Source organism: Equus przewalskii, chromosome 8, assembly GCF_037783145.1.
Source record: "Equus przewalskii isolate Varuska chromosome 8, EquPr2, whole genome shotgun sequence".
NCBI lineage: Eukaryota > Metazoa > Chordata > Mammalia > Perissodactyla > Equidae > Equus > Equus przewalskii.
Genome location: NC_091838.1, coordinates 20,136,030 through 20,424,387, shown reverse-complemented (window position 1 = coordinate 20,424,387; position 288,358 = coordinate 20,136,030). Strand labels below are relative to the sequence as shown.

General features: G+C 38.2%; 2 protein-coding genes across 2 annotated transcripts; one reads left to right on the top strand and one right to left on the bottom strand.

The window, feature by feature from the left end:
- Nucleotides 1–62,649: 62,649 nt before the first annotated feature.
- Nucleotides 62,650–66,301, top strand: BHLHE22 (basic helix-loop-helix family member e22). Its single transcript, XM_070630504.1, has one exon. It carries the CDS (start codon nt 63,492–63,494, stop codon nt 64,596–64,598), a length of 1,107 nt encoding a protein of 368 aa, XP_070486605.1. The 5' UTR covers nt 62,650–63,491; the 3' UTR covers nt 64,599–66,301.
- Nucleotides 66,302–79,778: 13,477 nt separating this feature from the next.
- Nucleotides 79,779–255,252, bottom strand: CYP7B1 (cytochrome P450 family 7 subfamily B member 1). The gene is made up of 6 exons (XM_008516147.2): nt 254,505–255,252; nt 112,434–112,570; nt 104,045–104,632; nt 103,376–103,582; nt 93,046–93,221; nt 79,779–85,301 (listed from the first exon to the last, which is right to left on the bottom strand). Exons 1-6 carry the CDS (start codon nt 254,615–254,617, stop codon nt 85,014–85,016), a joined length of 1,509 nt encoding a protein of 502 aa, XP_008514369.2. The 5' UTR covers nt 254,618–255,252; the 3' UTR covers nt 79,779–85,013.
- Nucleotides 255,253–288,358: the final 33,106 nt, after the last annotated feature.

Sequence of the window (288,358 nt, the reverse complement as noted above, 5' to 3'; positions counted from 1 at the left end):
ATATATAAAACCAGGAAAGAATCAAGAAACCCCTTTCCCTGATACCTAAACGCACTATTGAAATATCTTTCACAGAAATCTAATTCCTGGCTTTGATGTTTCTGTGTTCAGAGGAACTTCTTTTATATACACTTGAAAGTTTATGCATTGCAATAATAGCATAGTTTACTGGTGGATAATAGCTTTTTGGTTCCTTTGACTGTTAGTAAAAACATAATTCTTATTAATAAGGGAATTCAGCAAGCATAAGAATGAGGGAAGAATAGTTTAAAAGCTTTTCATTTCTAAAATGTTTTATTCATATTGCTTTATGTTTTTATACACTTAATTTACTGATCTGACTCACCCTTGATTTTGAGAACTATAAACTTTTGAAAGCGTAACTGTCAGCATAACAGAGGCAGCATTATCTTTCACTTGTCGTCTTTCCAATTAGATAATAGAGGTACAGAAACTAATCTTATTGTGACACTACTCTGTGTGCAGTAAACTTCATGATAACAAATCTTTTTATTTTAAAATATAGGCCTTGAAAAAATGCAGATGCAAAAAATTCAACCCAGCTGACTCCAGGAGGTGTTGCTGCTTCAAAATGCAGAGTTCTGATCACTAACTAGTGCATTTAATACTCTCCTTTTAAAGAAAAGCCATCCAACAACTAAGACAATGAATATGCGGTAAAGTGACCCCTTAAAAAGAGATACATTTGGTCATCACACTGCATTAAGTGGGACCAAACGGTATAGGTCAATCCCATGAGATGCTCTTAATGCCCTTAAGGCATTTGGTTATCTTTGATCACATATTTTTTCCTGTTTTCTGGAATTTAAGGTTAAATAAGCATTTCTCTTGCTAACTTTACTCAGTGCCGTGCCATATAGAAGAAACTTGATGGGGTAGATTTCATCAGCCTGCGGATCCAATTGAGGTCATGTTTATGTTAGTGGTAAAGTTACCTTCCAAGGCAGGTGATTATCCATCCACAAGGGGTCCTAGGTCACTTTTGAGGGCACCCAGGTGTATTGTCTCAAGTCCATCTGTGTTCTCCCACTGCTTCCAGTACCTTCTGTAGGCACGCAGCTCTACTACCCACAGTCCTATCTAGGGCTCTCTACCTAGTTTCCTCAGCTTTCACTCCCAACACTGCAGACTCTCCCAGGGTCCCAGACCTTGATCTGAAGAATTGACTTTGCCTCAAAGTATCACACTTGGGTCCTTGAAGAATGCAGCCACACCTAGCGTCTTACCAAGTCTCTCAGGAAGGCAGTTCCCTCAGCGTCTAGCTCCCAGCACCCAATCCAACAAAACAGATATCTCACCAGGGGGACAAGAAAAACATCCCCCCTAAATCTTTATGGAAGAAATGAAACAGTTCTCTCAGGGGAATCACACACAGAAGAAATACACTTCTGCTTACCACACATAACAATTTTAGATAAGCTTGAGTAGCCGTCTAGTCGTTTAGAGTGGCGTCAACTCGAACAGCTTTCCTAGGGGCAATTCTGCTCTACAATTGAACAGTTAAATGGTTCCCTTGAAGGAGCTCTCCCAGGTCAAAGGAACAGACTTCCCCAAGTCTCATGTCTCACAATATAGAATAAAAAATTATTGCACTTTGAAATTCCTGACTTTGTTCTTAATCTCCTACCATCACCATTAATATATTAAAAATATCAAGGACAAGTTTCAGCAATTTCACAATCTGCTTTTCTCACTTCAAGTATCTGATAAGAATCTAACTATGATGTTTCTAAACATCATGAACTATGATGTTTCTAAACATCTAAACTACGATGTTTAACTAAAATGTTTCTCAAATTCTCTTTTTTATGGCTCCATAATATTTCACCAATGAACAAACCATAGTTTACTTAAACATTACTGTATTTTTAAACTTTTAGGTTGTCTTGTTTCAACTATTATAGAAAATGCTGTAATGCATAAATCTTTATCAGTATTTCAAATTATTTTCCTAGAAAATATTCTGTGAAGTGGAATTTGGGGACATAGAATATTTTGGTATGGAGATATTGCCAGACTGCTTTTCAGTAAATTGTGACAACTTATAATCCCACAAATATATGAATACTCATCTTACTACATTCTTATCAACTTTGAATAGTATCATTGAAAAGTCTCCCCACTTCCAGTCAAGATCAAGTATACCGAATTTACCTTCCCACCTAAAACAACGAAAATGCCAGACAAAATAGATGAAACAATAACACTCAGGACATTAGATATCAGGCAGCAAAGAACAGTGCCTCTTGAGAGATGGGAAACAATGAGATGAGTGCTGTGATTGCCCAGCTAATTGTCTGGAGGAAGCATCTGGGTGGCAGCACAGAGAGGAGGAGCCCAGGGGGAGCTCACAAGCCTCTCTGAGTTGAGGAGTAGGAACCGGATGTCTGGGAAGCCAAAGAAGCTAGAGCTCACAAGGCAGTGTACCAGAGAAGCAAGAGCAACACAGAGAGAAAGCTCCAGAGATCTGTGTATAGTCCCCTCCAGTCTTGAGCTGAGTACAGGTCAGCAGGTGAAGAAAGGTCAGCAAAAGAACCACCCTAAGGAAGTAGAAGGAACCGTGTTCAGACCCAGCACAGATCTGGGTACTAAGGGAACCCAGATATTTTGGGAGAAGGAAACATCTCATATTTTGGGAGCTATCTGTTGGGGTACTAAGAAGGTCTTGGATCAGTAGAGGAGAAAATTAACCCTGGACTAAATATAGCTCTAGTCCAACCCAATGAAGCTTAAAAGCAAGACCTGAAAGTCTCAAACTGTTTCCAAGTAATCTAATCACAGCCCAGAACAAAATTCAACAATAATGACAGGAACACTAAATTATCTAACACCTAATAAGGTGAAATTCACAGCACTTGTCATCTGGTCAAAAATTTCTGACCATACAAAGAAGGAAAATGCACCCTTTAATGAGGAGAAAATCGGTTAATTAAAACTGACTCAGAAATGATGTAAACGTTAGAAATAGTAAACAAGGACATTGAAATAGTTATCATAGCTACATTCATGTGTCCAAGAAACTAGAAGGAATATTGATGAAAATTGTAATCCCACAGATCCAAGAAACTCAACAAACTCCAAGCACAAGACACAAAAACTTGAAGAAAATTATACCAAGCCACATAACATCCAAATTAACCTACAGATTTAATGTCATCCCTACCCACATCACAGCAGCTTTTGGGTGGAAAATGACAAGCTGATTCTAAAATTTATATGGAAATGTAGAAGACCTAGAATAATTAAAAGAAAGCCTAAAAAGAACAAAGTTTGAGAACCTTTAGGACGTGATTTCAAATCTTGCTCTTAAGCTACATTAATCAAGAGAGTATGGTATTGATGTAAAATCTGCCTTATTTAAAAGTAAAATTTGTATTTTTTAAAAATAAACTTAAACGTTACCAACTTTACCTAACACCATAAACAAAAATTAATTCAAAATGGACCACAGACCTAAAGGTAAAAGCTAGAGCTATAAAACATCTAGAAGAAAACATGGGAGAAAATATTTGAGACCTTGGGGCAAACATTTCTTAGTATACAAAAAAACACTATCCTTAAAAGAAAAAACTGATAAATTGGACTTCATCAAAACCAAAATCTTCTGCTCTTTAAAGGACATTGTAAAAGAAATTTCAAGGCAGCCTACAGAGATGGAGAAAATTTAGAAACACACATGACAGAGAATATGTGAAGAACTCTTACAACTCAATAATAAAAAGACAATTCAATATTTAAAGAGTTAGGAGATTCAGACAGGATGGTCTATAAATGGTCAATAAGCACTTGAAAATAATTTGAAATAACTTTCTTGGAAGATGGAAATATTTTATATTCTGACTTTGGTAGTAATTACAAGGATGTTTACATTTGTCGAAAGTCCTTAACCTTAAATGAGTGAATTTTATTGTACAAAAATTATACCTCAAATAAGTTAATTTTGAAAAACATGATACAGCAGGTTTATCATGTATCTACCTCATTGACCTTTAGCTATTTCCCACAAAGGGAGTAGAAAACACTCCCTCCATCAAGGACATGAAAAATATACAGTACACAGAAAGCACCAGAATCACTGTGACTGTCCTCAAGAGATTGCAGATGGTTAAACAGGAGCTGGAGTATCCTAGTGTGATATGACAAGTAGAGGCACTTAAGTGTTAGAAGCAAACAGGGCATGTTTACCACAATATGTAGCATGACTATCCTGTAATGAGAATGACATAAGTGAATCTGTGGCAGTGACTAGTTGATTGTGCAGGGCCTAAGCCCAGAAAAGGATGGCTATCTCCATAAGTACTATTCAATCTTGTGTAACAATAACAACTGAATCCTAAAGTCTAACAAACAGAGTTCTAAATTGAGTTCCTAAAGTACAGAATAACTATCTTTCTTCCAGTTTCCTCTTGCATAAGGGGGTGGCTTAGTAACTTTGAGATCTTTCTGCAATGGTATCACAAGTGTCAGAGGATCTTGCTACTAGCTTTCTCCAACTTAGAACTTTAACACTGAGAAAGGGATATCCTTAGACATCTTGAAGATTATAGAAGAACTAAACAAGAGAAATCTTCTCAGTGGGCAGATTTTTAAGCTCTGGCAAGTTAAGTCTACCACAACAGTCTAGAGTGAGTTTTGAGATTCCATGTTTTGTGACCTTCCAGGGTTTTCTGCTAAGTAAGTTACAGATGTAATCTTTATTCTTATTCCGTGGATCAAACATCTATACTAATTCCTCGGGACATGGACAGAAGTCTCCAGGACAGAGTGGAAGATTAGTAGGAAAGAGAAGGTAGTAGAGTTTTAACCCAAATAGTAGACCCAGTGGGACACAAACTCATCTTGAGATTATTTTCCTAGTTTCTGAGTAGAAAATTCCCAGTTAGAATAAATATTCCTAGCAACAAGCATAATCCCCATATTATCTCCAAACTCATCGATAAGGATCATTATGGCAGAAAAGGCTAACATAATTCCTTTGGCACATCACCTTGTTTCAAATCTTACATCAGAATCAATACCACATCCCTTGATGAATTTCATATATTTATACCATCAATAAAGACTTGTAGATTGCAGAATTGTTTGGCAGGTGTGGAAATTCTTGGAGACTGGTGATGGATTTTCATAAATTTCATAACATTGTGATTTCAATTGCAATTGTCTTCAAGATATAATCTCTTTATTGGAGCAAGTCAATTAAGTCTCTGGCACCTGAGTATGCAACTATTGCTATAGTGAATACTTTTCCCTGTATCCTAGTAAACAGAAAATATAAAAGTAGCGTATTTCATTCAAGCACAGTGGTACATATCTTCACAAATCCAATGTCCTTTCTTGATAAACACACTCAACAAATTAGGAATAAAAGGGAGCTTCTTCAGCTTACTAAAAGGTATCTATGAAAAGCACATAGCTACAATCATACATAATGATGAAAGACTGAAAGCCTTCCATCTAAGATCGGAAAAAAGACCAGGATGTCTACTCCTGTCACTTGTATTCAGCATTCTACTGGATGTTCTAACCAGGGCAGTTAAGCAAGAAAATGAAGTAAAATGCATCCAAAATAGACAGTAAGAAGTAAAACTACTTGTATTTGCTGGTGACAAGATCTTATATAGAGAGAATCCAAAAGAATCCACAAAAAACTATCAGAACTAATAAACTAGTTCAACAAGGTTGGAGCATATAAGATCTATGCATTAAAATTTTGTTTGATATTATATACCCACTTCAGCTTTCTTTTGGTTATTGTTTGCATAGTATAACCTTTTTTATGATTTTATCTTTGTATTTGGTTTTTAACAATTGAATATAATGTGTGTAGGGGTGAATCTCTTTAAATTTATTCTACTTGGAGTTTGTTGAGCTCAAATATGACAAGCTCACATATGCATATTAATGTAGGCTAATATTCTTCATCAAATTTGTAAGTTTTCAGCCATTATTTCTTCAAATATCTTTTCTGATCCTTTTTAATCTCTTCTCTCCTTTTGGGATGCTCACTATACATTACATGTTGGTACACTTGATGGTCGCTATTGGTTGAATGTTTGCATGCCCCCAAAATTCATATGTTGAAATCCTACTGTCCAATATAATGTTGGGAGTTGGGGCCTTTCGGTGATGATAAGGTGATGAAGGTAGATCGCATGAATGAGATTAGTGACTTACTAAAAGAGACCCCAGAGAGATGGCTTGCCCCTTCCTCTATATGAGGACACAGCAAAACGATGGCTGTCTGTGAACAAAGAAGCCCTCGCCAAACACTGAATCTGCTGGCACCATGATTCTGGACTTACTAATCTCTAGAACGGTGAGAAATAAATGTTTGTTGTTTATAAGCCACGCAGACTGTGATATTTTGTGATAGCAACCTGAACAGACAATGGTGTTCCACAGGTCTCTGAGGCTCTGTTCAATTTTCCTCATTCTTTTTTCTTTCTGCTCCTCAGACTATGAGCTCAACTGACCTATATTTAAGTTCTCTAATTCTGTTTCCTACTTGCTCAAATCTGCTATTGACTACCTCTAGTGAATTTATTATTTCAATTATTATATTATTCTATAATTTCTAGTTTTATAATTACTATCTCTTTACTGATATTATCTGTCTGAGCAAAATTTTGCTCAGTTTTAGAATCCTAAGTTTTCCTTGGGATCTCATTTAATAACAAATAAAATTTCCATTTATACCTACAGATACATGCAGTTTTACACAAATAGCCATGAAGGGAGGTATTTTATTTGCAAAATCCCCTAATAGCCGTGTATGTACACACAAATGCAAACCACTCCTATACAATTCCTACTGTTTCCCCAACATACACTAATTTCTGTCCCTACATTCTTATCATCTGGTTTGCCTCTAATTACACAGGAGAGAAAAAGTAAGAGCTAGAATGTGGTAGAAGCAGCAACTTCTGCAAGGATAATGACCCTACCATCTCTTGCCAATACCCTTTAACTTTCATCAGAAACTTTGGCCTTCAATAGCTGAAGAGAAAAGAAACCAGAAATGCAAGAACGTTCTCTTCACATCACCCCCCCCCCAAACTTTGTTGAGAAATAGAAGACAAAGATCCAGACTTTAAGATATCCAGAGTAGCTTCTGATGTGGCCCATGCATTTTCAGGTCATCCACTTCTTGATCCGCCCAATGTTGATTCTTCAACTTAGAGACTTCGTTGAAAGCCTCTTCGTTGAAACTTCCCTTGTACAAGGTAGATTACACTGCTAATGTTGGGCCAATTTTAGTTGTGCTAATTACCAACAAGAAAAGGTGTTAAACCTTGAAATATGCAAGTGAAAAAAAAAGTGGTGTCTATTTGCATCAAACCTACCTTTCAAGTGTTATTCTTCTTGAAGTAGCATGGTGTTATTCTATAACAAGGAGTGGGAAGCGTCTATGCAGTGTTGTCTATTTGTAAGGAGAGGCACATTTGGAGTTTTCTTTTTGAGTAACAACTCTAGAGGGCCCTTGTACTGGAGCTTACAAAACATACCAATGAAGATCCCTGGCTCTGGATGCAGCCTGCCAGAAGCTGAGTAGTATTCATATTCATTTTAAACACAATAATAACTTTCTCGACTAGACAGTATTCATGCAACTGAAAACAACATATGGTCTCCAATAAAATGAAAGGTGCACTAGGAAAGGCCAGCTCCAAAGAATATTTTTAAGAAGTAAAATTTAATTACGTAATTAATTTTAACATTCTCTTTCCTAATACAAAAAAATAGAAAAACCTATCTGCTTTATTTATTCTAAAAAATTCATGAAATGAAAGTTTACGTGAGAGTCACTTCTCCCACTGAAAAAGATAATTCTCAGAGCACACTTTAAACCACAAAGATAAAAATGAAGTAGAAGATTTAAAGGCTGTTAGGAGGTATAAGAATCCAACCCACTACATAAAAGTTTACTCTCACCAGCCCCTATCTGACGTTTGAAGTTTTGCATCTCCAGTGCAAACTTGTTGTAGGTTCCATCTTAAAAACTTGAGAAATCATGCTTTAAAAATGTACTTCTCATTTGTGTTGTACCCAATCCCAGACAGAGTAGTGGAAATCAGCACATACCATTTGCCTGGAAGAGTAAACATCCCTCTCACTTTCTTCCTTCTGAAAATTCGATATAGTGTTTTTCAGTAGAAATCATTTACATTTAAGATGTAATATGGAGCTGTGAAATGTCGTCATGGAAACCATGACAGAAGAGAAAAAAAGGGAGATGGGGGATTTAGTGAGTGTTTTTTATTTTCCAGATACAATAGTCCCCTTAGCAAAATCAGTTGTGCCATATGGTGAACTCTATGTGGTAATTTTCTAAGCTTGCAAATAGAATTCTGCAAAATGTGATCAACTGCTAAGTCATTGTACTCCAAGTGAGCGCAAATTCCACTCCTGCTCACTGTTCCCAAGGGTACTAGATGCCAACACTTTACATTCTGCAAACAAACAAACAACACTTAGTACTTGATTTTAAGAATCCTCAAATAAAAATACATGGCATAGAAGTTCACTAAATTCTTTCAACCTGAAAAATAAAGAAATAGTTGGTTTGAGAAGGCCATAGACCTCTTTGAAAACTCATTGCTGATCATTTCTCTGAAACTCTAAACTGGTCTGAGATTCAGTTCTTACCCTCTCTCTACCACACATAGACCATAATATTGCCATTATTCTCTTCTAAAAGTGAGCCTTTTCTATGTCTTTGAATGTAAGTCAGATTTTTCTGCAAAGAAAACAATCACGAAATCTCAATGGTATAACAAGGGGCATTTATTATTTTTCATGCATCTGCAGGTTGGCTGAGGCAGTTCTATTTTAGACTACAGGTCTGTGGGTTGGGGGCAGCTCTGCTCTGCGCATCTAACACTGGAGTCCAGGCTGGAAGGCCAGCAGCTACTCCAGTAGGTCTTTCCATGGCAATGGCCAAAGTGCAAGAGAGTAAGCCCAACCATGCAAACACATTTTAAGCCTCTTCTTACATCTCATCTGCTAATATTTCACTGGCCAAGTAAATTACAGAGTCAAGCCTAACGTCAATGAGAGGGGGCATATGCTTTCCTATGGAGGTAGGGTAAGAGAGTGAATATTTCCTTAACAATAAAGCAATTTCCCACAATCCACCCTTTTGTTCTCAAATATTCTCTTTCTTCCCACATGCAAAATATACTTATCCCCATTACACTCCTAAAATCACGGCATCAGGCTCAAAATCCAGGACCTCGTGACTTACATCTGGTCTAAATGCAGCTCCTTTTTATCCACTGGCCCATGAACTAAAAACACAAATTATCTGTTCCCACACACCCAATATACAGTAGTGATACTTGGATAGGACATCCATAATAAATGCTCCTATTTTCTTAAAAAAGTATATAAAAGTCACTGGTCTGTGGCAATTCTGGAACCCCACAGAGCAAATGTTTTCAGGTCTTCAAACTGGGTAAGGAACTTAAATGATTGCTTGCTAACTGCTTTTCCTCCAAAGATGTTCCAAAATAAGATATATCCTGTAATGCAACGAGTAGGAATAAGAGCAATGGTGAATGATATCTGTGCACTCCCCAGAGGAGGGAGATTAGCCTTCCTGCCCAAGAAAACTCAATGGGAACCTATATCTGTACAATCACGTCAGTTGAGGAAAGGCAATTTGCTTTGCTCTCAGGTAATACAGAACTCATAAATAACAGAATCATGGGCGTGGTTCTTGATAAAACTCTGGTTCTGCTAACTGTGAGTGGCTCCAGTCCATTGTTCTCCACAGACTTTGAGTTGGCCATCTTCAATGTCCTTCCTTTGCCACCATCCTGCTTAACTAATTCTAAAAAGGGCGTTTGAAAATAAGCTTTTCCTGGGGCTGAGCAGGGGTCATTTTGGTGGGAGAAGGGGTGGTTGTTTGGGGTTTTTTTAGCTTAATTTCTCAAGAGGTTTTTTCACTTCTCTAACAGTCTCAGTGTGTTTTAGTCCAGGCTAGTGGCACTTTTGCCAATATAGTTCAATCAAAAGCTTGGTCTGTTTTCTATATACTTAATTCTACATAAATCCAAGTGCCAAGAGCGACATCCACAATTCTTTCCAAGGCATGCCTCTCTCTAGACTTCATTAATTACAGATACTTTGGTACGTTAGTCTTCTGTGGGACCTTGCCCTTAATTTTTCTAGAAGCCCTTTTGTCCAGCTGAGAAGACCTACTAAACCACACTTTAATCTGTTTGTATGTCTTAACAAAGGAGGTTAGGTTCATCATCAATTTGGTCTTTGCACTTAACACATCTTTGTTTTGATTAAAAACTTTTATTTTCCAAAGCTGACATATCTGGGATCTCTACACTCCCTCTAAATCCTCCTTGCAAACCAACCAGGTTTTACTGAGCTTATTTCTTTCCTGTAGCACTTTACAAATTGTGGTTAGTAGCTCTCACTCATGCTTTTGAAATCTCCCAACCAAATGGTACCGGTCTATTAGATATATTTTTTGTCTTCTGAGTTACTGCAAGCAACAGTTTTATCAAATAAGTGTCATTTTACAACGCGGATCACCATTTTTCAACCTCTTATAACACTTTCCTCATTACTCACTCTGTGGTTCCAAAGTCAAAGCCAAGCTAAATATTTGAGGTTTTGATATGGCAGCACCTCTCTTCCTTTACCAATTTATATATAACTCAGCTATTGCTACACTAATGCTACATAACATACCATCCCAGCCACAAACATTTATTCCTGCATTTATGTATTTTCATGCTGAGTACTGTTCAGCTGATTCAGGATGAGTTTAGGTGTAATGGCTCTTTGTCAGGCTGTGGCTTGACTGAGCTTGGCCCCACATGGTGACAAATATCTAGAAAATGTTCTCCTGGCAGAGGCTGGTGTTAGGAGACAATATTCCACGGATCACTCATGTTTCTGCATATCTTACAGAAACATATGCATGAGTGCATATCTTACACTCATGTTTCTGCATATTTGAGAGGCACTGACTGCCTTTATTGTGGACTATCTTTTCAAGGATATATAGCAGACAGCCTTAGAAGATAGAAATAGGGTCTCCCTCCAGAACAAAAGGTAGACATGCTGACTGCCCATTATAAAGGATTTGGGTTCCCTAAGCTCAGGGTTTCTCTCCTGTAATACAACTCACTGTGAGAGCAAGTGTCAGCTGACCCTCTTCATGTCACCCTGTGGGAGCTGAGGCTTGGGGAACCAATTCAAGAAAATGCTGGTACTCTAGCTACTGTTATTACTGGAATAAAGTTCTGTGTCTCTGAAATCGGGGTCTCATGTCTTCCGCCAGCATCCATGAAACTGTGGCAGAATAAAATGTCAGCTTGTAAATAGGGTAAAATATCAGGCTTTCTATAGTTCCTGACCATCAGAAGCAAAGCAAGTCACATAGCCAAGCCCTCATCAATGGGGAGAGAAAGTGTATTTCTCCCATGGAGGTGGGGCAGAAGGGAAGGTAGGAAGTGAATACTTGCTGAATAACAACCTAATGGACCATAATATCTACTACTGTAACTATTTTTCATTTCTTCTCATTTAGAATCCATGGATTTTATTGTGAAAGTAATAATATGTAAGTGCTGAGTCTTCGTAGTACTAAGAAAAAATAAAACTGTCAATGGCTCCAATCTCCACAGTGTTTATCCTTTTCTATCTTTTATGGACACTTAACTCTTCTTTCTCTATTTTGCAGATTTTCTTATTACTTTCCCTTTTTCCCATCAAAGTATTTTCTCAGATCTTTAATGCCAGCTGAAGTTTTTAACATAGGCAGTATTTATGAAAGTCTTAAAGATAAAGCGAAAATCCTAAAAATGGCATTCCAGGGATGGAAGTTGAGTGAAGAGAAGCTAGTGGGACCTCCAGGGTTTCTCTAAAACCAAACCAGAGAGGTAGTAAATGCCATCCCTCTGAACACATCCACACCATTTGGACCGTACTGCAGCAGCAGGTATTACAAAAGACAGCATGGTGAAGGATGAGTTTAATTTAGCTTTAGAGTATGCTGTGATCTTACATGCTCAAACCATGATTGTTAAGTCAACAGTTTTTCTAACAAACTAAGACCATTGCCTTGAACTCATATAGCTACAAGGGATTCACAGAACACCAGAAGCAAACTCACCCCTCAGAGACAAGCTGTTCTGCAGTAGGTACTAAATAGGCATCTCCCACTAGGTTTCAGTAACAGAGGACAAAAGACTTGTAAACACATGACAGATTAGATTCTGGAGTTAAAGTTTCTAATCAACAGCAAAGGTAACTGAAAGTCCAAGAATTTAAGCATTTAATGGAAAAAAAATTTCTTTCAAAATTTGGATTAAAATCAAAATTTACAGACCAGTGTTTTATCTCCTATATTTCCAATCTACCTACTGATCACAAATATCTACATGCAAGAAATGCTGAAAAACAAAACACACAAATCAAATTCTCAGCTCTTGCATAATGCTTAATTTTTTTAAATTGTGTGCAGTTATTATCATAATCTCAACATCTCAATCTCTTTACATCTCGTTCTCTCTGAACAGATGTTATATTTAAATCCGACTATTGTAAGAGGCAGTGGACTCTTCTAGGTACTGTGGACACCAGTATATATCCAACACCTGCTTACTGATATGTTTAGTTCGTCTTATGCTTATCTGAGGCTCTCAGATACCAATAGCTTCAGATTATTTGAAGACATCTTCCCAAACTGAACGAGAAAAGCAAAGTCATCTGGTTTTGCACTCATTTTTACAAGTTTAACAGACAGAATTAATGACTGAAGATACCACGCTACGTGGGCTGGGGGACAAGTGAGCTATGGTGATTAGAACTCAGCATCCTACAGTGGGAAAAAGACTAGAGGGGAAGATAGCAGCAAAACTGTGGGGTTCTTTGAATGCTACATTGGCAAGTTTAGACTTTACCTCTCAAACTGTTTTAGAACAGAAAAGTGACACTGCCTACATTATAGGAAGACCTCTCTGGGGCAGAGTCAGGGATGGCTTGGAAAGGCCAAGCCTGGAGGCCAGGACAGTTAGAAGATTATCACTGAGCCCTTGGGAAGAGGTTACTGGGAGCCTGAGTTGCGGGTCTAAGTGGAAAGCGCACTACTGAGATCGACTTGACTAAACTTGGTGACTGATTTAATAATTTTATAAATTTTTAATAAAATTATAAAAATGCTTAGAGGCAACAAAACATCAATAATGACTCTTTTACTTTTTAATGAAATATGAAAAATACAGAGAAAAATGTAATAAGTACCCACTTACCTACCACCCAGCTTAAGAAATAAAGCGCTAAAAATATAAATAAAACCCCCTATATGCTGTTGCCTAAACCTAATTCCTCCCGCCTGCCCAGAGGCTAGCTCTATCCTAAATGCAGTATTTACCCACGTCCTCTTTTCTCTCTTCCCCTTATCTGTTTCTTTGTCTCCTGTTACCAATATTCACTTCCTAAGCCACAACTTTAAATATTTGCTTGTAATATATCTATACTTTAGGGGAATTTTCCAACTGGTCTTTTCCTTCTCTACCCATTCTGCTCTCCTGGTATGGTCAGAGCAATCTCCTTCTCCACATGCATAAAACTATATACATTTTCTCATTTAGTCCTTGAATATTTGTTGTAAACCAATTATGTGCCAGTCACTCTGCTAAGGACTAGAAACACAACATTAGACAAGGTAGGCCCATCGTAATTGCTTAGTAGATATTTGCTGAATGAGAGAATAATGCACTCTATTCCTTCCCTTGAGAGCGTACAGAATAATGAAGGAGAAAGACACAGCAATTATTTCATAAATAAAGTAATAAAGGCTGTGGGAAGACAAGCCTAGATATCCCATAAAGGTATTCCCCTGGTTTATTCCATAGTATTTCAGAACCTTGTTATTTAATCTAATGACTTGTCACTTAAACGTTCACAGCCTACTACCATTCCTGCACCTCTATGTGCTAAAGACATTAAGAAAATATGCTTCTGAGCCAAGATGAGAGCTCCCTAGAAGATATTCCAGCACTGGCCAGACAACATCCACTTCTCCCTAAAGTGGCTTTGAAGAGACAACACCAGCTCATTGTCAGACATCAACTCTGACTCCAGAGTGAATAATCTCTAGAAGTTTTGTCTACTCAAGGGCCACTCTGGGGAGATTTTCCTGTCTTCCCACCTCCAACAATTGGGACCTACCTTGACCAGGGAGTGGAGGAGGACTACTTCCTTGTCATATTTATCTACTAATAACAATAATCATAGCAAAACTAATAATGAGTGGCATATATTGAGCACTTACTACATAAGTGATTTGTGTATGAAACATCACATGTGATATCTCATGTAACCCTTACAGCCTCTCTATTGAACATTAGGTCTCATGATGTCCTGAATATCTCCTGGAAAGTTTCCTAACTGGTCCTCAGTGATGTTAAGTAATCTATTCAATAACACAGAACCAAATAAAGCAGAGATATGCTTATCTGAAAGCTAACAATCCTTTAGGAAAATGTTATATTAAAAGTAAGTTTTGGTGCCATTAGCAACTAATTATTGGCAAAACAATAGCAATAACAATGATAATAGCACAGTGTTTGAAAATGGAACAGCCTGGGCAGAAAGAGGAGTGATGCTTGGTGGAGAAGGCACCTTGTCAAAGGCTAATGGAGGGACTACATTGATAGCATTGCTCATTTATCTAGTAACAACTAAGAATAGGGTAAGGGCTCACCTTCTCTTCACTGGTCTCACTGTGCTGTGGTTTCATATCGCCTGAGGCAGCAGCCCTCGGCTGCTGTTTGTGTTAGTAACAGAAGTCATTTCCATGGTTTCCTTATGGTTTCTAGAGACAATTATATATATTTTTAAAGCTTGGCTGATTTTATTCATGGAATCCACCCAATAGTTGACACATTACAAGTGGCGTAAGTCCATATTTTGTAATGTGTATCAACATCTCACAGTTATGAAGTATGGCATTCTAAAGTAGGAAGGTCTTTTAGAAATGACATGCATCTATGACATTCCTTCTCAGAGCACCCAGACTTAGGGCTCCTGTTGCTGATGGGAACCAGGGTACCCTCACTGATCTTTGCTGGCCAAGCCATCACAGTGGTTTCCTGGGACAGCACAGATGCAGAATGGCAAATGGTCTCATCTCAGTGCCAATGCCAGTGGATGGTAGAAGCTGCAGAGAACAATGCACTGATGGAGAAAAGGAACTTATAAATAGATTCTTAGGAAATATGATCTATACTTTAGTATTTTTTAGGACAGAATGATTAACTCCCCTTCAGCACCATCTTCTCTAGAAAAATTTACACAAAAGATATAACATGTGATCTGAATTTTAAAGAAAAATAAGAATTCGCCAGGTGGGAAAGTGGGTGAAGGCTCAGCAGATGCAAAAGCATAAAGGCATTGGAATGTTCTCAGCCTCTGTTGAGATGAGTCGTGAGATATACAGGAATTTTTACTTGAGATCATACTATTTGCCAGTTTTTGTAGGGCTTTCTTAAATGTTATATCAGGATTATATTTAAAATTCTTATATAGACGGGCCTCAAATTATTTAACCATTCATTTATTGTGGGGCATTTAGGTTTTCTCCAACCTTTCTGTATTATAACAAGGCTCTGAAGGACACCGTTGTGTATAAATTTTCATCTTCTTTTCTGATAACTGCTTTAGAGTGTTTTCCCAGAAATGGAAATGCTTAGCAAAGGGGAATGGAAATATATGAACTTCTGGATGTATGTTGAGAAATTGCTTTCCAGAAAGGTTGTATCATCCGAGTTTCCATCCAGCTATGTAAAGAATGTTTGTTTCACTAGAACATTTCCACTTTAGGGTATTAATTTTATCAAGACTTGCTAATATATTTGAGGTAAAATAATATCATTGTTTGAGTTTGCATTTCTTTAAACATTTTCTTCCCAATGTTCATTGTCCATAGCAACACCCCTCCTCTTTTGGAAAAGTTGCTCTGACAGAGAGAATATCAATTTCTATATTGCTTCTATGTACAGAATCTAGGGAGCGGAAAGGGGTCCTGCCTAACATTTTGATCTGGTCTAACAGGATGGGGAAGGGGAGGAAGGAGAAAGGTCTTTACTTCTCAAACTTATGCTTGGTGTTGGAATAAATGAAGCTTGCTGAGTCTGTTGTTTGGTGAATGCCTGGGCATGATCTGGAAGCAGAAGAATGAGAAAATGAGAACTGATATTGTTCTGCATGATAATGTAATGTCGCACGTTGCCTGTAGGAAAAGTTACGTCTTTCTCATTTTCTGAAAAGTACTGTCTGCCTTCAGGAGATTGTGTGTGTGTTTGTGTGTGTGTGTGTGTGTGTGCATTCCCTTCACAATTATGTAAGTCAAAATTTACATGATCAAATGTAACAGAAACTGAACTTAAAATAATTGAAGCAATAATGGGTATTTCTTGGCATCAGTAACTGGAATTTAGGGGTTCTACCCAAGAATTAAAATGATGTGCATAAAGCTTGTCATGTTATCTCTCCTTGTTTAGCCTTTATTTTCTTCTCTGCTTCATTCTCAAGCAGACTTTCTCCATATACTGCTCCACATGACCCTCACCAGCTCCAGACATGCAGAGATCTTAGAGTCCAAGATCTCAAAAAAAGAAGGTGCCTCTTTCCCAATCATTTCAGCAAAAGTCCAAGAGAGGGCTTTGATTGGTCCATCTTGGAATATTTACCACTTTTTGTACCAATCACCAAAGCCAGGAAGGATGTGATACTCTGCTTACTCTTGGAGACAGAGAATAGGGTCATCACATCTGGACCACCTGCACTAAGGATGGGAGAACTGCAGTCCCCAAAAAGACACTAGGACAGTGATGTGCTAGGAAACGTTTAACAATTGGCTCTCTGGGCTGAGAAAAAAAGCCCAGATTTGTAGCAACTACTCATTTTCATGGTGTAAACATTCCCACTATGATTGATTACAAGCTACCAACAAGACATCACCTAAGGGAGAGTTGGGAAATGATGCTCACAATTGACAATCTCACACCATAGCTGGACCAAAAAAGAAGACTCAAGCAAAAAGCACCAGATCCCATCCGAACTGTCCTGCTGAATCTCCCAACCCCACTCCGTATACACTTCGTACATCTCATACAAAACAAAGTATCATTATGAGTTAGACTGATAAATTAGACTTTAGGAAATTTTATCCCAGCATGTACCTTGATATGGAGAGGAAGGCAGAACCAGTAGCTGACTAAATCCTATGACAGAGAATAGAGTTTTCCTAAAGTGAGGTGCAGAATTCACAAGAGAGGTTGAAGAAGAGACCCTCTCTTGGAGAAAATGGAGAGTGTAAAGAAAAATTCAAGACTAAGAAGCATATGACAGCGATGACTAATAAAGAGTTTGAACTTTTTCCTCTTAGCTTTTGGGAATAGTCATTTTTAGACTTTTGTTTTAAGGGGGTTTTTTACAATGAAATATTTCCTGCCTATCCCTGAACCTTGAGTACACCATCACCCATCCACAGGGGCCAACATCATAACGTAAGCATTAAAATTGAAGGAGAAAAGTAGGTCCAGGGCCTTAGGTGGCAGCAGCAAGGTAAGAGAACATTCAAAGTAGAGCTTAGAGGAGCAGGGAACTCAGTAGCAGTGTGGAGAAGTTACCAAACCACGGAAGGACTAGGAAGCAGATGAGACAAAAATCTCTTTTTCCCCCAAGTGCACTAAAGAAAAGTTATCCTTGCAAAGGATGTGTTTTCCTTTTTGTGTATGAATTCCTAGGCTATGTCCTCATCTTACACTTTTTCTGTTGTGCTTTTAGTATTTTTGCTTTGATTTATGCCTTAGCTGGTCTCCTTCTGAGATGAGAAGTTGTTGTACCCAAGTGATTTCTTAGGAAATGTTTCTAGGAAAAAGTAGTAGGAAATTGGAGAAGTGGGACAGGAAGGGGATGGCTGAAGAAGTTCGTGGTATCAAATAAAGTCCCATGGAGGGTAAGTTTGGCATAACCCCAAGGAACCTCTGGAAACAGAGGTCGTGCCTCTAAGTTGTCCTGATCAGAGGACAAAGGAGATTTGTCTCTTGGTCCTTGATTAAGGACTATATCTGAGTATATGTGCAGAAAGGGAAGACATTGGGGTTCAGACACAAATTCCCATGCAGTTCTGACTCCATGTGCACAAGCAAAACATGTTCTGGCAGGCTAAGAGAAGTCTCCAGAGGAGACATGGAGGTACCAGTATTTACTAGAGAAAGCATATCAGAAGCCAGTGTGACAAAAACTGTAAAGGCTCCAATGGAATACAAACGAAGCACTGACAATTTTGGTATAATTTACTGCATGTGTTCTTTATACATTAACAATATTCACTTTTGTCATACTTATTGAATATGTTTTTCCAAGATCACTGTTGGATTTTTAATCCTGGTTACATTATTTTCTGATATACAGATGTTTTCAGTGTTTAAGCAGAAGAATTTTAATTATAATTTCTTTGGAAAGAAGGGACAACATCAATCTTGCTTATCAGTACCTACCAAAAGGCCTAACACATATTAGGAGGTTAATTAATATTGGAATTATTCTGTATATACTGTTTTGTATATTGAGTATTTTCCAGTTTTGGAAACTGCTGTTAAAATTATATCATCTTTCTCACATTTTAAAACATTTCTTATGAGAGTTTCACTTCAATTTGGGATGTAGAAAGACACAGAAGAATATCACTCCACCTTAAAAATGAGAAAAATCTAGATAACTTACAACATCGTAAGTTTTCTTAAGCTCATCAGTGGGCTGAGATCACAAGGTAAACTGCTGCTGAGAGAGCAGTAAAAGCAAAAATCATCTGAAGGGGAGCAAACACATTCGAGCTCAGGATCCTGCTCTGATACAAAGCAGAACTCTACTACAACTGGTTAAGATGAGGCAGGACCCTCCACCAAGATGCCCACCACACACCTCACAATGAGTTACAAGTAAAGTCTGTTTCCCACTGAAGGAAGAGCAAGAACGTAAAAAGAGACACCCCTTATGCTACAGGCACACACTGTCTGCTGAAAGCTAGGGGTAGGGTAGGAATACTGAGAACCACAACGCCACTCTAAGCACAATGTGGCAGTAGCCCACTGATGAAGGAAATGAAAGACTGTGCCACACTAAGTATTGATACAACAGCACACCGCAAACCATCTCAAGTAGAAACGGGATTGACTCAAACACCCACACTAACAATTTGAGAGAAGAAGAGGCTTGCTGATTTCCAGGCAAGAATAGTATTTAGCTCACTTTCTATTGTTCTTCTACATGCAGCATTCCGTAAAAATTATGAGATACACATAAAATCAAGGGAAAAAAATCAGTGCATTGCCAGAGATAAAGCAAATAACAGAACCAAACCCAGAGATGCCCCAGATGTTGGCACTATCAGACAGATAACTATATATAACTATGATTAATACATTCAAGGATCAAGTGGAAAATACAGACAACATGCATGAAGACATGGGGAATTTAGTAGGGAGATGGAAATAATTAAAAGTCAAAAGGCAATTCTAGAAATAAAAATTATCTCACAACAGAACTTTGGCATACACAAAACTGATAGAACTGAAAAGAGAAATAGACAAAAATATAATGAAAATTAGAGATTTCAACACTTCCTTTTTGGTAATCAATAAATAGAAAAAGTAAACAGAAAATCAGTAAAGATATTAGAGACTTGAATATTACAAAATAAATTGATCTACCGACATTTATAGAACACTCTATTCATCCCAAAGCAACAAGTATACATTCTTTTCAATCGCATGTGGAACATTTATCTAGACAGATCATGTTCTCAGATAAAAACAAATCTCAATAGTATAAAAGGAATGAAATCATAAAAGATATATTCTTTGACCACAATGGAATCCACTAGAAATCTCTAACTGTGAGATATCTGAGAAATCTCTCCATATATTTAAAAGGTAAACAATATACTTCTAAATAACCCACAGGTTTGAAAAGACAACAAAAGGAAATTATTAATTATTTTGACTTGAAAGGAAGGAAAACACACCATATAAATTGTTATTGGATACACTAAAATAGTGCTTAGAGGAAAATTTATATAATTAAATACTTGCATTAAAAAAAGAAGAAAGAGGGGCCATCCCAGTGGCATAGAGGTTAAGTTCATGTCCTCTGCTTCAGCAACCTGGGGTTTGCAGGTTCGGATCCTGGGCATAGACTTGCACACCACTCATCAAGCCATGCTGTGGTGGCATCCCACATACAAAATAAAGGAAGATTGGTACAGATTTCAGCTCATGGCCAATCTTCTTCACCAAGGGAAAAAAAAGAAGAAAAAGAAGAAGTAAGAAATCAATGATCTAGGATTCTACCTTAAGAAATGTTAAAAAGCAAAAATTAAAATTAACCTTACAGCAAGCGGATAGTGGGAAATGATAAAGTTCCAACGAAATGGAAAACTGAAAAAACAATAAAGATCCATGCACTCAAAAGCTAGTTCTTTGAACATATCAATAAAATTGATAAATCTCCAACCAGACTGATCAGAAAGAAAGAATATGAGAAAATGGGAAAAGATTGAAGGGTTGGGGTGGGGAGGGGACTTGAATTACCAATAACAGAAATAAAAAGGGAGACATCTCGATACACCCTACATTTGAAGAATAGGGAAGATCACAAACAATACTATGGCAATAAGTTTGAGAACTTAGATGAAATGGATTAGTTCCTAAAAATATGCAAATTAACAAAACTTACTCAATAAGAAATAAATAACCAGAACTGCTTTATGTCTATTAAAGAAATTGGACTAGTAGTTCAAAACATTCCCACAAAGAAAATCCCAGAACAAGCTGACTTCATGGTGAATTCTATAAAATATTTAAGGCAGAAATACTACTAATTATACCAAGTTTTTACAGAAATGAGATGAGAATATACTGCCCAATTCAATTTATGAAGGCTTTATTACTTTAATTTCGAAACCAAATAAAGACATTAAAAGAAACAAAGCTTAGATGAAAAATCCTCCCTGAGCATAGACACAAAAATCCTTTAAAAAACATTATCAAACTGAATTTAATAATATATGTCAAAAGGTTAATACATCACAACCAAGTGAAATTTGTCCTGGAGCTAAAGTTTGTTTAACATTTGGAAATCAATCAATATAATTCACTATATCAAAAGACTAAAATCAAAAAGCCATAGGATCATCTCAATAGATGCAGAAAAAGTATTTGAGAAAATTTAACAGCCATTCATGATAAATCTTCTTAGCAAACTAGCAACAAAAGAGAACTGTTGTCAGCGCACTCTGCTTCAGAAGCCCAGGTTCACCTCCCAGGCATGGAACCACACCACTTTGTCAGTCAACTTGCTGTGGTGGCAGCTCACATAGAAGAACTAGAAGGACTTACAACTACGTACTGGGGCTTTAGGGAAAAAAAGAGAAAGAGAGAGGAAGATTGGCAACAGATGTTAGCTCAGAGCGAATCTTTCTCAGCAAAAAAAGGAGAGAACTTTTTCAACTTGATATAGGACATAGTTATGGGTTGAATTAGGCCCCCTCCAAAAAAAAGATATGTTGAAGTCTTAACCCCTAGTATGTCAGAATAGAACCTCATTTGAAAATAGGATCTTTGTACATGTAGTCAAGTTAAGATGAGGTCTTTAGGGTGGCCACTAATCTAATAACTGATGTCCTTATAAAACTAGAAAATTTGGACAGAAAGACAGACATGAACAGAGAGAAGTCTGTGTGAAGAATCATGGGCAGAATGCCATGTGAAGGTGGAGGATTGGAGAAGTGTACTTATAAGCCAAGGAATGCCAAAGATTGCTGGCAAACCATCAGAGGTCAGGAGAGGGGCTTGGAACCAATTCTCACTCACAGCTCTTAGAAGGAACCAACATTGCCTACACCTTGATTTCAGATTTCTAGCCTTCAAGGGCAGTGAGACTATCAATTTCTGTTATTTTAGGCCACCCAGTTTGTCATACTTTCTTATGGAAGCCCTAGGAAACTAAGGTGGGCAGCTATTAAACAAAATAATAACTTTCACTAACAACCAACTTATGGCAAAAAACTGAAGCTTTGAATGCTTCCCTGTAAGGGTAGGCATATAAATTAATGGAATAGAGTCACATGTGATTTGCTGAATGATTTTTGACAAAGGTACCAAGAGAATTTAATAGGAAAAAAAGATTGATTTTTCAAAAAATAGTTCTGAAACAATTGTACACTATATTAAAAAAAGAAAAGAACTTCAACTCTTCCATTGCATCGTATATAAAAATTAACTCAAAATAGATTGTAGACCTAAATGAAAGCGTTACAACTACAAAACTTCTAGAAAAAAATACATAAGAGAAAGTCTGTGACCTTGGTATAGGAGAGATTTCTTGGATAAGATACAAAAAGCAAAATCATAAAAAGAAATATTAATAAATTGGACTTTATCAGAATTAAAACTTTCTGCTCTTTTAAAGCACTCTTAAGAAGAGAAAAGACAAGCCACAGACTGGGAGAAACTACTTGCAAAATATCTAATAAGTGATTTGTATCCAGACCATACAAAGAACTCTTACAACTCAAAAAGAAAATAAACAACCAAATCTTTAAAAATAGCAAAAAATTTGGGCTCTTTAGCCAAAGAAGACATATGAATGATGAATAAGCACATGCAATGATGCTCAACATTAATCATCATTTGGGAAAGCAAATTAAGATCACAGTGAGTGATCAGGCAAGGGTTAACTCAGCAGACCTGAGTTCCTTAAACCCTGCACATTCCAAAGAAAGGCCTGCATTCAGGACTGACTCTTGGAATATTCTATGGGATATTCTGCCTGGTAAGAGTATTTTTGTATGCCTGAGCCCTTGAACCAAACTATACGTATGGTGAACACCTGTTTTTGTGTGCCCAAGGCCTTGGGCCATACTGTACCAGTTTGACCAGGTAAGTTTATCCCGACAATGTGATTCCCTACATCTGGTTTTGTTTGGGGGAAACGGAGGCCTGGGTCAGAGAGCTGAGGTCAGTGACACATGTGCTCCATGCCCACGTAACTGAGTCACAACAAAACTCTGGACATAAAGGCTCAAGTGAGCTTCTCTAGTTGCCAACATTTTGCACGTGTCACACATCATTGCTGAGAGAATTGAGCATATTCCCATGTGAGCCCACTGGGAGGGGATATCTGGAGGCTTGCACAGGGTTTGTCCTGGACTTCACCTCATGCACCTTTTCCCTTTGCTGATTTCAGTGTGCATTCTTTCACTGTAATAAACTGTAACCATGAGTAAAGCAGCTTTTTTGAGTCCTATGAGTCTTTCTTGCAAAACACTGAGCCTGAGAGTGATATTGGGGACCTTGATGCAATGAGATAATACTTCATACGAACTTGAATGGCTAAAATTAAAGAGATTGACATGCCAATTGATAATTGCCAATTTGGCAAGGATTGAAAGCACCTGGAACTTTCATAGATTGTTGGTGGGAATGCAAAATGGTATATATACAGCTTCTTTGCAAACACTTTGGCAGTTTCATGTAAAGTTAAGTACACTTATCATAGGACCCAACAATCCTACTCCTCGATATTTAACAGAGAAATGGAAATATATGTTCACACAAAGACATGTATGCCAATGTTTTTAGCAGCTTTATCTATAATTGCCAAAAACAATAAATGTTCAATGCCTGGTGGATACATAAACAAATTGTGGAACATCCGTACAATAGAATAGAATATAGCAATAAAAAGGAACAAATTACTAATACATGCAACACATAGGTGAATCTCAAACATATTATATTATGTGAAGAGAACAAGACACAGAAAACTACATACTCATATTGTATGATTTCATTTATGTGATATTTGGTAAAAAGCAAAACTATAGAGACAGAAATCAGATCCATGGTTGCTGGTGCAAGAATTAGGTGAGAAGATGTTGCAAAATGGCATGAAGGAAATTGGGATAATTATTACATGACCATATATATTTGCCAAAAACAAAATCAATTTATGGTTCTAAAAATAATCCATGGGAAATATGTTTGATAAGATACATTTTTTGATTAAAAAAACTAAATAATTATACACGGAGAGTTATTTACATATTCTAGTAAGATATTCAAGGATTCAAATTATTGCCTAACTTGTGTGCCTAGCACAGTGTGTTGAATAAACGTCTAATAATTCAAAAAGAAACCTCTCTCCTGAAACATGAATAATACTCTACTATAAAAGTAGATCTTAACTAATTTAACCATTTCCCTATTGTAGGACATGTCGGTATTTTCTAATATTTTACTGTTATAAATTATGTTATAAGAACATACTCATATAGGTCTTTATTTTTGTCTTTTCTTAAATTATTTTTTACATCTTTTACATGGTTTTTAAGTGTTTCTTTTTATAGAGATTAGAGAATCTCTTAAATTTCTACATTTTTCTCCTAGTTTTCTAGTTTCCTTGAAAAAATGTGAGTTCTGAAATTTCACTGGAATTTATTTAGGTCTAAGTTGTTTTTCTTTATCACTAACTTTTAATTTAGAAAGCAATCTTCGTCCAGATATTTGAGTTAAAAGCTTCCTTACTCCCTCCTTGGTATCTCTTTTCTGGTCTATAAGGACTTGGTTCAAAGTTACAACTGTTACCACTGTTATCACTACTGTAGCTCTTGCATACTGCTTCATAATTATCTGTTTGTTGGACTTTCCTCTTACGTGGTAAGATTCTCATGAGAAGAAACCACTTTTTATTCATCTTGCAGTGTTCTCATCGCTGAACACAGTGTTTGGCACACACTGGGGACTTGACAAGGGTGTCTTGGCTAAATAAATAAATGATGGGGGTCTGAACAGCTGGGCCTTATTCCTACCCCTTTCACTGCCACAGTGTGAACACAGGGCTGCTCACTGCTCTCATTTATTCAAGGTAAATCTCTGCTTCTCAGTCTCTTGTGGTGTAACCCCTAAAGAAGCAGCAAACCTCACCAGAGAAGCATTTGAGATACACATTTCTTTGTTCTTTGCCTCCCATGACATCAGAAGTCTTTGTTAAATTATTTTCAGTGAAAGGGTTTCTCTGCCATAAGACAGTATAGCTAGAGGTTTAGATCATAGGCTCTGGAAACAGAATTCTTGGGATTAAAAGTGAGTTTTGCTACTTACTAGCTACAATTTTAGAAAGTTAGTGTCTTTGCCTGTAAAATGGGAACAGTACACCTTTGATAAGGCCATTTGAGGATTAGCGGAGATAATATATGTAAAGGTCTCAGCACATAGGAAAGGCATAGTAAAGATGAGATCTCTTTGTATTAGCTATGTGCTCACTCTATCCCATCTTTGTTGAGTGCTTCCATTTCACTGGAAATTTTCCACAGGTTGTTTGACACAGGCTAGCACACTGGGAATCAGGCTGGTGGCAATGTGGAGATGTGCATTCTAGTGCCCACTGGTCTTGCTGGTTGGACAAAGGCAACTGTCTTTGCGTCTCCTGCCATGTTTAGAATGAGAGGCTGTACTGAGTCCTCTCTATGTCTGGCCCTTGCAGTTCTGGGATTATCCTGTCGGGTCCATGATTGATAGAAGAGGCTCCTCAGCAGGCTTTGCTTTTGTGCTCTGTCTGTGCAAAGAGGAATCATTATTTCTCATCTCAGTCCTGTCATCAGTGTCCCTCAACCATCGCTTGAGGCTTCCTTCTACTTACGTATGTAATGAAAGTTCTGAAAGCCCAGAGACCACCCCTATTGCCGCTTCACTCATGCTGTGACTTCTCACCTATTGAAAACTGGTCTATTTGGATATCGTTCCAGCAGCTGGCTTCCTCCTGCTCTTTTTATTTCTCTAGTTTGCTTTACAAATTAGGGAGAAAAATTCCTTCCTCATTTTTTATTTCTGTCATGGGGCTGGGGGCTGAGAGGAAGCTGATTTTCAAACGTATCTTTCTAGACACCCAGAAAACAGGGACTCTAAGGGAATTGTAGAATTTGTTTTTAAGATTAAGTACACCTGGGATTGTACCTGCTGGGTTTCTAGGCTGTAAATAAATACTAAGGAAGTGGTTATTTCACCAGGATTTTAACTACAGGCTCATTTGCTTCTGTGAAATTCTAAGTGAGACTCATTTTTGAAATGACTGGTGAAGAGAGACTACGAACTCTGTATTCTAAGCAAATGGTATAGCCTCCCAAGGCCATCCACCATCTGCCAGCCAAGTGTCTAAATTGCTACAGCTCAAATCCCACTCCAGTAAACAACATTAACCAAAAGGTTCACTTTGCTGAATCATTTTCAAGTCCTGAAAAGTGGTCCACTCTGACAGTCAGTGTGGCATGGGGGAAAACATCATTTTAGAGAAAGGATGACCTGAATATAAGTAATTTGCAGAAAAGCATGAGGATTAAAAATAATAAAATCATAGTAGATTCTGCTTACTGGGAACTTTCTCCTCCCTGGCCCCAGGCTTAGCACTTTACCGATAACATCTTGTTGAATTCTCAACACAACCCTTTGAGGTAAGTACTAACATTACCTAGTTTTGCAGATGTCAAAAGTGAAGCTTTGAGACCTCAGCAACTTACCTAAACTCACACAGAGGGCATATGGAAGAACCTATATTCAAACCCTGTCCTGCCTAAAACCCAAAAGTATGCTCTGAACCAGCGGTCTCCCAAATCAGGACTGGACAACTGCACTTCCTTAGCTACACAGGCATCTCTTGAGGAGCTTGTGAAAAACAGAAACCATTGGCTTCACCCTGACAGATGCTGATTCAGAGGGTCTCAGTTGTCAGCCGAGGAATTCTAACAGGAACCATAGCTTAGCCTCGACTCTATAATGACCCCTAGATTCTGGATTTGTATGAGCAGACTACAGAAATAGTCTCTAGATAGTGGCTGCAGAAGAGAGACACATTGCTGGGTTTGGGGTTAAGACACAGGCTTTTGTCACTGCAGTAACTTGCCTGATGATGTTGTACCTCAACTTCACATATCTGAGACAGTATCATAATATGTACCCCTTCTATTTTCTGGTATCTTCTATGGCTGTAATGAAGATCAGAAAAGATGATGAGGCAAGGAGAGCATTGAAAATGATAGAGTGCTAAATATATACATATCCTACGTTTATTACTGTAGTATTCTATTTCTTATTCCCTGGGTGGAGCAGATTTCAGTGCTCTATCTAGAAAAACGTGGATCCTCTTTTTACCATTTTTGTGCAAACTTTACCTCCACACCCACACCAGCTGCCTTTGTTCCCAAGAACCAGCACCTGTTGCCCTTCTGAGGGCTGCTCTGGGGCAACTGAGGCTGCTTTGTCCTCAGAGGTTTACTTGTGCAGAGGGAGGTCCTCAGTGGCTCAGATTGGGGTGTTACAATGCAAAGGGCAAGATCTGCCCCCTGCAAGACAAAAGCCAGTCTCTCAACAGGCAAGACAGTGATAGAGACAGGACTTTTATCAAGTGCTGAACTAGCTAATCGGAAGATGGTGGACTAGCATCATAAAGAACCATCTTAAGGGATACCCAGAATCTTGAAGAAATTATACAGGGCTAGTGGTCTATAGTGGAGGGAGTCGGGAATGTTGACCATCTGCTACTGTAGACTGGGGGTCGCCACATCAGACCTTTCAACTGTCATCACTGATGGATGCCAATATAGAATTTCTGTCTAGGGGTCATTAGATTTCCGAGGAACTCAAAAGAACAAAGTTATCATCTTATTGCAGCTGGGAGGTATATATGTAAGTAGGGGTCATAAAATCATGATGCATGCAGTTTTCTTTGTTGTCCAGTTATTTATCATCTAGCCTACATGCAAGCCAGAGTATGTCCAGCTGGGTTAATTGCTTAGAGGTTATCCATAGTTACAATATGGCTTCCTTGCTACAGTTTGGCTTCCTTTACATCACACTTGTGTTGAGCTGGTATCAGGGACAACTCTGAGGCATAACCTACTCTCTGCAGGATCAGGACTCTAGGATTTGACCTGAGCTGGCACTTTTGCTTGGCTTTTTCCACTTTTCTGTCCCACCTTGCTCATTTCCCTGCTGGTCTCTCCTGGGAGCCCTTCCTTAATAATTAAGTACTTGGACAGGAATCTTCCACTTAAGATCTGTTCCGGGGGAAGCTAGCCTCTAGGTTTCTGCTCCAAAGCCTGAGAACAGTGCCTTTCTATCCAGGACCCATCAACATAGCCACTCTCATTGCCTCCCTTTTGTCTTTCCTTCTCCCCAAGTTCAGCATCATTTTCTAGTTTGAGGTTGTGATGGAGTTCTAGACTCTCAACCTGCTCTTCAGCATTTTTCTTCCGCCTTTCAGTTGATGAAAAGGCCTTAGGCATTGGGGAAGTTGGGGGTTAGGGGAAGGCCGGGACCAGACTTTAGGCCATTTGCTTGGTAACTGCTACATCTCTTCTCTGGGGAAATGAATGGAATAGCTGCTCAAATGGGAGGAAGAGGAAAAGAGGAGAAATTGATGACAGTGATACTAATTAATATTTCCAAAATATTATTATACCACACAACTCAGTATCACAATGGCTTTTTTAGTTTTCGTTTGCTTTTTATTCATTGGTTCTCACTGGCCAACATTTTGGGAATGAAGATTTCCAAAAGCCACTTCTTTCACTATTCTCTTTTTTCTGCTCCTATTCTCTTTGATTGGCAAATAAGGGGCCCTAGAAATATGACTCCTTGATACCTAATCCCTTTGACTTTCTTGTCATGGGTTAGACAGGATTGGTAGGGTGTGTGGGAAAGTCAGAACTCCTGAAATTTGTAGATGAAAATTAAAATCTCTGAATGTTAGAAAGATTAGTCTGTTGCACAACCAAATATTTTTCACAATATGGCTATTTCAATTTGGTCAATTTATTCAAGCTATAGGAGGAAATTCTTGTTAAAAAAAAATAATAACCTGAACTCTTAGAGTTAGTGCATCCTTCTGTCTGAATATTCAACAACCGTAGACCCAAAATAGCTGTAAGAAACTATTTTAGGGAAAGTTTTGACACAGTGACCTTATAATGAATGTTATAAATTGCTTCATATCATATATTTAGAAGGAATCTGTTTATGGTGTTTAGCTGTTCTAATAAATAAAATTTATACCAAGCAAGGGCTCAATTTGCTCTCTGCAAGACAAAGCCAATCCGTGAAGAGGCAAGGCGGTGGAAAGACAGAAAACTTTTATTTAAGCCATGAGCTAGCTGATCGGAAGATGGTGGCCTATTGCCCCAAAAAACCTTCCTAAAGGGGAACTGACTCATATAAGGCAAACGTGGTTGGGGACGGGGCTCAGGAGTGCCAGGTGTTGGATGACTGCAGACCCTTGGGCTCCTCTCTGTAGACCAAAGTTTTGGATCTGCTGAATGTGACATTCCTGAGGAATCTAAGAAAACATTAGTTATTTGGGGGGAGAGAATTAACAATTTGGGCAGAGGACTTTGGGACAGTATCATAAATCCCCTAATAAGTCTTTCTTTCTACTGGTTACTGACTAGCTACTGACTAGCTTGCCTATATGCAGTTCTAAGTGTTTCTCCAAAGCACACTGCGGGAATAAGACAGGAGGGGGAGGGGGTAGGTGGGGGGTAGGGAGCGAGACATGGAGTCTCTCATGCTAACTCGGTCTCAAAGTCTAAATGTCTTAATCATCTTTTAAATAGTGAATAATCTTTATTTTAACAAATATCCTTATTGGCCCAGGATTTCAAACCCAAGTAGCTAAAGTGAGACAACATAATTGTTTCCATGTCAGCAAAAGAAGTAAATGTAGGGCCTCTCGGACAACAGAATTATCTTCATCCCAACTTACTGCATGATGCAAAGCACATGATACTGAAACAGCCAGTTGAAAATCAAGACATTCAACCCCTCCAACAGTTGTTTCAGCTGCACCTTGACCAACAGTTGGATTGACTATATTTGACTTCTGGTTACTAGATTTAAGTATTTGATTAATGACTGAGACACTGGATATTTTAAAAACTAAATTTATGACTGAGATGACTTGGAAAGGAAGGCTGATAAGAAAAAGAGGATCAATTCCCAACCCATAAATTGGGTTGATTAAAAAATCCGTAAATAATGCTAACTCCAGGCCCTTGACAATAAGCTACTTAAAGCTTATGGGAAGGAAGAAACACAAAGCCCATGAATGAAGAAAAAGGCATCAATACTTCTAAGCACACTGGATGAAAAAGACTGAATCCCATTTCAGAATCTCTTCAGTAAAATTTTAGATCATGGTTATAAACATATTACAGTAACTCGAAAATAAGAAAACTATTACTATATAATGTTATGTATATGAGGAAATTCACATACATTATTTCGTGCAATCAATTGTTAGATCCATGTGTATATTAAGACATACACAAAACTGTCCACAGTTCAGTAAGATTTGGGGCACTTTTTAAATTTTCTTTGTCTTCCAAATTTTCTGTAACATGGTTATTTTTTCATAAAAATATGAAACTATAAATCTATTAAAAAATACAGCAATTTTAAAATGAACACTTAGGCACACTTTATGGAGCTCTGAAACCGAGCTTCATCTTGTAGTTTCTGTCTGCCGGTAAGCAGCCATGCCAATGCTGCCACTGTCTCTCAGTTCCCCAAAACTTGCAGAACAGAGTTCAGTGGCTTGAGGAAAATTCCAGAAACAATAGCAAAAGTATCCCCAAACTGCTGCATCACTAACAATCATCAACGACTTTGACTTAACTAGTGATACAGAACAGTTGAACTCTGTGGTATGACAAAATTTCAGTAACACCTTAGCCAATTTATTCAGCTTACAGTTTCCTTTTTATGTGTGCACATAGAGTGATACATGATAGGAGATATCTGGGTCTAATTAAGGCTAAAAGAAATTTTTTCAACAAGTATAAAATAAATATTCTAAGTGATAAGGAATCGTTATGCCATGGTTTAATTGGCAACAATTTTTCTTCTTTAGTGGTATATAAAATAATGGTAAATCTTGCAGTCAGTGGTGTCTTTGAATGAAACAAGCATTACCAGTGGTGACCAACCATAGGCATGGTTAGCAGATTTTGCAGCTACTTTAGTGTTCATCCATTATTCTGGGACTACTGTCTTCTCCTACCATATTTAACATCACAACCATTATTTAGGGGAAAATTATTAACCAAATCAAGAAGTAGTTGCAAAAGGATAGACGTCTCAAAAACATGGCCAGTGAAATGATGCTTAGACTGAAGAAGGTTAAAAATAATTTCAGGATAAACAGGTATAAGGGACTTGTAATGCCTTTTAACCATCCAAGAGAAGTAATTGATCTTTAGGGATAGAAAGAATTCCAAGTTACAGAGACATCTAGCTCCAGGGAATAGTCAGATAAAAACCCTACCCCAACTCACTATGGAATTCTCTCTTCAGGGAAAAAGATTATGCCTGGGAGAGGGCACACCCTGATGGAGAACGAAGATTTTAGGAATAAATATGGAATAGGGAGACAGAGAAAAAGAAGACAATCACAGGATCTGCTTCATAGAGGAATATCAAATCACTGTCGTTGTTCTAGTCACTCATTTAACAAACATATATATATTTTTTTAAAGATTGGCACCTGAGCCAAAAACTGTTGCCAATCTTCCTTTTTTTTTTTTTCCTGCTTTTTTAAATTTCTCCCCAAATTCCCTCAGTACATAGTTGTATATTTTAGTTGCGGGTCCTTCTAGTTGCGGCATGTGGGACGCTGCCTCAACATAGCCTAATGAGCAGTGCTATGTCCGAGCCCAGGATCCGAACCTTGGGCCACTGAAGCGGAGCGTGTGAATTTAACCACTCAGCCACGGGGCTGGCCCCTCATTTAACAAATATTCATTGAGCTCTACTATGTGCCCGGACCTGTGCTGTGATGAAGGGATTCAAAAATGAGGAAGACTCAGCCCCTGCCCACCTAGTCTAGTGGGGAAGAAAGACCATAAATAATTATCTGATCACGTATTGAAAACAAGATATGCACAGAGAGCTACTGGAGTTCAGGGGAAATAAAGGGCCATTTGCAGACTGTGCTCAAGATTTCTTCTCCGTGGCGATGTGCCACAACTATGTGCAGAGCTTGTCCTCCAAAGTAGGGGATGACAGAGGGACATGGAGTGTGAGTATATGTAGGCGGGCAACTATAGGGGTGAGGGCTGTGGTCTTCATTATCTCCATAGAAACAAATCAGGGAAATGGAATGTCTGAATACTTACCAGTCCCTGCCTTCACCTAACGGGTGGGTTAATAAACCCTCTTTGACCCCTGGCTCCTGATTACTGGACTGTAATAGAATTAACATGTTTATGCTTCAACAAGATGTGGATTAGGCCCATAAACCTCCTTGTTCCAGTTTTTCTTAATGCATGAACTTTTCAAAATCCAAATTTTATGGTAGGACTAATAACGGAAATCTGTTTTCTAAGTGTTTATTAAATCTTATACCTTAATATAACAGAATGTCCTGAAGAAAATCTGGACTTCAACATTTTTTTTACCTTCCATAGAGGGACTGAAAAAAAAAACACAAGCTGGTCCAAGATTGGGCTATGCTATGGACATTCTACACATTCTTTTTAAGACCAAAGAAAGATTTTGGAAGCTGTTGATGTTAGGTGATCTTATGACTTATCTCCTTGGCTTTGTAAGGCCAGTCTCTCCCTGAAGTGGGATTAACGTTTCCAATGTCAACCATCCTAGGAAATGACAAATTCTAGGCAGCAAATGAAGACTTTGGGGAGAGGTATTAACTTGGGGGTTGCGAGGTGCTAGCTGGGCCTGAACTACCCGCATGAAGGCAAGCTGGGACAAAGCTGACCAAGCTCAACTGGACGCCCTGGGCATGGTCCTGGCCTGCTGCAGTTTTCTCTGTGTTGTATTTTCCTTATGCAATGGGAATAATACTTTTAAACCTCTTAATGTAAATTTTTTTTGATAATATTTCTTCTGTCCTGCTTCTTTTCTGTGATGACATTTATCAATACAGGGAAGGAGAAAGCAGCATGTACTAGGTTCTGTTCGTGCACCATCCCAGATCCATGCTCTTGCTTTGCTTTCTGGCCTGTGAAGCCCTCAGTAGAGCTCATCCTCTTCCACAGGTCATGGAGCCAGTTGTCTCTGTGGCTACAGACAATGTCTCTCCTCCTCCTTCCTGTTTCACTGTGGTGGGGAACACACCAGGACTCACCTGGCACTCATGTTACAGTTAAAACTTCATGGGGCTAACTGTGACCCATGGGATGTGGCAGCCTGTGGACAAATGCTTCTCCCTTCCTCTCCCCGAGACAGACTCTTGGATACATAGTCCCTTCATTTATCCTCCCTAAAGATATCCCGCGAGACCAAGAAACGGACTTGCCATTAAGCTCAACAACACATTTCCTTATATTTTCTCTCCCTCCTTCCCTACTGCACTTGTCTTTCCCTTACTCCTGCTTCTTTGGGATTGTTTTTCCCAAATCAAACATCAGTTTGGCCTCAGGATCCGCTTTCTTTGTCAAGGGCTGACACGGTAATCCCAAAAGTCTGTCCTAGGAAGAAGGCGGAGATAAAATAAGAGATCTGACCAGATGGGAAGGAGAAGAGAGAGACAGAATCATATGACAGAAACATGGCCTCTGAGCCAGACTGCCTGGATTCAAATTCTGGCTCCATCCCTTACTAGCTGTGTGACCTTGGGCACACACTTTCCTAATCTGTAAAAACAGAGTAATCATGGAACCTGCCTACAGGGGTGTTGTGAGGACTGAATGAGTTAATTAATAGAACTGTGCCTGATACATAGTAAGAGCTGTATTAGTGTAAGCAGCTATCACCATCATCATCATCTTTATCATCGTCATCATTTTAAGGCCACAATAGCACTGAGAGAATGAGGGAGAAGGGAAAAAGAAAAGCAAGAGATTAGCTGCCAGGGTGCTTAATTCTGATTCCCTCTAAGCAAGGGAATGGGACACCGGGGTTGAGGAGGTGGTATAACCCCAAGGTGCAGTGGGTCAAATGGATTTGAGGGGATCTAAGAACATGACAGCCAGTGCCTCAATTCCCTTGAGCACAGCATGGATAAGTTGAAAGCCTCTCCAGGAAGCATTCAATTCAGTCCCATAAACAATGTGGATCCAGTGGGAGAGCACAATATTGTGGAGAGAGAGAAGTGAGACGTAGTGCCCTGGCCCGCGAGGACTGCCTGTGTTGTGTAGGGAATCCAGAAGCCCTAGCATTGGTGGGGGTGGAGGGCAGGAAGCAGATGTAGGAGTAGTGGTGTGAGGAAAGAGTTGGGGGGGGGGGACCAGAAGATCTTTCGAGACATGAAAGTCCAATGGTACAGGACACAGAGATCTGAGTTATGGCAGGGACAAGAGCCGTCATCTGGGGCTGTCAGCAGAAAGACCAGGTCGGTGGGCACCAGCACCTTAACATCCACTAGATCTACAGAGTGACGGAATATCAAAGGAAGCCAGCCATTGTTTGAAAATAGCACACAGAGCAGAGCCATTTGCCCTCATCCCCCGACCCCCTCCCGTGAAGTTATCTATGCTTTTCTGTTGCACACAAATACCAACTTGGGAAGGCAAAGGTAGAGAGGGGAATATTTAAGAGAGACAAATCATTCCAAAAGAAAGTGGATCTTTGAATTGGTTAAATATTTACCCAAGAGCTATATTGTAAGCTGGAGGAGACTGACATATTTTCCTAGAAAATTTAAGCTTACGTAACTTCCTTCTCACTCCTTTCTCAGAGAGACAGAGAGCTTTGGTACCAGATGACATTTGTGGTTATAAACCACAAAGGAAGATACATTATCTTTGTGCAGCAGAAGAACTCCCAGAAATAATGGAGGATTTAAAAGGTGTTTTTGCAGAACTCAGGTGTGTGGGATGCTTATTTCTGACAATTAAACTCTTTGGAGCTTGTAACATTGAATTTTAAGATCCTTATATCTTTAAAAATTCCCTGGATTAAAATTATCCCTTTAATATTTCCCCACTTCCACTTATTATTATTACTTTTTTCTCCAAAGGAGGAATTGGAGGTGAAGGAGGCGAGTACCAGACATTGAATGTGTCTGAAACCAGAAACGGGAGCGGGGAGGCTCAGCTGTGTTCGTTCAAAATGGGCAGAGAATTCTGCTTCATTCTCACAGGGTAAACAGCACATATTCCTTAAGGTCAAGCAAGTACAGAATCTCAAGCATGAATAATTAATAAGGATGTACAAGATGTCAGAACTTACGTTCCCTGGATTTGCTAAGATACAGATAAATTGGAATCTGACAAAAACAAATTGTGTTTAATAACCCTTAAAGACGTGATTCCTGGAGCATTCTGCTCTGCTCCGCTTGCCCCTTGTCCAACTTCTTCTATCTTAATTTATAGTTGACAAAGCCTAGTAAGAAAAAAATGCTTGAACTTAAGTAATAAAATCAGTTACAAAACCACTTACTTTATCACATATTTAATGTGGTTCCCTATCACTTTTTTTTTATAACTTTCTAATCTCTCTATTTAGGGAAGACATATAAAGTATCACTTAGTTTCAGCTGAGAAAGCATCTTCCAGAACCCGCTCTGGGATCAGCATCATGGAATGAATCATCCTTGCGAACTTTCTTGATTAAGTGAAAGAGATGGCTGGTAGGAACAAGCCTCACTTAGAGCAGGAAAATAAAATGCCCTCTGCTACCTCAAAGGTAGAGCCTGGACATAGTTCGACCCTGGGCAAAATTATGAAGCCAGGGGGAAATTATGTTGCTGCGAGATTCTGTATTCCTCCAAATTTTTCTTGTTTCTCCTTGTGGCATCTTCAAACCTCTCCATTACTTGGTAAATGTTATCCACTTGGCTTTCTCAAATTGTCCAAATATTTTCTTCCTTCAAGAACAGTGCCCCCAAATAGGGGTCAACTGTATATGTCTCACAACTAAAGGAGAGAAAACATGAGTACCCTAAGTTACTGCCAAAGGAATTTAATACAAATAACTCCCTCCTCCAAAAAAGGAAAATGCTACCAAACTGAAGGTAGCATTCAAACTTAAGTGAGTTCAAATGTTTTCAGCAACTCTGTAACTCCACCCAGCGTTAAATTATGTCTTCAGAGTGTATCTTTCGTGGCACTGTCCGTGTCAAAATAACACCACTTACACAACTTTTCTTCATAGCTTTGATACAACATCCAAAAAAATAAGTATCCCTTTTTTCTATCTCAAGTAGTTGATTTAGATTTATATTAAGAAAAATTATGAGACTAAAAGTGGGGATAGGAAGACCACATCATTAAATGAGAAAGGGAGATACATTTTACAAATTATCAACTATTGACTATAAACTCTACATTAAAAAATAACATTTTCTGACAAAGCTGGAACTTCCAATCACTGCGGAAATGATGTATTATTCACTAAATGGTGTTGGAACACATTACCAATCATTTTTATGACAAATTACAGTAGTTCATATATTATACAGCACCCAAATAAATTCCATTTGGATAACAGATTTAAATATAAAAATAAAACCATAAAATATTAACAGAAAGTTGGAGTGACAATTTATGTAATCATGTTGTAGCGAGGCCTTTGTAAGAATTGTGCCAAAAGCAGAAGCCATAAAAAGAAGATACTATTAAATTTGATGATATAAAATTAGAACTTATGTAAATCAAAGATCCTTTTTGAAAAAAATTAAAGCAATGGAAAAATTCAGTAAAAAATATTTGCAACATATGATGAGAAAAAAATTGAGGTATTAAAAGTCTCTCACAAATTAGAAAAATGAAAACTTGAGTAGAAAACATTGTAAATGAAATGAAAAAGCTCTTTACAAAAGATAAAATCAACCAATCTGAAAACATATGAAAAAAATGTATAAAGCACAGGTCATCAGGAAATGCACATTCAAATAATAATGAGATGCTATTTTTCATCTGTCAAATTGCCAAAGAGTTTTTGAAACTAAAATTCTAGGGATTGACAAGTGTTCAGAAAAATGGTCCCTCTGAGAAGCGTAAATTAGTATACATCTTCTGGAAGTCAGATGGGCAGTATGTATGAAAAGAACTAGAAATGTTCTTGCCCCTTTTCCTAAGGTTCTTCCTCCTGAAAATATTCCTTACATAGTAAGCATAAATGGCAATTTAATATTAAATACCTGAGAATCACAGAGCAGACTGGCTCATTCACTTCCATTCTAACTCTCTTGTAGCATAAATATAGATCTATGTAGCCAATAAATATAGATCTACGTAGCCAACTTTGATGTGTGGATGTATGATAACTTATGTATCCATTTCCATATGGGTAGACATTGAGGACATTTCAAGGTTTCATTTTTGTTAAAAATGCTTCAGAGAACATCCTACTAAACACATCTTTGTACACATCTTCAATTTTTTCCTTAAGATTAATTCCCAGATACAAAATTATTGAGTCAAAGTGTGCCCATTTAAAATTTAAATACATAGTTTTTAAAAGTTGTAGCAATTTATTCCCACGAGTAGTGTACAGGTGCTATTTTTCCACACTCTCGCTTAAGAGAATGTTAACAATCTTTTTAAACATTTTCTTTCTTATGGGTAAAAAATAATATCTCATTGCTTTATTTGGTAATTCTTTTTTTACATATGGAACATAAATTTGCCTGTTTTTCTATTCCCATTTCTCCTATCTTTTATTCATCCTGCTTTAAAAAAACTCTTGCTATATTAAAAATATTAACTTTGCATATGTGTTGCAAATAGTTTCTCCAAATATAGTTGTTTTTTCACTTTGTTTATGTTAATTTTTTCAGTACAAAATTTTTAAATGTCTACATGCCTATACCTTTAAACTTTTTCTTTATGGTTTCTACAGCTGGTGTCATTCTCAGAAAGTCCTTCCCATCCAGCACAAGTAAAAAAATATTCACCAAATTTACTTTTTTAAAAAATGTTTTATTATGAAAAATTTCAAACATACATAAAAATGCAGAGAATAACACATAATCCATCATAAGGTCAACAATTATCGAGCATTCGCAATTCTTGCTGTATTTATCCCTCTTTTTGTTTTACCAGGTTTTTTTTGCCAAAGTATTGTAAAGCAAATTCCTGACGTCACATCACCCCTGTGTCATTCACTATACACCTCCATAAACAATTTTGTTACAAATCCACAACAATTTCACATCTAACAAAATTAATGATTCCTTGAGATCATATATCCCAACCATTATCAAACTTCCCCAATTAACTAAAAGTTTCTTGTTATAGCTGGTTGGTTTGAATCAAATCTAAACAAGCCCCACCCACTACTTTGGATTTCCTGTCTCTTAGATCTCTCTTAACCTAAGAAATTTCTGCTCCTTTTTCCTTGCTATTGAATTGTGACAGAAATCAGATCGATTGTTATTAAGACTATTCCCACTTTTCAAATATAATTGTCTTCTTCCTCGTGGTGTCCATTACTTATTCTTTTATCCTTATAATTCCTGTAAACAGAAGTTAGCTCTCCAGGCTTGATTAGACTCGGGTTTAGCTTTTTTTCTTTTTAAAGAATACTTCGTCGTCGTTACTGTGATCTTCATATAGCATCATCATAAGTCAAACAACATTGTCTCACTGATGCTAGGGTTGATCAATGGATTGATTTCGTTTTCTCATCTACTAGACCTATATAGTTGCTCTGAATTGTGTCCTTTTATTGCAAATTTTCAGAGTAAGAATTTTTTACCTCATTACTTTAAATAGTGTCCAATGATTTTATGCTATTTTTATTTTTTGCGTCATGAACCAATGGGTTTTTGTATATGTGTGCCAGTCAAGTTGTCCCATTTTTGGCCAACGAGAGCCCTTTCATGTTGGCTCCTTTGACCTTTGACATAAAATGAATAGCTTTTTAAAAATAAGCTTTTAATTTCAGAATACTTTTACATTTATAGAAAAATTGCAAATACAGTACAGAGGGTTCTCATTTACCACACAGCCACTTTCCCCTATTGTTAATATCTTGCAGTAGTATGGTACATTTGTCACAATTAATAAGCCAATATTGATACATTGTCCAAAGTAACTAAAGTCCATATTTTATTCAGTTTTCCTTAGTTTTTACCTAATGCCTATTTCTATTGTAGCATCCCATCCAGAATACCATACTACCTTTAGTTGTCATATCTCCTTAGGCTCCTCTTGGCTGTGATAGTTTCTGACTTTCCTTGATTATTAATAGTTTTGAATATCTGAAGTTCATCTTGTTTATTTACTGCCCCAGACCTGTATCCATCCTGTCTCAAGGTACTCTGTTTCCTTTAGTGGGGAACCATCTTTAAAGACTACAAACTGAGGAGTAGGTGTGCTCATTGCTGTTGGGTAATCATTGCCATTAGGCTTTTTCAGGAAATATGCATTTTTGGAGAAAAATGAATTCATATTGATATTTCCAAAGCAAAGTTAACATTACAGGAATTTTTTTTCCACTGAAGATTCACTGAGCTGACATCTGTGTCAATCTTCCTCTATTTTGTGTATGGGTTGCTGTCACAGCATGGCTGCTGACAAGTGGTGTAGGTCTGCGTCCAGGAGCCCAACCCAGGCCACCAAAGCAGAGCGTACAGAGCTTAACCACTGGGCCACTGGGCCAGCTCCAACATTACAGGAGCTTTATTTAAATTATTTTATTGTGTGCTTTTATCTCTTTTCTCTTAGACTGAAAATCTTGGCTCCTAACAATATAACCATAGTTACGGACTAGTGTTATTTTAAAACTTATAAAAAATAGTTTCAAAATAATAACACCAATATCATTACTGATAATTAGACTACTAAATGTAGCTTAAGATTTCTTGAAAAATTTTTTCCCTTATAATGTATTCCACTAAAGATGTATTATCAAATACTGTATTCTAAAGTCTTTTGAAATAGTGCTTTTTCTCTGCAGTCTGATATAGAGTTAGATACATCTGTTTTCATTTGCTTTCTATTTTCATGAATTGCTGGTTTTTAAAATAAGCTCATTTTTTGATTATGCAAAACCTTTATATGTTTCCAAAGCCGTTTGAATTATTTTTAAATATTTATATTTAAAATATATTTAAATATATATAGTACAGGATATTTTACGTATTTGCTTATAGATATAATAAAGGATGTTATTCAGATAGTGTATTTGTGTCTATGCATGTATATGTGTCTGTGTATATTTATGTGTATGTGTGTATATAAAGAGAGAGTGAGAGAGAACGTATCCCCTTCTAATTGTCAGCAATAATACTGGTGTTATTATTTTACAACTTTTACATATTGCAGGATAATATAAATAAGTCATTATGGTAATGATAAGAATGAAGAACTTTAGTGTAATATAAAAGAGATAAAAGTGTAAAATAAAATAATGTTTTTAATTATTTAATAAAATAAATTCTATAATGTTAAATTTGCATTGGAAATATCAGTATGAATTCATAATTTTTTTCTTTTTCAAAAATATGTATTCCCTGGCTCTGTTCAGTAAAAACTATCTGAAGACAGTGAAAATCTATATACTCTATACACTGTTCTGCATCTTGCTTTTTTCATTTAACCATATATGCAAGAGGTCACTCTATCTTAGCCTTTTGACAATTTATTAAGATATAATTTACATGCTATAAACTTTACCCACTTTTTAGTATACAATTCAATGATTTTTGGTAAATTTACTGAGCTGTGCAACCATCACCATAATCCAGTTTTTGAACATTTTCATCAGCCCAATAAGATTCTTCATGCCCTTTTACAGTTAACCCATGTTGCCGTCCCCAAACCCAGGTAACCACTAATCTACTTTCTGTCTCTATAGATTTGCCTTTTACATCTGCATAGTGTTCAACTGTGCAGGTGAACAATAATTTATTCAACCAGTCCCCTCTTGATAGACATTAGGATTGTTTCTCATATTTTGCTGTTACAAACGATGCCACAGTGAATAACCTCGTGTGTAAATCATTTCATATTTTTACCTGTGTATGTTGGAATAGAGTCTTAGAAGTGAAATTGCTGAGTCAAAGATAAATATAGATATACTGATGCTAAATTCCTCTCCATAGCAGTTGTTTCATTTTGCATTCCCACTAGAAATTTGTGAGCATGTCTGTTTCCTCACAGCTTTATCAACAGAGAATATACTGAACTTTGGATTTTGGTGATCTGCAACGTGAGAAGTGTATCTTACACAATGCTAACTTGCACTGTTCTTATATTGAATATATTTGAGCACATCTTTTGTGTGTTTGAGTGATTTTCATCTCTCACATGAAATATTTGTTCATATCTTTTGCTCATTTTGTATAAGATTGTTGGTCTTTTTTTCTGTTTTAGAAAACTTTGTATATTTAGATGTCTTTTTGGTATATATAATATATAATATGCATATAATTGCAAATATATATTTCTCTTTTGTTATTTCTTTGATTTTTTGATTTTAACATATCACATAATATAATATTTTAATCTTTTTTACATTACTTCTGAATTTTTGAATCATAGATTTTTTCCCACTTCCAAATTAGAAAGTTATTCAGCCATGTTTTCTCCTTGTACTTTAATACCATGACAATACCTGACTTTAGTGGAGCTTAATTCCTCATTTAGTAAGAAGCCATCTTTTAGGCTGATGAATAGATATTTCATATTAACAATCCATCCATTCCTATTTTATTAAATTTTTTAAAATCAGAAATGAGTGTTCAATTTTGTCTGTCTTTTCTGTATCCATGAAGATGATTATATTGAACATCTTTGCACTTCTTCAGTGAACTCCACTTGAATATTATGTTGCTTTTTAATGTGCTGATGGATACCATTTGGCACCATTTTAAGACTTTTTTGATGAATAATGTGTAATTTAAATGACTATAATTTTAAACCATGTGATTTATCAATTTATTTTTGTGCAATCATTATCAGAGTTTGCTATAAATGTCACATTTATATCATAAAAAAGTTAGAAGTTTCTCTTCCTTTTCTGTTGTCTGGAGCAATTTAAGAAAAATTGATATCTAAACTTTAAAAGTTTGGTAGAATTCTCTATTAAAATCGTCTAGTAATCCTGGTCTTTTTGTGGAGGAAAATGCTCAATTTTCTCTCTGTTTTGTCTGCAGTAACTGATATGTTTAGATTTTCATCTGCTAGGGTCGGTTTTAGACATTTTATCTTCCTAAAATGTTTTCCATTTCATTTAAGTTTTCAGTATTGTTTATTTGCATATATTTATATAACAGTGAGTTTTTATTTTTTGGCTTCATTGTAAAGTTTCCCCTTTGTCATTCTTATTTCATTGGTGATTCTCCTTTATTAAATTCAACTGGCCATATTTTAAAGTTTTGTTAATTCTTTTCAAAGAACCAGTGTGTTCATTTCTTTGATTTTATTTCTACTGTTTTTGTCTTTTCTAATTTTTTACTTCTACTTTTATCTTTGCTAATCTTCTTTTCATTTTTCTTTTGGTTTGGTTTGCTGAGAGCTTTTAGCTTTGGGGTTGAATTTTTAGGTTATTTACTTTCTTGTATCATTTTTATTGATACAGATATTAATGCTACAAATATTCCTCAGAACCTCTTTCATCAGTTTTCCATAAATTTTTATATGTTGTATGTTCTTAACCATTCTTATCTAGAAATTTTGCAACTTTGTTTTATGTTCCTCCTTTGAACCCAAATTGTTTAATAGAGACTTTTAAATTTTTACAAGGATGACACATTCTAAAAAATATGTTTATTTTCTTATGGATGTCTAGCTGCATTGAATTATGGTTAGAGAATGCTACTTGAATTATTTACACTTTTTGGGATTTATTGGAGTTTCCCTTGTGGTCTATTCTGATCAATTTTTATAAATGATCCATGTGCACTGGAAAAGGGATATTCTTTAATTTTGAGGAAAAGAATATGCACCTATCAAATTACTTATTAATGTTTTGTTTGTTTTTTTAAGTATATCAATTAATTTTTGCCCACCTATTTTGTCTGGTTCTGTGAGAGGTGTGTTCTCCTATTATTAGTGTGTCTCTGTTTTTCCTTTCATCTACTGTAGTATCTGATTTATAGACGTTGTTATTAAGTTTTTTGCTGTTAGTTGCAGACTTTAGCTTCATAAAGTAAATTCTTTGTCTTGGTTGATGTTTTTTGCCCAGAATTCTACTTTTTCTGATATCAAAATTACGACTCTTGCTTTATTTTTATTTACATTTGCCTGTTATATATTTTCCTATCCTTTTAATTTTAACCTTTAGAATTAGTTTATTTTAATTATGTATCATGGATACGGCATAGAGTTGAGTGAGCTTTGTTTAGTTAATATGAAATCTCATTTCTTTAGAAAGTGAGATAAGCCATTACTTTTATTGATATTACTGGTGTGCTTGCCATCAGTACTGACATACTGTTGTATGTTACATTTCCTATATACTATGTAATCTCTTTTCATTGATATTTATTTTCCTTTAGTTTAAGGAAAGTTTGTATATTTGTTCCAGTCTTTACTGGATTTATTTATTTATTCCATTTATACTGGATTATTTATACTAGTACCTTTATATAATCCCTTAGTCACCCCTATAGTGAGATATCATCTGTTGGTTCTCCTCTATGTAGAGTATTAAAGTTAGCTAAAAAAAAAATAAAAAAAGGTGGGGTCATGTGGGACCAAGCAAGGCAAGACTTAAAGGAGGAGCCCCTCTGGATGGGTTTTTGAGTGTGGCAAATCCCCTGAAGCGTCTCACCTGGAAGTCATCGTACCTGGCCTGAAGTTGTTTAATCCCATCTCTCCCTAGTCCAACATGAGAAGAAAGGAAACATGTTCAGAAAGAGGGCTCACTAAACAGAATGGGCTCATCTTCATGGAAAAAGAGCACAGAAGAGGATAGGGAGAAAGGTGGCGTCAAAATGACGCTTCAAAATTTTGCCCAGGTTTGACTTCCTTAGTTAGGGATTTCTACCACCATTTCTTTAAGAGACTCAAAGCAAACATCCTATGACCCAGTTTGAAACTGCCCATTGGAGAGTCTAAACTGCTATTCTGCCAAGTTTTAAACCCTAATTATTCTTGGCAATAGAAAATGCAGCTTGGATTAAATTCTACTGAAGTTATCCTTAGGATACAGAGAAACTCATCAACAGAGAATTCTTCTCCACAGAACATCCTGATAAGAAAATTTTTGGTAACTAATGAAGAGTTATAATGCATGTTGATGTCACAGGCCCAGAATTAATTGCAAGGTACTGCCTAGTGACAGTCTTCTTCCAACAACATGAAGGAGGCAGCTCAGGTCTTGACGTGGGTGATCTCAGGCATAATACTTGGAAGTAGCTAACTGGGTTACTGTGAAGATGGAAGATTTAACCCATGTAAGGTATTTACCATGGTTTCTGGTGTGTTGTAGGAAACCATTGCTAGTATTCTATCATTATAATCTTCCACTAACTTAGACCAAGGGAAAAGAGTTTAACACAGATGTATCTGTGAAGCAAAGATTACTTCCTTTTGTCCTTTTCTAAGATGGGCTATTTCTCGGGAAAAAAACCAACAATAAGTATATACTTAATTTACCTCCTGGGATGTTATGACAATTTACTAATTAATACTGCAAAGTGCTGTGGAAATATCAAATGAAATAAAAATGCTAAATATTGTGTAACAACTTTTCTTTGAATAGCATCTTCAATGCTCAATAATGTAACCTGATTTAATTAAACAACACAAAGTTAAATAATAAAGAACAGAGGAAATATATTAAGAGCAGAAGAAATAAATTAAGAAGCATAGTCCAGGGAGAAGGGCATATTTTCAGATGAGATTTGAAAAGAGAGAGTGAATCAATGAGGCAGAGAGACACTAGAAAGCTGTTTTACTTGAGAGAAGATATAGACAAGGTCTCTCCTTAGACAATCTGCTACATTCCCTGGGACCTCATTATAACATTAAATGCATCAGCATCTCAAATAACAGTGAATGTTAATGGGGATCATTGGTGAGACACAAAAGAGCACTTAATTACCCTTTGGGAGAGTAAATGCAATCATTACTGAGAATTGTGGAAGTCATATAAAAGTTGAAAAATGCAGTAAATTGTGACTGGCTAACACCGAAGATCCATGCTCCCTTTGTATAGTCTAAGTTGCTGCTGGGAAGCACCTGCCAGACCAGGAACTCCATTTCCCCACTGCCCGGCATGCAAGGGGGACCATGCAGCTATTCTGGCTGATGGAATGTGAACAGAAGTGATGTGTGTCATTTCCAGAATGAGGTGGATAATTGGTAGTTGTGCTCTTGCCATAATCATTTTCCTTCCCACGGTGTCCTTGGAGCCTATATGTTGAAGACAGTGCCCTCCAACAACAGAAGAAGCCTGAATCCCAGAGTCCCCAGTTGAAGGAAAGTAACCCAGGAGAGCTGCCCATCTAGGAGCATCCACCTTGGACCGAGCATGGGTGAGGAATAAAGTTTTATTTGCTAAACCACTGATATTTCAGAGTTGTTTGTTAGCATTCCTAGTAATATAGTAATATATTTTTATTTCTAAAGTTGGATTTTTGACCTAAACATCTGTTTATTAGAATCAACAGTTATCGCAGACTATACAAAGAATGGAGTGAAGGGTCAGGGAAAGAAAGAAAAGCTCTAGTAGGAAGAATACATGTGCAAAGTGGAGAAGCGAGAGAGAATGCAGCAAGCTGGTTGGTACGGCTGAAATGAAATACTGTGGCAGATTGGAAGTGGTGTGAGATACAGGAGAGTTCCCTGAGAAGATGAGCGAGCACAGTACAAAGTCCACGTGGAGAGACTGCCTTTGATGGTAGGAAAGCCACCTCTTCAAACTAACGAGAGGCAAGAACAGGAAGAGAAATGGCTGCCTGCTCTTACTACGGGGATTGCAAAGAATTTAGAGATATGAGCCATAATGTTTAAATCAATAATAAAAAGAGAAATGGAAATAACGTCAAGACAATGTTCAACCAAATAAGAATGAAAAAATATAAAACCAAGTAAGGGAGAAAACTGCAAGGACAGAGATAAAGAGATATAGAGAGAGATAGATTCACATATAAGGATACAGGTGTGAAATGTCATAAAACAATACAGAGAGGGAAAAGAAAGTTTTTTCACAGATACCGGCAATATATTTGACAATTATAAATATCGTGAGTTAAGTGAAGGAGAAGAAAATTATTATCAAGGGAATACAATGTGCCAAATAGTGGACTAGTTTTACAAAGATTTTCACATCATAAATGCATGAGGTATGCTTTGCATTTTGTTTCAACTTGAGTAAACTGGAATCCCATCCACAGTTATTGAGTAACAGAGCTAGGTTTCAAACTCATGTCTGTGTGAGTTAAAAACTCACTTCTCATTATACTTCAAAACTGCTATTGCTTTAGGCAGTGAAGGAGCAATAACTTTGGAGACAAATAAACCAGAATCGATCAATTATTTCCACGTCTTACTTCCTTCATTGTCAAATTTCTGAGATCAAGTTCTGTGTCTTCTTCACCTTTGTGTGTCTTCCGCTCAGCACAGCGCTCAAATATTGAAGGTGTCCAATAAGTGACTGTAGCACTAAGTTTAATTTTGTTCTGTCTATTTCAGTACTCACAGCAAGATAAAATGAAAATGTTACCAAAAAAGAGAAATGACAGAGAGAAAACAATTTTAAAGAAAGACATAATGAGATAACCAAGAAATAACTAAGATGGAAAAGTAATAGACGGTGCAGGTTGCATAGAACAGTATAAGAAGTTGCAAGGGTTAGTGAGTGATTTGCACATGTTGGTGAGTTGGTGGAGTTTTTATGTCACTGTCAGTGGACAAGGATAGCACCTTCCTGCTTTATGCCAGATCCTAATATTTTAAGTGGGTACACTCAAAAACACTGAGCAATATATTGTTGTCAATTAACCACTATCAAAGATTCCAAAAATGCTGGTTTTCCCAGAACCTATATTGAATTTTTTAATTATATGTCCATGTTCACACTGCAAAAAATGATTTTTCTGTCTAATTGATTTCAACCCTTTTTCAGACTCCATTTGAGAAGCCCAAAGAGTCCCCCTTTTGAGGACCAGACTTTAATATATACAATTTTAACAACTTGGAGTGAAGTGTTTGGAAGCAAAATAATGCATACTCTAACAAAAGTTCACAGTTTTAAGTATCAAAGGAAATCATAATATGCATAATGCACAATAAGCAACATTTGCAAACTACACGTACGGAGTGTGGGTACATCTGGTGTAATATTTAACTTGAATACTATCTTTGTGTTATGCACTCAGCATGTCAAATAGTAACAGTTATTTCAGTGACCCAAATTAACAAAATATTTAAATACTTCACTCCATGTCTATAACCAACAAAATCCAAAACCAAAAATCATAGGAAAAGGGAGTGGTATAAGCTGATGTTGAAACACTAGATTTTATTCTTTTATTTAAAAATTGCTTTTATAAATGATATATGGTTTTTATGAAATAAAATCCAACTAGCTAGAAGTTGTTACTAACCATAAATGAATCAGCCTAGGCATCTCTATACGCATAAATGAAGATAAATAACAAATAGACAGAGACATAAATGACTATAAAATAGGGACTCTTCTATGCATGTTTTAAGATTATTTAATTGAATTTGCATTTAACAGCAAAACAGAAGTAAAATGTAAAACATTCTAATTTTAGATAAATTTTTTTACCACCAAAATTAATAAAAATCACAAAGAAAAAAATTGAGTGGTTGGAATTATTATGGCTATTTTTTAAACCATATTTCACATAAATACCACTGATTGAGAATATGAAAAGATGAGGAAATTACCACACTACCACTTCTTTCTGCCTTTCATTTCATTTTTTGTTAAATATTATCTTTGGATTCTCAAGGTTTACACTCCATCCCAATTCTAATAATCCCCACAGAAGTTTGGTCTTAGTTTTATATTGAAATGAAATGATGGTCATCTCTGTTCCTTTTCATCAGGTCCTCTCCATTCTTGTCTTCTTCATTTTAATGAATTGTCTGAATTTCAGCATCAAGTAGCTTTTCCAGGAAGGACTCGACAATGCTGAGTTTGTTTGGGAATGGCTGCCTCTTGCCTTGACACCCAATGGACAGTTTTGATGGGTGTAATATTCTTGGGTTGCACTTTGCCTCAGAATTAAGCTTCTTTTACTCCAGTGTCTTTGGGCATTTCATATTGCTGTGAAGAAATCTGAGGCCAGTCTGATAGTCCTCCACGAGGTGCCATTCACTTTCTGCCTGAACACTTCACTTTTTTTTTTTTTTTTTTTTTTTTTTGCTGAGAAAGATTCGCCCTGAGCTAACATCCATTGCCAATCTTCCTCTTTTATTTGCTTGAGGAAGATTGTCCCTGAGCTAACATCTGTGCCAATCTTCCTTTATTTTATACGAGGGACACTGCCACAGCGTAGCTGGTGAGTGGAGTAAGTCTGCACTCAGGATCCGAACCCACGAACCAGGTCTGTGAAAGTGGAGTGCCAGGAACTTGAGCCACTTGGCCAAGGGCCTGACCCCCTCAACCTTTTTTCAATCTGTAAAGTTTGGTAACTTAACTGAGACATGAATCAGGATTCCTCATTCATATTAACCTTCTCTGGAGCACGGTAGGCTCTGTCAATCTGCAGATTCAATTCTTTGTTTATTTCAAGAAATTCTGGTTCTTTAGTTGATTTCTTTCAATTATTTCTGTTTTAGTTGTTGGATTCTCAACTTCAGGAACACCAGTTATCCTTACGTTGAACCAACTCTTTTTTTCCATGTACGATTTTTTTCTAGCTGCATAAGCTAGACTTTGAACTCAATGTTTTCTTCTATTCACTAATTGGATTTTCAGTTGTATTTCTATCCCTTGGTGTTTCTAATGTTTTAAGTTTTGCGGTCGTATTGTTTGGGACTTCAGGAAAGAAACTCCACGCATTCCAGTATAACTAATAAAAAAAGTCAGGATACAAACAATGGACAGTTATCCAAAAAATTGCTGTGCTTTTTAAACAAAATTACTTGGTTTCTAATAATATGAGTTGATGTTTTTGAACGTCTCCCTGCATGGAGCATCCTTCTAATGCCAATTGTGATTAGGTATCCTGAATCCAAAACAAAGCCATTCTCCCAAGCTTCTCATATGACGTATTCTGATTATCATTTGAATGGTACTAATCAATACTTTGCTAATTACGTACTTAAATCTTCTGTGCCCATATGCAACATCGTTTCATGTCACATTAAGAAAACAAAAGAGTTTTTTAAAAGTTTTTTTTTTAATCTTCGAAAACCTCTCCTAGGATTATGAGGACAGTTTAGAGTTTCTGCTAAAACTGGAATGTGTGGATAGTTTATTTTCTTTGTGTTTTTTTTTTTTTTTTTTGCTTTTGCAAAAACAGACATGGCCTAAAATAAAACTAAAATGGGGTAATTAGGATCCTGAAGTAAACAGCAATAAAAAGAATTATACTGGAAAAATCAAATATCAGAACAAGAGACTAAAAGATATTTAAGAGTTAGATGTTACTGTAAGGCACAAAACCATCACCCTAACCCACCTAGGGACTAAAGAATCAGATGGTGATTCTCTCTTTCTGGGCAAGAAAAGTCTCACACAGATATCAATCTTTTCTGTCTTCTGTTCAAAACTATGTTAGACCATAGGGGAAAACATTGGAAATATGAAATTTTATGGGAAAAAAAGGTATTAAACAGTATTTAGGCCAGACTTGGAGTTTGAGGAGAGGTGAAATATTCTTGTGGGGGCAGTTCTTAAAACATACAATCCAGTCCTGACTCACTCAGAAGTCCCAGGTGACCATAGGGAGAAGAGATACAGCAATACTGATGCTCAAGCCTCCCAAATTGATAATATTCATTTTACAGATAAGAAAGCATTATATTCATTTTATAGATTCAGAATCTGAGGATCAGAGAAGTTAAAAGACTTGTTTAAAGTCATACAATTTAATCAACAAGAAAATTGAAACCAGAATCCAGGTTCCATGATTTCCTGAAGTTCATAATAGACATGCAAGAAAATGCTAGAGTTAGCTAGCTGTGTACCTTACGTCATGCTTGAACATGTTTCAGAAGAGGTCGTTTCTCACTTTTTTTATCTGCTCCTCCGGAACATGAAGGGGTAAGGAATAAAGTAATCTGCATTCCTGGATATGGCTCATAGAAAATGGCTGCAAGTATCTTCTTTCTCTTTAAGATATAAGATAAAGTGCGTAGTTATTCAGTCACAAATGAAAGCAAAATCACAAAGAAAATAAGATGAAATCTGAATATTATGAATACGAAATATCAAATATGTGTTTACAGATATGTTAAAAATTAATAGATAAAATCAGTGAAAGAGAGAAAGCTAAGATATGTGAAGGTATTTACCAGCCACCCTTAAAAACTTTAAATAATTACAAGAATGTGACGTGTTGAAACCATGTCACACATTTGAGCAGACGGAAAATCCATAAAATCCATTTTTATATTATAAACTGAGATTTGTAAGAAGTATCTGTTTGTCTATCAAATGGCTCATTTTTCAACAAATGCCTTTGTAACCTCCAAATAAATTTATAAGCCTAGTAGGCCATAATTATTTTCTCTCTTTTCTAAAGTAAACAGTGCGTAAGCAATTCTAAGTGCAAAGAAGTGTATAAAGAGTTAAGATGGGGAGATTGTGACGAGGAAGTGTCCTTCCTTGTAGTAAAGAGAAAAATAAAGTAAATTTTGCTACTTTCAATCACTAGTAGAAAATTTCTTTTCTCTTTTAAGAAATCTGATATAATAATTGCTGCTACTGAAATTACGTTGAATTAACTAGATTCTCCACGTATAAACGTACCATATCTACAAATTCATGTATTTACCACTAGGTGGCAGTGGCGCCACCTAGGGTAGCATTGACCTCATGCAATAGCTTCATCATGATTCCTCATCACCTCTTCGCTGTGGGATCTGGAGCTTCCCAACAATTAACGCGTCTCATTCAGAATTCTTTTGTTGTTATTAAAGTACAACTGAATTAACAAATAAACCATTAATTAGATATCTGTTTCCAAAAGAAATAATACTGAATCGAGATTTAAAGAAAGATAGGCCTGTACATAGTTAAATATTTGCTGCATCGCTCTGCATCCAGTTGAGTTGAATTGTACTGCACGAACTGAATCAAGTTAGCACAGAGAGATGCATTGCTGGAATGTTTAAATAGGTTTTGTCATCACTTACCTTAATTTAGGTTACAAAATTACTCTGACATGCTTCATGGAGGCAGGAGCTTTCGTGATTCTGCTCCTTCAGGTGAGTTTTAAACTCGCTGCTTACTCGTATCAAGATGAAGATCACATTTTATCTTGCTAATGAGCTTTGAAGCATAGTTTCTCCTTGCAGGACTGTTACTCCTCAAAAATAGACTGAAGAAATTCTTGCTGGAGCCCTCTACTTTTTCTTTTACCACTCAAAACTAGCCAGGGTTCAAAACCGTCACCTCTGTTATGAGTCACGCTCACTCAGAATCAATGTTTTTTTAGAGACATCATCGTCTGTGAGCATCTCTAAAACATTTCCTCTTTTGAAGCTTCTTTTCATATGGGAGGGGTTTTTTTTTTCCACGCCTTCCTTTAAGATCTCCTATTAAGTAAGTTAGCAGTTTTCCGATCTCAAGTCTCTCCTTAAAGTTTTGCTCTCTTGTCTTTCATTGTCCTTCATTATATTTCGAAGTAGACAGAAGAGATTGCTATAAAAGCTTCGATAGATAACAATCATATCTTCATACCTTAACCAGCATCAGGTTCTACAAAAAGTGCTTGTATTCATTAAGCAAAGAAAAACAACTCTCCTCTTAACTGTAGTCTGAGATTGTTTTCAACATGTCTACTTCTGTACCATAATTCCTTTTTAAAATTAAAAAATAAGCCTGTGCATTTAAAAGGAAAAAAGCTGTCACATCAGCATCGGTAACTAGAAAGTATTGGGAGTTCGAAAGTACCAAGAAAACAGTGAAGAGCTGTTCTGACCTAAAGTCGTATGCAAATTGCTTTCTTTTAAATGGTAGCATGATCAACACAAATGATATTTCTGGGTCTTGGCACATCAAACTACCCACAGATGAAAGATGACTTAATTGCTTTGACCACAGTCCGAGTCAGAAGAGCTCAGCTGGCAAATATAAAAATAGCCTGGTGCTATTCGTATTTGCATTTGAGTAAAGAGTGATTTCATTTTAATGCCTAAAGTCTAGTTAACAAAGCAACCCATAGGTAGTGAAACACACCTTGCAAGCAACAGATACAGTCCCAGACCAGAGTGACTAAGGGTGCAGAGGACACAGTGATCTCGTCAGCGACATCCGTGTGCATAGGAACTACCGCGGTCCGCGCGGTGCCTTCAAACTCACATCACAGTATATTGAGAATTTCTGTCTTTAGAGGTGAAGCCTTCACAGAGATTTGTTGCCAGTACCATCACCTTTAAATGACCTCCTAAAAGTCTTCTAGTAATTAATTATTATTCTGAATGTCTAATGTTACTGTTAATAGCTTAAGTTGCTTCTCGTAATTTTACCTAACAAAATATTTTCAATAAATAGTTACAGCAGAGTGAGGCTTGCTATATTTTAGACTTTACTATGTAGCAGCCCAAATAAAGTAAAAATATATAGAACAGGAAAAATACGACACAAAGAATAAGAAATTTCTCTAGTCCTTGTATTAAATGTAATTCCAAAGCAAGTAATGGTAAAATGTGGACTATGGACTCTCCATTTCTTCTAACTGGTTATCTTTGAGATGATGTTACTTTCATATTTTCTAAACTTTGTAATATAAACAGCAAACTTAATTCAGAAAAAAAAAATCTGCCATCACTGATTATCATAGCCAGGATCACAGACATTTAAATCAAAAGTCACCTGAGTTGGAAAAGGTTTAAATTTTTTCAATAAATTATTTTTTATAATGACTATAAAAGTTATATAGGACACAGAGGCTAGCTCGAGGTAGATGCTTTACTGTCCCTGAATTGCGGGGAATACTTTCTGAGACATAAAGCTGACAATCAGACATCTCGGTGTGTGGGAAATAGCAGTTCCTGAAAGATTAAAGTATGAATTTTAGTAACCTCAAAGGCAATAGCCGGTGTTCTTTCACTTTTGAACCAGGAGATAGAACGGGCAGATGATAATACAAACACATGTAAGGAGATCAAAGGGCTAAAGTCATACCCAAAATCATTTTGTCAAAGCTGAAAGTGAGAATTCTTGCTCCACAAAAACCTATATTCCTTTGACTATTTAAAAAACAGTTCTGTGATCATGCTGAAATATAAGCATAAAATGGCTCAAATTACAAAGTAAAACTGAATTATTCTCTACAGAAATTCAATAAAGTCACCAATGTTGCAATAGTCATAAAATTTCTTCAAAAATTTAATTAGTAGTAAAGAAGGGCAGATATCTATGATTAAGGAAAAATATGCATTGTTCATGAATATCATTATTATTATTTTAAAATGCATTCTTGATCCAATATGAGAAATATGAGAGACAAAATTATGGTGAGGAACTGTTTAAAATTAGGAAAACTATTGTTAATAATAAATAATGATACAAAGAACTGAAAGGAGTATTAACACTTCTATTTATGTAATCTTCTATTAGTCAGCTCTTTTCATTGTGAAAAAAAACTATACACATAACAGACAGTAAATATCTGTCACCTATAGTCTCTCTACTTTTTGCCAAAGTATTTAAAATAACTTGTGAAAAATCCCACCCTTGACCCTCCAATTCCAGTTCCAGAGGGAATAGGGGTTAATTGTTCAGTAAATTACTTTCTGATTTTTTCATGCATGTATCCGCCCACAAATCTTTTTAAAATACCAAATACGACCACATTATATTCTACATCTAGCTTTTTCAACTTAGTCCTCTGTTAGGGAAATATCTTTCCAGGTCAGTGTATATATAGATCGACCTCACTTACTTTTAATGACAGCGTTCTATTTTATAGAATGGAGGCACCATCATTTATTTAATAATCCGCTTACTGAAGAACATTTAGGTTGTTTCATATTTTCTGCCATTTCAAAAAATCCATTTACAGATATCTATAGTACTCACGACACTATTTCTGTAGCATGGGTTCTTAAGTGTTAGACTCCAAGTCATCTTCCCAAAAAGATTGTCCTGATTTTCACTACAGCCACTTTCCTCGTAACTCTGAATATTGTTAATTTTTTTTAAATTTGGCTTATGTTTAAAATTGTTTTAGTTTTTTTTAATTAATGATCCTTTTGTATCATTTTTGGAAATTTATATTTCTTCTGCTAATTGCCAGATTCAATTATTTTCCTATTTTTATATTAGATAGCTTTTTGTTATTTTGTAGAAGCTCTTTATATATTTGATGTATTCGTTTTCTCCTCCTAGTCTGCCATTGTCTTTTAATTTTGTTTATGGTCTCTTTCTTTGTAGAACAGGAATTTTAATTTTTTCACATGTAGTTAAATGTGTCAACCTTTTCCTGTTGAGTCGTTGGATTGTTGCTTTGTTTAAAAAAGCCTTTCCAACTTCAGTCTACAAAAACCGTCTCTATAAATACAGTAATGTTATCCTTGTATTACTTTAAATGCATTTCTCAATCCACATAGAATTGATTTAACTCTGACGCTAGTAAAATAATCAAATTTAAGTAGAAATTCTTCAAATACTTACAGAATAAGGAAACCTGGTGGCAATCAATAGCTGAGGTTTAAAAAGAAAAAAATAATTCAGACAAACCTGATTAGCTTTCTTGATAAAAATAACTAAATTAGTGGCTAAGGGAAGGCAAGATGTGTAATAAATTTAGAGCTTTGATGTACATCGTCTCCATAAATCGTTCATAAAAAATTAATTCAAATTGGCTTCTAGGTGAACACTGTCAACTGGATTTAAAACTGCCTGATGGAGCATAAACAACAGAAATAATAATAGCATTGATATATCCAGCTATAGGGAGGAAGAAACAAATACCAGACTAAGATCAGTGACACATCTGGATTCATAAAGCTTTTCTATTAACGATCTAGAAGGAAGATAGAAAAATGACATAATCACTAATTTAATGAATGTCACTAAACTGAAAAGTGAGCGCCACACATTTGGAAGCATTAGAATAAAAGACTGATGTGAAGGATAGAAACACAGCGGCTACTCAAATAAGAACTAACTTTGAGCCAAACCCACGGCCACGTCTGTATCCACATACCAGTTAGTTCAGTCAAATCACACTAGAGACAAATTTGTTCAGTTCAAGATGGCAGAAAGAGAGCAAGCATTCCACGAGCAGGGCAGTAGGAATATTCAGGAGACAGAGAGGCGGTGGAGGGGACAGCCACTGAAGGGGGGGAACATAAAGAGTCCAACCACCGTGGCTCCTACTCTCATGACCTCAAACATGGGCCAAGCAGTGAAAGGTGCTCTAATGTCTGCCAGTGCCTGAAAGTTGTGATAGAAAAAGTAAACAAAATACAAACCAATAACAATAATTAAAGGCAACTGAACTGGTTTAAATGAAGCATAATAAAGTGCTAACATTAAAGTCACATAACATTTTAGTGTTTAAAAAATGCTTCCACATAGTCTCACTCAATTAATACCCCGAGGCAGTCAGGAAAGCCAAGATTAATGGAGCCATTTTCCTCCTGAAGCTACATAGGATCAAGAAAATTGCCAAAGATTGCATAGTTATCTGCTGAGGATATGCTGTTTCTACGACACCTACTCACACCTTTCAAAGCAGTTCACAGAGAAGTGCAATCAGATCTGGACACATGGAAAAATCATAATTCAAAAACTTCTTTTTAAAAGAAAAACAGACTGCGCCTTCCTGAGACAAGCACTTTCTACGTACGTTGAATGTACTAAATGCATTCTTTGGCCTCTAATCTGCATATCTACTTCTCCTCAGCCTGCCTTCCTTCCTTTTCGTCCCCATGACCCCTGTTCTCGAAAACAATGGGAATATGGGAAGCCACTCAAGGGAGTAAGAATATTTAAGTATGTGGATTACAAAACAATCTTTCTGGGAAAATCTCAACTTCTTCTCTGTGAAGACAATGGGAGATTTTTTTCAGAAGTACCTATGGTCTAGGAGGCTCTTAAATCACTTTTTGGATTAATTTTAACGTCTCAGTGTCACATGGTATTATCCATTCTCCACATGGGCATTACACTACAACAGACGGGCAGCCTGGTTTTTCGGCCAATACTATTGTAAGCAATTGATGGCCTCCTTCAGGTAGTCAGAACGAAATATTTCATCAGAGGAATGTTACTTTTATGTTAAGACACTCTTGTCATGATGTCTTGCAGCTGTTTATTTCCTTTTTATAATTCTTGCTTACCACTGTGTAAATATAGCACAAATATATGGATGAGTGTGTGTATGTATGCATCTTTTTCCAAGTGGACAATCAGTATGATTTTCAGCCAAATGCATTAATAGAAAAATCAAGTTAAATATTTTTAAACATCAGTTAAAATGACTATGTGCAGTAATGCTGCATTGCTAGAATAGATCAAATGACCTCATCAAAAATGTTTGAGAAGGTGTCAAACTTATCTATGTTCAACTTCAAAATTTAACTGTGAAAAGCTCTCTAGCTAACCATCTGTTTATCTAGTTCATCCTATATATAATCAGATTTTTTTTCAAAGAGAAACTCTTGCGTTGACAGAGCAAATGAGTCCAAATATTTGGCTTAATAGATCTTCACTTTACTTAATCAAATAAAATTAATCCTTCAACTGAAGTGGAGTTTACATTTGTCTGTTTGATCTACAATATTTTTGAAGGATATTCATAATATTTTGTACACTACGAAAAGCATATCGACTTTTATTTGTGTTTTAAGCAGCTGGCCTGGGTATATAATCATAGATGAGAAATGTTTCTAATTGGGATAGCCTCTGTAAGTTTTACCGAATTTTAATCTTGTTTATAAAAGAGAGCAATGCTTGCAAAAATACACTTCAGAAACATTTTAATTCAGAAGAGTATTAGGTACCCATGATTCTATTATGTGCGTTCAATTTTTGGAAAGTGATTTAGCTTCAGTGATATTTCAGGCTCTGAAAGCCTAAACAAGACGTTCTGAAAGATTGTGAGATGAGAAGACTGCTAAATAAAGAAATGGAAGGGGTATTGAGAAAAATGGGGCAGAGTCTGTACTAACGTCAATTAGTAAAACTCCGTGAGAAACTCCGAGAACTTGTTTCAACACAGCATTTCTCATTAGTCTCTCTTTTGCCGTATGTGGTAAGCACCGCCCACAAACAGTAAACGAAGAGAACTGCTTTTACTGAAAATACCCATATTTTAAAGAGAAATATTTTGGTGATTAAAATATCTGAACAGTAATTCAGCGCTTGGTTTTCACTAGTCAATTGATGCCTGACAGCACTGGGGTATTTACAAAGTTATGGTATCTTTTACATAAAATGACTAGTTCATATCCTGATTTAGAATTTAATCTGTCCTTTAATTTCTTCCACCAATTATGTATTTATTGATACATTGAAGAATCATACTGTGTCATAGATCCTGAGAATAATAACTATATCTGAATCTATAGAAATTACGTGTGTGTATACGAACTTCTATTTACAAATAATGTTTCCAGGATTGTCTGACAACGTTTAATGATCATAAATTTCCAGCTCATGTTTTGTAGTCGCAATCAATTTATCACTGAAATAATTTTTGAGGCGTAAAATAAAGTATGTTTCCTATTTGCCTGTTTCAATTCAGCCCTGAAGTCTTGTCATCCTCCTCGATCTTCTCCTCATTGCCAGGAGATGGCGCTGTGGGTTTTAAATAGCAGAGCTAAAATCCCCAAGCCGAAATGAGCCCTTTCCAGTTTGTTTCTTTCTTAATTCGTGGACACCACACAAGCCCTAAAAGTGTTCATCTTTTTTGTCCTACCAATTTTTCTTTTTTAAAAAATTTCGAGTGTTTTCCCAAGTTCGATAATGATATTATGCCAGGGAGGAAACACGTGTAACACAAATAGGAACCTCAGCCTCTAGGGAGAGTGACTGAGTGCAGGAGTTTGTTCCAGGTAAGGAAGGAGGGAGGGAACTCCTCAGAAACTCCTTTTACTAGTTTTCCTCGATCTCCACCCATATATACATTGTTCTCTGGGGTCGCAGCAGGGTCAGGTAGGGGCCAAGTGTTTGGCTCCCGGTACCGCGCCCCTCCCCTTAAAAGTCCCCACAATCGCAAAGACCCGGCGGGGGCTGGGGAACCGCCTGCGAGCCCGCGTGGGGCGCACATTCGCGCCGGAAAAGCTGCTTCTCGCGGGGGCTGAGAGTTTCCCCTCACTGTCTGTGCAAACTTAGGCTAACGTGTCGCCAAACAGGCGTGAGGATCAACCTCTTTTCTTTAAAATACATAAAGAAGAGAAAAATCTTCCCGAAAGAACTTTAGATCAACAGGTTTCAACGTTTCCACGGTCGAAGTCCTCGGAATTGCCAAGCACTTCAGAGCAATTGCAAGGCTGGGGCCCTTGGCGCACTGCCAGGAATGTTCCAGCTCCCATGGCCCCAGCACCCTCGCTGCCCTCCTCGTTAGCCCGGCCAATCCCCAAGACACACATGGACTCATAATATCTCTCTTCAGTAAGCTTTGTAGGACCTGAGAAAGAGGGTGAGAAAATACTGATGACAAAACGACACCGAAAGGCTTGACTTCAGGAGCTTTGATGGGCTTGCATCTCTGCGCTTACGCCCCCAAACCCCGCGGAGGCGCAGGATGATGAACCTTGGTTGTGTAGGCTTCAAGCTGACCCAAGTGCCACCAGACGGCGCAGGGCGTGCGAGGGGCAGGGGTAGGCAAATACAACTTCAAGGTCAGCGTGCTAACGACTGGGGCTGGAGACAGCTAAGGGTGTCCCGGCCTGGAGCGCTGAGGATGCGCCCTGCTGCGGCGCGTTGGATGCGGCCGTGGGTTGGGGAAGGGGGGACTGAGAGACTCTACTCCCCCGGCAGTCTCTCCGGAGGGTCTCCGCGGTCGGGGCAAGATGTGACCTTCCAGGCTGGACTTCTCCGCAGCGAGGGCAGCACAGCCCGGAAAGGATTCTCATCACTCTTAGGGAGTTTGCTTTTCCAGAGCAGCTCTCAAGCGAAATTTCACGTCATTTTTGCCAAACTTTGCTCTTAATTTTAGAATGTACTAAATAGATAATTGAAACATACATACACAAGGACAATTCTCCCTTTCAGAAAACACACACAAACACCCAAATCCCAGTGTTCCCAGGTTCTCCTAACTTTTTGATTTAGATAAGCAATAAACTGTTTATCAGGGCTATAGAAATAACGAAGGGGAACTCCTGGGTTTGCTCTTGAAAAGTAGATTTGATTATGTTCCGTTCTGATTGGGTTTAGGTTCCTATTTCAAATTTCAAGCAAATATTAATAGAGATGATCACTAAGAAACTTAAGTATGACCTAAAAAATTAGTTTGGTCTGAAGCTCAATGCTCTAATTTCAATGAGGTGCTGCTTGCTGAATATTTCAGAATCCTTTCAAAGCCTTTCCAAGTGGGTCTATTCCCTCCTGCTGTAACAAAACTGTATTCATCTTTGCACAACAGGCTCCAGCACCTGTCAATTTGGTACCCAACACGCGGCAGAGGATGCTCCCTGTCCTGATGTAGGTTGGTCAACCAGCCAAGCACCAAGGGCGCCTTGCAGGGTATTCCTGAACCGCGCCCACCCGCCCGTACGGCTCGCGGGGTGGTCTGAGCTGCCCCCACCTCGCTTTGGGCAGAGGAGAGTCCTCTGCGTTTCCTGTCCCTCAGTTGCTTCAGGAACTCACAGTGACCCCTTCTCAAACTGCACAGAGTCAGAGGATTTAGCTTCTGACGCTTCATTCTCAGGGGTCATCTGTGGGTCAGGAGTTTTCTCGCGAGCTAATTTCCCACCCTTTCTTCCCGGACAACCAGAAAGTGTTTGTTTTGGTTTTTCCTTTGCTACCTTTCCAGCTTGCTAGTTACATCAGGAGCCGCGGCCCTTTCCCCGCTTGTTGGTGGAACAAAGTTCAAGCCTACAGTTTTCTAGAGCTCCTGCGGCCCGAGGGCACTAGGTGAGCAGCTGACGACAGTCCTTCGCCGCCCGAAATCAGGCGGCGGGATCCCACTAAAGGGAGGAGAGAGAACCTAGGCCGTGACTTAGGGCTGGCGACGATTAAACCAGGTAACGAGACACCAGGCAGATGTGTTTTCATTGCCTTGTAAGATAAATGCAATGTTAAGTGCCTGACAACTTCCCAGAAGCAATCAGCAAAAGTTTACGAGTGCATAAACTTCAAAGACCATTCACCGATGGTTGTTACAAGGCCCACATTTAAAGCTTCTATAAATTCTCCCGCAGTTTCCCAAAGCTACGTTTCCAGAAACTATCCAGCAGCCACCTCCTCCCGGGAGACCAGGGGGATTTTCTCGAACCACCAAAGAGAGGGAGTTTTGGCTCCTACTGAGTGAAATAAAGTTGCGCAAAAGTTTGGTCCAGAAGTTTGAAAGGCCAGGGAGAGGAGGGAGGGTGGAACGAGGGAGTGGAGGAGGAGTCCGGGAAGGGCCACGAGGTGCTCTCCGGCGCTAAGTTTCTGACAGCGCGAAGGACCAGGGTCGGGGAGGGTCCCAGGTTAGCCGGGCAGGCGGCGCCTTAGCCGCCTTCGGCGGTCGCTCCTGCTCGGCCATTCGGGCCCTGCAGGTCATGTCCCGGTCTGGCGCCCATAGCTAAGCCCGAGCTTCCACGCGATCCGGGCATGGTCGATCCTTCGCCCTTCTAGTGCCCGCTGAGGGGCCAGTAGGAAGCTAGGTGTCCCGCGGAAAGCGCCAGCCCTTAGAAAGGCAGGTCGGATGGAGAACCGAGTCAGACATCAGGGGACGTGTCCCACTCCGCCCCGAGCCACGACGGTGCCAGCCTCGGTCCTCCGGTTAAGTGCCCAGAGAGCTCTGGTAAGTTAGTGTCAGGCACACAAGACTCACCTATGTTTACAGAGAACCTTTGTTTATGATCCCAGTGAAAACAAAGCTGCTAATTGAAAAACAGTAACAGGAGCGTGTCTTTAGCTTCCTAAAGGGAGAGTTTCACAGCTGCGAGCGCCCGGGGAGGGGCGGGGGCTGGGGAAGCGGTGAGTTTGGGGCCGCCCTGCACGTCAACGTGCTTTTGGGTCCCCAGCGAGACACGTGAGCCAGCGCAAGCCTTCCAGAACCGCCGGCCTGGGTACCGGGCAGGAAAGCCTCCCGCAGCCCGCCAGCTCTTTCTCAGTCTTTGGGCTTCAGTAAATCCGAAGGCGCGAAGGTAACCGAGGACTGAGAAGTATTTCTGTCCCGGTGAGACTGAATCTCAGGCAATTATTTTCGAAAGATAGCGCTCGGCCCCTTTTCATCCTTTCCAGGTGAAAATGCAGACGCTTCTGTGTCGTCCTCACCCCTCCATGATGAAATAAGGCGCCCAACTGTTCAGATATTACCATTCAAAAACAGGTTCTGTGGCGAACCTCATTTGTGAATCTATTACAGAGATTAATAGATTATTTCTCCTTTTTCAACTAATTCTCAGTGGGGAAATTTAACCATATGGTAAGGAGAGAATTAGAATTTCATCACATTAGAGCAAAATGTAATGAAAAGAGTCCAACACCTGGGGCCAACTCTGAAAGCCACAATTAAAAGGTTTTTAATGAAACCAGAGAAACCAAAAATTTCATAGGCTTCAGTAATTCTGCCACATAAGAAAGATTTATTGGAGGTGTTGGGAAATATTGTTTTTACTTATGTCCTAAGGATGAAAACCAGCCGCTAAATACCATGGGCTCCCAGACAGCTAACTCAGGAGCGAGAGGACCGCGTGTACCCTTTCGCATCCGCAGAGGACGCTTGTTCCACGGTTCTCCCCTTACCAGCCCTCCAAGAACAGCCAGGCAGATCCAGATGTCCCTGAAGGGCTTCCTAGCTGTCGGTTACGTTTCCTGGTAAATAAATATGCACAAATGCCCCGCTTGGTGTGTCAGAGGAGTTGACTCCTGGTGAATTTGCCTATTCTGAAACAACTGGATTTTAATCTTGAGGAAAGTTTGAGAAATCACTTTCTTCTCGTTTAGGAAATCATGTGCCTCATAATCACCATCACTGTAGCAGTTACTTAGTGCTGCAAAAGCACCCCTTCCTTTAAAAAAAAGAAATATCTAATGGGCTGCATAATCAACTTGCTCTTCATTTTCCTTTTTTTCCCCCCATCGAGTAGGAAATGGGCAGTGGAGGGGAGGGGGTGAAAATAAGGCAGTGTGTGCAAGTGGACGATCGCTTTGCTCTCTTACTAGCTGAGAATCTTGGGTGAATTTGGGGCAAGTCAACGGGGGGGGGGGGGCCATCACTTGCCCCGAAAGCCCCATCTCCTAATTCAGGCCACAGTCATCCTACGAACAGGGCTGGAGTATAATTCTCGCCCGGAAGAATAATTTAGCTCAAGATGAGACAGCAGTGGCGAGGGAAGGGCAGTGGGGGTGGGGCGTGGTGGATGGGGGCGTCTGCTTTCCACGGGACTCCCAGGCTTCGCCGCCGATCTACAATTTGCTGAAGGAGCAAAGAACATCCTCGGCTCTAAGTAGGGCTTTTAGTGTGCTCATTGATGAGTGAAAGTCGCCACACATGTCAAGCTAAAGGCAGTTGTTGGGTTACTAACAGGACCCAGCGCCTTGCAAACATATGCGCTAAGCTGTGTATACAGATGGCAGGCAGAATAATGGAGCAGGCGCCTTTTATAAAGCTCTAGCTGCTGCCTGTCTTCAGACCTGGGAAATGAAACTATTCAGACTCGCGGCCAGATAGCGCCTGCGATTGTTTGTTACCGTTTTAATCCTATTAATTAAAACGTTAACCTGATTGGGTAGAAAGCGCTGTCCCAACAGGCGAGTCTTCTTCATAATAACCTACTCAGAGATAATGATGTAAAAGACTCCCCCGTCTGTGGCGGCGGCTGGTTGATGGGTCCGGAAATCTCTTGAAGGTGAATTAAAGCAAGATAAACGGTGCGGAGAGGAGGCGCGGGGCTGGGCTCAGAGCGGCGGCGGCAGCGGCGGCGGCTCCACTCCCTCCGCGCCCACCCTCCCACCATGCGGGGCCGCGGCCCATGGTGAGCCCCAGCAGCCAGCACCATCGGCTGGAGACGAAGAAGAAGAAGAAGAGGAGGCGGCGAGCGCGGGGGAAGGCGAAAAAGAAAAAGAAGGGGAGAGGACCGCCAGCAGCACCGGGACCGACGCGCGCACCAGCCCCGGAGCCCGGCTCGGGCGCGTCTGCGGCGCCGCCCGACTCCCGAGCCGAGGCGGCGGCGGCCGGCGGGGCGGGCCGGGGCTGCGCGCCGGCGCCGGACGATGGAGCGCGGGCTGCACCTCGGCGCGGCCGCCGCGGGCGAAGACGACCTTTTCCTGCACAAGAGTCTGAGCGCCTCCACCGCCAAGCGCTTGGAGGCGGCTTTCCGCTCCACGCCCCCGGGCATGGACCTGTCCCTGGCGCCGCCGCCCCGGGAGCGCCCGGCGTCGTCCTCCTCGTCGCCCCTGGGCTGCTTCGAGCCGGCTGACCCCGAGGGGGCAGGGCTGCTGCTGCCGCCGCCTGGGGGAGGCGGCGGCGGCGGCGGCGCGGGAGGTGGCGGTGGCGGTGGCGGCGGGGTGGGCGTCCCCGGGCTGCTCGTGGGCTCTGCCGGCGTGGGGGGCGACCCTAGCCTGAGCAGCCTGCCGGCTGGGGCCGCCCTGTGCCTCAAATACGGCGAGAGCGCGAGCCGGGGCTCGGTGGCCGAGAGCAGCGGCGGCGAGCAGAGCCCCGACGACGACAGCGACGGCCGCTGCGAGCTGGTGCTGCGGGCAGGAGGGGCCGACCCGCGGGCCTCCCCGGGCGCGGGAGGCGGCGGCGCCAAGGCGGCCGAGGGCTGCTCCAACGCCCACCTCCACGGCGGCGCCGGCGCCCCCCCGGGGGGTCCCGGCGGCGGCAGCGGCGGGGGTAGCAGCAGCGGGGGCGGCGGGGGCGGCGGCAGCAGCAGCAAGAAATCCAAAGAGCAAAAGGCGCTGCGGCTCAACATCAACGCCCGGGAGCGCCGGCGGATGCACGACCTGAACGACGCGCTGGACGAGCTGCGCGCGGTGATCCCTTACGCGCACAGCCCCTCGGTGCGGAAGCTCTCCAAGATCGCCACGCTGCTGCTCGCCAAGAACTACATCCTCATGCAGGCGCAGGCCCTGGAGGAGATGCGGCGCCTAGTCGCCTACCTCAACCAGGGCCAGGCCATCTCGGCCGCCTCGCTGCCAAGCTCCGCGGCCGCGGCGGCGGCGGCCGCTGCCTTGCACCCGGCGCTCGGCGCCTACGAGCAGGCTGCCGGCTACCCGTTCAGCGCCGGGCTGCCCCCGGCCGCCTCCTGCCCGGAGAAGTGCGCCCTGTTCAACAGCGTCTCCTCCAGCCTCTGCAAACAGTGCACGGAGAAGCCTTAAACACCGCCCCCCCCCGCCCCGAAAAACACAAGAGCGACCCAAAAGCTAGAGGAAAGTGAAAAGCTGCCCTCCACCCACTTTTTTTTTGGTCCTCTCCTAGTTGTGAAACACTTGCAGAGCAAAGCAGAGGCGAGAACTGAGGAGGAGTATCAGAGACAAACCGGACTCTTAGCCTTGACATCCCCAGAATCTCGGTCTTTGGGGTGGGGAGGGAGGGAGGAGGGAGGTGCAGTTTGGACGGAGTATGGATGTCTTTTTTCTCAGAAAAGTGGCAACTTTGGTGGCAGCCTAGACCGCAAGGAAGCAGAGTTTTCCTTTAAGCTTAAAAATAAGTGGAGAAGTAGTCGCTTGGTTATTAAGCGTGGAGAGTATGAAATGGCAAAATACTAATCTTACTAATAAGTGTGAATTTGGCTGGTGCTGAGAGGGAGAGGAGGAGTCCGGGGTTGGGTGGCGTGTGGGATGGAATATTCATTCAGACAAATCAGAAAGGGCACTTGAAAATAAATTTTGATTCTGAGCCAGGAGAAACACTTGAAATGTAGACTTATTTAAGTGAAAAAAGAAAAAAAAAAAAAAACTCAACCAGAAAGAGACACGTTGCTATGAAAGACTTGTATTTTTTATTGTCTCTGAACTTTAATCCTGTGAAAATGCTCAAAAGTTTTGGCAAGAGTGATATAAAAAACTGACTGTGGCTGAAAGGATTGCATTAAAAAATATTTATGTGCACCTTGTTACCTTCCACTCTGCAATGATGTATTAACAAGTCATAGTATTTATTTGTTATTCTTCAATGACCCTTCCACATCAACAGTATTTATCATGTGTTAAGGTCATGGGTCTTGTGTGCAGATTTTTTTTTAATGCCTCTAAAATTCTGTTTTATAGATTAACTTATACTGTGTGCCAAGTGTTTAAAAGGTTTATTTGCCAACAAGTATGAAGAGACATATTGATGTATCTGGGCTGCTTAGGTTTATCAAAGATCACCTGGATATTTTCAGTTGCATCATCCCTGTATTTAAATTGAGCTTTAATAAATTGCTTCAGTCCAAAAATTACAGGAAAGGTGTATTCTTAATTGATGAATGAATTGATCTCTTTTTTAAAAGGGAAATCCTTTGCATTCTAAAAGGGAAAGACATCACAGCAATAGACCCTATAAGTAAGAACATGCTAAGCAAATATTGTTCCAGGCTGTGCTGTGCATTTTTAAAAGGTCTAATTTAATTGCTTTTATTATATATGTACATATATAAGTTATTTTAACTGTGGAGAATTATTTAAGTTAAAAGACTGGTTTGATTTGCCTATGGTGTGAAATCCTTTGTTATTTTTCTAAAAAAATAAAATTTAAAAAGAAAGAAAATAAAACTAAGGAAAAGCAAGAAGCTATTTACCCAAAGTGAGCCTTCAGTTTTAGTTTGCATGGCTGTTTGCCTGCCTTTCTATCCTATGAAAATCAAGAAAACCTTTTTTAAAAATGGAGTCCTGCTATTTTCCACCCCTTGCAGATAATACAAATTCAGTTTGTCAGGTTGGATGGCGAGTTGGGAGCTGTGGGGGATCCATTGGCTGGTTTTGGATGTGTAAAGAATGATATATATATCAAATAGGTCAATCAGACTATGACAGCTATGTATGACCATTTGTATGTGTATCTATGTCAGAAGAATCTTTATTAAAATATTTTGATCAAACATTTTATTATGCTGTGCTTTGTGGAAGGAGCCATCACCTCTCTTCTGTGTTACTCTTTGCTTGAAAGGTAACAAAAAAGAAAGGAGTTTCAAAGAAGCTGGAACTAAAGTTTTGGCAGGGATACCCAGCTGTAGCCCTAGTTCACTTGTTTGCTTGTTAAAAGGATGGTGGCTGGGCCTGGTCATTGGAGGAGAGACAAATGGGGTCAATGGTGAGAGGCAGAGGAGATCCGGAGTCCCTGTCTGCTGGTATGAACTTTGAAGGCCATGCTCTCTCCGGAATTCTTTTCCCACTTGCCTGGCACTGTTAACCATGCCAGGACCCATGAGAGGGGATAAAGTTTCTTAAAGAGTTTTCATCAAAAATTCTATCTCCAGCTGCCTGAAAGCCAAGGAGAAGAGATGGATTTGGATTCTCTGAGGATGAATTTTATTGTGGCATTCCACTTTTTTTGTGACAGAAGAATCCACCAGGTTGAACTCGAAGCGTAAGCAATGCCCATAGAGATTTTCAGAACTTACTGGTGTTGCTTGTTAATGAGATTTTTAGGGACCATGCTTGGACTTGGTTGGGCATTGATTCTATTGAAGGATGTCTGTATGGGCCTGTATTTGGACTTTAATAATGCCCTCAGAAATAGAAGGCTTGATTTTTATTGTGGTGGAGGCTGTAGAAATGGTGGTGGTGAAGTTAGAGTATTTCCTCTGTAGGCAGTATGCTCAATGCATTTTTGTCTGTATGGCCTCTGCTCATAATGACATCCCTAAGTGCCATCAGACTTAGTGGGGGGTGAGGGAGGATATTTTCTGCTCCACTTGCCATCAAAAAAGATTAATCAGAACCTGTAACTTTTCAGAAAACATAACAGCAAAGGGCCTTGAAGCTGGAGCCCTCCCAGTCTGGAAGGGAGGGGAGAGACCAGGGCAGCCCCCAGGCAGGAAGAGACCCGTCTCTCAGCATTTACCAGACAAAGCCTGGGTGCGTCTAATTATGATTATTAAAACAATTTCCATGACGATGTCTAATATTATGTTAATTTGAAAACAACTGTGTATGAAAACTGTCGACTATAATACCTAAATTCATTTAATGAAACACATCGTTAAGGCAATTAAACCTCCTGGATGTGATTAAGAAACATAATTACGACACTGTTCTGTGCCATAATTGGGTGTCTTTAATCAAGGGGTAAAGTGATCAGCAACACAGCCATTAGTTTGTATTGTTCTGGCCCTGCTGTCCATCATTCTGATTAGGAATTAACCACGGCCACCATCAGTCGAATTTTTTTTTTCCTTTTGCATATTAACATTGTGGGGGACACGTTTGCTGCAAGATTTACTGCTTACTATTTCTCATTATTAAGAAGCCCTCCTTGAAATACTTCCTCTGCAACCTCTGTACTGTTCAACTATTATTAGAAATTGTAAAAATAACAAATCTTGAACTTCAGGAGAAAAAGAAATGCTCACCCGCCTTTAATAACTCAATTTCCAGTCTTAGTCCTGAGAGAGACTGGGGGTGGATGGGGGTGGGGAAAAGAGAGGATGTTGAGAATAAGTTGAAATGTCAGACTAATGTGTACAATTATTAAAAGTAGCAGGGTTGATAATATTAATTTTCATTGTGATAATTTCCGACAAATCAATTCTCTTACCACATCTAGAAAGTGGCCAGCCTATAGTTCTAGGAATAAACGTAGGACATCTGAAAGGAACAGAAGCAGTGTTTTCGGTGATTTACTTAGGTGACCCTCTCTGCCCTAACCCAACGTTTCCAAAGTTTCTTCAGCAGCAGCCTTTAGAGAAAGAAACCGACAGTTGGAGAGACAATTATTGCCCCACCTGGCAAAGCCCAGGGGCCGCTTTGCTTTTGAGGTTTGAGTCCTGAATTTTGGGCCAGTCTGGAAAGTTGGCTCGCACACTTGTGGGCCCCAGATGTCCTTCCAGTATGGAGCATCCACGTCAGGACTGGGTAACTGAGCATCAGGGGTATCAGTGTGGGTTTCCGGAAGGGCCTTTGGGCCAGAGCAAACAGCCTGTCCCCTAAGACTGCGGCGTACCAGACTGCCGGAGCACCTTGACCACCCCTGAGCCTGCTGCGACGCCCACCGCGCCTTGGGGCGCTTCCCCACGGGCGCAACCCGCCTGGCGGACCTTGCTGCTTGTGTTTTTTAGGAAACAGAGTGGGCAGATGAGGCCGAGAGAGGACCCAGAGTCCCACTTGGCCTTTTATTCCACCGGTTTCCTTCTCGAATTTCTCTCTAATTTCAATTTCCTTCTCTAATTTATAATTCCCACTTAGGTCCCATCTCCAGTTTAACACTGGGCACCTACAGAAGCGTCGGGGCTTTTCGTGGACTCCTATAGGACCAGCAAATGATCATCTTCGAAGAGCTTGCTAGTTACCCCTCCTTCTCCCTCCTCGTGGTGCATCTCAGTGTGTGTGTGTGTGTGTGTGTGTGTGTGTGTGTGTGTGTGTGTGTGTCTGTATGTGTGTATGTGTGTATTCGCGCGCGCGCGCACTGCGCGGTGCGCTCTCCACTTTCCGCAGCTGGGCGTCCCCTCCAAGACCCTGAGTTGAGCTTAAATTCCTCTCCCTCCTATCCCACCCGCCACCCATCCTTACTGAGGACTGCTCGCTAGGGAAGGAGCTGGGCTCAGGAGCTTCGCTTCTCCATGCACTCTTGGTCCCGGACGCCAGAACCACCTTCCTTCTCGCCCCAGACCCTGGGATTCCTCCAGTATGAGTGGCATTGACTTCCAATGTAATGACTTATGAAAGATATAATCATGTGTTAAATTGAATCCTCCGTTTAACTGTTAATGGTGTGCTCTGGGCACATTTACGTATTAGATGCTATGGTAACTAATTACCACTAGGAAAAAGGATAATACACTTTCTAGACTTTGAAAAATAATGATGAGAGTTCACTTCCCGGCTCGCAGCACATTGTGGCGGCTCTGCCGGGCGGAGCGACGGAGCGAGTGGAGACCCGAAAGTGTGCTCACGGAAGGCAGGAGGTAATGAATCCTGGTCAGGAGAGGCTCCTTCGTAAAACCTTTAATGAAGATGTGATTCAGATGGGGAGGTGGGGTGAGGGGGAGGCTTAACCACACAGTGGCGCCTCTAAACAAAATTAAATTGCAAAACATAAACACCAGGAACATAAATAAGTTTTCTTTTAATTAAAATGCAGGTCAGACTAAATTATCCATGTGCCAAGCAACTTTACATCGCTTAACGTCTTTTGTTGTGCGGGCAAAATAAAGGAGCCCGTCTCCTGCGCGCTCTGCGTTGGCACTTGTTAACTCGGATGCCCCTGGATTTGCCAAGCCAGTGAGCTGCAGGTTGATTTAAATTTGGCCTTTTAAATCAAACATGGGGCACAGTAGACGGAAGGAGGGAAACAGGAGGGAAAGCCAGGAGATAGTAACTTAAGTTTGAGTTGAAACAACACACGGGGTAGGAGTCTTTTTCTCCCTGCCGAATTTCTGGCTCTTCTGATCCATTGATGCATGATTACTAGAACCAGGGTTCTCTGTAGGCTGTGCGGAATAACTAGGTGTCTACTTTGCCCCATGGCCAGGGCAAGTGTTTATGCTGGGGACCTGGGGCAGCAGGAGAAGGGAGGGGGCGGCTTTCCAGCAGACCGGCCAGCCAGCCCAAGGTTGCAGACAGAACGACGTCCGCAATACGCGCGCCCACAGCGCTGCTCTGCTTGCGCTGCGCCACAGGACGGACTCGGAATACACAGCCGCAGAGCACCCTTTCTCCCAGTGCCCCCGCTGGACTGGAGTTCTGGCCCCTCCTGAGGGCACAAAGCCAATCCAACCTCCAAGTTGCTTGGGACAAAAAGGGAACTTCAGGGCCCTGCCTCAAACTCTCTTTTGGGAGATGGCACAAGGATCGGGTTTTCCCTTGCACCCCCCTGGCCTGGTGGGTTCACCTGCAAACGCCAGGCTTGTCAGGACCACCCCGCTGCCGCGGCAAACCCGAGAATTCCGCGAAAGTGCCCCAGTTTTAAACTTCAAAGAACAATTCGCTTCCTAGCAGGGCAGGGAAACTCTTTACTCGCTTTCCCTGAGGTTTGATTTGGGTTAAATTGTACCAATTTTTCTAAATGACTCGTCTTAACCCGATCCAGGAGACTTCTGGACTATTGCAAAATTACCAAGCACTCTTGACTCTTGAGTGCGTGTGTAACTTTTCTTTCTTTCCCTTCCCCTGTGTTCTCTAATTCGGGCAATATAAAAATCCAGATTAGAGAGCTCTGGAAGAGAAATGGCTGGGCTGGGAAGGTTAGATAGACTGCAAAGGCAAAGAGCACTTTGCAGTTACCCCCCCCCCCCCACATGATGGACAAGCCCATCTTACTAGTCACCAGGATGCTCTGATGGGGAATCTGCTCTAATTATGCACACTATGGTATCATTCTCCTTCCAAGCTTGGGAAAGAGTTAATTCTTTCCCAAAGCCCATAGTTGCCCTTGTCTTCTCAACCTGATTCAGAGATGCAATAAAATATGAAGCAAATTTATGATCTGTTTCAAGCATTTTATTGCTGTATTTTTAAATTCATATATGCACATATAAGAACTATGATCTGTGAATAATTTGAAATGCTATAGTAGAATGATACATTTTAGATAAAACGTAACCATATCTTTATATAATTGTCTCAGATTAAAATAAAAAAGAAAAATAGATTTCTAATGTGGACCAAACTGAAAAACTAATGGCAGCCATAAACTGCTAACCAACCATAAATTAACATCTTCATCAAATGCTAAAATGGTATCAGTGGTTAGATAAAGCAATTATTATTTCTCCTTCTAAGTTTTAGAATAAAGTTCAGGGATATTTAAAGGATCCATTATTTACAAATGCTTTGCTATCTTAAAGATTTCATATTTTATTAGGAGGATGGTTGCAACTCAAATCTGCTATGTTAATAGAGATGTTTAGAGATGAGAATTTAGATTTAAACATAAAAATGCTTCATAGCCTAACCTCATTTTATGCATTTATTCGGCTCTGGCAATTACTGAAGAACTGGGTATAAGGATTTCTTTGTTAAATATCCTTATCTCCTCTTTGAAAAGCGAAGACAATATCTTATTAGGGGAGAGACTCAGATTATGTACCTAACCGGTTAAAACATTAACTCATGCACTGTCTATTCAAGTAACTATAGCTACATTTGTGATGAACAGTCTCTTTGCAGAGCTGTGGTTAAAATGCAGGTGCCAGGCTGAGCCTGTGCCCTCCATCTGAGAGTTTCATGTCAAGAAATGATTTTCCTACCCAGGCCTCCACAGACACATGGAGAGCCATGGAGGTGGAAAGGAAATGGATCTAGTAAATGCCCCATATATCAGGAAGCAGGGGCTGGGAATAACTTACTTTAGTTGTCTTTTGGAGAAGTATCAGGTATATATATCTCTGAAGTGTAGATTTCTCAGGAGAGTGAAATTAAGTAAAATCTGGAATTACTCAACAAAGTGAGCTCTTTTTAAAATTTTGAAATTTTTTTTGTATGAAAACAAAACACTGATTTGGACTATGGAGGATCGCAGTGGCATACATACTCAAATTCTCTCTGCCACTCAGCTGTTACTTACAGTATGGTGCCCTATAGGGTAGTTATTGTGGAGGATTATCCCCAAAGGTCAAGGGTTAACTGAGATCTTCAACTGGCTAAGACCTGGGACTACTCTTTAGTTTAACTTTTTGCAAGCATTGTTTAGTCTGAGGACTTTCTTCTTTAAAAATGAATACAATTTTATAGCTTCTCTGTAAGTCTAAAGTTAGTTCAAAATAAAGTTTTTAAAAAATGAATACCTAATTTCAAAACACAGAGAAAGTACTCCTTCCTGTATACTTTGAGATTCACAAAAAAATTCAGAATCATTTCAAATTCTTAAAAAAATCCATTAAAGTATAAAACAAAGGCATTAAATATATTGTACAGTTCTTAGAAGTTATGGAATAAAAGTACCTTTCATTTAAACATTAATTTAAACATAAAAGACAAAAGATTTTATTTAAAAATGTGGGTTATTTGTCAGGTAATAATGATATACATTTTACATTAACTACAAAGGCTAGTTCTTAGACATAAAAGTTATATGTATTAAATGTTTTCTTGCAAACAAATAAAAATCTCCAACCAATCTGTGCTTTGTATTTATTAGTATTTAAAAATTTACTCAATGATGAGTCATTAGATATTAGTCCCTTTACCTGTTACTTATATCCCTCTAATTTCTCCTATAAGCACAAAATATTGTAAGGAAAATAAAATGCTTCATGAGTCTCTCTCTAACATTTACTTTCCTTGTAGTCTGTAATATATCATGTCTTTTCTTTTTTTTTTTTTTTTTTTTTATTAATGTTATGATAGATTACAACCTTGTGAGATTTCAGTTGTACATTTTTGTTAGTCATGTTGTGGGTACACCACTTCCCCCTCCGTACCCTCCCCCCACCCCCCCTTTTCCCTGGTAACCACCAATCAGATCTCCTTCTCAATATACTAATTTCCACCTATGAGTGGAGTCATATAGAGTTCGTCTTTCTCTGACTGACTTATTTCGCTTAACATAATACCCTCGAGGTCCATCCACATTGTTGTGAATGGGCCAATTTCGTCTTTTTTTATGGCTGAGTAGTATTCCATTGTGTATATATACCACATCTTCTTTATCCAATCATTAGTTTCTGGGCATGTAGGCTGGTTCCACGTCTTGGCTATTGTAAATAATGCTGCAATGAACATAGGGGTGCAACGGACTCTTGAGATATCTGATATCAGGTTCTTAGGATAGATACCCAGTAATGGGATGGCTGGGTCATAGGGTATTTCTATTTTTAACTTTTTGAGAGATCTCCATACTGTTTTCCATAGTGGCTGTACCAGTTTGCATTCCCACCAACAGTGTATGAGGGTTCCTCTTTCTCCACAACCCCTCCAACATTTGTCGTTCTTGGTTTTGGATGTTTTTGCCAATCTAACGGGGGTAAGGTGATATCTTAGTGTAGTTTTGATTTGCATTTCCCTGATGATTAGCGATGATGAACATCTTTTCATGTGTCTATTGGCCATATTCATATCTTCTTTTGAGAAATGTCTGTTCATGTCCTCTGCCCATTTTTTGATCGGGTTGTTTGTTTTTTTGTTGTTAAGCAGTGTGAGTTCTTTGTATATTATGGAGATTAACCCTTTGTCGGATAAGTGGCTTGTAAATATTTTTTCCCAATTAGTGAGCTGTTTTTTTGTTTCAATCCTGTTTTCCCTTGCCTTGAAGAAGCTCTTTAGTCTGATGAAGTCCCATTTGTTTATTCTTTCTATTGTTTCCCTCAACTGAGGAGTTACAGTGTCTGAAAAGATTCTTTTGAAACTGATGTCAAAGAGTGTACTGCCTATATTCTCTTCCAAAAGACTTATTGTCTCAGGCCTAATCTTTAGGTCTTTGATCCATTTTGAGTTTATTTTGGTGTGTGGAGAAAAAGAATGGTCAATTTTCAATCTTTTGCATGTGGCTGTCCAGTTTTCCCAGCTCCATTTGTTGAAGAGACTTTCTTTTCTCCATTGTAGGCCCTCTGCTCCTTTGTCGAAGATTAGCTGTCCATAGATGTGTGGTTTTATCTCTGGGCTTTCAATTCTGTTCCATTGATCTGTGGACCTGTTTTTGTACCAGTACCATGCTGTTTTGATCACTGTAGCTTTGTAGTATGTTTTGAAATCGGGGATTGTGATTCCGCCGGCTTTGTTTTTCTTGCTCAGGATTGCTTTAGCAATTCGCGGTCTTTTGTTGCCCCATATGAATTTTAGGATTGTTTGTTCAATTTCTGTGAAGAATGTTCTTGGGATTCTGATTGGGATAGCATTGAATCTGTATATTGCTTTAGGTAGTATGGACATTTTAACTATGTTTATTCTTCCGATCCATGTGCAAGGGATGTCTTTCCATCTCTTTATGTCATCGCCTATTTCTTTCAAGAGAGTCTTGTAGTTTTCATTGTATAGATCCTTCACTTCCTTGGTTAAGTTTATCCCAAGGTATTTTATTCTTTTCGTTGCTATTGTGAATGGGATAGAGTTCTTGAGTTCTTTTTCTGTTAGTTTATTGTTAGTGTATAGAAATGCTACTGATTTATGCACGTTAATTTTATACCCTGCTACTTTGCTGTAGTTGTTGATTATTTCTAATAGTTTTTCTGTGGATTCTTTGGGGTTTTCTATGTATAAGATCATGTCGTCTGCAAACAATGAGAGTTTTACTTCTTCGTTACCTATTTGGATTCCTTTTATTTCTTTTTCCTGCCGAATTGCTCTGGCCAGCACCTCCAGAACTATGTTGAATAGGAGTGGTGAAAGTGGGCACCCTTGTCTTGTTCCTGTCCTCAGAGGGATGGCTTTCAGCTTTTGTCCATTGAGTATGATGTTGGCTGTGGGTCTATCATATATGGCCTTTATTATGTTGAGGTACTTTCCTTCTATACCCATTTTACTGAGGGTTTTTATCATAAATGGGTGTTGGATCTTGTCGAATGCTTTCTCTGCATCTATTGAGATGATCATGTGGTTTTTGGTTTTCATTTTGTTAATGTAGTGTATCACGTTGATTGACTTGCGGATGTTGAACCATCCCTGTGTCCCTGGTATAAATCCCACTTGATCATGGTGTATAATCTTTTTGATGTATTGCTGTAATCGGTTTGCCAAAATTTTGTTGAGGATTTTTGCATCTATGTTCATCAGTGATATCGGCCTGTAGTTCTCCTTCTTTGTGTTGTCCTTGTCAGGTTTGGGGATCAGAGTGATGTTGGCTTCATAGAATGTGTTAGGGAGTTCTCCATCTTTCTCAATTTGCTGGAACAGTTTGAGGAGAATAGGTATTAAGTCTTCTTTGAATGTTTGGTAGAATTCTCCAGAGAAGCCGTCTGGTCCTGGACTCTTGTTTTTGGGGAGGTTTTTGATTACCGTTTCTATTTCCTTACTTGTGATTGGTCTATTCAGATTCTCCATTTCTTCCTGATTCAGTTTGGGGAGATTGTAGGAGTCTAGGAATTTGTCCATTTCTTCCAGGTTGTTCAATTTGTTGGCATATAGTTTTTCATAGTATTCTCTTATGATCTCTTGTATTTCATTGGTATCTGTTGTGATTTCTCCTCTGTCATTCCTGATTTTATTAATTTGCGATTTCTCTCTTCTTTTCTTGGTGAGTCTGGCTAGGGGTTTGTCAATTTTGTTAATTCTTTCGAAGAACCAACTCTTTGTTTCATTGATCCTTTCTATTGTCTTTTTTGTTTCAATATCGTTTATTTCTGCTCTTATTTTTATTATTTCCCTCCTTCTACTGACTCTGGGTCTTGTTTGTTCTTCTTTTTCTAGTTCTGTTAGGTGTCGTTTGAGGTTGCTTACGTGAGCTTTTTCTTGTTTAGTGAGGTGAGCCTGTATTGCGATGAATTTCCCTCTTAGGACTGCTTTTGCTGCATCCCAAATGATTTGGTATGTCGTGTTCTCATTTTCATTTGTCTCCAGATAATATTTGATTTCTTCTTTAATTTCTTCAATGATCCATTGTTTGTTGAGAAGCGTGTTGTTTAGTCTCCACATTTTTGCACCTTTCTCTGCTTTTTTCTTGTAGTTGATTTCTAGTTTAATAGCGTTATGATCAGAAAAGATGCTTGATATTATTTCAACTCTCTTGTATTTATTGATGTTTGCTTTGGTTCCCAAAATATGGTCAATCCTTGAGAATGTTCCATGTGCACTTGAGAAGAATGTGTAACCTGCTGTTTTTGGATGAAGTGTTCTATATATATCTATTAAGTCCATCTGGTCTAATTTTTCATTTAATTCTATTATTTCCTTGTTGATTTTCTGTCTGGATGTTCTGTCCATTGGTGTTAATGGTGTGTTGAGGTCCCCTACTATTATTGTATTGTTGTTGATGTCTTCTTTTAGATCTATTAAGAGTTGCTTTACAAATTTTGGTGCTCCTGTGTTGGGTGCGTATATATTTATAAGTGTTATGTCTTCTTGGTGGAGAGTCCCTTTTATCATTATATACTGTCCCTCTTTGTCTTTCTTTATCTGTTTTGCTTTGAAATCTACCTTGTCTGATATTAGTATAGCGACACCTGCTTTCTTTTGTTCATTATTAGCTTGGAGTATTGTTCTCCATCCCTTCACTCTGAGTCTGTGTTTGTCTTTGGGGCAGAGGTGTGTTTCCTGGAGGCAGCATATTGTTGGATCTTGTTCTTTGATCCATCCTGCCACTCTGTGTCTTTTGATTGGGGAGTTCAATCCGTTTACATTTAGAGTGATTATTGAGACGTGGTGGCCTACCACTACCATTTTGTGTCTTGTTTTCCGGTTTTCTTCAGTTTCCTTTGTTTCTCGTCCCATGGTTTAATCTGTTCTGATGTAGAGCTGCTACTCTCTGTTGTTGTCCTTCTACTTATCTCCTCTGCTCTTGGTTTTGTAGTCCCTTTCCTTTTTTGGATTTTTCAGGAATGAGGGTTTTCCTGAGGATTTCCTGAAGAGGAGGTTTTGTGGCAATGAACTCCCTTAATTTTTGTTTATCTGGGAAAGTTTTTATTTCTCCATCGTATTTGAAGGATATTTTCGCTGGGTAGAGAATTCTCGGCTGTAGGTTTTTGTCCTTCAGATTTTTGAATATATCATTCCACTCTCTTCTAGCCTGTAAAGTTTCTGCTGAGAAATCTGCTGATAGCCTGATGGGGGTTCCTTTGTAGGTTAGTTTCTTTTGCCTGGCTGTCCTTAATATTTTCTCCTTGTCGTTGACTTTTGCTAGCTTCACTACTATATGGCGTGGAGTTGGTCTTCTTGCATTGATAAAGTTTGGAGATCTATTGGCTTCTGTCACCTGAAGATCCATCTCCCTCACCAGATTTGGGAAGTTCTCAGCCATTATTTCTTTGAATAGGTTTTCTGCCCCTTTCTCCTTCTCTTCTCCCTCTGGTATACCTATAATCCTTACGTTGCATCTCCTAATTGTGTCTGATAATTCTCGGAGAGTTTCTTCATTTCTTTTAAGTCTTGCTTCTCTCTCCTCCTCTGCCTGCAACAATTCTATATTGCCATCTTCCAAATTGCTAATTCTTTCCTCCATATTATCGGCCCTACTGTTCAGAGCATCTAGATTTTTCTTAATCTCCTCTATTGTGTTCTTCATTTCCAGTATTTCTGTTTGGTTCTTCTTTATCGTATCAAACTCTTTTGTGACATAGCTCCTGAACTCGTTGAGTTGTCGGTCAGAATTCTCTCTTAACTCAGTGAGTATTTTAATGATGGCTGTTTTGAAGTCATCATCATTTAGGTTATATATCTCATTTTCTTTGGGATTGTTTTCTGTGTATTTGTTACTTTCTTTCTGTTCTGGAGATTTGATGTATTTTTTCATATTGCTTGATGATGTTGATTTGTGCCTCCGCATGGAGATAGAGTTTAGTTGCTCCTTTCACTTGTTTCAGCTGCTGCGGTGGGGGGAGCAGCTGTTTATACTTCACCAACCAGGAACCCTGTCCGTAGTTGCTAACTGGGCCTGGGCCCCTCTTCGTAGCCACAGTGGCCCTTTGGATTCCCTCCTCTGCCGTGGGGGCCGTCACGGGGGGCTTCAGACTGCAGGTGCCTACTGTTGTTGCCCACCTAGATGCGCTCTCTCCTTGGGGTCTGCAACGGTGTTATGGGCTTTTCCAGCGGCCAGGGGTGGGATCACTTTTATTTGTCGCTCGGTTGCTGTCGGCACCCACCAAATCTCACTTGTCCTCTATGGGTCGCAGGAGAGCTATTGGCATCTTCTACAGTCTGTGGTTAGTACACCTAGCTATGCTGCTTTTGCCCTGGGGTCTTCCAGCCTTGTGGCTGGCGGCTGGGTGCCTTCTACTGGTGCTGTGCCGAGGCTTTCCCTAAGGCTTCTGTGAGCCTGTAGGGTTTCCCCCTAGGCTACTAAGCTGGGTCTCTGGAACTCTCTCCAGCCCCAGTCCTCTCCGAGATCTCCGGCAATCCCTAGCCTCACCTGGTGGGCAACGGCAGCTGGGGGTCGCCCCGCCCTCTGGGCTTCTCTCCGGGCCTCTGCCGGGAGCTCTGAATGCTCAGCGTGGCCCCTCTGCTACCGGCAGACAGAGAGTTTTGTCTGCTGCCCAGGCGGAGCTCCGGCGCTTCTCCACCGGATCGCCGGACCCGCCTTTGAAAGTTCCCCCGCCCCGGTCCTCTCCGAGATCTCCGGCAATCCCTAGTCCCACGGGGCGGGCAACGGCAGCTGGGGGTCGCCCCGCCCTCTGGGCTTCTGTCCGGGCCTCTGCCGGGAGCTCTGAATGCTCAGCGTGGCCCCTCTGCTACCGGCAGACAGAGAGTTTTGTCTGCTGCCCGGGCGGAGCTCCGGCGCTTCTCCACCGGATCGCCGGACCCGCCTTTGAAAGTTCCCCCGCCCCGGTCCTCTCCGAGATCTCCCTATATCATGTCTTTTCTTATAAAAATGAATACATTTAGGAATTGAGAACATAGACCATACCTCAAATAAGTAACAATAAACTCTATCAAATGTACTTCAAATTATCCAGCATAACCACTGAGTATTTTTTCTAGCTATCTATATCCTGAATAGAAAATGCACATTATTACTCAGATGACCATGGCTAATTCCAGACAGTTCTGCAAAATGTTAATTTACTCAATAAGTGTTTTTTAGAGTAACATTGAAAGCAAAGGCAATCATTTCACAGATTGTCCATTTAATGACATAATTTACCCTAATTGTGAAATCATACTGAACTGACTAGTTCAAATGCACAGGAACACCTTTGGAGGCTAAGGCAAGTTCCTGTAAAATGTTGATGACTCACGGGAGTGTTTCTTAGAAAAGCCAAGTGTCCCAGTGCAATGGTGTATGGACAGTTACTGAAGGAGCCACATTTCATTTCATCAACAGCATTCTGTATTATAGACTTTATTTACAGTTTGGATTTCAGTTTTCTGAATAAACAGAATACTGTCCAATATTATTCAGCTTCATTCATTATCTGTGTAAACTGATCTGCACAACACAAAGACCACATCTCATGGGCTCTCTCTCCCATTTCTTGGTGTTCTTAAAAAGTACGTCACTCCACAGAATAAGAATTATTAAGAATTGTAGCCTAGCAAGGTCAGCTTGCCTCAAATAAACTTATTAAAACACTTCTTAGTCACTGATATTTCTTGGATCTGTTTTTATTTCCCACATAAGTTAAAATATATTGAAAACCACTCTGAATATAACGGTTGATGTACTTTTAGAGAAAGTATCAGAAAATAAGAAAATATGTATATGTGTGCATGGGGAATGGGATGTGGGGCTATTCAGACAGCAAAATTACGTCCCAAATAATTTGATACTTGTAATCAAATCTTCTATCATCCAACACGTTCTCGTAGGGAAATAAGGAGACACAGTCAGTCACCTGTGCTTTAAAAGTTGATTTATTGAATACTTGTAAATAAAAGAAAATTAAGTAGATTTACAAATCATTTGCTTTTCTCACCTAACATCTTTTTAAGATAATTTGCCTCCTCATAACCACATATATATGATTTTAAAAATCAAAAGATAATATGAAACCAGCTATTCAGGACAAGTTTTTTACAATATATAGCACTCCTCGGCCTAAAAAACATTTTTAAACATAAGTATTGCCAAATTATCTCCTATTTAAAACTGTGCCACAGAGTTTTTCATGAGTTCAATTTATCTTACTCAAGAAAGTATTATAAACAAAATAAACATTTAAGCTAAAAAGTTCACACATCAGCGATCACTGATTGAGATTAACACTATGAAGTAACATAAGTAATAATTGTTTTAGAGAAATACCAGAGTTTTATGTGATTGCTCATTATAATTTAAAATGATGCTACAGGGAATGTAATCTTGGCTTGCTAACTTTTTCTTAATTGAGTATGTGAATATGAATACCTAATAATGCAATGCAAGTAAATAATAGCCTGCAATATGGGTGAATTTAATAGCTTAAAATGGTGCACATTCTAAGGGCATATAATTCTTGTTTTATAATTATTGACAGTATTTTATACTAAGATCAAAACCAAGATAATTTTTGTGCTTTGATTTTTGAAATTGATTTTAAGATTCCACTGTTAAATTAGAAGATGCTTATGGGAAATGTTACCAAAATTATTTTTTTATGAGAAAATAGAAATAATCATGCAAATTTTGAGTTTGTAACTCTGTTGCCTTAGACTTGTGACCTAAAGTTTAACGATAAAATGGAGAAGATATCAGCCTGCCTGATTTGGTGATAAAGAGCTGTTCAGAGCATCTAGCTTCAAAGCATTTAGTCTTTTCCTAACTGAATGCTTCCTTACTGTTGGTCATCAATATAACACAATTTTATTGGTTATTTACTTTAATTTGAAACTTAGAGGAGGCTGTAAAAATAAAAAGACAGATTCTTATAATACGTAAAATATAGTTTTTAGGAAATTCTGGAGCCTCAATGACCGTATTTGGTTTTGGTTATTTTTACCATAATCATAATACCTGAAATATATGTTTTGTTGAGTGTAATTATGCATGGAGTAATTTCTCACTACAGAACACTACTTTGGAATGGGTAATGATGGAGGGTTAGTTAGAACAAGTGATGTCAGAATTTTAGAATAATTTTAAAGAGATGAATTTACTACTTACAACTACATTTATAAAAAATTAGTTGTGTTTGTCTTGTTTTCCCTAATAAATTTTGTGCTCCTGAAGACAGGTAAGCCAATACATAGCATCATATCTAGAATAGGGGAAATACTCAATAAATGTTTGACTGAAAAAATGAATAGTGAATTGTCTATTGACTAAAACGTTATTCCCTTTAACAAATACATAAGAACAGTTTTTAAAAGGCACAACGACGTTAAAATATCTCTTTTACAACTTTACATTTGCGTATTACATCATACACTTTTCAAAATAAGTTGACACATCTTACTGTGTTTAATCCTCATAATGAACCCTGGTGTCGAAAAGGCCTTATTATTATTTTTTTCGCAAATAAGGAAACTGCAACTCTAAGAGGTAAAGTGACTTGATGATAACAAACCAGTTATATCACAGCTGGAATCCATGTCATTTAACTTATTTTTGCGTGACATCTTTTCTATTCATAAACACTCTTTAAATTACTAAATTTAAGCCTGTCATATGATTCTCTTGTTTTGGTTCTACTGTCTATTGCTTTTAGATAATATTTTCTCAACCCTTTTATTTATTCTTACTTTCTATTCTAAATTCCTGTGCACACTTTTAATTATAAATTCAACAGAAATTAGAATGGAATAATTTCCTGTTATCTTCCTGCTGTAACATCACAAAAGTGTATTACTAAGATGAATTTAAGAATATGGAAGTTTCCACTTGAGGCAATATGGCAGACTAGATGTCCTAGTACAAAATGAACAGGCTATGCTGTGGCAGGCAGGAAATAAAGTCTAGGGCCAAAGTTGGTGTGTGTGTGTGCATGAAGTCCAAGACCTCAGCTCAAAGCCAAGAACTTGCAAAGGCAACATCCTTAGTAGATGAACTAGAAAGAAACCTTGCTCCACAGAGTAAGACTGGGTATACTTGCTTGTCTCAGCGACGGCTCTCGGTGAAGGAGGAAAAAACCCTAGAAAGTCCCTTCTGTCTATTCCTAATCATAGGATTGCACTGTAGCTGATTTAGGGCTAGAACCCACCCTACCTATGTGGCTCCTAGCCCCATCCCTCATCGCCTCTTGAAATACTCAAGCTGAAAATTTAGTGATCTGAATTTGATAGCAACATCAGCAGTCAGACAAAAGCAAACGCAAATTCTCTCTAGAGGAATATTTTAAACTCAGGTCTTAAAAATTTCCAGAGATAAAATTCCAAGGAACATAGGCGTAGTAAAGAAGCCATCCTGAGTAAAAGAAAAACAAACAAACAACAGAATCAGACCCACCAAACACATGATTTGGAAATCTCAAATATAGACTATAAAACAGGTTTCTTAACTATTTAAAGAAATGAAGGAGGATATTGAGTGTATGATGAAGGAACAAGATATTATTCAAAATAACAAGGCAGATATGAAGATAAAAGAACTCTCAAACTGAAAACGTAATAATTCAATTTAGCAAACTCAGTGGAATTGAAAACCTGAAAGCTGACAAATTGGCAGTTGGCACTCTGACTCAAAATCAACCCTGGAGACCCCACAGAAGGGAGAGGGTCTTAAGGGTCTGAGGACGGAACAGAACAAATCTAAACCATCTCAGAGAACGAAGGCTGTCATGGACTAAATGTCTGTGTGTGTGTGTGATTTGGGACAGGGCGGTTAAGGACGGGCTTTGCAGCAGCCCGTTGTGGATGGTGGTTGGGCACAGCAGGGGGAGGATGTATAGGGGTAGAGTTTTTAGGTTCTGCTTTGGCTCTCCCCCAAATTAACTGTCCCACAGACACAGTTTTCATCACTGGGTGAACAGATCACTAAAATACGGTGGGTGTACATTACTGAATACTATGCAGCAGTTAGAAGCAATAGATTAAATATACAAAGCAATGTAGATGTATTCTTAAAAACATACAGCTTAGTAAGAAAACTGAGAATAATATGATTTATAGAAAATACATTTATGTAAATTAAAAACATATGCACCCAGGATAATAATATATGTTTTATAAAAACATACACAAATAAAAGGATGCACATCGAACACATTAGAATGTTTGCCTATGATGGGAAGAGTTATGATGGTTGGAATTAGAGATAAAATAGAATAAGTAAATAAAGTCAGAGAGGCCTTGCTTGGACCAATTATCATTGTGTACCATGAATTAAGGTGTATAAGGAGTATGATTACTCAATTTTATGAACCTAAGGCTAAAATAAAAAGAAGGAAGAAACAAATTCAATGGATAAGTTAAAGAGCAGATTAGATACATTGAATGGAGAATAAACCAGAAGAGAGATCTAAAGAAATTACCTAGAATGTAAATTGGAGAAAGACAAATATGAGGAGAAAAGGTCAAAGAGCATGGAGTATAGAGTGAGAGGATCTAAAACAGAGCCTGAGAGAGGTACTATTCAGAGATAATGGTTGAGAATATCCCACACTTGATGAAAGACACACATTCTCAGACCCAAGAAGCACCATGAGGTGCAACCAGGATAAACAGGCAGAAACTAAGAACATCAAAGGCAAAGAGAACACGTTAGAGCTGTCAGAGCGAAAAGGCAGACTACCGACTGAATAATTAAACGGACCAAAGGCTACTAACCTCCTGGTAACAACAATGGAAGCCTTAAGAACATGCAATGTCTTCAAAGCGCTGTGAGGAAATGACTGTTACCCTAGACTTGTGCATCTAGTGAAATCATCTTTGAAGAACAAGGGCAAAAATGAAAACATTGTCAATCAAGCAAAACCAGAATTTAGACCAATAGACCTTCACTAAGGAACCTTTAGAGCACGTACTTTGGGATGCAGAAAATAAACGCTGGAAAATCTATTTACTTATTAAGTATAGTGAGCATTTTATAACGTTATGTTAAAAATTCAGTTTCCTTTTTAAAAAACAATAGCACATTTCTGAAATATTAGAAGTTCCAACTAATGCAGCATGAATTAACTGGTTTTTATTACCTACTTTGCTTGTTTATATACAGCAGCATCATTTATGTCAGATGCCAGACAATCACTGGGTAATCTGATATTAGAAATCTTTGAATCATCGACACAATGCTGCATTATGGCATGTGAAATTATACTGCATTACATAATGTTGTAATTCAAAATAATACAAGTAAACTCCAAGTCCAAAAGGTGAGGTGTTGAGAACAAATATTGCTATCTAGTTTCTCAGTTTATATAAGTGGAAGCATTTAGGAGAGAGTTAATTGCAATGCTAGCATAACCTTTATAGTTTATACTAAAGCCAAATGCTACAATCAATCCTGTAATGATTTCAACATTTCCTCCTACAATAAACCTAATACTAATGTCTAGGGCAATTGCTGAATATATAATAGGTTTTGTGTGTTCTTATACATTAAATCTTAGCAGTATCTAACTTGAATAGCAGTGTTCTTATATAACAAGAAATTTTGTTCTATTGAACTATAGTATACAAAGTAATAAAGAGCATTTATGGCTGATTAAATATTGAAGTGAAGTTGAAGCATTTAATCTACTGCAAAACTCATTTAATGCAAACGTAGCCTGGCAATATAGATATTATTGATATTATACTTGAAGGGAACATTTCATCCAGTGCATCTCATGGAAATTTAATTTCCTTCTTCTCTGAGAACTTGGAATTTGTTAGACTGTGTCCATTTCCAGCACAAATTTCCAGTAGCACATAAAGTGCATTTTTATTATTAGAAAAGAATTTGAGTGACAAACCCCACAGTGCCACATCTATTGATGTGAAGGCACATTTACTATGACAGGTGAAAATCACAATATGTAGAAACTTAAAAAAAAACTATTTTAAGTTTATCATCATGTTGATTTTGGTGTCCATTTTCATGCCATCATCCTGTTTTATTTTATGATGGATTTTGCTTTTGCAAAGCAATTACATTTGCAGAAATTAAAACCACATAGATGAGCTGAGGACATTTAGGTTAGTTTTGATGGATTTCTTTTCTTTCCTTGAGCTTCTTTAAGTTTTTACTTTGTACCTAAATGAAACATCAGAATCCGGATGCTGAATACCAAACAAAAGGCGGCTGCGGTTTAGTTCGATAGGTTTTTGGTCCATTATTTCTAAATCAAAATAAGTTAAAAGTACAACTAACAATTGCTTTATTTCCATAATTGCCAAAAATCGGCCTGGACATTTGCTGGCTCCAAATCCAAATGGCAATAGGTAATATTTCAGCTTCTTCCCTCCTTTGAAAAAGGTAGTTTTCTTCTTACCGTCTTCTACAAAACGATCAAATCTAAACTCCTGCAAAGAAGAATAAAGAGAGTTAAAATTAAAAATTTACGTGAAATAGCTGGAGTGCAGGTCCACAAAGTTGCCAGCTCTCCTTGCCTGTCTTAAACGGCTCCTTTTAATCCAGCAAACAGCAGAAAGTAAAACTTGACTGAGGGCGAATGCTTTCAGGAAATTACTTCTCCCGTATCAAAGTGAAACCCAAACACCTATATGACTTTTCTTCCCAATTCACATTTCTTTCCTACACTGTTTCCTAAGTAGAGAGGCAGTACCTCTATTTTTGCTACTGGCACTTGATATACCAGTGTTGGGAGGAAGGTAAGGGCTCCTGCTCTGCCACCACGGTTACTACGGAACAATGAAGCCGACCGGCCACAGAGGCTGCCTAACTGAGGAGCCCTAATAAGCCTGTGTCTATCCCTTCCCAGTTGGCTACTGATGCACGAGAACTATGAGTTTGGGGTTCCGTGCTTACGTTTGGATTAAACAGATATAAAATAATAACATTCACATAATGCACTAGAGAGGGATTAAGCCCACAAAGTTGGTCTTGCTTGTTTTGTGATGTTGTACTGAATTTCTCCTATGACAGTTCCATTAGAATGAACTCTCTTTGGGTTAACTCTAGGCTGGCAGGTGTTTCTGATATGTTTTCATAAACGAGTTATATTTCTTGTTACTGAAAATGATGGGACTGGTTTTTCTAGGGGGTTTGGTCCGCCATCTTAATTTACTCTCACTTGAGTTTCCGAGAGGACACTGAGTGACCTTATTTCAGCCCATGGTGAATTAAATCACTGATTAAATTAATGCACGTGGCATGCATGAAAAAGACCAAGTAGTTCCTGGACTTGGTGCTCATTAGCATTAGACCTGCTCAGCACACAACTTTGATAAACTACATGAAGTCAAAGGCAAAGAAGCAGGTCACATCAAAAGCATTTCAGCTTTCAGCAAACACCTTACAATATGTGGAAAAATTCTGAATCCATGACAAATGATCTAATTTTTTCACTCAGTGCCAGTATTAATGCCTGCAAAATCATTTCCTTTAAAAGTATTGGGTTTATCTTCATTTATCTAGGATACTTATTTTGATAAATATCCAAGCTTAGAAAACACACTTTGTGTAGTTTCTATTGTCCCCTCCAACTTGCAAGTTGATGAAATCATAATGGGAAAATTAATCTGCATTAGAACACAAGTGTATTCTCCCACAGACAGTTCTGGGATGAATCTGAATAGGCTCTAAACAGTGCTCAACTAAAAGTATCTGTTCATTTCTGTAGTAATGGATAAGGACACTCTTTGTTCACATACACTTTGTTACTGGAGATAAGAGTTACAATATGGCACTCTCTCCTGGTGATCTTTTTCCATTCTGGGGACCAGGCCTGCTTGCTTGATTTCAGTACTGCCTCCTCTTTCTCACTGACCAATCAGAGGAGACCAGGACTCTTCCCAAGAGTTGCTTGCTTAGGTCAAATCAGTGTAAGTCAACTTACAATAAGTCAGGAACTTGCATGGCTTTCTTGAACTTCTTCGTGAAAGCAATGTGCTGCCCTCTGAGAGGCCATAGTGATAAACGCATCATGCTCCCTCTTCCCTGTAACTTTCACTTAGTGTTTACATTTCCTCAAATTTCTTGTCAATCATAATGTCACTCCTCCAGTTTTCCATATTTAATTTCCTCATAATAAACATCTGAGAAGTTCCTATTTAGTTATTTACAGTAAGAAACCAGAATAGAAAAGCCCAACTTCTTTTGCTCTGTGATGACCACAAACCTCAAAAAGCATAAGGGCATAAATATATTCTTGAATTAAAATTTATTTTCAATTTGTTTTCCATTGCCAGGGCATGGAGAACCCGAGCAGGAACCAGTGTTAGGAAGGGCTTGTGGCAGCTGCTAGGGATATAGTTTGGTTTTAGCCAAAAAGATAAGGGAGATAATAGTCTCACCCCTGAGATTTTGGGGTCACAGTGACATAGAACAAAGGGTTAGGAAGCTCAAGATGCACACATTCATTTGGAACAACTTAAATACAGGATTTGTCATGTCGACTTAAACTCTTTGCAGTAATCATAATAGCTCGGTGCTTCACAATTAAAGAGAGTCAATTAAATGCAATATTATTAAACAGATGAGAATAGAGAAATCGTAAACACTGAAATTCCCCATAGCTCCTCTAAGGACTGTTGTGGTTGACTCCTCAATATCTTTATTCTGCATAAGATTTGTCTGGGCACCAATCATGGTCATCACATTGCTCTGGCCTCTGCCTGATTTAGGATAGGGGTGTGAACCAATCTCCTCAGTGATACAGGGGAAAAGTCTGTGGGGACATCTGGAAGAAGTTGCAGTCTTGTGAAGAAAGAAAAACAAAAAGAAATGGTTCCTTACTCTTCCTCATCTGGGTCTACTCATATGTGAATATGATACCTGCCACTGCTGCAGCCATCCTGCCACCAGGCTGAAGATGGAGCAAACCCACAGGAGAGGGTACAGCCAACAAGTCCCAGGAGACTGGAGTTGTCACACTCTTACTTATCTCTGTATTTTCAAAGCCCCCAACACAGGGCTACGCATATAGCAGAGGTTCCATATATGTTTGTTGAATTATTGAATAAATACATGACAATAAAGTATATTTTAAAAGCAATCTTCACGGTTTTTTTTTTTGTTGAGGAAGACTGGCCCTGAGGTAACATCTGTTGCCAATCTTCCACATTTAGCTTGGAGGAAGATTGTCCCTGAGCTAACATTCAAGCCAATCTTTCTCTATTTTGCATGTGGGATGCTGCCACAGCATGGCTTCATCAATGGTGCACAGGTCCACGCCTGGGATCTGGACCTGCAAACCCCAGGCCGCCAAAGTGGTGTGTGCGAACTTAACCACTACACCACTGGGCTGGCCCCTATCTTTAAGCTTTTGAAGGAAACATAGGTATTGAATAAGTAAACAAAGATGTAGAGAATGAAGAGTAGATGAATATTCAGTGTTTATAAATAGAAAATGCTGTGGTAGTTAGCACTAGAAAGCAAATTGGATAGATGAGACAATTTTTTGGATAGAAAAGAATTTTTGATATAAGAGACTGAGGAACATTATATAACATCCTAATTTGTGTCCTCCAAATATTATATTTAGTTCAGTTCAACAGATTTTTTTTTTTTAGCACTTCCTATATGCAGACCATTGAAGTTAAAAAGGCATAAAACAGGGCCTTGCTGAGTAGGTGACATACAATATGATTAGGTCTTGTATTCACTCAATTCATCATTTTTGGGTACAGGAATCTAGATTAGACAAAAGATATGACTTTCTAGAAATAAAAACTGTCCATGTTTTGAATGGATGACTAAGGGGCTGCCCTGTTGCCCCCAGTTTACAGTCAGTCCTCCTGGGAGCAAGATGACAGAGTACAGAAGTTCCTTTTTATCTCCACGACATGGGTTCCAATCAGCGGTGTGCTGTAGCCAGTTTGTACCAGCTCCAGAAAGTGTGCATATCTCTTCCCAACGCCACCATCAGGGTCTTCATGTTGGTAACAGGGAATCAGCCAAGGTGGGATTATTTACACCACAAAAACTGACACAATCAGACCTTTTCAGAGTGCTGGTTCCAACATATTAGGTATGAAGTGCCAATCTACTGGTATGGCAGAAGCTCTCTCAACACGAAGCACCTCGCTATGAGAACACCGTCATGTGGTAAGGCCAAGGCCCTAAACGAGATGCTTTTAAGGACGGGCGGGGCCTTTTTTATTTCTGTGTCCCTCATTATGCCTATCAAAGTGCTTTTTGAACAGTGGATGCTCAGAATACTTTCGTATCCTTGAAATATACCGATGGCACAATCTCCATTCCAGTTTGAGATACAGACAAAAATTCATTTAGAGTATTTCCTCACTTGTTATGATTCGTATATTTAAGAACAGTTGAGACAACAATTTTTATAGTCATTTAGCATTTTTTCAAGGGCTTTCAAATTCATTTATCACTTTATAATCCCTATGCCTCTGAGAAGTAGATTGGGTAGACTTGCATGAGGTCAAATAAAGCCTTTCAATTTCAGAGCTTTTTGGGGGTACTCGAATGGCTTTGCAATTGCTTTGTTGTTTCACTGTTTCCTTACTTTAGGAGGCTCCGTGGTTATGATAATGTGTTACCATCTTAAATGTTTTCTGTTTCTTCCCTGTGACCCAACAGTATCCTCCCCTCTCCCTGCACAGCTTAGCATCTCTGGCCATAGAAAAACCAACCAATAGATTTGGTCTTCCCCAAAGCTCCAGTTCTGGATATTGCACTTTGGCAGAAAAGAAATCACCATTTACTGATTATTTGAGAGCCAGTTGCTTGAATTCTGGCTGACCATAGACGTATATTTGAGGAAGCCTTCAGAAAATCTTAAAAAGCTATCCATCTCTAGTTAATTCACAGATTACCTAGGCTTTCTTGGATAGCATTTAGACTGATAAAGAGAGGAAGGAAGAGTTGGGAAGGGGTGTTTCCTTTGCTCTCCCTCATTGTTTTAAATTTCATGTGCCAACTTGTTTTCCCCCATAGTCAAGAGCCTCCTGCATGGCTAACATTACAGTGGGCTAAGCAACCACTGTTCAGAAGAATTCTTAACATGGAGGCTACATCGTGGGAGCTTATGGGCCCAATTAGGTCCCTGAACACTTTTTGTGTCTAATCCACGTCGTGTTTTAAACTTAGTTTTTTCCAAACATTTAAAAATTATAAGCTTCATCCAGAAATCTGTTCTTGAGATTTTTTTTTTTAAATAAAAATGACTTGGCTACCTCAGGTCTCCATCCATGTAAGAACTGAGGGTTAGTTCACAAGTAGCCAAAGGGTCTCATTTAGATGCCTCCTGGACTCTCCTTTCGCCTTAGTTCTTACCACTCCTGATAGCATTGCTGTATTTACACACAAAACACTTCATCTATCTGATCTAGTTAGGCCCAGAACATATTTTAATGTGCAATATCTGTGGTGATTTAAAATTTTAACTGAAGTGAATTTTCCCTTTCAGCACATTCACCCATCCCCGCATCCCCTTATTTATTCACCTTCTCTGGACATGCTCCCGTGTGCTAGGCACAGAGAATGCACAGAAGGCAATGCCAGGGTCTTTTCCCTTGTGGAGCTTACAGCACATAAGAGCACAGACATGTAAACGAGTAATTGCAAAATACCATGTGGTATGCACCATAACAAGGGTACACACAGGCAGAGTGGGAAGTGGCAAATTCTCTGAGGAATGAAGTGGGAATCTGGGACATTGTCAAAGACGAGGTGATTAAGAGTGATTCTTGTGCAGTAACCTGGAGCCTGTTGGGTGGATAAGTAAGGAGGGACATTCAGAAATAGAGAGATATGTGAAGGAAGATCATGGCCTGTTTTTGGAATATAATATTCTAGAGTCTCTTGGGCTTGAACATCCTGAAACCACGCCTCATTGGGTGGAGCGAACCTATGTTCACCTAAGCCTCTTCAGTCTCTATGTCCTCCAAGAATAACTATACTCACATAGTTAGTCTTCTATCTACAGAAGAGTTAATCTTCCTCATGTTTTTGGCCTAATAGCTATTGTCTGTTTTCTATGTTTAAGGCCTGGTCTTCTCATTCAAGATCTGTAGGGTACAAAAGACAGAGGCAGTGAGAAATATGAGCCTCTGATGAGCTTGTGGACAAGTGCTCTCAGTGACAAATGGCCAAGGACAGAATTTTCCAGAATTTCTTCTCTTCATTACTGTCAGTGCATGGTTGTTTTCGGATGGACATCTGTTATATGAGCATCTATAGCATCTACTTATTGCCATCCTAAGTTATTAACAACAAAAAGAATTAATCTTTATGCCTGATAATGGTAAATGCTCAGTAAATGTTTATAGAATGAATGATTACATAAGACCTTGCCAAATCATATAAAAATGGTTCTGAACGATATCATTTTTTCTGTGCCAATAATTATCAGCATTCCACAACTAATTTCAAGAAGACAATACCATGGCAAAAATTAGCTGGTTAATTTTAACATTAGTCAGGCATAAGTGGCTAATGTTAAGTCTAGTAAATAATAGAGAGTGCTCATCAACTCAAGTTACACTTACCCTAATGATGCTAAATTAGTATTCACAATATTGCAATTTTGTTCTTCCACAGATTTAGTATGAGGCAAACCCTTCTGATTACTACTAAGATTGGTTGATTTATTATGTAAAGTTTGGGCACTGCTATTTAGTATTCCACAGAAAAAACATAAAATCAGCACACCTTCAATGTTTAACCTTGATTTTTAAATTCCTAAAAGTCTAACTCATGGGTTTTTCCATCATGGGTGCAGGGGCAGGGGGTGGAGAACAGGAGGAGTCCAAAGAACACTATCATAAAAACAGTGGTCATTTAGTAAACATTGATTATTTGTTGATAACTTTAATGTTGATTTTACAATTGTGACATGAATAGTACACTTAATGACTAGTGGAATAATCACACAATGAAAATAATCACCAGAAGTCAAATAAATCAAAAACTGTAGATAGAAATGAAATGCTTTTAAAACTTCTAACTATTTTTCAAATAGTTACTTATTTTCCTTGTTTATGGAATATATACTTATGTGCAGAATTTTTGATATTTACAGATGTGGAGAGAAAGCTTGTTGTTTGCAGACTATTTATTCACTCACGAATACTTTACTTCCAATTTGCTAGCATCGTTCGTATATGCCTCTTCTTCTGAAACACATAGGAATTATATGTACATTCTCCCCTCACTTAAAAAAATTTGCCTTTGCTGATGAAATAAATGCAAATTATCTCACTGTATTTGATGTCTGTCCTCTTCTTATTAATTTCCCAAATTCATCAATATTTCAATCTAGCCTGGCTGCAAAACATCTAACTTAGAAACTGGGTTTGAAAGTGGTTCAGCTATGAACTGCTCAAAAAGAGTGCGGAAGTTTCCCTTTGAAAAATGCCGTTTTATACACAAAGACCACTGCAGCAACAACATTACTTCATGAGAAGCACAGGCAGAATATGACTGCATTCAATTTGCATGCAGGTGGTGAACCTCTTAAGTGGTATTAAGGGATGAGCCAGGGTGGATTAATTTCCAGTCTTTGATATTCATTAACTCCAGCTTCAGAAAAAAATACAAGGAGATGACACAATTACCCTCCGAGCTTCACCCGTCAGCAGCAGCTTTACAATCTCAAGTTCATAATGCCATCCTAATTGATCGAAAAGGGGCATATACCTTCAGTAAGAGGTGAAAATATGGGATGAACTACCGCAGTGACGGTATTTGACTTTGGGAGAGTCAACCCCACTCTGGAAACACTTAGTAAAAGAGTCATCATTGTTTATTCTCTAAGCCACCTGTCAATAGCTAGCCCTCTATGGTTTTCAATAATTCTCTGCCAAGCAAAACACAATTTTGGCCTAAAGGTAATGGCGGCCAACATACACTGTCCATTTCATTCGAAGAAACTAGCATTTAGTTTCATCACTTTATTTCTATTTATAGGTCACAAAACCTTTGACAGAGAGATCCTTAGTAAACTCTTCAGTAAACAGGAAAATTATCCCACTGGAAGGAAGAACAGAAGTCATCAAGCTGTCTCAAATCCCTTCTGGAACAAAGCGGCAAAAGGAAGAGATAGAAATAGATCATGAGGAAGAGGAATTTGCTTGCAGTATCTAAGAAGTAGCAATTACCGGCTTGATGTTTATTTACCTCTGGAGCTTCATATATTTCAGGGTCATGGTGTAAAGCTGCAGGAAAGATGGCTATTGAATCTCCCTTTCGCAGACAGTAGTCCCCAGTCTCTGAAGGTAGAGTCAAATCTTCTTCAACAAAACGCATGATGACGGAAAATGAGCATAGTCGTAAAACCTCAAGAATCGTGCTTTCTGAAGGAAAGATGCAAGCAACAGCTTATTAAAATATGACTTCTCCTGAAAGTGCTCTCGATTTGCCATAAAGCTCATTACCAATAGCTTTGATTGAAAAGGAAACTCTTTCCTCATCAGATCCATTGAACACCAAGAGGGAGCCAATGGTGGCTTTAGATGGCCAGACAGAGGAGGAGGTGCGTGAGACAGCTGTGGCCCGGCCCCAAGACAGCTTCGGGGCATTTCATAGACAGGAGGCAACAGTACTGCAATTGGGCAGAAAGTCATTAATTAGGATTTTTGTAGGAAAGAATGGTTTGCAAGAGAGGAATACTGTACTGTGGGTATATACATCAGACACTAAAACAGTACCCCAGTTAAAATACACCGCTGATGGGTTATTTCACCAAGCTTGGCAGCAGTGATGTCCTTAAAGCCAGGCTTAGGCATTTAATAACCACTTACGCAGTTAATAGTAATGTAATTGTAGTAGTGCTTTCTGAGACAGCTTAACACTTAATTTCTTTTATGCTAGCTGTAAATAAAATGTGAGTCTGCATTTGCTGGAAAAATTTCAAAGGGAAAATACTTTTGTAGGATTCAGAAGAAAATCATATTTGCCTCAGCACCCAGGGAAAATAATGGCCACCATCATAATCTGGAAGATTCCAGAAGCTGAATGTCCTTGCTTTCCCAGTGGCCTTCACCTTTTGCTCCTAGCACGACAGATTTTATGGCTAATTTCCGGCAATTTATCCTGGCAGTTTGAGGAGGAATTCCTTTGGGAATAATATGCATAATTTGCATAAATCATTCTGATAGCATGCATATCAGCATGTAGCTCCTGTCTAGGTCTGCATCTCTGCCTTCATAATCAAAACTGACTATGTTTTCACCAGCGTGAATGGGTCCTAGAATATAAAGCTTGATTCTTTCTAATCAGCAATGTGAAAAAGAGCTCCAAATTGAGTGTTTTTCCCTCTTCACATGGTAACAAATGGTTGTGTTTACGGCTTGCAATTTAGAATCGCACACACATACATACATACACACAGCCCAGTTTCTTAGTGTTCAGCAAAGCTCTAAAACACAGAGTACCCAATTATTAGATTATAGAGGCGGACTGGTCAGTGAGCGCTTACATCAGCCAAAAAATAAAAACAAATGTGATTGCACTAAAATTTAAACCTACGCACAGCTTGCATAGGGATATCAAGCAGCTTTGGGTGCCTTCTCCCAGGAGGTTTTTCCCTAAGCACGCATTTGTCTAAAGAAATGAGGCTGCGGTCAGCTCTGTGTGGCCAGTGTGGTGATTCAATGTGACGTACAGTGAGGCTGTGCATATTCTTTTGGACTGCCTTCGTTATTATAATCAGGCAGAGTCAAATCGGTTTGGTGGTGATGAGGCCAGAAAAGAACTTTGGTTTTGGAACATGGACTCTACTGCAGATAGCCACAAGGCACCTGACACGACGGATTTCAGCTGGCAGGATACCAGCGACCAACATTTCTATGGTGAAAAGCGAGGGTCGGCTTTCCACGTACTGCTGCTGGCTCTGTTGGATCAACAACAGCACAGCATCATTTTAGCTTGTGGTGTGAAATGGTAGCTGACATATGTAGCAGTGCTGTTCACCCAACAAGTCCAGTAGGGGTGTGGGAAGAAGAAATACAAAAGCAAAATAATTGTGGGGTGGCTGCTGTGACAGGGCAGGCACTTAGCAGTCCGAATAACATGGTCACATCCGATTGGCTGACGTGCTCCCGGGAAGCATGGCAGCTTGCGCCCACTGCAGTATCACAAATGACAATTGGGCAAGCATATCTTATGCAGAAGTTAATCACAATAATGGAGCACAAAGTGTGGCTTAGCGGTCAGATCGTAAATGACAAATCTGTTTTACCTTCCAGTACCAGTTATGTGTGCAAGACGAGGTTGGCTCTTCCTCTGAGCGATCATGCCGATAATCATTAGATGACAAAAGTAATGAGTTGCATTATTATCAACAATGGAGAGTGGAGCTTCCGTGGCTCTGTGTTACAACCTACAGACACAAAAGCCAGCAGCTTTTTCCACCAGCCCCAGTAAGAATGCAGGCAGAGCTATATGTTGAGAAGAATGACAACTGCACAATAAAAAAATTGCAGCCTCTACTTGTAGTTGTCATAGTTGAGCAGACACCAGCCAGTGCCACTGACAGGCCAGCTGGGCCCTGGGAGGACTTCCATGCTGCACCAGGAGGTACACTAAATTATCCTGCACGGTAGAGCAACATCTGTTTCTGTGCTAGTGCCGAACAAACAAGGCAATTTAAAACATACCAAGGGATAACCAAGCAACAAATGAACACGACCCTCATTTTTTTCCCCCTTCTCACACACGAGGTGCTAAACTTCATTGTGCGAGCACTCCACGAAGGAGAGGCCAGGTTGGTATTTGATAAGGTGTTGTCAGAGAGATTTTACATATTTCCAAAACGGAAAGAAAAAGCTTATAGTATTGTTATTCTTAGAATCTTCCTTCCCCCCCTTCTATCTTCATTTCTTTTATACCAAAGCTAGCACTCAGTTCTCAATTCGCTCTAGAATTAAAAAAAAAAAAAAAAACTTTCCATATACTTATAAATATTCAGTCTTTAAACCTAATTTGCTATACTTAGTTCACATGCCTTCAAGCATTTGTCTTCCAATTTCCACTGAATAAATGCGTACTAATGAGAACTAGAGCAAGCTGCTGAGGCAAAGCTGGGTGACTTGGGTCTGGCCTGCCACCAGCTTGTGATAGGCGGGCAAATTGAGTTAAAATGAAAAGTCTTGTCAGCTGAAATTCAACATGGTAGCCAAACAGCAAGCTGTCAATCATTCCAGCCAAAACAAGGGACCGCAGGTAATAAAAGGTCATTGTGATCATTAGTGCACTTGGCTTTCATATGCAAGTTAATTTTAATTAAACATGATCTCTATCTGTAAATGTTTTATAAAACTTATTGTGCATAATGGATTGTTAATTTATACTCACATTTAGCAGGTAATAGGGCCCTCTACTTATTAAATACATTGTAGAAAAATGGCCATCGAGAATGCAAATATTTGGGGGGTAATTTACACCACACACCGCAAGGTGCCAACAATTGCAATTGTGATTAAGATAAGGCTGCCTGTGTTTTATTAAGAACTGAGCTTCACCAACCAGTATACACTAGGAAACTGAATTACGGATTTCCCACAATCAACTTACAATTCAGAGCTTGCACTACCTTCTTCACCTGGCTAGGGAAGATTTGTTTCTCTTTTCACGAGATAAAAATACTCTGATTAAGTATCCTGTCTAAAGCAAAAAGCTGGGGAGTGAGTGGAGCCAATATGCCTTACAATGTAACTGTGAAGGGGAATGGCAAATGAAAGGAAATACTGGTAGAAAAAGACATATACACTTTCGCTTTTGCTCTCAGATCTCAATTCTGGCTGTAATAATTGACAGATGATTCTCATTTGCAGATTTAAAGCGCTGAAGCAGTTTATGACAATCAATAATGCATGTTACAATGCAAACACAAATAAGCACATCCAAGTTTCTGCCTCACACTTAGGCCATGTCTGTATATGTGGAATGAATACACTGTGACATGGCCAGGCTGTTAATTTGGGTCATCTTAATGATTGGTGCAGACTGTCATACCATCTGATTAGTCATGGTGATCAGTGGATAGCAGGGATGGCTGGAGTGAAATGAACAGCCTGGCCCTGCCGCAGTCTCCTGGGGCTGAACACTAGGGTGATCTTAAAAAGAAGGTGGATGAGAAAGAGGGACAAGGGGATCTGGAGGTAGTACTTTCTAGAAGGTATGAGGAAATGGAATGAGTCTCCAGATGTGGGTGTGCGATTTTACATAACTGCCTTCAAAATAAGCGAAAAGGTAAGTGAGAAACTGAAATAATCAGATAATTTGAAGCAAAGTAATTTTTGGCTCAACAGTTGTATATTTTAAGTAAAGTTAAAAATAGATCTGAATTGGTACAAATGCCTACTTTCAGTCTGCATTGCAGACATGGCCTTTGGTTTACTGATCAAAAATAGATATGCAAATTCAACATTCAATAAATGTTTATTAAGGTCCTACTTGGCTCAGGCCACTAGGCCAATGCTGCTGGTGGAAAAAGAGAACACGGCATATGGATCTGGCCTTCATGGACACTGCAATGTAGGTAGTTCAAAGTTGGAAGGTACCTATAAGCAGGAATGCTCCCCAAGACCCTAGTGAAGATACTGTACAATTTCTGATTAGATGACTACAATGATGGCATTCAGAGGGCCCATTTTACTAAAAAGTTATTTTTCATATTGAGCTTTCTCCGTCTAATTTCTACCCTTTAGAAAACACAAAGGCAAAAAGAATTCTAATCCTTCTTCGACATAACAGGCCTTTAAAAATATTCAAAGACAACTACCATGTCATTTTAAAATTGTATGTCAGAGATGATGTGGCCTTCAGTCTTTTGACATCCTGGATGAATTCAATTAGTCAATGTGCCTTTTCAAATGAGGCAGAACTCGGTGTGCTATTGCAGTTGGCAAAGTAGAGAGGAATTACCTTCTCTGTCTTGGATACTATACTTCTACCAATGTTTTGCAGGAAGCAGATGAACAACAGATTTTTGAAATCATATCACCATTGACTTATTTTAAGCTTCCTCATATCCCAGACGTTATCAGCTCTGGCTGCCCATTAGAATCACCTGAGACAGTTTAAAAACTTAAATACTCCACCCCAAACCAATGGAGTCGGAAGCATTGTATTAACCAAAACCTTTAAATTAGTAGTTTGACCCTTGGCTGCACATTAGAATCACCTGGGGAGCTTTTAAAGCCATCAGCCTCCACCCTAGACCAATGAAATCGGAACCTCTGGGGCTGGGACCAGGTGTGAATAGTTTTTAAAGCTACCTAGATGATTCCCATGGGCAATCAATGTGGCGAGCCACTGCTTGAAACCCTTTTCTGCTAAGCCTCACATTTCCTTATCCTGTTCTTATACAGTTGACTTCTAGCCCAAAGTACAATAATTTGCATTCTCATTAAATTTCCCTTTTGATCCTTTCACCTCCCATTTGCAGCATTCATTATATTATCTTACCCTCTTAGCTTTGTGCCGAGCTGAAAATTTGATAAACATCCAAATCCGTATTTTTCACTTCTAATCAATGTTTCCTTATATTTTGTATAAAAAGCTTGCTACCTGATTTCCTGTGTACCCCTTTGTGGAAAATGCCTTCTACCCCCTCCTCCAGTTAGAAGTTTCTGACATGAAGTAGAATTTATACCTCCTGTATATCCCCATTGGAACAGAGGATTTTGTTAAACTTTACTATTGTTGTCTAAATGATGTACACTTTGAATTTTTCAAATACACAATTATTTTATAATAGTGAATGAGCTTTTTCAAAATAACACCCACAAGTGTGACAAATATACCACACTAAGATGTTGACAACAAGGGAAACTGTGTGTGTGGGGTGGTATCTGGGAACTCTATTATCTTTGTAACTTTTCTGTAAATCAAAAACTATTCCAACATGAAAAGTTTACTTTTAAGAAACACCCACACAAATCTAATATAAACCTCTAGTCTCATCCTCACCCTCAAACCCAACTGCATTTGAGAATTAGTGACACAGATCCTTGCAAAAAACAGTGGTCAAGGTCACCGGTCTGTTTCTAGAGTATTTTGCCCTGAGGTGACAGTGTTTATGGGTTAGCACTGAAGTTAGACAGAGCCGGCATCAATTTCTGGCGCTGCCACTACCTAGTTGTATGATATACGTTGGTTAACTAATCTTTCTAAGCTTGTTACCCAATAACTAAATGAAGATGATGATACCTGAGGATTAAATAACATACGTAAAGCGGGTAGCACAGTGTCTGCCACACAGTAAAAGAATAATTATTAATATTGTCACTTATAACGCTTCATCCTGAAATTAAAAATACAGTTAACTCCATCATTCTCTAGGCCACATTGTCTGGTCTCATCCGTGTGCATATCATAGCGGGCTTTGATGAATTGAGATACAAAGGAGTCCTCTCCCTGGTCAGTTGGGACAATGAAAAAGTCCTCCAAGGATTCTTGTATCAGACAGGTATGAGGGAGAAAGTTCGGGTGTGACCAGAAAACCCAAATTAAAGTCCTGCCTCTCTCCTTTACCTCCATGACTTCAGGCAAGTTATTTAGCACCCTGAGTATTTTCTTGTCTGTAAAAGAAATGACAAAATCATAGCTACCCCAATCGCCAGTATCTTGGTGAAGATCACATGACACAATGGAAGTCCATAAAATTGCTTTGAAATACTGAAATCATTAATGTATTTAACATGAACTACACCTAATAATCATTATTAATTGTTATTAAAGATTCTATATTTTTTCAAACTGATCATCCATTTCTGTTTCTTTCCCCATCCTATAATTACTCCCAAACAGTGGGCTTAGAAATCTTACAGAATTTTGCTAGAGAATCACCACAAGCTCATAATTCTAGAGTTATTATAAGATAGCATCTCCTCCTTTTAAAAAAGTATTACAAATTTTGCCGAGCTCTGGTTTTATAGCATCTCCTTTTATTCCATTACCCCACACTTAGGCCATATTAGCAACTTTCCTCATTTTCAGGCCAGGTAATTGAACAGAATCAGGTGCCTGCAATTCACTTGAGCAGTTCAGGAGTTATAATCCACTTGCCTTACCTTCTTCTTACTTAGAGTACATTTGCTCTTTTCACGCACGTGTGATACACAGAGAGCAACTCCTGTGGGGTAAGGTAGACTTGAGTTTGATACCAGCTTGGTTCACAAATAATTGAAAATGAAGAAAACAATATAAACATCATAGGGATGGCATTGAGGTTAAATATCTTTTTGGTGACAACAACAAATAACATTTATTGAATCCATACTTTTTAAGTTATTTACATGGATTATTCAGGGAAACCTTGAGGTAGGAAGTGGTACTCAGTGAGATTATTTTCCATCCATTTATCAAAATTTCAACTTTGAGAGCTTCCTCTCCTTGCATTATCTTTTTTCTTATCTTCTCTAAGAATCATCTTTTTTCCTTTTCTTTCTCCTATATTAGAAACCTGTAGTTCGAAATCCTACCTCCACTCCAAGTTTTTCTTTCTGGGAAAACTGAAAAATTCTAAGTTTTCTCCCAGTATTCTTAAACTTCTGTTCTATCAACAACTCTTCCTATTGAGATTTAGGCCCCAAGTAACAGTTATCTGAACCTCACTGTATTTACTAAATTATTTTAAATTTAATTGTAGAGAGATCTGCACTAATAGATATAAAATTTTAGTGAGGTCATGATAAGTAGAATCCTTATAATAAGTTACATAAATATATAAAAATATAAAGGTATGTTTTTCTTTATCTAAAAGAAAAAGGTAGAACAGTTTTAAAGAAAGATTCTCAAGAGCATTGGAAAAGAGCATAAATCTATCACCACCTCTTACAACAGACAATTGCTTTGAATTACTCAAACAGGCTTGATATCTAAAAGCCCAATCTATGTTACACATTTTAACTTCTGCTGACATTAAGTGTTTATTTATGTCAGAGGAAATTTGATACACGAGAGGCCTACAGGACGGAGCTACACATGTCAATAATATATGCACAATGATTCGCATCACGATAGGCCTATGACCCACTGAGCTCTGTCTTTATGATCACTCTAAACAACAGAAATCATTTTTGGTCAGGAATAAGACTCTCGTTTCTATGGCATTCTAACGTCCCTTTTCAACCTTGCTTTATAATCAACGTAGGCTGACATGCAAAATCTCTTAAGAAAAAAAGTCTTTCCCTTTGCTATACTATCAAAATTCTCCTTCCTGGTTAAAAAAAAATGCAGCATTCATTTCATCCTTGTGATCCTTTTTCTTACAATAAAAATTCAAGATATCTTCTTTTTAAAAAAGAAATTGTACTTAGAATACATAAAACTCTTTCCTTAAGGAGATGACAAGGGGAAGCACACCCCTCAGACCGTGCGGTACAGCGCTTCATTCTGTAAATCTCGCCTTTGTGCATATAGTTCATACTCTTTCGATAGAGAGAAATACTCATGATTGAGCTATGACTAGATGCAGAAGTTACCTGTTGTGTAACTGGTTCACATAAAAATTTGCTTCAATCTGCACAAAACTATCTCGCGAAAGAAAAAATGCACACTGTTTTCTAGCAGCTTAAGTTCTCGTAACGAACAACAGTGGCCTCTGCTGGTAACCGAGGTCGTGATGAACAGAGGTCCACCTTCTAGACCGCTGAAGGCACTGCCTTTATCTACACTCACTGGTATCGGTTGTTGTTGTTCATTTGTTGATGAGAGGTAGGCTGTAAATTCATGAGGGCTCCCAGGATGAAATTCTTAGCTCTAGCTATGTAGTTAAATGGAGTCGCATCATGGTTCTGGAACTTGCCATTTCTTCTGATCAAATAAATTTAAACTTTTCTGCTTTAATACCACAGTTTTAAGATGACTTTTTCTTTCAATAATGAGAAGTTGAGAGTAAAAAGAGAGTTGATGAATTTCAACTAAATTTTTAAGAGTAATAACTGTGTACAGAATACAAAAATATATCCCTTGAAGTAATTGGTTTACTTCCTTGTAAATATCATCTGATTCATAAAATGCAATTGAAATGACTTGACTATATGGGAAATGAAATCTTGATCTTCATAGAAACCATAAGGTACACAGAAAACACTGTGTATCTATGTGAAGGCAACCACCCAGCACTTTCAGCAACTTTTGGGCATTTGTTCCCTAATAATTCTGAAAAGAAAAATAAAATAATCTTTGTATTGTAATAATGTTGGGATTATTTTCTTTCCCCAAGCGAACATAAAATTACTTTGAAAATGTATGCTAAAAACAGCAAACTACCAAGTGATATATTTTTCCTAACTGACTGAACAAGCTAGCCAACTGCCAGTACAAGGCAAGCTTCCTGCCAGTGCCTCTGATGGGTCTTAACCTAACCAGTGGCAACAGTCTCTAGAACACTTGGGCCATTCTTCTTAACGACAGCTGGTGGTCAACACTGATCAAGACCAGTAGGGTCTTTGCTCCCAGAAGTTCCCATCAAAGAACCTGGAACATATTTAAAAGATAAAAAATGGAGGCCAACATGGGCTAAAATACTTGTCTACTTTGTCAAAGGAGTGAAGCAACAGAGACATATAAAGACTTACTCCTATATTTGTCTAAAAGAACCTGGAATATTGTATAATAAAGGATATCACAGGATGAAATGTCAATACAGAAAGAACATCATTGATATGGAATTTAACTTTGGGAATTAAAATTCATTCACATAATGATAGTGGTCTTATCAAAACTAGTAAAGGAGAATGCAATCTGCTGTCATCAAAAGCTCATGTCACATACAGGCCTATGTAGAAATAGAAAAACAACTTAGTCACTCCTGACCTCAAGCATATTTAAAATAGTGACCATGCATAGTTCATGAGTCAGTGAATATTTTATAAAATATAGACATTTCGCATGGAGTAATTTGTAGTTGTTGCTTCTTTACCCTCCCTCCCTTCTCTTTCTTCTTTTTTCTTCCCCCCGTTTTTTTCTGAGTGTGTTTAAATCAGGAACTTCCAGCGGAAAAAAATTTTACTACATTTTTGAGAATCATACACTCCAAGCTGTATAAAATATCCGATTCTCTGCCTGAAAATATAGACACCATCTTAGGGAAGAATAAATACATTTTGCACACAAGTTGCCTTTCTGAAATACTTTCTTTTTCAATCCCCAAATACCTTTCTTGTCAAGATAGTGCAGCAGTGTTTGGAAAGCATTCACACGCCAGCAGATGCTCGGAATCAAATGACTTAATAGGCATAAACTTTTTTTCAAATAATTGCAAAGCTTTGGTTTAGCCTTTTGCATACCTTGCATAGTTAATTACCTAGGCCTTAATGTTTACATGCAATGAGAGTATCTACAGCTATAAACTACATAATTTATAATTGATGTAAATGGGTGTTATTATGTCAATTAGACAGCTGTGTCCTCCACCTCTTGGTAAACAGCTTTGAGTGATAAACCGAGTTTGCAGAGAGGTACCTTCTTTTCTTCATAACAGATAAAAATAAATTACCTAGGTAGACCAGGCTGTCCAATTGTTCTCTGGTGAGGTGGATGGAAAATCCAGACCCTTTCTTTTGACCTGTTGACTGCAGCAAATGGTCAATTTCGTCACGCAGCACTGCCATAGCTTCTGGGTGCCGTAGAAGGTAATACATCGCCCAGAACATAGTTGGAATAGTGTTTGTCACAGAGGCCCAGAGAAAGCCAAAATGATGTGCTGGGAGAAAATAAGTGAAAAGGAAGATTAATAGCGTTTATTACACTGATTAGATTTGCAGTGTGCTAATTAAAAGATGTTAGGACACAGACCCAGCCAAGGATCAGTGCATGCTAATGAGGACCAATAGGCTTCTGAAGTCTAATTTTCTGCTTAATGAGAATAGTTTAAAATGTAATGTGTGTGGGGGGGTCGTGAGGTGGGGGATGAGATAAGAGGAGTAAATGCAGCTTAGTTATACTCGTTCTCATTATCACCATTAAGTATCTTGTTTTACTACCTCAGCAAAAAAAAAAAAAAAAAATCAATTATCACAGAGGGTTGTTTCAGAGTAAAACATTTTATCATTAGTCAATTAGAAAGAGCATAAAAATTTTCAAGGTCGCCATTTTGTCTTTTTATTTCAAAGGTCTATTGTAAATTATTTTATTTTAGACAAGCAATCATTCAGAAGTTTCTTACCTCCTATTTCAAAGTCCTTGGGCATATAGTATTTCTCCAGGATATCTTGCCTCATTTGAACAACTTCTGACCATCCTCGTATCTTAGCTAAGTTTTCTGATGTCAAGAGTTTTATAAGTTTCTTTCGAATAGACTTGACGTTTCCTAGAAGTTCAATGGGTATGTCTGATGCTAAATATGGGAATTTGTCATCAAATTTTAACATATCTTCTCTTAGCTCAGTAATAAATTTTTTCCTATCTCCAGCAAGAAGTTTTCCATGTATGGTTGTAAATGTGATCTCAAATATTACTGAGCTGCAGAATGTCAACAGGCATGCCATCTCCCAATTTGTGGTTTTTAATAGTTGGGGTTCAAAAACTTGTTTTAGATTCTGCATCATGTTTTCCATGAGTACGTCCAAAGATTTCCCTCTTAAACATTGATAGCAGACATGAAGCTCATTATTCAGGTCATCATTGGTTACCAACTTTTTGATGGAAAATGCTTTCACTGTTATTTTATTACTAAATATTCGAAAGCTTAATTTGTGATTTTTCATCACTAACTGGAACTGGAAAGGGTCCAGGATAAACGTTATGTACTTTCCTAAAAGAAATAAATGAGAATATGAGCTTATTTGGTAGCAAAAACAAAACAAAACAAACCCTTGAAATCTGAAAATATTTTAATCAAAATTAGAAAGAACTTAATAACTAACATCTAGAAAGGTGCAAAGTTTAATAAAAATCCATTTCATTCAAAGGTCCACTACATGTTTCCTTTTAAAATGGAAGATGGTAGGAAAAACTCTAGAAGCTTGAAGTTAAATATTCTGAAATTCATAATGACTCAAAAAAAAATTACTGTTCAAATTTTTATTTTAACTAAGTACCTAAATATTTAAATTATCCTTTAAATATTCTTAGAATCCCTTGACTTAAAAAATTATCATATTTTTCCCCAACAATATAAACAGAAAACAAACAAATAAATCAAATTGGTAAGATGACATTACATTACTAATTATTTATACTTCATGAAGAGCTTTTTCATACTTGGTATCATGTTAGCTTTGGTTGGATACAATAATTTGAACTCAAATAAATGAATATGTGGTATGAAGCAGGTAGTCACAAATGAATGTCTAATTAAACACTAACAGTAAATCACAAATGCCAGCATTTTCATTTTTATAGATGAGAAGATAGTGGCTCAGGAGATTCAGTAACATGTCCAAGGTCACATCCTGATTTGTGACTGAGACAGGATCCCAATTCCAATTCCATTCATGCAATCATCCATTCATTCAGGCATACATTCAAAATTTATTGAGATCCAGATACTTGGCTGGAGATTTTTCCTCTTGAGATATAAAGATGTGAAGAAATCATTGTAGCATTATGGATAGCGATAAAGAAGAGATGTGAACACATGTAAGTGAAGCAGAAAGTGGAATCTGCTTCAGTCAGCCTGGAGTTATCAGCATGAGCTCTTTGAGGTGGTGACCTTTTTTTCATATATGAGTGTTGTCCAACCTTACCTAACTAAAAGACTTAGGATGCTGGTTAAAAATACAGATTCCTGCCTGATTCTGATTCATAAGGCTTAGAGGTGGGACCTAAAATCTCTATTTTTGAAAAGGGCTTCAAGTGATTCTTTTAAGAAGGCACAATGAGGAACACAGCCATACTATGATCTGTCAAAATTGGCAGGCTTTGGAGAGTTTCCAGCCCCACCCCCCCACCAGCATTCATCAGTTGAGAAGGCTGCAGAAAGTCAAGAGAGGTTAAGGGCCAAGGTCATGCCGCCATTTTTAGTGCCACAGCCTCAACAAGAAGTCACTCCCTGTACACTGTTCTTTTCCTTACACAGTACTGATTTCTTCTCAGGAGAGTGCTGGTTTAAGACTTCTAATTAGAAGTATTACACAGAAAGTGTTCAATAATCACATCTAATAAGCCTTTCCTTTTCAAGAACACACATGAAATTGAGACGTTCCCACAAATTTTAATGCCTATTTGTTGTCTCTAGAAAACAATAAATAATTAGACATTAAAGTTTACAGGATCATCTACACTTTCCTCTTCACCTCATCATTCTTGTGTGTGTGTATGTACGTATGTGTGTGTAGCTTTCTTAGATGAACAACTTCTTGCTTGTTATTTATGGTAACTCAGCATCACAAATTAAATTCGTTGTGGTACAAGATTTAGGATAATTTTTTGAATTTAATTTTTAGAATATTTTGAATAATTTCAACCGAATCCTAGAAACAGGATTAATGTTTTTTGGTTTTACAATTTTAAAACATAATTTAAGTTTTTAATATCCATAAATATACATGTGCTATGATTTAAAAAAAAAATAAATCGTATGACTTGAATTTTATTCACTCTACTTCTCCTTGATTTATTTAATAAGGCTGGCCAACCTAGGAATGACGGTAAAGCTGGAAGTGGCTACTCATTCTGGTCTGATCCCAAAGCTGCATCTACAAAGTAAACTGGATTTTTTTTTTCCCTGGGGAAAGTAAAAGGACTCAACTGGATTTGGGCATATTTTGTGACACCTGCTTTGCCATAGGAGCTTAATTAAATAAAATTGCTAGCATCTGCCTGACAAATAATTGAAAAAAAGAGTCAATTCTCTTATTTTGCAAAAAGATATAATTTTAGGCAAAGCTGTGTATTTTCACAGGTGGTGATTCATCCTTTCCTCCGTCTACTAAATAAAAGAATTTTGCTACATAGCTTTAGGGTTATTTTAAGTTAATCATTAAAACTTGGAGAATATATAAAAGGTTCAGTTTGTAAAACACAATTTTTAGAGGATATTTTGAATTTTTTCCTACCAATTTTCTACACTCCTCAAAATCTAAGTGCAAAGACAAAACTATATTGAGCCATGACAGCATCAGCTACTGGCCGTTGGCCTCCTAAAGAAGAGGCTGCATGCATGTTAGAGTTTTTGTCTACAGTTCATTGCAAATAACCATATATTCCCTCCCCGTGTCTTTCTTTATCTCTTCTTAACGGTCAGGCTACGGGAAGAAATGATGAGGTTAATTTCAAAGAAAAGCAATAAAAGCTAAATGTGGAAAAACTGATTTTGCTTAACATTTTTTTTTTAATAAGCAGTTGTTGCATAGAAATGATTTTAAATCATTACTGCTTTGTTGAAAGCAATTTGTTTGTAGATAAAATTCTCATTCTTTTCAAGTCTCTTTACATTGCAGGACCTGGATTTTCTCTTTCTCGTTCTTGTTTTAATTTTCTTCAACATCAAGGCATTGTGTTTTACCTACTACCTCTCTGCCTAAGATGTGGATTGCTTTAAAAGTAGATATTTTGATTTTCTGGATTTTACTTTTCAAGTGGGTTTGGAAGTACTAATAACCCTGGAGATGTTAGCTGGCTTTCCAACTTTTAATCTTCAGTATAAACAATTTAAGCTAAGTTTTCCAAAATTAATATTAATTTAAACCATCTGTCCACCATCTGCTAATGTGAGATGCAAAACCAGAGTTTCTTTGTAATCTTTAATCAGACAGGAAAACACATATACATTCATAAAATGAATTTAAATTTCTTAACAAAGGAAATCTGAAAAGTTATTCTGAACGCCATGTATTCTTGGAGGAAAATTAACTTTTGCTCCAGTGTGGTTTTATGTCAATGAAGGCCAAGTGTCAATGGGCAAGTTGCCTAGTTCAGAAAGATCACAGGTAGAAACAATATCCTCTGGCATGTTTTCAAAAGAGAGAAGAATGCTGTCAGCAGTTGACATGAAATATTGATTTAAAGAATTTCAGTTTGCATTTGTCTAAAATATAAACGTCAAAATGGGGCTCACTTCTGCAGAAATATATACACATATATAAAACCATCCTTTTGAGCAGTAAATTTGAAACGGGGTCAAAATTTTTAATGTCTTCTATGGCAATAACTTCATTCTCTTCTCTTTTTAGGAGCTGACTAGGCCTGAGGACATTAACTAGCCTTCCTGTATAACCCACACATGATCCTTTGCTAAGTCAGTGGCCCTTTCACTTCCTTCAAAATTACTTCTTTTAGGAAGGTGAAGCTACATGACGCAAAGTATGCCAGTAAATGTTAAAAAAAAAAAATTAGGTCATTCACCCTGATATCTTATACACAAGAAATTTTACATCTGGATCATTATAAACTGAATTTTGATGTTTTCATTTCAGACATTTGGGGCTGTACAGAGACACATTCAGGGGAATTCAGAACAACTACTTGACTATTTTGAATAGAAATGCCCAGTTCAACAAATAGGAGATACATTTGAATTTTAAAGATATTTTCCATAATTATAAGGTTTTCATCTCCATGTTTAGCTGGTTCTTCAATAGAATTTTTAAATCTGAAGCTGAAATATTAGTTGGAAGAGTGGAATATGAACCAACTTTTATGTTATGGGGATGACCACATTATATACTCCCCCTCTTATTAGGGAGATTTCACTTGCTGTTGACAATGATGTGCAGTGGTGCTTCTCTGGGGTGACATCTAGGGAAAATGATTCCGCTGCACCACCACACAAAACCAATTAGAGAACTATTTTCTGCGACAGGTCACGAATTTACGTGGTTTCTCATGAAAAGATGTACCTTTTAATTTCTTTATTAAGATGACATCCGTGTCCCTTGAGACTTTTTGGGATGACAATCATTTGCTCATCATGCAAGAACATACACTCACTGAAATCACATTATGGGACAAGGGTGGAAGACGGTGTTCCTCATTTCACATTTTCCAAATAAGCTATTTTGCAAACTGATCATTAGAATCATATACATTAGCAAGACTTCTTGACAGGAATTTATTCAAACTCTAGTTAAGAAGCCAAAGGGAAGTAGAAGTACATATTCAAATGTGGTTGTCTACTGTGGGGTTCAAAAACATAACAGGGTCAAATTATTTAGACATTAGAAATTCAGCAAGCTTCTCACTATCCGAGATTAAGATATCAAGCGTCAGCAGAAATTGGTTGTTTTTTGAAAAGTGAATAAAATTATTCAAATCTGCCGCAAGTTTCTGCTTAATCATCTTAGGTTATTTTTGTATAATGTATCAAAAAGGAAAACTGAAAATTTCTACAATGTGCTGTATCTACTCATCAGAACATAAGGTTTAATTTTTTTAAAGTAAGAGTGACTTTATTTCAAAGTGAAGAACATAGTTTTGTACTATGAAGCCAAAAGCTCACTTGGAATAGAAGCACCAGCTATGGCCTGTATTTGTACTATAGCATTTCATCAGCTCTAAGGTTTTGGATTTTTCCTCATCAAGTATTTACTGTGAATCAATCAGCGATGAGCTCTACACTGAATGCCGGCAAGAGAGGAGCTAGAGAATTACGAAGGGAAATAGACAAGCGAATTAGCAATAACTTCACAATTTATTAAATGCTATGACACAAGTGATATTGGGAGTAATTGAAGCCTGGAGAAGGGGCATTGAGCATAATGTGGGGAGGGGAAACGGTCAGTGAAGGCTTTTGGGAGGAAGGGATACGTGACTAGGGCCTCAAAAGATGAGTCCATGACGGTCACCTTTTGAGGATGACTCAAAAAGAGAACAGCATTCTGGGAGAAAGAACAGCGAGAGAAAACACAGAAGCACAACAAGGCATGGTGTGTGAGGAGGAAACTGCAAACAACTTGGTGCACCAATGGCGCAATAAACACAAGGCAAGCATAGCAAGAGACAAGGTGGGAGAGGTAGGTGGAGCCCAGATCTTGGGGACCCTTGTGAGGATTACATCATATACTGTAATTTTTCTATTTCTAAGATGCATGATTTTTTTTTTTTAATTTCAATTTTTCTCAAATCAGAGTGCATACAATTACTGTTGGAAGAGACTTGTCACCTGCTAGGCAAAGGAGTAAGCTGCGATGAAACAAATACTGCCTGTTCATGGGCGAACTCAACCATGCTGACAACTTCATCCAGTTGGATCATTTTTCTCTCCCAATTACATTAAAATGGTAGTACTGAAAGGAAGCCACCCTATGTACAAAAGGTTGCTTCTGATGCTCGGTAATGTAATTACAGTAAGAAGAAATTACCCAAATTTTTTAGGAATGAACATAAAATTCCAAGGCTGGTTATAGGAAGACAGAAGGGGTTGAACAAAGAAAGGAATGGTAAAGATGACCCAGATAAGGAATACTCAGAGTCAGTGAAATACCCAGAAGGTGCAGTGTCAAGAGAGTGAAGGAATGTAGTGTTTCTAGAAGGAATGAGGGATCAGCATTGTCAAACCAGGTAGAGGGTCTGGTCAGGTGAGGGCCCATTAATGACCTCAGCAAGGCAGAAGGCTGGTTATAGTCAGGAGGTCTCTAGGAGATAAGCCATGAGTGGCAGCAAATGTAGGTAACACTTGAAAAATCTGGATGTAGAAGAGAAAAAAAAAGTGAAAAGTAACTAGAAGGAGAATATAGGAGAAGCTTAAGCATGATTATAATCTAAGGGTAAGGAGCCAAGAAAAAAATGAAGACATACGTGTGAGAGGAATAAATAACGAAACTCTAGCCCAGAGGAGGCAGGAAGTAAGGGTCATAGGGACATAAATGGGTTGTCTTGAATATTCTTTGAAATTGAAGGAAAGGTGGTAAGTTGTAAGACATGGGTACGTTTGGTAGATATGTGGGGATCTGAGTGAGATCGTATCTGATATCTTCAATTTTCTAAGGAAGGAAAGGAAGGAGAGTGAACTGTGTTATCAGAACCAGCAAGAGATGGGGAGCTGGAATACAGCCTTTTCCTGCCCTCCCACCGGCACACCAAACCAGAAGTCAGAGGGCAAAGTAGTGTGGATAATCTAGTCTATAGAGATCAGCCTTCCAGTACAGAGCCAGAATAGACAAAAGTGAAGAAAAGGAATATTCAGCCCAGGTGATAAGCTGATGCAGAAGATTGTGTGCAAAGACGACTATGCTAAATTCCTTCTCTCTCTCTCTATGTGCTCCTCTGCAATGTGGCTCTGCGCCCAGGAAGAGCTGGAATCTAGTTCCCTGCCCTTGAATCTGGGCTAGCCTGTGACTTGCTATGACTAATAGAATGTGCTGAAAGTTTGGTTTTGTAACATCTGGGCCTAGGCCTCTAAAGGCCTTGCAGCATTTCCCCTTGCCTTCTTGAGACACTAGCTGCCATGTAAGGACATCTTCTTGAGGATGAAACGCCATGTGGAGAAGGAGGCCCAGCTAGGCACGTGAGGAGGCCATCTTGGACCATCCTGCCCCAGTCAAGCAGCCAGATGACTCAAGCCACACAAGTGACCCAGGCAAGATCAGTTGTTGCTCTAAGGCACTAAATTTGGGGGAGGTTTGTTATGCAACAATAGATAACTGATACAGCTGGATAGCATGGGCCTTAAAGGAGGATGAGCTAAGAACATTCTAGCTTCTCTCAGCCCTATGATGTTGGGATATGTAGTAATATTGCTGTTTTTTTTCTCGTTTTGTAAACATTTTATTGAAGTTAGAAGCATAACAAACATTTTTAAATTAAAAATACATTCTAGATCAGTGGTTGCTAGGGGCTCAGGGGAGGGGAAGAAGAATGAGTATGTCTAACACAGGGGAATTTTAGGGCACGGAGACTATTCTGTATGATACTTTAATGGTGGATACATGACATTATACATTTGTCAAAAGCCAAACAACTGTGCAACACAAAGTGTGGACTCTAATGTAAACTACAGACTTTCAATAATGTATCAACATTGGCTCTTCAGTTGTAACAAATGTACCATACTGATATAAGATGTTAATAACAGGAGAAACTATGATCAGGGGAAAGAGAGGGATATATGGGAAGTGTCTGTACTATCTGATCAATTTTCTGTAAACCTAAAACTGCTCTACAAATAAAGTCCATTAATACATTCTAGCTTTTTTAATCATTCTTAAAACCAAATCAAACCAAACCAAAATGCCAGGTGATACCAGGAGAGTGGGATTCCCTAGGTACCCTCAAGAGAGTTCCATACTGTCATGTACCACATAATGGTGTTTGGGTCAATGATGGACCACAGATATGACGGTGGTCCCATAAGATTAGTACCATATAGCCTAGGTGTACAGTAGGCTATACCATCTAGGTTTCTGTAAGTACACTCTATGATGTTCATACAATGACGAAATCACCTAATGACGCGTTTCTCAGAATAGATCCTTGTTGTTAAGCGATGCATGACTGTAATTTGTTTTTTAATGTGAGGATTGCTATCTAAAACATAGTTTCCTTTTGTATTAGCTCTACAAATAAAACAATAATATAAAATAATGCCATATTTTGCCTAGAGAAAAATATAATGACATTAACGAAGAAGTGAGAAATTATGACATATGTAGGGTACTCACAGAAGTGCTGCTTACCTGCAAGGAGAATGGTGAAAATGTCACCATGCTGCTTTTGAAGAGTTTTCAAGAAACCTAAGGCATCTTTTTGTAATTTCAGGGACTCTCCAAGGTAAGGAAGCCAGCCTTTTATCAATGGAGGCTCACCAGGTCTCCTATGAGGGAAAAAAAAAGGAATAAAAATAAAAAATTGTTATTCTAATACATGTGGGTTATCAATCCAGTCTAGAAGCGGATGGGGTGAATTGCACTGCTTCTTACAATTCTCTTAGTCAATGATTCTTATAAATATACACATTTATTTATTGAACGTTCAGTATGTGTGGCTCTGGGGTAGATTGTTTAATTCACAGCTTTTGGTAAGCAATTTTTTAAAGAAATTGTGTATTACAAGGCTTAAATGGCTGGCTGAAATGACGGACGCATTCAGTAAACATTTTTTGCACTTGCTGTGCTCAGGGTGTTAGATGTCAGGTAGTTTAGTTGCCAAAGTAAAGCTCTTTGTTATCAGGTGTCAATTAGGCTGGAATTACATAACTGGAAGAGAGACAATAATCTCGAAAAATCTTTTAACGCTATAGAGAACAATTGAAACCTCAACATTATTTCCATGAGGTATATTTTGACATATTCTTCTATGAAGTTTTTTATCCAAACTACAAATGAATAGGAATATTTGTTAAATTTTACAAGACAACTTTTAACATATGAAGCATATTCGAGGAAACACCGAAATACTATGAGTTAAAAAACAAGTTTCTTCTTTTTTGACCTCTAATCCTAGCAAAACTGGACTTCAAAATTTCTTCCTAGTCATCAATTGGTGAACTCAATCTGATTGAAAGCAAAAAAAAAAAAAAAAGAAAAGAAAGAAAAATCCAAAGCCATTTTATCCTAGAAGGGATTAAAACAAATATTCAAGAGAACTCTGAGGATTCTCTAGCCCATCTGTGAAGATGACTTATACTACATTCAGTGCAACCCATTTTGATTAATCACAAGATATTCCCAGCTCAGATCTAATCAAAGATCAAGATTATGATCATACTCAGCATGAACTCTTACGGAGCTAGATTAACCCTATCAGAGGCTCTTATTTTCCCACAATGCAACATGGCAGAATTAAACTTAAAAAATAAACACCAGATCTTTCGGGGTCAAAAGATAAACCAAACAAAATACATCCGAGATGTGATATAAATAAAGGAAATAGGTATCAAAACTTGGCTTTCTGTTTTTAGAGGAGGACAATTTATTTTTATACTAATTTACAAAATGTATGCTATTGTTTAATTCCTTATACTTCAAAATAGGAAGACAGGAAACGGGGCAGAGAAAGGTGCATCTTATTCTTCAGCCTTTTCCCAATTACTTTCTTGAACGCAACCTTTAGCAAGAGTGACGTGCTTTTTTGAGAAATATAAGAAAATACTGTACCAAGAAAATATTGTAATGGTCAATTTTATATCCAAAGATTAAACAGGAAGAGACTGTACATATGTCTGTGGAGTAGCATCCCCAAGTTAGAAACTGCTGTGCCCTGTTCTACCAACGAATGATCCTTTCAAAACTGGCAAGGGATCTAGTTCACAAAATTTCCTTTCAAAACATTAACCCTCTCCCTTGGTCTACTTTTACTCTGTTTTGTTCAATGGTTGTTTGAACACTGCATTGTGACAAAGAGTTTGAAAGAATTTTTGTCATATTCTAATTTAATGAAACTAATTTCATCCTCTATGCTCTCTCATTTGGTTGAAAGCTGTCATTCTTCATGGAGTTTCCAGGGGGGAGAGGAGGAAGGTTGGAGCTGAGAAATCCAGAGGGAATATTAACTTAGCATTCAGAGTTAGGCAAATTCACATTAGGAAGTCATTTTATTGTTACCAAGATGAGAGGGTTATCATTTCTTACAGCTTTGCTCATTTTGGCAGCCATAAGCTTAAAACTATTAAATACCACGTCACAACTACGCATATTTTCAGAAAAAAATATAGTCCTAGTTCAAATTATGACCCATCAAAGACAGGTAACAGAAATCTGTCTTCATCAGTGTATTTGTAAAAATTACTTAGGGAGGAAAGATGCCACCATAATGATCCACAAAGGCCTGCTGACACCTGACACAGTGCAAATACTGCTATTTGTCTCTCTCATGCTCTGTGACTTTGAAAATGAAAGACCACTGTGCACTGCTCAGTGAGGGGATAGGATGCTTAATGCTTGTGGGATGGTGAAGTTCCAAAACTCAGCAAGAACAGATCCTGAAGAAATGGCGGATAACTGGAAAAAAAAAAGCAAAAAAAAACTATGATCTATTCCCCCTCTTATTCTCACTCAAACAATATACACTTCCTCAAATATTCTTTTTACTATTTAAAGGACTACAAGGACACATCTTGAAGTTTATGCAAAGTGTCAAATACAGTCCAAATTTATCTGGAAGGAAACAGTGGAGAACAATCTTAATAAATAAAATACCTATAAAATACAAAAGACATTTAAGACATTTTCCTTTGGTTAAAAAGAAGCATATAAAATTTAAAAGAGTGAACCAATATAGAATACTTGGTTTCTAATGCTATTTGAAGTTTGTCATTATGCTATACTTTTAGTTAAATAAATAGGTAAAAGATTTGGCTAGTGACCTATCACACATTGTTCCCCTAGACATTTAAAGCCCAGCACTGTCCACAGCAATCTATACTTGTCAAAGTAATTTCTTCTTTTCCATTTTTCCTGTGATCACGCCAGGCTAGCAGTCCGAGTTATTGCAACAGCCTCCTGACTAAGTAGTGAGCAACCTTTACACGTGTACCTCAATTCAGAGAAAATAAAATTATGTGTTGACTAAAAGTGTTTAAAGACATCATGTATTCGTATCAGGTCACCTAATATCTGTAGCAGTGCCTTAACAATTTTTTATTTTTCCTATTAAGTAAAGATTTTCTTTTTTCCATATGTGGTTAAAATTTCAGAAACTATGTAACTGATGTGCATTGCAGTACCTGATTATAATACTGACCTTTTGAACAAACTTTCTTGTTGAGCAAGAAACTGTTGAACTTGTTCTATTTTACCTTTCCTTGACTTACTTTGGAAGCTACTTAATTGGAAAATGTAATTTGCCTCAAAGTGATTCTTAAAATTGTATTCTTGAAACATTCTCTATTCTCCCACACTTCCTTGGCTCCAATGCAGGCACAAGAATACCTAAAAATGTTCCCACAACTCTTAATAATTGAGAATCAACATGCTTTTCAGGTTACTGGGGAGAGGGGGCCTCACTGCAGGGCTATGGATGAGATCCCAAAAGAGGAGGAGCGAGAGGAGGACATAGCTGAATCTTGACATACCAGCAAATCTAGATATGTTTACAGATAGTGTCTGATTTTACCATTCTAGTTAGTCATTAATTAATTGTTAGCCAATTATCAGCCATTTAACAAAAACTAAGGGAAAAAACTAACAAAATTTCAATCTAGGACTTTCAGTTTCTGGTCTGACATCTAAGGAGTTTGGAAGACATTACTCCCATCTTCACTACAAGAAAAAAGCTGAACAAACTGCAAATCAACAACTCTTCTTAGATTCATCAGAGAATTGATGTCACAGGGCAAACTGATGCCCTGAAAGCTAGCGAGACAGGTGAATACAGAATGAATTACATAGCTTACTCGGAACAGACACTGCTGCTACAGCCGTCAAGTGGTAGGAACTCTTAAAGGGTAACTGACTAATTGCTAGAGACTAAACAAGGTCTAACTCGTGGTATAAAAACTCCCAGCAGTGTCAGATAATCTGTGTAGGCATGTATCTACTGAAGAAACTGAATCAATAATTTATAATCTTCCAAAGGAGAAGGCACCAGGTCCAGATGATCTCATTGGTGAATTTTATCAAACATTTAAGGAAGAAATGATACTAATTCTCTATATTCTATTCCAGAAAATAGAAGCAGAGAGAACACTTCCTAACTCAGTAATACCCTAATACCGAAACCAGACAAAGGCACAAAAAGGAAAATTACAGATATCTATCATAAACATAGGTAAAAATCCTCAACAAAATAACAGCAAATTGAATCCAACAATGTTTAGAAAGAATTCTATCATGAGCAAGTGGAATTTATTCTAGGTATGCAAAGCTGGCTGAACATCTGAAAATTAATGTAATTAATGTAATCCATTACCTCGAAGAAATAAAGAAAAATCATTTGATCACATCAATAGATACAGAATAAACATATGACAAAATCCAAGACCTATTCTTGATAAAACTCTCAGCAAACTAGGAATAGACAGGAATTTCCTCAACTTGATAAAGAACATCTATAAATACCCTACAGCTAACATCATACTTAAGAGTGAGAAACTAGAAACTTTCCTCCTAAGATTTGGAACAAGGCAAAGATGCCTCCTTCACTGGAGGTCTTCACTAATGCAATAACACAAGAAAAGGAAATAAAAAGTATACAGATTGAGAAGGAAGAATTAAAACTGTCTTTGTTTGCAGATGACATGATTATCTATATAGACCATTGCAAAGAATCAAAATGAAAAAAACCCTCCTGGAACTAATAAGCAATTATAGCAAGGTAGAAAGATACAAGGTTAATACACAAAAGTAAATCGCTTTCCTGTATGCCAGCAATGAACAAGTGGAATCTGAAATAAAAAACATAATACCATTTATATTGGCACCCATAAAAATGAAACAGGTACAAATCTAACAAAATATGTACAAAATCTATACAAAGAAAATTATAAAACTGTGATGAAGAAATCAAAGAAGATCTAAATAAATAGAGAAATATTCTATGTACATGGATAAGAGGATTCAATATTGTCAAGCTGTCAGTTCTCAACTTGATCTATGCATTCAATGCAATCACAATCAAAACCCCAGAAATTTATTTTGTGGACACTGACATACTGATTGTAAAGTTTATATGGACAGGGCAAAGACCCAGAATAGCCAACATATTATTGAAGGGGGAGAACAAAGTTGAAGACTGACACTACCTGACTTTATGACTTACTATAAAGCTACGCTAACTAAGACAGCGTGGTATTGGTGAAAGAATAGACAAATAGTCAATGGTACACAAGAGAGAGCCCAGAAATAGACCCACACAAATATAGTCAATTGATCTTTCACAAAGGTGCTTAAAGATATTCTTTTCATTGGAACAAGGATGATCTTTTCAACAAATAATGCTAGAACAACTGAACATCTACTTGTAAAAATATGAATCTAGATACAGTTCTTATACCTTTCACAAAAATTAACTCAAAATGGATCAGAGACCTAACTGTCAAATGCAAAAACTATAAACAAGTCTTAGCAGATAACATAGGGAAAAAACCTATGGGGTTGGTGATGACAATTTGGATAAAACATTAAAGCTACAATCCATGAAAGAAAAAAACGCATTAGAATTAAACTTCTGCTCCACAAAATACACTGTTAAGAGAATGAAAATCAAAGCTGCAAACTGGGAGAAAAATCTTTGCAAAACACATATGTGATAAAGGACTAGTATCCAACACACAAAGAACTCTTAAAACTCAACAGTAAGAAAAAAAAATTAAGAGCCAGCCCTGACGGCATAGTAGTTAAAGTTCAGCACTCTCACTGCTTCACTGGCCCGAGTTTGATTCTCCATCATGGAACCACACCACTCATCTGTCAGTTGCGATGCTGTGGTGGTGGCTCACATAGAAGAACTAGAAGGACTTACAACTAGAATATACAACTATGCACTGGGGTTTTGAGGGGTGGAGGAAAGAGGAAGATTGGCAACATATGTTAGCTCAGGATGAATCTTTTCCAGCAAAAAAAAAAATCAAAAATGGCTAATTTGAACAGACACCTCACATAGGAAGATATACAGATGGAAAATAAGTATATGAAAGGATGCTCCAATTCATATGTTATCAGGGAATTGCAAGTTAAAACAACAATGCGATACCACTACACACCTATTAGAATGGCTAAACTCAAAACATTGACAGCCCCAAATGCTAGCAAGGATGTGGAGCAACAGGAACTCTCATTGCTGGTGGGAATGCAAAATGGTACAGCCACTTTGGAAGACAGTTAGGCAGTTTCTTGAAAAACTAAACATACTGTATGAATCAGCAATTTTGGTCTTTGGTATTTACCCAAATGAGTTGAAAATTTGTGTCTACACAAAAACCTGCACACGAATCTTTACAGCAGATTTATTCATAATTTCCTGAACTTAAGAAAAATCAAGATGTCCTTCAACTGGGGAATGGATAAATAAACTGTGGTAAATCCATATAGTGGAATATTATTTAGCTATAAAAAGAAATGAGCTATCATGCCACAAATAGACTTGGAGGAACCTTAACTACACATTGCTAAGTGAAAGCAGCCAATCTGAAAGGGCTACATACTATATGATTACAACTACGTGACATTTTGGAAAAGGCAAAACTATGGAGATTATTAAAAGGTCAGTAGCTGCCAGTTGTTTAGAGGGCAGGGGGATGAAGAGGTGGAGAACAGAAGATTTTTACGGCGGTGAAACTATTCTGTACGTTACTGTAATGGTGGATACACGTCATTCATACATTTGTCAAAACTCATATAATGTACAACACAAAGAGTGAACCCTGATGTAAACTTTAGGACTTTAGTTAGCTGCAATGCATCAGTGTTGGCTCAATTCTAACAAATATAACACACTAATGCAAGATGTTAATAATAGGGAAAATTGAGGCAACGATAGGGTGGGGAGGGGGTATGGGGGAACGCTCTGCAATTTCCTCTCAATTTTTCTGTAATTCTCAAATCGCCCTATAAAATAAAGCATACATATATATATATGATTTATAGATATGTATAGATTTGTATTTACATATATAAGATTTTAAGCAGGAAACTGATATAGAAGTTTCCATTTTTCCAAAAAGTTAAAGAGGTTTTTTAAAAGACAGGCAATTCTATGCATTAGTATTGGTCAGTGTGTAAAGTGGTGCAAATGCTCCAGTATTTGCTTTTTTAAGTAAAGGGTTCTAGAAACCCAAAAGTGAAAATATCAGCTGTGAATTATCTCCAGCCATGATAGGTCCATTTCTTCTTTTTTTTTGTTCAATTGAGGTCACATTGGTTTATAACATTATATAAATTTCAGATGCACATCATTATATTTTGACTTCTGTATAGGCTGCATTGTGTTCATCAGCAAAAGTCTAGATGCCATCCATCACTGTACACATGTGGTTTCCCCACTCCTTCAGTCATTTCTTGCTATGAACCCATATGGAGCCATTGGTATGAAATTCCAAGCACCTATTTAAGACTCTGGATGGACTGAGATTTCTGTACTTTTTTTTTTTTTAAAGATTTTATTTTTTTCCTTTTTCTCCCCAAAGCCCCCCCGTACATAGCTGTATATTCTTTGTTGTGGGTCCTTCTAGTTGTGGCATGTGGGACGCTGCCTCAGCGTGGCCTGACGAGCAGTGCCATGTCCGCGCCCAGGATTCGAACCAACGAAACACTGGGCCGCCTGCAGCGGAGCGTGCGAACTCAACCACTCCGCCACGGGGCCAGCCCCAGATTTCTGTACTTTTTAGCTCAGCAAGTTGGTTGTCAGTGACCCTGGGAAGTATTTCAGCCAAAGTTACTTTCTTCCTTGGCATTGTGGGGTTTTTATCTATTTTATTTGTCATTCATTTTTTTCATTTTTTCTTTACTCTTTTTAATCTTTTTAAAATTTTTCTTTATTTTATTTATTTTTCTCATTTTTCTTTATTCTTCTCATTTTTTCTTTATTCATTTTTTCTTTTTAAAATTTAGTTTGTTAATATTTGTTTTTGTTTATTTTTGTCTGACACTGTTTTGATTCCATTAGAAAAACTGGTTTTTCAGGTGGGCTTTGGAAGTGATTTTCTTTTGAGGTGATTTGGATCAAGTTTCTCACCAGCTTTCCTCAATTTTAAGCTGAGCTTGGAACACCTTGCCTTCAAGCCCATCAGTAAGTGCAACATGCCGTGGGGCCTCCCGTCCATCTCTGCTAAGGAGGAGACCCATATTGGCAATGACCATTGGCAAGGATACCTCTACCTGGGCACATCCTGACTGGGAAAGAAGTGGCTGTAAAGATCATTAACAATAATCTGCAGAACTCCTCCAGGCTTCAGAGACTACTCCAGGAAGTCAAAATAATGAAGGCTTGGATCACCCCAAAATTGTGAAATTCTTTGAAGTGATGGAGACCGAGGAAACACTCTACCTTGTCATGGAGTATGCTAGTGGAGAAGAGGTGTTCGATTACCTGATGGATAATGGCAGCATGAAAGAGACAGAGGCCCCAGGCTAACTCTGGCAGAGGGTATCCCCTGTACACTACTGCAAGCAGAAGTGTATGTCCGTATAACTAAAGGCAGAAAGCCTGCTCTTGGATGCTGACTAGAACATCAAAGTTGCAGACTTTGGCTTCTCCAATGAATTCACCTGGAACTCTCACCAGGGCCAAAAGTCAGACGGCCTTATGATGGACGTGTGGAGCCTGAGAGTCATCTTTTATATGCTGGTCAACAGATCCCTGCCTTTTGATGGACAGAACTTCAAGGAGCAGGGGGAACGGGTACAGAGTGGAATATACCAAATTTCCTTCTACTTGTCCACAGAGTGTGAAAACCTGCTCAAGAAATAGCTCATCCTCAATTCCAGCAAGAGAGGCACTTTAGAGAAAATCATGAAAGTTCCATGGATGACTGGGCTCATGAAATGAGCAACTAAAGCGTTACACAGAGCCACCCCTGACTACAAGGACCCCTGTGGACTGAGTTGATGGTGTCCATGGGCTCCACAGCATGAAGAGCGGTGGGAAGAAGCAATGGCACAATGTGAAGGCTGTGAAGATTGTCTGCCCTGAGTCATCATCCACAGCTAGAGACACCATGGGGTGCTGAATGACACTCACCTCACAGAGTGCATCAACATTGACTTTTTAAAGAAATTTGTTCACAATATACCTTAGGTGAATAAAGCAGGTAAGTAACCACAGGCACAACAGCATATTATTTTTTTAAAAATACAAAGGGCTATCAATGGGAAGAGAAAGGTCTGGTATATTTTAAGATGTTAATGGTCATTATTTATGGGAGTTGAGATTACAGGAATTACAAAGATTTGGTCATTGGCATCTTCTAATTTGCATGACACGAACATACCGTTTTTGAAGAATACTTGTATTTTGTAGAATATCCTTCAGTTTGGGTTGTCTGATGTTTTCTCATGATTGGATTGAGGTTGTAACATTTTTGGAAGGAATCTCACAGAAGTGGTGTGCCCTTCTCGGTGCATTGTTGCTTTTGAAAATTTTTTAAAAAATGCTATTTTAGTGTTAAAATGAAAGCCATGTACAGAAGGCACTATCTTACAAAAAGTAGTTGATGGCAAAAAATACACTCTACAAATGAATCAAAGGCTGATTCTAAAAATGAGTGTAACATTCCTAAGGCGGGTGAGTGGAGAAACCGCTGAGATTCGCCATAAGGACAAGCAGAACCCACCCCACCCACACTCTGAAAATAAAGAGCAGACACGGGAGGGGGGGTCAGACTCTGTAGCTGTACAAAGTATGGACACATGGTACCGCCCGGACTACCCCATTGCTTCCACCAGGGTCCAAATGACATGCTAATGAGGCAGGCAGTGTTGGTTTCTGTGACAGCCACAAGAAGGAGGGGTGCTCTTCACAACTGGGGGTGCAGCTGCTGGACTGTGATAATCGACGTCCCTGACTGTCTCTTCAAGGCTCCACTGTGCCTTGTAGCACAGAGCACACTGTCCCCACTCCCTCACAAAACGCCAGTGCATCTTATGTGTACAGTTAGGGACCAGGTTAATTCTTTTCCCTTGTATATGATAAATAATATATTCTCTAGGACTCTCGATTCATATGTTGAACATAAATGATCTGCTTAATATTTCTGTTTACTGCAAGAATCAGACCCACTGTAATCTCTTTTCAGGATAAACATTAATCCAACTCTGTCTAGAAAAATTACACAATTCATTACCATAAGTAATCTCCATTGTACGTTGTGCTTAACCTTCATTTTTCCCCCAGTCCTATAATCTTGCAAATCCACTGGTGCTGTGTGATTGGCATCTGGTGTTCACACAACCTCTGCCTCACAAAGAACAAATGAAAATCCCTCGATAAAAATGCCACTTTTCAGTCTATCAATGATTCAACTCTCTGCTCTTTAGTAACTTTTGAACCACTCTAGAAAGGTCTGTTAACTTTGTGAGTCATAAATAAGGTCTTTACTCTTGAAATGTTTTGGCTCTATCAGGACGAAAATTGACTTAAAACTTGATTTAATTTCCTGGTAGCAAAGACATCATAGTTCAAGCACTTTTGATCAAACCATTAAATGTAATGGCAATGTAAAATCAAGCGATGCTGAATGGTCACAAATTTCTCCATTATTGGCATGGAATCAGAGCAAAACCAATATGAACACGACTAAATATGTCTTCACACCCTAAAGTGTAGCTCTTTAAGCCACATTCCAGTTGAATTTGTAGCTGGCACTTCATCTATGCAATTGTGTGATCTGAACAAAGCTTTGTAGAATGTGCCTTGTAAACTCGATTCCATTAGCAGATTTATACTAATGCCTTGATCAAGTGAGTGATTTGTAAATGTTTCTTTGGGTAAGAAGCAAAACCACATCCACGTAGGATTTCACTCAGAGAAGTCTATGATTGAGCTTTTGTTTTTCGGCTGGGGGGGATGCCCAGGTTGGCACTACGGAACTAATGTCAAGGCATATTTTCAGAAAACTATCATTTAAAACTTGAGTCTTAAGCAGGCCCCACAATGACCACAGCACTGGAGTACTGTTCCTTTATGAACCTGACCCCTGCTTGGTAAGGCATACGTCAAGCCCTCATCTGTTCCTCTGTGCATTGTTGCAATAGCCTCCTGATTAATCTTGCCACACCATGAGGCTCAGATCCCAGATTCTGCCACTACTACCAGCTTGGTGATTTTGGCCAATTTACCTAACTTATCTGTGCCTTGGCTTCCTCATCTGTAAAATGGATATACTACTGCACTTCCTCATGTGAGAATTTAAAAAGTTGATGCGTGTAAAGAACTGAGGGCAATGACTTGCACATAATAAGCACTCAAAATGTTAGCCGCTATTATTATTATTGTTGTTGTTATTACTATCGCCACATTGCTGCCTGGGGTCATCTAAAATACAAATCTAACCATGGCTCTCTCCTGATTTCTTTTTCCTAAAAGTTTTCAATAGGGTACCAATTTTTAAGATTTTGTTTTCATTTGCTCGCATGCTTCCTTTATTTGTTTAATTTAGATTTGGTTTAGGGCTGCCATATATGATTTGCTCGTCAGAGGATGCAGCACTAGAATTCACCTTTCCACTTTAAGAGAAATGATAACTTTTCAGGCTTTGTATTGTCTGAGCAAACACACTCAAAGGAACAAAAGTGCCTCAGAAGAGCACTGGATCTTAGGAGAAATCCAGTCAAGAATGTTTAACGGCCTAGACGATTGTAAAAGAGGGAAATCGATTCATAATCGAAAGTTATTTCAACTCCTTAATTAAAATAGAAAACCATGCAACTGAATTTGTAATTTCTGACATGATCAGTTGCTAATTTATTTTACAGATGAGATTTGATTGGACTCCATGGAAGAGATATCAATTCCATTAACTCATCATTTCTTACATTTGATTAAATCATTTGATTTTGAAATGTTTAATCAAAAATGAGACCCCACAGTTTTGTGGAGACTAAATTATAACAAGAAGACTAGCCCAGAGAGCCTTGGTAATGACAATATAGAGATCAATGCCAACAATACACAAACGCATAGTCAAGTTATCAAATGATATTTCATCAACTCAAGCCAATGAAGAAACGAAGTTCCAAATCCTGAAGGCCAACCCTAAAATAATCAAGCACAGCTTATCAGACTCATAGGAAAGGCAATGCAAGGGCACTCTGGTTTGCTGAAGTGGGAAACTAATGAAAAGCCCAAGGACCATATGTTACATCTGCTTCATAATGCAATAATTCATAACCATATTTTAATATTGGAAAAACCATATCATTACATTTGTAACACAGCACATGGCACTGAGAAAAGCAACGTTTTGATCTTGTCATGATGTAGAGGGCTTTTTGAAAAGGAAAATAACCCTTCTTCTCCAAAGATTGGTTCCTAACTTTGGATGGTGACTTTAAGTCACTGCATGAAAGGAGTGTGTGACTACTTCATGAAATCGATCATCGCTAATACTGGAACCTGGGCCACAGGAGACACAGCATCATATTTAGACACAGAAATCACTAAGGTTTGCAAATTCTACAGTTCTATTAAAGATAACATTTTACATATTTTAAACACAATTCTTGCAACGTTCCTTGTTCATGTTATTCCCTCTTACGTGCACCCTCCCACTTATTTTGTGAAACCAATTTTCAGTGTTTATACCATCATCATTATTTAGGCAGTGTTCAATTGCTTTGTTTTTGTGTTTGCCTTGCTTTCTATGTACCCATCACTAATTCCTATCAATCTCTTTTAGTACTCTCTAAAATCTCTCTCAATATGGCCAGACATATGGTCCTGTAATTTTCATATAGCTCCTCTCCTATTTTCCATCAAATTTTCTTTTGCTCCATTTAATGAGAGACTTTCTTGATTTTATCCCTTTCACAGATTATTTTATTTCTACTCTTAGATTCCTCATTTCCAGGAGTTCTTCTGTGAGCTCTGATTATATCTTATACAAATTGCATTCCGTTCTTGTTTTATGAGTGCAAATTCTTCTCTTATCTCTCAAAGACTATTAAATATAGTTTTGGGGGATTTTTTTCCTGTCCCTGAATTGTCTGTTTCTTCCACATCTCTTTTTTTTTTTCTGTTTCTTCGTTATGGATTCTCTCTTTCATGATGGAAGCTTTCCTCAATGTCTCATGATCGTGAGCTTCCTTTCACATTTGAAAACAAGGCTGTGTGTGTGTCCTGTGTCAGGGGGGCTGGTGGATTTCACCATATCGTGATTGGAAGGGGACACAGTCATTTTAATGAGCTACTTCTCTTTGCTAGGTTAAATGGATGAAGCTGTATCTTTTTATGAATTTTAATTTTCCTTTAGGGACTTTGAGAATGGAACTTGGTATACCAATATATGTAAATACATTTCCTATAAAGAGTTAACATCAGCCAATTTTGAATTTGTCTTAATTATAATTTTTTAGAGATTATTGCCAAAGTCATTCGGAGCAACGTTTGCAGATAAACAATTTTAGAGTTCATTTCTATTTACGGAGGTGAGAATAGATGGAAGACATTATCACAAAATAGAAGGTGGCATTAGAAGTCAGAAAAGAGGGAAAGATGATGAGTTCTGTACTTATGCAAGTTATCAGTTAAAATTCCAGGGTGTAGTAAGAGATTTTATTCTTTATTAAGGGATTTTATTATTTCACAAAATTACTCCAACACTCCCATAAGTGTTGTTAACTCGTTTCAGGGCCTGGGAGGATTGGGCACAACTGGTAGGGAGAACTGGTATACACTTCTTTTTCATTATAGGAAGCGTGTGTGTGTGTGTCTGTGCACGCTCACACAGGCATCTGTATTTTAAACTGGGACTTGGACAAAGTGATGCCAATGTCAATAATACATTAACTCTTTTCACAGACCACCCTTCAGAAGGCAGATGACTCAACTTCCTGTAGCACAAAGCAGTAAAAGAGCAAGGACGCCCGAATCTCTCCCCTTTCATTTCCTCAGATACTGCCTCATCCCTCCTCAGAAATACCTGGATTTTGACAGAACTCTTAGGTATCTAAAGAAGGTGTTTTATCTTCTCCATAAATAGGGCACAAACTAAGAAAACAGAAACCACTATTAGATTTGTAAATGAACATTCTATCACCTTGAAAGCTTACCAGTAAGTCCTCAAAATATTCATTTAATAATTATTAATGACCATTTAAAATTCATTGTGCATCTTTCCTTGAATTAAAAATTCCATCCTGTTATTTTCAGAGGGTTTTATTTCAAAGCATGAATATGAACAGAATAAGCAGTTTAGATAGATAGATAGATAGATAGATGCTTATGGCAGGGAAAGTCCCCTAAAAATTAGGGACATATATATTAAAAGTCTTATAACTCTATAATAAGCAGATAATCCAATAAAAAATGAGCAAAAGATCTCAATAAACCTTTCACCAAAGAACATACACAAATGGCCAATAAGCACATGCAAATTAAAAACAAATGAGATACTACTGCTCACTTGTTAGAATGGAGAAAATAAAAAAGAATGACTATACCAAGTGTTGGCAAGGATGAGGAGGAACTGAAATTCTCAAAATAATATCATCACTCTGGAAAAGAGTTTAGCAGTTTCATATAATGTTACTCATCAACTAACTATATGACCCAACAATTCCACTCCTAGGTATCTCTACCCAAGAGACATGAAAACATATGTCCACACAAAGACTTGTATGTGAATCTTTGTAGGTGCATTAATCACAATAGCCAAAACCTAGAAACAATTCAAATATCTACCAACTAGTGAATGGGTAAACAAAAGATGCTGGAATATTATTCAGCAACAAAAAAGAACAAACCACTGATGTATGCAACAACACTATAAACCTCAAAAGCATTATGCTAGGATAATGCTAGCATGATTCTATTTATACAAAATTTCTCGAAAAGATAAAAATAGAGGCAGAAGGCAGATAGTTATCCCTAGGAATTGAGGGTAGGCGAAGGGATTAAATGCAAACAGGTATAAGGAGACTTTTTAGATGAAGGAAGTGTTCTAAACTAGATTGTGGTGATGGTTGCACAACAGTATCAATTTAACAAAATTCATCAAACCGTATACTTAGAATGGATGGAGTTCATGGTATATAAAGCACATCTCAATGAGCCTGCTAAAAACAACTTAGGTATTTTGTACGATTGATTTCATATTTCAATTATCACACAAGTCTTTAAATGAAAGATATCTTGCCAAAAATTATATTTAAATTCCTGTTATAGGTAAAGAAATGCAAGGGGAGCTGGCCCTGTGGCCAAGTGGTTAAGTTCAGGCACTCCACTGTGGTGGTCCAGGGTTTTGCTGGTTTGGATCCTGGGCGTGGACCTAGTACCGCTCGTTAAGCCATGCTGAGGTGGCGTCCCACACAGCACAACCAGAGGCACTCACAACTAGAATATATAACTATGTACTGGGGGGATTTTGAGTGCGGAAGAGAGGAAGAGGAGGAGGAAAAGAAGAAGAAGAAGAAAAGAAGACTGGCAACAGATGTTAGCTCAGGTGTCAATCTTAGAAAAAAAAAAAAAGAAATGCAAGGATCTCTCAACAGAGCTTAAATATTAGGTTTAAACTTAGATAATGTTGGCAATTTTTATGCCATTTCTAAATATGAAGAGATATATTTTTATTTTCATATTTTCTAAACAAAAATCTCTTCTGTAATGATTTTGCTGAACAATCTTATATGACTTCTGAAAAATTCCCTAAGTAAACAGGGTCCTGAAACTGGAAGAGATTTGGGAGACTCATTATGTGTTTAACAAATAAGGAAACAGAATCAGAGAAGTAGAATAACTTGCCCAAAGTTGAACAGCAACAAAGCAGCAGAAAAGATCAGAGACCAGGTCTCCTGACTCCCAAGCCAATGATGTGTTTTCTCTGCATGACATTATCCAAGGAAGGATAGGCACATGTCAGGGTTAAGGGAGCCCTGACTTTCTGAAATTAGATTTTTCTCTTTTCTGATATGTTTTCCACTTGCAATGAGCCCAGAGGTGATAATTCCATAAAGTAAATAAACATAAGATGTTATCTCCCATAGGGCAACTTCTGTTTGTGGCTAAATGAGCCAAGATGAAGAAACACTTCAAATGAAAGACTCAGCTGGAATAACATAGCAAAGAGGCTGCTTAGCTTGAAAGGGAGTCTGGCACATAGCCACTGTGATTCATAACCTATAATGTAATAAACTTGTATGAACAAAAATCTAATCTCCATATTCAACACTGGTTACCTGAATGAGCCATATGAGAGCTCATTTTTGGAAACAACATTAATTCTTTGGAAACAAAATGAGCCACTTGATACCAGCCAGAGTGTGGTAGCTAAAGGGTTTCAAATTCTACATCCCATGGATACCTTTTCTCCACCTCCAGATTCTTAGAGGTATCTCTAGAAACACCTTTTTTTTTTTGATGATCAATTCAGCAAGCATTTATTTATTTATTTATTTATTTAGTTTTTTAATTTTTATTTTTTCGGATGTACATCATATTTCAAATCCTGTGTACATTACATCATGTTCACCACTCGAACACTAATTATAGTGCATCCCCTCACATGTGAGCCTAATCACCCCTTTTGCCCTCCCCCCTCCCCTTCCCCAATGGTAACCACCAGTCCAATCTCCAATGCTATGTGTTTTTTTGTTGTTGTTGTTGTTTTTATCTTCTACTTATGAGTGAGATCATACAGTATTTGACTTTCTCCCTAGAAACTTCTTAAATGGAATCTTAGTCTAGTTTAATGTCTATCTTTTTTTTTAAAAAAAATCACCTCTAGTTGATGAAAATATAATACAGGGCCAAAACTAGGCATCTGTAGCAAAAGAAAAGATGAGGACATCTGAGTCTTAGAAAGTTTTAGTCTACCATACTACCAACTCAGAAAACTGCATTATTTGTAGCAAAGTAACAGAGACCAAAATATTTGTGGCACCAAAGTTCTTAGAAACTAGATCCAGCAATATTTGCCCAAATGGGTTCAGGCAAACTAATTCTTACCAAAATCTCAGTAAAGCCCTGCAAACAAGAAATATGAGGACTTGATATTCCTTAAACGTAAATTCGTAAGGAAACAGCTTAAGAGCTGTTGTTAACTGCAGCAGTGTTCAAACATCCACTGTTCCTCCCTGTAGGGGCATTATTCATTGGCACCCCATTGATATCCGGCTTAGCCATGTGACTTTTTTAGCCAGTGAACTATGAGCAGTGATTCATGCCACTTCCAAGCAGAAGCTTTATAAACCATCTTATGGATCCACTCTGTTCTCTTCCTATTGCCACAAGTCAAAAAAACATTCCACATTAAAGATTCTCCTTAAATCTGGAACCTAGAATGAAGGCAATAACTCATGATGAACATATAGATTGAACAAGACATAAATCTTTCAGTTGTAAGCCACTGAGTTATTTGTTACTGCAGCATAACCTAGCCAAAGATGACTGATGTAAGAGTTAAACAAAAAGAGATTTGTTTTGATTAATGAACTATATGGTATTTTTTAGACCTCAAATTACTCGATCATTGTAGACCAATGTTTTACAAACATTTTTGATCCAATGCATACATTATGGCATAATACATATACATGTATAGTTATGCGGATATGTAGATATAACTAAAAGTAATGAAACAATACTTACTCTTACTATGTGTGATGCACTCCAATATTTTCTCTTCTATTTTATTTTTTTAAATGCTTGTTGGAACATATTAAATCCATTTCAAGTCCCCTAATGGGTCACAGCCCATTATTCTATTTTCTACCCAGTGTGTACCTTATTGGATGATCCCTAAATGTATCTTCTTCTTATTTTTTCCCTCCCAAATTTTAATGCAACAGTACTTGTCTCTGGACTCATTACAAAGAAGATTCTCTTGAACATACTGATCCTCAACCTCAGACGTGGTAATTTATTATTATGAGCTGGAAACCATTATGTTAACATTTGAGAATTCCAAAGTTACTTTTTCAGAGACAGGCAAGAAAACGAGGTACTGTTGCCCAGTGTGGCTAAGGCCTGCTGCTGATGCATGTGAAGAGAGCTGTCCTGGGAAAATCAGCAAGATTTTAACCTACTGTCGAATACCCAAATGACAGTTGGCTATAGAACATTTTAAAATGAATTGTTGTAGCATACATTTAATTATCAACTTTCCTATAAATCATTTGGACATATATTTATTTTATACTAATATGTATGCTTTCATTCCTGAAAATCTGTCACCTTAATTTTAGCCTCCCAATCATAGAAGATCTTGAAATTGTCTCTTATCTGGTGATACAGTTCCTTTTAGATGCCAATGATTTCAAAGGAATTTTGGCTACTTGTAGCAATGTCAATTAGCTGAGTAACCCATTGTATTAATGGATCAATCAATTCATTAATTCAAACAATTACTTTGTACTCAATTTATGTCAGGCACTGTTCTAAGTGACAAGGAGACAAGGAAGAATAAGAGACACAAGATCTTCCTAGTGAGAGCTCAGTGTTGACGGAGGTGGGTGTCAGGTATACGCAGAAAGATAACTGAGACACACTGTAACGTCTGTAATGGTAGGGGTTGTTACGAATGACGTGCTCCACATTGTAACTCACTTCAGTTTGATTCAGTTTTTCTAGGAAACTTCTGTAATTCATTTTTGCTTGTGATCCCCTCTGTTGAATCTAACACCCTAGTCTAGGCATCTGCTCCTCTTCCCTGTGGATCTGGTGTCCACAGACCCTCGCCAAAGGAATGCTGTTGCTCGGCAGAAATGCAATGATATTTAGTGATTGTACCTGTCCTGGCCACAGGAAATTATGCTCAAATCCCCACATGAATATGCAACTCCCGGAGTGGTTTATTCACAGTTCTGCAGGATGTACTCACATCCTTTCTCAACACACGTCATTAACACATTATTTAACTCCTGTGTTGTTAAATGGTGTTTTGATGGCCCTTCTCTCATTGCTATCTCTGTATTTCTGTGAAGTAGGAACTTCAAATATTTAATTCATCCTGTTTTATTCTAGCCTCTGCTAGTCACTGGCAACTTTGCAACAATTATTTTTCTTGTGATATAATAATATTCACATTGCAAGAAGGTAATGTTAAAGGTAGTTTAGTGAAAGTGTTGGAATACTTTTCCTACACTTGATCTAGAATATACTATATACCTTTTCTCAAAATTTAACCCTTCAAACTGCATGTGGCATGAGATATGGGAGAGTCAAGTGATGAGTAGATTTCCTGCTCTAAAACTATCAACTCTTAGCCTTCCAAAGTGGTCTAAAGTTTAAAAATATAATATGAATGCATCTTAATGCCAATAAGCATTAGCATCAGCCTTCCATGCCTGCATGCTCTAGTCTGTGCATATGCTTAAAGTAAAATTACTTTACAGTTTATTTAATTTCAAAATAAACAAGGACATAAGTTAACAGAGGCTTCTCTCCAATAATGCTACTCCCAGAAGAAAGATATATGTTGGATGCTCAATATGGGTCAAGTTTACTCAAACTGTATCTGCCCCTAATAATAAAGTGAAATAAATAGGCATAATTAGATGTATTACTATAAACTGGCTTACTGTCCTAAAAATAATTAGAAGCAAAGTCATAGATCATTCAAATATAGAAATATTTAATTTTTTATGCCACAGGTAAAATCATTTTCTAACAGCCTGGCAAAGAAATTTTAAAGTTTAAATTATAATAGCTCTGAAATTCATTTTTTAATTTGGACCTTTGAGAAACTTATAATTCAAAATGTAAGCTAAGAACAGCAGAAAATTTTCTATGTTTGGCCTTCCTGGGGCTTTCCATCCAAGTAAATATACCTTATTTTAGACTGTGCCTGGGGACTCTTTCTATAGAGCTCTGTGGAGTTAGGCCCAGAAGAGGCCAATGACCTGCGGCATTTTACAGTTTTCATTGGTTCTATAAAATGTAATTCCAAACGCTGATTTCTTAGATTATAAGAATATATAAAGGTGTGTTTGCGGTGGGGGAACATGGGGAAGACGTGGGAGATGAAGAGGAGTGGCTGGGACCACCCACGATGTACTCCGATCACCTGAGCTTTGGGAAAATATTATTTGGAGAGTGTTTTCAGTGGTTCCTTAACGTTGCAAAGCTACCTAGTTCTTCTGAAGTGGTTTCTCTCCCCTCTGACAGAAGTAGGAAGATGTAGCTCCTTCTTCCTTTTTGCAGCCACCAGGGCAGCCTGCTGATGGACAGACCTTTTCCTCCCAGGCCACTCCACTGCACTGCTTGATCCACAAGGTCCAGATTAAGGCTGAAGCTATTTCCACAAAACAAAATAATGTGAGGGAAGTCGATGAACATACTGAGACTCTGGAACTTAAAACAAATGCTGCCATGATTCCTAAGAATCTAAATTGGTAATCTTGGTGGCTAAGAGGACTGGATCTGGAGTCTGCCAGGGTTTGACTCCTGGTTTCCGCATACTCAATATATACTCTTGGGGCTAGATCTCTCTGTATTTCGGCTCCATTTTATGCAAAGTAGGGCTAATTATACCTCCTACCTCATGGGGTGGTTGTGAAGATCCAATATTGTATATAAAATATTTAGGAGCATTCAAGTTCAAAAGAAAGGCTCTATCAATGATAGCTATTACTGTGAACCACATACAATCTAACCTGAAAAATAACAGATGAGAATACTAAGATACAGATACGCTGATGACTTGCAACGGTCCCAAAATTACAAAGACCCAAAATATAAATCTAGGCCTCTTGACTCTTAGGTTATGCTTTTTCCTAATTATTGATATTTCTAATCTTTAGCTCTTTCAAAGACAATTGGCAAAATTTTTGGCCATTTCCACGAAACACCTGTTCATACTACTTTCTTAGTATCTTTCTTTAAATGTACTCATTTCTTTTAGATAAATAAGTCACTGTCATACAGCAAAAACAAAGCATTGCTATAAAATTCTAGCTAGATATTCTAGTCTGCTGAAAGCTCCAAGGCCCGAGCCTGTTTTCGGTTAAAAAAGATTAGCTGGTGTTGTGGGGAGTACAGGCTTGGTCCCTGACTTAATAATGTTTAAAACAAACAGCAAAGGCGCTAACTTTTTCACAAGACAAGTCAACGTTGATGTCACACCCGCAATTGCCACCTGACCATGGAGGTTCATGGCACTTTGGGCAAAGCTGTTTATGCTGTGCTGCCTCCTGCAGAAACGCCCCGGGGAGGAAACAGCAGAGAGGGAGGGAGGCTCGTTTGCCAAGACACCATTGAAGTTTCTCATTCACCACCATGTCTCAATATCCTAGGGAGGAAGACGTGCTCTAAGTGAGGTCACAAAATCATTTTAACAAACAAGAATTCACTGAAGGACCCAGAAGAAAAAAAAGCCCAATCATACAAGCCTTTTATACAGTACTCTGGTTTTTCGTTTCTGAATTCCATTCATTGATGTTAGGAAGGGTCCCTACTTGGTGCCGTCAGTTTTATAAGGTGATCTCACAATTGCAGTTTGATTGGGGAAATCACTAAATTTTAAGCCACTGTAAACACATTAAACTTTAATTTAAAAACTCTCAACACTGGAGGCAAAACATAAACAGTGATAATGCAGACTAGTGGCTCAGGAGCCATCTGTGTCATCACATCCCTGGGCCCAGAGCAGGGCAAACTGCCTCAGTGCTCTGTGCTATTTATTGTGAATTTTGATTATAAAGGTTTGGCTTGTATAAAAAGCAGTGTGAAAAACAAAAACAAAGACAAAGCAATGTGAGATCCCTTTGGTCAGGCTTCAATGACAGAGGGAAGCAGATTAAACAAGTATCTGAATGGTTTCTGGCAAAAGATTAGTGTATTTCCCCATTACCTTGTTAGCTTTGCCTTTTTTGATTGTGAGGCTTAGAACTAAAACTGGTTCTCTAGACAGAGGTCTACAAGTTTCAGGAATTTCCAGTATAAAACGCTGTGGCCAATCAGAATCCATTTTTCCTTAGGGGAAAAACTTTAATATTGGAGTGTAAAAAGCCTGAGGCTTCCTCCAACATCCACAGACAAGTTCAGGGCTTTCTCTTCAGTGTTCTGACTTTTTTCATGTCGCTATTATACGTGACAGGCAGTGTAAAAATTTTGTGTAATGTGGCATACATTTGCACTACTCCATGACTCTTGTTAAAAAGGATCATGTCTTTTTCTTCCATACATGTCCAGCACTTTCCAAATTCCTCACATTAGTAGGGGCTCAAAAATGTATGTTAAAGGAAGAAATGTCTAAATAACTAATTTAGGTTTTAAAACATCTATATTCATTGTAGAGACATTATAAAACAGAGATATTCAAAAGTCACCTGTAATCCCACCACCCCAAAATAGTATTAGCATCTTAATGCACGCCCAAAGGACATTCTTGCTAATATATACACACAGTCCTTGCTTTTCAGACTAGTACAGGACCATAAAACTGTTCAAGATGAAACTGTGCTAAGTGCTCTTAATAATCAAAGGGAAAAAGTGATTATTCTGGGGGCTGACCCCGCGGCCGAGTGGTTAAGTTCGCGCGCTCCACTGCAGGCGGCCCAGTGTTTTGTTGGTTCGAATCCTGGGCGCGGACATGGCACTGCTCATCAGACCACGCTGAGGCAGCGTCCCACATGCCACAACTAGAAGGACCCACAATGAAATATACAACTATGTATAGGGGGGCTTTGGGGAGAAAAAGGAGAAAAATAAAAGAAAAAGTGATTATTCTGTGATCTTCAAAAGTTTTTGTTAAAGCATTAAAATCTCTTACTGTTGGCTATAAATAAATGGTGAAAAGGAAAAATATTAAAATTAATGTTTATTTAGCACACTGTAATTTAAAACATCAGAAACATTGAGAAGCAACTTTTCTTTTTTTTTGAGGCAGAGTAGCCCTGAGCTAACATCTGCTGCCAATACTCCTCTTTTTGCTGAGGAAGACTGGCCCTGAGCTAACATCCGTGCCCATCTTCCTCTCCTTTATACGTGGGACACCTACCACAGCATGGCTTGCAAGCAGTGCCATGTCCACACCTGGGATCCGAACCGGCGAACCCCGGGCTGTGAAAGCAGAAAGTGCGCACTTAACCGCTGTGCCACCAGGCCAGCCCGAGAAGTAACACTTTTCTAAGAAAAACTAGAGTAGATTGAACAGTGGTTGCCTTCTTCTTCTTGTCATATCTTACAGTACAGAGTGAGCATCTTTCCTACGCCTTTGCCAATTGTCACATTCCTTTCGAAGTTTGGATCAGCTTCCAACATTTCATCCTTTGTGCTTTCAGGGCTCTGAGAAGTAAGTTATTGTGGTCACTTCCCCTGGGAGATCATCCTTCTCACAACGACTTTCCCTACTTCTGTTGATAATTTTCTTCACTAAATCCCTCTGCTGCTCCTCTTGAGCTTCCAGTGTGGCAGGAGCGTCAACATTCCCAGGGTCGGCTGTTTCTTCTACCACTTCATTTACTCCGCTAGATTCGAATCTCACTTCCAGTGTAATCACTTCTTGTTTCTTTGCTGCACTTTCATCTTTCTCGGTTAACTCCCTCTTTCAAGCATCCAACTTCTCACATAGGGTCACCACCAAGAGACAAGGCGGCAACATAACTACATATTTGCATGAACTGAGTAACAGATGTGCAGTGACCAATCACCAACAGACTGAATGAACCGACGTGATGGGAACTGATCATGTTGTTATTTACATAGTGATTTGTGGATTGAAGAGCTAGCAGTCAAATCTGTACTTTATTTTTCACGGTAATATACCGTAGCAACTGACATTTGAACTGTGTTGTTGGGAAACTGGTGTTACTTAACCAAATCACAGCAACTGAAAATTTGTGTGTATTGAAACTGTGCAAAGTGCCTGTAACGAAAAACTATTTATGTATATTCCCATCTATGCAGAGATGTGTGTTTTAATATTGTGTTATTCTATATATCTTTCATAATTTTCTTTTCTCATTTTACAATATTTCAGGAGTATCTTTCTATACCAATGAATCTATACCTATAGCATCCTTTAAAATGGGCTGGGCAAATTCCACTGCATAAATATAAACAGGGTTGTTGTAATGATTTAAGTGACACAATATATATAACACTCTTAGAATTGGGACTGCCACATAGCAAGGACTAAATAGATGTTAATTATTATTTATGAGCATAATTTAGTTGATTTCCTATTGATGGATGCTTAGTTCCTAATTTTTAGCACCTTATGATGAATATCTTTGTACATAGATCACTGTATGCCTGCAATGATTGTTTTAAAAGATTAGCACAATCTTGGCTATTCACACCCAGAACAAGTTTCTTAGATCATGGCTCCTCCCAAGTAGGAGAATATAGGAGCAACAGCTAGTGTGGGGTTGGGAGGAAAATGGGAGACGAAACTCTAAATTTCTGAGTTGAGATAGCTGTGGGTGGGAGAGATTGGTAGAGTTATTCTATAGGCAACAATAAATAGACATCTTGAGTTTGTAAGAGATGTGGAGGCTTAGTGGTTATAAAAACATAGGTGGGAAGTAAAGTCCTGGAGTATATCAGACCTATCCAGGGAGAGCCAATGGGAAGAGACTAGAGGACAGAACCCTAGACAAAAATAGTATTTAAAAGTGATAAGCATTAAAAAGAATAACTTAGTATTAATTTATCACTAATTAATAAAACAACATTGAATACTCACTATGAGTCAGGTGGTCTGTCAAGCACGTTATATACACTATCTCAATTAATGTACAAATAACCATCTTCTTTTCTTCTGTTTTTGTTTTTTTTTTTTTGTGAGGAAGATTAGCCCTGAGCCAACTGCTGCCAATCCTCCTCTTTTTGGTGAGGAAGACCGGCCCTGAGCTAACGTCCATGCCCATCTTCCTCTACTCCATATGTGGGATGTCCACCACAGCATGGCGTGCCAAGTGGTGCCATGTCCGCACCCAGGATCCAAACCGGCGAGCCCAGGGCTGCCGAGAATCAGAATGTGTGAACTTAACCACTGCACCAGAGGGCCGGCCCCACAAAGAACCATCTTTATGAGGAAAGTACTATTATTATTACAATCTTTCTATAGATTAGAAAATTGAGGCTTAAAAAAGTAAACTCGCCCATGGCCATTTACTAAAACATGGTGCAGGCAGGACTTTCATACATATATTATGCTTCCAGAATCCATAGTCTTAGCCTTTTGTATGCATTACCATTGTTGTGTAGCAAATTACCCCCAAACAGAGAGGCTTAAACATTTACTATCTCACTATTTCTGTAGGTCTAGAACCCAGGCAAGGTTTAGGGGGCCTCCAGCTCAAAGCTCCTGATGAAACTGTATTCATGTGTTGGCTGGGGCTGTGGTCTCATTTGAGGGCTTGATGGGGCAGGGCTGTTGCAGGTCTTGGTCATTTGCCACATGGGCCCCTCCACAGGGCTGCCTCATGACATGGGAGCTGGCTTCACCAGAGTGAGTGATCCAAGAGAGTGAGAGTGAGTGTGTCCTGAAGGTGGAAGCCAGTCTTTTTGTGGCTAATCTTGAAGTGGTATCCATTTATTTCTGCTGTATCCTATTTGTTAGAAGCCACTAAATCCAGCCCACACTCAAGGGGAGGGTAACATACAAGGGCACAACTAGCAGGAGTCAAGGATCCCTGGGAGCCCTCTTCGAGGCTGAGTATCACACTATTCTGTGAGTACCCTTCTGACCAAAAGGACACAGGAACCAAGGAGTGGGTACTGACATTTTACTGAGCAATACTCTAGAATCTAGGCTATCATTTTAGTTCTTTGAGCTGCTATGAGGAGTTTAATTTGGAAAATGTAATGAGAAAACTCATGAAGCTAATAATTGAGAAGTTGGAAAAACACCTTGAAATTTTCAGAAAATTGAGGGGAATCTTAATTGAGCCCTGCAGATGTGAAAGAGGATGTATGATGACTTGCATAGCTAAGCTCCTCAACTTAAATGAGAGTGAAACATGGTGGTCTTAAGCTTCAACACGCACAGTTCATATAAGCATGAAGGATAAAACCTTGATGGGAATCGCTGTAAAGTACAAGAACAGGAGATCGTTGAAATCTGCACACATTCTCACGAGTCTCAGTAGTGTGAGGGTGGTCCTTTCTGACCATGAGGGATTGGATCAAATGTTGTAGGTTTCCTCTAGATTAAAGTTCTGAAAGAATTAAACAAGACTTTGTAAATATTTCGAAGAAGGCAGCCAAATCTTCCATGTAAGGCCACTCTAGTGTCCTTGAAAGTTAGTTTCCGCCAGCTCAAGAATTCTGATATGATTTATTGCCATTTGTGTGCAAGGAAGCCAGTTTTAATTTTGTTTCCTTTTCTTTTTGAGAACCAGAGATAATTTAAACTGTTTTTCTATTATAGTGGAGCCAGAGCAGTTGATCCAAGCTATATCCAGATGGTTTGCATTGCTTAGGCTGATTTCTGTTAAACTGTTTAATGTTGTTAATAATCCTTTTAATATATTTAAATTTGTGTGCAGGGTAAAGGGGGGCAGCTCTGGTACAGATTGGAAATCACAGCTCCTGCTGGACTTCTGTTGATTTATTAAATCCAACTGTGGTCTCTAGTACTTGTTCCAATTTTGTTGAACCCAAAGTAACCCCTTTCTTTAAGCTATGGCACTTGAATGCAATGGTTCATTAATAGGGACAGTCAGGGAATGTGGACCTGACTGTTTTGGAAATGTATGCCTTTAATATGCAACACATACTTTAGAAGAATAAAATTTAACTATAGTTTTTATTCTGTAGAGGAAAAAGCATGTTGTAAAGGAAAGAATATTAACATTAAAATTATCTTCCACATTCAATGAATCATAGGCCTGTTGACTTTCATTCTTAAATATCTAACATCCAGTGCTCCAGCCCATCTCATAAGACAGGGCCCTACCTTGCTTCCCAACTAGACCCTAACAAAGGCCTCTCGCTGGCTGGTCTCTTTGCTTCCAACCTCACCCCTATAAAGAGAATAAAAGTAATAGCTAATACGTATTGATAGGTTAGCTAGGCAGAGTGCTAAATGCTGTTCGTGATCTCATTTAATCTTCATAATAAGGTGAGAAGGTAAATTCTATTACTGTCCATTTTATAGATGTGCAAACTGAGACTTCGAGAGGTTAAGCAGCTTGCCCAAATCATGAGTCAATTCTTTGCTTCCCATTCAACCACAATGTGAATGCAAACCATGCTGTTTCACTGTTTAAAACCTTACTGGCTCCTTGGAACAAACAAAATGAAGCACAAATTCCTTAACATGGCCTTTAAGTAATAATGATCACAGTCAAATACTGAGTACTTTCCAAGTGTCCAGAATTTCACCCACATGGCTAGAAATTCTTTCCACAATCCTACAAGATAGGTGTGCTTTTCATTGTGGTAGACGAAGAAATGAACTCCCAGAGGGGATTTCCAAGGTCACAAAGCTAGTATACATTGGCAGCAATGGGATTCAAACTAGGTCTGTTTCACCCCAATCCTATACTCTCCCCCTGCCACTCTGCCTTTCTTATTGCCTAGCTTCTACTAACCTATATGACTTCATCTTCCCCTCTTCTCTCCTTTTTTTTTTTTTTTTTTTGCTGAGGAAGACTCTCCTCGAGCTAATATCTGGTGCCAATCTTTTTTTGCTTAAGGAAGATTCTCCCTGAGCTAACACTGTGCCAATCCTCCTCTATTTTGTATGTGGGTCACCCACCACAGCATGGTGGCCAAGTGGTGTAAGTCGGTGCCCAGGAACCAAACCTAGGGCCGTAGAAGCTGAGCACATGGAACTTAACCACTAGGCCACCCAGCTGGCCCACACCTATTCCTTTTCACTTCCCTTCATCCTACTCCTATACTCCTTAATTCTGAAACACAGGCAATTTCTGAAACATGCTCTTCCCTATAACCAGAATTTTTTTCTTCTGGTTCACCTGGCAAGCTTCTAGATAACATTTAAGACTCAGCTTAATCAAGCGTCCTCTTAGGAACATTTGTCTGATCTTCTTCCCTCCACTCTTCCCTTGCTGGAAGAGGATTCCTGCTTTATTTTCAACGATACTTTGTAAATAGCTGTGAGGAGGCTGGAACCCTATTCTATTACAAATGCTTATTTATAATAAACAGTGATGGGGCATCATATATTGATTCATTTTGCACAACTAATTATTCCTGAATGCCTACTGATGTGTCTTATGTTTATCTCTATTTTCCCAGCTCTTAGCACAGTGCTTGACACTTAAATACTAAAAAAAAAATGGCTATATGAATGAATGACTAAACAAACAGAGGCTTCACTCAGGAATGCGCAGGGGCTGAATCAACAGCAGTTATTTCTGAATCAGACTATAAAGCTCCTGAAATATGGTTTGCCATGATTCACTTTCCTTCTCTATCGTAGACAAGGCCTCCTTGATCTAAACACCATGTTTTAAAAGATGCATTAGATAGACAAGGGACCCTTCTAACTCCTGAAAGTTGCAAATACAAAGGAAACTTTTGTCAGATAATTCCAACAGAGTGATCCTTCACATCCCGGGTTCTCTAGCTCTCTCACCTATCCCGTGTCAACTGGCATCCAAACTATGAACAACACGTGGGCACGTCTAACAGACAGGACAGGGGAAAGGGCAGGGATGACTGCCCTCTTCATCCTTTCTCTGCTAAGTTCCACAGGCTTTCTCTACAAAGAGATGAGATTGAGCTCAGCATCATCCCCACATCCTGCGGACCGAGAATTTCATTTCTGTCCACGCCAATGTGGCAGCGCCAGGCTTCTCTCTTGTGTCTCTGGACCACTCAGTCTTCTCCTCTAGGCTGCCCTATTCTCCCTGGCTCTCAGCAGCACTGTCCTTGCCACTGCTCTCCTTGGTCAGACCCCACTCTGCCCCTCTCCACAAGGGATGAAAATACAGACTGCATGTGGGCAGTTTCGGAATTCACTCAGGCTGGGAAGGAAAAAGGGTTGCTTGTACTGCTTCTCATTGCTGTGTCTCAAATCACATCCACTGTCCATGCCTAAGGTCCACTGTGGGGTGTGAGTGTGCACGTGTGTATGTGTGTGCATGTGTGTATGTGTGTGTGGCAGGAGGTTTCTGAGGCAGCATTTGAGATCTGACCTATTTGCAGTTTGAATAATCCAGCCAACAAGACTTCACTATCTTTTGTGCCACATCATATATATTTACACATACACATACGCACCCTCTCCCCACACATACACTCCTATTGCTTCTGTCTCAATTTTAATAATAATCATTAATTATAGAGCCCATTTATGTCAGACACTGTGCTAAATGCTTTGAATGGATTATCCCATTTAATCTTTACAATCACCCTCTGAAGCAGATTTTATCATTATTATTTTTACAGAGAGAGAAACCAAGACTTGGAGAGGTCAGAAACTTGTCTCACACAAGAGAAGAGAAGAAACTTGTCTTCACGCTGCACAGCAGGGAAGCTGGGATTTGAGCGGGGCTGGGCCTCTGCAGCCCTGAGGGAGAAGCTGGGTTTTGGCTCCCAGCCTGCAGGCTGAATGCTACTCCAAAGCCACATCTCAGAATTGTTATTCAATTAAGCTGATGCCCTTTCACCTACATTTGACTGACGTTCACTCGATGTGTGCAGACCTAAGGGGTGCTGTGCAAATGTTTGAGGGACCTGCGAAGAGGACAAGGCTGTGAGCTGAGCCCTAATCTCCACGAGAGACCTACCTCTGTTGCACCTGTCCTTTATCTATAAATTCTTGTCTGTCCTAAAGGCATTGAAGCATGAGAAACACTGAGACAGAATATAGAGTTGAAATACCGACAGAACAATGGCATAATTCGTTTGTCCAGAGGAACCCAAGCCAACTGAAATTTGGCTTGATTATGCATGGAACTAAAATTTGTCTCTGCCAATCGTGTTGGCATCTTCATAAAAAAGGAACCCAGATGCGGCTGGCCAGTGAATTGGACCCTGGCAACTTATAGAATTATTTTCTATGCGTCATATATGAAAATGATGCTAGTCCATTACTGTCAGTGGCACGTACATTAGTATTTATTAATTCAGCAGACATTTATTGAATGCTTACTGTGTTATAGGTACTGGGTCAGCTTCTGTGTACAATACCTAGATGAAAAGCTATGAGTTTTCCCCTCTCCTAGGATTCCATTATCAAGAAGAGGGGTGATGAAGTCAGATGATTAAGGGGGTAGGGATTAAGGCTATATGGAGTATCAAGTACTCTTGAGTTCTGAAGAATAGGGTCATGTTCTTATGGTGTGATCTAGAAAGGCTTCAAGGAGGAGGGGACATTTTATAGCAAAAGGCAGAAATGTTGGAGGAAGGCATTCTAAGAAAAGAGAATGTCAATATTTAACTAGCTATATCAACTAGACTACATAACCTGAGTTTAGGCAAATTGCTCTAACTTAGACAAACTACTTCACTTTTAAAGCAACTTAAAAAGTTAATACAATCTCTTCAATTTTTTTTAATGACTGCCCAGTCCTAAAATAATAGCTCTGGCTAACATACAGAAGTATTTGAAAGCATTTTAAGTATTTGAAAAGTTAATGTACTCTTTCTGCAGATAAATATTAATGCTCTGTTTAAAATGATTTACTCTGTAAATGTATGTGCTGACAGATAAAAGAGGTGAAGGACATCATAATGTTAAATTAACTGTAATGGTTTCTGGGTATTGGGACTATGGTTAATTTTCATTTTTTTCTCTGTGCTTTCCTGAGTTTTCCAAATTCCAACAATATGGATGTATTTCTTCTGTAACCAGTTAAAAGCATAAAAGTCACTATAAACGTGTTATTTTAGAGAAAGAGTCAGAGCTTGTAACTCAGTTCACGTATTGAACAAACACAAGTCACACTCCCGTGCCAGGCATTGTCCTTGTCATTCTGGATACAGAAGTGAGTCAAAGTTCCCTACAGAGTTTGCAGCCTACTGAGGGAAAATAAATTAAATGTCTTAGATAAATTAAAAATATATAATTTTGACTTGAGAGAAAGAAAGGAACAGGGCCCTGTGAAGAGGGTGATGGGAATAAACAGTTAAATTGGTGGTGGGGAGGGTTAGGGAGAAAGGCACAGGGCAAGTGACGTTTGGGGCCAGATCTGAAGAGTGAGGTGGGGTGGGTGGGCTGGGGCAGAGAGTTGAGGTGGGGTGAACAAGCGTGCCTGAGGCCTGGGGTGGAGAACAGCTGGGCACAGTGGCATGACTAATGACACTGTGGCTTCCCCGAGGGGGAAGACGGACTGGAGGGGAGGAACTTGGAGAGATGGGGAGGGTCTCGATCTCCTGGGAACTTGTATGCTGTCTTCTGCCACTAACCGAAAATCTGTTCTTGAGAATAAGTAGTATAGGAGGTTCGGACTGAGGGAACTCAAGGCAATGAGAGACAGGCGCAAAATGCTCAGATGCTGGCATCAGCTGGCCCTGGTGTAAATCCCAGATTCACCTTGGAGAGGCTCTTAAGCAGCCTCCCTAAACGCCACCTTAGTCATCCGTAAAATGGAACTAAGCTAACCCTCGTGAGGTGGTTGCTAGGACTAACTGAGATACTGTATTTAAAAAACAGTGCCTAGAATAGTAATCAATTTAAAAATGAATTATGTTATTACCAAGCAACATTTTGGATATCAAAAATCCTTTCCATTACTTCTTTATAGAGATGAAACTAAAAGTAACATGTACTGATTTAAAAAAAAACTATTTGCTATATAAGAGAGATGCATAATAAATGAGCCTGTTTTTAGGGTTTCAGTTTTCAAGGAAAAAGAAAGAAGCTTGTATAAACATAAACCTACATACACCCAAACACACATGCACATACATACCATTTTTCTCTTTTAAAACATTGTTTTAGGTTTGCATCATTAAATTTTAACTGGGCTCAGGCTAAACAAATATACTTTACATGGCCAGGAGGGCCTACTTTTTCATCTTATCACAAATGCGTTTTAGAAGGGCTATAATCCCAAAGACTTACCTTTCAGAGGAAATGCAAATGGAAGGAGAAAAGTCTGAAATGACCACATAGGAGAGTGTGTTTGCATTCTGCAGAATGGTTAGTTTTGATGACACCAATTTATAACTGATTCAATGTAGGAGAATGAGCAGAACTTACCAGAATACCGAATTGAAGAGAAAAAGTCTACTATCCAATTATTTGTTTGGGCTTTTCACCTTCAACAGTATTGATAATTACTGTTATTTAAGACCATGATTAGCTGGTTTGCTATAGCCATTATCTGCCATAAAAGAATGATGCACACTACCAAATAACAAACACTGCCAGCTACTAAAAAAGCGTTAAGGTAGCATTTTTATTTAATCTAGAAAATTCAGGTGAAACTGTATCTACCCGAGAATGTTAGTTTGTTCTACTTCTAACTTCTTTTACAACCTACAGGAGGGGCTTTCCTCTCTAATTCCCTTATTCCCACCCAGCTTCTCACTCAAACAACTTCAAAGGATATTACAGAAAGAAGCCAAGGTTCTCACAGGAACAGGAGCTAGCCACCAAAGCAAAATTTCTGGTCGATTTGGAAGATATTTTTCTTAATTAAATATAGCTATTTACTCTCAAAGGGGGAAAAACTTTGAATGATGGGGGAAAATAGAAGCAGAAAAAAACCCCAAACACATAGTGATACTATGTGCTACGTTGTGCTAATGGGATTATAGCCTTGAAAAACAAAAAAACATGCTTTCGAAGTGAGGGTCTCCTAACAACTAAGTAATTTGAAATTGGGCAGAATCACACATTCCCTCAGGGGCCACCATATTAACCAAAGTGTGTGGTTCCCTGGAGTGTGCTGGCACAAGAGGGCCTGGTCAGGAGCTGGAGGAGGTTAATTCTCTCCTATTTTGAAGACTGACACAGAGGACCCTAAAAAGCCACCACTCTTCTAACGCTCCCAGGAAACAACTTAAGTGTTTCAGGACTTGGTGACAATAGTGACCTTTAAAAATGTTGAGCTTTTGAAGCAGACAAGGAAGATAATTATTATCTAATCTTTTTGTTTAGTCCACTCACCAAGTTACAAGGAAGGAGACTCACCCTTAATTAGGTAGCAGGTGGGCACCTTGTACGTTTCTTACCCATATTTGCAAATTATTTGTGATGGGAGAAACAACTGTCTTTTGGTGCCTTGAAGCAGGAGAGGGAAAAAATGAATATCTAGAACTCCCTTTTTTACACTCTAAATAAATGTTTAATTTGGAGCTTCATTAACAGCTATAAATACTAGATCTAGCATAACACATAGTAGGTATTTTTGTAAACCCATTTAACTTTGCTAAATCAGAAAAGAATGTGATGAATCATCCTCTGTTGAAATATTCATATCAAATTCTCTGTACAACTCTGAACTCAAACTCTACAGGCAACTGCTCAATCTTCCACAGGATTCTCATAGTACAGGAATAGTTTCAGAGGGTAATTACTTTTTTTTCCAGGTAAGATCAGCCTTCCTGTCACCAGCAGTGTTTGAGATGTTTGGGGCTTTACCTTTGATGAATACATGACATGCCAAGTTCTATGGGTCTGCAGATTCATCACTCTCCAAATTTATAGGGATGTATGCAGTGTGATTTGATAAATTGTTTTGTTTTGCCTTTCATCACTCACACGATATTGAAAGGATGCTCCCCATATATCTTAGGCCTCATCTATCAAATATAAGGCTTTGGGGAGAACAAATAAAATGCAGTAAAAACTTGTTGAACTGATAACTATATAATATGAATGTGTCATCTCTGAATATGAAGGACCACTATATGAGGCTCATATTTTATTTTTTTTAGCAAGTTTACATATCTGTTTCCCAGTGGTTTAAACTGCATTTTGGTTCAAATGTTTGCAAAGCTTCCCAAGCGTCTTTGGGCGAGAGTGCTATAAATTAAAGTGATTATTAATCTTCCTAAATCTATTCCTTTTTACTGGCATTTACTTAGGAGATCTGTGCCTCTTTATGATGGATTGGTTTGGCAACTTCCTTGACATACTAGTACATGAAATAAGAAGTTGGAACTTAATACTCAGTTTTGCTTTGTTTTCTTTTTAAAGGGGGAAAAAAACTCTATTAAACTGACAAGGAAATTGACAAAAAAAAAGGTTAAAAAGAGAACACTAGGACTTTATAATTGCTGGACCTGGCAATTTAAATGAAGGTGGGAATGACAATTATTGCATTTATTAATTAAAATTCTATTTACATTTCATCATGAGAATGACAAGTTTCCTCCAAGTAATAAAATGTTTTCTATCCAAAGCTACTAATGACTATGAGTCCACGAAAATATGTTTGGATCCCAGAAGAAAATTGCTTTACAGTTTGCATGGCCTAAATTTCTATGAGAGACATAAAACATAAGAGTCAATAGCGCTATCAAACAGATTCCATGGTTACAATGTTCACCTCTTTCTAGACCCTAGGCGATCTTCAAGATAATAAATAATGGAAAACTCACCTCACCACTATTTAGTGCTCAAGTGAATAAGCAATCAGAGAAAATAAATTGAAATAACAGGAAGACTTCAAATTTGCCCTTCTGATAGGAAATGTTTCAAAAATTAATAATTTCCAGGGCTGTTGACAGCATGGGGCAAATGGAAATTCTCATACACTATTAGCACTGTTTAGCCCTTAGAAAGAATTACGTATATCTTACTGATTTACAAAGATTTCTAAGGCATGCTATTAAGTGAAAGAGGTAAGTTATAGAATAATAGCTCTAATATGATCCAATTAATGTAAATGCCTCCACCCCTCATGTATATATAAAATAAATGCAAAAACAAAGATCTGCGAGGTTTCAGACCAAACTCCCAATAGAGCCTGGGGTGGAGATGGAGGGAATGAAAAGAGGGTGCAAGATGAAGGGGCTTTTCACATTTTTACTCTAGATATTTCTGTATCAATTAAATTTTTTTTTTTTTTTTTTGAGGAAGATTAGCCCTGAGCTAACATCCTTCACAAATCCTCCTCTTTCTGCTGAGGAAGACTGTTCCTGAGTTAACATCGGTGCCCATCTTTCTCTATTTTATATGTGAGACACCTGCCACTGCATGGCCTGATAAATGTTGCACAGGTCCACGCCTGGGATCCAAACCCATGAACCCTGAGCTGCTGAAGCGGAGCATGCGCACTTAACCACTACGCTATGGGGCCGGCCCCCAATTACATTTTTTATTGCAAAATATGTCCTCAAATTTCTTATGTAATTATTATTTTAAAGAAAACAACTTTATAAAAACATGTGGATTCATTACCTCATTCACAATTTTTCATAGAATTTCAAAGCAGGCAAACATATCCTTCCAGTTCATTGAATTTATGGTCTGCAAACTGTACTCTGAAGCCTGAAGGATTTTCCAGAGTCTGGACTTCAGACACTAACATACACACAAACCCGGACAGCTCTCTGCCAACTCTGGCCTCCAGCTTTGCCTTTCTCTGTTTCACAAATTAGAATTAAACGTAAGTTTTTGAGTGAGCAGTGTTTCAGGACTTAAAAATGTTTAAGGGTTATTCCAACTCCATTGTAAATTTGTCTCCACAACGATAATGTGATTTGCCCTATGCCACAGTCTAGTGGTGGAGCTCAGAGGATAAGAGAACTCTTGCCTTCCCGGTGCCCTGTATCACATGGCCTCTCCATAACCCCAGGGGTCCTCCCATCTCATATCCATATCACACTTCCCCTCACCTGAAACTCAGAACTAGCAATAGAGACAAAGCAATGAGCGCTCCTCATCCTACACCAGCTTTCCTATTCATTTCTATTGAAATGCATATATTTACCTTTTAATACCATATATAGGTGTAATCAAAGTCTTCTAGCTGCCTTTAAGAAGGAGAACTTTTGTAGGCGATGATCTGAATAAGTATAAAAAATAAGAAAAAGGTTGCTTTCCACTATATTCCTCAAGATAAAAAGTCTGCCAGACTAATTAATAAAATGACTTATTACAGACAGTAAAATATAACACTAAAGTCACTAAATGGGAAATAGCTTAAATGAGTCACTTCCCCCACCCAATTAACAGTTGACCCACAAGATCCAAGAGGGCGATAGTGCAAAGGAAGCAGAAAGGCCACTCATTCTGCAGGAACCAAACCACAGCAGCACGTCCTCCCAAGAAAACATTCCAGTTCATTGCCATTCATCTGCAGAGGTGAGCTGCAGCCAGAAAGCTACAGACCCACAGAGGGCAAACGGAAAGCCAGCCCACTGGGTTGTTAGTTATTGTCTCACAAGAAAAATGGCAACCTGACACAGACAGGTCCCCAAAAGGTCTTTTCTCATTCCTTCCACTAACAAGGATCTTCCCTTCTTTGAATTTCTAGTCTGTTTTTTTTTTTCTCATTGATGCTCATATCACTTATTTTAGCTCTGAATTATACATTGCCCAATGCTGTGGTTTAATTATTAACTTGTATGGACTGTATCTTCCCATCCAGATCATAAGCACAGGAGGGCAGGGTCATATCTTATTGGGTATCTTGTAAGGCCTATTCTATGAATTAATTAGTAGGTAGCCAACAAATATTGACTACCCACCACGTGCCAGGCATTATTCTAAATTCTAGAGATATAGAGGTGTGATGGTTAGTTTTATGGATCAACTTGGCTAGGCTACAGTACCAAGTTCCTGGATCAAATACTAACCTAGGTGTTGCTGTGAAGGTATTTTGTAGATGCGATTAACATCTACAAGCCGAGGGCTTTAAGAAAAGGAGATTACCATCAACGGGGGTGGAGTTTGCCCAATCAGTAGGGCCTTAAAAGCAAAACTGAATTTTCCCTGAGGAAGTAGAAATTCTGCTTCAAGACTGCATCAGCTCCTGCCTGGAAGTCTCCAGCCTGCCATCCTGCCCTATGGATTTTAGACTTGACAGCTCCTGCAATCCCTTGAGCCAATTTCTTAAAATAAATCACGTATATAAAAAATATACAAATATGTCATATACATACATATATTATAGACATATCACAAGTATATACATATATATCTATCTATACAGTCATGCATCGCTCAATGATGGGGATACATTCTGAGAAGTGTGTCATTAGGTGATTTCATCATTGTGAGAACATCATAGAGTGTACTTATGCAAACCTAGATGGTATAACCTACTACATATCTAGGCTACATGGTACCAATCTTATGGCACTGCCATTGTTTATGTGGTCCTACTGGTTCTGTTTTTTCTGGAGAACACGGACTAGTATAAAAGTTGAACAAGATTAAGATTCTGTTATCATGGAACTTACATTCTTCTAGAGGAAAACTAATCACTTAATCACTTAAACATATCACTAATCAAAAGAAATATAGTGAGTGACAAGGCCGTGTAGAAAATAAAGCAAGGCCAATACGATTGCAAGCGGCTGGAGAGCTACACTTAGCCTGGAGGGTCTGGGAATGCTTCTCTGAAGTGGTGACATTTAAGCTGAAACCGGAGTTGATATTCTCATTACTTTTTCCGTTCCTTCCACAAAACTTGTATAAAGTGATTTACATAGTATGCACTCAGTAAATCATTCTGAATAAATAATGAGCAGATTAGTAATATGATCTTACAGAAGACTGGCCATTCTAATTTCAGGTAACCAAGAAACACGCCGAGAGTTTAAGACCTTAATGAGAAGAAAGTCTTTCCTCCAAGCTGAAATTACACACACGTGGAGCCGAGGCTCTTGTTTCTGACTTGATTAATGAATGGAGGTGACTGATTAAGTTGTTCTGGGTATGCAATTCCTTTTACCTGCACTAATTTGAAAACAATAGAGATATAACACAGTTGGTAGACAAAGTACAAAGCAGAGCAAATATCCCTTTCTCAGCCTGTTCTGCCTCTTCTTACCCCCATCTCCTCCTCCCTTCCTTCAAAGCGCATAAACACTCACCCACTCTAAACCCACCAGACTTGATGCTTTATTTATCAGGGAGAAAAGATCCTGTGTTTCATCTTTCTTGTCTATGATTCCTACTACGTGGCCAATCACATTTACTACCTTTATTACTGAATGTGGTGTGTGTACGTGTGTGTGTGTATGAGGAGAGGGGGAGGATGCTGGAGAAGAAGTTGAGATTCCTCCAAACCTTAACCCAAGCGATGTCCTATCATACAAAAGATGTAACTCAGATCAGTGAGGGGACATCTGGGCCGGACAACGATTTCAGAAGGCACAGCAAGACCGGACCTACCTCTCAAGGAATGCAGACTTGAAGCTTATATTTCTTAGCACATATAAACTGGTTCTGAATGTGAGACTATGAGGTGTATGTTGTGGCTAAAAAACAAAAGTAGGCAAATGCTAGGGCAATCATCAGCTGGTGAGCCCCCTTGCATTTGTTCTTTAATAATATTTCTTGGATTGCAGGTTTTCAAGTGATATATAAGAATTAGTGTTTAGCTTTGCCTAAAACAATACTCATTCTGTTCACTTGGGTTTCATGTGTGCGAATATATGAACAGAGTAGTCACGTTCAACTGAAAAAGTAAATGAGGTACAACGGCAAATTGCAACATCCATTTCGGAAGCTATCCATAAGAAAGCCAGATTCAGAGTTTCTCTAGTTACACCTCAAGACGCAGCATCCCGCCCTCCACAGGCTCAAGATCTAGGGGCCTAGACAAAATGAGCCAGTGTGAAGCCATTCTAGAACAGGATACTCGGAATGATGAAGGATGGGGCGGGCTGGCTTCTTTAAAGGTTCAAAAGTTTCTAGTAGAGAAACTGTGTCTTAAAATGATGATTCCACTTGTTGGGAGGGATTAACTGAGTGAGTCAGGACTGTGCCGTCAGTCCCTTCGCAGGTTGTCCCTCTGAGACCTCTTTCCTGCCTGTCTTGATCTGTGATGCAAAAAGCCTGAGTAGAGGCTGATGCTCTGAACAGAGCAGGTACTCTGCTGCATTTTCCAGCAGGCTCTCACAGGCAGTAGAGGTTGACCAGAACAGGGAGTGTGTGAAGAGATAAGAGGCGGTGCTAAAGACTTAATTAACAGCTACCCTCTGAGAAACAGACAGAATACTTTACCCAACAGGCTTGAACAGGATTTCCACAGCAGCAGGGCTATGTTTTTTTGGGGGGAGGGATCATAGGTGGTATATTTGAAGAGCTTTTTTTAGCAGAGAAGGGAAAAGGGAAGACCATGATTTGTTAAGCAGAGATAATATACTCTTTTACAGCCAAGAGTCAGACTTTATTTTTCCTGAGGAAGATTCACCTGAGCTAACATCCAGTGCCAATCTTCCTCCTTTTTTGTATGCGAGCCACCACCAGAGCATGGTCACTAACAGACGAGTGATTTAGGTCTGCCCCAAGGAACCGAACCTGGGCCACTGAAATGCAGCATGCTGAACTTAATCACTAGGCCACTGGGGCTGGGCCATGAATCACATTTTTAGAATTAAAATGGACCACAGAAATAACTTTGTTTGTCACCTTCATTATTTCAATGATGAGCTTGAAGCCCAAAAGGAGACATATTTCACCTGAAGAAATCTCACCTTTCTTCTGACCTGAATAGGTACTTCTATTCTCCAGGTGAAGACAAACCAAGCCTACCGATAGGTTCTTGACAGGAAACCATCTCTACAGAGCTTGCCTTAGGCCCTAGTTTTCAATGATCCTTTAGCAAGGGACCATTTATAAACGAAACTCTGTTTTATCGCATTTCATGTGTCAGCCTGTTGTGGCCCCACCTATTCACACTGATTCAAGCTATGCACATAATGATAATAATGACAATGGTAGGGATTTACAGGCAGTGGCTTAAGGAAAAATATCAGGCTTTCCCCTGCAAACCCAACCCTTCTGATGATCCACTATGTGCAGAACATTCTCTGCACCACTATATACCCCCTCTCTGCTCCAAACAAACACTCCTTGAAAGCTTCCTGTACCTACCTAGCCTCCCATTAGCTCCAGTCTCTTGGAGTTTCTCTATCTTTTGTGGGCCCTGAGGTCCTAGACAAGTCTTACGGGGCTGTGCCTCATCTTGTTTATAGATTAATCTGCGTGGAAAATACTCTTCTGCATAACGTTTACTCAGTTTTTCTAATCCAAACCCCTTGATCAAATTCCCCCTGGCCTTCAACTCTCTTCAGCAAGTGGAATGCCCTTGCCATGTCCCTGTCTGAACTTGATTTCAGATGGCTTCCTGCCACCTCCACCCTCTCTGGGCCCCTTCCCATTAATGACTTTCCATTGTGAACAAGATAATACATTTAGGCCTGTGGCTTGTGCTCCATTGCTTGGGTCTCAGGTCTCCGCTCCCCTTCTGTCTGTGTGGCTGCCACATTAGCACCATAGCCACTTCCTAGAAGTGAGCGTTAACAATACATGTTTAAATTTCTGCAATTCTTGCCATTGTAAGTCAGGTGTGGGAGCCAAAGCAGAAAGCATAACTCAATGAAAACAGTGTTTTGAACAGCATTATGACCGGCAGGTAATTCATGATTCTATTAATTGTTTGTTCTTTCCTGCTCTGGGTGAGATATTAGCCACCATTCAGCCTTTAACTATAATAAACGGGCAGACAAGGTGACAGTGGAAACAGGTCCTTGATTAAAAATCCATGCCCTGCAAACCTGCAAATTAGATAATCAGAGTAGATGGGATAGAGTTTCTCAGCAAACGTACCATTGCCATGGATCTCTTGGCAAATAAACAGCCACAGGTCTAAATGATATGAGATAAGAGACGTTTGGAAAAGTACAAAAATATACCTTTAAGTGACAGTGATATTTGATAGCCATCTAACGGCTTAAAAACGGTATTAAGAATCCGGTCCTGAAGAATGCGCAACAGCTAGCGTGAGCGCTCCTTTTTGCCCCTTCCCTCCTTCTGCCCCTCCCTCCAGAACTGAGCAAGGTTTTAGCACCTTGTTGACAGAGCCAAGAAGTGAATGATGGACACTAATGGGATTTTTAATCTTCAACCTAATTAACTTTGTTAAAATTAAGGCTTACTAGGAAGAATCGGCACAAAGAAATTAATTAAAGCAACGGAATTTTTGCTGGATTTAGCAGCTGAGTACTGACTATAGCTAGAACACACAGAGACAGACACTTTAAATTCATCTCCATTTTTTTCTCCTGTGCTTTGGTGTTTCCATTTTCAACAGAGCCTGTGTTCGCAAAGCTGTGAGTACCCACCTTTGTCATTGGCACAGGACACGTTATGCTATCAAAGAGACTTCCTTGTGTGTCAACACCATATACCCTGGACCTTGATGGACCTGGTTTGCCTGGAGCCTGACAAGGTGCCTGGCATACTGCAAGTGTTTGATACATGGTTGTTGAAAGAATGAATGCATGAATAAGTAGTTATAACTTTAAAAAACTGGTGATAATAAGCAATGGCGTTGATTCCCCAGATTATTTTCCTTACCTTGGGGCTATTACATGAAAAGATACAAAGATAAAGTGAATTGGGCACTTTCTTTCTGGCAGAAACTAAGCAAGTAACGTTTACAACATTATGTAGTACGCAGAAGAATCTTTCATGGTGACCTAGCTCTGAGCAGACTCACTACCAGTTAAAACTCACGTATACCTGAAGTGCTATTAACGAAAAATAAAGCAATACCTTTGTTTTGGATCATAGAAAAATGGAATATTTTTGATGAGTCAGTTTCATATAGCTGTAACCGTTACAATATGTTCAGGATAGCAATATCGGTAAATTTTATCACAAATTTCCCTGACTCAACATCATTACACAATGATCATAATTTAAAGATTATTTTTTATGACTGGAGGTCTTAACCATGAATAGCAAGTATTAGATGATGTTCTGGACAACAATGATAGCTTCAGTCCACTGAGTTTCATAGGGCTACTTGTCTGTATTCTTTTTGATTTCTTTAAATTTGGCGGTTTGGACCACTTTATCTGTATCTTCACTCCAAACTCTGGGACAAAGCGTATCTCTAAGTAAGTAAGTAAGATCAGTGATTCATGAAGTCATGACAGTGGTTTTGTTTTTGCCTAACTGTCATGCTTTAACAAGTTTTTTAAAAAACTAAAGTATCTGCAGCCTATCACCCACAACCGACTGGGCACTGGACACAATGAATAAAACACAGTCTCTCCTCTGGAAGACCTGAAGCTGATATGGGAAGGTGACAACAAATCAAACTGCTATACAATGTAGCGGTTGTCCTGCAGGCATCCATTGATGGCCATGGGGTGAAGAGAAGACAGCAGGGACCCACATGGGGTAGGGAGGGGTTTGGGGAAGGCATCACAGGGCAATGGTGCCTTGGAGGGTAAGCAGAATTTTAGCAGATGGAATAGAAGGATGAAGAGAAGGAATCAGCACAAACCAAGACAGGGCAGGAACTGGTTGGGGGTGGGCGGAGAAGGGAGGATAGGGTAGAGAGGCAGTCCAGTGTCTGGAAACCAGCTAGAAAGATCTGGACCAGACTGGAAGTGTAAAGTCATCAAAGGTTTTTTATTAGGTGCAAGATGGAGTATTTAAAAAATACCTCTGGCACAACTGTGAAAAATGGGAAAGAGTGAAGAAAGACTTGAGAAGCCCAGAGAAAGCCCCAGAAGCCCTCTACCAGGTCACTTCAGTGAAACAGCACATGGGAGCAGGAGACGGCAAGCAGGCAGGTGCTTTCATTGTCCTTTGCCTCAGTTAGTTGGCATTTCCCAGGGCTCTGAGTTGGTTAAAGCAATATTGTACCCCACCCCTACCTACAGACCTACCGGAAGAAATCTACACAAACATACCTTTACTTATCAATTTGCTACTCCTCAACTGCTGACCACCAAAGCCAAGGAAACAGGTTGTATCCTGACGAAGCTGGGCCAGCAAACATGCCAGGGAGGCATGGACAAAGGCAAAAGGTGAGCTGAGCAGACTAGCAGCATAAGATAGAAAGATCAGTGGCAGTAAAGGCAAAGAAGGGCAGGTTAGCACAGCATGTCCAGGCAGACAAGTTACAAAGTCTAGAATGTCAAGTAAGCCAAGGAGTTGTACCAGGGTAGAGTAATAGCAGAGAGCCATACTCTGGGAACACATGGGTCAGAGCAGTCAAATGGTCCCACAAACAGAGATTAGGGTCTAGACAGGAGTCTGGGTAAGGGCCAGTGGGCACCCCTAAGGTCTGCCTGAGGAAAACCCTGGATTTATGTTCAGGTAGGCCTGGGTCCACAGGTGGAAGGAGGTAGTCCAGTGCAGTGGCAGACCAAGGGCAGAACAGTGGAAGGGGCTCCCCCAGGATGCAGGCAATAAGGAGGGCACTCTGCAGAGAATTGAAAACCAATGGCAAGACCACTAAAAGTCCGTTTGCACTTACTTATCACCATGAGCCACCAATTCTAAACAATGTTCATGATAAAATACTCCTCATTCTAAAAAGACTGTTGTTGATCTAAATTCTAAGCGATTGTTGGCTTATGCATATTAGCAAATTCTTCTTACATTTCCCTTCATGAACATGGTATTCTGATGAAAGTGAAATTAGAAAAACTACCAGTCATACAGTTGCCCCTCCTGACACACCCAGATTCAGCTACATGCATCTTTCAAGAGTAAGTTCTTAACTATTCAAAAAGACATAATGAATGTAATGTAATTCATGTCTCCTAACCTCGTGGTTCTCCCTAGTCCTTCACTTGAACAGTAGATCCTAAATAAATACGCGAGCACAGTGATCGTATGGGGAAGAAACAGAACCGGTGTTACAATTCTGTCATTCTATGTAACCCTCTGGAATTTTTATTTATGCTTAAAATTTTAAACAATGAAACAATGCAAACCACAAGACGTAATATTTTTGTCTGCTAAATGCAAATTTTAGTTAATACATGAAGTATTTTACTGATTTTGAATAATATCTATTAAATTGAAATTTCTTCTTTATTAATTTAAAAAACTAAAATATTAACAAAATACTTATTACCGATTGTTACATAATTTATCATTAAACGATACGATCATATAGAAGAAGGGATATTAAAAATCCTCTCTGGTGTAAAATACACTAGATACCACATTGGAACAGAAGTGGTTGAAATGGGGAGTGAAAGCAAGAAGTGAGAGCAGGGTAGTTCCTGACGGGACACAGCTGAAATTTCCAGGCATAATCTCAGGGTCTCCACGATATTCTGTACCCAGGTCTTGACTAAAGGCAGATACATTTTTCCTGCAGAGACTTACAAGAAAAATGACATTTTTTACACAGCTTCAAAGCCAACCCTTAGAGGGCTGTGACATTTTGTATCTTCTGCATGACGGGGTGATGCATCACAAGGAGATCTCTAATTTGGCCAGAATCACTCAGCATATGAAGGGTAACTGGGAGCCCCTGGAGGGCAGGCACTGTGGGTCTCATTTCTCAATCACCCAGTCCTATCACTGTACATGGAACAGCTCAAGTGCTCTAAGTGTCCACAGAATGAATATACAAATGAATAGCTTTCAAACAAAACGAAGGTCTTCTAGCAAGAGAATTCATGTCTTTCTTAAAATTTATCCAGTTAGTCTATTGCTTGTCTTCAGTTTTACATGAATTGTTTTCTCAACTATTCATTAATAAATATTTATTGCTAACTACTTTACGGGAGCACTACTTTAAGCATTGGGAACACAATAATTGAAGACGCACAGCAGTTAGTTTCGTGAATAAAGTGCTTCTCGATTGCTGAATAACATGATATAACATCGTGCGCATGACACACTCACGTGCACCTGCCTGTACTTGCTCAAGTAACCTGGCCAACCATTCAGGAAATATGGACTAAATGGAATTCTCCTTCAAATCACACTGAGGGACATGGGTTTTACACAGTGTGAGACCATTCAGTGCAAAAACTTCGAAGAACCTCTTCAGAGATTTATGATTCAATTGAAATTTTGCCCTACTAATTATAAGGGACAGTCAATTGGGTTTGGACTCAGGGCTTACACTCTCTCATTAAATTTACCACCTGGCATGTAGTAGACCCTCAATAAATATTTATTAAATGAATTAATCATACAATACCCATAATGGCTCATTTGTGATATATTAATAATATATAAAATTCTCAGTAATATATTCTCTATTGCAACTTGATTTCTCTTACACTCTTAATTCAGTCTTAACTGGTCGTTCACTCCCATTTTCTTTTACTAGTTCACTGCATTAAAACATTGCTTTCTTCCCCCAAGCCTGTGATTTAAATATGCTAGCAGAAATTCCTATTAATTCCATTCCAAGTATTTGCACAGAACTGATCCACCATAGCCGTCTGCTAATGATGCATCTGTCATTTTATTGACACCCACAAACAGCTTTATTCTCTTTTCTAATTAAGAGACAAAACTGGTATTGTCAGCTGATGGAACGGACATTCGGGGGCTTTTGTTCTAATGTAAAAGGCAGCACATTATGATGCTAAAACAAAAACTCAGGAATGTTAACAGAAAAGCCCAGTAGACAAAATATATTTACATGTACGATTTGAATTAAGCTTGTTATAAGCCTGATACACATACAATATTTTGAATTACAGGGAAAAAAATACGCTCATGGCAAAATATATTTGAAACAAAAAGTGGTGCTTTCTTCCCTAACTGGCCATTAAAATTCAGAACAAAGCAGTCTCATGTGTTCACCGGACAATCAAAAATCCTAAGAAAAATCTAAACCTTTTAAAGGTGACCAAAATGATATGTTGGAATACACGTTGTCATAGAGGTATTAGTGACGTTCAAATAACTGCTAAATAAGAACTAAAAGTTCTTACAGAAAAACCATAGTAATTAGGTAAATAGCACATTTTTAAGGGCTAAAAAAAGCAATGACTTCCTGATGATTATATTAGCCAAGTGCCAGAGAAATGACAATTACACACAAGTACAGGACTAACAGCTCACCAGAACGTTCTCAAGCAACTGAGGAGGACAAGCCGTAAAACCCTATCACCACCACATTAAAAATCTAATCTAAAATCATTGCATGTCAGAAAATTAAGGATTCATCAAAATATTCCCAAAGGTTATGTGCTGAAAGGAATGCATAAGAAGGAACCACACTCCTTGAGTTCTTTACATAGAAACGTAATGTAGGATCTACATTTTAAAATAAACTAAATATAAAATCTGGTCTGCCAGATGAGATCATTGTTATAAAGCCGTCAGCATACATTTTGGCACAGTGTTTAATAATGTTAGCTGTTCTTATTTCTGTTATTATTGTCATGTCAGAATCAGCTCAGTGCCTTTCGTGGTTCCCTCCCAAGGTTTAAAGGAACCCTAGAAGGATTTCTTGTGGCTAAGCCATAATTCCAGCTAATTCTGTTTCTACCCTCCTTTCCGGATATTTTTGCTCTGGTTTGGCACTCTAGTTCCAAGCTTTTGTCTTTTATCTAAATTCCCCCTCTCTGCCTAAACGCTTAGGTCTGATGCTCTGACCTGTAGAATCTGCTTTTATTGCTCATTTCACCCTGACTTTGTCTTTCATATCACTCTCAGTATCGGGGACCAGGGCCAAAACCAGCAAACAGGTAGCCCAGGTCTGTGCTCAAATTCCTGCACATTGAGAAGCAGAGTTTAGATAAGTTACAAGGGAATATCTTTCATTAGGCCTGCTGTCTGCATGCACCCATGTTAAGAGTTCACCAATTGCCCTGCCCTAACCTGAAGAGTCAGACCTTGGTCCTTTGCTTACAGGAGCTTATAGGGTTCTCGTGGTCACTAGTCTAGCAGATTTATTTAGCATCAATTCTTTATCCCAAGAACAGTCATTAAAACAAAGAAAGTATCTATCTTGACTAAAAAAACAAAACAACCTTCTGTGACAACAAAACCAACTTATAAGTTACAAATAAAATACTGGCTCATCTGTTATGATGCAGTGGGTACTCATGGGATCCAATAGCCACTCTTCCTACCGTCCTTAAGGGAGGGGCCATGTGCAGTATGACCCAGTGCTGGTTTCAGTTGATTGCTCCAGGGTGGGCATCTCACCCACGCTGAGCCAAGCTGAGGATTTTTCTGGAATTTTTGGATAAGCCAAGAGGTGGGGTACATGTGGTGACAGAACAAGGCAAAACAATGTCTATAGTCAGTATGTGGTCACATACCTGCTGCTGTGGATGATGATGCTACACAAAGAGAAATAAAAATAGTGCTTTGAGGTAGAGAACATACAGTGATAACCAGGTCTGTGTGCCAAGGTAGCTGATGTTTCAGAAAGGACCTTTTTCATATGTGATGAGTCCTGTATAGGCCTTTCATATCGCAAGAAATCAGAACTCAGAACTGGAGGAAACTGCTTTTGTTAACAGCAATGTCATATATATGCAAGGCCATTATATACATGGGTGTGTGTGTGTATACCTATATATCTATATCTATATCTATCTATAGAAAGAGAGTCAGAGAGAGAGAGAGAAGCAAAAAGATTGTGGTGCCAGTTTCTGAAAAGCAAGACAGCATGATAGCCATTGGGCAAGAGACTCTTAAGAATGTATTTGGTTGCATCTCTTTGACAGTCCTTGTATGTGTTGAGTTTCTAGGGGACAGGAAAGGTACAGAGTTGATGATTCATAGACCTCTAAAACTTTCATAAACTTTGTTGAAATTCAACTTCATTACAATAGTCAAACTAGAATGCCTATTTTTCCACATTCACTCATTCATTCAACAGCCAGTTTGAAGGATAGAGTTGACTCAAAACAGTCTTTACCTCGAGAGCGCTTAGCGACTTCTTGTAGAAGTCGAGAGACACGGATTTCTATCATCACGTCATTGGCCGGTGAGTAGGGCTGATGAACAGGGAACAAAGAGGAAGCCCTTTGTAAAAGGAAGACCCCTGAGTCTATAGCTCCTTGCCTTAACCCTAAGCAAACATCTGTAACTTTGACCACCTCAGGTGGCTCCATGAGCCCCACAAACGAAGCAAGGGTCCCTCCCTGGGATTTGTGCTATGCAGATAGATGGAAACAACCTTTAAAAATATTTTCTTATTCATGAAAATATTTTCTGTTGCTATCAGTTAAATATGATTCTTCAAAAAAAGCATTTTGGGCAAAAGGCTCAACTCAGTGAAGGCTGGCAGAGATGGTTCAGTTTTTAATAGAAATTATCATGTGTTTTTCAACATTTTTTTTCTTGCTTTCTAATTTCTAATTCTATTTTTAAAATTTTTATGTTAAAAGGAACAGAAACCCATTTTTCTTTGACTTTTTTTTTCAGGTATAGAAGATTTTATTCTCTACTAGGAAAACCAATTCTTCTTTTCCCAGCCATTCTGTGCCTTTCTCCTTTAAACGTTTTCTTCATCACACATTCATTTTTGTCTCCAATGATGTACATGCCGATTTTAGTGTGTCTAGCCAGTTGAGGCTTCCTTTCAAATACATTCCGATTTTCCTGATCTGTTTGTTTCAGCTGTTCCCACTGATAAGCTGGAGTAGTCCCCAGTCTTCTTATCGAAGGGAAATGTGACAGTTCTGACCAACCCAGGCCTGCAACTAGAGGAGGAAAGTCCCAAAATTCCTACTTTATTTAAATTAAAAATATTAAATCAGGGGCCGGCCCAGTGGCACAGCGGTTAAGTTTGCACACTCTGCTTTAGCAGCCCAGGGTTCACAGGTTCGGATCCTGGATGCCGAAGCTAGCACTGCTGGTCAAACCACCCTGTGGTGGGATCCCACATAAAATGGAGGAAGATTGGCACAGATGTTAGCTCAGGGACAATCTTCCTCACCAAAAAAAAAAATAAATAAATCAAACTTAGGTGTTTTGCAGCACTGGGGCATTTTTCATTTAGAAAATAGAAGTTCCTATGATTTATAAGAATTCACAATAAACCACTGCATGGGCCCCTCAAAAATTAAAGAAAGTTGGTGACAGCTGCCAGTGATACAAATTTCCAATACTTTAGCCAGAAATATGGTTCCAGTGAAGTAGATTGAAAAACAATAAAAAGACTCAGATGATCTTGACCATTATATGCTTTTACTTTTCATTAGATTTTAAAGCGGAATTTAAAATTTAAAGCAACATTTCACAATGCTATGTTATATTTGTGAGAAAGTGAGGTTTTCTTAAGCATCCTCCCTCCCATTCCCACATCCATGTGAATCTCAGTATGCAGCGCCCGCCCGCCATCTTAAACTCTCTACTGCTGCAACCAACACTGCCCAGGCCCACTCTACCATAACTGGTTCCCTTCCAAAACTACCTTCCTTGTTGACCCAGATGTCACCCAACACCCACCCCACCAAAAAAAAAAAAAAAAAAAACCACAGTGCAAATTATTTCAATTATATTTAGAGGAAAAAAGCAAAGTGATCAGGGTTAATATGACCCTTAAATATATTTTTAAAAATGTTTGTGGACACCATGATTAGACAGTAAAAAAGTGCTGAAAAAATTTCCAATAACTTGGGAAAGAAACTCTTACTCTTCCCTTTTATACATTATTTTCTAGTGGGAAATGTAATCAGAACTTTAACATTATTTCACATTCTCCGGGCCTGTTTCCTCATTCAATCAGTTATTCATTCCATAAACATCCACTGAGCACATGTCTTCTATGTGCCATACACCATAATTGGCATGTAGAGGAGGAGAAGCTGAAATGACAGGGGTGCTCCTTTTGCAGTAGCCAGCCTCCAAGTTGGCCCCCAAAGATCTTTACCTCCTGATAGTCACACCCTTGTTTAGTCCCTTCCCACATTGGATTAGGATGCGTTTATGTGACAAACATACAACAAAAGTGAAGGTATGCCACTTCCAAGACTAGGTTATAAAAGGCTGTGGGTTCTGTCTTGGGTTTTCTCTCTTTCTTGGACCACTTTTCTGGGGAAGCGAGCTGCTGTGTTGCAAAGGCCTGCACAGTGAGCAGCTAAATTCTCTGGCCAACAGCCAGTGACGAACTGAGGCCTGCTAACAATTATGTGAGCGGATTCTTCAACCCCAGTCAAATCTTGAGATGGCAGAAGCCCCAGTCAATATTGTGACGGCCACCTTAAGAGAGACCCTGAGCCAGAACTAGCTAGCTAAGCCACTCACAGATCCCCAACCCTCAGAATCTAAGAGTATAAATGTTGTTTTGAGCTGCTACAGCTATGGGGGGGAGGGCCAATAGAGAACTGATATGGGTTTGGAATAGATGCTCCAGTATATAATATGGTGAACTCAGTTGCAACCAAAACAGAAGCTCAGAATGAGCAAGTTGTTAAGTTATTGTGATGGTTAACTTTATGTGTCAACTTGGCTCAGCTAACGTGCGCAATTGCTTGGTGAAACACTTATCTAGATGTTGGTGTTTAGGTATTTGTGGATGTGACTAACATTTAATAAACTGATTTTAAGTAAAGCAGATTACCCTCCATAATGTGGGTGGGCCTCATCCAATCAGTTAAAGGCCTTAATATAAAAACTGGAGTTTCCTGAGGAAGAAGCAATTCTTCCTTAAAACTGCAAGATAGAAACTGTCTGAGTTTCCTGCCTGCAGACCTGCTCTACCTGCTCTGTGGATTTTGGATTCAAGATTGCAACATCAATTCTTATAGCCCTGCAAATGTCAGACTTGCCAGCCCTACAACTGCATAAGCCAATTCCTTAAAATCTCTTTGTCTTAGAGATAAATATCTACCTAGTGGTTCTGTTTCTCTGGAGAACCCTCAATAACACAGGTATTAAGAGAAAACCCAGTTAAGTCCATATTGGAGTAGCAGGGGAAAGCTTTCCACAGAACATACCATCTGAGCTGTGCATTTAAGGATGAGTAAACTTCTATTAGGGAATGAAAGGGAAGAAATGATGGGCCAAACAGATGGGATGGCAGAAGCAGCTCAACACTGCCAGATTGATAGAGTAGAGTTTGTCTGGGATTGGGGGTGGAGGGTTGTGGAAGATGAAGCTAGAGAAGAGGTGGGATGAGCCAGGTTGTGAAGCATCTGGAATGCAAAGCTAAGCAGATAAGACTCATCCTATAGAGAAAAGTGAGCAAGCAGACATGTTTTAAAGCAGGGGATCTAACGAAAAGGCACCAATGATTTTTTACTGCCAGCAACACAGATTTGTAGAGTTGCCCATTTCTGACTTCAGATAATATTTCCTCCATTCCTCACTTCAACCACTCAGAGCCTGAGGAGACTTATATCAGAGACCAGCTTATGCCTCACCTACTTCTCTTGAAACCCTCTTTTCATCCTGCTGCTTCGTTTAGCTCCTACTTCACTGGCTGCTTTTTCTCAGTCTCCTTTCCTGCATCTCCCACCTCCTGGGTGTCTCTGAACAGGAGCACCTCAGAGCTCAGCTTTCAGATCTCTGCTCTTCTCTCCACATGCTCTAGCTTGGTGTCTTGGCCACTTCCATGGGTCTTGATACCACCAATATACTGAAAACGCTGAAGTCTGAATCTCCAGCCTGGACGTCTTCCCTTAATGCCAGACTCCTAATTCTACAGCCTATTCAACATCTCTACTCAGAGACCTAATAGCATCTTAAATTTGACCTATTCAAAATGAACTCTCAATTCTTCTACCAAGAATGCTCTCCCTCAGTGTTCCATACTCAACACACGGCAGGCCCATACACCTTGTAGCTCAGACCAAGAAACTTAGATTTGACCTTGACTCCTAGCTTTCTCTCACAACCACATGGACCATCAGCAAATCATTTAGTCCTCCCTTGAAAATATTTACCAAATCCAAGTCATGTTTCATCCTACTCCAGACCATCAACACTCCTTTCCTGCACCATTGCAACCATCATGCAGGGAATGCAACCATTGCAACAGCTTGTCTCTGCTCTAATGCTTGCCTCACAACAGTCTCTTCTCCAGATATCAGTTCTTTAAAAACACCTTCCTTTCTGTTCTTGGAGCTTGCCAATCAAGCTCCAATCTCAGGGCCTTTGCACCTGCAGTTTCTTCAGTCTGGAATGCTCTTCTTCTGGACACCTTTATGGTTCACTTCGTTCCCATTGCTGTGCAAATGCCACTTACTCAGAAAAGCCTCCTCTGACTCCTTACCTAAACACTCCTTCCACTATCCCACTACTCTCTCTCTCCTTATCACGTGTTACTTTTTTTTAATACCACCTCATAGATAATAGGTCTTTCCAATTACAGGATATGATCTCTCTTGTCCACTAGAAGAGAAACCCCATAAAGGCAGGGGCTGTGCTCAATTTCTTCACTGGTGCTTACTCAGTGCCTAGAATGGTGGCTGGCACAGGGTAGGCATTCAACAAATATTTGTTAAATGAATGCATGATTGGGCTTACATACTCCTCATCCCAAATACTATATGTGAGTGAGACAACATAGCAGAAGTGGAACAGCAAAGCATGGTAGTTTAAGACAGGTGGTCCAGAGCCATATTGGCTTACTAGCTGTGTGGTGTTGAGCAAGTTACTTGATCTCTTTGTGTCTCAGCTTCCTCATCTGTAAAATGGGGATGATAATAATATCTATCAGTTGTAATGAGGATTAAATGAGTTGATACTTTTAAAGTGCTTACAATAATGATTCATACATAAGAAATGCTAACTAAGGTTTTGTTAAAGAATTAAATAAACCAATAGATTCTCTAAGCATCAGAAATAATGCTAAAATACAATTTATTACAAAATTCAGGCAAAATAAAGAGATTTATTTTTAAAAATATGTAAAGTCATAATCAAAGCATTCAAAGATTTCTTCAGAGATGATCTCACTCAAAAGTACCTACGAGTGCCATCTTCCCAAGCAATTACCAGCAGGTACATAGAAGGTGCTCAATAAATGTTTCGTGATGGTTTGAATTAAAGTCTGCCTCAATTTTTGTGCCCTGAATAATTCAGAAATGCATAATAATACCAAACAAAATTACTCCTAAACCTTTCTCTAAAGAAGACATACAAATGACCAATAAGCACAAGAAAAGATGCTTGACATCACTGGTCATTAGAGAAATGCAAATCAAAACCACAGTGAGATATCACTTCACACCCACTAAGATGGCTATAAAATGCTGCAGTCACTGTTGGAAATAGTCTGGAAGATCTTCAAAAAGTTAAACACAGAATTATCATATGGCCCAGTAATTCCATTCCTAGGTATATACCCAAGAGAAATAAAAACATACATCCACACAAAAACTTGCACACAATTGTTCATATCAGCATTGTTCATAATAGCCAAAAAGTGGAAGCAAGCTAAATGTTCATCAATGAATGGATAAACAAAGGAGGTATATCTACACAATGGAATACTCCTCCGCCATAAAAAGGAATGAAGTCCAGATACACGCTATAAAATAGATGGATCTTGAAAACATTATGCTAAGTGAAAGAAGCCAGACACCAAAGGTCACATATCACATGATTCAATTTATATGAAATGTCCAGAATAGGCAAGTCCATAGAGATAGAAAGTAGATTAATGATTACCTAGGAATGAGGGGAGGGAGAAATGGGGAGTAACTGCTAACAGGATATTTTTGAGAGTAATGAAAATGTTCCAGAATTAGACAGTAGTGATGGTTGCACAGCTTTGTGAATATACTAAAAAATGATTAAATGTACACTTTTAAAAGGTGAATTACATAGTGTGTGAATTATATCTCAATTAAAAAAATAAACACAAAAAAAATCCCCCAAATTTAATAGCATCTAAAAGAATGTGGCATATAACAGATGCTCAAGAAATGTAAATTTTTCTTTAAAAAAATTACTCCTTGGATAATTCAAAATTTCTCCAAGTATTTTTCAAGTGTGCGTTACTCTGTATAGCTGGGAAAACAGCTCCACCTGCTTTCAACACTGTGAAAGGAGTAATAAATAATAAAAGCCTTGCTCACTCGTTGAAGGTCTTTTTTCTAGATAAAACCTTACACTCCAGTGGATTGACCTAAGGTTGTCTGCAAGAGCCTCCTAGTATGAGGTGTCTGGCTAACTAACGCTGCTAGCATTGGGAATGCAGACACGGCATGCTGGTTCAACGGGAGTAATAACATCCTACAAGTCACTTTTCCCTTCCCAGCCATCTCCTGGGTTTGCAGAGTTCTCTCATCTTATACCACAATACAGACAAGTACATTTAGTACCAAATAACAACACTTAACCATTGTTCCCCATGCTCTCAGCTCTTGTCGTCAGCAGAAAACTCATTTCCCGGCTCAGTGAGAGCCATGGTGATAATACAGGTGTCTGCACATAAACCCTAAATTCGAGCTGGATCATGGTACCTGTGACAGTCCTGCAGCAATTCCCCCAAGAGCACTTCTCCCCTTCTGTCTCCATCACCTCCCCTAGGAAAGCTTTAGAGACTTGGTGGCTGAAGTGGCTACAATTAACATGTTAAAAAGCTTTGAAAACTAGCTTTCTGCGAAGCTTTTCCATTTTCTAGGCCCCTTCTTCCTCTTTCTTTCCTCCCTCCCTTCTTTTTTTAAAAAAATTCACCTTCTTATTTAGCAGTAAATATTTATTACGTATAGACTATGTGCTAGAGAGCACGCTAGATGTTGAGGACACGTTGAATGAAAAAAGACACACCCACGAGGAATTTGCACTTCACTTTAAAATGTGCCCCTCCCAGTCAACTTCCATGAGTCCACATTTTGCCAAAGTGCCAGTTTCTGGGGTTCTGTTTTTCTAGCACTGGGTACAAAAAACCTGCTGATTTAAAAATAAATTCTGAGATGTGTGTCACTAAGTTTAAGCAGTCTTTCATTTCTAACCTAGAGTTAAACTGGTTTCATAAAATAGCTGTGTATACTTTTTTTACCTTTAAAAATATTCTTATTTATTTCTAAATATATTACATACTTTTTGAAATAAATTATTTAAAATACGTATGAACAACAAACTTTAAAATATAAGCTATATTTGGGGCCAGCCCAGTGGCGTAGTGGTTAAGTTCCCGTGCTCCACTTCGGTGGCCTGGAGTTAGTGGGTTTGGATCCCGGGGCTGGACCTACACACTGCTCATCAAGCCATGCTGTGGTGACGTCCCACATACAAAATAGAGGAAGACTGGGACAGACGTTAGCTCAGGGCCAATCTTCCTCACCAAAAAAAAAAAAAAAAAGTTATATTCACAATGTCCTACTGGAACTCATTATTTAAAGAAATGAGGTGAATATTTATATAAATTCAAAATACTCATAACTGAATGGTAAATTCAATTTTATTTCTAGGCTTTCCTTAAAGAGGAGAGGGGGCATATTAATAACTGAATTCCTTCACAATGCACCCACACATATAACCCCTACTTTATTGGTCGAATCATGAGGACCTGTCTTATATACTGACACGTGCAGACACACAGCCAAAGACAGTATCACCCCCTAAGTCATGAAAAGCATAATACATTCCCTCTTCTGCACTATTATTTATTAATCAAATCAGTCCATGTTTGAAATATCTATTGTCTCTATTGATTATACACAACCCCTCACCGGCTAATAGTCTAGAAAAAAAAAAATTTGATTCTGAGTTTCAATGGGCATCTCCACTCTTGGAAAATGCTTCAGAGAAATTGCAGCTGTGTAATCACTCTGTTAAAATATATATTCCCTTTATAAGTAAGGAGAAATACATCTTGATGTAATACTCTTTTTTTTCTAATCCTAAAAGAAAGTTCCAACACTACATATTCTTTAAAATAAAACCAACTATTTGATGCCGTTACGTTTCCCATGTTTATGATAAAACACGGTATTTAAAAAGTAATGAACAAACTCAGACATTGTATATTTTGGGGGAATATAGAGCTACTCTTATTTGCAGCCTACTTTGAAGTTAAGAAACTCTAAGACTCTTGTAATTTGTAATTGTCTTTTTCTGCTTAGAAAATGCCGGTTAAACACCTCCCCCTAAAAAAACCAACTTGTATTATTCTCTTGCAAATTTGAAGGAATAACACGCATTTTCAATAGCATATATATGTTGAGCTGTGGCTGAAGAGCTATTTGAGGCTTGTTCTGCTCAAAAAAGAACATATAAAACAAATTTTGGAAATTGAAGAGATTTTTCAAGGCAAGCTTATGCTTCTCCTTTAGCTGGAACTACTTCTCCTGTTTGCTCCACCGTGGGATGTGGATACAAATATCCCCAGGCATTCACTTTCTGCCAGGACATTTTTTTGGTTTAAACATGCACATAAGCAATTAGTTTTATGCCTTCCAGTAAGAAATGGAACTAAATACGCACGGTATGAGGGCACTGCACATGTGTCACTGTGCACAGAATTCACCGCTCCGTCCCCCCTCCTGGTGTTATGAACAGGCCTGGGATGGAGCAGCTTCTGGAGTGAATGCTGTTCAGGGCTGGGAGTGGAGGCAGTCTAACAGTTTAACGATAGTCCAAAGAGTCATATAAATAGTTTAAATATTATTTAAACATTCCACATCAACATCCATAGCTCCTAAAACATCTCAAGAAGACTAAAATTGACATAAACATTTATCAAAGTTGTATTCTTTACCAAAGACTACACATTTCCTCATTTATCAATACAAATTCAACCCCTGAACAGGTGGTAGAGTGGAGGAAGTTAAGTTGGCTTAGTGACCACAGTAGAAAATGACTTATCAGCTCTCCCAAAGGCTCTGAAATAAAAGACAGGAGAAGCCAAATGGATATCCACCTCCTCCTATTTTAAGTGGACTGCTGTCCACTGTCAAAGGTTACAGATCACCAGAAAAGCAGAGATCCCACTGGCACATGCATCCAACACAGGTACTAACAGGCAGTGGTACAAAGATATGGTTGTGATGGCATCTGGGGTGGGGGATGGGGGTGGCTAGAGGTGGAATGTGGATGGCAAAGTCCTTTTCAAGTCTGCACACAATAGGCTTGTTTCTGCTCACCGCTAACTCCCAGGTGCCTGAGACATGGTAGATATATAAAGGAATACATTCAACAAAATGGTAATGGCACAAAAATTACCTTCCACTTCAATGCAACCTGAATAACTAACAAATCTGCCTCTAGCACCACTTGGGATCGTCAAAGCATTAATGCTGGACAGGCAGTCATTGCTCCCTCAGTCTAGCCTCCTCCAGCTGCAGGGGAAGGAAGTGACTGTTGCACTAAGGGGCAGGGCCAGAGCAAGTTTCCTGCCTCACAACTCTTAGGTCAGAGCGCCTTCCTCACCCATGACTCAACACCGACTACACTTATCACAGAGTTATTGGGAACACCCAAAGGGCAGTACTTGCTGACATACCTCAAATGTGTTTACACTGAAAGGTGTGGAGTGCAGATATCTAGATTCTATCTCAAGGAATTACAATCAGGCATCATTGACCTAGTGTCCGAGGGCTGCAAAACATTATTAGAAAAGAAACTCACATAAATGAAGAGAAATGATCACGGAAATGAATACCAATACACTGACAATAGGTATCCGCCCAAAATAGCCCCAAGACTATCAACCTTCCATTGCTTCTGACTTCATTCTCATGAAGCAGCCTCTAGAAGACCAACATGACCTCCAGTTACCTCTATGTAAGTAAGAGGATGCCCTGATTAGGATACACAAGTCTTTATGTCTCTGAAAGAATCCATCCCCAGTTGTAAATTAATAAATGGGCCTTCTCATTTGCCCACGTCTCTTATGAGACTGAAAGTGTGCACCAGCCTACGAGAGGATGGTTAGTCTGTATTCACTGACCAAATCAGATGTGTGGACTACAGAGCAGAGAATCAGGCCCTGGAGAAAAGGGATGGAACAAGGACCGCACTCTGGGCTGCCAGACATTTCCCTCAACATCATTAGCTCAGCCCTCTCTAAGAGCTACAGCAACTAGCCAGAGATATTCAAAGAATGTCTCAGTGGAGCAAAAAGAGAGTTGAAGCTGGGTCACAGTTATAATGTGTAAGGGTAAAAAATAAACTCAGGATGGTTTTCTACAACTGACTCTGACTTTTACTTTTCATACTGCATATAACTTCAAAAACAGCAGAAGGGGGAAAAAAGTGTCCTGAAGCCATTACCATATGCTGTATTATAATCACCTCTATTTTGCACAAAAGCAGAGAACCAGGCACTGGACCTGGTTCATGATAGGTGTTCAATAAATATATCAATAGATAGGTGGATGGATGGATGAATGAATGAGGTTTCATAATGCTTCTAACCTGTTCTCAAGCCACAGTGGCTCTTCCAGGGGCTAAGGCAGACCTTTCCAGTTTACTAGGGTGAAGAGTACTTTCCATTTTTCATTTCCAGAACTTCATATTTAGATTCAAATTGTTCCGAACCATCTCCCCAGAGACTGAATAAGCTGATCAGGCCTAGCTGCTGCCAAGTGTCACAGCCTTGAGACCACCTGCTTTTTATGCTCTCAGGGCAACGACCTTGTGTTCTTATTTACAACCACTCTTCTCCAAAGGAAGCCCCATTATGACCATTTGTGGAGCATAACCAGGATGATAAAGTATTGTCATGCAGAAACCTGAGGCCTGGCTACCGCTAGATGGAGACAGCTGAGTGTCAAGGGCTTGCACATGTGTGTATGTATGTATGTGTGTGTGCACAGGCGTGTGTGTGTCAGCACTGAGCCTTCAGAGGCAGGATTCCTTCTTATCCACACCTGCAAGTTCAGCTCCATAGCAATGCTTAGCATCACCGGGTAAGTGAGGCAATCTGGAGATGGTACTTAAATGATTCTTTCCTCTACCTTTTAAAACAAGAATCAAAATAGTTATATACCTAAAGTTATGGGAGGACTGGGGGTACAGTGAGAAAGAACCAGAAAATATACATGGAATGGGTAACAATGAATTTAAAATGTATATTTCAAGAGAGTTTGAGAAAATAAATGTTTGATTACGAAAAATGAATAATGCCACACACATAGATACATACAGGCAGTTATACATATGTACACATATGTGTGTGTGTATGTAACATGCCTGACAGTTCCCAAAGCCTGTTGACTAGCTGACCTGGTCTCCCAGTAATCCTGTGAGGAAGACAGAGAGCTAACAGTCTTCCCACCTTAAGAAGAGAAAACTGAGGTCCAAAGTGATTTGCTGAAGGCCAGACGGCTAGTATGTAGTGACAAGATGATAACTGGGTCTCTTGATTCCCAGACCAGTGTGTTTGTTTTGTTAATCTATCCTCAATATGCTGAGGCTTGGGAGACAAAATTACCATCAGCTCTATTTCAAAAGGGCAACTAAAAGGAAAGAGAAAAATAAGGCAATGTGTTCAGTCTATTATTTTACTAAGCTCTCCAGATTCTTTACCTATTGAATATTTCATGAACATAAAGACCCCTTTTAATTGCTTCATTCCTGCCCCAAACTCATAAGACAAAAACAATTTAATTTTGAACCTTTTGTAGTGTGAGGTGATTAGGAAATATCTTCTGCAACAAACTTTTAATTATATGCTTAGGGTCAAACATTTGAAACTTTATTTTCATTAAACTGGCCCTACCATCGACTCTACTTTTTAATTTTTAATACTGTCCTTTTCTATTGACCCCTCCCCTATACTTGGCTCAGAAACTTCCAGCTCCTCCCTTGCTCCAGAGAAAGGAGAATGAGGGAGCTCTGCTGAAATTGCTGTTGTGCGTTAGTGCAAGAGGCAATGCCACTACTTTCCAACTGGATCGTCAGAAGGTGTGGAGCTGCAGTGAAAAAGGAGAAGGCTACCAGGCCAGAGCAACTCAAATGCCAGCCCCGGGACATGTGTGCGCTGGTCCACAATGAGAGGTAGAAAATGAGAGGAAGTGTTTAGAAACTCTCACAGCAATTTCACAGAGCAGTTTTATGTCTGTTGAATATAGTAATAAAAAATTAGGTAGTATTTCAACGGCTTTTATTTCGCTTTTCTAGTCATTGATTTTTATTGTATTTTACAGAAGTATCGATCCACAAGAAACTGGAAAAGAAATAAAAGAAGTGGTCCATTGTCCCAGAGAGTTTGAGAAGCACTGTGCTAGGCAACTCGACCAGGCCTTCTGAGCCAGGTTTTATTGGGGAGGAATATAATGATTTCCCGGACTATCAAAGATACCTATGTCTCGGTGTAAGAAGATAAGTTAAATATAAACATAGATCTGTAACAACCACCTGCATTTTCAATTTTCTGTTGTGTTGTGGTCTCTGGCTAACTTCCGCATACATGGGTCATGAGAAGCAAATAATCCAGAAGCGAGCCAAATCACACGTCAGTAACGGGTGAGGTAAGACGTTTAAGCAAAACCCAAGAGGCCCTATTAAAAACCTGAAATTTAAAAAATTTGAACTCTTCAGTTATAGGCTGCTGACTGGAACCAGCCAGGCTGAGAAAGGGATGGCGTCCCTGCCCTCCCTCTGCTTTTTGGGAGCTGAGGTGAAATGAGCAGGTGGTTTGAGCCCAGCTCCTCATTTATAAACTGGCTCTGCGAAAACACACACACAAAGCCACTTGTTTGGCGGTCTCAGAAGAGGGGCTAAGGACTGACCGGACATGAGACACAATTACCCTCTCGCCCTGGAAGGAAGTCCCTGCAGGTTAGGGGTGATGTATACCAGCAGGTCAGGATGAAAAAAGCCAGCACAGCTGCTGCCTGTGTGGGGCGGGCCTGAGGGAGAGAGAGGAGATGTTCATTTGTAGATTACTTCTTTCACCAGCTCTGAAATTGACTTAAGAAAATTAGTGATCAGGTTATCACTAATATACGTTCTTTAATCTTTCCTGTTCTTTCAGATTGCTAAATCTCTTGTCATTGTGAAGAAGTACTGTAAGTTATCACCTTTTGAAAATTGTACTTTTTTAATGAAAGAAATAAAATATGATGGAAAATTCTTTCTTTTGGGAAAATAATGGACCCTATTAAATTGTTTGATTACCATGATATTTTGTCTGCATATAATTTTGTGGACAGACAATGGATATGTTAACACTAAAACAGCCCGTGTTTCCTGTTCTCATAGGTTTCTCGGGCATTTGTGACACAGGAGACTCCCTCTAGTGGCCAAAGTATTATATGTAAATTCATAGGTTTGTTAACAAAAAAGGTTTGTCTTTTGTAACCCGGCCGTTTTCAAAGAAAATAATTTTTTTGATTAACAATTTCTTTTTGGAGTACTTCCAATGAGGTAGTTACATACAAATGAAAGAAAATGCAAAATGTGGATTTTATCCTCAATTATCTACGTGTATAGGGTAAATGTTATGTTTAGCTATAATTCTTAAAATTGATTAGACACTAATTCATTCTTCTGAATTTGTAATGTTAAATGTTCAGAAGAAAGTAGACTCATTACTAAGTTTATTAATAGGGCCATTGTATTCTTTACCAAGACTGGCACTTACCCTTTAGGTGACTGAATTTCCACTGACAGATTATTTCCAAAGCAGGTACCAGGTCATTAAACAGAATCATTATAATCTGATGCCTGCGATCAAGGCTTTATTGAATATAACAAATGTGCACCCTCTAACAGGAAATTACAGATTCCTAAAATACGAGAACTAAAACTTTTGGATAAAGGAAATAATTGTGGAAATCCTATAAACTGCAAAGCAAAAATTGGATACAAATTATTATTTTTGCCATCTAATCCAGAGACTTTGTTTTATAGATAAAAAATAAAAACCTGGGAACCAGAGAGCTCAAAGGACTTGCTCCAGTCACTGAACAAGTCAGCAGAAGAAGGGACTGGAATCTGCTATGCTGACTCTGTCTTTTCAGACGACATATAACTGGAGAAATAGTTCTGGTTTGCCAGCGTTCTTGCCTTCAGTTTACATCTTAGCATGGATCTGTGACTATAAAGTATTTAGACTAATTCCCACATGAAAAACTCATTCCTTTAGACATATCACTGACATCTTACCGATTATTTAAGCGCTTTCAGAAGCATTTGTTCACTGACAGAACAAGCTCTTAGGGAATTCCTTTTATGGAATGAAAATGAGAAATTAATAATAACAATAATACATGCAGATTCCTGGTCCTAATGCTCTTCTAGTTACTATGGGCTTGAGAGTTAAATTCAGTTTCTTTTGAATTTCTGGGATTTTTGTGAAGAACAAATGATGCCAAATTAGTAAAAATGCATTGAAAACTGTGGTATATGCTATAAAAATAAATTCTTGTTTTAGTTACCCAAAGCTCAATCACACAGATAAAAAAAAGATTTCATCTAGTGCTTTAGTTTCCTGGAAGATGAAGGAAATAGAAGAAAATCGCTTATCTTTTAGGAGAATGAAAATAGAGGAAAATCACCAATTCTCTCCATGAATGTGTACTGAGTAGCAGGTTCTGTGCTAGGTGCTGGAGAATGCCTTACAGCTTCCTCCTGAGAGTTTTGGCATTTAATTTGGACTAGAATTAAAATCTTGTTATAATCACAGCAGTGAACTATCATACTCATGTACAAATATAGTAATGGGTTGCCAATTCTTGGGTAAGGCCAAACACAATTTGAATCATTGAGTTTTTTTTTAAGACTTGGAAATTTCTAAGCCCCTCTTATCAATCCAGATTGTAAACTCTGAGAGAAGAAGAAGTGTCTGTTTTGTCCACCTCTGTATGCCCAGAACCAAGAACAGCACCAGGCGCAGAGCAAAAATTCATTACATGATTGCTGGATTTGAACTCCAGGCTGAAGAACACGACTCCATCTGGAGGGCAAAGGGTTGAAGGAGGAAAGAGGGACTGAGGTACAGGAGGATGGGGATGTTTTAGCGCCTTGTCCAGGAGATGCACACCTTGTAAAGAGTGTGCTTCCTAACCACCTGCGGCTGGGGGAAGCACTCAGTTGGGCTTTACTCTTCAGATGGGTGAATGTTGACCACATTTGCCAATACTCATCCAGAGATTCTGCAGTATCCCCAAACTGTCCTCTCCATTCCAAGCTGATGGATGAAAAATGCATGAGATTCTAACCACTGATAGAAATGTCAGAAAAGCAGACAACAGATATCAACATTGATTCTTCAGAATTAGTACAAAACAAACACACAAAAACAAAAACAGTTTGCACTATTCATTTTTCATTCTTTAAAGGCTGACTAAGAGCAACAAGACAGGGCTTGCTTAGACTAGATGTCTTTACATATGAGACTTATCGATTGTGATAATACTTTTGGAAATCAAGAGTAGAATCACCTCACTCCATGTCTCTCTAACAGAATGCCCAATTTAAAAAATAAAAGGAGCTGAAAACACATAAAATCCCACCAGTTTTCCAATGCTCCATGCTTTTGAATGTTTTTTAAGAAAAATCCTAACACATGATGGGTGATAGAAGCTTCTTTTTACTGTCAGAGAGATCAAAGAGAGGTTGAGAAAGAATCTATAAGCAGATGCTGCCCAGTGACAAACCTGAAAGAAGCAGACAGTGGGGCCAGATGTTGGGGTGACCTTCGGTCTGCAGAGCACATTGGCATGGTGTTGATTTAGATGGTTGTTGGCAGAAGCTTTAGATCCAGCAGGAGGGGGAAAAAACTAAACTATGGAATCCTTTCCTACTCTTTCCCATCACTAGAAAACCCGAAACCACTGGTCAGTAGCGCTGATGGCTGTCAAAGAAGTTGAATTCACCACACAACCCTGCCAGCAGGTATCACATCAAAAAGGGGTTAGCTGCATGAACAAGAACATCTTCAGGCTGTGCCATTTTGCATCCCACTCAACTTTCAACAGCTGTTTCTTGAATGCATACAGACACAAAATAATTATATGAAAAGAACAACATATTTAATAAGTGAGATGTTTACATTTATTACATAGTCATTGATAGAGGATATAACTAAGAAAGACGCTGACATGTCTGAAAAGTTAATGTCCTGTCAACAGGTCTAATTAATGCTCAATGAAAGTTCACTTAAATCGAATTCTGAACTGTGAACTCTGAAGAAAGACCGAGACAGCCTTTTTTAATCAAGCAGAATACTCAAATCAGTACTGCAGACACACAGAAAAATACATAAAGGCATGTTACAGTTTTAAAGACCTCTATCACATTATGTGATTATTCCCACCATTCACTCAATAGGAATAAAAAGGATTTTTCTAGTGACCCAAACGTTCTTATTATTGTAAACACTCCTAAATAAGGCAAAAGATGTCTAATCTTAGATTACGACAGAATTTTAAATCTTAGCCATCATACAACACTAAAGCACAGGACGTAAATAGAGGCTTGCTTTATAATATTAGATATGATTGAAGACCACAGATCTTCTGACGCTTTTAGACATTTTGTCACTTTACCTGGAGAAATATACACTGCTTATTCTGCATTGCTGCTGATGTCCAGCACTTGTCAAAACCTCTATCCATCAAGGCCTTCAGAAAGAGTTGCAAAATGACAGATCAGGATGTCTGAGTTGATGGAGCCCCAGGAAAAATGGAACAGATAGAAAATTCATGACTCTAAACCACATCAAAGTGACTTCTGTCAACATCATGTCAAAAGAACTGTTCATTTTTAGAGGTCTTTTTTTTAATTATATAAACACTTTTTTGAGCATGAGCTAAGTGTAATAAAAAAATTTTCCTGGTGTACAGTATGATCATCCAAATGTTCCAAAAATATACTTTAGATCATCCAGGAATAAGGAAAATTCTAATAGTAGACACTGTCTGCCAGCTAAAACCAATGACATTCAAGAGAGATGTATGAAGATACTATCGGCTTAAAATAGGACAAACCATCTGGCTATAAAGGAACAAAAGTATATTTTTTGCATATTTTTTGGACCCATCAAATTTCTACAACTGGATTAAATTTTATTCTTCTACAATCCATGTTCATCCATTTTTTGCTTAGTGTGACAATTCTAAAACACTAATTCAGTGTTATTTTCCTAAACAGGTTTCTTAAAATATCTGACATTATTTTAACTTTTTAAAAATCACTGGAAAACCCTGATAGTGCATAATTCCCTTAAATTATTGCTTTCAGAAGAAAGTACAAAATAAATGGCTTATAATATGCAGTACTGCATACGCAGAACCACCCCATAATCACATTCAAAGAGTCATTCACCGAATGAAATATGAGTTGCATAAATCTGGAAATGACCACTCTCCCGTTTTAATTCTCAACACCTTTCAGGGAGGATGGCTGGCTCCTGGTGCTAGAACCCAGGCGACTTGATTCCCACGGCTCATATGTCACTGAAATAAACAGGATAAGTGACCTTGTGAAGTCAAGACCACACACTATGCAATATGTGTATACACAGAGCAGACAGGAGGGGAAAATACATATAATCCACCACACGCACACATGCATGCACACATGTGCAGGGACACATGCATGCACACATGTGCACATGCTACACATGCATGAACAGGCACACACGAATCAGAAAGAGGAATCAAACGTGCAACTTCCACAGTCACTGTAACTGTCCATGATACTGTCAATCACTTACACAATTCGTTTAGCTAGGATTCAGCAATTTTTACATCAGTCCTATCTAACATCTACCCTTACAGAGACCATCTATAATCCCTAGAATAGTGGCTGCCGCCTCAGTGCACTCGTCCAGTTGCAAAAAAAGCCCATTATCTGTAACCAGAAAGGTTTGCTTACCTCCAGAATGACAAAAGATCTCAAAACTAATGACCGCTTCCAGTTTTGAGAGAAGCTTGCTTCAAAACGGTCCCATTGCATTGTGTCTAAATATGTATGGGAAGTACCATCCATTAATACAAAAGTAGGACAAGATCACCATTTCTTATTATAGCCAGAACTCAATATATCTTGTGTCCTACTTACGAAAAGATGTTTATTACCTGTAAGTGTACAGAGGTGTGGGTTTCACAGCAGCCGTGACTGGTAATAAGCCTCTTTTTCTCATTTACATTGATAGCAAGCATTAGTGAAGATATATGCATTTCATTTCATGGTTCAGAAAGAACAAAGTATATGTATATGTGATAGCAGTGGGTGGTTAATGAAATGGTCTGACAAACATAAGCTAATACATAATCATACCAGAATGTGAACTGGAACACCTGTTCCTGCTTCACAGACTTGCAATTCTTAAGGAAAAGTTACCATTCTCAAGGATTGAAGCCACTACTATTTAGACATCAATATGCTCCAAGGAAATTTTAGTCACTTTTTTGTCGTTGTTGTTTCAATCACTAAAGGGTGGCTATTTTAATGATATCAAATCTCTTTTGCTTGTGTCCTAAGAGTAATGAAAACTTCACACATGCATGAAGCTCCAGTAATTATTTTAAACTGCCTTCTGTTGTCCCCCTGAGGAACACGGTGGTATTTGTTTGATGCAGTTTAATTAGTGTCAGGGTAATTAATGCTATGCTATCTACATGAGATCAAAACCCTTTCTTTGTAACACTCTGGTAACTAAGAACTAAGAAAAGGAAGCGTTTTGAAAACGTCGAGGCATGGTGTTAACCTGGGTTCATGAGTAAACCGAATTGCTCATCTCTTCCTCCACGCCTCACCCAAATGGCATTTCAGTCCCTCCCAGGACAAGATCAGACCCGTAATGCATTGGAACCACACCGTCAGGGAAAAGACCCAGTGGCTGCTATGGAATTAAATTCTTTTTTTATGGTTATAATCAAATTAACTAAAACATTCACGGTCACCAGGCACCTTTCGCCATAGTTTAATCCTTTAATAATGAAATAGCAAACTTTTGCACTGACAGAGAACTGGAGTCCCTTGTAAACAGAGTGTGATATCACCATGTGCTGATATATTTTTTCAAATAAAAGAATCATTTGGTTTAATGAATGAATGCGATTCTGCTTAAAATGCCTGAATAAAATTTGCATTTAATAGTAGGTATAGATATTCTCTCTATTTGACAATAATGGTAAGAGAGGAAAAACAGAGATAGGCGAGGAGAGAAGTTAAATACACAAAAATTCCAGACACACATATAATGTGCACTACCATAAATCCTTTTTAACTGTTTCTTTGGTAATAAGCAATGGCGGTATAAATCTCCCAAAACACAAACTCAAGCTGATCACAGGCTTAAGGAAATGGCTCCAGTTATCTTGACTTGATAAATTATTGTATCCTAGAGGTTATTCCAGTTTCTAATAAAGCACTGAGGCTAACAAACAAAAATAAAAAGATCAACCATTTTCTTTATTTTATAACAGATGAAATTACAGGCTACACAGGATAGACACAATGGCACTGAATTTATTTTTACTCTCAAAAATGCACCATGCAATGTTCATTGCAGAACAAGACCGGCGCTTTAACACAACGATGATAACCAGCATTAGACTGATAACATTTTTTATGGGAAGGGGAGGCTTAGTGGCACATATCTAAAAAATAAACATGACTGGTTTAAAGTCAAACCAAATGGATTTAGCCATTACATAAGTATACTAAGCATGAAAATAGCCTCTGTGCTGCACAAGAAATGAACAAAGAAAAATACTTCAAGAGGGTACAAATGTTAAGTCTATAGTGGTTATGAAATTGTGTCAGCATCCATCAGCGGCTGAAATTAAGGTTAACGTTATAAAATGAAATTCACTGGCTCAGGCTGGCGGCATATCACAGCCTAGGCGGGTTTGTGCTGAATGCATCTTCTTGAGGTCATTCATTACCAAATCCCTAGTAAGATCAGCTGACTAGCAAAATATGTTCTTTCGCATCTTCAGTTCTGCTTCCCGCAACTTAGTTGTTTATCAATTAAAGTGATAAATACAAGTGACTTTGATAACACAAGAAACAAATTATGTAGTCAAGTAACCTCCAGGAACCCTGCAGTAAGAACTGCGTGCAAAGTTCAACAACTGTGAAGGAACTATTAAAGAGGACACACAAACAAGTGACCTTGACTGACAAACGCACTTCATTCCAGCAATAAACAGCGGTGGTGCTGATAACTGTTCATTGGCGCAGAGAGTAATTACCTATCTGTCAGCGTTGCTGGTGTGTGCGAAATAGTATAAATGAAACATACATAATGTACGGCAATAACACCGGGCATGCAGAACCTGATGTATTATCATCATTCTCAGGACCCAGGTTTATGTGGCTGCCACCACTGAGTAAATGCCTTCTAGCCATGATAATTTCATTCTAATCTCTGTTCCATATTATAATTTTCATAGCTAAAAGATACTGAGGAGCAATACGTTTCAATCAAGGGCTAAACAGAACACAACCTGTAACTCGGTATTTTATACACCTATATATTTTTTTCTTTCAAAAAATTTAGTCAATTTATGAAGAGACTGAAATAAGCTGTAAATTTATGGGTGGCAACCCTGTCTGTACCAATGTCACCATGCTGGGGATGGGCTGAAAGGGGCTTATAAAAGGGTTGGGGGCTTTGTCTCCCATTTCTTTCAACAAGGCAAAATTCTATCTTTTTAAATGTTTCTACTCTGTTACAAAATATAAGGTGAGAATGCCTTTTTGAACAAAATAAAAGATGGCTCCTATTCAATAGGAGAAAAACAATCAACTAGTTTCTAAGACAAATTATCTTGATTTGCATGAACTGCTTAACTATGTAACAGAAGCACAGAATAATCTCTTGCACCATGATACTCCACTATTCTTATAAAACCATCGATTCGTGCATGCTTGTTTATTTTTTTCCTTCAATGCAAATGTAATTTGATGACACCTCTACATCAAGAAACCAGGAAAATCTAAGTATCGGCTAGGCCATCAGGACAAACCGCTTGTCTCAAGGATGAAGCATTAGAAACCCTCAGTTAACAGGGTGAGTAAGAGAAAGCAGCGTATCACAAACTACGTAATAGTAACAGCTGTTGGTCAACTGGTTCTACCACTCAGAAAGGGAAGAGAATATATGAATACTGAGAAAAGATATTGGCACATTTGATTGTTTTTATCTAGTCCTCTTATCTTTACAGCAAGAGTGCATATTTTGGAAACTTTGGGTAGATTGAACTAATAATTAATGCAGTAGTCTGCCTTTTTAAAGAAGGATTTTAATCGATCATACAATGTCACACGAGTGATTTCAACAATGGAAGGACCTCGTCTTCATTCTTTAACTTTTCGTTTGCTCGTTTCTCAAAATGGTTTTCTAAAATTAATATTGTAGGTGATAAATGAAGTCCTAAAAGGAGATTATGCAAACCAGAGAAAGAGCTCAAGTTTTTCTTCAGTCTCATCCTTTAGTTTTCTGCATTTTTCTTTCTATATTCCTAGTCAGGAGAGAAAGCAATCAAAAATACTAAATTCTACTAAGTTGCTCACGAGATGCTATGTTAACTCTCAGAGAAGCACTTCTATTTTAAAGAAGAGACAAGGCTGAGATAATCCTTAACATGAAGAAATAAAAATTTGGGGCTGGCCTGGTGGCACAGCGCTTAAGTTTGCACGTACCACTTCGGTGGCCTGGGGTCCACCAGTTTGGATCCAGGGTGCAGACCTATGCACCACTTGTCAAGCCATGCTGTGGCAGACGTCCCACATATAAAACAGAGGAACATGGGCATGGGTGTTATCTCAGGGCCAGCCTTCCTCAGCAAAAAGAGGAGGATTGGTGGCAGATGTTAGCTCAGGGCTAATCTTTCTCAAAAAAAAAAAAAAAAGAAAGAAAGAAAAAGAAAGAAAAATTTACTTTTCTGAGTTCCTCAGATCATAATATTAAGTAGCTTGTTGATTCTACGAATGCATCATCCACTTGCTGTTTCAAGTCATTCATTTTTCAATTTCAAGTCATTCAATCAAACCAGTATTTCAGGATACCCTGTCAAAAGGCATATCTAGGTAGATGAATAATGTCTATAAGCTCTACAGCTAGATCTTAATCATTGCAACAGTCCCCCACTTGACTCATATGATACTTCTTACTTGAGGAACATAAGTCTTTCTCGATGTATACCATTATATGTTTTACATGTAGGATTAGGAATATCGTATGTATCAGAACACAGACAAAAAAGTTTCAGGAAAAGGTATTATCCTATTTCATGGATTCTAAGAACAACAGCACATTTTTTACATCTTAACTCTTTGAGATGACTTCTTACAGTCTCTGCCAGCCAGGTGGCAGCTGTTGACACCTTTGGTAAGATCAAGAGGGCTCCAGCATCAAAGCATCTTGAACTTGACTCTTGACTCTTGCATTCAAGGAAATACAGTATTTCATGCTAATCTGGCTTTGAGGAACATGTGTTACATGTTTATCTTAAAATGGTCCTGATTACAATCATATTTTAACAAATATCCAACTGAATATTTTATGTTGCTATATAGATTATGTTTGTGTGACACACAAACATCTAGTTAAGTTAATTGATTAAATCAAACAACTGGTTGATTTAACGGGGGAAAAAATAAACTAAACTTACCTAGTTCCACTGACTGTATTAGGACCATATGGACCTTGCATTGGATGGACTGAGGCATTTCTCTCTGTGGCCTGTTCAATAATTAACCATGATCACACTTACTGGTGATTCTCAACCTAGGAATGGGGCAGAGAGCCAAGGGACTCTTTCAGTCATCTCCAGCTCCAGCAAAGGGACAAGTGACTTCCTCCCTCCAGCTGAGAAGCACTGCCCTGGGGGCCAAATGTGTCTAGTGGGGTGTGTCTTGTCACTCTGGTGTGTTAGGGTGGTAAAAATATTGAGAACCAGTGGAGAGTATAATCTGCATAATTCAAAACAAGTTGGGGGGGAAAGACAACCTTTCCATAATTTTCTCAAATAGCCTCAAGGATATTTATCTGCAAATGGTGATTAGAATTCTCCTTATATACCAGAGAACTGCTATTGCATTGCACAGTCATTATTGTCAGTGCTTGAAACCTAACTTTTTTCAATAAATACGTGTTCCATAAGTAAATGAATGAATCAATGAGTCAATGAGTGGTATTCTCCAAATTGGATTAGTTATCTTATAAAAATGTATACTATCCTCATTGGATGTTGCAAAGCTCATGCCAAAAAATAATCTCAAAACGTTAAGCACAAAATACTCTATCATGTTCTTTGGTGTTATAAGGTTTTTTTTAAAATTATTTAGGATTGATGGTTTTGCAGTTAAAGTATACTTTTAAATCAGAAATTAACTTTTAATATATGGCTTGGTGCTGATAATACTGAGGTATGTACAGTGTAGTTGCCTTCTTATAGGCAATATACTTGATTAATTTTGAACAATTTAACAGTGAAAGATTAATTAAGAATTTCATCCAGTACAGGCCATCTTTCTTTTCCAATTACATTCCTTTAGAGCCACTGTAACTGTTTTAATAATTGTACTGAAATGGTAGAAAGTATCAAGATAATTCAGTGATTCAGTGAGAACAATAAAATTCAGAAATGTGGTACTTTGATATTTGGAGCATTTAACACTGTCGTGTATATATAAGCCTTCTGAACTCTAACAGGTTATTATAACCCAGGAGGCCTAAAATCAGCCTTAAATTTTTTTATTTATATAAGAAATACGTCTTACTAAATATCTATTTGAAAATACTTCATACAAAAAACAGCATTAAGAAATCCTCTAATTAGATGCCAGCAGATTTCAAGCTTATGATAACATTTCTCTCTGAAAATATATTCAGTAGAATTTTCTTTGAAACAAAAGCACACCCTATTCAGCTGTAAACTTGATCCTAACACAAAGAAATTTTAGAGTACAAAAATTGACTATGAGACTCTGAGTAAAATGTGCTAATAATGAGTACAAGGGAAAAATTTTGTTAGATTTTTTTTTTTTTTTTTTTTTTTGAGGAAGAAGAGCCCTGAGCTAACACCTGCTGTCAATCCTCCACTTTTTGCTAAGGAAGACTGGCCCTGAGCTAACATCCGTGCCCATCTTCCTCTACTTTATATGTGGGATGCCTACCACAGCATGGCTTGCCAAGTGGTGCCATGTGAGCACCTGTGATCCAAACTGGCAAATCCCGGACCCCTGAAGCAGAATGTGCCAACTTAACCTCTATGCCACCAGGCCGGCCCCTAAGTTAGATGCTTTTTTATACTCTTAAGCTAGGAAAATAGTTCTTCCCGAACCAATCATTCTTCCCATATACTAACTGAGAAATTGTTAATAACTTAAGTACGTAACTTCTCATCTTTCTAATTTTGGTACTCAAGATCCTAATTCTAACGGAATAAAAATAGATGTCAAAGTTTAGTAATTGTCAAAGTTTCCTTCACTTATTTGGTTTCTGATAAGCAATTTGCAGCAAGAAATCTTGGTTGCTTCAGGACAATAGAAATAAGTTCTTGTCCTAAATAACAACTCTAGTATTCTTATCAATTGGATTTAATTAGGTCCCTTCCATCCCCTATCAAAAATATTAAAATAACTCTAATAAACAATGATGTTGCTTGATAGAGAGGCTATCCCGCATCATCACCAAGAACCAGCTTTCATGCAACATCTGGGTTGCACCTGTCACATTACATCTTACCTCTTTCAATTGCATCTCTAAAGTAGCGTAGTAATAGTAATGCCTCATTGGCACATAGTAAGCCTTCCAGAAATGACAGCAAATATTATTATCAGAAAAGTGTTTTTTAAAAGAAGGTATGTAGACCACTATCAAACATGGAATTGAGCAATACATCTACGTAATGCCATCTAGTAGCTCATGGAATCAGAATTTGTATTAGAAACCCTGAATGATTCAGCTTTAAACAATAACACATTAGTATGCATTTAGAATCTACACCCGAATAACTCAAAATGCATATGCTATGCAACATATGTGTGCACCAAACAAGACTTCAAGAGAGAAAATGAAAGTCTGAGAGTTCTACTAAGATAATACTTTCATCCTTAATGGAGTTCATTTTCATTTAGTTTTCAGGGTCCCTAGAGGCCAACAAAATGAATATCCCAGCCAACATTATTTCCCTAATTCCAGAGTCTATTATCTATTTCAACATGTTTGTCTGATTCAAGGCCACAGTCCCCTGATAACTGACTAGTCAATCAGCTTTCTGATGTCATCTCCTGGTAGAAGTTCTTTCTTAGGCAAAAGTATAAACCGAAGGGAGTTTATTTGGTACCGAAGAGTAACCTCTTCCTCTCTTTTGAGTGAACAGAGACCTCACAAATCCAATCAGACTATAGCTGTTTAAAAAGTCAACAGATTCTACTGCAAATATGACTTTCAATCAAAAGCTAATCACTGGGAACGGAATTCAGCTGTCATCTGAAATGAAAAGTCTCCCCAGTCACTAACATGGCAGGGATCTACTGGGTAGTCAGTTATTCCCAAGTTATACTAGTAAACCATTTCACCAAAACATTAACATTTATTAATTTAGTTTTGGGTTTTTTTTCCATTTTCTTGGACTCTAAGTTGTTTTTCTGAAGACTTAAAGTCCAAAATCAAATGTAAAGCTCTCTTTGACCAATCACAAACTCTGGACTTCTGAAGGTTTTATTGGTAAATATACATAGGAAATGAGATGAGACCATTTTTTTATAATTCACTACTGAAGTATATCTAGAAATAGAGATACACTGCTGTATGCGGGGCAGTGACAGAGGGGGGAGGTGGAGGGAAGCTATGCTGGGAATCAGAAGTGTTAATGACATCCTAATCTCCTCAGGTTTGCTGGTGTTTCTTTCACAATATCCAAATATGTACAATGGCCTCTGGGAGGAATGGCTAAGGACAGAAAGAACAAATGAACTGCTCTTTCCTTCCTTGTCTGATTGTATGTCAGTTGGTCTCAAGTCATCTGGATTGATTCACAGATGTTGGACAACAGAATATAAATCTTATCTAAACTAAATATGGAATCTTGAGTGTAAATTTTATCTAATCTATATATTTCTCTTAGAATTATAAAATATTTGAATGACATCTTAGCTTTACTTTCTTAAACTTACTGAGGTTGGATGCTCTATGATATCATCTTCTGCTCCCTACTTGGTCCTTGTTGCTGCTACTAGTTCACCCTGTTCGACAAGACATCCTCATTCTATTCCCACAATTAGCCAATACCCTACCCTTTTCTTTGGTACCTCGTAAAACTTATCTATCACTAGTTAGTTGTATGTGAAATCTTTAAGGAAAGCAGTCTCCCATGAAAAATGACAAAGATATGAGTAAAATATTTTTTAAAAGTATAATGTCAATATCAGGATTATTAGGCAGCCTAGACTGTTCAGTCTGTTGCTTTATGTTCTGTGTGTGATATCCTCCCATTTAACCACTGGATGCCAAATACCAAAGAGTTTCTAGAAGAAGATGACTGGAGAGAGGCCATATAATAAATTTAAAAGACACCTGAAAAGCTTCCAAAAAAGAGAATAAAAGAACCAAGAACAGAACGTGTAAACAAAGTGTAGAAGAGCTAAGTATTTTGTAGTGATTGAAATATGATACCTCCACACTGATCATCATGAGCTCAACTAGGGTTTTTGAAATAATACCATCATTTTCATAGTCAATATTTTAATGATGATTTTTAAAATTTATCTTACTTTTCTGAATTGTTTTATTAGAAATTCATTATTTTTTGAAATACAGCTTTAAAATATTCTGCATTCTTGAATGTATATAAGTGCATATAATACATGCATTCTGATCTCTTAAATATTCAACACTAAAAGTATTAGTTACTAAAATCACAGCACAAATAGCAAAATCATAGTCAAAAATATTTATATAAACTTTTCCCTCAAACAAAGCCTGAATATATTTGTAAATGCGTGTGTGTGTGTGTGTGCGTGTGTGTTTTAGAGGGAACATTCTTTCCACTGATTTTGTGTAGCTAGGTGGAGGGATTTCCCCTAGATAACACAATTGCTCTCTGCTCTGCCCTGTACTCCCCTCCTCCCTTGCCTCCCCCCAAAGAGGAAATGATTTGTCTTACTGTGGGTGACAATGATCTGACATGAATTGCTCCATGTTATCCAAGGGGTGGAGCTAACTTGAAAATGTAGAAGCAGTGGGGGATTCTTTTCTTCTTCCTTATCAGCTCCAGACCAAAGGGGACAGAGAGAGTCTTGACAAGGTGCGTGTGCTCTGAAGACACAATTATTTCCTTAGGTGGGCCATCATGTCCACATGTTGGGAAGAAGAGCCAAAATAAACAATGTATTGCAAACCCTTTCAGTTGTAAACGTCAACTCTCATTTTTCCAACCAGCTTGATGAACAACAAATTCGATATTTTGATTTCCATCTTTCTGTCTCCTGCCTTATTTATCAGTTGTTTTTGAAGAAAGTGTAGAGTGAGAATAAAGGAGTATTATGCACTGAATTCTCATGGCTCCCCAAAAATCTCTAATGGTATAGGTGTGTGTTGGGGGGGAGTGTGTATGTATAGAATTGAATGAATATATATATATATATACACACATTCAAGTAATGCCTTCATTACTACTCAGAATGTATATAAATGTATTAGTGGAATCATGAAAATTATTAAGAAACTAGAATTCTGGAAATCATAAGGCTATTGATAAAAAACTGGACTGTTTTCTATGTTCATTATTTTGATTGTATATTTCACAAAGAATGAAAGAGTTCTGAACGATATTAAAACTGAGATACCTTAGGGCTAGTCTGGATGGAACCATAATTTGTGTTAAAAGCACAAGAAAAAGGAAAAATAGTATAAATAATGTGTGGCTTTTCCAAAGAAGAAAAAAGAAAATATCAAGTTAGAAAGTTCTCTCCTCAGAAGCACTTAAGACGTTGAAAATTAAGCACAATAGATAGCAAAGGATTTGATTTCTGAGTTAGTTTCCCTATGCAGATTTTTATTTCCCACCAGATATTTCACCTCACATTTCACCATTTGGGAACAATCTGTTTTAGTCTGATTTCATGACTGATTGCGTCGTGCCACAGTATTTGGCAGTATTTTCCGTAGACTGTACCAAACACAGTTTTATCAGATAACAACAATGGGGCTCAGTTCATTTTTCTGAGGGTATTGTTTAAGCAGAAGACAATCACAGTAGATTCAATCTCATGGATTGCATGAGTCTCAAAACCAGTCCGTGTGATTTTGGAATCTCTCTATCCTCTCCTAGCCTACCAGTGTCGCCAGCTAAGTTATAAAGCACAGACCTGACCAGGTCATCACTTCTCTCGAAAGCTCTCAATGTCTTCTCAAGGTACAGACAAAATCTAGATTCTATAAAGTGGAGTCTGAGGTGTCTATTATCTGGCTGTAACCTACTTTAAAACAAAATCAGGGCCTGTCCCCGTGGCTGAGTGGTTGAAGTTCGGCATGTTGCACTTCGGCAGCCCAGGGTTCAAAGGTTCAGATCCCAGGTCTACTGGGATGCAGGCCTACTCCACTCATCAGCCATGCTGTGGAGGCATCCCACATACAAAGTAGAGGAAAATTGGCACAGATGTTAGCTCAGAGACACTCTTCCTCAAGCAAAAAAGGAGGAGGATTGGCAATGGATGTTAGCTCATGACAAATCTTCCTCAACAAAACAGAACGAAACAAAACAAAAACACAGTCACTCATCCATGAAGTCCAGTTAGACTGGACTGTTTGCCATTCCCTAAACTTGTCTTGAATTTTTTCTTCCCACTTTCTTTGCTCACATGGCTGCCTTTGCTCTCACATTGTTTCAAGTCCAACCTACCCATTTTGCAAGGTCAAATACCATTTCTCTTTCATCTGTTCATACATCACTCATTCATGAAGTAGACTCTGTTTAAGCAATTCCTATATGTCAGACACTGTGTTAGACCCTTTCTCTCTTAGGACACTTACCAAATTTAGATTCAGAAAACTGCTTTATATATTACTGTGGGCTCATAGTACCTGGCACATAGAAGAAACTCAATAAATTTCACCAATAGATCAATCAATGGTTGAGTTACAGATGAGCATGTAAATACAAAGCACTTTGCAAAATAGAGATAATGTATTATAATGTTTTTATTTATATTTATATAAATATATAATATATATATAAACATAAAGCACCTTATAAAAATAGACAAAATATCTTACTTTCAATTTAAGCTTAATATTTAAAATTATATAAAATATTCAAACAATTTTAAAAGAAAATACCTACTTTGTAGCAGTTTAAAGCAGAAAAACTCCCGCAAGACCTTAAAGAATAAAACTACACATAACTTTTTCAGCTTAAAAATACCTTCTCCACCATCATCACAAACTGTACATATAGAAACAAGTACATTACAGCTTGCGCATTTCCATTCCGTATTCTTAGAAGGGGGAGGGGAGATGTGAGGCTGGGGGAGGGGTGGAGTAAAAGTTCCACTTTTCAAATCTTTCAAAGTTTAATCCACCAGAAGAAGACAATGCCAGAGGTGCTAGGGCACTTTAGCTTTAATAATATTGGTAATATTTTTTGTCATCTCAGCACAGAGATGTAGAAAAATCTCCTACAACTACTTGAACAGCAGAATCACTGCAAACCTCTCTCTACTTTTACACTTCACAGCTGAATGGAACTGGTTTCATAGCTTCATGGTAAACCCACCGGCGTCTCTCAGATTGGTGGCCCCGCAGCTCTGGGACCCATTACTGCAGAGCAGCCCATCACTATTGGCTCTCTGGGAAAGGGCAAATGGTGGCACTAAAAAGAGGGTGAGGTGTCAAGGGAAGGTAGTCTGCCCAGTGTTGATCTTGTCATCTGTCACTCTCTGAAATGAGCCCCTGCCTTAGAGAAGGAAGCCCAGAGAATTCCCATGAGCATCTCCATTCTAATCTTGTCTCCAACTCAACTTCCAGTTAGTTCTTTGGAAAGCCAGCCAAGGGGGCAGTTGCTATTCAGTAAGGCAGAGATACTGAGAAGGCCCTCTTGTGAGGGTTATCTTAAATTCCAAATTCTCTTATAATATGCCTTCCTTCTAGATAATAATGTAGAATTTGATTTGAATCTTTCAAATAAGCCTTGCTCAGAAAGCCATCAACTCAGGCATCAACTCAACAATGCTAATTGCAATTTACAATGTGCAACGTAGCATGTGCTAATAGTCTTATTATGTACCTTCAGTAATGCGGGTTTAAAATTATTTCTGTCTTGGTGACTACGTCTCACTTCCATAAATACTTAAGGAAAATGATTTTATGGCCATCTTCACTTTTGTCTTCTGTACTATTATTATCGTACACCTCACAGGATTCTTTTGAGAATGAAAAGAGATTAAGTAAAGAACCTCACAGACTACCCAACAGAGCACCAGCAGATGTTGACAATTTAGGAAATCACACCCAGCAGCAGCAGCAGCAGTAACAGTAGTAGTAACATTTGGAGTAGTAGCAGCTCCTAGCCTGGCTTTTCTTTTGTAATTAATAATCTTGTTGAAATTCATATCCTAAAACTCTAAAAACAGGAATCCAACTTGTATCTACAAAAATAGCACTTTCGCAGACAAAATATAGATACAACAGCAATCCTTTTTTAAAACACTTCTCTGCAACTAGCCATTTTAAGCAGCACTTATAATCTAGAGCACAGAATAGGGAACAAGCTGGCCTGCCCAAGGGCAATTTTTCTACCATTAACTCAATGCTAGAATCATCATGTCACTTTAAAAGCAGGAAGATAAATACAGAGTCATAATTTTGTAATGTGGTATGTATTATCACCACTTGATTGTGCATTTTGAATTTGCATTTTGAAAGGACTTTGTTCTGTTCATGGTTGCAGCTCCAGCTGTGAACTGCCACATTACAGCCAATCAAGATATGTTCATTGAATAAATGCTTGAGTTTTTATAAAAGTAGATACATTTCTGCCCGCCTCATTTTATATATATCACACACACACACACACACACTGTTTTATAATACTGAAATTTTCTTAAACGAGAGAGAATAACCAAAGAGAAAAGAAAATTCAATATAAGAGAGAACACTTAGGTTGAACATCTATATACACACATGGGAAAAGAGAGGTACAACCAGATTCTATAGCACATTGTATAGAGTTCTATCTGCATATCACTGCTTGATAACATTTTATGTCTATATTGATCTTCTCTCCTGAACTGTAAGTTCCTTGAGGATTCTTATTCATCTTTACCACATCAGAGAAATTCAATAAAATACTAGTTGGCCGAATGGATAGAGAGCTGATTAACAACTTAATAAATAGCACTATCAAACAAAAATTGTCAGTGTATTGTATGAGATTTGTGAAGTGATCTGTTTGAGGACACAACCTTACGTAATTTAAAACTAAGTTTCAAATTAAACACACTGATACCAAGAATCTTAACTGCATGCGAGAACAAAGTCCAACACTATTAAAAGAAATACAACAAAATTCAGCACCCCAAAATAAAATCCTCTATGTCCAGCATGCAATAAAAGCTTCCATGCATGCAAAGAAGAAGGAAAATAGAAAAAAAAAATCAATCAATAAAAGCTGCCCCCAAAAATGAGACAGTGAGGATAAAATTAGCAGACAAGGATGTTAAAATGGCAAATATAAACATGCTCCATTGGTTCAAGAATGTAGAGGAAAACATAAACTTGAAAACAAATTGGAGATACAAAAAAACGAAAATTCTACACATGAAAAATATCTGAAATGAAACTACACTGGATGACATTAACAGCAGATTAGATTAGATACTGTAGAAGAAAAGATCAGTCAACTTGAAGAAACAGAAATTGAAACTATTGAAAAGGAAGAAAAATAGAAATAAAAGATGTAAATAAGAGAAAGAATGACCTGTGGGACAATATAAAGCAGTCTAAGCAATGCAAGTAACTGAAATTCCAGAAGGAGAAGGGAGGGAGACAAAAATGTTTTCCAAGAATAATGGCCCAAATTTTTCCAAATTTGACCAAAATTATAAACTCATGGATCTCGCTTTTTACATTATGCTATCTCATAGAAAGCGCATATTGGATATATAAAAATTCATCAACATAATTTAATGTTTGCATAATAAATTGCAAACACTTATGTGGCACCTACCATATTCTAGACCCTGTTCTAAAAGTTTCACAGGTAGTAAGCCATATAATTCTCACAACCTGAGGAGGTAGGAGCCCTTATTATCCCCATTTTATGGATAAGGACACTGACTCCCAGAAATATTAGGTAGTATGCTCAATATAGCCCAACTCTTAAGTGGATTTAAGACTCAAACCCATGTGGTCTGGCTTCAGCATCCAAGCTCTTAGCCACTGTGCTATAGGGCCTCTGTTCCATCTGTGCAAGGGATAGACATTGACACTTTAAAACTCAAACTGGAGCCAGAACTACCCATTTTTATGCTAAACATAATTTAAAAACAATTCAATTCAATAGTGGTTTTTAGAAACAATATCAATTTACCCCCTTATCGCCCAGGATTCAGAACTATGTCAATAAATGTGTGCAAATTCATAAACAAACTGGCAAAAAGAGCAAGGACATGTTAGCATTCAAATCACTGTGATCTGCCATTCAGCCAATGACTAAATCAGCAGGAAAACTGTATCTGAAAGAAGGGGCACCTGTGATTTTCTGAAGCCACGTTTAGAAAGAAAACCAAGAGCATCCAAATACCAGAGTTGTCAGCAACTTGACTCCTTCAAGCCAGAATCAAAGGGTTCTTGCTGACACATGTAGCCTCTGCTTGTCCTTTGTCACATATGTGCTTCCCCTGCAAACTGTCAGTGACTTGTCAGAATTGATCAGAAAGTCTAAGGTCATTCCTCAGTGATGGACAGATCTAGACACGACAGCGTCCCATTTCTGGTTCTGTGTCACATACCGTACGAAAACCAATGTCCCATCACACTACTCTCAGGATGAATAGCTAAATATAATGATGATGAGATTTTTAAAGGTTAAAAAAAAATCAGCAAGATAAACTCAACATTTGATCATATTTCAAACAGACACTTAATCTAATGATGCAGAGAGAAGGGATGTCTTGTAGAAAGACATAGAATCCTTTTTCCCTATGTAGGAATAAAGCTGCCCATGCCCCTTGTTTGGGAATTAAAACCATTAAACAAGCAAATCTAGCAATCAGGGAGCAGGGGACTTCAGTAAAAGACCTGAGACCCTGATGGCTCCCAAGGCCTCCAACCAACAAATTACAGGCTAGAATTCTGGAAGCATCTTTGCTGCTTTCCAACATGTCTACCTTGAAATTTGGTAGAAATTAGGATCTGTGTTATACTTCAAAGATCATTATTTTAAAAACAGTGGGCATTTTAATACCTAAATTGTCTTTTCTGGAAGAGAAAGATACTGGAAAATTTTTGATGAAATTTTTTAAAACATCTGACACCAGTGAAATATACTGAGACTGTAAAATAAGTGTCATCTTACTGAGGAAGAGATGCGAAATCACTAAATGTGAACATGGTTATAAACTATATACCATATTCTTCAAAGGGGAAAAGGGACATGAAAGGACACTCCCTGGATAATTCACATAAATTACCAAACAACACTTATATTGCCCTCTCCTCACCAGGCTTCCTAACCCACCTACTTTCATTTCCTCATTGCCTCTGACTTCTCCCATTGTTATCCTTGCTAGCCACTTTATTCACTCTTATAGATTTGACTACAAAATATTGGGAAGAGGGGAGAATACATCATTCTGCCACAATTCCAGGATCTGGACTCCGTTTTACCGTAATGCAGCCATTATGTTCACCTCGAGGTTTGAAGTTAGCTAACAGTAGCTGTTTGGGGTCAGGGGAAGTTTGATGGAGCTTCCTGTGGGCAGAGTGGGCCATTCCAGGCATGTAAGGTCCCTTGTGCAATGGCAGATGCAGGATATGGGCTAACGGCTGCCATTTGTATCATTGCTTCAAAAAATATCACAGGTGGATTTTCTTCAGGGTACCTGGAAAAAGGTGAATATAAGGTAGATTCCCTCAATAGCCTAACTAACATTCTTGTGGTAAGGCAACGACGGGTGGGTGACCTCCTTCAAGGTCATCAAGGTTCCATCTTTGTGCTACAACAATCATGATTTAAATAGTTGTGGGATGCAGTGGCTTTTAAAGTGCTAAATTAGTGTTGTATAATTTTGAGGGCCCTGGGGCAGATTTTTAAGGGACTTCAACTCATGATAAACGGTTTTGGTAGGTTTTAGGACAACTATGGATATCCAAGTGACCATATCCATCACTCAAAAAATTAGATTAAATAGAATTTAGAAGAATAAAAATTTGGAGACCTTTTTTCTTTCAGTCTATTAAATTTAATTCACTGTGTATTTTTTCCTTCCTTATCAGCAGTTCAAATTAATTTTTTTCATTGTCAACAGGCTGGACAGTCTCCTACCTCTTTAAATCCAAGCACACAGTACTTGCTAGGACTAGCCAGACCCACGGGTGTTTGGATGAGCAACCAACATTTATGACACTTGAGATAGTTCCGTGACTAACACTGTTTGTAAAATATCCTCCTCCTCCACACACTCAAATATCAGCCACTTAAAACATACTAAATTTTTATCTCCAAAATTTACACTATTAAGATCCCACAAAGCTAAGCACAAACTACCTCCTCCTTAACCCGCTTCAGCGATGAATCAACAGTGCAGTAGATTCACATATTAAGCTCGCTGTCTGTCAAGATATGAACAGTGTTGATTTCTAAAAAGAAGTCTAGAATTTTAAAAGCCAAACTGAGTTGATCAGCTAGGACAGATTGCTGCTTGTCTAAGTGACTTAGTATGTATGACAGAGCTACAAGCTGCCTTTGGGTTCACAAGTCCTTCAAAACCAAAGATCCATGCTAATGGAAACCTTTCAGCATAAAGCATCCAACAATCAGAGTTAAAGTTTTATTTATTGGCTTTGACCATCTACTTCTGTTATCAACCATAAGGGCCCATACACTTCATCAACCCCTAACAATAGCCGCAAGCTTGGACAATCTGTCTTGCGTCTTCATTGGGTAAGACTTCAATGGAACAGGCTGGATTAAAGAGCAGCCCACGCATAAAATGCAAACTCATTAAAATAAACTTTCTCAAAGGGGGAAACTTCGGTTCCAATTGATCTGAACTGTTTTTATTTCAAAGATGAAAGGCCCATTACCCAGTCATACATTCATGTGCTCTTGGTCTAAGTGCTTTCTATTTGATGACTTTAACTTTGGGTCCCTTCCCATGTCTTTTTGGAGGCTTTAGAAACATAATAGGAATTCAGCCCTTATTGAGCCTGATTGGAACATAGTATCTGTGAACCTCTCAAAAATACTTCAGACCTTTATGTTTTAATTTGCAATGGTGTCCCTTTTGTCTGCCTTACTGGCCTTTAATCTAAGGTGCAATACACCCACTTTACATTTATTTGCAGAAAAGCATTGAATACCTAAGGATTTTTTAATATACCCATTAGAAATAAAGATTTTTAAAACACACAGGTATGGTCATTCACATGACAGAATGCAAAACTGAATGAATAAAAAGGATGATGTCAATGATGTTTGTTGCAATTGTTTACATGAAAATTGACTCACAGCTTCGAGCCTAAAAACTTCACCTTGAACTTATTATGAGTGTGCTTTCAACAAAAGGAACAACACAATAAAATGAAAAAGTCAAGAGACTGGGAAAATCTCTGTCATGTGAAAATATCAGCTGTCCTATAAAAGAATAATGTAACTGGTATTAGCTGAAGCAAATAATAATATTCTCAAAGCTCTAATTTTATATGAAAGACCATTAAGTGAAATGAACCACAATCATGGTTACTTAGATACACAGAATATTCAGAGAAAATGTTAATGCTCAAAGCAATGCAAAAACATCCACACAATGGTTGTACACACATGCCATCAAAGGGAAATTAAGCTCTTTAAGATTGGTTGTATGTCATTATACAATTTTAATTCATACATCATTGCCCAAGGCCAAAATGTATGTCACATGCATATTTTAAAAGACATATCAGTCAAACAAACATAAATCTCTTGTGATAAAAAATACTCCTTTAAATTATGTAATTATAAAACTATATGTGAATGCATTTTAAATTTTATCACAATTAATAACTAGCATAACGGTCTCTGTATAATGAAAGTGTTATATAATTTTCCAGCAAAGTTTTTCAGCAGAGTTTGCTAAAAGCCTCTTAATTATATTTTGAATTTAATCTATTTGTAAATCACTTCCAAATAGGTTTTTACTTCATGCAAAATTTATCAAAAATCAAATATACAAACAGAAATTTTTTTCTTTAAACAAAAATCTATTATTACAAACAAAACAGAAGATCAAAATGTAAACTATTACAAAGTCACATATAATCACAAATGACAAACTATAAGAAAACACTTGATTCTTACTCAGTTCTTTACCTGTAAATTCAATCTCAACTTTCCTACATATTTTTGTTTTGTGGTTGTTTTGTTTCTAATAGGGAACGTATGAAAACTTCAACATTAATTTTAACTAACAAACGATGAAACAAAACCCTCCTTCACTGAATTACAAACAACTCTGTCTTCATCAAGTTACACAACTAGCTCAACTACAAGGTAAACATCTGCCCTGGCTTTCGCAAAGCTCTGAGTGAATTCTGTGGCTTTGCTCAGCCAGGATTACACACATACAGTGTTTCTCTACTCCTTTTTTTTAATACCTTAGGTTCTGCATTTTATTTTATATTGATTTTGGTCTTACCACACCTATCCTATCATCAATCTGAAAGAAACAAATTAGAATAAGCAACGCGCTCTCTGGAAAAACTAAAATATGTCTGGCTCACTTTAAGCAAAACCAGCATAGAAATGTAGGTGAAGCATGATTAAAAGATTCACACTCATAATACACAGCATTAGCAACAGGAATTTTTCAGTAGTGAGCTCTCCTACCAAAATTTGCGGTTTTAAAAACATATGTTATTTAACAACTGTCCTAGACTGTATCTAATATACAAAATAATACTTCCTATTTATATTAGATTATCTACTACAAATGTTTTCATTTATTGTATTATTCAAATAAGTTCACAGAATCTGGATTACTCCAAGAATCTTAGTTCATAAAAATATGATTATTGTTAATTAGAAGCTGTATTCTTACCTAAGAAGTTAATTTATAAACTCACATTAAATATAAGCCATTTATAATTTTTTTAAAAAACAACACAACATAACAGACAATGCTGTCTTGTTATCAGAAGGCTGAGTCATGGAAGCTCAGAAACTGTGATTAATTTCTTGTTTAATGAGGTTGCCAAAGCTGCCATATAGTTTTCTGGAGTGGTCTTCTTAAAGACCACTTTTAAAGCTGCAGAAAGAAAAAGTTCTGTTTTCTGGATGTGAAGTCTTTCTTTCATCTTAAGCAGCATAGCTAGAGTATAAATACAACGGAAAACTGCATCTTGGAAGCTATGGCCTCTCTAGGCCACCCTTGCAAATTAAAAATAAGAGCAGCTTAAACCTGTCCAATATGTGCTTGCTAGACTTTATATGGCCTGTCAGAGAAGTTCCTCAAAAACGTACCCAGTGTTTAAAACACAGCTATAAATATTAACCACAAAAATCACTTTTGATTCAAACAAACTTTATTTTCATTTAAATAAACCATACAAATTTGCAATCATTTTTAACAAAGTATTAGGTGATAAATAGCTTTTTAAATTCGGACATAAGGACATTATCTATAAAGAAAACCTAAGGTAATGAAAACACTTACTTTTGCATTGAAATTATTGTGTGTCAACAAATGAAGGGAGACAGTAGGTTTCCCCTTACATTTACAAATGCTCACAGTCGTCTGGGATGTTTGCGATTTTCATTTTTATGATGTCATCTCCTGATGCTCTCCTAGGAAAACGGGGATACTGTAGCAGCAAATTTAAGAATAGCAAACAGATGATTTAAAGGATGTAGTGGTTTTGGGGGGGGAGGGGAGACTTCAAAATTTTTTTTTTTTTTACCTCCTTTTCCTTTTTGCCTTAATCCTCTCATTTGGTTTAGAAACATAAGGCCCTGTTCACTTCATTTAAGCCTCACAATGACTGGAAGCCTGATCAATCTGTCTTGTGTCTTCTTAGGGCGAAACTGCAATTGAGCGGAAGCAACAGATGAACAAAGCTCACATTCAAATCTGTAGCTCATTAAAATAACGTTAAAATAGAGTACAATCTCAATTGTAAGTGAATTGTAGCTGGCTTTTTTTTCCTGCTAAATACATTTGATTAATAAACTATACAATCATTAGCCCTGAATCAGTGGGCTTTAAAGTACATTTAAATAAATGTCTTTTCTTTTTAAAAATTTGAACATTTTGAAAGACATTTTGGAAATAGGTTTTCAGCAAACCTCTCAATGAGATAACATTGCAGCATGCTCTGATGGCACATCCCATCAAGATATGATTCACCAAGACTCTATAGTATATGGAGGAACCATCAATGTAACAGTTCTAGCTCAAAATTCCTGATTCTATAACGACATGTCATAGGGAGAGTTTCTATAAATCAGTGCCCACATTGATTTGCTATGCAACAATTTGCTATCCAAGTGCCCACTAAGTTACATTTGTAGGACTTTTGTGAGTTTTAAGTAACCCAGAAATTCAGTAGGGGCATACATAAGTAAACATACTATCTCTGGCAATTTGTTGTCAACTTGATCCTGCGGATTCCAGTCTGCACCTAATCCAGGGCTGAAACATTTATAACACATCTGACAAGGGATAGTCAGGGTTTGTGAAAGTCAAATTTTAGTTAGGAACACATGTATCCATTCTTATGTATGTCTGATGGGTTTTTGAGAAAAGGCATAATAACATGTCCTAGAACATCCTGGGAAATCTGGAGATACCTATTAAAATAAAAAATGCATATACTCTTCAACCCAAAAACCTTACTAGGAAATCTATCCCGTAGAAATAGAAGCACCCATGTGAAATCATATGTAATCAAAGATATTCAGTGCAGAATTATTTCTTGGGGCAAAAACAAAAAACAAAAAAATAGACAAAATAGAAAAACTATGGACCATCCAGACTATACAATATTACATACCTTTAAAAGAATGTGTTAGTGCCATACTAGTTGACCAGGAAATTTTTCCATGATGTATTCTTGAATGAAAAGTAAGATGCAGAGAATACATTTTTAAAAAACTAACAATAGCAAAATCCCTATTCACAGATGTGTGCACACACACAGGTTTGTTCTGATTTTATGCTCTGGAGAAAGGTTTGAAAGGCTATGTAAGAGGTCGTTGGTCGTTGATAGAAGCATAGAAGGGAACTGGAGCAACGAGGAGGAAAGTAGGAGATAGGGGGTGGAAGGTTGGCTGATAACAAAAAGAATTATTTTTATAAAAGGTCCTCAATGAAAATAGCATATTATTCCAATACATCAAATTTTTAGAATAAGCATGTAATATTTGTATAATCAGATTAAAACAACGAAGCCACTTTCAATAAATAAAGAAGAGATGGCTGAGAAGTGAGTCTAGTTGGAAGCTCTTCAGGTCATAGATAGCTTTGTAAGTCAATTCCTAGCTTCTTCTTATGCTTGCTTTATAATTTTGGGGAAGTCACTGAATTTCGCTAAGCCTCTATTTTCCACATCTGTGTAAAGTGAGGTAATAACAAAGTGGATATTAAATGAAATCATGTATTTAAAGCAGCTAGAAGAGGGAATGACCACAGTAAGCCCTCGGTACATTGTGATTCTGAAACCCCTCACCCGACTCCTGCCCTAGGGTTTAGGGATGTGGCTTCCTTGCTGACAGGGGTATCTGGGTTCAGGCTGAAGCAGCCACTAAAAGGCTCTCACATATACACGAAACTTCAGGGTCTGAGCCCACCCGATCAGAGAAAGGAAAGCAGGGAGAGAGGCAGAGAGGGAAGGAAGCAGAGCGGAGACAGAGGAGTGACTAACTTCTTAGATATCTTCTCAGTGATGAGAACAGAAACTATGACTAGGAATCCCTTAGTTCAGTACAGTGATAGAGAAGAATGTCTCTAAATATTCAAAATCTGGGTCCTGATGATCTACCTGGTGTCTCTTCTCATCATGTCCCAACTTCGCTCACAGCCCATCAAAGGCCCACTCCTCCTTCAGCCGCACAAACGCTTGAGCTCTGCCCAGCGCCACCACGCACTGTCCCAGTAGGTGCAGGGTCAGAGATTTCTGAGTAACCCCAAAGGAAACAGACGGTACGTTTCATGGATATCTGGTCCCCTTGTGAGGATGTGACTGACATTTTTTAATTAAACTGGCCCACTGGAGTTTAATTAAGGTGTTGCCTTCTTGAGATGAAACTAAAGCAAAAATATATCACTTCTACGGAACAAGTGTGTAAGATAAGAAGCCTCCTTCTTTCAGCCCTCTGATCTTTAAAAGAAAAAAAAAACCCAAAACATCTCCAGTGTTTCCCTTATTCCCTAAATTTTTCATCTTTTAATTAGCAAAGTCATTTTAGAAGTGATTTAAATGAACCATGGGCCATCTCTACAAAGCTACATGTATCTGAGAAATCACAGAGTCTGAATATGTACCTTGGGGGGGGATCAAAAAGTCCTTCATTTTAATGCAATTTCACAGAAATCAGCTTAGAAAATATGTATTGACTAAAGACCCTGCAATGACGCAAGTGCTGCAAAATACTTTGAATCCCACAAGGAAACTCACAATATAAAAATAAGCACATAATCAAAACAACTTCCTATCTTGGAAAGAGCACTGGACTTGGAGTTAGGAGAGCTGCCTTTGGCTTCAGCCCTACTGTTTTCAGGCTCTGTGATCTTGAGTAAGTTACATAACCTCTCTGAACATCAGCTGCCTAATTTGTATGGAGGGCATTACACCTCACTGAGCAGTAGTTAACATTAAATGGGATAAAGAATGTGGAAGGCTGCATGAACTGTGTGGTGCTGTACAAACGCAGGGAGTTATAATTCTTATTTGGGAAATAGAGATTAAAAGTAGTTAAAACAACTTTCTTCTGGAAAGGTGGTATACAGGAGCAGATTAAAACACCTGGGGCTCCAGAGTCAGACAGACATACACTTGTGTCTTGAGTGAGCTATTCAGTAACTGGCTGTATTTTAAGGAGATAAACGGAATAAAGGTATATAGCCAGCCGATGTTTGATTCACTAAGATGTATTCATTCATTTGCTCATTCAATGATCATTTTTGGTATACCATTACATCTGGCAGGGGCCCTGCCCTCTCTAAAATGGGGAAACAATGCCCATACTCACTGCCCTAGGCATCAAAGAGTTAATGTGCTCACAGTGCCCAGTATAGTTCCTGACATATGGTGGGTGCTCAATAAATAGTAGGGTTGGTTGGTTTGTTTGTTTGTTATATGATTAAGAGCAAAGCAGCAAACATCAATTACTGATAATGGCTGAATTGATTATTTCCTTTAAGCTGAGAAATTATACAGATTTGAAACATCCTCACTGAACTTTTATAGGTTTTTTTCATGTCAGTCCTAAGTAACTCAGGATCATCATCATTATCATCTGTACAGCAGACAATGTTGAGTCCCCTCCCATTCCTTTGTACCATTTCCACGTGCTCCCCACCCCTGAATGTGTAATCTGGTGCTTTCAATCACCAGGGTGCAGCTCTTCAGAGGCCCAATCTCAGACTGCCAGGGGCTACTTTGCTGCAGGTGCAGGAAGTGGGAAGGGCCTGAGGCTCTATGACCTTCCCACACACCTTGTAAAGGTCAACCGGTGACCATGGGGTGAGGAAGTATGAACTTTCAGCACATATAAATATAATTCATATTCTGGAGTTCTTCCGCAGGATTAGGCTGAAGCCCACCCTCTGGGTGATTCTGGGATCGCCCTGCTTCCTCACCTTCCTCCCTCTCTGTCTTGCTTTCTCTGTTCTCCCAAGGTTCCCCTGGAAGCTCCTGCATAGGTGTTCTGCTTTTAAGGGTGCCAATCTAAGATAATATGTTATTACATAGTTTCTTGTAATTTATTTTACTTAATTTTGGAGCTTAGACTTTCATACCTCTTATTTCTTTTAAACAATACGTGTAATAATTCACCATTTCCCTTTGTGGACTATGTTTCCTAATGACATAATTCTGAGCATTCTTTGCTTTCCCTAAATTATTTTCCTTCACAAATTATTTTCTGTTCACTTAAGATCTTTTAATGTATATATAACCAATGAACCAATTTTCACAATAATTCTCATGAATCAGATCTTCACACACTATACACATTGATCATAACAGTAAATAACACAAAAGTCCTGAATTCTTGAAAAGAATAATTATCATGAAGATTCCAACATCAAAGTGACCACATCTGTCTCGCTACTTCATTCTTCTAAACTGAAAAGGACTATGGGGAACAGCTGACCAAATAGAAATCTTTAGGCAAAGATTATGCTAATATAGTTCCTAACTGAGGTAGGGAAAGTCAGTCGAGAAAGACCAATGACAACAATCTAAAGTCTTTTTAGACTGAAAGGCTTAAAACCAATACTGAAGGTTCACAGCCAGGGCAAAAGTTTTGCCCATTCTAAGAAAGAATTCCAAAGATATTTCTATTTCAAAATACAGGAAATTAAGCAAAAAAGTAATGTTTAATCACACTTGGATTCCAACCTTTGAAGAAGCATGGTTAATTTGAAGTGTATCTGAATATTTAACCAAAGTATGGAGCAAAAACATTTAAATTATCCTCTTTCATTATCATCATTCTCTCTTCATTCTCCCATTCACCACCACAATGGAGAAGTTATGCTTGCCACTCATGTGGACAATAGGGTCATAAGTCTTTGGTTTAGCACACAGTACCTGCTGTGGTACATATTCTTCTGTTAATGAGCATGCATAACTCTTCATCCCCAAGGAACTGTCTCTGCACATAAAAGGATACATAATTTTTATAATGCCAGAAAGAAGTAAATACAGCTCATTGAGTTTTCTATGGGAAGATTTGAAGAGTATAATTATCATGCATTGCCAGTATCTCCACGCAGTAGGCTGGTTCCTTTTCTACACAAGGGCCATGTTTAAGTTTTTATATCACACAACCAAGTTACCAAGTATGTTATTACTAGTATAACGTAAAAGCAAATTTCAGATCCCCTTGGTGCTTTCAGTGGCCAGCACCTGCAGCTCTTCTCCGGAGGGCAAGTCTCAGGCCACTGGAGCCACTTGGTCCCATGCAGTGAGGGAGAACTGCCTGGATCTTAAAAAGATCCTTACCCACACTCTGTTAGCCCCTCACTTCACTGAGAAAAAATTCTAAGACGTATTTTACATCAAGAATATTGAGGAGTGAAAGACTTTTTTTCTTCTGGATATATTCAAATTTTAAGTTATTATATTAGTCGGGCAGAAGAAAAGCATTATATCCTCTCATAATATATATGATGTGCTCTGAAAAGAAGTTGACACATACCAAATGTTCAGTGAATGTTAGAAGCTATTATTATAATTATTATAAGTATTACTATCGTTAAGGAAAACTCCAGAGAATCATCACCTGCTTCTAAAAAAATCAGGAAACAACTGAAATTCAATTTCAAAAGGTTTAGGGAATTTCTGCTATTTCCTAAGTTCTTCATAATGCAATTAAAGAAAAGGTCTGTTAAGAGAGAAAATATCACAAAAGGAATTCTAGCTGAATAACAGTCTGTGACTGAGGAAGGAAAGCTCCACAACTAAATCAAAGAGAAGCTGAAATGTGACAGCCAATTTAAAGATATATGTTCAGATGGCTTTACGTTATTTGGTATATCAAAGCAAAGTAAAAACATTAACTCAGGACTTCCTATGCTTCGTTACTTCATTACTTGACTGAATACTTAACACACACACACACACACACACACACACACACAGGCAGTCTTTGCTTTGCACAGTAGTGCAGAAACATAAAAAATAAATATATAAGAGGCCGGCCTGGTGGCATAGCAAAGAAGTTCATGCACTCCACTTCAGGGGCCCAGGGTTCGCCCGTTCGGATCCTGGGCACAGACCTACACACTGCTTATCAAGCCATGCTGTGGCAGGCATCCTACATATAAAGTACAGAAAGATGGGCAAGGATGTTAGCTCAGGGCCAGGCTTCCTCAGCAAAAAAGAAGAGGATTGGCAGCAGATGTTAGCCCAGGGCTAAGCTTCCTCAAAAAAAAAAAAACTATGTAAGATGAAATTATGCAAAACAATCTTAATAATCAATGGGAGAAAACAGTGTGAACAGATAAAGCAAGCATCAGAACCAGACTCCAATATGACGCTGTGGAATTATAAGACAGGGAGTTTAAAATAACTATGATATATTAATGGCTCTAAAGGAAGAAGTTCACAACATGTAAGAACAGATGCATAATGTAGACAGAGATGAAAACGCTAAGAAAGAATCAAAAGGAAATAAGAAATCAAAAAAACAGTATAACAGAAACAAAGAATGCTTTTGATGGGCTCATTTGTAGACTGGACACAGGCAAGGAGAGAATCAACGAGCTTGAAGACAGTTCAATGGAACTTCCCAAACTGAAGCACAAAAGAAAAAAGCAGAATGAAGCATCCAAAATCTGTGAGACAATTTCAGAATATGTAACATATGCATAATTGAAATACCAGCAATAAAAAGAGAGAACAAAAGAGAGAAAACATTTGATGTAATAATGACTAAGAATTTTAAAAATTAATGACAGACACCAAATTACGCAGGCAGGATGCTCAAAGAGCATTAAGCAGTTATCCTGAAAACCCACACTTGGTCATATCATTTTCAAACTGCAAAAAAACCTGAGACAAAAATAAAATCTTGAAAGAAATCAGAGGGGAAAAAACTCTTATCTAAAGAGGAACAAGGGGGCAGTCCTGTGGCCAAGTGGTTAAGTTCGTGTGATCTGCTTTGGCAGCCCAGGGTTTGGTAGGTTCAGATCCTGGGCGCGGACATAGCACCACTCATCAGGCCATGCTGAGGCAGTGTCCCACATAGCACAACCAGAAGGACCTACAACTAGAATGTATAACTATGTACTGGGGGGCTTATGGGAGAAGAAGAAGAAGAAGAAAAATAAGATTGGCAACAGATGTTAGCTCAGGTGCCCATCTGAAAAAAAAAAAGAGGAACAAGGATAAGAATTACAGCAGACATCTCATCATGAAAGCAAGAGTGAATTGAAATATTTAGTGTTGAAATAAAAAAAAAAAACCTTAGAATTCTATATGCACCAAGATTATCCTTCAAAAGAAAAGGAGATATAAAGATTTTCTCAGACAAACAGAAGTTGAGGGAATTCATCACCAGCCATTCTGCCCTGCAATAAATGTTAAAAGAATTTCTTCAGGGTGGCAGGCCCAGTGGCATAGTGGTTAAGTTCCCACACTCCACTTTGGCAGCCTGGGGTTCGTTGGTTCAGACCCCAGGCATGGACCTACACATCACTCATCAAGCCATGCTGTGGTTGCATCCCACATACAAAATAGAGGAAGATTGGCACAGATGATAGATGTTAGCTCAGGAGTCAAAACAAGTCAAAAACTTGGCTCTACAGAAAGAAAGGAAGAGTGTGGAGAAGAAATGCCAACAAAATAAGCATTCTTCTCATGCTTACATGTAAACTTTACCAAGGCAGACCACATTCTGGGCCATAAAACACACCTTAACAAAAAGTTAAGAAATCACACAAAGTGTGTTCTCAGACCACAATGGAATTAAGCTAGAAATGAGTAACAGAAACGTACCTGGAAAGTCCCCTCATATTTGGGAATTAAACAACACGCTTCTATACTACATGGGTCATACAAAACATATGGATCAAAGAAGTCCTGATAGAAATTACAAATATTTTGAACTAACTAAAAATGAAAACTTATCAAAATTTGTGAGATGCATCAAAAGTAGTGCTTAGAGGGAGATTTATAGCATTAAACACATATTATAAAGGAAGAAAAATCAAGAATCTTTCTATTCAAGAAATTAGAGAAAGAAGAGAAATTTAAACATAAAGGAAATAGAAGAAAAGAAATTATACCATTTATAGCAGAAATGAATTAAATTAAAAATAGGAAAAAACCAGAGAAAACCAACTAACCCAAAAGCTGATACATTGAAAATATCAACAACATTGATAAGTCTCCAGCCAAGCTAACTACGAAAAAAAGAAAGACAATATATACCTACCAAAATCAGAAGGGAAAGAGGGGTCATCACTATGGATGGATCCCTATTCCTATGTCATCACTATGGACATTAAAACAATAATAGAGGAAGACTATGAACAACCCTATGCCCACAAGTTTGATAACTTAGAGGAAATGGACAAATTCCTTGAAAGACAGAAGCTACCAAAAGTCATAAAAGGAGAAATAGATAATTTGAATAGGCCTTAACTATTAAGGAAATCTAAACAATAATTAATAACCTTCCAAAAAGAGAACACCAGGCCCAGACGATATCATTGGTGAATTCTTCCAAATATTTAAGGAAGAAATGATACCAATTCTCCACAAATCTTCCAGAACACTTCCTAACTCATCCTATGAAGCCAGTCTCACTCTAACACCAAAACCAGACAAATATATCACAAGAAAGGAAAATTACAGACCAATATGTCTTATGAATATAGATGCAAAAATTCTCAAGAAAATATTAGCAGATCAAATCCAACAATGTATAAATAGAGTTATACACCATAACCAAGTGGGATTCATTCCAGGTATGCAAGTCTGGTTCAACATTTGGAGATCAATTAATGTAATCCACCACACCAACAGGCTGAAGAAGAAAAATCATGATAATATTAATTCATGGAGAAAAACATTTGACGAAATCCAGCATCCATCATGATTAAAACTGTCAGGAAACTAAGGAAGGATAGAGGGAAATTTCCTCAACTTGATAAAGAACACCTACAAAAAAAACAATGCTTAAGGGTGAAGGACTGGATGCTTTTCCCCTAAGATAGAGAACAAGGAAAGGATGTCTTCTCTCACCACTCCTATACAACACCATTATGGAAATCCCAGCTAGTGTAATAAGACCATAAAAGAAAATAAAAGGTATACAAATTGGGAAAGTCAGAGAAGAAGGAAGGAATAAAATCATCTTTAGTTGTAAGTAAATGACATGATTTTCTATGTACAAATTCCAGATAATTGAACCAAACAAATCCTTTAATAATCAATTATAGCAAGGTTACATGACATAAGATTAATATGCAAAAGTCGATTGCTTTCCTATACACCTGCAATGAAAATTGGAGTTTCAAATGAAAAACACAACACCATTTATAATACCATTAAAAAAAACGAAATACTTGGGGCTGGCCTGGTGGCGCAGCGGTTAAGTTCGCACGTTCTGCTTCCCAGCAGCCCGGGGTTCACCGGTTCGTATCCTGGGTGCGGAAATGGCACCACCTGGCAAAAAGCCATGCTGTGGTAGGTGTCCCACATATAAAGTAAAGGAAGATGGGCATGGATGTTAGCTCAGGGCTAGTCTTCCTCAGCAAAAAGAGGAGGATTGGCAACAGTTAGCTCAAGGCTAATCTTCTTCTTCTTCTTCTTCAAAAAAATGAAATACTTAAGTATAAATCTAACAAAATATGTACAGGATCTATATGCAGAAAACTACAAAATTCTGATAAAAAATTAAAGATTTAAATAAATGGAGAGATATTCTATGTTCATGGACTGGAAGACTCAATATTGTTAAGACATCAATTCTTTCCCCTTGATATATAGATTCAACACAATACCAATTAAAATCACAGCAATCTACTTTATAGATATCAACAAAGAGATGGATTAGTATAAACTTCCTAAACTCTAATACGGATTTAGTAATCAGATAGATTACCATTATTCCCATTTAAGATTTATGATGATGAAAACTAGAAAATTACGTGTTTAACTAAATTGAATTGTAATTCTGACAAAGATTTTATGACAACAGAAATTATGCCCTAGACTATGTCAATTTAAATGTAATTTTGGAGATCTTTAGTTCACATTAAGACTCTGGACAAATATTACATTGAGTTAATTAATAGATAATCTTCAAATATTTGGTTATTTCTAAGTACAATAGAATACTGGACTACTAGTCCCAAACATGGTTGTAATGTATATATTTTTGCTTCTTATTTTTTTTATTTGTAGAGTAGTTTTACCTCTGGGTTGTATTAATGAATGTGTTCACATTTGCCACCTTAAGTAGGTATAAAATGGATATTTTGGCTGTAGGGGGTCATATTGTGTGAATTCATGAACTTCACTAGTCTGCTAAAATGCTTGCAAGTGACAGGTCTTTCTTGATTACCTGTCTCTCAGTTCCTTCTGAGAAATAGAAGTTACTTTAGTTAACAATTATTATTAATATAGGTGATTAAAACTATATTAGAAGTAGTAACAGAGCAATAGGTTGTCTATGCAAGGTAATGAAATGTGTTTTGTTTATCAAAGAAAAAAGAGTGTTTTTGCCCTTAAGTAAAGTATCTGGCTTTTCTAGAATGTAAAAGAGGACAATGAAGACATAATTTGAATGCAAATAGAAAATTGTAGGGATTTTCTGAAATTCATTTGCCTTGGTTTATAATTAAATAACAAGACTGAAAATGAGCACTGAAATACATTAACATTTTGCCAAAACTTTCTCAGTTTTGATGGGTTTATTGATAAGAAAAAAGAACTTTTGGATACTTTACTGGAAAACATTATATTCGAATTTTGTTCTCTCTTAAAATGTCAAGTTGGCCTTGGATAATTCAGTCTACTCTTTATCAAAGGTAGCAAAGGGTAATTTTTTTTTGTAATCTATATATCGTCAGAATAATTTTCTATGCTTTTTGCTTACTTTATCATATCCTTGGTTACTAAAAAAAAGTTTCCCATTTCTAAGAATGCTAGGGCTCATTATAATTTTGTTGCCTTCTTTTATGTTTGTTTAAAAATATTGTATTGCCACTTTGATCAATAAGTAGCCAAGCTAACACCGTTCTTTCTTCCCAGGCATCTAATATCCTCTCTTAATCAAATGACCAAATTTCCCGACCAACTCTTGATTTTGCCTTTCCAACATCAGACCACAGATTAACCACAAAAACTTTTTTGAAGTTATTTTTTCACCTAAACTATCTCTGAGGTTTCCCAGACGGCTCCTGGGCAATCACAAAGATTTGTTCTTTCACTTTACAAAAAGAGGGATGCTAGAAATAATTAGGTTTGTTTAGTAGCCTCTATATTTCTTATTTAGTTCAACACTAATTAGGTGTAAAAGCTGCATGGAAACAGTTGTCAAATCAAAAGAGGAAAACAGCCTTCTATAGGTTAATTATACAATTTAAATATTAATATAAATGCATCTCAGAGAAAGTATTTGTCAACGCCATTACTGTTGTTCTTTCCCTCAGGAGAAACACAATTAAATCCTTAGAAAACAGTTATGTTTTATACTCTAACAGAAAATTTTACTCTTTTATCTTCTAATATTATATCGGACTTAAAGCATTATATTATTACTGTAATCATTTTTTTTAAAGATTGGCACCTGAGCTAACAACTGTTGCCAATCTTTTTTTTTTTTTTCTACTTTTTGTCCCCAAATCTCCCGGGTACATAGTTGTATATTTTAGTTGTGGGTCCTTCTAGTTGTGGCACATGGGACGCCACCTCAGCATGGCCTGACAAGCGGTGCCATGTCCACGCCCAGGATCCAAACCAGCGAAACCCTGACTGACGAAGCGGACCGCACAAACTTAACCACTCGGCCACGGGGCCGGCCCAACAGTAATCATTAACCACAGTCACTTGATACTGTCAGCATCAAGTGGTTTCTGCTTTCTTTTCGTGTGTACCTGAAGGCTCTGCCATAAACTACAGGCTGGAAATTGCGTCTTCGACAAAGGACAGACTCAGAACTGATGGAAAGTACCAGATACTCTTAATTATTGGCATTTCAATTAGTAGAATGCGTATTTAAGCTTCCAAGTTGAGATTGCCTGGACAACTGGCATAATACGCTATAGTACACTGGATCGGATTTCCAGAGCTCTTCTTAGCCCAGAAGCAGATTGTTTAGGAAAAGCCAACACTGACCCACGATCAAGGAGATAAGAATTCCATAGGAACAGATCGGGGGAAATCCAACTTTGCCTACTTGCTTTGGAATGTTGCTAGTATCCTTTTGAATGATCTATTTGCTGATGAGTGCATGGTGTAGTCTTTCTCATTTCCTTGATCTATCTCAAACCTTTAATTGACCACTTTTGTACAATGTGAAGTAAGCACTCTTTACATGTTTAAAAAACAAACAGCAGGTCTGTAAGTTTCCTGAATGTTTTCCTTTAATATTAAGACATCAGGTGATGACAGGATGGAAGAGGACAAAAAGAAAACATACCCTTACGCCCAGAGTCCTTTTGATAAATTATTGCCCCCTCCCCCCAGGATATATGAGCAAAAATAAAGTAGACCCTATTATTGTTTTCTCGGCTTCAACTTCTAACCACTTCCTGAATCATAAAAATAGTTCAACCCAATTAAAAAAAAAAGTAAATGACATGGCTTTCAAATACTAATACATTTTCCATTTTTTTAGCTTGGAGCAGTAAACCGTTTCTTTGCATTTAAAGAAGTTGAACTTCTCTATGAACACATTTAGTACATTAAAAAATATTATCAATTTTCTAAATTATTTATTTTATAATATTCTAACACATTTTTCTTTTTTTATACAGATTTTTTTTTTAAAGATTGGCACCTGCTCCAACAACTGTTGCCAATCTTCTTTTTTTTCTTCTTCCTCTTCTTCTCCCCAAAGCCCCCCAGTGCATAGTTGTATATTTTACTTGTGAGTACCTCTGTTTGTGCTATGTGGGAGGCCACCTCAGCATGGCCTGTTGAGTGGTGCCATGTCCACACCCACGATCGGAACCAGCGAAACCCCAGGCCGCCAAAGCAGAGCTCGTGAAGTTAACCACTCCGCCACAGGGCCAGCCCCCTAACACATTTTTCTAATAAACTTAATCTCTTTCTCTTAGCATCTTTGGGGAAATTTAATTTACCTTGTTAACATTTACATACTAGAAAATCAATACAAGTGGAGTGTTTTTTAATAAATTCACTCAGAAATAAAATTACAAAAGTGAGATATTGAATATGCAATATTAACATCTATTAACAAAATTTGGGGTAAGAGACCATTTTTGTTAACTAGTTTTTCTATTAATGAGGGTTAAAAATTTAGAGAGCCTTTAAAATTCTACACTTATTGCTGAAATTCTTTCTAAATGGCATTGATACACTTCTTTACTTGCTTGAGACAGCATGATGGAAGAGGAAGAGGAAGGGAAAGAAGTCTTAAGAGACACACAGGAAGACTTCCTTAAGAGGAAGGCTTTGGAGACACACAGGCATAGGTTCAAAACCAAGCTTCCCAGTTATTACTTGCAGGCCCCTTGGTAAATCTGAATGAACCTCTTTAAGCCTCTGCTTCTTTATCTGTGCTAAATATAAAAACCTACCTCAAAGGTGTCTGCAGGTTTGGTTTCTCCTGAGGCCTCTCTCCTTGGCTTGCAGATGGCCACCTTCTTGCTATGTCTTCACATGGTCTTTGCTCTGCATACACATCCCTGGTGTCTCTTTGTGTCCAAATTCCTCTTCTTGTGAGGACACCACTCAGATTGTATTAGGGCCCAACTGTATGACCTCATCTGATCTTAATCATCTCTTTAAAGGCTCTATCTCCAAATATAATCACATTCTGAGATACTGAGTGTTGGGGCTTCTACATGAGAATTTGGGGGGGGGGGTCACAAAACATACTAATACATTTTTCATTTTATTAGTTTGCAGCAGTAAATTGTTTCTTTCCATATAAAGAAATTGAACTTCCCCATGGGCACATGGTAAAATCAATAAGTAGCTATTGTTAAGCATAGTATTTTGAACATCATGTAATTATTCTTTGGTGGCTGACATGTCATTATGGTACCTCAAGACATCATGCGGACTATCACTTACCATAGCTATAGATATTTCTACCGAGAGGCATGGAAAATTTGGCCAAACGTGTACTTATACTAGGAATACAACCTGGAAATTTCTTTATGGAATAAATTCTTTATGTTGGCTTAAAAAATTGTAATTGGTCTCATTCTCCTGAAACCAGAGGGGAAATATACTCAACTGAGTGTTAGAATAATGAAATAGTGTCTGTATCTATTAATTATATACATAAAACATTTAAGACGTTTCAACCAATGAAGTTTAAAGATACTTCATAGCCATTCCATTCACACATATAAGTTAATTCACGTAGAAATTTGAGATTTAATTGAAAAATAGCTTTGAGTATTTTTCTTTCACATTACACAGGCCTGCCAACCTAGTAACGGACTGAATTTGCCATGATAAAAGGTTCCATAGGCTTCACCCCATGCCATACTTACAGTGACACCAAGACAACTGAATATATTCAGGAGAAGCAAGGTAGGCTGCTAATTAAAGTGTTGCTCAGAAATGATTATTTAAGCAACAAAAATTGTGGATAACTCAAATAAGATATTTTCTTTTAGTTTCTTAAAGAAAGCCTCAAAATAAAGTCTTATCATGGCCCCTACATTTGATAATAAAGGTTGGTTGGCACATATGATACTGAGCCTTCTTTTTAACATATTCTAAAAACCTAAAAATTGTCTTAACTTTATCCTGTTATTTCTGGTTTCATTGCAATATACAGCAAAATTTCATCCACAACCAAACGGCTCTGCTTGAGGGCATTCTCATTGCTCTATACTGAATCACTAAGGAATTTTGACAGTCAATAAACCATAAATGTATATCTTCTTTAGCGAATAACTAATGTTAACCACATTTTTATTAAGACTCTATAGTACGATGACAATAAGTTTAAGTGTAGTAATATCATGACTAAAATGAAATGTATGCATGTGTTATAACTGGCTGATCATACAAATAATTACTAGATATAAACACATATGCTTTTGTAGATTTGTTGGAGAGATTCGTTAATTGCTTAATGAAAGATGTCTTTCAGATACTAATTCCTTCATTTAGTTCAACAGATTAAATTTTATATGAGAAGATATTAGCATGCATGCAATGAAGTGACAAGGACAACCAAAATGCTTAAATGTTAATGGATAAAAGCGTTCGGGTTATTTTAAAAAACTAAACAGTATAATTTTCATTTTGTGTGCTTCCATTTGCTTGCTGCACAGACAAAAATGTCCTTTTTAATATTCATGCAAATATTGCAATATCAAGATTGTTTTTACATTTTTCTGCATTGTAAATAAATTATAAAACTTTAAACAGTGTATGAATAATTCCAGGTAAGGCAAGATTGTGCATTTTCTAATTTGCAGAACTAGTCAGAACTTGACATTTGCAACCAAAGCAAATCACTTTTTTTGCTATAGTTTTAAGTAATTATCTAATTTTATGGAGATTTTAGATTTCTAGTTTGCAGAAAGCTTTAATATAAAAATAGCTTTACCACCAGAGAGTTAACGTCGACAATTTTTTTGCGAGAGAAAATTACCACTAATACCAACAGACCTGTCTTCATTCCCCCCAGTCCCCTTAAACTGCAGTCAATCTGGTATAATCTTTTTTCCGGCCCCAGTAGGGTGCAGAGAGCCCTCTAGCTTCCAAGGCTGTTTCCTACTGAGGTACATATTGGCCAGCATACAGCTGCTCAGAACAACTATTTGCATCTACAATGGGGTCATCCCACCACGTTCTTTTCAGATCAATATGATTGGTACAAACAATAGTTTGATTTTGATTGCTCTATAGTACGCTTGGGTAGAGCCTCTGAATGCAAGTGAATTGCTTAGAAACAATGGGCTGGTTCATCATCCAAAGCGTCCCTTTTCAAACAGCTGCCTCTGCCACACTCACCCTGACAACGTCCAGAAAAACAGATGGTTTCAGCATTCATGGCCAGTTTAGCGAAAGCCCCTGAGTCAACCATTCGACGCATGTTTTTTAATCTATTTGATATTAAGGAGTAGTTCTCTCCACTAAAATTTTCAAATACATTGAAATTCTCTTGCTGAATCTAAGTCGAATTAAAAAGAAAGAAGTAGGCATTTAGGAGATGAAAATAAAATCCCTTTCTTAAATCAGGACAGCCAAGGTCTTTTGTTAAAACCACAGTGTAGACCGTCATGTATGTTATGTGTAGTAATTCTGCAACACAAAAAGGTAGATTAATAATGCATCTAAGATCCCTCAGGATTGATCTCCCTAGCTTCTGCTGTCTATTTAAAGGCAGGCCTTTAAGGTTGTTTAAAAAGCAATGCATTTTTTCCCTGGTTTTGTTTTACCACAAGAAAAATCAGTTCTGAGAACTGCATAGGGAATAACACAAGAGACACTGTCATTCTTGTGTGCTATCATCACTCATTTACAGACTATATTAAAATATATTTTTAATTCAGTTGGTTGCAATGGCTGTGAAGACTCAAGTATTCATCCTAAATGCATTTATATTTTGGTGCTTTAAAAGAAACAATTTTACATTTTATATGTAAGCTATCATCCCAAGACTATTTTTCCTCTGCATTTTTATAGTAGGCAACATTTTACCCATTAGCCAATAGAAATATTTTAATTTCAAAAACAATTAGAAACAGGATAGTAAATAATTTAAAATTAAATTTTTTTCACTACTTAAGATACAAAGTTTTGCAAAAGGTACTCAACCCAATGCTACATATTTTTTCTAAATACCACTTGTTCATATCATAACTCTCTAAGGACACAAAAGACATTAAAAGGACATTTTAATATACTCCTGTTATCAAGTGCCCTCTGTGGAATGCACTTAACCTCAATCTGCATTTACAAATCCATAATATTGTACATACCCTCACTTTACAGAATATTTTATTCCTAAAATGTGAGTACAAAATAAGTTTATTAAAAAATTCCATTTCGTCGCTGAATTTATTATATATTCAGGAAACATTCATTTATTCAATTAATTTAACTAATCTGTAAAATGAGGATAATAGTTCTATCTATATCATTGAGTTATTATCTGAATTACATTAGATCGTGTTTATAAAAGCACTTAACACAGTACCTGGCTCATCACTTTATTATTATCACCATCATCATCATTATCCTTACTAGAGAGATACAAAGACAGTATGCCACAGAAGAATGTATTTCATGACCCAGTGGGTAAAGGTAAAAATGTGCAAGGGGAAGAATTAAGGTCATCGCCTGGCCTGTGACTCTCTGTGCTTTGCTCCGGAAGAAACAGCACCTCCACTTCAGGATCTGTGCTTGCCCCTTCTCACCAAAACTCCTCTTCTGTAGACTACGAGATGTTTCTCAGGAGTGCCAAGCATGGCCAATGTTGAGGCAGTTCACACCTCCACCTCCTCAGCTCCTTGATGCTGCCTGGTAAACTCCAGCGCTTCCCAAACCCACAATTCATCCACGTATTCAGTGCTCTTTGCCCAAAACCAAAGCATCTGCCGAGGAGCTCCAGACAAGCAGGGAGGCAAGAGGCAGAGTTTTTCACCTTCAGTGTGCATATATCCTCACATATCTCCCTCCTTTAAATACAATCAAACAGGAACTCCCCTTTCCTCTAGATCCACACTTCAGTTGTTGCCCTGGGCTTCTGCCCCACATGTTCCACTAAAACTGCAATTATCCAGTTGATTATCAAAGATCCCCTAACTGCCAAGTCCACAGTTCTGATGGCGTTCACTTTGCTGCCGAATCTATGTCTGCTGACCACCATTCTTCACTCATTCATTTACCTGCCCCTGTGCTGGGCCCTGGGGATACAAAGAAACACTTACTGAGAAACACTTATTGTGTGGCAGCACCTCCCACATTCTCTCCTAGCGCTCCTCCCATCTTTTCAATCATTCTCACAGATTTACCTTCTTCTACCTCGCAGTGAAATGTTAGTCTTCAGGGTTCTATGGTCTACAGGTGTTCTCAGTCTACAAATCTTTATTTTCTCTACTCATTCAACAAAACCTTTACTGAGCATCTCCTATATCCAAATTTTATCTAGACTATGACTTCCACTGAATATGACCTCCAAACTGGCATAATTCATTCACCTAACAAATACTGTTGAGCACTTTCTCGGTGCCAGGCATAGCGCTAGGCTCAATCATGTACTGATGAATAAACTAGTCTCCAACTTCAGAGAGCTTTCTGTGTGGTCGAGAAGAAAGATAACTACACAGGCAATTAAAATACTGAATGATGCAGCCGTGAATGCACAGAGAAGGTTAACCTAACTTGCAATGAGGGTTTACACCTTAAATATCTAACAGCAGGAGAGAGACATCATCAGCTTGTGTTTTAGAAAAATCACTCTGGCTATAGTGTGGAAAATGGATTTGAAGGGGGCAGGGAGATGAATTAGGAGGTGCCATAGTAATCCAGGTAAATGATGATGGAAAACTGGATTAAGAAAGTGGCAGTGAGGACAGAAAGAAATAGATGGAATTTAGAACTCTTTATTAAATAGATTTACAATACTTGTTAATTGGGCTCTGAAGATGGATATGTAAGAAACTCCTGGAAAGGGGATAGGAAAAATAAGATCAGGTATGTTCATGAGGCTGTATTTCTAAGGCCCAGAGAACATCATCCTGTAATAGATCGTATGACAACAATTTGTAGTTGCCTGTATATAAGTCTGTCTCTTGCACCAGGAAAGAGGTTTCTAGCATTTTTCTACCTCCATACTATGCATATATTCAATCAACTTCCATCATAATATTCCTTATTAAAAGCAGTGTGGGTAGAAGGGGAGGAGAAGAGGAAGAAAGTTCAAAATCTCCAGGGGAATATAGGCAGGGGAATTGAACATCCGCCACCACATTGGAAGTTTCTTGACAGCAGGAAAGGTATCTTTCTAAATTTTGTTTACCTAAGACCTAGCACAATGCCTGGCACAAACCAGGTGTTCACTGTTTCTTGAATGAATGAGTACATCAATAAACGCACAATAAAATGCTCCTAGGTTTTTAGCCAAACAGTCAGTCTGCGGGGATTCTCTAGGAAGAGAGAAACGAGCCAGCTCTCCCTTCAGTCCGACTTCCTGTGACTGACTTTCCCTTTCAAGCCTCCTTTATTTTGGGGTTGGGGATGGGCAGACATGAGAGAAGATAGGTAGGAAAATCCTACCAAAGTCCAGAGAGTCCTGGAGCTTCAGGGCTGAGAGGATCCTCCACCTTTATCTCACTTTAGAGATGAGAGAACAGATCTAAAGGCTGAAGTGACTTTCCCAGGCAGGCACGGCCACACGACAGTATCCAGATCTACTGACCCGAGCCCAGTGGTCTTTTTTATCTCCAAAACTTTATAATCGAAACATTTTGCAAGGTTTAAAACGTCAAGATGTTGCAAATGATCCCAATTTAAGGGCATGTCTGAAGTCAAAGGAATGAGTTTAATCACCTTTGCTTCCTAGGGAAAAATTAAGTGGAAAAAAAAGATATTGGTTCCATCTGTTGGTTTAGTTTTATTTGTACGTTTCCCAACTCATTCCAAGTACATTAATAGCCTTAAGCTACCTTAGTACACTACATATTATGCTCCATCTATCTGCAGACAAACGAGTCTCTAAATCTTTAGTGTAGTGGCAGGAGAGGGAACAAAGGTTGTCTGGAGCACTATCAAGGGAAAATGCGTAGAGTCCTGAGACAGTTGTTCAGTAACTTCATACTGACTTGGACTTGCATCTCCCTCTGCCCTGGCTTTACATCTGCTTCCCAGAGCCGACCCTAATTCCTGGCTTCTGCTCTTTTCCTGGTCCCCCAATTTCTCCGGGACAGAAGCCCAATATCCTAGGGCTACCCTACAGGCGCCATGGTAGCCATTTACACATGTCTGATGTTACCTGTGTATCTGGACAGGTGCCTCCTGCCCATCCCTTACAACATGCCAGGATACCATCCTTATACCAACGCCAGATCCTCTTGCTGTTTAACCTCAACTTCCCATTAGCTTCCTGCTGCAGGGACCGGTCCTTCTCTAGTTCTGTCCCCATTGGGTCTCTCTGTATTCTGGGTCCCCTAGTTGTTTTCTGTGACCACATTGTTAATTCTTTCTTAAAATGCAAACTGTCGTAAATTTTTAAAGTGATGTATTTTCACTGTAGAAAATTTATAAAATAGAGATGAGGAAAAGAAGAAAGTAAATGTGATCTGTCATCTTATCTCTCTAACCACTCTTAGTATTTTGGCATATTTTCTTTATAAACCCACACAACTCACATGTACATACATACAGTTTTTCTTGAAAAATGGCATCATACAGCATCGTAAACCAGCTTTTTCACTTAATAATATGGTATAAACATTTATTCATGTCATTAAATATTCCTATACAACATATTTTTAATGCATGGATATAATTCCTTTGTAATTGGTTGTTATCTAGATCATTTATTTTTCACTATTATAGTAAAAGCTATAATATACAGTGCACATATATACAGGTGTATATGAATATATATAAAAATAAATATTCAAGCACCTCTATGATTATTTCCTGAGGATAAATTACTAAAATTGGAATTGCTTAGTCAAATGGCATGCACATTTTTAAGGCTTTTGATGCAGACAGGAAAATTGGCCTTCAGAAAAACTGAAGCAGAACACACTACAACAGCAGTATATGAGAGTGTTCATTGCCACCCAAATCCTCGTCTAAACTGCCTTTTCCTTTCTGCCTCAAAAACTAGGTCAGCCTAACTATTTACTACAGGACCAGATTTTACTTGAATCCTGCCTTCCCCAGCTTGCGAATCGGGGCATTTTCTTAACCTCTCTGATCTCCTACCCTCTCTGATAGTATGTGAAAGAACACAATACCACACAGGCACAGTAAATTCACAATAAAAGTGCATTTTCTTCCTTCCATATGTCAAGTACCAGCCTACATGTAAATTATCATCGCCACTCTGTTTTGTTATTTATCTTTTCACGTATATGTTTGTTCTAAAAAAACAACACCATGATCTGCTTTCCAGGGATGTATTGTTAGGAAAAGCCAGGCTGCCTATAGATTAGAAAGCAATATCACTCATTGCCAGCAGATGCCACTACCTGATCCATGATGTATACCAGAAAAAAATCCCGAAGGATGAGGTTCCAGGTCCCCTAAGCAAATCAGTGCTCTAGCTAGTTCATGAGCGGCACACATCTGAGATTTTGTAAAAATTATGTAAAGGAAGTTTACTTACAAAAAGAGCTACATATTTTGGAATATATTTTCATAATTAAATGTCATGTCCAACTTTCTGTTAAAATCAATTGTGCATGTGTGTATATGTATATATCAAGCAAGATAAACTCTAAAGTTCCCTCAAGAGGTTTATATTAATTATGAGCTGTTCTTAAACGTATCTCTGCCACCCACAGAGTTCTAATGACTTTAAAATATGCTAGTAATGAGGAAAGACATATGGGATATTATGTAGAGCTGAGGTAGGTGGTAAGAGATACAGAATGGGACTCAAGGAGAGAATATTTTTTTTAATGTTCTCTGTGTGAAATTATACACTACAGGATTTGAAGGGAAACTGTAAAGTCTTATGTCTTTTTTTGTATATGTACGTTTATACATATATAAGTCTGAAACTTTGACCCTATATACAAATATATATGTATAATTTCTGGTATAATTTCTCTGGCAATGTATGAAGAAAGTAAAATTTGAAAAATATCTATACCTTAATGGTACCCATCAATGTCTTCTTACTGAAGACTCCGATTTAGGTTTTCTAGTCAGGGATGATGAACGCTTTGGTAAATTCACTATGCATATACGACTCCTCTTACATGTTAAAGGGATGAGAAGAAATTTGAGAGAAGCTACACACACAGAGATGATTAACAATCTGGAAAAGTTAACAGAGTGTACAAAAGTAAAGGTCAAATATGAATTACGACGGACTTCCAGTGTTTGAAATGTTAGTTTCCACTGAAGACTTAAAGAGCAGACTTTTGCTCAGAATGTACCAGAATTCAACGGTTCTCTTTAAATGGTTAACACTCTTTTAAAATGAAGATGATGGACTCAGATTTGGAAAGACTGACAGAAGTTTTTCATAAAAATATCATGGCAATTTTTCAAAACAAAAAAACAATGTTAAATGTTCACTATCTTGGGCTGTTCTTAATTTTAATTTACTGAGAGCCTACAAAATGATTTGTCTTGCTTGGATGAAATCTGAAGCACTATGCAAACATTCAGTAAACGCATCAGCTCCCATTGCTTTGCAAACAAACCTAGTTTCCTCTCTGTATTAGCTAAGCATACATAGAATTTCTTTGAACCCCAGATACATAACCGTGTCCCACCAAAGATGATGGTTCACATTGAAGGAAAGCAACCATTCCTTGCAGAGAACGAATCCAACCTTTCGGACTGATTTTTGTGCATTCATCCTAAAGGAATGTATAAAATGTGGCAGGAGAACTGAAGGGGCCTAGAACCGGCAACATAGACAAGATTCCAGCTCTCATGAAGCTTACATTCTAGTCACTGTAAACACACAAGAGTAAGTATGCAAATACATAAACCGGAAAGTTTCAGACTGCGGTAAATCTATAAAGAAAATGAAATGGAATCATATGACAGAGTAAAAGGATAGTGCAGACAGGGTGGGACGAAAAGGCGTTTCTGAGGAGATGATATTTGAGCCACATTTTGGTTGGTGAGCTACAGCCTGTCGTGAGAACGTGGGGGCTGAGCGCCAGTCAAAAGAGAAAGGGTGCAAAGAGGAACAAGCTCAGCAAGTCCAAAGAACAAAGAGGCCAGTGTGGCCAGTGCCCCGTGCACAGGCGGGCAGAGGACGGGAGGAGGCTGCCCTGAGGGCTCTGTGCCCCAGCCAGGATGTGCGCTCTCTTCCAGGAGCAGCAGGAAGCCCTGAAGAGTCTGAAGCACGGGAGTGACATGCATGATCTGATTAAGTTATAAAAAGCCTGTCCGAGAAGTGCAGGATCTCTTTTTTAGTAGTGGAATATTTGTGCAAACTTGATGTATTACATTGATAATTTCATTTTTAAGATCTGCAAGAGGTCTCAGTGTTTGGGAATCTCTTAGCATCGGAGTTGTGATTGCCCTGACAGTAATTTAAAAGTGTTCAAAAAGATAATGTGATATATTAAATTTAAAACAATGTTTAAATGTTTAACATAACTTGTTTAACATGCAGGAGTCAAGGCAGAGAGAGACCCGAAGGACTGGAAGTTAGTCCAGCAAAGAGGAGAGGAGAGCAGACTGAGGATCCAGTAGATGAAGCAGGCAAGCAGGAGTGAGCCCTGGAATCGGAGGCAAGCTGTCTACAAGGCTGAAGCATGGGAAGAAGAAGGCATGGCAAGAAGTGCGCTTCTGTTAGGGTCGGTGGGGATGAGGCGCAGATGTAAACGCCTTGCATGCCACAGACTCGGTTGTCTGACCTTTGTCAGGGTGAATGAAAAGGAGTGACACAATCAGATTTGAGAAGGAATGAGACCTCTGAGGGAAAGCATAAAGAAAGCAGGGCAGAGAGCTGAGGACAGAACCTTGGGCAAGGCCTATATTTATGTAGAAGATTTCAAAACAAAAGAGGTGTCAGTAGAGCACTGAGAGCAGCATCATGGAAACCAGAGACGAAGTTTTAAGGAGCCTGAGAAGCGGGAAAACCACTGGCTTTAATGATTACAAGTTCCACTGGCAACTTTAAGGCACAGTGGTGAGGCCAGAGGGGAAATAACTCACCAAGTCACAGGGCGAGTTTGTGGCCGAGCGGGGATTTGGGCTCAGGGTCACATTTCCCTCACTCAGGCCAATGGTGGGTGTGTGCATGCATGTGCCATGTGGGTATACATGTGTGTGTACACGCACAATGTGTGTTTTAACATAGAAGATCATATTTGTTGGGGTAGCGGGAAGCCAACCAGTCCTTAAAGATTCCATGTAAGTGCTTCACATGATTAGAGAAAGAACATTATACTTCTTCCATTTTATTTGTAACTTCGCTTCACTTTCCTCCGTTTCCCTTTTATCCAATCTCCCACGGCTCTATTAATCTTCCTATTGTCTGGTTTCTTTTCCCCTTAGTGAGGGCCTGGCAAATAATTTCTGGGAAGAGCTAGACAGTAAATATTTTAAGCTTTGTGAACCAAGAGACAACATCAATTATATTATGTAGATATTTATATAACAAGAAGGGGACAAAATTTCCACATATGTATCGTTGATGAAATTTAAAATATAATGATAATAATTGAGTACATTTTTTTTGGAATATAAGCCTACTAATGAAAGGAATGGAATTCTTTTGGTGGGATTAACATTTAATTTAATTGCAGTTCAAAGTCAGTGTTCTTTGAACTTCTGTTCAAAAATAAAAGAACTGTTGATCAGGTCAGTTGCAGATATTCATCTGTAAACACCATTCCTAGCTCACACACCACACAAAAGAGGCACAGGGGTTCGCTGGACTTGGCCCACACACAGTCTATAGCTTGCCGACTCTAAACAGCCACATCACTTGCCCACCATACATGCTTTATACCTGGTGGATTAGCAGCAGCAACCAGAGAAAAGAGTATCTGTATTCCCAGAAGTGCATGTGGTCACTTCACATCCAAGTCTTCACTCCTTTCTCTCCCCTTTTTTCCCTCTTGTCCCTACTGGAAAGCACTCTTTCCTGGTCTACAATGCGTGCGAAATGAGCAATTTGGGTTTTATGTCCAACAGGATGATTTTAGAGCCACAGAAAAGTCCTGTCCTTCAAAAATGAAACTGGCTCATGGATGAAATTTCTTTAACTTCACAATTAGTTATAAATCTCACTATACAAATACATCTGGGGAAGAGAATATACTGACTTGAGATCCTTCAGACTAAGGTACAACTAAATGTCCAACCATTTTTTAAGCACAGGATTTGTTCTGGAAGCAGAATTTATAAAGGTGCTGGGATAGGAAGAAGAACTATCAGGGGTTGGAGGAAAGGAACGCAGGAGGGGGACCTGTCAGCTCTGTAGTCCTCTCTCATCTGGCAAACATGGATTCAGGACTCACGATGTGCTAAATACTAAGGAAACAGAAAGGTTGAAAGCACGCCCCTGCCCTCTAGCTTCTTGTAATCTGCTTCAGCTACCTTCAGGCTCATACAATTTAGCTTGGAAGGGACCGCAGAGATTATGAAATCCATATCTTTATTTCATAAATGAGAAAACTGAGATTCAGAGAGGTTGAAGCCAATTTTCTCTTTAACTTTTGACATGCTATTTAATTTTGATTCTCAGCACTACAGGAAATGTGGCCTTTTAGCACTTCTGGGGAAAAAAAGGTACAGTTTTTAGAAACTTTCAACTTCAGTTTGTGCTTACCCAGACGGTTTAAAGATTCATGGGCTCAAAAACACATCTCTGAGTCAGAGAAGCAGTGGGGATTTCCAGCACTTTATCATGGAGACCAGCCAGGTCTCCAGTTGACTCACTTGAAGGATGCTGACAGGCCTGAGTCCCAGAAGTGAGTACATTTTGTAGAGTCCCAGGGCGAGAGCTCAAGCACTGGCCAAACAAGAGCCAAGGCCTTCCTGCTTTTGCCGATCACACAACCCACAGAGAGACATGAATATGGGTTTAGGAATCAGCTGGAGGTGTGTTCGAATTTCAGCTCAACTACTCTGTAGGGGTAGCCTTAAATGGTTTGGCTCCTAGACTCTTCCAGTGCAACCCAGGAGAATAATTTCTACTTCACAATAGTGTTGCTTAAGATTGTGTGAGATCATGGGCTTAAAGAGGCTGCAACACAACAGATACTTATCAAAATAGGGTACTAATGCCAAACATGCTTACTCTCTTATAAACAGACTGCTATTTATGAGTCTAACTTTCTATCAGTCAGAAAAAGAACAGAGAGAGGGAAAGTTCAGGAAGCACTCAAGACTAGACGTCAGTAGAACTTTCTTAGCCTAAATATAGCATTTAAAAGGGTTATGGAGTCTCCCAAGATCTATCAGTGTTACAGAGATCAACAATGGTCAGTGTCCTCTTGGGTACCACTTCAAGACCCTCTCAGCCCCACTGCTCACACTAGCCACTGCTGAGCTGACTAAGTTCAGTTCAGGCTTCCACCAGCTTCATTCCAGTGCATCTTAACAGTACTTCACCAATCTGCGTTGCCCACTTCTTGCTTTCTACCCCTGGGCTTGAGAGCACAGCAGAGGACACCCCAAAGAACCCCTGAACACTCGCACATGTGCCACCCGGCAGTATGGAGGAGTTAACACTTGCAGACCTGCCCGAGTCCAATATAGCCTGGGAGTCTATGCACAAATGCTTCTTGCCCCTGGGATCCTTGCATGTGGAGAGTCCTCAGACACATTTCATAAGCTTCTCAGGAGATCACACCAGATTGAGTACAAGTGGTGGCCACCTCCATAGCACATCTCTTGTCTTGGCTTTCCCTCCTTCCCCATCCACTGCCCCTGCTCCCTGGGGTCACATTCTCAAATAAACTACCTGCACAAGCCTCTGTCTCAGGCTCTGCCTTCAGGGAGTGCAGGCTAAGACACCACCTATTCCAATGGTTACCTAGAATAACAGGTCTGGGGAGTTGAAAGGGACATTAAAGAGAGTTTACTTCAAGGATGAGAAATAAATGGCTGGGTGCTAACCCTCTCTCCTTACTCCTGTGACAAAGGTCACAAACTAAATGTGATGCTCCTTCCCAATGGGCCCAGACACAGCCTCAGAATCTTTCTCTACACTGCTTCAGATAGCCTCCATCAACTAACTGAAGCTGATGCTTGAGACAAAATTCATTTGCTACCTTGAGTCCGACAGATCCAGATACTTCAAGTTTCAGTTCTGCCACTTATTAGCTACGTATCCCTGAAACAACTTTGCTAACTTTTATGAACTTCACTTTTCTCAACTATAACATGAGCAGAATAATTTCTTTTCACATTGTTATATTCACAATTCACACTGTTAACAATATTTAATATTGTTCAAATCTTTTTATTTGTTTAATATTTAATAACATAATATATTAAAGCACCTAAGAAGATATTTGACACATAGTAGATAATAAATGTAACTCTGTTCTCTCTTTTATTTTAAAATGCAACAAGGAGGTGAAGTGCAGACACAGTTACTCATTGTGTAAACTTGACAGTAAACCCCATCTTCATATTTACATCTGTAAAAAGGATATAATAATTCATACCTCATTCCTCATTGCAGTGAGGATCAAATGAAATAATGAATAGACCACAGTACTGTTTTCAGTAATAATATTAGGATTATTACTAATATTACTAACATTAGTAATAATATAATGACGTATTATTTCAAATAAAAAATTCTAAGATCTATTGAGTATATTAAGCATGCCTTTTTATTCTAAATTTTTGATGTTTTGATATCTTTGGGCCTTGCTGACACTCACCCCTCCCAGGGTTAGCCAATTCCTAGAGATAATAAATGACAGACCTGCAAGCATATGAAAGGTATGGTACCCCAGGGTCAGGTACCTGACAACAAGGGGCAGCCCCTATGCCCCAGAGGCTGCACATTCAAACTAGCCAAACCCAAACCTGCTTACCCTACCTCGCCTGTTCCTTCCTTTACTGTGGAAACCAATATAAAGTGTCTTCCCCATGATTTTCCCTTGCTCTCTCTTCTTCCTGACCAATCCTAGCTTCCCTGTGTGGCCCCCGCAACGGTATGGTATTATTCACCATACCTGAATAATAATACAACCTATATTTCAAAACAGTGAAACTGAGAGATCAATGTCCCCCACTTGATTAAAGACACAGCCCTCAGTCCCTAGTCTTTCTATCACAAGATGCTGCCTCCCAACAGGGCATCAGACAATCCCAAGCACCAACTACAAGATGACAAGCCCAAGGCAGAGTCCGTTGATAAACAAATGCTGACCAAGGAGTTCATCAAGCACCCTGGAGTCCTGATGCACTGTGAGAAGAGGAAGGAGGAGGAAGTTGAATAACTCTTCGGGTGGCCTTCACAGCCTGGTCAGCTCTAAACTCAATGATGGAGGGAGGAGCTAGAGTCCTGGCTACAGTCTGGAACTGTTGCAGCTCACCAGAATCAAAGGTTTATTCTTAAATGTCACAAATCAGTGATTACATCAGATTAGAAACATTATGGCTGACCACACAGCTAAAAGGGGGTGTACACAATGAAATGTGAGAAGTCATCAATCTGTTAATTTCTGAGTTCACAGAACCTCCCTCTAAACCAAAATCAAGTCCCTGAATAATTCTGCCATCACTTTTCTCATTTTTAATGGATGGGCTTGATGCTGTTTATAATCCCATACCTCTCTAAATGTCTACACTTCTTATACTATTTTACAAAAATAAATTCCAGTGGTCCCCCTCAATCTCTTAATTGCACAAAAAATGTACCAAAAAATCAAAGGAACAGCCAGCAACAAAGAATAACCATGTGCCAAACTATAGAACTAGCAAACAAAGAATCTGACAGTAAACGATTTCTATGAAAAAATATAGAAAATGATCAAACTATAATATGAGTATGGGATGTTAGGCTTTTATAAAAATGGAAGTTCAGACCTGGAATGGATCTTAGAAATCATGAAATGTGAAATTCTTTATTTTATGAATAAGGACACTGAAGCTAAGAGTGGTTAAATCATTTGTGGGAGGATAAAGCAGCTAATTAGTGAGAAAGATATTGATGCTTATAAGTCTAGTGATTTGAACCCACTTTACCATAACTGCATATCATGGGGAACATGGACTGTTTTGGGAAAAAATATAAAAATTCCAATAAGAGTTTACAATTTTATTTTCAGCTGTTTAAACCCAAGAGAGAACCAATATTTCAGAGAATATTTTATATGATAATCTTAACAAGTGAAATGTAGAAATGAGATTTATGAACTCATAATTCACAATCAAAGTTGTCTTAAAATGAACACTCATTTCCTCAAAGGGGTTGACAATATTAAAAAATATGCATATATAAGTAGAGTTTAGTCCCTAGGGTAGAGAAGACTTTAAATTATCAAGCCAGAAAAGAGTATAATCAGTTTCCAGACTGGTGGATACATTCCTTAGGTAGAAAATATGCCTGCCCTCTGCTGACCACCTGAAACCCTACTTAGTGACATGTGGTCTGTACCAGAACGCACATAAACCAGAATATATTTAGGAGTTGGTCTATTTCTAGTCACACAAGTTTTGTTTCCTAAATAAGACTTCGGATTACCATTTTGGTTTGTTCCCAAAAATTTCAGCACTCCATATGGTTGAAGATGTAGTCCCATCTTCTTAACGAGACCTTGTGTGAACTGCGTACAGTACTGTCTTCAAACCATTCGCTCCTATGCATGCTCCATGGTGAGGAGAGATGTAGGGTTTAGGCAGGAAATGAGAAAGACAGGCAAGTTCCAAAGTTGAGATTCTGAACTCCTTTCCAAATTTTCAAATGTGAAAATTCTTTAGTTTGCAAAAACTGTTATAAATGATAGCACAGAACATACACATTCAGCTTATGGAGAGTCACACAGTATGCTAGTTATCCTAATTACAGTTCAGAAACCTAGTATCATAGATTTTTGAGTGCATTCATAAGAATATTATACTTGCAATTTTATCTTATCTAAAAGAATTATTTGTAGAGCTACATAAGTCTGAAAAGGATCATTGGTGATATATTATTTTTGATATGCTACGAGAATAAACTTATCTGCTCATGAGTGATCATATTGATTTTCTCTTCTGACTCGTCTTCAGTTCCAAGTTAATGGCCAATTTTACTTATATTAACCAAACAACAACCCCAAAATATTTCTAGAATTTCTGTAACACTGATAATAATTTACATGTAAGGAAATTAAGACAACGAATTATCAATACTTCATGGAATTTGCTTGAGAAAATAATGCAAATAGGTAAGAAAATAAGTTACTTCACTAACTTTTCAGAATGGATTTGAAACCTTGGTTAAACGATGCAATGATCCTATATAATGCAAATGTTTGCTATAGCACAAATCTGCATAGTATTAAAGGCATATATTTTAATAGTTCATATTCTTTTTGAAAGGAAACCATTTTCAGTTGCCATTATTCACGTAAAAGTTCAAATCCCTTCAATCAGCTTTCAGATAACTGTTGTATGCATCAATCTAATGAACCAAATTACCTAAAAACCTCTGTAGTATTCTTTCCTCCAAAACATCTTCCCTCCTTATTTTATTATTCATTGTTATAACTATTGGGGAATAATAAATGTTTTGCAGGTACTTCTCACATGAATAAACAGGCAGGTAGATAGTTAAACAGCCATAAAAAGGTGCAAAAATCTAAACTAGAGGAGGTGAACTAAGAGGTATAAGTTCTATTTCAGGAGCAATTATTTTGTAATTTGCTCTTCTGATGCATTTCCAATATTACGTTTATTTTTTTAAAAAAATTAATGTACTCCCATTTTTCTGTGATAATTTTCCAAGTGAGGCTACTTTTTAAAGTCGCATTTAACTTAATGAGTGATCTACAATCAACATGAGTTATTTATATATAATGAGAGAGACACCTTTGACTGAGAACCTTCTGTGGACCTGAACCTCTACCCACCACTTCACATGACTATCTCATTCACTCCTCAGATCAAAGCTATGTGCTGTTTCTTATTATCCCCAATTTACTAAGGAGAAAACTCAGGCCCAGGGAAGCTAAGCAATTTATCTAAGATTGTATAGTTATTAGATAGCTGTGCTTGAATTCAAAGGTTTGTTTGATTTTAGGCATAACCAAACGCCTGACTTGACCATTTGAAAACCAAACCAAAATTAAAGAATCACCTACCTTTGAGCGGTTCTAATTTCTGGTGGATTTTCCAAAACAGACTGCAAACTATACGAGATTAGTTACACAGGATTATTAGCTACACACCAGTTTTTTTTATAGATCACCCCACTATGCATCTCCGCAAAAAATATTATGCATATTAAAATTTAAAATATTCTTTAATGCTCATGACTATCATCTTCTGTTAAAAATATTCCTCTGAGTTAAATTATCATTAAATTATTACAGTCATTAGCAGTATACAATTGAACACAACAAATTAAATGCATTACACATTTTGATACATTAAACCTAAAAAGTAAAATCTACTGGAATCTAATCTCTTAATGAAATACATGGGAGGGGATGGTGCAGTGCGTTAATTAAGGGAGTCCTGACAACCACAAACATTTGAATCTTCACTTTTTTTTCCCCACGCAAGAATTTTACATTCCTTGAGACATGGGAAGATTCAATAAGAGTTGGAAGATTGTATATAAGGAAGTAGGATAGACTCTTTGGCACTCAAGCATGTTCTTGGGCACATCAATGTTAGATTAAAAGTTTATGAAGTTTATGAAAATTGAGGGCTCAGAAACTGACTACCTTCACATATCTTCTGCGTGTTTTCTGAAGGATGCACAAACCTCATTTTGTATTTCATTTTTCTAAGGAGTTTTTACCCCCTCCTAAGTCTCCATTCCCCATTACCATTTTAATTGTTCGATCTTTTATAAAAAATATTAAATTTTAATACTTGAGTGTGCTCCATCCACTACATTTCACAGCAGTGTCAACTGCTGGTATGGGATTCAATGTCGAAACTTTCTATAGTTTCAGTCTTTTCTTCTGTTCCTCCAAGGCAAACTGAACTGCTCCCACCATGCCCCAAAGATAATCCTCACTTGTCTCCCTCCACATCTTGGCCTACGCCTCCACCATCTTTCCAGTACCACAGCCAAGCACACAAGGGAAAGTGATCTTCTCCCTGAAGATTGAGATCCAGCTCATCCTGCAAACACTGGGTCAATTACCACCTCTTGCCTGAAGTCTTTCCAGAACAACACAGACATTTTCTCCCTCCTTCCTTTCTGAAGTCCAGCAAGAACCAGTATTCTTACCATTCTTCTTTACCTCATCTTTATTGTTTAGTATTCTCAACACATTGTTTTGAATATAGACATCCTCATTTTCATCACAATGTAGCCCTAAAAGGCATATTGGAGAGCAGATTGCCATGAGGCTGATTTGTGTTTTCCACCTGGCACCAGGCAATACTCTAAGAACAAGGGGTGACATACAAACCATAGGTGAAACCAACAGAGTGTCATAAAAAAATAATACAACACCACTATATCTCAAAAATAATTTCGGGAAAAAAATAAACCTGTGGCTTAAGTTACAGAGCTTTAAGGCTGAAACGGATCTTAGAGCTCCATTCGCTGCACAGGCTAAGTGTTGAGAAGGCAGTGTCATAATAACGGAATTATGGTTTTGCCCATGAGCTCCCTGTAGTGTGAGGACAAGATAGTTGATGTCCTCCTCATTTTACAGATGGGGACCCTAAGGCACAAAGAGCATGAGGAACTTGCCCTGAGTTTCAGAGCTGGGATAGAGCAGGAATGAAATTCAGGCACAGCTCTGTTGACATACAGACCAACACTCTTTCTAGTATATTCTACTGCCCTGCTATAAATGCCTACTAAAAGGGGCATACTTCACACACCAATTATTTAAGGAGCCTTAATTTGCAATAAAGTGTTCAACTACCATAAAGAATAAAACTATTGAACCATAAATCTAAAACCAATATGCTCCTCACAATAAACATTAAACAAACAATAACACAAATAAAAGCCCCACAATGAGCTGCCGGAGAGCGGAGGCCATGCCTCTGGTTGTTGCCTGGCACACTAGGGTCACTCACACTGTGGATGAACCCACAGTCCATCACCAGCCTCCTTAGGCTTCACACGCCGCTGGTCACTAGAGCTATAAAAGCTATCTAAGGGAAGCCTGAACACCTTTTCCTTCTCCCATAAATCTCCCAGTAGCATGAAGACAGAATCCAAAAATTAATTGATCATTTAATTCAAAGATTAACTTGCAGCATCTAAATAATTTGATGCTGTCACTAAAGACCTCATTGAGAGGATTTAGAACTATCATTGTCAACCCAGGCTGAACATTGGATTATCTGGGGAGTTTTGAAAACTACTTCCTCAGTCCTCACCAACTGAATCAGAATCTCAGGGGTGGGGTCTGAGCATCCTTTTTTAAAATTGATATATTTTAATTTTGGTAATTCTGATATACTGAGAGAGTTAAGAACCAACTTGTTTGGAGAGCACAAGTTTTGTCAGTTAGGTCCTTCTCTTTTTTTCCTTATATTTTCTGCCCAAACTGGCAGGATATTTTCAACGTCAAGTGACAGAAACCCAACCTACTTACGCTCAACGGGGAATTTGCTCACATAACTAAGGTCAGGAGTGAAACTGACCCCAGAAGTGACAGGAACCAGGGGTTTGTGCCTTCAGAACATCCACCTTTTGATCCCTCCACCTTTCTGACTCCCTCTCCCACTTGATGTTCCCTCTTGCCCACTTCCCAGCTTGAATTCCACGGCCAAGCATCATCATCACTCGCCGGCTCACTCCTTCAACTTTCTTGTCCCTCTCATACTACAAGGGGCTCACAGGCAAAACCATGACTTCACTAGCACTAGCTCTGCCTTCTCCACACTTAGTCTGTGCAGTGAACATGGCTAGAGAAAAATACACAGTCCTGCTGACAGGTCTCACTTTAAATTAATGACCCCAAACCTCAAGTGACTGAATTCTGTTAGCAATCATGCCACATTTCCCTACTCCATTAATTCTCTCACATTTCTGGACAACTAATTCACACCTTCCCTTCCCTCTGTTCCTCAAACTCCTAACACTTCATCCCCGATACTCACTCTCACTTTCATCAGATGACCTTGCTTCCTATTTTTCAGGAGAATTGAAGTACTCTGAAGAGAGCTTTCACAGACTCTCAGCACCACAACCACCCACCAATCTGCTTCACATGCCCACGCTCTGCCTTCCTACCTTGTTTGATGATGGGACAATCCATGTCCCTGTCTAACCCAACCCTCCTCTTGCACATGAGATTCTGCCTGAGATGGTTAATTTTATGCATCAACTTGGCTGGGCCATGGCCCAGATATGTAGTCAAACATTATTCTGGATGTTTCTGTGAGGGTGTCTTGGGTGAGATTAACATTTAAACTGTTGAACTCTGAGTAAAGCAGATTGCCCTCCATAATGTGGGTCTGCCTTCTCCAATCAGTTAAAGGCCTGAATAGAAAAAAAAGGCTGACCTCCTCTGAGCAAGAATGAATTCTACAGCAGATGACCTCTGGACTTGAACTTCAACATTGGCTCTTTCCTTGGTCTTCAGCCTGAAAGCCCACCCTGCCAAGTTTGGACTTGCCAGCCTCCATAATCATGTGAGCTAATCCTTTAATATTTATATACTATATATATTATTATATAATATATATATACATACATACATAATTATACACACACGCACATCCTATTTGTTCTGTTTCTCTGGAGAATCTTGACTAACACACTATCCCTTTCATTAACACAAGGAATTCTCTCTGGAAATTCTCACCTTTCTGGTCTAGGTCATCATTTCTCTTTCTATAGGATCATTCCCATAACAAACTATCATTCCCAACACAAACACACTATCCCAAACACATTCCCAAACACACTATCATTTATTATATATCTAAAAAAAAACTGCCCTTAAATGTCCCCCACCAGCTAATGTACCATTCCCTCTCCAACAAAATATTTTGAAAGATTTATCTGTAGTCACTGTCTCCAACTTCACTCCTCCCATTTTTCATTAAGCCTCCTGCAAGCAGGTTTTCAGCTCTTCCACTCCACAGAAACTTCTCCTGTTGGGCTCAACAATGATCTCTATCTCACAAAATTCAAGATGCACTTCTTGGTCCTCATCTTACATGACCTGTCAGCAGCACTTGGCACAGTTCAGCAGTCTCTCTCCCTTGACACACTTTCTTTACTTGGACACTACATTCTGAAAGTTTTCCTCTACCTCACTGATTGCCCCTTTTCAGTACTCTTTTGCCTAAATTTTGAATGTGGGAGTGCCCACAGCTCAGGCCTTGTCCCTCTGCTCTTTCATATCTACACTAACCACCCCCCACCCCAATCTCATCTACTCTCACGGCTTTAATTTTCTATCTATATGCCATGACCCATAAATTTATATCTCCAATCCAGATCCCTCTCCTCAACTTGAGACTCAAATATCCAGCTGCACACAGGACATGCCCATTTAGCTGTCTAATTAGAAATCTCAAATTTAACGTGTTCAAAACTGAGCCACTGATCTTCCCTCACAAATGTACCCCATCCACAATTCTTTACATCAGCTTATAGCAATTCCATCCTCCAGCTGCTCAGGCCACAAATCTTAGAGTTTACTCAATTTCTCTCTTTTTGGAAATCCTGACAACTCTACTTTCAAAATATATTTGGTTTCTGACTACCCCTCACCACTTCCACCACCAACAACCTGTCTGACCCCAGTCACTATCAGTTCTTAACCTCCTTTTGGTGTCTGGCTTCCACCCTGCCTACCACGCTGCAGCCAGACGGATCATTTTACATCGTGAATCTGATTACCTGACCCCACTAATCCCAGTTCTCCAATGGCTCCCCATTTCCCTAGGGATAAAAGCTAAAGCTTACAACGCTCTTCAAGGCCCTTCACAACCTGGCTACTTGTTACTTCTCTGACTTGATTTTCAACAACGTTATGCATCACCCACTTCACTCCCACAACACTGACCTGGCTTGCTTTTCCTCAGAGACACTAGGCATGCTCCTATCTTACTGTCCTTGCACTGATTGTTTCCTCTGATTGGAACATTCTTTCCACTGATATTCACAGTCTCGTCCTCCTTACTTCCTTCAATTCTTTTATTACCTCCTTAATGAGGGCTAACTTCATGACTCTCTATAAAACTACAACCACCCCCACTTCCAGATCCTTCTTATTTGGCTCTATTTTTTCGACAGCACTTACTCCTAACATGACATATAATTTACTTATTTATTGTGATTGTTATTTAATGTCCGTCTCTAATGTTTGTCTGTCCCTGAGCTCCACAAGTGCATATTTTTGTGTGAGTCTGTTTTATTCACTGGTATTTTCCAAGCCTTTAAAACAAAGCCTGGCACACATTTGACACTCAATAAATATTTGTTGAATAAATAAATGAGGAAGATCTTCAGCTGTCCTCTCTGATTTTTTTCTGTTTATCTGCTAAACTTTTTTCCAGTGTAGATCTGCTTCCCTCAAGATGGGGCAAATAGCTGCTAGACATTTCTAGGCTCACATCTGTACAACTCCAGGACCATAAATGAATGTGGTCTTCCCTATCAACTGCAGTTTGAAAAATTCAAGTGAAAGACTTAGGTCACACGCCTATCCTTCAGCCAATTACTTTGGCCCAGAAGGCACATCTTGTGAAAGGATGGCAGATAACATTTATATGTAACATGAGATGTAGACGAAGATGTGACATCGGGTAGAACTGTCCTGAGCTGGTAGCTACCCCAATTTATTTCTACTAACCCACCCATCACTCTGTCCCTTCTCCCAGTAAAAATCATGAAGGTAGAACTGAAGACAAAAATAACGTCCATGTATACAATTGCCAAAGATAATCCTACAACAGGGTATCCTATAGACACTGCACATTGAGTATGTCCAACAAAGTGGACTCATCCTCTTAGCCCCAAACCTAATCCTCGTAAGCAGTCTCTATCTTGTCCAATGACCCATTCACAGTCATTCAGACTAGAAACCTAAGAGTCACCCCCACGCCTTCCCCATCTCCTTCCCTCCATCCATGAGTAATCAAATACCAAGCCCAGTAGTTCCTACTCCTAAGAATTTCTCTAACCTAGCCCCAAATCAACACTTGTTTTTCTGTGGTTTATCTCTATCCTGATTATCTATCACACTGCATAATGAAATTACTGGATTATTTATCTGTCTCTACAGATTTTGGGTTTCTTGAGGACAGACATGAGTTTCATTTCTGTAGGTAGCCAATAAATTGAATTGAACTGAAAAGAACACATGAAAGGGAAGACTAATGGATTTAAGAGATAAGGATTAGGGTATAAAATTCATTTCTTTTGCCTTGGCGATTGTTGGGAAATTCATGTCAGTAGTAAGAGCTGACAACTTCTCCTCCCAGTGCAAGTCACAGCCTTAAGGAATCCTGCAAAAGAAACTAAATACTGACAAATATAGATATTAAACAATATTGAATTAAGAGAGCAGGGAAGTGTGAACATTTGAAGACTGGGACCTTTTTGTACATGTCTTCCTAACTCAGCTAGAAAACCCTTTGGAAGCAGAAATCACAAATTCTTCTGCCTTCTACTCACCTCAGCATTTTCCATATTGTAGGAGTTCCATAACTGTTTACTGAATAGTGCATACCTGCTTTCCTTCAAGGGTCTGAGAAAGGAAACCTTTCAAACTCATCTGTCTGCCTCCAAAACTACTTTCATCCTGAGAGGCAAAAGAACTTGTGGAAAGGCTTACCCTAAATAAGTAGCAAAGCTAGTATTCAAACTCCTCCTTATCTCTCTGTTTCTAAAGCCCTTGCTCCTAACCATTTTGTCATATGGCCACCTGCAGTACTCTGAACAAAAGTAAATGTGGATGGTCAAATACTTCACTCTCTTCTATATTGTTTTTGTACCAAGAGTTTCATCCAATTTGTTTTTTGAAATGGCCTCTTTATCTCTGACCTAAGTTCTGGGAACATGCTTAGATTTCCAAATGGACCTTATCCAATCCCATTCAAACAACTCTTTTCTCTAATTCTCAGAAACAGTGTTGCTCTCAGTCTTCAGGCATGAGATGTTTCTCATGGCCCTGAACTCACTCTGGGATTCAGGGTCTTACGATCCTTCTATGTTGGGCCCTGAAACACTCTTGTAATTTACAAGTGGTCTAAGAGGCATTTCTAATAAACGGCTTAGCTCTAACTTTTACAGAGCCGTGAGTCATATTCTTCATAGTCAACTGTATGTCAGGTTTCTCAGCATTTTGTGAACCAATAATGACTACAAAGAAAATTATCCACAGTCTTTATTTTCCATATTATGATGAGCATTGATTCTATTTGAGGAAAGTTCTTTTTTTAATTACTAATGTATTACAATGAACTATACATTTCTTTCCAGGTGCTGAGGACACAAAGATGAATAAAAAGCAGACTCTGATTCTCATACTAGTTGTTGACACACTGGCTGGGGAGTGATGAATATTGCCTGATAGTTAAATACACACAATGTGAATTCTGAGATGCTGGCAGGAGTTGGGGGAGACAGTGAACTTTGCCTGAGAAAGAGCTGGAAAAACTTCTGAGAAGTGGAACTTTTACTCTTGGTCAAAACAGGAAGAAAGAAATGTATTGCAGTCAGAAAAAGACATGCTGTGTTTAAGGATGGGTACATTCTATATAGACGAAATATATGTGGTTTGGGGGGGTTAATTTGAGAATGGCAATGTCCTTGTGGAATCATATAATTTCCAAAGTGATTATCTAGTCTGGCTGCCTTATTTACAGGTAAGAAAACCAAAGCTCAGAAAAATTTAGTGAGAAATGTTATCATGCTGTTTCCTCTGCTGTGGGAGTTCTGTTATTGATGATTTCATAAATATTATGATTCTAGCTGTTATCTTTTAATAAGAATAAGTATTGTACCTTATTTTCTTGACCCTGTTGTAACTGTAGCATTCCAATGAAAGCTTGGAAACAGCAGTTGGAAAGGAAAGCGCTCATTACTATGGTTTCTTCTTTAATTGATCTTACCAAGGCTTCAGAGACACTATGAAAAGTAAGCTCTGGATGGAGCCAAAATTCTAGTCATTTTCTAAAGTCATCCTGTGACAGACCGAAACAATGTCCCTGCATGTTTCTTCCTTGTTTTTCCTTTTATTTATAATAATAGATTCTAAGCAAGGGGATGGATTTGAAAATAAATCCATGCACATCATAAAAACAGTTATAAAACTGTCACTGTTCAAAGTTGTTGATGAATAGAGAATGATCAATTTTAAGCGATTAAATAACCTAGTATAATCCTAAATTTGTTACAGAGGTCATGAGACATACTACAAATTTTTGAGTCATCCTAAAATACTTAAAGGCTCTCTTACCTTATCATATAAACACGGTGCTTGAGACTCTTGGTTATGTGTTCCTTTTTATAAGACAGTAACAACTTTTAAAGTCAAAAAGAGACACGATTTCAGCTTTTGGTTCTATTTGCCCAGCATTTTCTCTCAAATATGACTGCTTTAAAAGAGCACAAATGCAAAGTTTCGAAGAGGCATGGAGTTATCTTAGTCCCACTACAGCAGATTGAGGAAACTGACATGAATCAGTCACTTTGGCTCCTAAAAAGGAAAGACTAGCCCCTTAAAAATATTACAGTTGCCTATAAAGTGGAACACAATTTGCATATATCTTCCAATGCAGTGTATTTAAGAACATTTTTACCTACCTACTCAATTTCATTAACTTATCTTTGGCACTAAAGAAACTGCTCTGCAGTGGATCTCCAGTGAACAAAGGAAAAAGCGCAAGAACAAAGAAAATATATAGATGCTACTGGAATGAGACTTTTGCTTGAACATTTTTGTTTGTCTCAAGGTAAGGCAAACACTGCTTAAGAAGTGAAGTGCTATATAGAAGGGTTCAAACTACAAACCATCAAAGGACGAGGGGCATTACTAAGACACACTCGAGCAAAACTATTCTATTATAGATCTAATCTGTAAAAAACAAGCCCAGGTAAGGTCACTTTGTGGAAAGAGAAAGACAATTAGAAAAGGAGATTAAATACACAAGAATAAGAAGAATCATAATTAGCAAAGAGATGAAAAGTTAAGATTGGATCTTTGTCAAATAACATGAGTACTATTTAGAGAACTGTTACCCAGAAATTTCATGGCAGTAGCACTTACTCTATTTTATGTAATAGTTTATCTCTCTGGTAAAAAATATCCTCAATCCTTGGCTAGGAAACCAACTGCTGAAGCTTTTTTCCTTATTTTTATTTAATTAAGTAGTTGAAAACAACATTCAACATGGCACAAAGGAACCCGAGTCTAGTTGAGACCTAAAATGAGTAAAATCTGAGTAGTACAATAAGGCGTATCATAGACCACCTGCAGACCCTTTATTGCTTATTGCTGGGGAGTACACAGCCTTGAAGCACACTGCTATTATGACTTTATTCCACGGTCCCCAGGAATGCTGTGGATTTGATTTTCAGTACCTTTCTTTTGGGGTTGAAACATCCCATTCATGGAATAAGTTAGAAAAACTGTGTAGTGGCCACCTTATCTACACCAAAAGACTCCATCCACCTGCAGTGGAGAGAGTTCCATCTCCAAGGCCTCTCTGTATGGTAACGCTAGAGATTAAAATAAGAGGGGAAAATTCTATAAATAAACATGGAGAATTTCAATATAGAAAGAAAACACTGATTTGAACCACTTCCTTTAGAAAAACAGAATTTTCAAAGACTTTACTTTTGGACTCCTTCCCTTAAAAAGTAAAAGCCACTTTAATTTCAAAGTATGTCCTGATTTTACAATTGGGGTATTAGGCAGGGTACTATTACCCACAAATGCATTAGAGTCACAAATGCTGTGGTCAAAAGTCTTTACCCTTCTTTAGTTGACTGATGATTTCATATGTTCTAGGAATATTTTTATCTTTTGGCATGATGCTCTACACCATATGGTACAACACACTGACAAGCAAAAAGGGTAGAACTAGTTTGAAATATATACACATATATACACACATATATTTATACATTTATATATTCACACACACATACACTGCATGTGTAGTGGAAGAAGTTGCATGTATGCCTGCAAAGAAATAAGGGCAAAGTTACACATTCTCCACGCAAAGAATCTGAGATTCTTTGTCCATGTGAAGAAAGTTATTCAAAATCCAAAGCAAGATTAAAACTTCACTATAGACCTGAAAGCATTCAAGAGACATGTTAGGAACCACTACGCTTTGCAACACCGAGTAATATTTGAACTGTCTAACACTTTCTCACACAATATTTAATGCTGCTTCTCTAAGTGCAATAGTAACTTTAGCAATGACACGTGCAACAGCTTGTATAATCCATTTAGGAAGGATTGTTAAAAGGGGAAACACACTAAACTGTCTTTAATTGATTCCCAGAGGGTGAAAATATCCTTCCTCTTTGATTCCAGGTTGCTTCAACACGGTTTTCCTTTTGAAACAGTGATCTTGAATCAAATTTTACAAGTTTTCAGAAAGATTAAGGTGTGACTCTCGGCCTGCTCACTAGAGGCAGGGGCACATCGAAGAAAACACAGAGGAAAAGCTCCTTGATAATGATTTCTTGGATCTGACACCAAAAGCAAAGGCAACAAAAGCAAAAATAAAAAGCTTCTGCACAGCAAAGGAAACAATCAATAAGATGAAAAAGGAACCTATGGAATGGGAGAAAATATCTGCAAATCATGTATCTGATAAAGCATTAATATACAAAATCTATACGGAACTACTACAACTCAATAGCAAAACACAAATAACCTGATTAAAAAATGGGCAAAGGATAAAAAAGGACAAAATTGTTCCATTCGCATCAACATGGATGGACCTTGAGGGTATTATGTTAAGCGAAATAAGCCAGACAGAGAAAGATGAACTCTATATGACTCCACTTATAGGTGGAAGTTAACACATAGACAAGGAAAACTGATGGGTGGTTACCAGGGAAAAGGAGGCGTGGGGGGAGGGCACAAAGGGTGAAGTGGTGTATCCACAACATGACTAACAATAATGTACAACTGAAATCTCACAAGGTTGTAATCTATCATAATCTTAATAAAAAAAAAATGGGCAAAGGAACTGCCCACAGACATTTTTTTCAAAGAAGACTTACAAAGGGTCAACAGGTATGTGAAAATGTGCTCAACATCACTAATCGTCAGAGAAATGCAAATCACAACCACAATGAGATGTCACCTCACACCTATTAGGATGGCTATTATCAAAAAACAAAAGATAACAAGTGTTTGCGAGGATGTGTAGAAAAAGGAACCCTTGTGCACTATTGGTGGGAATTTAAATTGGTGCAGCTATATGGAAAACAGTATGGAAATTCCTCAAAAAATTAAAAATGGAACTACTATATGATCTAGCAATCCTACTTCTGGGTATATATCCCCCAAAAATTGAAATCAGGATTCCAAAGAGATGTCTACACTCCCATGTTCTTTGAAGCATTATTCACAATAGCCAAGACATGGAAGCATCCTAAATGTTCATCGACAGACAAATGGATAAAGAAAATGTGGTATACACACACAATGAAATATTATTCAGCCCTAAAAAAGAAAGGAAACCCTGCTGTTTGCGAAAACATTGATGAGCCTGGAAGACGTTATGCTAAGTAAAATAAGCCAGACACAGAAGGACATATACTACATGATACCACTTTTATGAAGAATCTAAAATAGTCAAACAAAGAAGAAGAGAGCTGAATGGTCATTAACAGGAGCTTGGGGTGGGGGGAACAGGTATTAGCCAAAGGGTACACAATTTCAGTTAGATAAGATGACTAAGTCCTAGAGATACTGTACAGCATAGTGCCTACAGTTAATAATATTGTATTGTATACTTAAAAATTTGCTAAGAGGGTAGATATTGTGTTAAGTGTTCTTATCATCCTCATCATCATAAAGAAAAAGGGTGGGAGGAAACTTTTGCAGGTGATGAATATGGTTATGGCACAGATTGTGGTGATGGTTTCACGGACGAATGCTTATCTCCAGCTCATCAAGTTGTATATATTAAATACGCACAACTTTGCGTATGTCAAACAAAAAAGTGAGGGGGGGTGGATAAGAAGCAGGATCCTGCGTCATCTACCCTCTTCTCTCTTTATCTGAACAAAAGGCAGTCTGGGCACACAGTGAACCTCAAATTCTCTGCTGAGCCATTAAGTGAGTGGGAGCAAAAGCCAATAAATGAGATAAGGAAAAAGAGATATTTTCTCACACTGTCCATCAAATGTGACTTTCACACAATCTAGTGTCAGAGGCAGACAGCAAACTATTATGGCCTATTCTTTTGAGACTTAACATATTCTTCTTTTAAAATCCAAATGTATATATGCATATCTTAGTTAAATTCCTACTAGAAATTCGTAAAAGTTGATTTCGATCTTAACACTTTCATTTTTAGTAAAGGGTAAGTGCCTATGTCAGAACATTATTTCAAGAAAAATTTTAAAAGAATAAGAAAAAACAGTGTTAAGTGGTTGGACTCGAAGTCAAACACTGTGGATTTGAACCCTCACTGCACTACATGCTAGTTGTATGTTTTGGGGAATATTATTTAAAATGAGACTTACTATTTACTTCTATAAAATGAGGAAAGTTATTGAGAGGAAGGATTCAATATAATAATGAATACAAAGTACTTGCCTCTCTGTCTAGTAGAGCACAGGAAGTGCTCAAAAGTGTTGGGTGTCACTATCATAACAAGTCAAAAACAATTCTATAGTACTATGCACCCAATACACAAAATAGATAATAAACTCAACGATACTGGAACAGCCAAACAAGTGGTAACTGTCCATCCTCCAAAGATGTTAATCCCTTCACATCCTGCCCCAAAAGACAGCACCACCAAAATACACTATCATAACTAAGTCCTCAACGGACATCACTGAACAACAAGCCACTTGTCTTCCTGGGATAAAGTGGTTTGGGTGTTCGTAGTTCCGAGGTACAGCTGACACAAAGCAATGCTTTCACCAGGGCAACTTGAATTTTCAAACAGAAAACCTGCTCTCTTTAATCTTTAGGCATAATCATCCTACCTTTATTAGTTTTAAATGCACTAAAGACCAAAATGTGTGTGATCCTATGTGATGAACCAAAACTAAACTCAGCCCTTTCACGAAGGAGCTCTGATCTACTCAACAAAGCACACTGTCCAGTACCTAGGCCTGAAAGTTACCAACATATATTTTTAAACTCTGAATCCTCAGAAGCAAGAATTTTCGGAATTGACTGCACTCCAATTGCTGTGTTTTCGGTTAGGTTTACGCTAAAGAATAATCATTGCACCAATATGTTCTCCATTTATAAATATTCATGATAGGAAAGCACTTGCTTAGGAAAGCTTCACTTTTTAATTAAAGCAGCAGAAAACTTGATATGTATGACATTTGATTTATCATATTTGTATGCAGTTTGTATATTTTGATAACAATATCTACAACTCTAAAATACTCATGTTGGAAATTGGTAACAATTTATCGATTTATCTGGTGATTACTGCACCAAACTGTTCATTCATTAATTCATCCTTCATTCTTATAACAAATATTCAGAGAACCCATGCAGTGCCAGATACTGTGCTAGATGCTAAAACTAAAGTAAAGCTTCTAAAGTTTCTTCTTCACTATTATAAACTGTTTAGGATAAAGTTATGAGGAGAAATGACAACGGATTTAAATCCTGTTACAGTTGCACTTTTATGAAAATCTCTATTAATTTTCGTACTAAGCAATTACAGACTTAATTAATCCTTTCCACTTTCCTATAGACAAAAAATGATCCCATCCCAAATAATTCTGTTGAAAAAAAATGCCAGAGCCATAAAAATGAGCACTTCAGCTATAAAAATGCATGATATAATAGATGTCACCTTCTCTTATTCAGCAAAGCAGCTTTCTGCAATTTTGTCCTTTGCCTTTCACAGAACAGTAACCTGCCATAGTTTCAGTGGGATTTTACTTTGGATGAAGTACAAAAACACTCTCCTACAAGAAGCTCTTAATCCTTCCTCTGGAGCCGATGGCTCTCTCCGCTCTATTATTTTTGGGCAATCAGTGAAGGATAGCGTCCCATTCCCCCAGATCCCTCCAAATCCTAGGAGTCGTCCTCAGCTTCCTCCTCCAGGCTGCGGGTGGCAGTAAGGAGGTATGCACCAAGTCTGGGAAACAAGAAATCTCCGGACCAAATCACATCTGGGTCGCACTGCCTACAGCCTATGTATTATTTTCAAAAAGATTAAATTCGTGGAGTTACTAGTACACAACAAATATTCAAAACTTACTGTTGAATTCACGGGTAACGGAGACGTTGACGAATAGCCCATGATAATCTGTTAAATTTGTGACCAAAAGTTCTCAAATTATTATGTATTAGCATGGTGCCAAAGGCACTGAGTATTTAGAAATGTTTACTTTCTATCCCGCTCTTCATGTGCAACTAGCAAAGCCATCCAAGTCCCAGACTTTCCCATTCGGAATCTTCTTGCGAGAGGCAGTATAGTTTAATGGAAAGAACATGGGGGACATGGCTATTTTGTTAATTTTCTATGGCCACTGTAATAAATCACCACAAATTTGTCGCTTAAAAAATACAAATTTATTATTTTATGGTTCTCAGGCTAGAAGTCCAAAAGGGTTCTCCCTGGGCTAAAATCAAGGTATCAGCAGGGCTAGATTCCTTTCTGGAGGTGCTTGAGGGGAATCTATTTCCTAGTCATTCCAGTTTCAACAGGCTCCCATATTCTTCGGTTTTGGATTCCTTTATCCATCTCCAAAACCAGCAGGGGTCGGTGGACCTCCTCTCCTGCCTCCCTCTTCCAGTGTTAATTTGTGATTACATTGGGCCCACCTGAAAAGTTCAGGATACTCCCCCATTTTAAGGCTAGCTGATTAGCAACCTTCAATCCATCTGCAACCTTAATCCCCCTTTGCTAAATAACCTAACACATTCATAGGTTCTGGGGTTAAGGTGTGAACAACTTTGGGGGTGAGGGGCTTTATTCTGTCTACCACAGCTATAAGGGACCTGGAATCAATACCCAGCTCTACTCCTGAGTAGCTCTGCAGCCTCAGGCAAATTAGATCATGTTAGTCTCTTCTTCTGAAAAATAGCTTAATAACACTTATCTCATGAACTGTAGTGAAGATTAAATGAGATAACACATGCAAAACATCTAAGCACAGAGCCTGGTATAAAGTAGGGCCTCGACGTTGTTCATTTCCATCTTCCCTTACCTTCCTCTCAAAAGCCAACATTCTAGTGCAGTGGAGCTGGATTTTGGATCCAGGTCCACCTGGCTCCCTGGCCATGTTGTCTCCCTTCCACTACATGGCTTTCTACAAGAAGGCCGCATTGTTGGGAAGCACTGAGCCATGGCTGACTTTACATACATAAACGGTCAGCACTCCAAGATTTTATTCTGATAGAGAGAAGAGATATATGCTGATACAGCATAAATTCTGAATTCATTTCTCTTACGCAAATGGATTTCTTATTTAAAGAAATAGTCAGGACTTATCAGCAGAATGTGATTATAGCATTGAGCAATCCTCAATGTTGACCTTACTAGCAGTTCTGAACTCCCCATGACCCACTAAATGGTCACTTTGAACGGCACACAAAACAAACAGCAAAGTATTTGTTTTTCAAAGCTCACATACTCCTAATTATACAACAGGAATATTCTCTATCTTCAGGACCGTTTTTCTTTTAAGTTACAAAATAAAACAGTGAAGCAAACCCGAAATCTGTTCAAATGGTAACAAGACCAATCCAGACTCTACAGCTTAATAAGGCTAAGTGTAGCACCAAGTAGTAACCGCTTAGACCTCTAATAAAGAGCCGCAAATGTGTCTGGAGATCTCGCTATCACCTCCTATGTGACAATACAAAAATCCACCTTAAATTCTGCATGCTCTTGAGCAGAAAATGACTTTCCTTCCAGCTGCTCATATCCTTTTCTTATATTTTGCTACAAGAGGAAGAAACAAGAAAAATATCTACTAATGATGGCGACCCAGTTCTCATTCTCTTGGCAGTTGTAACAATGTGAGGGATTTAGAGCACCAAGGGTCTTGTTTGGGAGTAATCAAGTAATTAGAAACAGGAAATAATTGACTTATGTGATACAGTGATGTCAACCAATCAACATTTCAAAACACTTGCTATCTACATATTGACCTTGACATCTTACAACTCAAAAAAATTACTGAATTTTTACTTGGACTAAAATTTATCTTAACAGAATTTGAATCTTACTTCTCACCAATTACAGAATTTTGGGGGTGTTGGGATATGTATGTTGGGGGACAGGGATAAAAGAGGGAAGGAAACCCATCCCACATTTCCGCCCCCAAACAGCAATTAGGAGAAAAGGTCTCTGGGAAGTACCAGGGAAACTTAATGGTGTAAGCCAACTGTCTTCTAAGCGACTTCTCACTTTTCAAAATTTGTTCACATTTCTCATGCCCCCTGCTTCCCATATCTATCTTGTGTGATAGCTGTTTTTCCATTGTCTAGTTAAGGAAGATGACGCAGACAGGTCAGTCAGACTGGTGAGTCACACAGAGTGCGTGGACCCTTTTAATCTCCTGCCAAGGAAGGAAATTCTTTCTGAGATAGTATAGAAATGTCATCTGGTGAGGAGTCCTCTTTGGGGCTCAATCTTTGAGGTGTTTTTCTAGTTGAAGATTTCTTTCACCCAGTGCAAATTCAGCTGTGTTCTCAGAATCTAGTGTTGTCCACCATTATTCGCCCTGCGGATACCTTGATATTAGCCCAGTAGGACTCTGCCTCCAGAACTGTAAGAGAATAAGTCTGTGTTGTTTTATGTCACTAAATTTGTAGCAATTTGTTATAGCAGCAAGAGGAAAGTAACACAGATTTTGGCACCTGGAAGTGGCATGTTGCTGTAACAAATACCTAAAAATGCAGAAGTGGCTTTGAAATTGGGCAATGGGCAGAGAACTTTGAGAAGGTTGATAGAAAAACTCGAGATTGCCTTGAACAGATGGTGAGTAAAAATATGGATGTTAACTCCCCTAGTGAGGACTCAGAAGGAAGTGAGAAGCATGGTAAAGAACATATATATCACGGTAAAGAATACGTACATCATCATAAATAGACTGCGAGTACAAATATTAACATTAAAGGCACTGCTGGTGAGGGCTCAGAGGAAATGAGGAACATGTTATTGGAAAATGGAGAAGGATTCTTGTCATATAGTTGCAGAAAGCTTAGCTACATTGTGTCTTGCAGTTATGTGGAAAACAAAATTTTAAACGATAAGCTTGAATATTTAGCTGAGGAGATTTCTAAGCAAAGTGTTGCAGAGGAAGCCAAGTTTTTTCTTGCTGCTCATAGTAAAATGTGAGAGGAAAGATATAGATGAAAGAAGAACTGTGAAGTGCAAAAAACCAGGAACTGATGATTTAGGAAATTCTCAGCCCATTCCTACTGCAAAGACACTAAAACCAGAAGATTCACTGTCAGAAAAGAGTGCTCTGGAGAGAAAGGCAAGGATGTAGCTGGACAGTTTTTGCTAGTGTCTAGAAGGAATCAAAAGGTTGGAGCATTCAGTCATATATACTCATTCATATATACAGAGTATTAGGTAGCCATTGAAAATACTAGGCATGTGACTCATGTTTCACTTCAGCATCTCAAAAGAAGCCAGGAATATAAATGGGATTATCCAAGAAATATCTGTGGAGAAGCCTCTCGTCAAAGGGAGTGAATCCCTGCTACATACATAGGAGACCCACAAGGGTCTTGTGAATTTTTGTTCCAGAACGGATCATACCCAGATTCCCACATCTGATTTAGATGATTAAAATGATGAGATTTGGGACTTTTGTGCTGATGAGTTTTAGACGAGATTTTAGACTCTGAGTTGACGCTGTAATGGGTTGAGATTTTTGTGGATGTTGGGATAAGGTGAATATATTTTGCATAAAATGGACATAAAACTTTGGAGGTCAGAGGGAGTATAGAAGAATAACGTCCCTCAAAAATGTCCAAGTCTTAATCCCCAAAACCTGTGAATATGTTAACTTACATAGCAAAAGGCATTTTGTAGATGTCACTAAATTAAAGACCTTGAGATGGGAAGATTATTCTAGGTTATCTTGGTGGGTTCAATATAATCACAAGGTCCTTGTGAGAAAGAGGAAGGAGTGTCAGAGTATGAAAAAGAGATTTGAATTCTGGTGGCATCTAGAAGATAGAAGAGGCAAGGAAATGGGTTCCTCCTTGATCCACCAAAAGGAATGCAGCCCTGACAACACCTTGATTGAGGCTAGTAAAGTCCATTTCAGACTTCTGATGTCCCGAACTGTAAGATTAAAAAATCTGAGTGGCCAGCCCAGTGGCACAGCAGTTAAGTTCACCCATTCTGCTTCAGCTGCCCGGGGTTTGCCGGTTCGGATCCCAAGTACGGACACGGCACTGCTTGGCAAGCCATGCTGTGGCAGGTCTCCCACATATAAAGTGGAGGAAGAAGGGCACAGATGTTAGCTCAGGGTTAGTCTTCCTCAGCAAAAAAAAAAAAAGAAAAAAAAAACGAGGAGGATTGGCTGCAGATGTTAGCTCAGGACTAATCTTTCTCCAAAATAAAAAATCTGTATTATCGCCCCATCCTCATCATATTTCTTGTAAACACTTTCTCCTGTTCTTTATAAACGTTTTAATTCTAAGTGTCCCCTTTAAGAAACATATTATTTAGTGCCACGTTTCATTTCATTTATTTAGAAGAATTTAACCATTTTGTATTGTTTTGGTAGGACTAACTTTTGTCATTTTTTCCTGGGATGGGAAGGTAGGGAAAGAATAATAGAGACATGTTTGTTTTCAAGTCTGCCTTGCTACACAGACTCTGCTTTTACATGTTGTCTTCTACAATAATTTGGAAAGTAGGTGTCTATATTTAATTCTAAGTCAACAGTGATTTTTAAAAAAACGTATGCATCTAATTATTGGACAAAAACATGTATCATATTATTAATGACTCGCTGGAAATGAACTAGGTTTCCTAGCACCACTTAAATCCTATCTTCTAAGTTTGAATCCTACTACTATTACCAAGCCAGAATGCTCGTTCTTCCAAAGGAAACAAAGATTAAAAACATTTTAAAAGAATTTTTCAAAGTTTTATTTTAAATGTATCATTCTTTTTGTATTATAAAAGAAATACATATTTATTGATGGCAATTTAAAAATACATATAAGCATAAAAAAGAAAATAAAAATTATCCAAGAAAAATCCATCACCTAGATATAACCATGGTTAAAAGTCTGAGGTTGGGTTCCAGAAATGGCGAAGTAGCTTGAATTAACCTAACATTTTCACAGATAACAAAATATAAAATAAACAAAAAACGATTTAAATTCACTGAAGAACAAGCAAAAGAAGGCAGATACTGGAGGGGAGTCAATCCTTACTGAACAGACCCATAATGAGTTAGGGCCATGGCAAACAGCATTTCTCCTGAGCGCACTCCATGTCTGCATGGTGCAGACAGCTGGAATTCAGGCAAACAGCTACCATATTACTGATTGAGGTATCCGAGTTTGGGGCTACTGCAGTGGCTGGAAAGCAAGGAGAGAAATCTAGAAAAAATATGCATGTAAACACCCCTCAAATTCTTGGCCAATCCTGGAAGTGTGCATCTGCAGGGGAGATTTCAAAGAGCCCGGTGGAAGGAATCAGCTGGAAGATTAAAGGAACAGAGCAGAGATTTCAGCGGCTGCTCACACCTGGGGAGACAAGCGTTTACAGTTTGAATCATATCAAAGAGAAGCTTGGTAAATATCTGGAGCTTTCCATAGATCTATCTTTATAAAGGATAAAACTAAGCTTCCACAAGTTCAAGATAATCAGCCAGAAATGCGTCTGCACACTAAAACCAAACTCAACACTCTTCAGGGAAGACAACAAAATACAGAATCTAGAAAGACAGTGCTTATAACCAACAGATAGGCCACGTCAAATATGGGTGAAGATGTGGAGCAAATGGGACTCTCATACAGTACTGGCGGAAGTGTAAAAACTGGTACAGTTACTTCGGAAAAGTGACAATTTTCCAAAATGGTTGTGGTAGAAAAGTCTTCACTCTATGACCCATCAACCTTCTCCTAGGTTTTAGGTTTTAATCCAAGAAAACGATACTGTCTATGAAAAAAGTCTTATAAAGGAATGTTTACATCAGCTTTATTCATAATAGTCCCAAATTGAAAATAACTAAATGTCCACTAACAGAAAAAATGACCAAATTGTGATATACATACACTCACACAAAATAAATGTAATGTGCATTCCATATTACATATATAAATATATATAGACCACAATTTATACATGTAAAATATAAACTACTCCACCATGAAATAGAATGAATTACTGATACATGCAACAACATGAGGGAATCTCAAAATCTTTACGTTAAGAGAAAGAAGCCATACAGAAAAGTAAAAACTAAAATTCCATTTACACCAAGTTCAAGAAGAAACAAAACTAAGTCAGATCAGGGGTGGGGACTGATTAGAAAGAGGTGGGAGAAAACTTTCTAGGGCAATGAAAATATGCCATATCTTGATTGGGATGACAGTGACATGGGTATATACATTTAGGAAAACTAATCAAATTGTACCCCTAAAGTCCGCACATTTCATTGTATATAAATTTTACCCTCAAAATATATGAGGCATATCCTTACAGCCCGTTATACTTTTAAGAAAGATAAAAGCAGCCACTGACATCGAGGACCTTGTTTGACACTCACTGCTAGGACACTGTGTTCTTTTGTTGAATATAAACAATTGCACAAACATTAACAACACACAAAGTCACTCCGTGACCATTATGGATAAAGACAAAAACAAGATCAATTTGTAATCATTTCTAAGTATGCAGTCAAAATCATGAACACTGTCCAAGTCAATAAAACCACCAAACAGCCCCCAAATCTTGCTAATTAATGTTAATTAAAGACTAATGTGCCTGTTGCTTATTTACCAATTATAGCTTTAACTTCAATCCATTCCTCCTGCCATATAGATGAAATTTATTAAGCTGTCATAGAAAAGTCCCTGTTTTCTCACAATCTCTTACCAACAGGGCAAAACCTCGCTTCCTTGAACCCCACCCAAAATCATATAACACAAGTCCAAATCCTACAAATAGGTCCTCTCTAACACTTTTATTGAGAAGTAATGGTGTGTGTTCTTTCTCAATGCAATAAGCAATAACTCAACTTGTTCAACTATAGGTGAGTTCCTAGCGCCCTTTGGCTGGAGGCCACTGACACCCTGTACATGAACATATCCTGTTTTATAATTATTTTCATTTACTACTTCTTGAATATGGCTTTCCATGTCTTCACACATTTTACATTATATTTCATGGCTACATAATTTTCCATTATTTGAATACGCTAGAATTTCTTTAACTAAACCAATATTTTTTGGAAATCTAGTTTTTTTCTAATGTTTCATTATTATAAGCAGCCCTAATGAGCACTGTTGTGGTTAAATCTTTAAGGGCCTTCATGATTATTTCACTAGGAGAAATTCTTTTAAGCAAAATTACTGGAATTATTGGCTCAAGGGATATGAAACATAATAGTAAATTACACTCTTGTCTGAATATGAAATCTTAGAAAGTATTGTAGGACAGCATGTCAACCGACTTCAAACAGGCTCTCATTCCCACTAACTCTCTGCATAGCTCTTATCAATTCTACATCTTGTCAACTCTAATGGTCATTCCCTTGTCCTCAACTAGCTAGACTTCTCAGAAGCATTTGACACAGATAAGTCCCCCTACTTGTTGAAATATGTCCCTATCTAGGTTCCAGGACCCTATCCATATGCACTTGGTTTTCTTCCCCTGTAATTGGCTTCCACTTCTCAGTCTCCTTTGCTGGTTCCTCTTCCTCTGCCAGATTCTTCAATAAGGAAAGGGCCCAGGCCCTCTGCTTCTCCATCAAACTCTCTCACCAGGTGATCTTATCTATGCAGGTGACTTTACATGTCATTTCCATATTGTGACTTTCATAATTATATATCTTGCCTGAACTTCTCCCCCGAACATCAGAAACACATACCTCACTACCTACCTAAGATGCCTTCAAACAAAATTATTGATCTCCTCAATTCCCCCAAACCTTCCTTATCTCAGGAAATCATATCACTATCCACCCAGATGATTAGACAAAAAAACAAAAAACAAGGGGCGGGGGGGACCCCTAAACTTTGTTGTTGATTTTTCTCTCCCTCATACATCATGTTCAATCTATTAGTGAGTCTTGTTGACTCTCCAAAAATATATGCCGACTCTAACCATTTCCCATCAACTTTACAGTGACAACCCTAGGCCAAGCCACTGCAATCTCTCCTGAGGACTACGGCACTGGCTTCTGTGGTTGACAGTCTCACCCATCATATCCAACAAGGAAAAACACAATTTCACAAAAGGAAATCAAAGTGCTGTAGTCAAGAGGTGGAATGGGATGACGGCTGGCCAATCGCAACAAATGACCTCTGAGCTGGATTTTACCATTTTTTTAAAATTTTACCAATTTTGTAAGTAACATTTAAATGTCTACCTTGGAACATCCAGCATTCCTATAATATGCTATATTATAAACTTTTCAGACAATTTTTCAAAGGATGGAAATGGAATGAGAATAAAAATACAACATATGTATGTGTAAAATCCTTTTAAAATAAATTAGTGATGATGGAAAACTGGTGAATTTTTTTTATCATGTTAGAGAGTAGAAGGGCTTTCTAAGCAAGAGGTATATACACAAACTCTTAAACAAATAATAATAACAATAGTAAAAATAATTGCAGCAGGTATAAAAGAGTGTGACAATTCCTATTATATGAGAGCTATTAATGATCAAGAAGCTAGCCCTGGTGTTCTAGCAGTTAAGATATGGCACTCTCACCACCAGGGCCAGGGTTTACTTCCTGGTCAGGGAACCACACCACTATCTATAGGTTGTCATACTGTGGTGGCTGCGTGTGGCTATGATGCTGAAAGCTATGCCAGCAGGATTTCAAAGACCACCAGGGTTACCCATAGCAGACAGCTTTCAGAGGAGCTTCCAGACTAAGACAGACTAGGAAGAAGGACCTGGCCACCCACTGCAGAAAAAATTGGTCATGAAAACCCTATGAATAGTAGTGGAGCATTGTCTGATATAGCACGCGAAGGTGAGAAGATGGTGCAAAAAAAGACTGAGCAGGGTTCCGCTCTGCTGTACACAGGGTGGGTAGGAGTCAGAATTCACTCCACGGCACTAACAACAAAATGATCAAAAAACAAATAGTTAATGATCATTTATTATTAATGCCCCAGCAACATAGACACAATTATCTCCTTTAAAGATACCCAAACTCCCTCAAAAGTAAATAAGTAGAAATTGAGATAACAATGAAGTTTATTTTCTTTATGTATCAGATTGGCGAAATTAAAATAATTTATACCAGTATTGACAGGACGTGGGGAAATTGATACTTACATAGACCATTAGGAGTAACATAAATTGGGACTTACGACTATTTTGGCAATATGTATTAAAGTGTAAAGAAGACACATACATTTTAACAACAACTCCACGATCCTACATAAATGTTTCCACAAAAGCCCAAAGATATCCATGTATGTGTGTGCATTTGTGTGTGTGAGTGTGGTGTATCTCTGTACAATCATTACAAATAATGATTTCAATAACTTGACATAGAAAGGTGTCTAAAATGTAAACTAGAAGAAGAAAGTTGCAACACAGAACATATTTTCCTACATTTCCACTCACATATATTCAAACATATTAGTTTAAGCATAAACAAATCTGTATGAATATATAAGGAACTCTTAACTATAGTTTCCCCTGTTAGTGGTGGTATCATAAAGAGCATTTTCCTAGAGCATTAGAGTGAAATGTCCAAACATAAGAAACAGAAAAAACAAAGAACATGACCATCTTTGTACTGGGACAAATGAAGCTATCTTTCATACACTGAAATAAAGTCCAATCAAACGTCTTTAGAATTCAATGCCCTGTAGATGTGCAGCATTAAATAGTCTTCTTGTTTGGAAGGAATTGGCAATTGATGGCATGAACACCTCAGCAAAATATTTCTAGTGGTAGAGAGAAAGATAAGCCTTGTCTCAGAGTGCTGGGAGAGAAGGCTGACCTTGCCCCTTTGCCTTCCCAAATGTCCCCGAAGTTCCACATTCTCACCCCAATGATCACCATCAATGATCCAGAATGCCTCAGTCAGCTTGCCCCACTCCTGCCCTGCGTGTAAAATAGGAGTAGAACAAACAACCTTCTTATCTACCACCTCTCTTTAAAGGCATACCTAGAAGAACATCTTAACTGGCTTTGGCTGACACTGCAGATAAACAGGAAGATGGAACCTACATAGGATCAAATAACACTGAAGTTAACGCTCTTAAATCCTCATCTTGGGCTCTAAAGCAAGAGCACAGCCACTGGAAAAGGCAACCTGGGAGAGGGCATGGCACCTTCCAGGAAGATCACTGAAAACTCACATGGGAAAAAAAGCAAAAACTCTCAGAGTATTCATCCCATGGGCATTCTAGAAATGCCCACCGGTATTCGAATGCAGTACAATGGTGCCATTTTCCCAAAACTATTAAGAAACAACCTATATCACACACACATCTGTATGTATATACTCATATATACATCAACATATATATGTGTGTGTATATATACAAACACATACACCCTTGTGTGCATGTGAGTGTATGTGATATCTAATCACAGACTAGCAATTACCACTCAATAAAATTTACCTACTTGTTTTTCAAAAACTCTGAAGAGTCTGGTAGTATGAAAAAACGACCCAGTAAGAAAGAGAAAATAAGAGTATTTCAAAGTAAATGCTTTTATTTTGAACTCTCTGTTCCTACTTTCACCTTTCAAATCAGATGAAGAAAGCGACACACTTCTGGGTTTTGTTGTTGTTATTGTCATTTTGTTTTGTTCTAATAAAAATAGAGCAAATGCATAAAATACACATTATAAACTCATTTAGTACTCACAAAAATCCCATGAGAGACTATTTCCTTTGCCCAGATGAGGTACAATGAGGTAAACTGAGGCACAGAGAGGCATCCAGAGTTATTGTTCATACCATACATTGGCGTTATCCTGAAAAACTTCACTTTTACCTGAATGAAATGTAAGAAAATTCCCCTCCTGAAATGCTCTATGAATTCTAGGCCATAAGCATCAACTCACTGTATCAAGGCACCAAAATGTGCCTGTTTGGAATCCACGTGTGTTGCACAATGTATAATGCAAACCTAGGGCTTATTACAACCCGTAGTAGAGCAGCAAATCGAATTCGGTCCCAACGCTTGAATATGTATGCGTACGTAGTGGGAAGAGGCAGAGAAGCCTTTGTCAGTACACACGATCCCAAAAGACGCCGGTGCTCCACAGCAAGTTTCCACTATCTGCGCTTAAAACCATGGGGGACTCCCTCGGCCGTCTGGGTCGCGCGCGGTCCGCAGGGCCCAGGGCGCATGCGTGGCCCGGTCCGCTGCGCCTCGCGGCGAGGCGGCTGGGGTGCTTACCTGGTGCGCTGGGCGCGCAGACACAGGACCAGGAGCAGCAGGGCCGCGGCCAGAGCCAGGCCCGGGAGGCTGAGGAGCTGCGGCAGCCACGGCTGCAGCCAGAGGCGGCCCATGCCCGCGGACACGTCTTCTGCCGGCCGGTTCGCGCGCCGCCGCGGTGGGTAGCCCCGGGTCTCTCTCGGCGGCTTCTCTCGGCTGCGATCCCCCGGTCCGGGCCGAGTGGCCGGCTGCGGGTGGCGCTGGCGGGAATGTCACCGCGGCCCCTGAGGCTGAGACTCAAAGTTCCTGGACTCCCCTCCCCCAGCCCACCCACGCGCACCGCCCCGCTCCGCGACCGCCTCCGGCCCGGGTGCTTCTGGAAAACGGCGCCCTGGCTCCTCGGGGCAGGAAGAAGGGCCAAAGAAGGGGGAGGGGAGCTTTCCCGAGAGCGAGCCTCCGAAGGCCTGCAGGAGGGGATTTCTGTTCTGAGTGGGACGCGAGTCGCCTAACTGGGGCCCCTCGGGAGGAGGGACCCTGGCTGCCCCTGAACAGGGTCGGGATGTGCCCGCTGCGCCCTGCTCCGGCGGGACCCGGAGAGCCGGGCGGGCGGCGGGTACCTGCGGAGTGCGCTGCGCCGCCGCGTTCGCCCTGCACAGCCAGTTTGCTCACACGCTTTTATTGAAAGCCTACTGAATGCAGAACCTCGTCCCAGAGGCCAGGAATACAGAGCCCGGGGTCGTGACACTCCAGAAGTCCTGATGAGACACACAATCCAGGAAGAAGGCAGACAGATGAAACAAGGTATTGCAAAACAACGCAAAGGGCCGTAGAAGTGGCACAAGCCCCACAGGTTGTCCTTAGAACAAATAAGGGAGAAACGTAAAATATCTTTTCCTGAGTGATCACCGTTCACCAGGAGCTTCACACATGATTTTTGATTCTCCACACCAAACTTGTGATATAATTTTAAGCAGTATTTTAGAGAACATGTAATGAGACTTAATTTACCTTAGTTGCTCAGATGAGTCTTGAACAAAGGAATTAAGTGTTGAAGCAAAATGAAATCTTACTGTTAATACAGTGTAAGAAAAAGTAACTGATAACCATTCTAACCAAGGCTATTCCAAGACCCCTGTGTTCTTTCCTTTACGCAAACGTTTATTTCCATAGTTCTCTGTACTACTACAATAGCTTCAGAACTGGGCTCCATATCTCTGACCCTTAACCTTTCCAGGCCATCCTCCCCATTACCACCTCCCATCTACACAGATCTATCCTGCTTTTACGCTGTTCAGATGGTTGCTTTTGTGGTAAAGCCATAAATCTTCCACCTGCCATAAGAAGCCTTCCACAATTTGTGTCCAATGTACAACTGCCATGGGTAGAACAGGTCTGTATACACTACAGCTTGAGCCACTGTGTCCTTCACAATCAACCCTTTCACACCTTTGTTTAATGATATTCCCTCTGCCTGAAAATTTTCCTCTCTCCCCTAAATACTGAAATTCTACCTACCTCTCAAGGCCCAGCTCAAATCCCACTTCCTTCTAGAAATTATCCCTAGCTCTTTTTCTGTAATTAACCTCTCCCTCCTCCATACTTTTAACACTGTCTCTACTTTTCACCCCATCACGTTTTCCCACTATATCTAACTATATCTGAGTTATTTCTAAGTCTGTCTTTCCTGCCAGAGAAGGTGGGAACCATCCCTTAGACAACCCTGTCTGCAGCCACTCTCTACTCCTCACCCCCAGATCTCCCACCCTGGAGTTGACATAATGTAGTTGGAAGTACTTTGCATGTGCCTGGCTCAGTCGGTGCTCCATCACTGAATTACTACTGCCTTGCTGTCCTTGGCCTTAAAGCTGTGAATGGCTCAGCTAGCACTGAAACCGTAATGTTTACGAGTATCTTCATCTTTGAATTTTATTCCAGGGTCTTTCTACTGCCCCTCTCTCCTCCTGTTGTAGATTCAATTTTCTGGAAGACCCAAAAGGGCACACTGAGCCCACAGCTACTCTGTCTCCTCCAAGGGAAAGCAGACTGGCTTCCATCACTGCTCAGCCAGCAGAGCTGGTTTACAGGATGGTTTCCATGTCCTGCATTTCTGTAACCGCTGCAGAAAGCCCCTCTCACTAATTTTCACAAGGCGCTTCAACTTTTATACTTGTATTTTCCATTTGATCTGGATGACTCTTCCGTTAGAAAATATAGGTAAAATATTAAGCATTAATTTATTGAACATTTACTGTTTGCCAGGCACCATGCTAAACATTTTATTTAATGACATTAATAACAACAAACGCCTGCAATTAATCTAAGAAAGTGGAAGGAGGAAGACTACTCTGTCACCTACTAGATTTGGTTAGCAACTGTGTCATATTCTTATGCTATCTGTATGGTACCTTCCTTACAACACCTTGTGGTATACATTTAATGAATGTTGAATGTGTGTTTCTCTTGTGTTTTCCATTTCTGTTCAAAGGGACCTTCATTCCATAAATGACCTGGTTGAAATAAAATCCAAAGACATCTTTTATTCCTCTTTTGCTTTTGTAACCCACTATCAGCCTCATTATCTTCAATCCAATTCAATTTATTTACCTCCAAACATGCCTTTATTTCCATCACTTCTCTGACAGAGATGACTAGTTGACCGTCCATATCTACTTCCTGCTTCCTCCTCTGTAACGGTCCTCAGTTTTTAACGGAGCATGTGGCTGTCCTATAAAGACTACTTTCCCAGCCTTCCTTGTAGTTAGATGTGACCATGTGACTAAATTCTCACCTGTAGGCTAAGTATAAGGTATTACTTCAGGAAAGGACCCTTCACGGGAATGGACAGGCCCTCTGCCTCCTTCCTCTTTTTTGCTCATTTAGAATGTGGATACCGTGCTTAGAACTTAAGCAGCCATGTTAGCATATATAAGTATGTCCCAAATATTGCATTCCATATTATTTGTTGTTTATATGAAATTCTAATTTAACTGAAGATCCTAAATTTTTATTTGCCAAATCTGGAAACTCTGGCTTAATTCCAACACAAGAGTTCGTAAGGCCTACAGGCAAGACAACTGTAAAATTCTAGCTGCCCAACAGCCCCCTTCAGAAACCAGCCACAAATCATCCCTTCGAATCAATTACCAGTGTTAGTGTGTTGAGTACTTTGGCCACACTAATTAGACTGACGTCAACAGTCAGATCTAAAGGAGTTATGGGGTGGCCCTTAGACTTTGAAGTATCTAGAACAGTAAGTGTGTTCAGTATAGTTAGCAACTGACCTCATTATTTTTTTCAGAAAATATTGATTGTGAGGCAAATGGAGAGAGAGAAATACAAGCAAAAACAGAAGTGAAAGAAGAGGAAGTAAAGGGAGAGGGTGATCATACACTGGAGTCTCTAAAGTAAGAACTATGAAAATCCAGATGACGGGCCCAAAGCCTCCCCTAGCAGCCCAGGTGACCCTCATCTGCCAGGTTGTTGGAGCCATCAGCCTCTTTCCAATCTATGGTTAGGGCTTGAATTCTGGCTCTGCTTCCCTCTCTTTTTATTCTAAAGAGGCTGTTTGGAAGTCACCAGAACTTGAATAATGACTATTTCCCCTTCCTTTTTCCATCTATGTCCAAATTCTCCTGCCCTGACTTTGAAAATACTAACACAGTAGATTGAGACCTCCAAGTCCACCTACTTAGTCAATAACTTTTGACGAGTTCAAAGTATGTCCATGGCACTAGACCGTGAATGAGATGGCCCTTCCTTCAAAGAGCTGGGACTAAGAGGGCTTTCAAAAGGGTTGACATTGGAAAGGAGAAAGAAAAGAGGCTAGTCTACATGAGATTGTGGAGTGATGATGAGGGGACTTAAGGACGTACACCCATATGGCTTCAATCTTGTGAGCTCCCGGGAAGCAAATAATGTGCTGGGAAAAGGGTCAATTATAGGGTTCAGTTGTTGGGAAACATTTGAAAGTACAACTGTGGGAAACATCAAAGTGGAATTCCACACAACATTTTATCCCGTTTGGGGAATGTCTTACAGTCAGATTTGAGTACTCAAGCCTGACCGATTCTACCAACTTTTGGCATAAGATATAGATTGGGTTTTGAGTCATATCTACCACTAAAAAGAAAGACTGCAGCTGTCTTTCTCCCCTTCCTCATGAGCTTTGTCTTAACTACCTTTGATTTCCTATTCCCTTCTGTTAGAATTAAGACCACCTCTGGGTAAAACTGTGAAGCAGAGGAAGGGAAGAAGACGGAAGAAGAAAGGAACGTGGACGGAGAAGTCCTGCTATGCACTAGGTACTGCTTCATGTTTTACATACTTTTTTTTCATGTAATCTTCAAAACCAATCTTTGATGCGGGTATTATTATTTCCTTTTACATAAAATAAAAACGAGACTCAAAGAGTTTCAGGGCCCCTGTGATAATTCAGCTCCTACATTACACTGAGAAGTCACCCCTCCTTTCACTGTACCATCTTGCTATCCTTAGAGTTTTCTTTCACTAACCCTTTACTATATCTCTTCAATCATTCTTGCCTCCATTTTTATGGATCCTGTTTCTACCATGAGCTGCCCATCACCAAGATACCCCATGAGCACAGTTGGGCCTCTGCTTGTACCATGGCCTACCTCAGCCCCTGTCTAGCTCTGAGATTAGTCTCAGTTTTTCCATCTGAAAAATGATATGACTACCTTCCCTATAGGTTTATGAGGATTAAATTGTGAGAGCAAATATACAACAATCTAAATGCCTGGAGCTTCTCCCTTTTTTCACATTTGAACACCTTCTGCTCCATTGGCATAGGGTATAAGTAGAAATGAGTTTATTAGACAAACTCAGCCCAGCCCAAGTGTTATTACTTCTGCCCAATTAAAATGTAAAATGTGCCACTTTGTTGTTTTCTTAAGGTGGCTATTCTGATTGTAGCTGAGATAGTGATAATGGTATATTCTGAGACCTGAGACTGCTGTGAGCCCAAAAGTTATTTTTTAATTGGCACATAGTAAATAGTGAGGCACCTTAGATGCCAGCCCTTAACCTGACTAAAAATATCTTAAATCACACATGCTTCCTTTTGTTGTCTTTCTTTGCAGTTTAAATAATTGCACTTATTTTCTCTTTAGTTTTCCTTTCTCCTAAAAAAACAGTTTATGGTGTCAACCTAGCACTCAGTTTGCACATATAAACAAGGCAGGCAAAAATGCTTATTAAATAAAGCGCTGTTGAATGAACAGAGTGACCCAACAATAGTGTTGTTCCAGTTAATTCTTTTTCTTTTTATAAAGTACAATTTTAGGTAAGACCTGAATATAATTATTTTGAAGTAGCTATAAAAATGGTGGAACAGATGGCTCTGATTATCTCCAAGAGGGAGGAAGAGATTCAAGAGTTTTGTCATTTCTTGTTTAATAGTCTTGGCATTACTTATACACACTTGGGTTTTGTAGTCTCTGGCTTATAAATTCACAATATCGTGCTAAACCTTAGTTCATTCTTGCGATCTGACCCTACTTCCCATGCCAAGATTCAAGACTTGCTCTCTCTCTGTCTCTGACTCACTGGCTTTTCCAACATTTCATTTCTGGATTAGCCTTTGAGTGCAGATTTCTAAGGACAGAAAGCACAAGGATCTTTCAGAGCCTTCCTTTACATAAGACCCCCCCACCCCTGACCCTGCCCGAGCTACCCCTGTTCACTAAGGGAAAGTTTTATAGACTCCAGAACATTTTTTTTTTTTTTTTTTTGGATTGGACCAGGCTGGTTCTCGGAGAAGCAACAAAAAGCCTCGTCTTAAATAAAATTTACCCACACCACCTCTCTCACCTCTGCTGTTTCTGCCTATTATAGGAAAAGTCCTGGGAAACTACTCAAAGAGAGAGACCAGTACAGGAGTTTATTAGGACAGGCTCTCAGGATCAGCACCAGGAGTGGGAAAGTGAAGGAAACAGACAGAGGGAGAAGTTGGGCGGGGATGCAGTCTCAACAAGAGACTCAGCCCATAAGGATATCTAGAACTCAGATGGCCCATCAGAACTGTCGCAAGAGTGGGGGAAGGTTCAGGCTGTAAAGGCCAGTATCAACCTGTCATTGGCTGTGGACTGCACTTAGGAAAGGGGAGAGGGTGACCTTGAGTAAGGAGGTTCTCTTTATCTGAAGGCAATTCCTGAAGCCTCTGATGACATTCACAGAAGCTGGGAGCACAGGTCCTCTCATCCTGACAGAGAATCTGAGCAATACAACCCAGTATTTACTAAATAGGCAGTGTCCACACTAGTGCCACAGAACTCTCTCAGAGGCAGATGGCATGATGTGGTGGTGATGATCCTCGCATTCATTCATTTTGAAGTTCTCTCTCTCACTAGCATAATTAGAGTAACACTAGTCTCTCAGCTTCTGAGATGATAAAGCAATCATGTTCATCAAATGATTCTAATGTTAAAGAAGAAAACTTTAGACTATTTATGAGTCAAAGTTTATTACAATATTGCAACAAGGAAAGCCTCTAGGTGGTCAGCTCAGATATTTACTCTGATTAGGAGTGTTATAGAAAGAGAATGTGAGTTAACCATTGTTAGTTTGGTGACAAAAGGAAAAGAATGGCTTAAAATCTTGGCTGATAGGTGACAGTCAATGAAGGTGTTTCCCCAAACAAGTCTAAATCTCGGGAAATTTTATCAGAAAACCACTTAGGCATTTTTCAGGAATGCTAAACTCTTGTCTTTCATTAGGCAAAAAGTTTCTGCTGCAGACAAAGTTTGGGACAATTTGTCTTTTACCCTAACAAGTTATGTTTTATTTACTCAGTCTACCATGGTGCCCCTTCCTTCACAGAGTCCCATTCCTTTATCAGGCTAGTTGCAGTTTGGCTTCCCAGTAGGCCCTTCCACACCCACACTTTTCTTTAAAGACTAGAGAAAAACACCATTCACTCTCTATCCCATGTTGCTATCTGACTCCTCATTGTGTGACCTCTGTTCCCAGCTTCCTCTCCACCCACCTCTTTCTTGTCCAAGGCTCAACTGGAAAATCATCAAATTCATTCCTCTAGGTTTTCTGAACCTTTTTTCCATTTCCTCCTCTAGCCTTCTGATCATTAATATTCCCATAGCTGAACCATTCCTTTCTCCTTCCTTCTCTGAAGTCTGGCATTTTTTCCACCAAGCAAGATTGCTAAATTTTGACATTTATAAAAGCAATTAATAATAGCAACTATACATATGCTGAAGTTTTGAATATTCTGATTTATGAGCAAACATTGCACTAATGAAAGAAGAAATTAATTGATTTGTAATGATTCTGAAAAGCAGTCTAATTGCTTGCCAGGGTTGAAGTATAACTAAGATGGGTATACACACATGTAATCCAGCATTAGCCAAGGGCTTTGTAATGTCTATGTCTGCCTGTGGGGGAATCTGTTTTGACCCTACAGCAACTGGTAACCAGAAGGCAGAACTCTGTACCTTCATTTGTTTCTGCAAGAAACCCAAACACAGCTGGCACTGAAGTCTTTGCTGCAAATTTGTGAGAAGTCACATTGTACAGCACATAATATTTCATGCAAAAAATCCTCAACATTTTATGTTCCCCCTCCTACTGGACCACATCACAATGGGAAATTTCCTCCTCCCCACTCCCTCAACAACAAAGTCCAGTCTCTCTGGTTCTGCTCTCCCTCTAGACCTTTCCTCTTCAAATACAAAATAGCTTCTGCCTTTGTAATGCAAAGCAATTCAATTTGCATCTTTTATTTGAGCATGCCACTGGGGTCTCCCACGTCAAGAAGCTATGGAAAAAATTCTGAACAATAAGCATGTAATATTTTCAAAATATCATCATCATTATCAACCACAACATTAAAAAAAATTTTAGGTGAAATTAATTATTTTCATTTTCAGGAATATAAGTAGATGTTAGGAAATTAGAAAAAAATGGTGTCCCCTCTCTCTCACCCTTAAAGATGCTCTAATGACAATGATTGGTCAATCAGAGTGTATGTGGACGGACAACTATCAACATGTGTCCCTTCTGCCTTTATAGGTGCCTTAGAGAATCCCCTTTGCAGACACTATGTCTTTTCTCCATTTGCCCCTCCATCCTTTAGAGGCTAGATTCTTGGTCTAGAAAGGTGCAAGGACTAATTCGGCCTTCTTAGACTTTCCTTCTTCTACTTTTGGGTGTTCCAGGACCTCAAAATCTTTTCTCTCTCTCTCTCTCTCTTTTTTTTTTTTTTTTTTTTGCTTCTCTTTTATCAGTTACCAAGAATCTGGAAGTCTATTCCTTATGTAGATTCTCAGTGCCAGTCTCAGCACAATTCTTAGCCCTCTAGCATTCACACAACTCCCATGCCAAGACAAGCATAATGTAATGCTTTAAGGAACTTTCTAATGCTCACACATAAATGCAGGCATATATTTGAATCCTTACCTGCCTATTTTTCTCTGCATTTCTGCATCAGGAATCAGAACATAATTATTTTGTAATTAAAAGTCTGAAAATGAACCAGCATAATTCTTTTGAGTCGATAAAGCATTTTCAAACATTATAGAGTGTGTGGCATTTAGATTCTCTCTATATATTTGTTAAATCAATGAAAATTAGGAAACTGATGTGAGGCAAACCCATATAGTAGAAAAAGTATCACTAATATTCACATTAATAAAGGAGAATCCATCTGCTTCTACTGTCTGGCTCTTGAACTTGATCAACTCATGGGAATATTGTACAGATAAAATGTAGAAAAAAATATTTAGCTTGGTGATCAGCACATAGTAGGTACTCAATAAATATTGGTTTCATTTTATTTCTTTATGGTGAGTCAGACCCAGTTCATGATGGGCAGCTCAGCTTGCATGGTAATTTGATGGCCAGGATCAAGTGTTTTGTTTCCACAAGAGCCTGAGGCAAGCCAAAGTTGTTTCTCGAAAGGAGAATAATTATAAGCAGAGAATGGCGGTTTTGCTCTGAAATCTTAAATGTTTGCTCTATGATTCACCTTCAGAGACCTCCAATGGCTCTGTACAGCGTCTCTGTTTTCCAGACGCTTCAGACGCCATCAGATCTTCTGAGTCAAAAGAACATGGTAGAAGAGCTACTTACATTAACAAACCAAACCTGTTCAGAACCTTATCTTGGTCTGGACCCTGCTCAATACTGGAAGCCTTCCGGGTTACTTAATAAATAGATTGGAATATCAGACCCAAATTTGGTATATGTTTCCTCAAAAATCCAAAAAGGCTTGGTATGTATTGTGCCTCTTTCTTGAGGTAGGAGGAATCAGACACAGCAACTTGTCCTTCTTGATCTCTGGCCACTAGACCCATACAAATTCTATTAAGGTGGTGTACATGTGTCTAATAGGATATGTAGAGAAGTTTAATTTCCTCTTCACAAGGTCCAATCAGCAAGATAACATCAGCGCAGTAGACCAATGTGTTATCTTCTGAATGAAGAAACAATAAAAGTTTCTTTTGGCTGGATTGTGATTATGACAAGGACTGGAGATCTGATACAGGTAGGACAGTGAATATTTATTGCTGGCCCTTCTTGGAGAAAGCAAACTGCATTTGCCATATTAATAGCTACAGTGTGCCAGGGGGTGTGTTGATGTGCTGAAATAAATAAAACACATGTGGAACAGCAGCTGCAATTCAAAACATCATCTTATTAAGCTCACAGTACACTATTGTCATTCTTTAAGATTTACCTGTCTTCTGCACAGCCCACAGAAGTACATTAAATGAGGATATGGTAGGAATTACCACTCCTGCATTCTTTATGTTCTTGATGAGGCATTAATATCTGCTAATATTCCTCAATAAATGTGGCATTGCTTTTGGTTTACTCTTGTATTAAGTAGAGGCAGTTCTAGAGATTTCCATTCAACCTTTCCCACCATAATAGCCCTCAGTCTCCAGGTCAAGGAACCAATGTGAGGATTCTGCCGATTGCTGAGTAATATATCTATCCTAATTATGCATTTCTGTAAATGAGGAAATAACCATTGGGTGTATTTATTCAGGAAGCCCACTGTGAGATGCATCTAAGCCAAAACTCCATTAATCTTTGATTTCTAGAATTGTCTAGTTATTTCTTTTTCACCAAGCACAGTGGCTTAGGTCCCTTTGTAAAAAGCCTAGGAAGAAGATTGAAAATATAAATTTTTGGCAGTATAGCAGGATCTTTCCTTTAGAGGACTTGCCCTATCCATCATTCAGTGGGTTTTGGATCTGTGAAGTGGCTCAAATAGAAGAATTGGTTGAGGAACCATAATTTGTGGTAAGTCAAGTCAAACTTTTATTGCCCAGATTTAGAGCTTTTCTGCTTATAAAAATCAACTAAAACTTTAGTAGGTTGCCCATCTATCTTAGTTCCAGGGGCACTGTGGTCACTTACCCAACACTGAGATCTCTATGCATTAAAATATTCTGGATTTGGTATTAGGGTAATGCTGACCTCATGGAATGAATTAGGAGGTATTCCCTCTGCTTCTGTATTTTGAAAGACATTCTAGAGAATTCGTGTAATGTCTTCCTTAAATGTTTGGTAGAATTCACCAGTGAACCCATCAGGACCTGGTGTTACCTGTTCTGGAAGGTTATTAATTATTGATTCAATTTCTCTAATAGATATATGCCTATCTTATTGTCTGTTTCTTCTTGTATGAATTTTGGCAGATTGTGTCTTGCAAAGAATTGGTCCGTTTTGTCTAGGTTATCAAATTTGTGGGAGTAGAGTTGTTCATAGTATTCCTTGATTATTCTTTTAATGTTCATGAGATCTGTAGTAATGTCCCCTCTTTCCCTTTTGATATTAGTAAGTTGCATCCTATCTTTTTTGTTTAGTTAACCTGGCTGAGGGCTTATAAATTTTATTGATTTCTGCAAAGAACCAGTTTTCAATTGCAATTATTTTCTCTATTGATTTTCTGGTTTTGATTCATTGATTTATACTCTAATTCTTATTTTTTTATTTTCTTCTGCTTGTTTTGGATTTAATTTGCTCTTGTTTTTCTAGTTTCCTAAGGTGGAAACTTAGATGATTGATTTTAGATCTTTTTTTCTTTTCTAATTTATGCATTCAATGCTGTAAATTTCCCTCTAAACATAGCTTTTGCTGCATCCCACAATTTTGATAGCTCTGTTTTCATTTTCATTTACTTCAAAATATTTTTTAATTTCTCTTGAGATTTATTCTTCGACCCATGAGTTATTTAGAAGTGCGTTGTGTAATTGCTAAGTATTTGGGGATTTTCCAGCCATCTTTCTGTTATTGATTTCTAGTTTAATTCCATTGTGACCTGAGAGCTGATGTTGTAAGATATATTTTTTTAATTTGTTAAGGTGTATTTTATGGTTCAGAATGTGCTCTATCTTGGTGAATATTCCATATGAACTTGGGAAGAATATATATTCTGCTGTTGTTGAATGAAGTAGTCTATGGATGTCTACTATATCCAGTTGATTGACAGTGTTTTTGAGTTCAACTATGTTCTTACTGATTTCCTGGCTGCTGTAGCTGTTTCTGATAGAGGGATATTGAAGTCTCCAACTCTAATCATGGATTCATCTAATTCTACCTGCTGTTCCATCAGTTTTTGCCTCATTTGTTTTGATGCTCTATTGTTAGGTGCATACATGTTAAGGATTATTTTATCTTCTTGGAGAATTGACGCCTTGATCATTATGTAATACCCTTCTTTATCTCTGATAAATTTCCTTGCTCTGAAGTCCACTCTCAGAAATTGTTATAGCTATTCCTGCTTTCTTTTTATTAGTGTTAGCACGATATATCTTTCTCCATTCATTTACTTTTAATTTATATGTGCCTTTATATTTAAGTGGGTTTCTTGTAGACAACAAATAGTTGAGTCTTGTTTTCTAATCCACCCTGACAACCTCTGTCTTTAATTGGTGCATTTAGACCATTATTGTAATGGTCTAAAGTGGTTATTTCTGTAGATGGATTAATATCTACTATGTTTGTTACTGTTTTCTATTTGTTGACCATGTTCTTTGTTTATATTTTATTCTCTACTCTTTTTCTGTCTTTTGAGGTTTTAGTTGATCATTTTATATGATTTCACTTTCCTCTCTTAGGATACCAGTTATACTTCTTTTTTTGTTTACTCTACTTAGTTGTTGCCCTATACATTTACAACTAATTCAAGTCCACTTCCAAATAACACTATACTGCTTTACAGGTCATGCAAGTACTTTATAATAACAAAATAATCCTGATTCTCCCTCCTATGGTGTCTATAGTGTGTCCTCGTGGGTCATACTTTGTAGCTGAACCCTTGAAGCCGTCTGAGATTTGAGTCTGTTTATAGAGCTAGAAACAGTGAGAGGTGATGGGAGCAGGTCTTAAGGAGGATCAGAAGTGCCTTAAAAGTAAGAGAACTCTTACAATGACTTCAGACACAAGGAGACCGATCTCAGAGAATGGTTGAAGTCATTCTTTGGTGTTCTGAATCCGGGTGTTCCAAATCCTCAGCCTTACTGGAATTTGCATATATGCCCTCTTCTCACATTTCAGGATCTCACTCTTTTCCAATTAATTCCCTAAGAGACCCTGAGAAGTTATGAATTAAATTTGCATTGCAATTCAGCCATCCACAGGATTAAATTTTGGATTTAGTTTTTAGAAATTTCAGTTCTGTGACTACAGAAGATAAAAGTCACCTTCAGGGCCATTAGAAGATTTTTGGTTCCTTACTAACATCTTGAGCTAGGAATTTAAAGCCTTAATCTCATTTTTTTTCCCTCCATGTTCTCCAGCACATTTAGAAACAACCAAATCAATCCATGGTAATTTTACTCCTGCTTCCACTAAATTGTTCTACGGCAGCAACCACTTGGCCATGCAAAGTTTTTCCAAGTGGCCGTAGGAGATACTTTAAGTAGTGTTTTTCCACTGTAGGTCCTGGACTACCATTGCCGCATTTGCCACTGGCAACAGGATCATGATTGTCTTTAAATCTAGCCAGATCAGAGAATCAATTCCCGATTCCTGATACTAAGATTCTGTTACTTTGGAATTACTTTAGATAATAATAATTGCATCAGTCAAGAAGCAGAGCTATTATGCATATCATGAGAATAAGGGATTTATAATAGAAGTTAAATTTACACAATTGTGGGAGGAGCTAGGGAAGTGAAGGTGCAGAAGGGAAATTTGGGGGACCAGAGAAAGAAGCACTAACCAGGCCTCCTGAAGTACTGCAGCAGGTGGACATGTTGAAGCTTGCAGAAATCTTGAAGCCAAGCACATCTGCCATCGTGGACTAAGAAGGGAGAGCTCGTGGAGAGGTGTATGGGAAGCTGTGGCCTCTGTACAGCTGTTGTCTTTGTGAGTCTGCAGCCAAGCAACTTGTGGTGATCTTGGGGCCTCTGTGCATCAGCCAGGCCAACAGTTGGAGAGATGAACTGGGCAGGAGGTGAAGTGGCATTAGGAAAGCCTGGGAAAATGAAGTTGCAGTGAGGAATTTAGAGCATCAGAGTCAAACAGACCCTCCAGTTCATCGCTTACTATTGTGAACTCGGGAACACTAATTTTTGTGAATTTCTATTTTTCTAGTTGTAAAACATAGGTGAAATACTTACCTTTATGGATTGTTTTCATGCCCCTAACATTTTTTGAAAATGATTTTACCTTTTTGTTCATTTTTAAATTGACCGTGAAATTTTTTTATCGTAGGTTAAAATAGTTTCAAAAGATGTGACTTCTGGCATATTTTAATTATTGACGTTTCATATAAAAATTGTAATATTCTTTTCAATGTATTTGATAAAATTTAAATACTGTCGTGAATTTATGCCCACCATCATCAATTTAAAAATTCCATGAATAAGCTCTTCTTTAACAACCAGAAATTTTACATTGTTCTATTTTCTCCTTGAGCTCGTATTTCCATTCCATTTCTCCCACAGAATTTTATCCTAACGTAATATATTTTTATGCTTGAAGGTCTTTTATTGATCACATTTTATATTTTTCTGCTATAAAAATATGTATATAAATTGAAATTAATTTTTTTATATTCTCTGTGACCAGAAGACCTAAGTGTTATTTTTCCTTAATCTGGATTAATTTATCATTATAATTATTATTGGCACATTATTGATCAAAGAAACTTAAATAAACTACAGAAATTGATAGATAAACCTAAAAAGTAAAGTTTAATTAGAAATGCATTTTTTAATATGTAGGATATGTATGAATATATACATATATAACTCTCTTCTCTGACAGTGAGAAACCTGGATCCCGTCATCCTCAATATATTATTTATTTGATCAATCCCACCTATATGTAAACAACCTCCCATCCACAGCACCTCCATTGCCCCATTCCACAATCTCCTCATCCCTCTTGGCTCTGACACCCCACATGTGGCCCCCAGTGCAGGTGCCTCTTCACCCCACTGAGACACTTGGCACTGGGCTTGCACTCCTACTTCCTCCCTTTGTCTTGTTTTGCTCTACCCTAACTACTGGCTTTTGGACTAAGTTATTCTGAAAGGAAACAAGATAGGGTGGGGAAAGAAATCATGCATTTTTACAAGTCTTAATTCTTTTAATTCTGAAATAGATAGATAGATAAATTGAACACAGCCTTTTTATGAGTTTCTCACCTAGATGAAATATCCTACAATGCCCTTCAATAATTGCTACTGACACACTTTTGTTGCTTTCTTCTCAGGATCATCCTCAGGATCAACAATTTCTTTGACAATAATTAGGGAGATAAAAGAAGAAGATAGGTCTTTAAAAGAAAATTGTCACTACTCTTTTAATCCAACTCTACAAAGATATTGATTTCAGAATATGCCAACACAGGCAAAATACCCCATTTCTAATGCCCTGCTTTGTCCAGAACAGGAAAATGTGTGAGAACGGAAAAGACAAAAGCCTTATCAAAAGTTTATGGTGACTTGGTTAAAGAAGGTTTCAGACACTTTTTGATAAGGGTTGGGATGGGTGAGACAATCCTTTCTTTTGTAATATGAGAGACATTTGGTTGTGAGAAGGGGAGATGGGAAAGATAAACCAAATTGACGCCTTGACCACAGGCCTATTCTCAGACAGATCAGTTTTAGCAAAGGTAGAAGTTGACAATATGAAAGTGGATTTTCTTAAATCTCTCACTGCCTACAAAGTTCTTGGAAAACCTTCACAGATCCTCAGAGGCACATGTACCCAATTTGGTAATTATTGGCATATGTTTTTGTCTTAGTCAGTTTGGGCTACTATGACAAAATACCATACCCTGGGTGGCTTACAAACAACAGAAATTTATTTCTCACAGGCTGAAAGTCTGAGATCACGGTACCAGCACGGTCAGATTCTGCTGAGAGGCCCTTTCTGGGTTGCAGACTGCCGAATTCTCACTGTATCCTCACATGGTGGGAAGAAGCTCTCTGACCTCTTCTTGTAAAGTCGCTAATCCCATTCATGAGGGCTGTAACCTCATCACATAATCACCTCCCAAAGACCCCCACCTCCAAATACCACCATCCTGGGGATTATATTTCAACATAGGAATTTTGAGGGAAACAAATATTCAGACCATAACAGTGCTCAAAAAAATTGAGTAGCAATAAATTTTAGTCAATTGATGGCTGTGGAAAAACAAAATAATTCTTGCAGATAATCCAATAATGTGCACAGATGAGAATGAAAAGGAGGATGTTAAAATGTTATTCGTCAATGAGAATAAGTAGGAATTGGGCATAAATTACACTTGACTTCTATAAGATAGAACATGGAAACTACAAAAGTCATTTTTAAAAATTGCTTCCTAATTTTTTTGCCTTTTTAAATCTAACTTTTCATATTAATACTTAACTTACCTCATGTTATTTTAGATGTTTAATGAAAATTACCTCAACAATTTAGATTTAAGATGTAAATTATTCTTTAAATCTTAAAAGCAGGAAGTATTTTTAGGAGTTTGGGTATACTTACTCACTCATGTTGTTTCATCATTTGGCAAATAGTTTGAATGCTTATCAAGAACACAGCACAGAGCCAAGCACAGCGGATGTAATAGTGAATGGAATTAGACATGGTCCCTGCATCCAAGGAGACAGTCTAGAACTCTTTAATTGAAAGCAGAAGGAAGCATAACTTAAACAAGAAAATGAGATCCACTTGCAGAATATAGATTAGCTTGCCAAAATGAAAGACAGGATCTAGAGTGTCTCTGTGACCTTTAGCCTTCAGGCACCTGAGAGCCTTCTTTTTGAGATGACTCCGTTGGATCATTCAGCCACTAACCCCTTCTGCGCCTATGGATCTTTGCTCTAATTTAAATCCCTCAGGGGATGACTGTGGTTGGTGTAGCTTGGGATGTGTTTCCAGCTCTAGAAATAGATGTATGACTGTAATCAGTAACATCACCAAAATCACAAAGAATGAAGTTCCTTAAAGGTAAAAAAAATTAAAAAAAAAAAAAAGCAGTACAGACGGTTTCTACTGGAAGAAAGAAAATGTACATTGTGGATAGGAATGTCCACACCAGTTTTTAACCATGACCCAAAATCTGTAGCTGGTTGATCTTCTTATGTAAAATTCAGCTTATTAGTTTCTATTAGCTTACATTTTTAAACTCTGATTCAGCACCTCCGGTGCTGTTCCCCCTCCACCCCTCCCCTTCCCCGTCCTCCTCTGTTCTTTTCTTCTCATCTACTCTTCTGGCTCTCTCTCTCTCTCTTTCTTTTATATCTAGCCATATTGTCTAGCTTCCTTTGAAAAGACCCTGAATCATATTCCTATAAAATTTATTTAAAGGACAATGTTGTAATATTTTTCTGTAATTATAATAATTAAAATAGAGCTATAATAATGTATAGCTTTGTAAAAATCTTTTTCAAATATACGTACATGTGCTATACAATGCACATATAAATGCTATTCTCATTTCAAAGCACAACACATAGAGAAACAGCTCAATCACCAGCTAGTGCCCACAATTTGTAGCATCTACAATTATGGCCTGTTAATGTCTAGGATGAAAGAAATGCTCCATGGGAACTGTAGAGGTTTAAGAAAGGAAGAGTGGTCCAAGGAAAGCAGTGAGATCCAGCATATAAAACACTGATTTCCTTTTACTGCACTCTAGAGTCATTCAATGTTTTTGTCCTTGATGTCATTTAAAAAGAATTTGTTGTATTTTTTTTTGTCCTATTAATAACCATTTCAGTATTTCTGGAGGGTTCATTAATTGACCTCAACATGGAACTTTTGCAGTAATCTTTTACTTTTAATATTTATCAATAATGACAAATTTCAGACATTGAACTGATATTACATTCCTTGGTTGGAGGCTCATATTTAAAACCATTGTTTGTTTTCTCTGTCCATGGGATCTTAATATGCATGGCATGTCTCTCCTGAGTGGCAGCCAAATTTCCCTCAGGCTGGACTTTTAACTACCCGTGGCAAGCCTATCCGGATTTGTAGTCACATGGGCATCTGGTCATGCCTCAGTTCCAGCTGCTCTAGAAGATGCCTGTCGCTTGGTGGTCAGCCATTCCTCACACTGCATCAGTCTCAGGTGTCCTTGACAGAGCATGCCCCTCCTGAGAGTCCTCAGAAGTTATCCTTTCCAGACGACCTTTGGACTCACTTAGAATTCTCATTTATGTTTTTAGGCTTTTGATGATGTGGAACTAAGATTTGCTAATTTTTGAGCTTGCCTTTGTCACATATAATTTCTTATGACTGTGGCCTAAAGAATGTTGAAATAGTCATATTAGAAAATTAATGAACACTTGGAGCCCTCTTCATTTAAAATATAAAGCATTTTTTTTCAAAATATGTACAATATAACTAATTGAAATTTTTAAGATTATGCTCCCTTAACTCTTATATGTAATTTGCATGATTGTGCATAGTATATAGTCTGTATTTTAAATCAGACCAGTCCAAATATACTCTCAAAATCTAGTGAAAAATCCATCTATCTGTTTTATAGGACACAGTTTAAAAGAGTCAAGCAGTCAGCACCTTTATTTATAGAAATTAACATTTCACTGTTGACACATAAGACAAAACTTCCAGGTTCTTGCTGAACCCCATGAGTTCTCTGTGCACTGGAACTGATAGTAGATTCCTGCATATTTCCTTGGGAAAGGGAACCTCTCTCCTGAGCTCTCTATTACCAGCATTCCCAGAGGAGCCCAGGGTGGCAACAGGCTTAAAGCATAACTGTTAACATGGTTAGTGACATTGGAGTACTTTAAGAGCAGAGTATAACCGAGGGAATACTTGATTACTGTGGAAAAGGAGTGTGAAAAGTGAGATGTGCCAAGGAAATTGCTTGGGTTTTCTGGATCTTGCCCAAAGTTTTTTGTTAAGACTTTGCAAAAATAACTATTCTTAAAAGATGTTTTGCATTTTTCCCCTCGTTTTTGTGAAATTCTGCACTTCTGTCAATTAAAAAAAAGGCGACAATGACATGTAACTGTTGTCTCCAGAGGATTGGTTCTCACAGTGCCACATTCATGTACTCTAATTGATTTAAGAGTTGTTATTTTAAAGGATTTGTGATAGGATGCCCGTGTCTATGCCTCAGCTTTCAAGGTGAATTAACAAAGTCAGTCATATTCAATGTGACTAGGATTTTCTGGTTGTCAGGAAGGTATTTCATTTGCCCTCTGTATGCCTCCATCTTGCCTATTTACTCTTTTGTTTAAGCCTTTGAGAAAATTTCCCCAAATTCTTTTAAGAGAAAAGTGATTGGCAGGAGCTTACTAATGCCTTGGATAAGTGGAGTGGCCCTTGTCACCTAGGATGTGGGAGAGGCCGCCAAGGGGGCCTAGCTAGAGCTCTAGCTTTGGTAACTTGAGCTGTTTTAGGCAACAGTGTGGAGACTAGACAGGTTTTCTTTGCTAAAAGTAAGAAATTATTTAAATTATGAGAGTCAGTGGTTATCGCTTGACAATAGAATTACAGGTGCCTGTTATTTTCTTCTTCATAAATGTTTGCATTTTGCAAATGTCCTCAGTGAGCTTGAATTTCTTTTAAAAATCATAAAAAATGAATTAAAAAATTGAGATATCTAATTCTAAGTTTAGTTGTCTGTAATTATCTAGGGGTAATGGTTTAATTTAGCTCATATGAGTTAAGGAGGAGAAAATGTTTTAGGATTTGGCATATTCAGGGTAAGAAAGATTAGAAGGAAACACCAAAATATTAACAGTGGCTCGTGGGGCTTAAAGTGGTTAAAATATTTTTACACTTGTCTGTATTCTCCAAAATTTCTCTTGTAAGCATGTATTACTTTTATAATTAGAGAAAGAGGTCCTTAAAGGCATTGCTGAGGACCATCTGCATCCCTTGGTCTCCAGTTCTGCTTGTATCAACCCTATGGTTCCTTTCTCTTTGCACCACAGAAACAAATAAAAGGCTTGGAGCTGACTATAGCATGTTGCTATACTAAAGGAAAATGCAGAAAAATTTTAGTTTTTCAGATGACACTTCAGAATGTCACTTGTGTTAAGTCGCTCACACCTGGAAAGATCTTGCCAACCTGCCTCTTCATGCCTTTCTCAGTAGAAATAAAATTCTGCCTCCAAAACCTGAAATTTCACATTTCAAACTCCTATTTAAAAAATGCAACTAGTTGCCCTTTCTTTACTTGAATATGGTTAAATTAATCATTGCTGCTTTTCTCCTAACACTTAAGTTATTTCAGTTCACAGAGATACTAATGACATGGGGATGTGGGTGGGGATGGTGTCATCATTCTGGAGCATGGAATAATCCAAGGAAGGAAGATAAATCTGAAGAGAGCCCTGCCGTGGAGGGCTCTGGGTGGCTGGGGGTCAGAGAGTGTGCTCTAGGTCCCTAAACGTGAAGGGGAAGGCCTGGAAAAGCCCAAGAGATTTATAGAATGAAGAAGGCACATATCAGAAGCAAACCTCACTGATTTAGAGTTAATCTGCCAGGTGATACAGCCTTGGAGGCAGAAGGGAGAGATAAATTGTATGGGGCTACAGGGTCTTATTTCAGAAATACATACCAAGAAGGTCCAGATAAACAGACTCCTCCCCTCCAAAGATCTTTAGAGACTGTTGTCTGATAGTTGAACTGTATGACTTTAATACTTACCAAAGTATGATACCTTCAGCAGGAATAATACTTTTAAAGATAAAAGCAGGGAATGGAGACTGATTGCTAATGGGTATGAACATTCTTTCTGGGGTGACACAAATGTTCTAAAATTAGGTGGTGGTGATGTTTGCACAACTCTGTGAGTATACTAAAAACCAGTGAGTTGTACACTTTAAAAGGGTGTACTTCTGATATATGAATTACACCTCAATGAAACTATTATTAGAAATGCCCTTCCCTTCTTCCCCCAAAATGATACAAGCAGTCATTTAAGTTTTAGGGAGAATAAATAAATTAATATCAGGGTTCAGGAAAGAAGGCAATTTGAGCATCTAATTGGAATACAGAAAGGAGAATTTTCAAAGGGACAAAGTTGAAATAACTGGAGAGCAATAATGACTGACGCTTGACTCCATCTACTATGACAAACCGAGACAGACAAGATGGCTGCCGTGTGGGGCAATGAAACACTTCAGATTAGACTTGCATAGAAAACTCCGGTGTCTAGAGGGCCTTGGCAGGTAATGTAAGTGTTTGGAGGAGTTCTGTGGTGAACGGGAGGGAGTATGCTCCTTCTAAATGGGGAAGCCTGTTCAGCGGCAGATCATTATCATCATGTGCAAGGGCAGGCTTATTTTTGTTGCAGATTTTCAAGAGAAAAAATGGTCATCTAGAGTTTTATAGCATATTATCTTATTTTTGATTGTTGGCAACCAGTTAAGAAATCAAACAAATTTAAAAACCACAGTTAAAAAACTCTTGGTCGAGAATTCTGGAAAGGTCACACGGGTGTCCTCAACCGCAGGGCTAAGCACCTGGACTGGTTGAGGAGTTGAGAGGATGATTTGAAGAGCAGAGGAGAATTTCCAGAATTCCCATCTGAACATCCAGTTGTCCCAGCACCATTTATTGAATAAAGCTTCCTACCTCCCTGATCCACTACGCAACTCTGCCACATGTCAAAGTTCCGTATATGCAAGCCTCCTTGTTTGGGAATTCATTTCTATTTCATTGGTTAATTTGTCTATCCCTGAGCCATTATCAAGTGTACTAATTCCTATAGCTGCGTAACGTGTCATGCTACCTGGTAGGTGAGTAAAGCCTTTTCTTTCAGAAGTGTCCTGGCAATTTTAATGCTTTATTTTTCCTAATGTTTGTTTGTGTGTCTGTATATATATGTATATGCATAGTGTGTGTATATGTATGGAGGTATGTGTGTGTGTACGGACACATATATATATATGTACATACTCAAATATATAGTATTTTTGAAACAATCTCAATTTTATAGAAAATTGCAAGTACAGTACAAAAAACATCTTTTGTTCCTGAATAGTTTGGGAGAAACTTAACGACTTTACGCCTTATCACATCTGAACATTTGGGTGTCTATTTCCTACAATGACATGCTTCTGTGTAATCTCAGTACAACTATCAAAGTCAGGAAATTAACACTGATACGTTACTGACATCTAATCCCCATACCTCTTTAAAGTTTGCCAATTGTCCCAGAAGTGTCCTGTGTAGTGAAAGGATTCATTTCAGAATCAAAATACTCCAGATAACTAGCTTTCATATGTCTTAGAGTTTTCTTTAACCCATCTCATAATGGTTTCTTTTCCTCCTGATAAAAATAAAATAAGAAATAAAAAGTTTTAGTAAACAATTTTCTTTTTTTGTTGTTACTCTTTTAGTTTTATATGTTATTATTTTAACTTTGAATGGAGATGTTTTGGTCCTTAATTCTTTATGTTTATTTAGTTCTAGAATCTCTTTTTGTGTCGATGTGCTGTTTTATCATCTCATATTTGATTTCTTGCTTCATAGAATTAATGTTCTCTTTGGGAGGTATTAATTGCAGGTAATTTTCCTGTCTTCTGAATTTATGTATTATTTCCGAATGAATTAATAATCTATAATTTTTGCTTATTTTGTTCCTTTCTTTAATTTTTTGTTGTAGAATTACTTTTTGCCATACTGATTTTTCTTATTTCATCCATATTTCGCAAGAACAATTCACTGTATCTTTTTCTAAGACTTAATTGTTTAAATAAGAAAATAAAGTTTTTAACTTATTACTTGTAAAGAATTTCAAATATTTTTATGTTAACTTGCTCATGTTTTATACAATAAAATATTGTAAAGATTAAATAAGAGGTACAAAGAAGGTGGAGTGTATATTTTGATCATTCATTTTTCTCCATCTTCATCTATCTTTCTAGGTCTTTTGCACAAAATTCCCTACAGGTATAGTACCTAATGGCCCTGAGCAGTAATGACTCCAGAATCCTGTCATGGCAACCATAATATCTGGTGACCAGTGTGGCAGCTAAAATGCTGGGCATGCCAATGCTCTTTGTGATGATATTTTAGTCTCCTTAGAAAGCTAAAGTCTTAATATTTATGTATTCGCAGTCATTGACTTTGCCCTCAGCTTTTAAAACATCAATGCAAGCATATTGTTTGAAATGTTTTAAAAAGCTCTAACTTAATTACATGAGTAAATTAATAACACTGGTATATTTGAGGAAATGAGAGATCATTATTAAAGATAATTATATATACCTTGTAAATGAACATAAATATATGCTGAAAGATTTGTTTATATACATAAAAACAGGAACTCTGATTTTACATAAGACAATACTTGGTATATACTTGGTATAAGATAACTATTTATTAAATGATGTCTCTCTTTTATTCATTATGGGCTGCAGTGGAAAGACACAAAAGCTATTTTGAGGCTCTGAAATATGTTTCAAATATGACTAGAAATGACTAACTAAATTCATAGATTTTTTAAAATTAAACTATTTATTTTGTGGTAATTATCAATTCACATGGAGTTGTAAGAAATAATATAGAGAGATCCTCTGTATCCCTTACCCAGTTTCCCTCAGTGGTAACATATTGCAAACTATAGTACGATAGTATACCTAAGACGTTGACATTGATACAGTCATGATATAGAACAATTCCATTGCTGCAAGGATATCCCTGTTACCCTTTTGTAGCCTCACACACTTCCCTCCCATCCCCAACTCTTCTTAGCCTGGACAACCGTTAATCTGTTAATCATTTCTATAATTTTCTCCTTTCAAGAAACTTAAATAGAATCACACAGTATGTAACCTTTTGGGATTGGCTTTTGTACTCAGCATAATTCTCCAGAGATTTATTCAGATTGTGTGTATCAGTAGTTCCTTCATTTTTATTGCTGAGTAGTTTTTCATGATACAGATGTACCACAGTTTGCTTAACCATTTAGCCATTGAAAGACCTCTGGATTGCTTCCAGTTTTTGGCTATTAAAATTAAAGATACTATAAACACTCATGTAGGAGTTTTTGTGTGAACATAAGTTTTAATTTCTCTATGATAAACGCTCAGTAGCGAAATTGCTGATTCATAAGGTAATTATGCTTTTAGTTTTTGTTAAAGTGCCAGGGGCTGGCCCAGTGGCATAGTGGTTAAGTTTGTGTGCTCTGCTTCAGCGGCACGGGGTTCATCGGTTCAGATCCCAGGCACAGACATACTCTCTGCTCATCAAGCCATGCTGTGGCAGCATCTCACATACAACGTGGAGGAAGATTGGCACAGATGCTCCCTCAGGGCCAGTCTTCCTCACCAAAAAAAAAAAAAAAAAAAGTGCCAAACTGTTTTCCAGCATGGCTGTACCATCTTACATTCCCACAAGGAATATATATGTTCCAGTTTCTCCACATCCTTTCCAACATTTGGTTTTGGCCCTATTTTTTAAAATTATTTTACTGAGGTCATATTGGCTTATAGCATTGTGTAAATTTCAGGTGTACATTATTATATATCAGTTTATGTATAGACTGCATTGTGTTCATCACCAACAGTCTAGTTTTATCTGTCTCCATACATTTGTGCCCCTTTACCCCTTTTGCCCTCTCCCCTCCCCCATCCTCTGGTAACCACTAATTTGCTTTCCTTATCCATGTGTTCGTTTATCTTCCATGTATGAGTGAAATAATCTGGTGTTTGTTTTTCTCTGTCTGGCTTATTTCACTTAGCTTAATACCCTCTAGGTCTATCCATTTTGTCACAAATGGCACAATTTTGTCTTTTTTATGGCTGAGTAGTATTCCATTCTATATATATATCACATTTTCTTTATCCATTCGTCTGTTGATGGGCACTTGTGTTGCTTCTATGTCTTGACTATTGTGAATAATGACACAATGAACATAGGGATGCATAACCCTCTTTGAATTGTTGATTTCAAGTTCTTTGAATAAATACCCAGTAGTGGGATATCTGGGTCATATGATATTTCTGATTTTAATTTTTTGAGAAACCTCCATACTGTTTTCCATAGTGGCTGCATCAGTTTGCATTTGTACTAGCAGTGTATGGAGGGTTCCCTTTTCTCCATATCCTCTCCAACACTTATTGTTTCTTGTCTTGTTGATTATAGCCATTCTGATAAGTGTGAGGTGAAATCTCATTGTAGTTTTAATTTGCATTTTCTTAATAATTAGTGATGTTGAATATCGTTTCATATGCTTGTTGACCATCTGTAGTGAAGAGATTGAAAGAATAATCATAAACCTTTCAAAAAACAGAAGTCCAGGACCAGATGGTTTCTGTGGTGAATTCTACCAAACATTCAAAGCAGATTCAATACCTATTCTTCTCAAACTATTCCAAAATATTGAAGAGGATGAGACACTCCCTAACTCATTCTACAAGGCCAACATTACCCTGATACCAAAACTGGACAAGGAAAACACAAAGGAGGAAAATTACATGCTAATGTTGCTGATGCACATGGATGCAAAAATCCTCAACAAAATATTAAAAAATAGAACGCAACAATACATTAAAAGAATCATACACCAGGATCAAGTGGGATTTATACTGGGGATATAGTGACAGTTCAACATCTGCAAGTCAATGTAATGCATCATTTTAACAAAACGAGGGATAAAAATCACACGAGCATCTCAATAGATGCAAAGAAAGCATTCAACAAGATCCAACATCCATTTATGATTAAAAAAACTCAATAAAATGTGTATAGAAGGAAAGTAGCTCAACATAATAAAGAAGATATATGACAAACCCACAGCCAGCATCATACTTAATGGTGAAAAACTGTAAGCCATTCATCTGAGAACAGGAACAAAATGAGGGTGTCCTCTCTCATCACTCTTATTCAACGTAGTACTGGAGGTTTTACCCAGAGCAATTAGGCAAGAAAAAGAAATAAAAGGGATCCAAATTGGAAAGGAAGACATAAAACTCTCACTGTTTGCAGATGACATGATTGTAAATATAGAAAATCCTAAAGAATCCACCAGAAAACTACTAGAAATAATCAACTACAGCACAGTTGCAGGGTACAAAGTCAGCATACAAAAATACACTAATAATGAACTAGCAGAAGGGAAGTCAATAATACAATCCCATTTACAATCACAAAAAAGTGAATAAAATACCAAGGAATAAATGTAACCAAGGAGGTGAAAGGCCTCTACAGTGAAAACTATAAAATGTCATTGAAAGAAATTGAAGAAAACATAAACAATTGGAAAGATATTCCACGCTCATGGATTGGAAGAATAAACATAGTTAAAATGTCCATATTACCTGAAGCAATCGACAGATTCAACGCTATTCCAATCAGAATCCCAATGACATTCTTCACAGAAATAGAACAAAGAATCCTAAAATTCATATGGAACAACAAAAGACCCTGAATAGCCAAAGCAATTCTGAGAAAAAGAACAAAGCTGGAGGTATCACAATCCCTATTTTTTATTTTACATCTGATAGGCATACAGTGATAACTTATTGTTGTTTTAATGTGCATTTCCATGGTAGCTAATGATGTTGAACATCTTTTCATGTGCTTATTTACTAACTATATGTCTACTTTCGTGAAATGTTTCTTCATGTCTTATTATGGACTGAATGTGTTCTCCCCAAATTCATGTGTTGAAACCCTATCTCCCCCACTAAGTAATGGTATTAGGAGGTGGGACATTTGGGTGGTTAGGATTAGATGTTGTCATGAAGATGGAGCCTTCATGAATGGGATTAGTGCACTTATAAGGGTCATGAGACAGCTGGATTCTCTCTGCTTTCTCCCATGTGAGGACACAGCGAGAAGATGGCTATCTATGAACCAGGAAGAGGAGTCTCACCAGATGCTGAATCTGCCAGCACCTTGGTCTTGGACTTCCTAGCCTGGAGAACTGTGAGAAATAAGTTTTTATTGTTTATAAGCCACAAAGTCTATGGTACTTTGTCATAGCATCACCAACTGACTACAATGTGTCTTTTGCTTATTTTTTAATTGGATTACTTTTTTTATCTAGTGAATTTTGAGAGTTCTTTCTATATTCTAGATACTAGTCTTTTGTTGGATATGTACTTTGCAAATAATTTTCCCCAGTCTGTAGTGTGTCTTTTCATCCTTTTAACAATGTCTTTCACAGAGCAAAATTTAAAAATTTTGATGAAGTTCAATATTTCCTTTTATAGACTGTGTTTATGGTGTCACACATAAGAAGTCTTTACCTAGCGCTAGATTCTGAAGATTTACTCATGATTTTCTTCAAAAAGTTTTATAGTTTAACATTATAAATTGAAATTCTTGGTTGATTTTGAGATAATTTTTATACAAAGTGTGAGGCTTAGGCTGAGGTTCTTTTTCTTCTTCTTCTTTTTTGGCTTATAAATGTCTAGTTACTCCAGCACTACTTGTTGAAAAGGCTGTCTTTTCTCCATTGAATTGCTTTTGCATCTTTGTCAAAAATCAGTTGGGCATATTTATGTGGATCTAATTCTGTTCTGTTGATCATTGTGTCTCTCCCTGCACCAATACCACACCATCTTGATTACTGTAGCTATAAAAATAGTTCTGAAATCAAGCAGACTGATTCCTCACACGTTGTTCTTCTTTTTCAAAATTGTTTTAGCTATTCTAGGTCTTTGCTTTTTAGTATAAATTTTAAAATAATTCTGTCTATATCTAAAAAAATCTTGCTGGGATTTTTATAGGTATTGTGTTAAACCTGTAAATCAATTTGGGGAATACTGACATCTTTACTGTGTTCTGTCTTCCAATACGTGAACACATGTCTTTCTATTACTTTAGACTTTCATTGATTTCTTGCACAGTATTTTGTAGTTCTCAGCATACAAGCCCTGTGCATGTTTTCTTAGATTTATACTTAAGTATTTTACTTTTTTGAATAATTGTAAATAGTATTACATTTTTAACTTCAGTGTCCACATGTTCTTTGCTAGTATATAGAAATATAATAGATTTAAAAATGTTTATCTTGCATTCTGTGTCCTTGCTAAGCTCTTATTAGTTCTAGGAGGGTTTTTTTCCCTTTCATGTGATTCCTTGGGATTTTGTACGTAGACACGCCATATCATCTGTAAATAGAAGCAGTTTTTTTATTTCTTTCCAAACTGTACATCTTTTATTTCCTTTTCTAGCCTTATGCCCTAGCTAGAACTTGCAGCTCTCTGTTTAGGAAGGATGTTGAAATGGCTATCCTTGCCTTGTTCCTGATGTTAGGAGAAAAACATTTAATTATTCACCGTAAAGCATAATGTAGCTTTTTGCAAATATTCTTTATGACGCTAAGGAAACGCTTTTCTATTTCTGTTTTTCTGAGGGTTTTGTCATGAAAGCATGTTGGTTTTGATAAATGCTTTTTCTAAAACAATTGATATGGTTCCATATTTTCCTTCTTTAGCCCAGTAATATGGGGATTACATTGATCAGTTTTTGAATATTAAACCAGCTATTCATTCCTGGAATAAAACTCATTTGGTCATGGTGCATAGTTCTTTTTATATATTGCTGAATTCTGTTTGCTACTATTTGGTTAATAATTTTTGTCTATATTCATGATGATTATAGGTCTGCAGTTTTCTTTATTGTACTGTCTTTATTGGGTATTGGTATCAAGGTAATACTCGTTTCATAAAATGAATTGGGAAGTATTCTGTTTTCTTTTATTTCCTGGAAGAGATTGTGTAGAATTATAGTTAGTTCTTCTTTGAGTGTTTGATAGAATTACTCACTGATAGCTTATGGACCTGAAGATTTCCTTGGGGAATTTTAAAATTCTGAATTCCATTTTGTTCATAGTTATAGGGCATTTTGAATTATCTAATTTGTATTGACTGAACTGTGCTAATTTGTATATTTTGAGGAATTGGTCTACTTCATCTAAGTTGTCAAATTTGTGTGTATGGAATTGTTTGTAATAGTTCCTTACTATCCTTTTGATGTTTTCAGAGCCTGTAGTGACATTCTCAATTTTGTTCCTGATATTGCTAATTTGTGTCTTCTCTTTTTTCTTTGTTAATCTTACCAGTGGTTGGCCAATTTTATTTTCTCTTGTTTCATTGATTTTCTCTATTATTTTTCTGTTTTCAATTTTATGGATTTCTGCTTTTTATTATTTTATTTTCCTTGCTTGGGGGTTTTCCAGCTCTTCTTCTTTTTAGGTTTTTGAGGTGGAAACTTAGATTATCTATTTGAGACACTTCTCTCTTCTAACGTTTGTATTTAGTGCAGAAATTTTCCTCTCAGTGCTCCTTTAACTGGGTCCCCAAAATTTTTAATATGTCATATTTTCAATTTCATTCAGCACAATGTATTTTTTTTCATCTCCCTTGAGACTTCCTCTTTGACTCACGTATTATTTATGAGTGTGTTGTTTAGTTTCAGCGTTTGGGATTTTTCTGTTATTTTTCTGTTATTGATTTCCAGTTTGATACCATTGTGGTTTGAGAACGTACTTTATATGATTTCAACTGTGAAAACATGTTGAAGTTTGTTTTATGGTTCGAAATATGGTCTTAGCATATATCCCTGGACCCTTAAAAGAATATGTAATCTATCATTTACTCAGTGAAATGTTCTATAAATGTGAGCTAGATCCTGTTAAGTTCTTCTGTACCCTGGCTGATAGTCAGTCTAGATGTTCTATCAATTGTTGAGAAAGGGATGTTGAAATCTCCAACTATAATGGTGGATTTGTATTTGTCCTTTCAGTTATATCAGTTTTTGGTTCACACATTTAAAACTCTGCTGTTTGGTGGATGGAAATTTAAGATTAATATGTTTTCTTGGAGGACTGACTCTTTTGTCCCTATATAATGTTCATCTTTGTCTCTGGCAATGTTTGCTCTGAAATTTACTTTATCTGCTGCTAATACAGCCACTTCTGCCTTCTTTTGATTAATGTTTGCATGGTATATCTTTTCCTCCTTCTACTTTGAACCTCCCTATATCATTATATTTAAAGACAGCTTTTTCTACACAGCATACAGTTGAGTCATGTTTTTTGTGAACCGTTGGCATAAGTCACTCTGCCAATGTTTGTCTTTTAATTGGTGTACTTAGACCGTTTATGTTTAATATGGGTATTCATGTGTTAGGGCTTGAGTCTACCTGTTCATTTTTGATTTCTTGTTTTCTCTCTCTTTTTCATTTTTCTGTTTTCTTTTTCCTGCCTTTCTGTGGGTAACTTAAACATCTTTTAGAATTCCATTTTTATTTGTCTACAATTTTTTGATTGTGCCTCTTTGTGTAGCTTTTTTAGTGGCTGCTCTAGGTATTGTATTATGTAGAAATAACTAGTGATGTAGTCATTATAGCAGTTTGAGTGAAGTGCAGAAATTTTACGTTTTTTTATGTCCCTTTGCTCTTCTTAATTCATAATATTATAGTCTTATATATTACATCTACATACATTTAGAACCACAGCAGATAACTGTTATAATTTTTACTTTAACCATCAATCATGTTGTGGAAAACTCAAGAGCAGAAGGAAATTATATTGTATTTACCCACATTTTGGCTTACTGTGTTCTTTCTTTCTTGTTTATGATCCACATTTCCTTCTTTATAACACCCGTTCTGTTTAGAGAACTTCTTTCAATACTTCCTTTAGGATAGGTCTGCTAACAATGAATTATTTTAGTTTTTGTTCATCTGAGAATTTATTGATTACCCCTTCATTTCTTTAATATATTTTTAGTGGATATAGGATTCTGGATTAAAAGTTCTTTTCTTTTTTCAGCTTTACTGAGGTATAATTGACAAATAAATTCTATATATTTAAAGTGTACAGCATGACAATTTAAAATATGTATACTTTGTTAAGTGATTACCACAATCAGGTTAATTAACACCTCCATCACTCCACATAGTTACATTTGTGTGTGTGTGTGTCTGGTGAGAATGCTTAAGATCTATTCCTTTAGCAAATTTTAAATGCACAGCACATCATTATTAACTATAGTCAGTATACTCTACATTAACTCCCCAGGGCTTATTCATCTTATAGCTGAAGGCTTATACCCTTTGATGAGCATCTCCCCATCTTCCCACCTCCCTAGCCCTTGGTAACCACCATTCTACTCTCTGTCTCTATGAGTTTGACTTTCTTTTTATTCCACGTAAAGTGACATCATACAGTATTTATCTTTCTCTGGTTAATTTCACTTAGCATACTATCCTCTAGATTCATTCATGTTGTTGCTAATGGCAAGATTTCCTTCTTTCTTGTGGCTGAATAATATTCCATTCAGTTATTCCAAGATATATATATATTCTTTATCTCTTCATCCATCAGTGGACACATAAAGCTGTTTCCATATCTTGGCTACTTTGAATAATGCTGCAATGAACATGTGAGTGCAGATATGTCTTTGAGAAAGAAATTTCATTTCCTTTGGATATATACCCAGAAGTCTTATGGCTGGACAATATGATAGTTCTATTTTTAACTTTTTGAGGAGCTTCCATACTGTTTTCCATAATGGCTGCACCAAATTACATTTCCACACAGCAAGAGTTCCCTTTTTTCACATCTTCACCAGCACTTGTTACATGTTGTCTCTTTTATAAAAGCCATTCTAACAGGAGACAGGTGATATCTTATTGTGAGTTTGATTTGCATTTCCCTGATGGTTAGTGATGTTGAGCACCTTTTCATATGGCTGTTGGCTGTCTGTATGTATTCTTTGGAAAAACATCTATTCCATTCCTTTCTTGATTTTTTAATTGGAGTCTTTGGTTTTTTTTGCTATTGAGTTATATAAGTTCCTTATATATTTTGGCTATCAATTCCTTATCAGATATGTCGTTTACAAATCTTTTCTCCCATTATGTAGATTGTCTTTCCATTTTCTTGATTGTTTCCTTTGCTAAGCAGAAGCTTTTGAGTTTTATGTAGTATCACTTTTTTATTTTTGCTTTTGTTGCTCATACCCAAAAACTCCTTGATAAGACCAATATCAAAAAGATTTTTCCCTATATTTTCTTCTAAGAGTTTTATGGTTTCAGGTGTTGTATTTAAGACTTTAATACATTTCAAGTTAATTTTTGTGAGTGTTGTATGATAGGGGCCAGTTTCATTCTTTTGGATGTGGCTATCCACCATTCTGTTTATTTGTATCTTCCTCAAGTTTTTTAATCAGAGTCTTAATTTCTGTGTGCAGGTCTTTCACTTCTTTGAGTAAATTTATTCCTAAGTACTTTATTGTTTTTGATGCTATTGTAAATGTGAATGTGAATATTTTCTTAATTTCTCTTTCTAACGTTTTGTTGTTAGTGTATAGAAATGCAACTGATTTTTGTCTATTGATTTTGTATCCTGCAACTTTACTGAATTCATTTATTTGTTCTAACAGTTTTAGGTGGAATCTTTAAGGGTTTCTATATAAATGATCATGTCATTTGCAAATAGAGACAATTTTACTTCTTCTATTCCAGTTTGGGTAACTGTTATTTCTTTTCCTTGCCTAGTTGCTCTGACCAGGACTTCCATTACTATGTTGATTAGAATTGGTAAGAATGGGCATCCTTGTCTTGCTCCTGATATTAAAGGAAAAGCTTGTACTTTTCCACCATTGAGTGTGATATTGGATGTGAATTTGTCATATATGACCTTGATTATATTGAGGTATGTTCCTTCTATACGTAATTTGTTGAAAGTTTTAAGGATGTTGAAATTTGTCAAATGCTTTTACTGCATCTATTTAGATGACCATATGATTTTTTATCCTTCATTCTGTTAATGTGATGTGTCACATTTATTGATTTGCATATGTTGAACCATCCTTGCATCCCGGGGATAAATCCAACTTGATCATGTTGTGTGGTCCTTTAAATGTGTTGTTGAATTTTGTTTGCTAGTATTTTTTGAGGATTTCTGCATCTATGTTTATCAGGAATATTGGCCTATAATTTTCTTTTCTTATATTACCCTGTCTAGCTTTGGTGTAAACGTAATGCTGCCCTCATAAAAAGAGTTTGGAAGTTTTCCCTCTTCATCACATTTTTTGAAAGAGTTTTGAAAATATTAGTATTAATTTTTCTATAAATGTTTGGCAGAATTCACCAATATAGTCATCAATTCCTGGGGTTTTTTTGTTGAGTGGTTTTTGATTACTGACTCAATCTCCTTACTCTTTATTGATCTGTTAAGATTTTCTCTTTCTTCATGACTCAGTCTTGGTAGCTTGCATGTTTCTAGGAATTTATTTATTTCTTCTAGGTTACCTAATTTATTTTCATATAATTGTTCAGGCTTTTATGAACAATATCTATGTTATCGGTTGTAATGCCCACTCTTTCATCTCTGATTTCATTTGAGTCTTCTCTCTTTTTTTTCTTAAACTAGCTAATGACTTGTCAATTTTCTTTACATTTCCAAAAAAACAGCTCTTAGTTTTATTGATCTTTTCTATTGTTTTTCTAGTCTTTATTTATTTCTGCTCTGATCTTTGTTATATCCTTTCTACTTCTATCTTTGGGCTTCTGTCTTGTTCTACTTTTTCTAGTTCCTTGAGGTGTAAAGTTAGGTTGTTTATTTGAGATCTTACTTGTTTCTTAATGTAGCCATTTATCAGTATAAACTTCCCTGTTAGAACATTTTTACTGTATCCCATAAGTTTTGGTATGTTGTGTTTTCATTTTTGTTTGTTTCAAGATATTTTTTTATTTCCCTTTTGATTTCTTCTTGACTCATTGGTGGTTCAGGAATATGTTATTATTAATTTCCATGTATTTGTGGATTTTCCAGTTTTCCTCCTCTTATTGGTTTCTAGTTTCATATCATTGTGAAAGAAAAGATACTTGGTATGATTTCAGTCTTCTTAAATTTGCTAAGACTTGTTTGGTTACCTAACACATGATCTGTCCTGGAGGATGTTCTGTGTGTGCTAGAGAAGAATGTGTATTTTGCTGCTGTTAGATGGAATCTTCTTTATTTATCTGTTAGGTCTATTTGGTCTACAGTATAGTACAAGTCCAGTGTTTCCTTATTGATTTTCCATCTGGATGATCTTTCCATTGTTGAAAGTGGGGTACTGGAGTCCCCTACTATTTTTGTTTGTTGTTTATTTCTCTCTCAGATCTGTTAATATATGCTTAATATATTTAGGTGATCCAATGTCGAGTGCATATATATTTACAATTGTTATCTTCTCTTGATGAATTCACTCCTTTATCATTATATAATGACCTTCTATGTTTCTTGTTACAGTTTTTTACTTTAAGTCTATTTGTCTTATAAGTATGGCTACCTCTGTTCTCTTTTGGTTTCCATTTGCTTGGAAAATCTTTTTCCATCCCTTCAATTTCAATCTATATGTGTCCTTAAAGCTGAAGTGAATCTCTCATAGGTAGCATGTAGTTGGGTATTGATTTTTTATCCATTAAGCCACTCTATGCGTTTTGATT

Coding starts and splice junctions, on each gene's coding strand:
- CYP7B1 (XM_008516147.2), bottom strand. CDS start 254,617: ATGGGCCGCCTCTGGCTGCAGCCGTGGCTGCCGCAGCTCCTCAGCCTC. Junction 112,571..254,504: donor CTGCGCGCCCAGCGCACCAG/GTAAGCACCCCA, acceptor TTTCCCTCATAG/GAGACCTGGTGAGCCTCCAT. Junction 85,302..93,045: donor AAATATATGAAGCTCCAGAG/GTAAATAAACAT, acceptor TCTTCTTTGCAG/GAGTTTAGATTTGATCGTTT.
- BHLHE22 (XM_070630504.1), top strand. CDS start 63,492: ATGGAGCGCGGGCTGCACCTCGGCGCGGCCGCCGCGGGCGAAGACGAC.